The sequence below is a fragment of the Anthonomus grandis genome, chromosome 13, assembly GCF_022605725.1.
Source record: "Anthonomus grandis grandis chromosome 13, icAntGran1.3, whole genome shotgun sequence".
Lineage (NCBI taxonomy): Eukaryota > Metazoa > Arthropoda > Insecta > Coleoptera > Curculionidae > Anthonomus > Anthonomus grandis.
In genome coordinates this window covers 19899961-20143414 of record NC_065558.1, presented here as the reverse complement: position 1 = coordinate 20143414, position 243454 = coordinate 19899961, and the positions used below count along the sequence as shown (strand labels likewise).

At 33.6% G+C, this 243454-nt stretch overlaps 6 protein-coding genes and 1 pseudogene across 7 annotated transcripts; 4 read left to right on the top strand and 3 right to left on the bottom strand.

The window, feature by feature from the left end:
• Nucleotides 1–13767: 13767 nt before the first annotated feature.
• Nucleotides 13768–16792, top strand: LOC126744183 (uncharacterized; annotated as a pseudogene).
• Nucleotides 16793–23006: 6214 nt separating this feature from the next.
• Nucleotides 23007–24470, top strand: LOC126743631 (alpha-1,3/1,6-mannosyltransferase ALG2-like). The gene has a single exon (XM_050450818.1). It carries the CDS (start codon nucleotides 23153–23155, stop codon nucleotides 24413–24415), a length of 1263 nt encoding a protein of 420 aa, XP_050306775.1. The 5' UTR covers nucleotides 23007–23152; the 3' UTR covers nucleotides 24416–24470.
• LOC126743633 (protein FAM32A) lies at nucleotides 24416–32569 on the bottom strand. Its single transcript, XM_050450822.1, has 2 exons — nucleotides 32175–32569; nucleotides 24416–24631 (listed from the first exon to the last, which is right to left on the bottom strand). Exons 1-2 carry the CDS (start codon nucleotides 32406–32408, stop codon nucleotides 24509–24511), a joined length of 357 nt encoding a protein of 118 aa, XP_050306779.1. The 5' UTR covers nucleotides 32409–32569; the 3' UTR covers nucleotides 24416–24508.
• Nucleotides 32570–39257: 6688 nt separating this feature from the next.
• LOC126743636 (Golgi-associated PDZ and coiled-coil motif-containing protein-like) lies at nucleotides 39258–137354 on the top strand. The gene is made up of 8 exons (XM_050450824.1): nucleotides 39258–39467; nucleotides 39608–39735; nucleotides 109417–109648; nucleotides 109703–109927; nucleotides 109979–110217; nucleotides 115066–115313; nucleotides 135678–135783; nucleotides 136190–137354. The coding sequence occupies exons 1-8, from the start codon at nucleotides 39386–39388 to the stop codon at nucleotides 137312–137314; spliced, it is 2385 nt and encodes a 794-aa protein (XP_050306781.1). The 5' UTR covers nucleotides 39258–39385; the 3' UTR covers nucleotides 137315–137354.
• On the bottom strand, nucleotides 39759–87057 carry LOC126743628 (myosin-7-like). Its single transcript, XM_050450813.1, has 8 exons — nucleotides 86699–87057; nucleotides 66111–66434; nucleotides 65891–66061; nucleotides 65675–65833; nucleotides 57707–57872; nucleotides 57296–57467; nucleotides 51263–51497; nucleotides 39759–40979 (listed from the first exon to the last, which is right to left on the bottom strand). The coding sequence occupies exons 1-8, from the start codon at nucleotides 86819–86821 to the stop codon at nucleotides 39945–39947; spliced, it is 2385 nt and encodes a 794-aa protein (XP_050306770.1). The 5' UTR covers nucleotides 86822–87057; the 3' UTR covers nucleotides 39759–39944.
• A 32110-nt stretch (nucleotides 137355–169464) lies between the features above and the next one.
• Nucleotides 169465–240618, bottom strand: LOC126743474 (zinc finger protein 652-B-like). Its single transcript, XM_050450570.1, has 13 exons — nucleotides 240364–240618; nucleotides 224948–225384; nucleotides 224621–224892; nucleotides 224420–224565; nucleotides 224231–224369; nucleotides 223835–224176; nucleotides 216495–216629; nucleotides 216285–216424; nucleotides 207767–208030; nucleotides 187826–188040; nucleotides 187570–187746; nucleotides 187304–187506; nucleotides 169465–170675 (listed from the first exon to the last, which is right to left on the bottom strand). Exons 1-13 carry the CDS (start codon nucleotides 240517–240519, stop codon nucleotides 170365–170367), a joined length of 2937 nt encoding a protein of 978 aa, XP_050306527.1. The 5' UTR covers nucleotides 240520–240618; the 3' UTR covers nucleotides 169465–170364.
• Nucleotides 211751–214218, top strand: LOC126743475 (uncharacterized). Of its 2 annotated transcripts, XM_050450571.1 has the most exons (4): nucleotides 211751–212477; nucleotides 212534–212624; nucleotides 213135–213421; nucleotides 213480–214218. In XM_050450571.1, the coding sequence occupies exons 1-4, from the start codon at nucleotides 212168–212170 to the stop codon at nucleotides 214136–214138; spliced, it is 1347 nt and encodes a 448-aa protein (XP_050306528.1). In that variant the 5' UTR covers nucleotides 211751–212167; the 3' UTR covers nucleotides 214139–214218. The 2 variants fall into 2 exon arrangements, with proteins under 2 accessions (XP_050306528.1, XP_050306529.1); XM_050450572.1 differs by having other exon boundaries at nucleotides 211751–212624.
• Nucleotides 240619–243454: the final 2836 nt, after the last annotated feature.

Sequence of the window (243454 nt, the reverse complement as noted above, 5' to 3'; positions counted from 1 at the left end):
ACATGAAAACATAAAGCGACAACAACACGAAATAAGTAATAAAATGGGAAAAAATCGGTCAAGATCTGCGGAATTTTGTGGGTATCGATAGGTGAAGTTAAGATCTTAAATTGAACTTAATAACATGCTTTTTTTGCATGCCCAATAAGCGTGAAAGCAAGTAATAAAGACACATATTATCAATACTTCTTAATGAGAACATAAACATGGTAAGTGTTTACTGTTACGCTATAAGTTGTATAAACGTATTAATAAAATACAGACATTCTTTTACCAGTATAGTGAGTGAAAAAGGTATTATTTTACGTACATATGTACATGATTGCATAGTACAGGATTACCCTAGTTTTATTGCGAGAAGGAAACAAAGGTAGTGGGCTAAGTGGAACCTCACAAGAAAATTCCACGAAAATAACAAAAGTTCTTGATGACACCAAATATGCAATTCAAAGAATAGTTCATTACAGAATGAAACGCCTGATATAACAATGTTAATTCCATAAAACCCTTAAATAATAACCAAATCTTAGGTATTAATGATTAAGATTAAGATAAGATATAATTTATTCAAAGAATAAAGGCTATTTATATATAGTTTAGAACAAACAAAAATTAAACTAAGGACCAGTTTATTACGCTTTGTACCTGTATTTTATTATTCGACGAATTCTACCCGGAAATCTTAACATGGATTTTAAAATATTAGGAAAGTATATAATGTCTTATGAGTAATTAAGATATTTTAAAAACCTTTTTCCTTGAAAGTTTGAAGGGTTCTATATTTTAAAGTATTAATTTAATTTTCAAAGCTAGAAACCTAAAAAACCATTTTTATGCAGTAGTTTAAAAATAAACTATTTGTTTAATAAAATTCTTACATTTGTGAAAATGTATGAATCCGATAAACCGATTTTTATATTTACATATAACTTTTTCCATAAAATCTTTTTGTTTCAGTTTTAGGAATTTTATTTGTTTAAAGCCTATATTTATTGTACATAATTTTATTCTTGCAAGATTCTGATGGAATTAGGTATTATTGTAAATAATTGACAATTCGGTGCAGCGTTGACTAACTTGTTATGTCAGATGACTTTTATGAACTTATAATAATAAAGTACACTCTCTTTTACTTAATTTTCTCCCCTCCTTTACTTTAAAAAGTTCAGTCTTTCTAGAACAAGTACAGTAGGTACATTGAATATCTAGTTTGAATGCATCCTTTAAATAGTATCATACAGATCTTAAGCTTTAAAATATTAGATAGAAACAAAAAAGAGTAGGAGATATTTTAATAGATAATTAATAATAGCCTAAATGCAGTTCTCAAAAATAACAGCCATGAAAAATAATTATTCTTGTAAGATTTAAATAAGTAAGCAATCTAATTAATATATTATGAGAAATTATCCCGGACAAATAATTGCTAAAAACATAATCATAATGAGCACAAAGTATTCTGACTAGCAATGTTTCTTCTGCCTTTTTGTCTCTTGCAAATGATCTGTGAAAATAGTAAATATAATAGAATTATCACAACATCCAAATCTCCAAAGCTCTCGCAACTCGTTTAAATTTGTTGACCTACTAAGTTAGTGTTTGTAAACAGTCTTCTTAAGATAACTCCAGATATAAAAGATATTTGGGGACAGATCTGGAGATCAAGCAGACCATTTAATATCGCTTTTACCGCATTATGAGCAAGACAGAAAATAAACTGACCTAGTCTAGATCAGGGGAAGAACTTGGTTTTGCAGCACCTCAAGGTATTTTTGGGTGTTTAAAGTACCAACAATAAAAAGTGGCCGTATAATATGATTGCCTAAAATACCATCCCAAATATTCCATTTTTGAGAATACTTACTGAGCAGGGAATAAAAACTTGCTCATTTTGCTGAGACCAATATAGAACATGTAGAACACCAATATAGAACGGTGGAATATTGTTTACCATGTAATAAAAAAGAAGATTCATCTGAAAATAGAATATTTCCATTATCATAGTTACACAAAATTCCATTCGTCGTAACTGGTTTTCGGTAAATATCTCCCGAGTTTTGGATTATTAGGAACATATGTACCCCCGTTTTTCCAAGTACTGGTAACACTTTTATGGTCCATACACAATTCCTTTCCAACACTTCTACTTGATCATGCTGAATCCATTTCCAGGGCACTACAAACTATACTCGCCGGCACAAAATTCCGCCACCCTGAAATATTGCCCAAGTCTAATGTTTTATAAATTTTTTATTTTTATCAGATTCTCACGATTTTGCCATCAGTTTTTAGATATATTTGTTGTGATTTTTTAAAATCATTTTGTAAAGTAGCATTTTTCGATTAGGCTATATTATACAGGATTAAAACAAACTGTTGTTTTTTCTCGTAATTTCAAAAGACCCTGTAGGAAAATTAAGGTGGATAATTCTGTTTACATACTGTTCCTTGTACATACTGTATCTTTGATGTATTCTAAATATTTCGATTTTTGATTCATTCCATTATCCCATTTCTGCTGCGAGCTGCAAATTTTTTATTAAAACGCTGATTTGAAGCTTATGTTTAGATAATTAATGTCAAGTTTTCGGTTAAAAATTATCGACGTTGGCTAAGAACGCAATTAATGTGACATAAAGTTTGACAGTGTCACTATTATAATTTGTTGTGTGTCAATATGGTATTAACTCCAGCAGACGTGGGTAGAATTGTTGCGTTAATAGAGGATGGCCGTAGCAAAAGTTATGTCGCCCGTACTCTGAGATTTCCGCGGTCTACAGTTCGAGATGCCTGGAATAGGTATTTACAGACGGGAATTTTTACTAGACGACAAGGCTCTGGCAGAAGGAGAATGACCAGTGCAGCTGATGATCACTTTGTCACCATTAGTTCTTTAAGAGATCGAAGATCTACTGCTGTGTGTCTAAAAAATGACTTATATCTAAAAAATGGCGAATATATTTCATGGAGTAAGTATAAGTGAAAGTAACGTAAACGATACGTAGAAGATGAGCAGAAACTGGATTTTATTTACGAATGCCAGCAAGATGTCCACAATTACTTCCTCGGCATCGACAACACCGACTGAGGTTTGCAAGATCGCATTTTGAGTGGACTCTAGAACAGTGGGCAAACGTACTATTCACAGATGAATCCAGGGTTTGTTTAAGGACGCCGAATGGTCGTGAGCGAGTATACAGACGTAGAAATTACAGATATGCTGACTGCACCATTTCAGAACAAATATCATATCGTGGCGGTTCAGTCATGATTTGAACGGGTATTTCTACCGAAGCACGCACCTTATATTTATTGAAAATGGAGCTCTAACCGCCCACGGTTACATTGAGGAAATCCTTCAAGAAGTTGTTGTCTCATTTGCTTCATTCATTGGGAACCAATTTACATTAATGCATGATAATGCTAGACCTCACGTTGCACATGTAGTGAGCGAATATCTGGATCAAGTTAAACTCCCAAGATTGGAATGGCCCGCATGTAGCCCGGATCTCAACCCAATAGAACATCTTTGGGATCAACTTAAAAGGGCCGTTCGTCGTCGTCCTGTACAACCACAAACCTTGCAAGACTTACGACTAGCGCTGATCGAAGAATATGAGGCTATTCCTCAAGAAAGAATAAGGAACCTTAGTCATTCGATGCCGCGAAGACTGCAAGCTGTTATTGCTGCGAGAAGAGGAAATACACGCTATTAAAATTGTTTTTTTTAATTAACTTTATGATATACCTAGTGTTTGTTTCTCCTAATAAAAATACGCTTCAAATCAGCGTTTTAATAAAAAATTTGCAGCTCGCAGCAGAAATAAGATAATGGAATGAATCAAAAATCGAAATGTTTAGAATACATCAAAGATTACAAGGAACAGTATGTAAACAGAATTATCCACCTTAATTTTCCTACAGGGTCTTTTGAAATTACGAGAAAAAACAACAGTTTGTTTTACTCCTGTATAATATAGCCTAATCGAAAAATGCTACTTTACAAAATGATTTTAAAAAATCACAACAAATATATCTAAAAACTGATGGCAAAATCGTGAGAATCTGATAAAAAATAAAAAAATTATAAAACATCAAACTTGGCCAATATTTCAGGGTGGCGGAATTTTGTGCCGGCGAGTGTATTTCTTCCAGTCGTTCTTGCTTCTGGACTCTTTTGATTAAAGGTTCTGTCACTTTAGTGTGGCATTTTGACAATCTTAAAGACAAAACGATGTCTCAAACTTCGAAACCACATTTAAAATTCTTTTTTCGCAAGGCATCGGTCTATTTTAAAGTACACTTTAAAACTGAAAACAAATTACTACATTTTACTACCAAATGGCCTCTATAAAGCAATTTAATAATTTGAACTCTTTCGGAAGGAATATAAACAGACATAATAAGTTGAAAAAACGCTAATAGGGATATCGATATTATTATTGTTATGCTGTAAAAAACAAAAACAGTAAATACCGATGCAAACGATCGGAGGCGGTCTTTCATCGACGAGAGGAAGCGGTTTTTTCATTATTTTAGAAAATGTGTAATCTTCAATTCCCCAACCTGTATACATTTTTAACTTTAAATGCAAAATAGTAATTATCAACCTAAAGATTGATTGGGTGTAGCGGACCTTGTTGTAGGTGGTGGGAGACCAGGTAGAATGGCCCGGGTCATATATTATAAAGAATTATGTTTTTGCCTTAGGTAGTTATAACGTGATTTTTCAACAGAAGATAATTTATAATAAACATATTCTTAAACATGGATTATGAAGACCTATATGCTCAAGCAGTCCCAAGCAAGTTAAGACTTAAAAAAGATAATGGCATCGAAAAGAAAAAGAATAAGAAAAAAAAGAATAAAAAGCTTTTAGAACAGACCACAAAAACCATTGAAACCAACACTGAACCTCAACCTAAAGATGTCAGTACCAAAACCAAAGCGGAAATGACATTTTTAAAGCAACAAGAAAAAATGGTAAGATTTATTTAGTTTTTTTTTTAGTTATAATAATGCATGCAATATAGTAGGTACATTGGTAAAATTATATGTTGATAATTTTAAAAAATATACAAAGAATTAAAAGTTGGTAAAAGATTGGTGGAAGTGAGGTGGGGCTGGGTTGGATGTGGTGTTGTAAGTTCTGTCGTTGACTGGGTTTTGTCACTTTGGAGCTTATGCCTTGTACAACCCAACCTAACCTCACTTCAGTTGTCACTTGCTTGTTGACAAACCTAGTCGAAACCAGCATAATTTTAATGATTAATCATGTCGCATAGCATTAAAATTGGTGAAATTGGGCAAATGGTCGCGTAACCCACATGCCGTCGTAAGTGACTTATTGCGTGATTACACCCTCGTCGTAATAAAATTTGGCTTTCCCCCAAGTGAAAAATATATACCGTCAAATGGGGTGAATCGGGACGACTATTAGATGATTTTTGTTATATTTTTTTTATACAACTGCCGAACAAAGTTAAAATTTAGCAGAAAGTGACCGTAGTCCATACAACAGCAGAAATATGTATTCGATTATTTTTTAATTTCCATGGATTATAAAAATAATAAATAAATATAGGGTGTCCCGATTGACCCCGTTTAGGGGCGAATCGGGACGCGCCGTTTTAGGCCATGTAAAATGCATGTCGCCCCGCGTATGAGGTGAATCGGGACCAAAAATTTAAAAAAAAAATATATTTTTCATATATTTTTAAGTATAAAAACAAACAAAAAATACTACAGTAAAATACAAAAACAGTCTTTATTTTACAGTTTTCAGTTACAAACTTAAAAAAACCACATTCAAAAAAAATATTTTCAGAAATAATATAATGATATTAGATGGCATAAGATTTTAACTTCAATTGTAAAGGAAATTTGTATCCTCCTCGTCGCAATTCGATTGGTTTAGGTAGTTTTTTATTAATTTGTTCCGGCGTAATCATGCAAATATCTTCCACTGTTGGAAAAATAAAACAATTTTTTATTTTTCGGTTTGATCTGAGAAATTTAACTTTAAAACTTTTACCAAAGAGTCCCTTAATTTGCTCGATAAAATATTTTTTTCACTTTATTTGTCTTAAACTTAACCTTGACAAAATCGTCAGTGGCAATGCTATTTTCCATTGGATGCTGTACATCAAAGCACTCGTCCAGTTCCATTGCTTCAAATTCTGCTTTATCTGACTCAAGTTCGACAATGTCGTCCTCTTGAGAGTCTTGAGGCACTGTTGTCTTGCTTGTTGACGGTTGCGGTTGCGCTTTTAAAAAATCTGTGGTAGAAATGCTTTTGCCTGGCTCGACTGTAACTTTCTTTTTCCTTGCTACAGTAGGCTTGCATGCATCCTACTTTCGTTAAGCAATTCTACCACAGATTCCGTCCAGTCATTAGGATCATCTTCTTCGAGGTTTCTTTCTGGTGGCAACCTTTTCAAAACTTGATTTCTATCGATGGGAATGATTCCCGTGCCACGAAAACCGCTTTTAATATTTTGTATTAGAGTAGCTTCTAGTTTGCTTATAGCTTGCCTTAGTAGGCTTGGAAAATATTCCTTCGGCAAAGAGCCCTTGTATTGTTTTTTCCAACCTTCTAGAGTTGACCTCCAAGCCTTTTTCATCGGGCCAAAAACGGATAAGTCAAGTGGCTGTGTTAAATAGGTTGAATTTGGCGGCAAAAAAGAAAACCGAATATTATTTTCTTCTCATAATTCAATCACCCTATGCGGCAAATGACTACACAAATTATCGCCAATGAGAACCCTTGGTGCCGGACGCCTCTTTAAGAAAGGTAGAGCTATGGAAATGAACCAGTCTTCAAACAATGGCTGGTCGAACCAGCCACTTTTATTTCGTCCATACCGCGCACCTGGTGGCCAATTTGTCAACCAGGTATCGTATAGATGCTCGCTTTTATAAACAACAAATGGGGGTAAAAGATGGCCATCACCACTTACTGCAAACATCACTGATGTCGATTGTTTCTTTGAATCGATGATCCATTCTGGATGAATTGTTTTTCTTTTTACGATGACCTTTTTCCGTCCTGGATCATCCACAAAGCATGTTTCATCATAATTAATGACGGACTCAGGTTCAACGTTTTGCAAGTTGGTTTGGAGATTATCGCAGTATTTATTTACTGTTTCCCGAGTCACGGCTGCACGAGACCATTTGATATTCTCGCGCAGTCTCTCAGTCAGAAGTTCTTTATGTCGGACACAAAACAAATTCGCCCAATCAACACCGGGCATATTATTTTTAAATTTCGCCACTCTTACCCCTTTTCTATCAAGATATCCCTTTACAATGTATCGAATAGTAGTTTTCTCCATTGGGTATGCCCACTCTCCCGCCAGTACTATTAAATGGACCAGCCTGGATTCCTCAGCTCCTGTTAAAATTGTTTGACCACCTTGTTTCTTTGGCTTCTGCTTCGCATGACGCTGTAATGTCGATTTTGGGATGTTATATAACTCCTTTGCATCTCGAACAGTTATCTGGCCTCTTTTAAACTGTTTTTTTGTATTTCCGGACCAATGTCCCTCCTGATTGATTTCCATGATTCACCCCTGAAAGCGAGTTTTTATGTTTAAAAATTAATAATAAAAAAACTAGGCAAAATAATTTAACAAAAGTCCACTTAACATCTAGAAAATACCCACAGGTATACTATATTAACAACCTAATGCTCAAATCTCTCAATAAATATCTTTTCCAAACAAAGTTAGCAGCAGATTGAAAAAACGTTAAATTTCGCTCTAATATGTGGACACCTGTGTACGCAATGAAATCTTCCAAATAACTAACGGCCACACGTGAACGTCAAACAGCTGTTGGGTCTACAATAGGTTTTTCATATTACCTATCCTAAAAACATTTGCTGCATGCATGAAAATCAGGTATTTGTAAAAAAATGTCAAACTGTCCCGATTGACCCCCTGGTCCCGATTCAGCCCGTTTGACGGTATCCGCTTTTCAAAATATTACCCATTTTGCAAAAAACCCGACCATTTTTAGTGGTATTTCCAAAAGCCACTATTCTCTATAATTACCCAAAATAAGCAGGTCTTAAAAGCTTTTTAATAAAAGCTAATTGATAATTTGATACACAGCAAAAATGTTAACGGACCCATTAGCGCGAAATTTCTTATAATAAAATATTTATTATAAGAAATTTCAGAAAAATAAATTATTTTCAGAAAATAGTTGTATCCTTTTATTATTAGTCAAATATCTTTGCCTATATTTTTTAATTTCCACCTTTTAATATTTATAGTAATATACACATTTATTAATTAATATGTTTATCAATATTTCAAATAGTAGTAGAAAGAAAATATGATGATTAAAAAAAATTCTAACATTCTTATGGATATATCGGATAATATATCCATAAATAAGACTTTTGACAATACACAGTTTTAATACAACTTTATATGAAAAAAATATTTATTGTACAGGGTGTCCCAAATTCGAGGGTGACCATTGGGATCTCGGAAACCGTAAGAGTTACGGGGTCGGTTAAATGAAGGCAAAGTTACGCAATTTGGAGCTTAATAAAGTGACGTTTAAAAAATTTTAAAATTCCGGATACTTCCGGAGATATCCAAAAAAAAGCCGAAATTTGTCAAAATCGTTTTTACCTTCTACCGACTTTATTTAAAGAGATATCGGAAAACTAAAAACAGTTTTTAGTTGCCACTTTTTATGCTCTACAACATGACGCAACGTAAAAAAAAATAACGACGTTTCATTTTTTTTCACTCATCATCAACTTTATTTTTTCTTATCGGCGCCATATTGGATTTTCTCATTTTTTAAAAAGTATTTTTAATTGCCTTTAAAATGAGGTATCGCACTTGCATGTCCGATTACTCCTTTTAGTATTTCCCATAAGAACTCAAGGGGATTATATCAATGGGATTTGTTAACAAGTTTATCTGGGAAATTATCATCAACTCTGTTTTATATATGAACCAAAGTTATGAAATACTCTGTAGTCAATTGATACATTTTCATTGAATTGGTTTAAAAAAAACTATATCAAATAGAGAGTATTTTATAGCTTCAGTTTATATAAATTCAATTTATTTGGAAATCCCATTGATACATCTTTCTCTCTTGCACTCATGGAGTTCTTATGGGAAGTACTAGAAGGAGTAATCGGGCATGCAAGTGCGATACTTCATTTTAAAGGCAATTAAACATACTTTTTAAAAATGTGAAAATCTATAAGAAAAAATAGTTGATCTATGAGGAAAAAGTTGATAATGATCGAAAAAAAAAACGAAAAGTCCGATTATTTTTTTTTGCGTCATGTTGTAGGACATAAAAAGTGGTAGTGAAAAACTGTTTTTAGTTTTCCGATGTCTCTTTAAATAAAGTCGGTAGAAGATAAAAACGACTTTGACAATTTTCAATTTTTTTCGGATAACTCCGGAAGTATCCGGACTTTTAAAATTTTTTAAACGTCATTTTATTAAGCTCCAAATTGTGCAACTTTGTCTCCATTTAACCGACCCTGTAACTCTTACGGTTTCCGAGATTCCAATGGTCAGTTTAAGTAACATTTATTTTGATTCATTATTATAATACTAATTTTATTTCCAGAAAATGAAGAAAATTCTGGAAAAAGCATCATTGACTCACAAAGAAAGAGTGGAGAAGTTCAACCAGCAACTAGATAGTCTTACCGAACACTTTGATATGCCCAAGGTTTCCTGGACTAAATAATCTATTATATTGTACAACATCTATTTAATTTATATTATGAAAAATCAAATTTTTTTTTGTCGATCTTAATCATTTGTTGAATAACAAGTCTTAGTAGCCTTTGCAAAGTTCCACCGAAAAATGCTAATATTTAGAAAAAAAAATTATATAATAATTATAACTAATATATTTTAAATGTATTTTAGTTAAAACCTGTAAACTTCCAAAAGGTTTACAATACAGGTATTGATGTAATAAAATAATATCTATACCTCAATTTATTATACATGCTACCCTAGTTACTTATTATCTAATTTTATTTTAAATTTTAAGTAGCAAAAAAATGTTGACATGTGTTACATGAATGAAAAACGTAAAAACAAATGAAATGACGAAGCCGTCTATGCAACGGCCGTCATTCCCCTGCAACTCAGCGGTTTCTGGTTACGGTAGCAGCCAGACTAGATCACTAGCAGACACTGCTAAGAATCACCAGATAAGAACAGGCTATCATGGATACAGAACTTTGCATATAGCCACTTACAACATACAAACACTCGCGACACAACAAAAACTGATCGAGCTGGAGGAGAAACTTAAGTATATTGAATCAAATAATGGGATATCTTAAGTCTTAGCGCAGTTAGGAAAAAGGGAGAAAATCAGATAACGCCTTAATCAAAACTGCAATCTATTGCACTACAGGGAAGACAAGGATATAGCACTAGGAGGAGTCGGTTTTGTCGCTCACACAAGCAAAACTATTTTAAGGTTCACAGTATTTCTCTCGGAGTGATTTATCTTATACTAAGATTAAATAATAGATACAGGGTAAAGATCATACAAGCATACGCACTAACACCATATTATGAAGTAGTCGAAGGCTTTCACGAAGATATATCTGTGGCTACATAGCAGGACAAAGTGGATTACACTTTTCTCATGAGAGACTTTAATGCCAAACTCCTATTGGCCCCCATAGTTATTGTGAGAGAAATAGTAGAGGAGATAAGGATACTTTTAAATTTTATGATTTTTCACTATGAACTCGTTCTTCCAAAAAGCAATCCAGTAAAAATAGACCTAGATAAGCCCCAATTCCACAAAAAAATATTAAATTGATTTCTGACAAAAAGAATGTTGTGCAAGATGTTACCGTACTAAATAAGTTATCTGTAGGCAGTGACCATCGGTTAGTTAGAGCAAGAATAAAGGTGATTGAATTGTCGAATTGAATTGAATCGTCGAAACAGTGGGCTGCCAAGGCAGTTGTCCATATAGGTGTCCTGATGAACCCGTCATGCCCCACCGGGGCTTACCAGAGCCTTACGGCTTTAGAGAAACCGATAAGGCTCTCTGGTCTGAAGGACTTAAAGTCACTCGGTACACTGAAAGTGTTACCCAAGTATTTGAACCTGGCGCGCGTGAGTGCTAGGCACTCCCCGACTACATGGTCAACGGTTTTATCCTCCTCACAGCACCATCAGCATTCCGGATTGTACGCAATACCGATAGTATGGAGATGGCTTCTTAAGTGCCAGTGACCGGTTAAAAGACCTGTCACTAGCCGAATTTCGCGTCTTTTTAGGGGTAGTAGATTTTTGGTGAGACAGGCAGAGGGCCCACCTATGTGCGCTTTGGTCTGTCTCATACCAGGGGACTCAGTCCATCTTCGGTGGGTCCACTTGTCCAGTCCACTTCATTGACGCGACCGCAACGCATTTGGCGATACCAACTATGGGTTCCGACCCCATCGGCACATTCGCGGATCCCAATCTGGCAAGAGAGTCCGCTTCCTCATTACCTACATGGCGTGCGTGGCCAGGTATCCAGACGAGCTGAACCCTGCAGCCAACCTGTACCAGTTTTTTCAGGACAGCTCTGTTATTCATTCTGGAGCCATCTGTGTACCAGATGGTCCCCCTATTTAGCAATGCAGGTCTGTTGGAATGCTGCCACTCCTCTCTGCCTGCAATGTGCGTCACGAATCCCTCGCAGTCCACAGTCACTGGAGCCATGCAGTCACTGCCCATCAGAAGGAGAGGACATTCCTATATGGCCCGTGACAAAATTTTTGCATGACCGGTCTCGCCAGTACGTAGTTTGCCGAGAACGTATAGCCTGTACGCAGTCCTCATTGCCTGGAATTGCACAACGAGATCCAGAGGCGGAAGGCTCAGCAGAGTCTCAAGCGGTCTAGTTGGTGCCGTCCGCATGAAACCCGTTATGCTGAGACATGCAAGACGTTGCACTCTGTCCAGTTGAGCACGAATTTTCGCTTTCTCCGTACATGGCCACCAAACGATAGCCCCGTATGTGAGAAGAGGTCTCACAATGCGCGAGTAGATCCAGTGGAGGATCTTAGGAGACAGACCCCAGGTATTGCCGAAAGCCCGCCTGCAGGCCCATAGCGCGCAGGTGGCCTTCTTCATTCTGGTGTCTGCATGATCGTGCCAGGAGAGTTTGGAATCTAACTTGATTTCCAGAAATCGAACTGTCCTAGAGTACTGCAGCTGCACGCCACCTAGAGATATAACAAGGGGGGTGCCAAAGTTACGTCTCCTCGTGAATAGTAGGAGCTCTGCTATTTTGGGGTTAATCCTGAGACCCCCCGAGAGGCACCATATGTCCACCACACGCAGGGCTCTCATCATAGGGCCCCGCATTGAGACGGCGTCTCTCCCTGGGCAAAGGATTACCAGATTACCAGCGTAGGCCTGTGTGTATAGGCCAGCATTGTTTAAAAGATTTATCAGGCTGTCGACCACAAGACACCACAGGGTAGGGGACAATACTCCTCCCTGCGGGCAGCCCCTAGCCGCCAACGTTTCGACAATCTCGTTTTTGAGCTGGGCAGATACATGACGTTTCGAGAGCATGGCCTCTATCCAGCTAACCAAACAGGGTTCTGAGCCGCGGCTCTCGAGTGCTTGGCAGATTAATGCGAAAGGGGTGTTGTCGAACGCCCCTTCAATGACGCACCCAGACAGGCTTTACCACTACCCAGAGCACCCTCCACCTTCCTCACGAGGTGGTGTAGGGCCAGGTCCGTGGATTTGCCCGCCTGATAGGCGTATTAGTGCACATGCAGTGTTTTGTTGACCAGGATGCTTTCCTTAGAGAAACCAATAAGGCTCTCCATCGCCTTCAGCATAAAGCTGGTAAGGCTGATAGGTCGGTACGATTTGGGATCTGTAAAATCGCTTTTTCCGGGTTTCGGAATGAAGACGAACTTTCACTTGACGCCATAACTTTGGGAGGTAGCCCTGAGCGAGGGACGTCCTGAATAGTCTTACTATGTGTGGGGTTAGTACTTCTCACCCGTTTTGCAAAAGGCATGGATATAATCCATCCATGCCCGGAGATTTGAAGGGGGGGGGATGTCTTGATTGCCCATTTCACCCTCTCGTAGGTAATAAAGGTGATAATGTTAGGAGTAGAGAGCAAAAATGGTATCTGCCTCCCCAGGCAAAAAATGGAGAAACTGCTTTAAATGTTAAGAATTTATAGATTAGCGTAGATGACCTAAACAGACAAATAAGTAATAGTTTAAGAAAAGAAGAGAAACTTAGAAATACGAAGAATCTAATGAGGAAGAGGACAGAGTTGCGAGAAAAATACACGGCAAATTTCGCTATCCTGTAGCAAATCGACAAAGATGTCTCCAAATCAGTTAGAAAAGATATTAGAATATTTAGCAGCAAGGATATATCCCAAACTATAGAAAACATTAAAAGTTAAACAATATTACGGACAAAACTAAGCGAAGATAAAAGAAACATTTGAAAACTGCTGCATAAAAGTGGAACAACAAAAACCAATAGAGAGGTTATTCACGGGACTGCAAAAGACTTTTACAAAGAGCTTCATAGAAAAGATGAGAAACTTCTTGAACCAAGGCAAATAATCCGGCTAAAATGAAAAATAATGCTAGTGACGTCACTAGAAGCCGGGATTTATAAAAATCTCGGTTAAAATGTCAAACGTCAGCTGATGCAGGCAGTATTCAATCTACGTGACGATTTAACGAGTTATGAACTGATTCAAAGCATGCGTTGTAGTGTTAAAAAAGTAAGTTAAAAGTGTGATTTGACTGATTTGTGACTTTGCGAGTGCCCAATAGTAGAATATTTTGTGCTTGATTATGCATTTTGCAAATTTTGGAAACGCGATGCTCGACTTATAGCTTCCTCACGAATTCAAACTCCAATTAGAAAGGAACTTAATTATGTTGAAGTAAAGTATTGCTGTATTTATGGTGGGCAGAAATTTAGGCCTTCTGGTAAAGGGGAAAGAGATACAAGAACTTTTAAAAAATACCAACCATGTCCTGCTCATACATCTTTAAGAGTTACAGCAGATGGAAGAGCACTGGGAGTTAGAAGCATTTGCGAAAATCACAATCATGAAAATAGTATGGTGCAATTTGAATACCTACCATCTCAAAGAAGGCTATGTTCTCATGATAAACGAAATGCAGAAGAATTATTAGCATTAAAAGCAAATTAGTTAAACAAAAGTTGGAAAGAGAAACTGGCAAACTCATGACTTTAAAGGATTTATCAATTATTCAACAAAAAATTGGTAAAAAATCTGATAATTTGGAGGAATGTGTAAACATTTAAAAAAATAAATATAATGCTGAAGTAAGCATACTTAAAGATGATGAAAATTGTTTCAAGAGTATGTTCATTCAAACCCCTAATATGAAAAACACCTTCAAAGCATTTCCCGAATTTCTGGGTATAGATGGTACGTAGAAATTAATAAATATTGGAATACCTGTATTTTTAATTATAGTAGAGAGGAGGATGGTGAACTGTCAAACAGAGATAGCTACTTTTTGTCTATTGAAGCCAATGAAGATAACAATAGTTTTACTTGGTTTCTAGAAACTTTTAGAAATAACAAGATAGCGTCAGAATACACTCAAGAACTGTCATAAGAGATGTTTTTTCAAAAGCTAATTTGCACATTTGTATTTTCCATTCGATGCGTACATTTAGTCGTGAAATTACTTGTGAAAAAATGGGAATTTCACAATGTGATAGGGCTCTGGCTCTGAAGATTTTGCAAAAAATGGTTTATGCCAATGAAAATGAGGAATTTGAAAATGCATATAATTTGTTAAAATCATCTGTTCCACGACAAGTTTTCGAATATTTTGATAAAAATTGGTACCCTATTAAAGACGAATGGTCGGTGTCAAAAACCTTTATGAAAGGTTGTTTTCAAAATACAACAAATAATCGTATAGAGTCAATAAATGCAAAATTGAAATCCGTAATTTCAAAAATAGTACATTAGAAGAGTTTGTGCATTAATTTTTTAATATTTTACAAGCACTTGAAAGCGAAAGAGATTTTAAAGCAGTGTATCAGCTGCAAAAAAGATTGGTGACAAATTACCATGCAGAAGGCGACGAAAAGAAATTTTTGAATTTTTTAACGCACGAGTCTGCCAAAATGGTACTTAATCAAATGAAATACAGTGAAAAAGTTAAAATAATTGAAAATGCGGACACAAGTACTTTTTTCATTACTAGCAGCACAGAAGGACAATTGCAATGTGATTCAAATCAGTGTAATTGTAATTTCCATGTTGGTATGTTACTACCCTGCAGACTATATGTTTGCTGTGAGGAAATTTATGGGAATGCCTCTGTTTTCCAAAGAAAATATAAATAAACGTTGGACTTTAGACTATTATAAAAAGACCCAAAAATGTTTAGTATAATGCAGTAATGCGTCAAATGCAGATATAATTTTTGAGGGAAACCCAGAAGTATTACCAGCTGCAGTAACTGTCATTAACAAAAAAAAACCAAAAACATACGGTCAAAAACGAAGAGAGGCATTATCAACGACTGATTCACTGGCTAATTTGGTTGCTTTGTCAAGTTATGAATCATTTGACCAGAAAATGGATAGCCTGAAAACTTTAGAAACTTTAGACTTTAGAATATGATTAATGAAGAAGAGGAAGAAGTACCAACAGGTAAACATTATCATATAATAGTACTTTTAGTGTAGTAAATTAATACATTGTTTTAGATAATACAGAAGTCATTGCAGAAAATAATGACCTGGATATAACAAATATGCCAACCATTGGAAATAATAATACTGACCTGGACATAACAAATATACCAATTATTATTTTTGATGGTCTAGCACTGAAGTATCTTCAAACATGGAAATATCTTCAAGCAGTCGCCAACAACCAACAAAAGGTTTTTTAAACTATAGATACTATATATACTCATACTTTATTAACCATACTTTTATTTAGCTGATGTAGACACCATAGTAACAAAAATGGAACCTGTAGTTATTACTGTTGATACCACAGAACTAGAATCAATACAGGAACAAAGCGGTAGAGATGTTTCTGTCAATTTTGAAGGCAAAGAAAATATGGAAATATGTGTTACTAATGAACAATAGTCTCAAGAAGGTATAATGCTTTATTACAGTTCATATCTGAAATTACGTTAAGTTCCAAATTGCATTTTTAGATGTCTCGTATCACAATATTAAAATGCCACAGGTAATAAAAAAACGAGGACGTCCTAAAGGCAGCGAAATGACAGCAATTGGTTTACCTAAGAAGAAACGAGGAACCCTTGTTCCATTTTTTAAATTATCTTTTCTGGAACAACAGAAAATAGTGCTGAGGTGGTTTGTGGATGAAGAAGTCGTGGTGACGGCTTTGAGTGGAGTAATAATTGAGGAAAAATGTATTGAAAAGAGTCTGGAAAATATTCCTCATGCCGTCTTATATGAAAATGCTGATTTAAAAATTGTTCGGTAAAAATAATAATTAATAATATAGTACTTTTTTCTTCTTCTCAGATGAAGCTTGGAATGTTGTTGGAAATATAATATCCAAGAAGAAAAATGAAACGATGTTATGCTGTACATGTCATCTGAAACTAACTAAAAATGGGTTAAATGCCATAATGTGCGTTTTATGTCTTTTTTGGAGGCATGTTAAATGCACAACATTAAAGAAAAAACCGAAGTATCATGATAAATGGATATGCATGAAATGGAAATGCAAAGCAGAAACATGATTTTTTATACTTATACTTGCAATAATCTTTAAATTTTTAACGCTCAGCTGTTTTTTATTTTATTTTACAAGTTCTGCTAAACTTTCCGGGATTTTTATAAATCCCGGCTTCTAGTGACGCCACTAGCATTATTTTTCATTTTAGCCGGGATTTGTGCAAATCCCGGCTACGGTGACGTCATTATTTAATTTAGCCGGGATGGAAACGGATACCGGAACCGGGAGGCTAGCCACACCGTAAATTTAAATCTCCCGCCTTATACTAAATTCTAAAATTTCGCGTTTTGCTTCATATGGTTCAGTCGGTATTGTAACTACTTGCAATACCGATTATTCGTATTTATTTATCAAATAGTTCCAATGGTTGCCAAGGTGCGCTGTAGTCGCTTCATAAACGTGGTGCCATCTGGTAAACATGTGATTAACTCCTCTTCTTATTTTACTTTCTCTATGATACAGGATTTGTCCCATCCAGCCGGTGTTGCCAGGTCTGGTGAAATTTCACCAGATCTGGTGATTTTATGAGGAACCTGGTGATTGGTGAAAAACTTTTTGTAAAATGGCAATTGCTGATGATTTTAAAAATTTCATCAACTTTGAATATTTTCAACAATTTTTCAGTTACCAGATCTCCAATAATTACTACATTCCCGAACTAATACTACATTTTGCGGCTTCGCGTATTGTACCGTTGTCGTGTATCGTGTATATTTGACCATTACTACTGTCTGCGGAATACCAATTTTATTAAAATATTTAATATCATGAAACGGTTTTTGAAACCTGTCGAAAAGCAAATAGATTCAAACACAGAAAAGCCTGGCACTCATCAAATAATATGTCAACATGTGCGTCTCCGTCGGTTCCATCTACTTACGCTTTGGACTCATCTGATTCTTATTTATTAGAGACCAATGATGCAGAAGAGACTCCACAGAAAAAAAATGCTATGATCACAAATATAATTCAACTTGGGAGCAACATAATGATTTTAAGCATTGGATTCAGAAAAGTACTCTAGGTAACACTTATTTTAAATGTAAAGTTTGCAACAAGGATTTTATTAGCGGCATTGGGGCAGTAAAAAACACAACGCCTCAAAAAAACATGAAACAAACCTTCTTAGTTTAAAAAACCAGTTCGATTTGCATACTTGTAAACTAATGAAAAAATTGTTAAACAAAATGAAATAAGAATAGCGGGCTTTATTACAGAACACAATATTCCTATCAATGTAGTGGATCATTTGTCTGAGTTGGTCAAAAGTATATGTAATTCTGGAATGAACTTTTGCCAAGTATCAAGACTATCATGTAGCAGAACCAAGTGTACTGCAATAATTAATAATGTAATAGGTAAAGTAAGCTTTGAAACGTTACTAGACACACTGAAAAAAGAAAAATTTTCATTGCTTGTTGATGAATCTACTGATAATTCCGCGGTAAAAAATTTAGCAATGGTGGTACGCTTTAATAGTAAAGATTTGACAATTAAAGATGAATTTTTTGCGTTAATTCCCGTGACCGATGCAAGTGCCGAAGGTTTATATAATACAATTATATATTTTTTTAATAATTACGAAATACCGTACAAAACAAATATGGTTGGTTTTGCTCCAGACGGTGCTAATACCATGATGGGGCGAAAAAATTCTCTAAAAACTCAGTTATCGAAAGACATTCCCCATTTATTCATTATGAAATGTATTTGCCATTCATTAGCACTATGTGCTTCTTATGCTTGTGAGAAGTTACCCAATGAATTAGAAAAGTTTGTTAGAAATACTTATTTTCAGCATAGTTTTAAATATGCTATACGATATGCTAAACGATTCCACCACTAAATTATACTTACAGTTCTTAGAATATGTTTTGCCAATTTTTAATGATTTAAACTTAGAGTTTCAATCAGTGTTGGAAGAAGACACTTTATCGCTATTCTTTCCCATTCTTATAACCCATCCCTATTAGCGGTGTGGAACTGTCAGCGGCCGCGTCGAAAGTCATCGAGTGACAGTGTGTCATCGCGGTCGGTGCTTCCCTGATGTATTGGTTTTTTTGTTGACCGATCCGCGTTTATGTTATTGTAAAATACAGTCCATTTTTTATTGGTTATCAAAATTTATACGTAGTAAAGGATATGTTATAATTTATTGGTGGTTTAATTTGCCTTTACTAAAACTAAAAAATTACCGTCAAACGGGGTTAAGTGAATCATAGTGGGTAAAATGAATTAATCGGGTATTTCCGCAAAAAAGTCGATCCCGTCGCAGACCTGCCCCATATAGTGACATTATTGCATCGAGATGACCTCGTTAGTATGTCTTTGTATGTGGTAGGGTGTGTTTCGCTGCTCAAAAAAATACACGTGAGTACCATAACGACATGTTCCGGTTAAACGATTTTTTTGTATTTTACAAAACTTTGGAAACGATTGGTTGCGGAAGTGATCAATATTAATATTTATTTACTTGAATGTAATTAATGTGTTTATTAGACATTAATAAACAAATTTGTGCTTAATTTTTGGTAAATTTTTTTTTTGTTGAATTTTAGCATTTTTTTTTTTTCTAAGATGGTAACTTTAATGGGTAAAATGAATCATTTAAGTGTCGCTGTAAATTTATGATTAAATTTTTTAGAACTTTTTTTTTAAATAATTTTTTATATAAGAAATATTTTTTTATTAGTTTTGGTCTTTTTAGCATGCCGAGAATTTACAAAAAAAAATTGGGGCCGCAGGGAAAATGTAACTACGATCAAGAATATGTTCGGCGAGCAGTGGCAGCGGTTAGACGAGGTGATATGTCCATGAGACAAGCATCTGAAAGATTTGGTGTACCTTTCAGTACCATTCAAAGAAGATATCATGGCAAACATTCTTTAAAATATGGTCGACAGCCTGTACTAAGTGGTGAGCAAGAGCTAAGACTAAAGGAGACAATCAAAATTTGCGCCGACGTGGGGATTCCCATTAAAAAGTACAGATGTTAGAGCAATTGTGCAACAATATCTAAATAGACTAGGAGTAAGGGATTCCAGATTTAAAGAAAATATGCCAGGGATGGACTGGTTCAAAAGTTTTAAGAGCAGAAATAAAGACCTTACCGTTAAGTTGGGTGAAAATACAAAACGCGTTAGAGGTGCATTAACCCGCGAGGTTATTCAAAAATATTTTGAAAACTTGCAGGTCACGTTGAAAGACGTCCCTGCTCAAAATATTATCAATTACGACGAGACCAATTTTGTGGATGATCCCGGGTCGGCTAAAGTAATTACAAAAAGAGGTGCAAAGCATGCCCATAGGTTAATAGACTCCTCAAAGACCAGCACAACTGTGATGTTTGCAATAGCCGCTGATGGAACATTACTGCCTCCATATACGGTATGCAAGGCAAAACATTTCTATGATGGTTGGACAGAGGGAGGAATTGAAGGAGCAAGATATAACAGAAGCATGAGTGGATGGTTTGACTCTGATATATTTGAGGACTGGTTTAAGACAATTGTCATGCCTTATTTTCGAAAGCTTGCTGAGCGTAAAGTTTTAATAGGCGATAACTTAAATTGCCACATTACCACTAATGTCGTACAGCAATGTGAGAATAATGAAATTGATTTTGTCTTACTCCCTCCCAATTCAACTCATTTGCTTCAACCGCTCGATGTCGCGTATTTTAGGCCTTTAAAAGCTGCATGGAGATCCACCTTGGAACAATGGAAACTAAAACACCGTGGAGTCATTCCTAAAACGGAGTTTCCAAGGCTGCTGAGACAGAGTGTGGAAAAGGTTGGCATAAAGTCGAAAGAAAATTCCATTGCTGGTTTTAAGGCATGTGGAATTTTTCCGCTCGATCCCAACAAAGTTTTAAATAAAATTCCACGAAATTTACACATCGATGAAAATGGTGAGAATAATGATCAGGCCTGGAGTAACACAATAATCAGTCACCTAAAAAATTTAAAAACTACCCCGAATCAATCAACAAAGAGAGGAAAAAAAATTATTATCGAGGCTGGCAAAAGTGTGTCAAGTCAAAGTTTATTATCAACGATAATAGATAAAACACCCACAAAAAAATCATCTAAAAAAAACATGAAAAAAAACGAAAGAAGAGCCCTGGAAATATCGGATGATGAGTTAGATCGAGAGTGTTAGATGAGTTAGATAAAGAATTTTCCCTAAGTGATTTCGAAAATATTGTTGAAAACTTTGACGAGTTTGATCCAAATCCGTCGACATCGAATGATGATACTTACATGATCGACACAGACTTATCCATGGAGCCAAGGATTGGGGAGTTTATTATTGCAAAGTTTCCAACCGAGAAACGAGATCGATTGTTTTTTGGCAAAATCGAGAATTGTTCAAAGAAAAAAGAATTTACTATAAATGCCATGAGAAAAAAGGGAAACTCGGAAAAGGGGTATTTTGTTTATCCAGAAATACAGGACCTTTGCCTAATAAGCCAAGACCAAATTATTAGAAAACTGCGTCAAAAGTCTTTCAAGAGGGGTAAATTTGTTTTTAACTTAGACAACGACGAATTTAAAAAGTTGGAGTAATTTCTTTTTTGTTAATTTTCCTATGTTTTGTATGTAGACTTAAGTTTTTTTTACCAAGAGTGCCATTTTTGTTTAAAGAAAAGTTCCTAAGTTTGTTGTTTTTATAAAGCCTTAATATTCTGTGATAGAATGTGTTATAGAATAAGACTTTGTTACTTAATCTTACTTTTGTTACCTTTAGAATAAATAATTTGTTTTTTTTTAAGTGTTTTTTTTCGTTTAAATCTTTTTTTTTTATTTTTTGTTGATTCATTTTACCCACATTATGTTTAAAGTGAATTTTACAGCACTTCTAATACATGATTCACTTTACCCCAAACCGGAGGGTAAAGTGAATCAGACTTTATCAAAAAAAATGGAGGACTTCCCATGCTTAAATGCTTACAAGTTTTAACAAAATCTTTTAAGACGTTTACCAGAATCTACAATATTTTTTACATATTTTTTAATTTAATACTTTGGCAGAAAAACGAAAAAAAACACTTATTTTGATTCACTTAACCCCATTTGACGGTACGTAATCAGGAATCTCCTGTACAATCAGAAAATCCTAAAATTTATTATTTATACTCAAAGAACAGTGCTGCCTAAAAAATGTTACTGAACTATTATATAAGACCCGAATATTTAAAAAACACTAATATAATACAAATCCAATATCGTAATCCTGCATACTATCTCCCTCTCGAAAAAGTGTATATGGGACCCAAAATAGCAGTAGCATTTTGGGTCCCAATCTCTGATTTAAATACATTAGATCGGAAGGCTTTTAAAAATTTTGATATAGATTTTACCATGAATTCCACAGATTTCTGGAAAACAGTGTGTATAATAAAGAAAGGAGACCATTCTGAGATGTTTCCCGAATTGGTCAAGTTTGTTAAATCATTGCTTATTTTACCCCATAGCAGTGCATGTGTATAAAGAGTTTTTAGTTGTATGAACCTAAATAAAACTAAACTTAGGTATAAACTGGGTGAAACAACATTAAGTGGCTTATTGCACTCTAAAAGACTGATTAAGCCAAACAGTTGCTACAACTTTGATGTATCGAATAAAATGTTATCACTACACAAAAATGAAATGTATAAATAAAATAAATTCATTTAGTTAGTTCTGTAAACTTAAGTAGATATTTTTTTGTAATCAGAAATCATTATGTAAACTATATTTTAGTTATATTTAGCTTATTATTTCTTAGAATACTTTCCAGAAATATTCATCACATTGGAAAATAAAAATTTGTTTTGTTAAAAAATATTGGACTTTTTTTATAATTCATTGCGTAAACAAAAGTAGTTCAAAATCACACAATAACACCAGGAAAAATTTATTCAATTTGTACCTTAGGTTATGTGCTAATAAAATTAAAATTTTACTGCCTTCGCCACCTAGTATTAAAAAATTTATAGTGAATTGGGTTTTATCAAACAACTTAATTACTAAGTTGTACACAGACATTAGAGCATGCATTTTCTTTGTTTAAATCTAGTAATACAGCTTTAAAAATAAAGTTTTAAAATCTCTGGTGATTTTTTTTTAAATCTGGTGATTTTTAATTTTTTTTTCTGGTGAATTTTATTTTTTTTAAATCTGGCAACACTGCATGCAGCACAGGCAAAATATCTCTCCTTCCTCCAGTCTTCTTGGTCGGACTTTTAACCTAACCTAACCTCGAATCGTAATAGCGAAAATCTATTATTTGTTTTGCTTTTCACTATTGATTTTTATCAAAAATTATTATTTTATAAAGATCTTTCCAATGTGTTGAATATACGTGGCATTTATCCAGCCTAATGGCATCTCAAAAAAGGCTGAAAATCGCATTTATCCATCCGGACTTGGGCATAGGCGGTGCGGAAAGGTTGGTCCTAGATGTAGCAGTTGCCCTTAAAAAGCAAAATCATGATGTTTTATTCGTTACAAACCACTTCGACAAAAATCATGCATTCGAAGAACTTAAAAACGATGAATTTCCAGTCTCAGTTTATGGTGATTGGCTGCCAAGAAGCATTTTTGGTAAATGCCAAGCACTTTGTGCGTATGTCCGAATGATCTACTTGACAATTGTGTTTTTATTATTTGGCCAAGGGGACATCAAACCTGATTTATATTTTATTGATCTTATACCTATAGCCATTCCATTTTTAAAGCTGGGAGGTAAAAAAGTGGTTTACTACTGCCATCATCCTGATTTACTTGCCTCAACACCTGGAGGCACTTTAAAAAAATTATACAGAATACCTATTAACTGGATGGAGCTTAAAGCAACTGGAATGTCTGATATTATACTCGTCAACAGTGAGTATACTGCTTCAGTGTTCAGGGAAACCTTTCCAGAAATTAAAAAGCCTATTCAAATTCTTTATCCAACTATAGCTCAATCTTATCAAGAAAGTGTTAACAAATTAAAAACTGTTAAGCCCATCCGTGAAGTGGTTACTGACATTCAATACAAAAAAAATGATGTAGTTGTTTTTCTCTCAGTAAATCGGTTCCACCCAGCCAAAAGGCTTGATTTTGCCATAAATGCAATGGAAAAGCTGCGCTCGCTTACATCTGCTTCTGAATGGGAGAAAATCTTCCTAGTTGTTGCAGGAGGCTTTGATCCAATTAATCAAACTAATGCTAAAACTTTTGAAGAGCTCACAAATCTTACAAAGCAAAAAAACCTGGAAGGCAAAATAATTTTTTTAAAATCACCTTCTGATAGCACTAAAGTTGACCTGCTTGCATCTTGTACCACATTACTATATACACCATTGAAAGAACATTTTGGCATAGTGCCCCTTGAAGCTATGCTAGTGTCTAAACCTGTTATAGCAATGAATAGTGGAGGACCACGAGAGACTGTGGAACATGGTGTAACTGGATACCTTTGTGAGCCTACCTCCGATAGCATGGCCGAGTTTATGCATAAAATTATAAAAAATGGAACCAAAGACATGGGCAGCAAAGGAAAAAGGAAATTAGAGGAGAAATTTTCTTTGGACAGCTTTGCAAAGAGGCTTAGAAGTGTTATTAAAGAAGTGATTGAAGTGAGCAAAAAAACTAAGTGATTTATATAATTTCCATTGTTATATTTAGTAATTTAATATACACTATTAGAACTAAGCTAAGAATAATATCATTTTATTATACAGTTAAACAGATTATTTTGTCCAGGAAACCTTAGGTATATCGAAATGTTCTGTGAGACTGTCAAGATGCTGGTTAAACTTCTCTACTCTTTCTTTGTGGGTCAATGATGCTTTTTCCAGGATTCTCTTCATTCTCTGCAATAAAATTTACATTATATTTAAAAAATCAGAATGAAAATAATTCAAATAATATAGTGTTTACAATTAAATTATGTAAACAATCAATTTATACCTCTTTGGGCTTAATTATGAAAATATGATTATATTTGATCAGATTAATTTTGGTTTTATGTAGAAAGTAGAGCAACTTATATTTGATCTAGTCTGCAATTAGTCTAAAAATCTAATATTGAAATTTTTATGGCCAGTTTGAAAGTATACAGGGTGTCCGGAAGCTAGATGCAATCCTTTAAAGGGGTGATAGCTGACTTAATTTCAAACATTTTAAGCTAAATATGTGTAGGTCGAAATTTGTTTATAAATTTTTTATGGCAATTTTTGCAATTTTCTCAAGAAATACCAAAATTTCACACTTAAACGGTAATAGAGCGCAAGTTACAATTAGTTTATTTTGTTTTGTCTAATGTGTATTAATAAAAATACGATCAATTCCAAGCTTCTGTGTAAACTTATAGAAAAAATAGAGACATTGAAACGCCCTTTTTTATATATTTTATATAAAAAAGGGCGATATATATATGATATATTTTTAGATATCACTCATGCCGATGCCTGGCCAATTCTCAGAATTATGGCCTCTTCTGTGCGGCAAGTCATGTAAACAAAAATTATTAGACTGAGACTTCTCATAAGCCTAGTAAGCATTAGAGCCCCAATTGTGGGGTTATTTTAGGTTTTAATGTTAAATAAAACACAATTTTGTTTAAACTATTTATTGTTCATGTTCAAAATGCAATCTATTATTTCTAATACAGACACGAGCCCTTTTTGTTACTTCGGTGGTGGTTACTCTTATGGTCATATCTTCTTTCATCCTGTCAAATGCTTCATTTATTTTGCGAATCAACTCTTCTCTTGTTCTTATTTCGGTGGTGTATACAAGCTCCTTTGCCCAGCCCCATATGAAAAAATCCAACGGAGTTAGGTCAGGCGATCCAGGAGGCCAAGGAAAGGTTCCGCTTCTACCGATCCAACAGTCGTCTAAGTAATTCCTGACAGCCAAGGACCAATGCGGACAACCATCTTGCTGAAAGATTATTGGTCTTTCTCGTTCCAATAATCCAACTTCGTCTAGAAGAACGGGGGTATCATTTTGTAGAAAATCTAAATAGTTAGCACCATTTAAATTCTCTGGTAGAAAATGTGGCTCAATAATAGTCCTGCCTATTACTCCGGCCCACACATTGACCGAAAATCTGTTCTGAAATGATTTTTGTTTTTTCCAGTGCGGATTTGCATCTTTGGCAGCCCATTCGTGGAGGTTGTGGAAGTTGGTAATACCCTCCCTGGAAAAAAAGGACTCGTCTGTTCACAAGATACTTCTTAAGAATAACGAGTCCTCGATGTCCATGTTCAATAAAAAGCGGCAGAACTGAATTCGTCTTGCAGGGTCTTCTTCTTGTAAGCCCTGCACCCCTGTACCATGAAAGGGATACTGTCTTCTTGGTTCTTCATGGTCGTCCACACCTTCCATCTAGAAAGGCCAAGGTCTTCAGCTACTTTTCTGACGCTTGCAGTAAGGTCTGCGGTAAAAGCTTCCAGTATTCGCTCCTTAATCTCTACATTATTATGGCCAGGGTTGACTCCACGTGCCGGATTATTCCCAATGCCAACTTCAGTAAGACGGCGAAAGGTGTTTTTAAACACCCTGAAGTTTGGTAACCTCCTATCTGGATAACGTTCCTGGTCGTGCCAAAGCTCCATTACCGTTAGCGCGTCCATATGTGAAGACAATGTCAGCGTACTCTTGGTTGGTAAATTTCATTTTACAATACTGTTTAATAAAACGGGCAGAAACTCGATTTAAAAAACAGTGGCGTATCAGTAAAATTTCATTTTATCAATAAAATTTCATTGCACAAAACAGGGGCTAAGCATGTCGAGGTGATAAACTATAGACCTGTTGCCATTTTGAATGTTGTTGCTCAAGTATTTGAGATAATGTTATCTCCGAGATAATGTTATCCAAAATAATGTTATTTCATAGATTATATGCTGAAGTCAGTCATAATATATCCGAATACCAACATAGATGTTTGCCTAATAAATCAACATTAACTAATTTGATTACATTTTGTCAATTTGTTCACTCGATTTAATTCAGTTAATTTCTTCCTATTTAAAAAAAAGACAACAGTATATAGAGGTTAAGGGCGTCAGGTCTGATGTTTACACTAGTACCTCAGGTACTAGGTTCCAATTTGGGCCCTCTGTTATTTTTGGTTGCCATGAATAAAATTGCTTCCTTTTCTAATGATTCACAAAAACTACTTTTTGCAGATGATTTTAAGATTTACATGGAAATTACCTCTCTAGGTGATTGCATCTCTCTGCAAAATGATTTAGATAGGGTTGTTGATTGCTGTAATGCAAACTCATTTCATTTCAATAATAAAAAATAATCAGTAATGTCGCTAACACTTAACAAAAATATAATTAATTATAGCTACAATATTAGCGGTACCCAGCTTGAACATTCCAGCAATGAAAATGATTTAGGTGTAATTGTTGACTGTAATTTAGCTTTTACCAATCACATATTAACACAGTTAATAAGGCACCGAAAATAATGGGTTTCATTGTTAGAACTACCAAAAACTTTAATGTTGAGTGTTGTTTAAAACTGTTTGATATTCTGGTTTTACCTAAGTTAGAATATAGAAGCATAATTTGGTCTTCACAATATGACGTCTGGATTAAAACCATAGAGCGTGTACACCGCAAATTTTTAAAATATTTGTTTTTAAGAGATTTGGATATTATCCCGAACAGGGTTATAACCATAATTTGCTTCTGAAAATATTTAACAGACTATCCCTAGAAAATCTGAGCATTAAAACATCCCTAGTGTACATTTATGAAATTTTAACAAATTTTAATAAGATTGATGCTCCTCAAATTATGGCGATGCTGCCATTCTTCATTAATGTTGGTAATACCAGACAAAGATAAATTTTTCATCTTGATTGTCCTAGAACAAATATATAGAACAACTCACCAATATATAGAATGTGTGATTATTTTAATATTTATGCCTCTGACCTTGATATTGCTATTACAGATTTAAGACATTTTACAGGAATTATTGACATTAGACCTTTTGCTTCTCAGTCTCATGCCTGATATGTGATAATATAAATGTGGGTAGTTGTAAATACTTAATATATATTATAGATTATAAGAAATATTTTAAACTTTTTATTAGGTGCATTGTACATTTATATGCTAATATTATATTTGAATTTGTAATTGGCCTCTATGGCTGTTGATACTGTAATTTGATAAATAAATAAATAAATAAAATAAAAAATTGTGAGCAGCTTGAGGCAAATATTCGGACGAATTTATGTAAGATAAAAAGATGGTGTGATGCTAATAAGCTGTTCTTTAATATTTCTAAAACCAAATATTTTAAAATTCAAATGTGCATTTAATAATGTCTTTTTAAGTAATAATATAGAATTGTTTGCTAATGTGCTAAATGTGATAATTTCTTGGGTTGTATATTGATTCTGGGTTAAAATTTGAAAATCATGTAAGCACATATTGTAATAAAATTTCCTCTGGCTGTTATGGTCTTTGTGTCATTGTGAATAATTTCAACAGCTCAGAGTCTAGAGCATCATATTTTTCTTTAGTTGAATCCAATCTTCGTTATGGTATTTGTTTTTGGGGATCATGTTCTCAGTCTATGTCTTTAATAAGGTATTTATGTTGCAAAAGATTGAATTAGATGTTTATTTAGGGTTAGTTCGAGAGACTTGTCGTCCCTTATTTGTCAGACACAAAATTCTTACTTTGTACTGTATTTTTATTTTGGAAACAGTCTGCCTGATTTTTTAAAAATCATAATGGTGAACTCTCAGGTTAACTAAATGTGGAGAATATAGGTTATGATACCCGGCATGCCTCTTATATCAGATTGCCAATCCCCAGGTCTGAACAAGTAAAAAAATCAGTGGTGTACAATGGAAAGAAAATGTTCCATCATCTACCCTTATCCATATGCCAAAATAATAACAGCTTGGAATTTAGGCGCTCTACTAAACCTTTTTGTTAAAAAAGGGCTACTATAGCCTCAGTATTTTAATACAAATTATTAAATAGGTTTGGAATTCACATCTTTCAAATTTCATTTTATTATCTTTATTTCAATGTATTCATGTATTACTTTTTTAGTATAACACTATAATTTTATTGTTTTATGGAACTAATTTTTATTTTGCAATGTATATTTTATGACTGGCTATTTTTAGCTTGATTTGTTGTATATACTAAGTGGAACAATTTATGTAAAACCTTTATTTTATTTTATTTTATAACTGTATTTCTTAAGCGTTGTTAATAACAATGCATATTTTGTTTTGACATTTCAGCATGATAATGACCCAAAACACACCTCTAAATTAATAAAAGATTGTTTCGTTGCAAATAAAATCCACATAATTGGCCACTAGCTGGCCACACTTTGGCCAGCACAGAGTCCCGATCTTAACCTGATAAAGAACATGTGGAATATAATTGACAGGGCCAGGTCCAAAACCAGTGTAACTGTGTATCTCAATATTATATTGATAAACTTTTATGTTCTATGAAAAATCAATGTCTAGAAGTTATTAAGAATAAAGGATATATTACCAGATATTAAATAAAATTAATAAATTATGAATAATTCAGTTTTTTTTAGTTAGTTGCTCGATATTTGATCCTACAAATTTCTAACAACCAGCATAAATATTTTAGGTTTTTACTGTATAATTTAATTATATGTTCACTGTATGTATTATTACTAGATAATAAAGCCCCAAATAAAAATCTGGTCTCTGACTTTCACTGTTTTGTAAAAATTTTAAATAACAAAAGTTGCTCTATGAGCAACTGTGAGCGATAGTGTACATTCAGATCTACATTATCTTATTATTTTTATTTTCACAAATACTCTGATATTTATAATAAAAAGTATTAAATTGGCAATGTCAGTCTCCTTTAGAAATGTTCTGTTTTCCAAAATATAATTTTTACTGCTTTGTGTTTTGCATTCTTTATTTGTTATTTCATTAATTAGTTTTTTATAGCTACTTTTAGTCTCAGTATTTTTGTTTCATTAGTTTATTTAAACCATTTCTATATTTTTTCCAATTTTTTTAAGTTCAATTGAAAAGTTCTTATAGAGTTCTTTTGTTAAAGAATCTTCTTGCTTCATGGAATTAATAATAACTGAACTAAGGCAAGGTTTCCTTTTTCTGTTATTTGAAATTCATTTTTTCATAAATCTATGTTGCTTTAAATAATGATAAATTTTGTTAAAAAGGTGTTATAAAGTTATTATATACATTTTCTCATTGTACACTTCCACTCCAAGTCTATATTATCTATTACAAGTTTTAGTTAAGTAATTGTATTTCAAAATGGAAACCAAATGTATCTCTGTTTTGGGTCAATGTTAAAGAAATTTTATAGTTTTTTTTAGTATTTAATTGCATCTTTTTTGGCTAAAATTTTATAGTTTACTTCCAAACGAAACAAAACAAAAAACACCAAACGAAAATAATCTTAAAAAAATGAAATTGGCAAATAATTATGTTATAATAAAATACACACCCCATAAAAATTATGGCATCACTAGTATTTTAAGATATTTTAAAAATTTTTTGGGACAATCTGTATATGTATCAACTTAAAAGATATTTCTGGTTTCTTATATGGACAAAAAATTATCGGAATTTCACGATCGCGTAAAATTATCGCGGAAATCGCGTAGATTATTCCTGTGTTGACGAATGCATTGAGATCGAAAACGTTCTAAGCAATTAGTGTTTTTCCAAAGTGAAAATTTAAATTTATTGTTAATAATGGATGTGCCTCAATGTTTAACAAGACATGCAACTAATGAAGAAGCCACTAGAATCATTGCCCTCATAGAAGATGGCCGCAGTCAAAGATACGTCGCTCGGATAATGGGAGTTCAACAAAGCACCATATCCAGAGTTGTTAATCGCTACCAAGAAACAGGACAACTATCCAGACGACCCGGACAAGGCCGCAGAAGGGTAACTTCGGCAGTAGATGATTGTTACTTAAGGTTAGCTGCTTTAAGAATTAGGCATACCACCTCTAGAAGACTGCAAACAGATCTGTTGGCTGCTTGTAATGTCCAAATAAGCCTACAGACAGTTCAAAAGTTCGAAATAGGCTGAGAGAAGCTGGTTGACGGGCCAGAGTGCCAGCTAGAGGTCCATGTCTTACCAGAGAACATCAAGTAGCAAGATAGCAATTTGCTAGAGAACACACAAATTGGAATATTCAAGATTGGTCCAATATTCTATTCACGGATGAATCAAGATTTTGTCTATATTCATCAGATAGGCATGTACCAGTATATAGACGACGTGGTGAATGGCACAATCAGGTTAATTTTTGTCAAACTGAAAGCTTTGGTGGTGTCTCTATCATGGTTTGGGGAGGAATTTCTTTTGAGGGTCGCACAGAGCTAGTAATTAATGATGGAAGACTAAATGCTGACAGCTACATAACCGATATCCTAGAACCCCATGTAGTGCCCTATATGCCATATATCGGTGATAATTCTGTGCTAATGCATGATAATGCTCGTCCCCACACTGCTAGAGTTGTTCGGCAATACTTAGAAGAGGTTGAGATACCCACCCTAAATTGGCCTGCACGTAGCCCGGACCTTAATCCGATAGAGCATGTCTGGGACCATCTAGGATGGCAAATTCAGCAACATCCAGCACCAATAAGAACACTAGATGATCGATCTTCAAAATGATCTTTTTGATTTCTGGGCATAAGTGCTGCAAGAATACCTCCAGAACCTGTTTAGAAGCCTTCGAAGACAAATGTAAGCTGTAATTAGAACCAGGGAAGGTAACACATGCTATTAGAAATTCATTGGCTTAAATAAAGTTAATTTTTTTTGTGTACATGTTTTGTACAATTTTTTTGATTTTTGTATGTTTTGGTAAATCAAAATGTTTGTCCTCTGTAGATTAAACTGATTTAAAATAAATGTTGGAAAAGTCGTATTATTTGGTGATTTAATTATCAATATTAATCAAATTTTAAAAAACAGGCAAAAAAAGTAAAATATTTAAGAAATAATAAGTGATGTGATAATTTTTGTGGGGTGTGTATTTTTTTTTTAATTAATTACAATTTTGTTATTTTTAGGTTTGCATGTCTTTTTAAGAAAATGGAACCTGGGTATCACTGAAACACTACACAGTTGTGTTGATATGATGTATATGAGATTGGCTAGTAAGGTAATTGTACGCATAAAGTATAATCCATAGACATTAACTAGAATTTAAAATAAAAAAATTTATGTACATAATTTGGCTTATAGCTCACAGGGTAATTTCAAAAAATGTATTAATTACTCTTAATAATGTCTTTTAGATTGGCACACACTTATACTCTGTATTTAGGTGATTTTAAAAATTGTAAAGAAAAGAAGAAATACCTAATATGGTCTTACCATTTTTTCTTGCTGCTGTAAGAATGCCAATTCCGCTTTGGTTTTTGTGCTTGAACTTTTAGGTTCTGGTTCAGAAGATTCGGCATTGCTTTCAATTGTTTTGGAGACCTGCTCCAAGAGCTTTTTGTCCTTTTTTTTCTTTTTCTTTTTTTTGATCCCATCATCTTTTTTAAGTTTTAACTTGCTTGGGGCTACTTGAGCATATGGATCTTCTGAGGGATCTTCATAACCCATATTTGTAATGTTTCCAGAAAACTGTCTTAAAAATCTATTATTTTCTTTGTAGAAAGTTTAGCTTGCAACTGTAAAAATAAATATTCAAAATGGGAAGTTTTGGGGTTTGTGTTTTTTTAGTTGTGTATTTTGGTTTAATATTCAAATGACGTTTGACAGACAATTCAAATGACGGACATCAACAACTGTTAAGTGACGTAAGAATGAGTATTCTAATTGATATTAGGCTCTTTTCAGGATTCACCGGTTGAATTAACCGGTTAATCAAGATTTTTTCGGTAGGTCTCAGATTGCCGTTCGATTACTTAAATATTCGAAAACGCTTCGGTTGATTTTCTTAAAATTTGTTTGACAGTTGGCAGCTTTAATAATATCAATTTCTATTTATGTTTATATTTTTTAAACGTTCAAAGCAAACCAGGACAAACTATTGAAAATGCTAGAAAGGTTGTTTTGATGTTTAAGAGACTAAAAACCAAACCGGTTCTGTTGTAAAAGTGTCAGTTTTTGTCAGTTTATGGCTTTTATAGTCGGTACCTGAATGAACAAAAAAAAATTAAAAAAAAATTAAATACCAAATTAAAAATATATCCACAATACAAAAAATCAAAATGAAAATTGAGCAACAACAAATTTACAAAAACTAAGCCGCAAAAAATACAAAATTAAGTTAGGAATCCGAGGAAGAATCTATTTGCCCGGGCTTCCACCTTAAAATCCCGGTTAATCCGATGCCTCGCAACCAGCTGATTTCACCGGTTAATTTTGAAACGCCTCGGTTACTGCTGGTGCAACCCGGTTCATCTGTGGCGCCACCCTACCAAGTAGTCGCCAACGCAAGCAAGTGCTTGTTCCGCGACCTGAGTTCTAGCCGTCTTGCCGATGTCACGTAGACGTCAATGGTGAGGATTGTCAAAAAAGTGCAAGTCAGTCGGTCACGTTTGATTTATCTCGAGAAGTTCTCTCTGTTTTTGTTAATTTAGTTTTAGTCAAATAAGTTGTAGAGAAGTGAATAAAAACCCTAATCTCATGTTCGGGGTTGTTGTTAATTCGACCTCCACAGTGTAGCATAAAAGCGGCCACCCGCGCGAGACTCATAGTGGATCTCGGGCGGAGTGCACTTAACACGAGGCAACAAGTCGCGTGTTCCTCACGCCTTCACTCAAAACCCCTTTAAGCTCTAAAGTGGTGACCCCGTCTTTCTCAAAAGAGAGTGTTAACGTTTTTCGTGCTATAACTTAAAAGCTCAGTGCGTGTGTGAAAATCGAGATCCTAATTCCTAATTGGTGAGTGCAAAAAACCAACATTTTATTCGTTTGACCTTGCACCGCGCACCAACGACATCATGCAAGAAAACAATAGCTTCACGGTGGAGACAAGTGGAGGCTTTGACCAGCAACAGCTTGACCAATATGCCAATCTGGAAGCCCAACAAGAACAGCTGCGACAGCTACAACAACAAATTCAGCAGCTTATGCAACAACAGGCTCCAGGCCAGCAAGATTCTGAAGGAGGCAGTGTCACGGCTACATCTTATAAACTAAAAGAGTTTGAGATCCAATACCCAGAAGCTTGGTTTGCAAAAGCAGAACTAGAGTTCCAGAAGGATCGCACTACCAGTGACTCGTCAAAATTTCATGAAATTTTATGTGCTTTACCCTCTAACATAGTCGAACAACTCTCGGACATAATATACACCCCACCTGCCCAAGACAAGTATGCAACACTAAAAGCTCGCATGCTCAAGAGGTACGCCGACCCAGAAGTTAAAAAACTTGAAATTCTACTCAGTGGCGTAGAACTTGGTGACAGAAAACCATCGGAGCTGTTCAGATGTTCATGCAAAATTTAGCAAAAGGTAATGTTTCTGATTTATATTTACTAACACACTGGCTCAGCTTACTGCCAGCAAACATTCGTCCCATTCTCAAAGCTCTTAAAACCGACAACGTTGATAAGACGCTGGAAGCAGCAGACTCAATCATTGACACACCAAAAGCACCATATACATTTGCCGTCGGTACACCTACCCATGCAAGTGCCAGCTTAACCCCGCCAGTCGCCGCAGTTCAACGCACTTCAAAGTTTGGTGAACTAAAATCTTTATTAATTGACTTGCTTTCAGTATCTAAAGAAATCCTGGTGCGTGTTAGTGACAAAAATACACAGCGCCAGTCCAGGTCTCAGGACCGAGATAACAGGGGCAACAGAGACAACAGAAGGAGTGGCCGCTCCAACTCAAGAGCAAGGCCTCACACAAATGGTATGTGCTATTACTACTCTAGATTTGGAGCATCAGCAGCTCGGTGCAACATGCCATGCACATTCCACTCCAAGCAGCATCAACAGCAGCGTGGTTCGGGAAACCCATAGAGCTGCTGCCTGGCCAGTCACCAAGCAGGAGCGCACCCATTGGAGAAACATCACCATGCAAGCCGTGGAGAGAGAACCGTCTTTATATGTATGACAAATCTTCTGGTACACGTTTTTTGGTTGACAGTGGCTCTATTGTGTCCATATTGCCACACAAAACTCACGACAGCAGACACCAGCAATGTGAGCCATCTCTTGCAGCCGCAAATGGTTCACCCATTCGCACCTTTGGAAGGAAACTCATGCAGGTTGACCTTGGTCTTCGACGCTCATTTGCCTGGTCCTTCATTCTTGCCGAGGTGAAAATGGCAATTTTAGGTTCTGACTTTCTCTCTTTCTACGGCCTACTCCCTGATCTTAAACGAAAGCGACTCATTGACGAAACTACGGTTTGTTCAACTCCTGGAGACAGTCGGTTCACGTTTGCTTTATCTCAAGAAATTCTCTCTGTTTTCGTTAATTTAGTTTTAATCAGAAAAGTTGTAGAGAAGTGAATAAAAACCCTAAGCTCATGTTCGAAGTTGTTGTTAATTTGTTGTAAACCGTTGTCCCCACAGTGTAGCACAAAAGCGGCCGCCCGCGCGAGACTCATAGTGGATCTCGGGCGGAGTGCACTTAACACGAGGCAACAAGTCGCGTGTTCCTCACGCCTTCACTCAAAATCCCTCTAAGCTCTAAACATCCACACATGAGTTCTAAAAAGCGCCCATTTCGAGCGAAAACAGGTCGAAATAAATATGACGACGTTGACTTGGCGACCTTTGCGGATTTCGACTGAGCTATGGATATGACGTCATTGAATCACTAGTCGAAATTAATTTCAACTTAAAGAAAGTGATTAAAATTTTCACTTCGAGTCGAAATTATGGAATGGAATTAGTCCGATGTCTATTATTATTGTTTGTGTTTTGTCCGTGATATTTTTAAAAAAAATTTCATCCTCTAAAGTCGAAGTTTAGTATTTACTTAACTATCAAGATTATTATTTACTTAACTTAAAAGCTATTTTGTGGTGAGACATACCTATATTTCATAGACGTAACCCTAGATTTTAGTTTTCTATTCATTTCTTGTGTTTTTAACAAATAAAATATATATTAATATTTCCTATTTTACAGTGTCTTGCAGGTACTTCGTAGAATTAGTTACAAATAATAGTACTCCTTTATTTATTTGTTTTGGGGGAATTAAAAGTTGAAGAAAATAGACGTGCACAACCACTTATATTAAAAATACTGCGAGATACGCAAAACTCATTCTCATTGAGCAATACTCAATTTAGATTACTTCTTGGTTTCACAAGCTTTATCAAGAAATAAATGTAGAATAATGATGTTTATAATTTACACTGGCTAAAGTACAATCTGAAAACAGATTATTAATATGAAATAAATGCCTGTAGTAATAAAATCTTTGACAAGCTTTTGGTCTAGTGGTCTTTTTTCATTAGTGTTGCGCATAAAAAAATTAACAAAATCTCATTACTAAGTCTATATTTATAGCTTACATCTTCATTACAAAAAAATTTGATCGAGTCTCTATAGCCCCTATATGATACTAGTAAAAAAAAACAAACGACAGAATATCCCTAGATGTAACTAGAATCGAAATTGTTAAGAATCGCCAACAAACGCGTCATATATAGTCGCTTTGAAATTTTGACATCGAAATGAAATAGAATCAGCGCTCTGTTTTTGAAGTTAGCCACTGAATACTAATCACAATAAAACATATCTCCTCTATGAAAGAGGAAAGAAGGCAAATTGTTGGGCCTAAATGTTGAATTTCGTAGTTGCTAGAGGAAATTCATGCTGGTATATCAGGAGGGCATTTTGGAGTAGTAGTAATCATAGGGAGACAGTGTCCGGCGGGTAGGTCTAAAAGTCCTTTCCCGTCAACACCTAAAACCTCGTCATCACCACCGACCACCCTTTCCAGTATCCCTAAACAGGCGACTCGTCCTCCTAATAAACAAGTGCAGGCCTTCCCAGTTAAGCTCCTTTAGTTCCTCTCGTCGCAGGAACGGAGCACCCATGTTTTCTCTCCTGATCCTAGTCCATCGCATTCTCCTATAAAATGATATGCCATTTCCTCCGCCAGACCACACCTAGGCCACAGCGGGCTAGGCACTATGCCTAAGATATGCAGATGTCGGTTGAGTCTGCAGTGACCTGTTAGAACTTTGTCGGTCAGGTTTGCTATAATCCCTCTGTGCCGGGACAGCAGCCACGCTATCCTAGCTTTAGTTTTTTGGATTTGATAGCAGTTATTTCTTTGGCCTGTCGCCAACCGCTGTTCCTATTCCAATTTTTCCTGGATTTTTCCCATGCCCAGTTGTCTAAGATATAGGAAAACTGTCTTTTATTTAGTCCAAGTTAGGGTTCCGGGCGTCGCGTACTCGTTCGCCCGCTCATTCCCGTCCACTCCCCTGTGTCCGGGAACCCAACACACTAGAATCATCTTCCTTCTACCCAATGTGTCTAGTGCATCCCTGCACTTGGGCCCGTTTGGAGCTGGTCCTGGGTGCTTGGATAGCTTTTAACGCAGCCTAGCTGTCGGAGTAAATGATTATTTAGCCCAGGAAGATATTAAGCGCTGCACCTGGTGTGGTTTTTATCCCACATATGAGCATTTAAAGACCTGTTTGTTGCCGTTCACCAAACCACGCAGCCTTACACTATTCCAGGTCTGATTACAGCAGTATATAGCTAGTGCAGGATGTTGGGCTTTATATCACACTTCCTGCTAACTACCGTTTAAAGTTGCCACAAGATTGCGATTCCTTTGTGGACTACCTCGGTGACATGTTTAATCCACGTTAGCTTGCTGTCCAGGTACTACACGTCTAGGTACTTGACCTTTTGCCTCTTGTGCAAAGAGGCAAAAGGTAAGAGACCGTCACGAGACCTCTTGGCGATAGGCAACTACCTTGCGGGCACCCACCACCCACCCCGGTCACTTACAGCTGGGCTGGGCTGTCCTCTCTCGCAGCGCTGATCTGACCCCTCAACGGATCAATGAATGGTGTGCTCCTGGTCTGTAGAGCCTCGCAGATCTGGTCTTCGCCTTATCGAAGTCACCCTCAACGTCAAAGAAGGAAGCTAGTGCATCTTCCTTATTGTTGATGGCTCTCTCTGCTTTTTCATCTACGGCGTCTAGAGCAGTTTCAGTAGACCGCCCTTTTAAGTACGCATGTTGATTTTTTTGCAGTGGATTTGCCTTTAAAATCACCTCAGTTAAATGTTTGTCGATCATCCTTTCTAAGGTTTTCGTTAGAGAGGACGTTAATCCCTTGGGCCTATAAGACTTGGCTAGGCTGTAGTACTTTTTGCCCGCTTTGGGGCTAAAGACCACATTCGCTGCCCTCCATGTCTTCGGTACATATCCCATTGCTACGCTAGCCCGGAAGACATACTTCAGTTGAGGAAGAATTAAATCCAGGCCCGACTGCAGCATCAATTTATTTAACACTAATTTGCAACTCCCTTATCACAATCTAGCACTGTTAGAGAATCCTCGTTATATGGTGTGGTATAATAGTGACAATCCGGCAACACCGAGTGTACGGAGGACAGACCGGGAGAGGGAGAACGTGAATTGGCAGTTTTTGGGCAGCCTTGAGCCGGGACTCAACTGGGTGAAATAGATAGGTGTGAATTACCCCTTTAACCCGTGTCCTACCTATCATAACATATGGGTGTAAAACTGTTCAATAAATTGCCTATTCATATAAAGAAAATGAATTTTTCTATGTTTAAAAATAATACTTCAGATTTTCTAATAGCTTCGGCACCATATAACTTAGAGGAATTTTAAATAATGGATTTGGCCTGACCACTTGTCTTTAATATTTGCATTTGACGCATTTTAAATAAATATTTCTTTTCTCACTCATATTGTATTGTCTATTCTATAATGGTTATTAAATGTTTATTTTAGAAGGTGTTCTGCTTGGTTAAAATAGATTGTTCGTAGCAATTTTTTTTTTGTGCAAATTCTTTTTATATTTATGATAATCTGTTAAGAGTGGAGTACCCGTAGGTACGTTTTGAAGTATATTTAGTAGTTTTTTCAAGTTAGGCCCGTCTTAGAATTAGAATTTCCTGCGCTTAATTAAATTTAAATTTGGCGCCGGATTTAAGGACGTTTTTTTCAAATCTGATTGGTTAAACGGGTTGCCAATAGAGTTATAAGCTTACAAATGTCAAAATTAGTTCCAATTATGACTCCTTCAGTAGAGGGCCAGAGAATTTCCCATTAATAAGCCACCCGCATTTCTCTATATTATGTTTTGTGACTGTGCTTATAAACATTTAGATCTCCTAAAGGGTAGGAATTATTACATTCACCTTTTGCAAGCTAACTTCACACCAATATTTTAAGTAAAGCATTTCGATTGGTTGAACTTCTTAGTTATAACTTTTCCAATAAGAGGGCGCTGATTTTAAATTGTCGATTGACATAAGTCATGTCAACCGTTGTCAATTTTGCCACAGGGAAAATCGGAAATCCTGCAACCTGCAAAATACATAGTGCATAGGGAAGCTTTTTATTTTTAAATAATAAAGTTTTCCCACCTCAGATGAGATAATAATAATTAAAAAATGGCAAGTATCGGCTTTCGGTGGCTGGATATTCTGGAAAAGGAGTTCGACAAGGCTTTCGTTGATTTGGATTTGAGTTTAGGTGAGTCCCAAGGGTTGTAATTTAATCAAAATAATGTCTGGGCTGTGATTGATTTTCAGAGTTTTGAGTCATTTTACCTTTTTTTTTTTTGGGGAAAAAACCTATGGGGTGCTTGAACTTATATTATCTTTTTTTTGTAGGAGATATAGGAGCAGAAGAGGCAACTGCAGTGTTCAATGCTAGACAGAAGCTTTGTACATTAGGATCATGTTTTGCACAATTATCACACAAGTCCCAGACAATTTTTCAAAACAGTGCTAAATTGGAGGTAAGAAAAAATTACATTTGATAAAAAAAAATAGTTTAATATTCTCTTATTTACTGAAACGTTTTATATCAAGCTTTTAAAGAACAGCACAACTAAAGTATAATGATTAATTAACCTATGTTAGTATCATATGTTTAAAATAATATGAGAATATTTATTAGTTATTCTAAAATTACAATTTTACATAAGTTTTACAGTAATTTGATTTATTATTCTGAAGAATCACCATTTGTGTAGTCAACTTCAGTGGAAGTAAATAATATATTTTCAGTATTTATTTCTGTAGACACCACATCTTCATCATATTCATCACCTTCGGTATTTTCAACATTTTGATCATCATCTACATTGAACCTTGATGTGAAGATGGGTCTTTGGATTTGCTTCCTCCTCTTTTTCTTTGTTTTGTTCTTTTTAACTTTGCTTGTGCAATTTACTGTTTCTTGTGCATTTGGGACACCCGCTCTTATGTTTATGAAATTTGCCCATTGTGGTATGCAATCATCCTTTGTACCCATCTTCTTAGTTGTAGATGATAAATCTAAAGAATTTAAAGTTGTTGTTTTTAAATCTTGATTCTGTTTGTTTGTGGTTGTGTTTTTAGCGTTTGAAGGTGGTGGAGCTCCAAATATTTCTAGAAATACCTTGCTAAGGTCTTCATTATTTTCAACATGAGTTACTTTTTCAGTTGTAGATGATAAACCTAAAGAATTTAAAGATGTTGTTTTAAAATCTTGATTCTGTTTGTTTGTAGTTATGTTTTTAGCATTTAAAGGTGGTGGTGTTCCAAATATTTCTATAAGTACCTTGCTCAGATCTTCATTAGTTTCAACATGAGCTACTTTTTCAGTTGTGGTTGAAGATGGATTTTGCCAAATCACTTTTTCTTGATTTTGATGTGTTATAACATCATCTTCAACAGTCTCGTTACAAATAGTAAAATCACCTCTTACATCTATTAAATGCCTATAATTCTGCACACATTTCCTTTTTGGTAATTCAGTTTTCAGTGTAGAGGAATTATCACTAGATTTATTAATATGATTTTGAAGATCCATTATAGTCATTTTAATTTCCTTAAGTGTTTTGTGCATATCCTCACTTAAATTTAAGTGTTTAGTAAATGTTGGTATTATTTGTGTCAAATCCGTTGTTCCTGATGGTTGATTCTTCATTTGTTTGTTCCAGCTGTCAAACAAATTTATCATAATGGACACATTTGATGATACATCTGATAAAACATCCTGAAACAAAGTATATAGTTTATTACTTTTTAATTTAATTATGACTGACTTTTGATTAAATTTAAAGCAAGATGCATTTAAATGTAGAGATGGTTTGTTCTCTTTATATCCAAAAGAAAAAGTGACTGATTAATTTAGTTTAGTAAATGGGTTGTTACTATAAGATGACTCATATTGACTTTTAAAAATGATTTTTTCTTATTATTATATAATTTAAAATATCTTTGTTAGAGTAAATACTAGTGCTGGCAACCGAAATCGATTTTTCGGTTAACCGACTAACCGGTTTTCGGTTAACCGCGGTTTTCGCCAAAACCGAAAATCGGATATTTGATTAATCGGTTTTCGGTTAACCGATTAACCCAAAACCGGATATTCGGTTAATTGGTTTTCAAAAATAGATTAATCGGTTTTCAATTAACCACGGTTTTGGTTAATTAAAACCGAATATAAAGCAAATCGGTTTTTGAGTAAATCAAATACCGAATAATCAATTTTCGGTTTACCGCCGTTTTTGAACTTTTGACCAAAACCAAAAACCTATTAGGTGGTTAATGGATTGTTGGTTGACTATGACCGTGATTTTAAAGGTAAACCAACCAAATCAAAATGAAAAAACGGCTTTGTTAAGTTGAATTTTGGTTAGCAGTGAGCAGTTTGGGTAGCAGGATTCTAGAATATTTATTGGAAATTGACTTTGGACAACTTAAATAAAACTCCATAAATTGATTAAATTAATACATATTTTTAATTCAAAATAAAGACATAGGTATTCAAAATAAAAACATATAATATTCTTGATAATAATATGCATTTTTCAACCCTAAAAAATGCAAGTCAAGGAAAACTACTAGTTTTAAGAATTTGGAGTTTTAGATTATTGTTAAGAAAAACCAACATATTTACTGTGTTTGCTTTTAAACAGTTTCTTTTAGCTGAAACTATATTCCCTGCATCTGACGATCAAAAGACTCGCTCTGAAGGTGTAGAAGTTGCTGGTATGGCAAGATATTTACGAGCTAATTGACTCATAAAAGGAAATCTTGGCTCGTTTACTTTCCACCAATCTAATGGGGATCAGTTTTTATCTATTTGATTTTCTTTGGCATATATTTCAATTTCCCTTTTAACAGGATCTTGCGACGTGTTGATTTCGTCTTGCAACTTTGTCAGAAAGTGAAAATCTAAGGCCGTATTTTAAAGTGATACAGAAGTCTCATCTAGTGGGGGACCAGCATTAGTAGCTATCGTATTTGGTGTTTGTGACAAAAGCTGGTTGATCTTTAACTTAGTTTTTACAATGGTTCCAAAACTACTTTCGTGCATCTTGTACCGTGAGTTTTACTGCTTTGGCCTGACAGGCGCCTTCAGTGTCATTAACATCAAATATTGACCTTATCTGCTTATTCTGCTTATTATAATATTCGATACAATCTCTTTAAACTTTTTTATTTCAGGCAAGGCAAATTTATCATCAAAAGTTAAAAAATTGTCTAAAAGGGATTGAAGAATTGTCAAAACTATTGATATGGTTGGAGAGTTTTCTGAGCTCATAATTGCTGTAGTTAAGGTAAACGGCTTTAAAGTAACTACGAGTGCCTCTAACATATCCTAATCCGAATCTTTTAATTCAAAACTGATGGCTTGAGACCTGGAGGTAAAAACGCGATTTTGGAGGACGTTTATGACTGCCTGTCATTGCTCAACTAGTCGTTACTTGATTAAAATCGAGTTTTTAATCAGTATTCACCGTAGTATTAAGAATTTTTCTCTTAACTGTAGTTATTCTAGTTCACCATGTGTAAAACACATATCACAGCTCATTCATAGTAAAATCCGTTGTCAAATTGATAGCAATCAAAAACCGATTAATTATAGACTAATCTTTTCCGAATGATTAACTATACATTTTTAATTTTTAGGGTGATGAGGTTTTTTTTGGTTTTTCGGTTTTAAAAACGGTTTCGGTTTTGAAACCAGAAACGGAAAAACCGTTTCTGGTTTCAAATCACCGTTCTCGGTTTTTAAAAACCGTATTTGTTTTTTCGGTTTTAAAACAAAGTTTTCTAATAAACGGTTTTAACCGAAACTGGTTTTTAAAAAAACCGGTTTACCGGTTTCGATTTTGGCCGGTTTTTGCCAGCCCTAGTAAATACATACATTGTTAAAATCTTTTTTGCTCAATGAGTGCCAAAAGAACAAAAGTGATTAAAATTAATCAACAAATAGTGATTAAAATTACTTGAGGCATTCCTCCAATGCTATAGATACTGGATAGCCACTCAATGCCCTCTCCCTAAATAATAAAATGATTTTTGAACTTTCTGTTCATTTATAAAGAAACACACTTAATAAATGTAAATATATTCTTGGTAGATCCAAAGTCTAGTCGAAATCTAAGTCTAATGAGTATCTAGGCCACTAGAGAATTTATTCAAATGATTTTAATCATTACTGAGAGATTTATGATATTAGTCTACAGCTCAGTCTACAGTATTTGACAAAATTAGGGAGACTGAATCATTGAAATAAAATTGTATTCCACTAAGTACTTTAAAATAACACTAAAATAAATTCAAATATATTGCTTTCAAAAATTTGTTAGGAAAATAAAGTTTTAATAGGGGAACCAATGCATGAAATGGCAAGCTCAAGTCTTACAAATGTCGGAATGTATATTTTCTTTAATTGATGAATTTCTCTGAGATCATGAAGGTATATCCTTAGCACCCTGCTTGAAATACACTGATAATAAAAGTAATGGTGCAAACATAACTAAATTAAAAAAAAATTCCCTTATATTCATACATACATTTATAAAAGAAATGCTAAGCCTTAATTATATTCTTTTACAATTGATTAAAGAGCATTTTCCATTTACTACAAAAGCTGTACATACAATACACAATACAAATAAGCAAAAAATAAAGGTTCTTAAGGGAACTTAGGTCTTGTTTTGGACCAAGTTGCAGTGTTGTATATAGTAATAGTAATCTGTCATTATATAAAGTATATATATTATGGTAATTAACCAATTTACAAAATAAATATAGTATATACAATATTCAACAAAATAAGATTATTGAAGTATTAGTACTATCATTAAATATCTAGCATAAATAACAGATAACAGGTAACATCAATAAAATTAAATTAAATATAAGGACATCAATGGTTTAAAACAGAGTAACTGCAATAGAAAAGAAGACACACTTTAAGCAAAGTCAAGATATAAAATTATATTGCACTTAAGCAGATTTTAAAACTGGTTGAAGTGAACTCAGAGAACAATGAAACAAATCTATACTGACACTATTTGAGTTAATCATCATCATTCTACCTATTGCACAGTTTTCACCATACAGTGTTTGATGTTGTTAAAGGTAGAATAATCTAGTCTGTCTGAGCACTGTAGTAGGAGGAACATTTAAATTAAGCTGACACAACAACTCAGGAGACTGTATTACATTGTTAAGAATCTTGTATGTTGTGACAATATCGCAGTTTTTACGTGAAGTCTCCAATTTTTCAATGTTCAGCAATCTATACATTTCACTGTAATTAATATCAATACAAGGAATATTAAGCTTGTAAGCAATGTATCTTATGAATTTACGTTGTACTTTTTCTAGACACATTATATATTTAGCATAATAAGGTGACCATATACATGAATTCGACTCAAGTTGACTGCGAACCAATGAAACATACAGAAGTTTGATGGAATCAATACTGCTGAAATCATGAGTATGCCTCTTAATAAAACCCAACATTTTGTAAGCCTTATTACACAGGTTTTTAATATTTTTTGAAAAAGTACCCCAAGATCACATATCTCTGATACCTTTTCAATAAGTGAACTCATTAGATGGTACTGATGAAATGGTGGACTAAAACTCCTGGTAAATTGAATATATTTGCATTTATTTTCAAATATATTCAAAAAAATAAAGCTTTCCATAAAAACAACATTGACCTAAGTCAAATACTTGAATGCAATTATGCCAATCATTTTGCTGATTTGGCTTGTATATAACATGGCCACATAAAAAAACATTTTCTAGACCCACTGTATAATTCTAAGCATCTAAAACTAAATAGATCACCTAATTTTGTCGAAAGGGTGGGAACTGCGTCTGAGCGTGTGACTGGTTCTGACTCTTTTTTATAGATGAGACCGTAGAGGTTGAAGCTCCCTTTCATTCAACTGCAATATCAAAATTAAAGCATTGTAGTGCATTTTTATTAAATATTCAATCCCTTCGGAATAAGGTGGATGAGCTTCAACTTCTGCTTGTTAATTTTAATTTTCCTGACATTGTTATATTAACAGAACATTGGCTTAGACCTTATGAATGTTTTTGTATTGATGAGTATGTACCACTTTCAGTTTATTATAGAGAAAAATCTCTGCATGGAGGGACTGCTGTTCTATTTAGGAGACATTTTCAAAACTTTTTCTGTACTGTTGATAAGTTTGGTGATGCCTCAGTTGAACAGGTTTTTGAGTGTTCAGTGTGTTTTTGTAAATTGTTTAATATGTACGTTATTTGTATATACCGCCGGCCCTCTGGGGATATCAGTGTATTTCTTGACAGGTTAGATTGTCTTCTGTCCCAGCTCCCTATTCACTCACGTGTTATCTTGGCTGGAAATTTTAATATTAATTATTCAGAGGTTTCCTTACCGCAAAGAATTTCTCTTGATGGAATCTTCAAATCATTTGCACTCACCATGCATGTTAATGCACCCACTCGTATTTCGTCCTTTTCATCGACCACTATTGATTATTTCTGCAGTAATTTGGACGGTGTTACCTGTTCAGTGCACTCAGTGGGTATATCAGATCATGAGGGGGTGTATGTCCAATTCCCTGGTGACTTTAAAAACAAATCTGGCCGCCGCATTGGTTGAAGAGTGTTTAGTGGGAACAATTTGAATTTATTTTCTCAATCCATTTTGTCTGTTAACTGGAATACAATTCGGACTGCTCCACAACCATTTTCTTCCTTTTATTATACATTACATGATAAAATAAATATCTGCTTTCCCTTGGTTAGACTTAAATCCAAGAGACGAAAACCATGGATCACCGCGGGACTAAAAACATCTGCCCAAAATTTGCGATGCTTAGCAAGACGCAAATCTATTGACAAACAATTCATCAGGTCTTATTTTCAGGATCATTTTTTATCAGGAGATTTTATTATCGGAAAATTTAGAAGCGTCTGATAAAAATCAGAAAGGAACTGTATTACAATAAGCGCTTAGACTCGTCCGGTAACAGACAGAAGGAAAGTTGGTTAATCATTAACGAATGTAGGCAGTCTTCTCGTCGGCGGTTGGTTGAATCGGACTTGGGGCCCGATGATTTCAATGACTATTTTTCTAATATTGCTAAGAAGTTACTGGAAGCAGTTCCCAGTGACGGCGATCCATTGCAGTATCTTAATCGGAATGCTATCAACCAATCATTCTTTTTGTTTTCATTCATCATTTTCATTGTTTTGCAACTGTTTCCTGTTATTGGGCAAGTTGCCTGTTGGAAATAAAGGCTTATTATTATTATTATTATTATTATTATTCTTTTTCCACCCTGTAGATGCCACCGAGGTCCTTGAAACAATTCAGTGCTTGAAGAATTATAAGTCTTAGGGTTCCGATGGTATCTCTTCACGTCTGCTGTCACTTCTGCCTGCGAGCGCTTTAGGTGCTTTGGTTTGGGCAATCAATCAGTCATTTCTTCAGGGAGAAGTTTTTCCATCCTGTTTAAAGGAAGCTATGATTATCCCTCTTCATAAGGGTGGTAGCTTGGACCGACCCTTTAACTTCCGTCCCATATCAATTTTGTCTACCCTCTCCAAGGTTCTTGAGCGGCTTGCAAAAAAGAGAATTGTCTCTTTTTTGACCAAATACAATGTGCTGTCCCCTAATCAGTATGGATTTCAGTCATCTAAGGGCATGCAGGATGCCATTTTCAGATTCTTGGAGAGTGTCTATCTATCTATGAACTCCAAGGAGGCTGCAGCAGCGGTGTTCTGTGATCTGTCCAAGGCCTTCGATTGTGTGGATCATGGAATACTGCTGTCAAAGCTTGATTTTTACGGATTTAGGGGAGTGGCTTTGGGGTGGTTGAAGTCATACCTGTCTGGCCGCATCCAGAGGGTGGTTGCATCTGGATTTTCGTCAGGGATAGCACACCTTAAATGTGGTGTACCTCAGTGTTAGGTCCTATTTTATTTTTATTATATGTTAATGACTTGAGCTCTTTATCACTGCATGGACTAGTGGTTCAGTTTGCCGATGATACTAAAATTCTGTGGCATAGCAAAGATCAAAAAGTAGTCAGATCTCTCATAGTAGAGGACCTTCACAAAATTAAAGACTGGTGCATCTGCAACCAGCTTGTATTTAATGTTGATAAGACTTTTGTTCTGGGCTTTAAGTGTAATGTAGAGAGTTTTTTGTTTGATGAGCAGAGCCCACTACATGGTAGGGATTATTGTCGATTTCTCGGCCTCTTCATTGATGAAAGTTTAAGGTTTGACAACCACATTTTGGGCCTCGCGGCTAAACTTTCTTCTGGTTGTTTTGCAGTCAGGGTTTTATTTATATATTTTGGTTTTATTATATTTTTACTTATATTTTTAAGTTTAAAACATTAAAGCATAGAGAACAACAAAAATATGTGAAAATTATCACTGTTAATGGAAAATCAAAAAGGATTTGGACTAATAAAGACTATACTCAAAAAACAAAGAGAATTTTAATTCAATAACAGAAAATGATTTTAATAACTTTTTTAAGCTGTCAGAATGGCTTCACAAAAAATTTAATATTCTTCCTTCATCTTTCTTGCTCCTAGTATTAAATTTATAAAAACAATAAGAAATGGTACCTGGAGTAATCATCCTTATCAATTCTTCAAAGTTTCATCCACAGAGAAAAAATGAGACAAAAATGAAAAATGCAATTATTTTCTAATATGATTTGTTCTGGTTCTATCCAAAACAATTGAACTTGCATTTTTAGAAAGAATTAAAGTAATTATCTCCAAAAATTATTTACTTTCTGCATCTCAGTTTTAGACATAGTCTGTTTTACTTAATACAGAGGTTAATTACTTATACAGAGGTTGATATGGTGTATAGAATAAGAAGAATTTCATACCAATTTATAAAGGCCTATAGTTCTGAAAGGTACCAACTTAGGTTAAAATAGGTATACCTCAGGCTTCAATCTTGGGGCCATTATTTTTCCTGCTCTATTTGAAAGATTTGTTTCTTCAAGTAAGTACGGTAATTACAGTTCAATAAGCAGATGATACCAGATTTTATGCATGTGGACTCCCTGGGTATGCTGACAGAAAGATAACAAGTGACAAAAAAGTGGTTTAGTAAATTTGTTGTTGTTGAATATAGAAGAAACCTTCAATATTCAATTCTTCTTAATACCCAATAATAAAATTTTAAACGACACATAGAAAAACTGTCTTCAAAGCTTGGAAGGATAACTTTTTTTACCAGAAAATTATCAACATATTTGAGTCAATAAATTAGTAGAAGTATACATGGCGATGCACTTTTTATTTTTGAATGTTTGTTTTATCGGAAAACAACCTATCTAAATTTATTACTCATGAAAATTTACCTTCCCATGATACTAGGACAAAGTCTTCTATGCAGTTAAGAAAATTTAAAATAAGGATAAAGATCATATTAATTTCTTTATGTCCTTACACCTCAAAAGATTTTTCGAATGTACCACTTGGAAATAATATTTTTTGGTTTTAATTTTTGGAAAAGCCTTATCCTTAAAGTGCAGTATCTTATGCCAACGAAAAAATTAAAATTTTTCTGTGCTAGAAGTAAATCATTTAATTCCAATTTAATAATAAGAAAAATTATAAGAAATGCATTAAATTTGAGAAATGAATACTCTGGGACTTCAGAATATAAACAAATAAACCTGAACTAATAAACCCTCAGATCTCATCTTTATATAGCAATATACAAACCAATAATTATTGTATAACAAAAGAAATATATGATTAAAAAAAAACATGAATGAATTACCCTTATATTTCCCAACTGGTCTTCAGAAAGACACACCTTAGTTATTCAAGACGGAATTATCAGACCTCCAACTAACTAAAATTTGTTTTGCAGACAGGTTATTCTTAAACACTTAGTTCTCCCATTTGTTTATCCTCTAAAGTTAACAATCATTTGTTGATTCTCATTAAATAATTGCTCTTTTATTAATTTTTGGGAGGGATCTGACTTAGTTTTTTATAATTTTTCCTTATGTTAATTTTTTTCTCTTAATTATTGGTCATATACTCTTATTCCCCTTGAAATCTTATTTTTAATCTTCAATGAACAAGTCACTAGTACTAAAGTGCACATTATACAATTTAACTACTTCGTCAGTTACTCCTCTAAACCCATAATTGGTTCAGTGATTGGTGTGTAGCTCTAGTTGGGATTTTTAATGAAACTCTACTTAAAAGAAAGGAGCTGTGGATTTCACGATTCAGGAATTTAAAGAGAACTTAAATTGATGCATTGCATCTTTGTGTTTTTAATGTTTGCAGACCGATTAGCTAACATCTAATATTGTAAGTGTCTGTTTCATTTGGGAACCTATTTTTATAGAGTAAACATTTAAACTTGTCCTGAACTTTTTTGGATATGATACAATTATATTCTAAAACACTACAAACTAAGCTATTCCATGCCATATGGCCATAAATATTTTATAGCCCTAATGTCATTTATTTCATTACAACTTTTTCTAATAAAATGTAGCATTCTAAAACCTTTTATTGTAATTTTGTCCATATGGGTGTTAAAAGTAAATTGCTGGTCAAAAATTACACCTAGGTGATTCGCTGCTTCAACATATTTTAAGACACACTCATTTAATACATACATAGTTATATTTATACGAAACTTTCGTACAATTAAATGAGATAACTTCACATTTTTAAATGTTAAGGTTGTCTTAATGTCCTGTTGTACTAAGGACTAAGGAACGGTCTTTGATGTCTTGATGTTGCCCCACTCAATTTAGCTTGTTGCATATGGTTATTTAAATATGACTATCCAATTCAGGTGACTCAGGAATCAGAAAATTTTAAAAATATTTTAATTGATGTGAGTTTATTTAATATTGTACATGACACAACCAGGTCAGATAGAGATAAGGATTGAATTATTGATCTAGTGTTAACAAACCATCAGAATATGTTTCAAGTTAGAGTATTAGAAAGTCCAAGAATTACTGATCACTACATAATTGAAATTCTGCACAACAATGTATATTCAAGAGAGCCCAAAATCTTGCAAAGTCGGGGAAGATATATTGATTTTATCAGTTTAAACAATCTACAGGAACAGCGCAATTTTAATTTTGATCATGCTAATATGAATGAAAAGTATAATAAATATATTAGTATCATAATAAATGCATTAGATGTTATAGCTCTGTTAAGAACAAGTAAAATTTATCCTAGATATAAAGTTTGATGGAATGATCTTGTTGAAGCTGCTACTAGAAATAGGGATGTAAGCTATAAGTTATTTACAAAAAATAAAACTTCTGAAAACTTCAATAATTACAAAGAAAAAAGAAACTTAGCAGTAAGAATAGTAAGGGATGAAAAGAGAAAGTACTATGAAGATAAAACATATAAAAACAGGGGAAATCCAAAAGAGATGTGGAAAACTTTGCAAGAATTAGTATATAGTTTAGTTAATGACTTAAGACTGATTAATATTTTATGTGCGTTAGACAAAATACTGGAAAGAGTGGTGTATACAGAGCTTGTTATACACCATAATCAGTGATTTTAAATCTGGCTTTAGAGAAAGGTTTAACTGTGAAACTGCTTTTCAGGGTGTGTTGGCTGATTGGAAATTGTTATAGAAATTTGTTATTTAACATGTTTCGTTACATAGTCTAGACCCGGCTTAACCCAGATGCAAAAGTGATCTCAAAAAATGTGGTTCCAGATAAACTGCATGGATAACAAGTATTCTGGTGTGGCAAAAGTATATGAATAACTCGAAACATAATCGCGCGGTCTCTGCGAACTTACACGGAATAATCATAATTCTCGTACTTAACATGCGATCGCGTGCAAAAATATGGGATGTTCTAGGATCTAATAGTAGTGTGGATGCAAGGGAGAATCGAAATACATATAGTGTTGAAGCTTTCTCATTAGGGTTAAGGAAATTGTGACTAAATGGTTATTTTATACTATAATTTTATCATACCTCAATTTTTTTCCCTCTTCTCTTAGGCAAAACATCTTGAAGATATGTAAATAATGAATTTATATAGAACTTAATATCTTGCAGCTCTTTTGCAGTATTGTCATTTGCCAGGACACTCTTTTCGAATAGTGATATTATATTTGTATTTGCCTGATTTAAATTCCTGTGTGCCTTAGAATCGTGGTTTTTTACAGTTTTATCCAGGCTCTTCAAATCTTTCATTACTGTAGTCATTCTGAAATAGATAAAAAAAATTATGGAACGTGTCGCAGGTTTAGGACTTCAAATAAAACTGATTTTATTTCAGAAAAATTGCCGACGTTTCTGCCTTTATTTAGACCATCTTCAGGGCTGAAAATGACATGTTACACTTTACAATTAAATTAACAAATAAATAAATAAATAAATTAAAACATTAAATATAAAACACTGTAAAACAGGCTTATTTTCTTATGTTTGCATAAAATTTTAAAGATTATAATTTACAAAAAAAAGGGAGAGAAAGCATGTACAGTAAGAGATAGTGTTAAGATGTACATAACTATTTCTGTTTAAAAAATTTAATGTCCAGTGATGAAATAAGCAGATATAATGAAGTGTTGTACATCTACCTCATAAAATTTAATTAAAAAAAAACACAATTTAAGAAACAAAACAAAAACACTCATCGGCGACTGCTATTGAAATCCATCAAGCTATGCACCAGTGATACCAATAACTGCCAGAATGCTATTAGCAATATTCTTTAAGATAGTAGTTTTTGTTTTATTGTTTAATAAGAATTATGTTCCTTCATTGGTGGTTTAATGTTATGTTTATAGATGTACAGTAACTGATTATATCGGGCACTAAGATTTTGGGTGTCTGTTCTACAATTTACTGTGTCATTATAGACATTTCCGCTTCAAAATTTTATTTATATATTTTTATCTCTGAAATGTTATTTATTCATATTATTGTTTTTTTATCATATACAGTATTGTGCATAAATATACGAGGCATGTCCAGAAAGTAAGTGTACTGAGCCTGTCACGGCGGTAGGGAATTGTTTTTCCACATGTTGGCTGCACTGCCGCATAGCGTGATTTCTCCCCTCCACAACAAGACCGCTTCGAGGTCAGTACGTTGAGAACTATAGACGCAGCAACACGTTTAGTGAGAAATGTCAATCCAATCTCCCGCCAAGTGTGAAATACGCGGCGTTATCCGTTATCTCGTTTGGAAGGGATTAACTCCGGTTGAGGTTTGTAATGAGGTACAAACTGCATATGGTGATAAAGCTCGCTGAATCGTACAAGTGTGTTCAAGTGGTGTCGCGAGTTTAAAAATGGTCGTACATCTGTGCATGATGATCAGAGGAGCGGAAGGCCTTAAATTGTGACTGAAGAAATTTTGGAAAAAATCGAAAATGCGATCCGTGACGATCGCAGATTGACCGTGGATGAATTTTCTGCAATGTTTCTACAAATCTCGAGATCTCTGCTACACGAAATCATCACAGAAACCCTCGGATATCGGAAACTGTCGGCGAGGTGGGTCCCAAAACAGCTGACAGACCAACACAAATTGAATAGAGTTGAGGCCGGGCAAGAGTTTTTGAGACGCTACACACTGCATGGCGATGAATTTCTCCGCTCCATCGTTACTGGAGATGAAACTTGGGTTGCCCACTACACACCAGAAACCAAAAGGCAGTCTCAACAATGGCGTCACACCTCTTCACCCTCTGCCAAAAAGTTCAAAACGACAATTTCATCCAACAAAATCATGGCATCCGTGTTTTGGGACTGTCAAGGCATAATTCTTATTGAAAATTTGCCTCAAGGGGAGACCATCAACGCTGCAAGATACTGTCAGAACCTAAGAAAATTACGGAGGGCAATTCAGAACAAGAGGAGAGGCATGCTGACAAAGGGAGTCTGCCCGCTGCACGACAATGCCAGACCACACACAGCTAACGCCACGAAAAACCTGCTCGCCTCGTTTAAATGGGATGTCCTGGACCATCCTGCGCATTCCCCTGACCTAGCACCGTCAGATTACTACCTCTTTACCTCCCTGAAGCTGCACATGGGTGGAAAAAAGTTTTCAACCGACCAGGAGGTGAAGGAGGAGGTGGAGAAGTGGACGAAGGGATTGGCGAGAAACTACGTCGAGGAGGGCATCAAAAAACTGATACCCCGGTACACCACCTGCATTGAGAGGAATGGTGACTATGTCGAAAAATAGTTTAGATATGTACTAATGTAAACAGATATTTTTTTTGTTCAAATAAAAAAATTTATAACCTATAAAAATTTAGTACACTTATTTTCTGGACATGCCTCGTAGCAACAAGCTATGTTTTCAAAAATATTATTTGCTCCTTTATTAATTCCATATTATTTCTTTACTTTTAAGTACACGCCTCTGTATTATTTATAAATATACCGAGATATCATAAGAATGCCAATGCAGAGGAAGGAACTTCATGTTTGTTTATTTAGACAATGTGCACAAATATAGCAACATTCTGGTTTCGCATTTATTTTATCAGTTATATATCGATTTACCTGCTGTAAAGTTGTTATTTTTGAATCTCAGAATTAACTTAAAATGGCTCGCTCAAAAACCGTCTCTGGTGATGTAAGAAAAATTATTGTGGAGCATTACGAAAATGGTGTTAGGCAGAGTGACATTGCAAGAAGCTTACGGCTTCACAGGTCAATCGTATCCAGAGTTTGCAAAAAATTTCGCCTTACTGGAACAGCTGCACCGGCGCCCATTCCTGGTAGACCCAGAAAAACAAATTTGAGGATGGATAGGCAGCTGCTACGAATTTCCAACGAAAATCCTTTTTTGTCTTCTTCCCAAATTTTGGCAAAATTAAAAGAGGGTGGAGGAGTAAACCTCGGTTCCAGTACCGTAAGGAGAAGATTACTTGAAGCCAACTTACCTGCTCGTAGCCCCGCCAAAAAACCGTTACTCTCAAAGAAGAACGTCAAGGTTCGTTTTCACTTTGCCCAATCTCATGTCCACTGGTCTGTAGCTGATTGGAAGAAAGTCGTATTTAGTGATGAATCTTAATATAATTTATTCAGGACTGATGGAGTGATGTACGTCAGACGCCCCAGTGAACCAAGATTAAACAAAAGTACATTTGCCCCACAGTTAAACATGGAGGGGGAAATATTCTTGTATGGGGATGTTTCTCTGCTCGTGGCATGGGACCCATAGTAAGTATAGTGGGCAAAATGGATCGTTTCATGTACAGAGACATTTTGCAAACACATTTAGTGCCATATATGGATGAAGTCATGCCAGTAATAGCCATATTTCAGCATGACAACGATCCAAAACATGCTTTTCAATTTGTTAAGAGGTGGCTATCCGATGAAAAAATAAATGTAATGGTCTGGCCATCTCAATCGCCAGACCTAAACCCTATAGAGAATTTATGGCATTACATTGACACCAAAATCAGGCACCTAACATGCTCTAATACAAATATTCTCTTTGAAAGTGTAAAAGGCTTGGAAAGAAGTGAACAATGACTATATTATGAAATTAATTGAGTCCATGCCAAGATGATGTGCAGATGTTATAAAGGAGAAGGGGTACTACACGAAATATTGAATTGATTTTAATTTAGTTGGGTTATATTTTTTTTAGAATAAAAACTATTATTTGTTGCTATAATTTTGAATAATAAATTTGCATAAAACAATTTGGTGTTTTATTTATTATGATACAAAAAATATGATAATATGAAAATATAAACAGGCTTTAACTATTCTTGTAAATAATATATAGACCTTACTTATAAAATAGATACTAAAAGATACAGTGAGGGACAAAAGTATTGGCACATATTGATTTTTATTAAAATTCGTATCTGTCCTCTTAAGCTACTAGACCTATTACATTTAAATATTTTCTAATTTAAAGTGCATACCCAAGAGCATTCGTTTCTTAATATTTAATACAAATTTAATAAATAAAGGCTTTACAAAAGAACCCATATTAATATTCTATCAAAAATCCCATGGACAAAAGTATTGGCACACATGTTTACAAAGTGTTTAAAAATAGGTGCCTTGTATGTGAGAATTTTGAAGCAGTTTTTTTACATTCTGTAACAGAATATTTATATGAAGTAAAATATTTCTTTAGGTTTAGTGCTTATTTTAAGTGCATACATTGCAAATATGGGTTGCAAAGGCCAAGAAACGACTGAATCCGAGCGAAAAATAATTGTACAGCAGCGAAAAGAGGGTAAATCGTATTCAGCGATTGCCCAAATTGTGAAGAAAAGTCGATTTACTGTGCGTAGTGTCTTAAAAAGGTTTGAAACTGCAGAAAATTTCAAACATAAGCCTAGAACTGGACGTCCGCCAAAGTTAACGGAGAGGCAAGAAAGAAAAATTGTGAATAAAATTAAGCAAAAAAGAAGATAGCATCAACGTGAGCTCAAAAACAGTATGAGGAGTTCTTCATAGGGCTCGATATAGTGCCAGAGTAGCTCGGAATAAACCATTTATTAATAAGGTTAACCAAAAAAAGCGTCTTGAATTTGCGAATGCACACTTTCATCAAGATAATATATTTTGGGACAAAGTAATATTCTCTGATGAAAGTAAATTCAAAATTTTTCATTCAGATGGGAAAGTGACTGTGTGGAGGAAGCCCAATTGTGAACTAGATGCACAAAATCTGCATAAGACTGTGAAACATGGTGGTGGTAATGTACTAGTGTGGGGCTGTATGTCATCGGGAGGGGTCGGAAATCTGGTTTTTATAGATGGTATTATGGACAAAAATGTATATTTAAATATTCTAAAAAAAAACTTAAGAGCTAGTGCGGAAAAACTTAATTTGACAAATGATTATTACTTTCAACAGGACAACGATCCGAAACATACAGCCTATTTAATGCGTTTAATGTCCCTCATACTTTAAATACACCTCCTCAATCTCCAGATGTCAACCCGATCGAAAATCTTTGGAGTGAGCTAGGAAAACGAATAAGGAAACACCATATTTCCAGTAAGGAAGCGCTTAAACGTGTTTTGCTGCAAGAATGGAATAGTTTTGAGCCTTCCTATACGCAAAAGCTGGTCCATTCAATGAAAAGGAGGCTCACTCATATTATAAAAAGAAAAGGAGGTCCTACAAAATATTAGAACTGGGATTAAATTTTATTTTTATTTGGTGTGCCAATAGTTATGTCCATTTTAAATAGAATGTAATTTTTTTTTGTTATGCTCTCGTTATGCTTAAGGAAATCTGTTTTATTTTTCATTATTATTATTGTACTAAATCTTTTATATGTTTTTAGTTAGATAGTTATTATTGGGTTACATAAATATAGTAAACATTAATAAATTACTTTATAAAATTATGGTGTGCCAATACTTTTGTCCCTCACTGTATATAACAGGAAAGTTCAATGTTGCTATCTTTTTGCACAATACTGTATGTAGATGTACAGCGCAACACTTCATAATGTTTACTTCATCACTGGACTGGCTGATTTTTTTAACAGAAATAGGTATGTATGTACATCTTGACACTATCTTTTACTGTACATATTTGGGATTGAAATACATACAAATATATGCTTTCTCCTCTTTTTTTTTGTAACTTATAATCTTTAAAATTTTAGGTAAAGAAAATAAGACTGCCTGTTTTACAGTGTTTTTTATTTAATGTTTTAATTAATTTATTTGTTTATAAGTATAACGTGTCATTTCCAGCTCTAAAGATGGTCTAAATAAAGCACAAAACGTGGGCAATTCTTCTGAAATAAAGTTTTCAGTTTTGTTTGAAGTCCTAAACCTGCGACACTTTCTTCCCATTTCAGACTAAGGGCGTTAAAATTTATTAAAAAAAAATGATGTTTATTCTTATTTTTGGTTTATGCATCAAATTAGAATTGATAAATAATTCATTAAATTCAAAGAGTTTTTTAATTTACTTTTTGTGTAATTGCCCAAATAAGTTTATGGATCATTAATCTAATTATACACGATAAATTCTCATGCACAAGCTTACTTGGTTTCCAGCATATCAATTAATTTTCCCAATGTCTGACTGATCTCTGACTCAATTTGTGACTCATCCATTTGTACTCTATGGCAACTTTCCAGAAATAAATCTTGATTTAGGAGCAGTTTTTCCAAAGATATGTTTACGTATTTTCTCCACGATTCCTCCGGATTTATATCTGAAAACGGACAAAAAAGTGATCGTTTGGTAAGTTTAGTAATATTTATGAAGAATTTAATGTATATAAAAGTTCACACCATTATTTATAATTCTATTATACAATTAACATCCAATCATTAATTATTATTTTTATTTTCCGTTAGAGACAATTCAAATACATCTTTATAAAAAAAACCTTATGACCCACATTTTTGATATCTTTAAATCTGAAACACGTCGATACTCAATTTTACGAACCGTTAACAGGGATAACTTTTCCAGATGACTTGCCAATTTGCACCATCAACGCCCGCATGCCGTTTTGAACCTCGATTCTGGTGGCATTAACCGCCGTTTCCATTATTTTTAACCGTTCTTCCATTAAGTCGTTTCGTTTCCATATTTCCATGTTCATGTCTGAGACCTGACAACATAAAATACTGTTTCGGAATTTATAGAATGTTGTTGCATATTCAACAATCTTTAAAGTTTTGAAGTAGTATAAGTCAGAAAATTATATTGCAGCAATTATAGAGTGAGGACGCGCAAGTTGGAACATATTCATTTAAAATTCAGGGGTGTGTTAGAAAAAAAAACGCTCGGACACGTTAATTTTTATTTTTTGTCGATTTTTTTGATGATGAATTCATGTGTACAGGGTGGACCAAAAATGAGCTACGACTATCAACTTAATTTTTTTAAATAGAAACACCCATTTTATTTTTTATTTCTGTATAAAATTTTAAGTATATTTCATATACCATGTCCTATACCTAACCTCAATATTTATTAAGAAATTTGCGATTAATTTTTTTATAAATAACCATGAATTTTTGGAACAGTTTATAAAAAAAAGCAAAACAAAAAACTTAAAATAAATTTTGAGATTGTTGACCATTAACTTCCTTCAAATTCATTTATTGGTTCCAACATACAAAGTATTTTTACAAGTCAACAAAATGGAAAAATACATATATGATTATAAATGCTGCATTAAAAATATCAAGTAACACAATAATAATTACAAAATGTTATTCTTCATAAAATTAAAACCTTAACTACAGATACACTATATAGACCCATGTTTAAACGAAATGAAAGTTTAAAAATTCTTCTACTGAATAAAATGTAGTATATATAGTTCTATAAGTCTGCCAGGTAGCTTATTAAAAGCTTAACAGCCAAAAACCCCACACCACTCCGACGCCTAGTCAAGCGTTGATATATGGGGACTAGTCTGTTCACATTCCGGGTTGCGTATAGCCGTGGACTTCTCCATGCATTCTATATTGTGATTTATTTTTGTGTACCCACAACAGATTTTCAAATATATAAACAGATGGTAAGGTAAGTATGCCTAGATTGGTAAAAACATGTCTACAGTCATCCCTAAAACTCAGTCCACCCAGGATTCTAACAGCCTTTCTCTGTAGAGCAAATAATTTCTTTATGCAAGGAGCATGCCCCTATGCTAAAATGGCGTAAGTTGAAACAGGATGGAAGGTTCCAAAATAGGCTGTTCTTAGAGCAGTGGGTGAAGAGCAGCTAGAAAGACAGCGAAGAGCATATACAACAATTTCAAACAAGTTCAAAGTTTTCCCGAAATATTGTCAATGTGTGCATGCCATTGAAGGAGAGGGTCCAAATGGACTCCTAAAAATTTAACTGTTGAAGTGCTGGCCATCTCCGACTGTCTCATCGTGAAAATGATTATTTATTTGTCTTTGTTTACTTATTTGTCTTTTCTGCGTTTGAAGTGTAGACGGTTCCTGTTAAACCACTCCTGCACTTGACCCTGTATAGCATCAATCCACAGCTCCGCACCCTCCAGCGAGTAAGCTGCACATGCTACAGTTGTGTCATCAGCAAAAAGTGTGAACTTACCGGTCTGTTCTATTAAAGGCAAGTCATTTATATAGATTAAAAAAAGTATGGGGCTCAAAACTGAGCCTTGGGGAACCCCTATGGTAATATTACTTTGAGCTGATGACACCCCATTCACACTCACAGCCTGCCCCCTATCTGTCAAATACGAAGCCAGAAACCTAATACTATTCGGACCAAAACTATACTTAGCAAGTTTTTGTAACATAATATTATAGCGCACACAATCAAATGCCTTGCTCAAGTCACAGAACAAGACTGCTAAAATTTAAGTTGTTAAAAGAATCCATGACAAAAGCAACAAGGTCCAGGATTGCCATAACTGTGTTTCTGTTTTTTCGGAAACGAAACTGGCAGGTTGTGAATAAATCATTTTCTTCAAAAAAACTTACTAACTGCGCAGCAATGCACTTCTCAAAGATCGTTAAAAAAATTGGTAGTAATGAGATTGGCCGATAGTTTTCCGGTTTGTTTATAAAAATAGGTATTATTTTGGCTGACTTTAGTATTTCTGGAAAGGTATTACTTTGGAGACATCGGTTTATTAGTTTGGTCAGGCGACCAATTATCACATTGTTTATTGATTTTATAAGCTTAATATTTAAGCCGAAGTTATCGCGACTTGCTTTATTTTTTAAATTTGTTAATATATCCCTAACCTCTATAAAAGATACAGGTGAGAAAGAGAATGAATTTCCCGAAGCATTCAGACATGGCAAAACTTGTACCGGATCGCTCTGTGAAATAGGAATGCTTGCGACAGTGTTATGAGCAATATTTGAAAAAAAAATGTTAAATTTATCGGCAGTTATGTTACAATAACAGTTACAATAACAGTGGATATTCAAATTTCTTGTAATACTTTACTTATTGTTTGAGGCCGGATTTGTTGTATTTCGTCTCTAATTCTGTTTTTTAATTCTTCTAAACTTTCAGGTTTATCGAAATAAACTTTAGATTTTAGATAACCCCGGTCCTGTACTTTTTTGCATTTTCCTGATGGATTTAAGTCAGATAATTAAAAACAGTAGTTCTTTATGGTTTTCTGATGATGTGAAGCTTTTCAGGACTCAAGTCCCTCACTGATGCTATTGGCCTCCAGGAGGATCTTAAGGTATTTTTTGAGTGGTGTGAAGAAAATAAAATGACTTTAAATATTGGTGTGTGTCATAAAATCACATTTTCAAGACAAAGAAAGCTGATTAACTTTGTATACTCTGTGGATGATACTCCACTCAATGTTAAAATGGACATTAAGATTCTAAGATTATCTTTTCTAGTCAGATAAACCAAATTACTTTAAAGGTAATGAAGGTATTGGGATTTATCCAAAGATCTTCAACCGATTTTTAAATATTTACATATAGGAGGTTATACTGTTCTCTAGTACGTGCCAGTTTGAAATACTGTTGTGTTGTATGGTCTCCTTCATATCACTGCTATGTCCATCAAATAGAAGGAGTGCAGAATACATTTTTAAGAATTGTAGTTTTCAGGTGTGGTTATCAGAGAGAGGAATACGAATATGAGTGGGTTAGATCAAGTCTGAATTTACATTCTTTGAAAGCAAGGAGAACCCTAATTGACATGTGTCTCTTGCATCGGGTTCCCAGTGCTATCATTGACTGCCCTTAATTGTTGGCTCTGGTTAAACTAAAGATACCCTCTGGAAATAGACGAAGCGAAAGTTTTTTTGGTCCATTCCATCGGACTAGCTATGGCGCAAATGAGCGCATTTCACGTTTGGTTTCTAAGGCTAATAGTTTGGCTGAGCAGATACATTTTTTTTAACTTAATATTTGTGATATACACCTTACAGCTTGTCTAAATGATGAACTTTTACGGTTTATGTAATTTTGAATTTGTATTGATTTGAACTAGTTTGGATACTTGTTTTGAATTATGAATTTTTATTGGCTGTTTCGGAAAATTTTTTTTACCAATAAAAAGGATGCATTTATTGCTTACTGTAATTTTAAGTGATATGTAGTTTTTATATACAGGATCGGACAAAAATTAAGGGACGCTATAATATTCCTAAAAAACTTTGTGACTACCTCATATAATTAGGAACAATTTTGTAGTATCAGTACATACCTTTGTTCATCGTATTTAAACATTCTTTGCCTCTTGTGATGAATAGCAAGAGATAAGTAAATTGTATGTTTTTATGCATTTTTTCATGGACAAAAATAAAGCGACTTGATCGATATTGTTCATATCATTAGTAGATAAACATCGGTTTTGGTCGGTATCAAATCTATATTTTGTTTAAAAATACCTCGTGGTAAAAGTTTTTCTATTGATTTTAAAGAAGGAATTATTGCATCATATCAGATGGGAACACCACAATACATAATAAAACAAGAACTAAGGGTTTTAAAATCTGTTGTGTCGAGGACCATTCAGAACTATCGAATTAGAAGAAAAGTAGTTAACCGAAAACAGACGGGTAGACCGAGAAAAACTTCAAAGAAACTGGATAGAAAAATTAATAAGAAAAGTAGAAAAAGAAGAAAAATAAAAGATATATTAGAACGGTCACCCGTCAAAACACCAGCATTTTACTTCTCAAACAATGTAAATAGAAGGTGGATGACATTGTTTGGCAGGTGGAATGCTGATGTTTTGACGGGTGACCATTCTAATATATCGTTGCACTGGACTTTATAAATATATATATTCTTGAAAATGTCATGCTACCTTATGCGGAATGGAATATGCCACTACGTTTTGTTTTCCAACACGACAATGATCCAAAACATACAGCAAAATGTATAAAAGAATGGTTTAATGAAAATAAAATAGCCATTCTTAAATGGCCAGCCCAACCGCCCGATCTTAACCCGATCGAAAATCTGTGGGAAATTGTGAATAGGCAACTTAGAAGTACAGTCTAACCTCGACTATCCGAACACGCGTTTATCCGATTAGCCGAACCAACACATTTTTGTTCATTATCCGAACCCTCTTGATTAACCGAACAGTGGCGTCAATTTGCAGGTCTCGACTCGTCAGTTTGCTTTGGTCGTTTTGTTTATTAGTTGGATTAGATCAGCTGATGGGTACACGAGACGTTAAGCGACGTGTTACGTACATGTTCTAGACGGTTTTAGTACATACAGTGTTTAATAAAAAGACTATGTTCCTGAGTATAACACAATTAGGTATATGCACTGCAAATATGTCAAAGAGCAAACGCATTTGTTTAAAGTTGAGTGATAAGGTCACAATTTTAAAAAGTATTGACGCTGGTGACAATGTGTCAAATTTAGCTACTAAGTATGGTGTTGGTAAATCTACGATCTGTGATATAAAGAAGAACCGCACAAAACATTTGGCCTACTTTGCTAGCTTGGATAATGGCCCTGGGAATCGAAAGAGTCTTAAGTTAAGTGCTAATCCTGACGTAGAGAAGGCGGTTTACACCTGGTTCTTGCAGGAGAGGTCTAGAGGTAAAATATCAATCCATAAATGTTTCTCAAACTTACGATTTTTTTTAAATTAAATTACAGGCACACCAGTATCTGGGGAAATTATTTGTGAAAAGGCAAAGTATTTTTACCAGCAACTGCATGGTAATAATACGTTTAAAGCTAGCTCAGGGTGGCTCCACAATTTAAAGCAGAGATTTGGAATTCGACAGCTTTCTATTTTCGGGGAAAAACTTTCCAGTGACCTCTCTGCAGTAGATCCTTTCAAACTAAAACTTCATGATAAAATTAAGGAGTTAGGCTTAAATGCCCATCAACTTTATAATGCTGATGAAAGTGGGCTATTTTGGAAAATGTTGCCTCAAAAAACATTGGTTTTTAACCAAGAAAATTCAGCTCCAGGCAGAAAACAAAATAAAGAGCGGATAACATTTATGCCTTTTTCAAATGCTTCAGGTACCCACGAGTTAAAATTACTGGTTCTTGGTAAATCAAAGAGGCCACATTCATTTAAAAGCCATTACATTCCTGTAGTTTACATGGGTCAAAAAAAAGCATGGGTAACAAGAGAAATTTTCACAGAATGGTTTCACACGTGCTTTGTCCCCGCCGTACGTCAAAAAATGCATGACTTGGGTTTACCTGAAAAAGCACTGCTACTCCTTGATAATGCACCTGGACATCAGAAAATTTATCCAGCGAGGATAAACAAATTTGTGTAATGTTTTTACCTCCTAACTGCACTACTTTGATCCAACCAATGAATCAACACGTAATTCAAGCAGTCAAACTGTACTATCGGAAAAAGCTTTAAAAAAAATTGTTGAAACACCAGGAGATATATCGGCGGAATTGAAAAAAATTACTTTAAAGGATGTCGTAAACGAACTGGCTGAAGCTTGGCAAAATGTCAATCAAAGCTTGTTAAGAAGATCTTGGAAATCGCTCTTACCACCAAATTTGATTGCACAGGAGTGGGATGAAGAAGATCTAATATCTCTTGCTAGTTTAGCGAATCGCTTAAAAATAGGTATTTTTCATCAAGAGCTGGGTGAAGTCATAGATCTATCAAAAAAAATTGAAATAAGTTTAGCTGATGAGGAAATACAACAATGGGCTGTAGGAAAAGAAGAAACCGTCGAAAAAATGACCGAAGAAGATATTATAATAAATTTGGATGAGGAAGATCAAGATTCAGAAGAAGAACATGGGCTCATAGCTACCAAGTCTATAATGCATAATGAAGCGGTATCCTCTTTTGATAAATGTATAGAGTGGGCAAATAATAATGGAGAAGCTTAACACCAAATCCTTCTATTGGAAGAAATGAGAAATAGGGCCAACCAAATGGCAATGATAGTATTCATTCATTCAAAGCAAAAAAATTACCGATTTTTTAAATAAGTGTTTTTTTTTGTGTTAAGGTTTTTACATATTTATATGTTTATAAAAAAAATGAAAACTGACATGAAATGTTTTACTTAATGGTTGTATACATATTTTAATAAAGAAATTTGCAACAAAAACATGTTTTTATATAAAACTTAATTATCCGAATATTTTGCTTATACGAACGGGCACTTGCAATTAATGATTCGGATAATCGAGGTTATACTGTAAAACCTATAAAAACAAAGAGTACATTTTTGAGGAAATTAAGAATATATGGAAAAATATTGATAAAGATATATTTGATAATTTAATTTCTTCCACGCCTTAAAGGTAATCGCAAATAAAGGCTTGTGGACTTAATATTAAGGGCGCAATCTGATAATGTTTTCTTTTATTTTTATTGTATGCGTCGCTTAATTTTTGTCGTATAGAAATATTTAACTTTTCTTTTTCTTTTTATGATCTTGTTTATACGGAAGAATTTTGGTATGCTATGTAATAAATATATGTTTATTAATGAGTGTATTTGTTTTATTGAGTTTTAATTCTTCTTGCGTTTTTGCTTTTTTGATAAAAGAAAAAAACTGTATCGTCGCTCTATTTTTGTCCGATACTGTATGAGATATTTTTCACAAGCTTAGATGTAATTTATATATAAAACAATAAAACAATCTTACTTAAAAATTATATTATTCATCATTATTTCGCAAAACTCTATTCTGTGGATGTGAAATTTTATGGGTGCCATTTATTCCTATGCAAAAATTTTAGCACATGATTTACTAACAGACTGATCTGCAGCAACTTGTCAAGTTGATTTATGTGGATTTTCTTATAAATTGAGCAAAATATCTAATTATCTGTTTTCTGGAAGCGTGGGACGGTCCATGTTATATTTGTCTCTAACATGACCAAAATCTCTAAACTTTTTTTAAAATTTTGCTTACTACCGAACGTGTAATAGGCCCCTCCGGGTACTTATTTTTAAATAGATCGCACAGTTCGGCCTGTGTTCGAGTCTTGTCGCCATATCCTACCATCATCATAATTTCAATTCTTTGTTTTTCAGTTTAACGCGCCATACTTTTATACTTTGCAACTGCACTTGACACTTACTGACATTTACGTAAAGAAATACATACTGTTTCCATGCGATTAAATGGTGACAAGGTGTCAACAATCAAATATACCTGTTAAAAAACTATGAAAAAACATATTTGAATTTGCTCAAATGACTCAAACAGTTGCAAATTTATTAATAATGTTAGTATTAGGTATAAAACATGGTATACAAAATATACTTAAAATTCTATGCAGAATTCAAAAATGTAATAAAAAATAGGTTCCGTTTCATAAATTGAAGTTGATGGTCGTTGCTTATTTTTGATTCACCCTGTATACATGAATTCATCATCAAAAAATAAAAATCGAGGTGTCCGTGCGTTTTTTTTCTAACACACCCCTGAATTTTAAAAGAATTTGTGCAACATGCGCGTCCTCACTGTATAAACGTTACCTTATTTGCATATGAGTTAAAATCATTCTTTAATTCTTTCTTCATGTCAGTTACTAAAGGCGTATTTTCCAGAGTGTTAAATCGCCTTGTTAGGTTTAAAAACATATTGTTAACTGTGAAATTTACTTCTCTCAGCATATGTCCGCCTTGTACAGTGCTCTAAAAAATATCAATCATCAGTTTCATTTACTAATAACAATTTAATAAATTCAGTACTTCTAAAGAGTTGCTTATGTTTATTAAAATCTTATCAGTTTTTACTATTGAGCTCCTGTAATCTTCCAAAGTTGATAATGTTTCAGATAACTCAGACTCTATGTCAGAGTTTCTTTGAATCATATCCTCTTCCATCCTTTCCAACCTTTGCAGCGTTGAATCAACTTTACTCTGAAATAATATTATGCCGCATAAAATTAATTACACAATATAAGCTTACCTGAATTTTATCAAATCCAATCTCAATTTTCCTATCGACATAATTCATTCTGTGACTTAATCCTTCATAAAATGTTTCAAGTTTTTTATAAAGCTGCGTCTTAGCCAAATCATCCTTATAATTTTTATTACTAATATTTTCGGATATTTGGTTGAGGTTTAGCATGGCCATAGACTCTAATCGAATAAGTTTAGTGTCTAAAACGTCCAGCTTTCGACTGTATTGGTCTAGTTTGCTTTTTAGAGTTTCTGATAGTTGCATGGTGTAGATGTTGTCTAAGTTACGAAGACGATCTTCTATCGCTATCAGGACACTTTCAAATGTCTGAAATTAGATTATAGAGCTTAGGGTGTATTAAAATGAATCGAAATATATGCTGGGTAGTAGAAATATCATTTCAAAGTTCTAACTTTTTTGACCAACATCTATTATCTTGACCTAACATCTATATCTGACCTAACTTTATACTACGAATTCAAGTAAATGATAAATAAATAATATACTTATCTATACTTTAAAAGCTCATATTTATTTTATGTATCTAAAATTCATGCAATTATTATGAGTTTAACTATTGCGGTTATTTCCTGCATAATAATGAATTACAAAGTGGTTTAATACTCCTATGAAAAATTATGATTATGACTTCTATTCCTTAAAAACAGTAAGTAAGCTTCCACTCATAAGAAAAAAAGTTTATGATGATTTTTTTTAAAAGCAAAATTTCGTAGTTATTTTTTCAGGTCTCTTGAAAAATACATCAGTTTTTTTACGATCCAGCCATTTACAAAATAAGTCAAACTGATACAACAGTAAGAATATTACACAGGCATCTAGCTTATTAATTATCACTTCCTGTTAATAACACCAGTAATCTCAAATACGATTATTGTTATTGAGATTTTAAAAACTGTGATTACTATTCTATGAATAACTTTTTTGCCTCTCATTCTGTATTCCTTGGGAACAGGAGTTTGATACAACTAATGTTAATAAGTGTGTCAACTATTTTTACAGTGATTTCTACTATCCTTTTGTTTCTTTCAGTTAAGCATTATAAATCATCTAAATTTCCTCCCTGGTTCAGTGAAATACAATAATTAATTATAGAGAAAAAACAGTACATCGGAAACAGTTTCGTTATTTAATAGCCAGACCAAAATCGATAATGTTAAAGTTGGGAGAACTCGTTCAGATTTACTCACATTTTATAAAATATTAAATGAAATTTTTTCAAAATCCTGTTAGGTTTCGTTTGCCTGCATCATGCTAATTACGGTTTATTTCCTCCAATCACCAGAATGATGAGAGCTAATCTTGACCTCTTCATAGATAACTCTGGCTGTTCTAGTTGCTAATTCATATAGATGTTGAACCATTGTCGTAGATTGTGCATCCATGAATGTCGTCTTCTTCCCGGTCCCCTCCTCTCGTCCTTAGACTATTAACTGTAGCAAGCGCTACTTAGTATACCTCATGATATGTCCAAAGTGTTCAACCTTCTTTCCACAGCTCGAAGGATTCTTGTTTGTCTAATTTTTTTAAGGTGGCTTCCGGTGTGGTCCATGCCGCTGCTCCAAAGAAAAAAATTGGGATGACATGATAACACTTGACCAGTCTTAATTTTAGGTCTATTAAGATTTTGCTTGTGAACCACTTTTTCATATTCGCATTCGCGCTTTTTCAATTGGTATTCTTATTTTTGTACTGATCTCAATTTGTGTTGACTGTGGTTCCAAGGTATGTGTATGTCTCTACTTATTCTATGTTTTGGTTGTTTAATATTAATTGCATCGAAGACTGTTGTGTTCTGCTGACGAGCATGCATTTAGTTTTGGTTGTATTTTGTTATTCTTGACTTGTGTTTATGCTTTGCATGAGTCTTTCAAGCTTGTTGCAGTTATTTGTGATATTAACTCTATCATCAGCATATCTAATGTTATTGATTATCTCTCCGTTCAATTTGATGCCTTGTGAAACTTCGCCAAGTCAGGAGACTCATCCCTGTCGTACACCCTTTTTAATATTTCTCTTTTCACTGTGTAAGTTGCCTATCTTTATCTCAGCACTTTGGTTCCAATAGAGACAGGACATGGTTATAATGCGCAGATCCTTGCCATTAATATGTATCTCCCTGAGCATTTCCATGAGTTAGTTATGTTTGACATTATCTTCGCCTTGAAGAAGTCGAATGAAGCACAATTGGACGTCCTTGTGCATGTCTCTGCATCTTTCAATTAAAACTTGCAGATTGAAGATCGCTTCTCTTGTGCCCAATGTGCTTCGGCATCCAAATTATGACTCCGATATATTTGCTTCGCATTTGTTATATATTCTTTTGTGTATGATTTTGGTGAAAAATTAAATTTATCAGGCTTATTAATCAATCGATGTTGATCACAGTGTTTTAAGCTTGGTGTTTTAGGTATGGCTACAAATCGAAGCCATTCCTCCGGAATCTACCCTTTGTCGTAAAAAGTGTTAAAAAGACTTGTCAGAAAATCGAGGAAGTGGTGATCCTTTTGGCATAAGAGTTTTATAATTTCACCCTATATGTTGTCGGGACCGGTTGTTTTGTTGTTTTTTAGCGATGAAATGGCTTTTTCCACTTACACAGACTTTAGTATTAGGGTCCAGTGATGTCCCTATCTTAGTCGTCAGTCTGCGTTCATCGTTAGAAAGTCGTTCAATGTAATTTTAAAGTCGTCTGATATATGGTTTCCGTCTGCATCTATTATTCTCGATTGGGAATTATTATTTTTCCTTTAGGTTGTTAACTCTTTGATCCTTTTTGTACATCATGTATCTTCTGTTACATCCTTCGATTTCACCGCATTTCTCCTTTAGCCAGCGTTTCTTCGCTTCGTTTACCTTTGTTTTTATATTTCAAATTGTTTCTTGGTACTTTGATGAATTTTTGCATTTATGTGTCTTCTTTCCTCCATCATATCAATGCTTTTATCCTTCATCCATTCCTTCTTCTTTACGAGGCCCTGTAACAGAAGGCCTTGTTTGTCACTTCAACAGCTCCCTTATTTCCTCCCATTTGGTAACTGCGTCTATTGCGGGTTTACTTAAGTTTCCGATATTTCTTCTTAAGGATTCCTGTACTCGTTTGTACCAAACATTATGATTTCATAATGTTTAGTTTGGTTTTGTTAGTCTTCCCTTCTATATATTTTAGTTTGATTACCACCTTATCCACTACTAGGCACTGATCCGATTGAACGTCAGAATCTGTCGTCTGGTATCGTGATGAGGTCAATCTAATTTCTTACATTTGTTTCTTTAGAGCTGCTGGCGATTTCTAGGTGCAAATCTGCGGTGGAGGGGGAAGAGGCAGTTCGAAAAAATATTACTTATCAATAGTTTTTGTTCCTGACACAAGCGTATGAGACGCTCCCCTCTCTTATTTCTAATTCCTAATCCGTATCTGCCCCCAACGTTTATCACCTTATCTGTGCCGAGCTTTGCATTGAAGTCGCCCATTATTATGTCCCGTTTTTCTTAGTCATTCTTATCAGGGTCTCCAGTTGTTGGTAAAATTCCACAGTCTCGTTATCTTTGTTCTGTGTTGGTGTATATACTTATATGATATTTAGATCGACTGGATACGCTTTCAGCTGAAGGAGTGACATTCTGTCTGAGAAGAGAGTGTATGCTTTTACTGCACTTTTTAAGGACGGGGAAACGATTACGCCTACTTCATTTCTGTGTATCTTGTTTGCATTTTCGCAGTAGTAGCTTGTGTGGTTTTAAATTGTACATTGTCCAAAGTTAGGCCATCAAGCTTTATTGATTCCTAGTATATCAAGCAAATAGCACATGAACCTCTAGGAGTGTATTGGCTTGCAAAGAAGCACTAGATATAATAAAGGGCATTACTGCAATATCCGGCGCAAACGTACCTTTATTTATAGTGATTTTAATATAGATCTACTAGCGGATAACCTCACTTCAGCTGAGTTCACCAAACTTGTCAGCACATATGACTTTAAATTCCTGGTAAATAGCGCAACTAGAATCTCAAAAACAAATATTGTTATAATAACATAATTGTGCAATTAATTGTAAATGTACTCTATGGAACACTTATATGTCAGATCATATGGCTATTACTAATACATATGAATCAATAAATGAAAGTACCGAAAACACCCACACAACGGTTTTAGAGTTCAGACCGTATTGTGGAGACAGATTTTCTCGCTGTGTTACTTCATTACTAAACGTTGACTGATTGTTGGTACTTGATAATTGTAACGTTTACAATTCTTTTGAAATATTTCTCAATGTTCTAATGTCTATTATAGACTTTCATATTCCCAAAAAAACTAAAACAATTCTCACCACAAATAAAGAAAAAAAAATGGTTTAATAATGAACTGAAGAGATTGAGAGATAACTTAAACTTCTTTTCTACCTTAAATAAACATAACAGTACTCTAGATCTCTCAGAATGGCTAAAAATCTCTCGCTATTATAATGGCTAAACTCGTATTATACAAACAAAATAGGAAATAGTCATAACAAATCCAAAACCATCTGGAACATCATTAAAGAAACAAAAAATAATGATCTTAGTAATTCGAAATGTAATGTAACTCCAATGAGTTTAACAAATTCTTTGTGAATATAGCTGACTCAATTACAAATACACTGCAAAAATCTAATGACCCTGTACAATTTACAGCAAAATATGTACATAACAATTCAACAGTATTTCTCTCACCTGTTACCGAAATAGAGGTCATTGATAATAATAATAATAATAATAATACATCGTTTATTTGCCCAATTTACAATAAAATATTATATCTTAACTAGATACAAAGATAATAAATATCATATGCTTTAAAATTAAAAAAACATCTTAACCATAATATAGGCAAAAAGGAGGCTAAAGGCAATTTAAAAAAGATTCGTGTTTAACCTCCTTCATTATGATCCTTCATTATGATCTTTTAAAAAGTTTAAGTGATAGTTCTGCTCAAGACATCTTTGGTTTGAGCAATAAAATATTGAAACAACTTGCAAATGGTTTGGCCTTACCACTATCTCTAATAAAACAAATGTTTTTCATCTGGTACATTTCCACAAAAGCTTAAAATAAGTAAAGTTGTTCCTATATTTAAAAAGGGTAATATGGATGATCCAGGAAATCATCTACCCATATCAATAATACCGATATTATCCAAGCCCATTGAGCTCTGTCTAAACCAACGTCTCATATCTTTTTTTGATAAACATAATTTACTTTCACCAGCACAGTTTGGCTTTCGAAAAGGAAGATCCACTGCTGATGCACTCAGGGTAATGGTAGACTACCTGGTTGATGCATTTGAGGGGGGCAAGACAGTGGGTGCAATTTTCTGCGACCTCTCAAAAGCGTTGGACTGTGTCACGCATAATATTTTGTTGAGCAAGTTGGATTTTTATGGTATCCGGGGTATCTGCCTGGAACTTATCCAGTTCTACCTTTGAGAGCGTCAGCAGATGGTGACTTGAGTGGAGGAAGAACATCCTCCATACTTCCAATAACAACAGGCAGGGTGCCTCAGGGATCAATCTTGGGTCCTCTTCTGTTTTTACTTTATGTAAATGAATTACCCGCCTACTTCTCAGAGGTGATATCTGTACAATATGCGGATGACACAACTCTTCTCAGTCGGCATTCAGATCTGATTTCCCTACAGAATGGAACTAGTGCAACTCTTTACAAGTTAAAAGTATGGTTTGCTAATAATAATCTATGCTTGAATCTAAATAAAACAGAGGTGGTTAATTTCTCTTTAAGGGATAGACATCAGAGAATAGACGCGATCAAATTTCTGGGTGTTTATCTAGATAATAAATTATCATGGAAGAGCCATATAATAGATCTGGCAATAAAACTCTCGTCGGTTCTTTTTCTGTTGCGCAGAATTGTTCAATTGGCGCCTCCAGTAGTATGTAGAACGGCGTATATGGGACTCTTTCAATCAAAGTTGTCATATGGACTGTTACTTTGGGGTAACTCGGCTGACTGGCAGAGAGCATTTAAGTTGCAAAAATCGGCACTTAGAATTTTAGAAAACAAAAAACCAATAGATAGTTGTAGACCTTTATTCAAAAATTTAAAAATCATGACAATGCCTGGCCTATACATTCACCAATGTCTGATGTTTGCTAGAACACACTCTTTTAGATTTAGCACAGTAAATAGTAGGCACTTATATGACACCAGACAAGGAGGAAATCTCTTACTTCTACAACACCGGCGTAGTCTGACCCTTAAGGGCTATATGAGTAATGCCATAAAACTTTTTAATACAATACCCCAAACCACAAAACAACTACATTTAAACAGATTTAAGCAAGTAACGAAAAACCTGATTTTGGAGATCTGTCCATACTCATTGGACGAATTCTACAATAGTCTTTAACCTAGTCTATCAAAATGTATCGAATACTATACTTTTATACCTGTATAACAAATGTTTCATACATACTTGTGAGCATTTCTGATGCGAACCAAAATTGTATTTTGTTTTATATTGTGAACAAAATGTAAGTTTTTTTATTTGCTATGTTATGTAGGTAAAACTCTGATAGATTAATGTCTCCCTTTATGCACTGTATTATTGGCGTTTGACAGTTTATACTTCTTGACGATGCTAAGCTGTTGGATGTATATGAGCAAATAAAGAAGTATTATTATTATTATTATTATCCCTCAGATGTATACTAAGACATGTCGACTTCAAAAAGGCAAACAAATGGTTGTAAGTTACATATATCTGCCAATCAGTGAAATTTGCTGGGTGTCTAATTCTGGTGTAATAACAGATGTGAGCCACAATCGGCCGTTGAGTCACAGTTGTCTAATCAATCCACTTATTTTAAATCTAACCTGACGTAAGTTCTCATTGAGGTGCTGAGAGTACATTTTTTCTTGTATACGTATTTTAAAACCAATAATTCTATTAAACTGTTGCATTCCTTTAATCTGTTGACCATAGTGAGAAGACCCCACAAATCACTGCTTGTATAAATGAATAAGTGAATAAAACGTCTAGAAAAGTCACCGTCTATACTAAGAAGGGTTTAATTCTAATTGCTTTTAAATGCCTCTTAAGACTGACCAATAAAACAATAATCAGTCCTTCGGCTAGGCTAAATTATATACTTATTAATAGAAGAGAGTGCAGTCTCATATCTTGTTACAATGATGAATTCGACGGAAAAAGGTCATTTTATTTTATTCATTTTGCCGAATGTATATTTTACTCTTTTTCGGGTCCTTTAATACAAATGAAGTTTTTGCAGTTGAGTTGTTGCTGTTTTAGGGTAGGGATTAGAAAATGTACACTGGTGGCCAAAAGTAGATTGACAACTACTTATTTTTCAAATTTGTTTATATCACGGTTCAGGAGATGATAAATTAGGTGGGACAGTACCTGATTAAAAAACAACGGAGCCTATTTGTAATGTTTAATTATATTTAAACTATTTATTCGTAATACTCAATTTTATTGAAAAAAAATTAAAAAACTAAACAATTTTCAAGTGGCCAAAATTAAATTGACAAATTCAAAGCTTACTAAAATAAAAATAAGTATAGAAAATTTAAAGGGTTTTATTCAATAATGCGTTGCATAGCCTCTATTTCTTCTCACTTCCACCAACGTTTTGGGCATTGACCTAATTAAATTGTTAATATAGGACGTGTCAATAGATATCCAGCATGCCTTCAAAGCTTCAAAAAGTTCTTGTTTATTTTTGAAATTTTTACATCGGATGTGACGATCAATGTAATTCCAAATGTTCTCGATCGGATTTAGGTCTGGTGACTGTGACGGCCATTTGTAAACATTAATTTTTTCTTGGGTCAACCATTGCTTAACGACCTTGGATGCGTGTTGCGGATCGTTATCATGTTGAAAGTAGTGGTTGAGTGACATAACTTCATCAGCGTAAGGTACCTTAACGTCCTGCAGTATGTCTTTATACATGAAACGATCCATCGTGCCTTCTATCAAGTGTAGTGGACCCATCCCATATCCCGAAAAACACCCCTACACCATCACGGAACCACCTCCATGCTTGACTGTGGACACCGTATATTTGGGATCATACCTTTGGTTCACAGGACGCCTAACATATTTTTTGCCATCCGAATTAATCAAAGTGAACTTTGATTCATCACTAAAAATAACTTTTTTCCATTCGGAGACTGTCCAGTGACTATGTTCTCGAGCAAAGCTCAATACGTTTTTTAAACTTAGCAGTGATTTCTTTGCAGGGCGTCTTGTTTTTAAATCTCTATATTGAAGTCTCCTTCTAATGGTATGACAACTAACTGAACCCACACCTTCTTCCAAATGCAGCTTGATTTCTTTTGAAGTTGCGAATGGGTCAAGTTTTGCTTTTTTCAAAATTAATTTGTCAACACGACTAGTGGTCTTCTTTGGTCGGCCAATTTTTTTTAGAGGAACAACACTTCCACGGAGATTCAATTTTTTTATTATTTGACTTACTGTTGCCCCCAAAAGAGAAAATTTTCGAGTAATATCCGCCTGTTTAACCCCTTTCCGGTAATCGTCGATTATTTGCATCTTAATATCGATCGATAAAGTTATACCAGTCTCTGAGTTTTATGCGTTATAAAGTTATTAACGCATAAAACTGAATAAATATGTTGTTTGTCAATTCAATTTTGGCCACCTAGCAGTCAAACAAAATTATTGGAATTTGATAAAAAAAATATTGAGAAAAAGTGCAAGCAATAAAAAACTATGGAATTTGTTTCTTCAAACTATGTTGTTTACATTCCTGAACACTAATAAGCTCAACCGGTTTTTCCTTTGCTTCAGATAAAATATATCCATAAAAATGGAATTTGTCAATCTACTTTTGGCCACCAGTGTATATTTGAAATCTCCTTGGTAGTTGATTCAAATAGTTCTTCCTTATTTAACAGTAATGAGAGCTTAGAATAAAATGACAAGTCTTTTTAATAGCTTTTTCAATTTTGAAGAGGTCATTTTTCAGTCAATAGCCATTACAGGTGAAGCAAAGCACCTGTACTAGCTAATAGTTGATAATCTTTTATTTAATATATAATAGTTGATAATCTAATAGTTGATAATCCAAGGTGAAGCTTTGCTTCACCTTGGATTATCAACTCTTGGTTGCCCGTAAATAGCATAAATCAAAACAAATGATAAGATTAAAATATTGAAAAGTCAGAAGTGCATCCTGGGCAGTGTAATATGGCGTGAAGGTTTATTAAAAATTTAGTACATAGTATAGCCCGGGGATATTGTCATTAGTTTGAGCTTTTACGATGTAAATTAGCAAGATATTTAATGTTGAGTTGGTTAATTACAACATTCTTTTTAGCTTGAATTATCAATTTAATCGTTTGCCTATTTAAAACTTCTATAGTGTATCTTTCATAATTTTCATTGTCGACAGGTTGGTTTTGTTAAGACCATAATCATATCTGCCAATCACACAACAATTAGAGATACGAAGATGGTTAAATTATGTCAAAGTTGTGCATTTTCATTATATGACTTATACATTTCGAAAGAAAAATTGTTTTTTTTTTTAATGTTCTCGATAAAGATCGTAAATACAGAAAAAAGTGCAGGAGGCAGTAATGTTTAAAGGCAGTAGAGATTTTTTTTTTTTTTTTTTTTTTTTTAATGGTAAACACAAGCACAAGAGGAAAGTCCTATGTCACTCTTGGAGTGGTGCTTGCGCGAAGATATTTGTGGGCATTTATCTTGAATCGTTGTAGGTTGTATGCGTCGGGAAATATGTGAGGTGGAAGCCCGTTCCACAAAGAAGATGTTCTCCAGATGAATGAGTCCCGATACAGCGGCGTCCTAGCTGCTACTGCTAGACGCGTCCTTCTTGCCGGAACAGCCCTGGGTGGAATCAGGCCTGCCAGCTCAGAGGAGCACTTATCGTGATAATAACGGTAGAATAAACAGAGATCAGCCACCTTTCTCCTGTGCTCCAGACTATCCAGACTCTTTGTCAGTTCTGGTTTGTCGCTAAGACGAATAGCTCCCTTCTGTATAGAATCCAGCAGGTTTAAACTATGCTTGGGTGCAGAGCTCCAGACATGCGAGCAATACTCGAGGGAAGGGCGTATTTGAGCCTTATAAAGAGTCAGCAGCTGTTCTGGTGTATACAGTTTTTTCGTTTTGAAAAGCACTCCCGAGTTTTTTGGAAGCCGACGGCAACGGTCGCAACGTGGTCATGCCAGGACACACTGTTGGTGACCTCGACTCCTAGAAGATGTAAAGATGATTTCATTGGCAATGTTTTCCCTGCCATAACCAGCTCCGGGCCACCAAGGATAGTCTTCATCGTAAATACTGCAGCCTGCGTTTTTTTAGCATTAAAATTGACCAAATTGTTATCGCCCCACTCCAAGATTGTTCTAATATCGTTGTTGGTTGAAGCTAGAGATAACCGTGATGAACCAGGATAAAATATTTCCCTGTAACTCACAGCCATTTGGTTTACACAAAGATATTCAATAAAAAAATTGGAAAATATTTCTAAGTAATAGGTTAAAATTTCCAGACAGTAAATAGATGTTTCCCGATAAAAAATAAATACCCAGCACTAAGACAAAAACAAACTCAACGAGTTTGCGTGCTTGCATCGAATATGAGTTATTGTGTTTTACAGAGGTTTGGCTATCAAATCTTAAAAATATTGGTGAATTTGATTGAGTTAATTAAGCGTTGCAATCGAAAACTTTGGCATTGTAGAAAACCTCTAAACCCATCAATGGAAAGCACCAAAAAACTGAGAATAAGAAAGAAGAGACGATTACAATCTGAAGAACCGAAAACGGTCATCTGATTCTAAACTCGACACTAGAATGATCAATTTAAAAGCATCAAAGAATTAAATGAGAAAGAAGACACGATTAGAACCTTACAAAGCCAGAAATTTGAAACAAAATTTTTGTGTCTGGATAAACAATGTTTTTGCACCTTAGGTTACTTTATAATTTGAAGATGTATTTTTAAAGCTTTTAAAATTAGCATTGACAAAACATGATCTAAAAAATACCTGGAAGTCATATTTAGAAAAGCTTGTTGAGTATCAAAAACCGGAGATCACGTACTCACTTTCGGAAGAAGCTACAGGCCCACTTATACTAATTCACGAGGTAGAAATAGCAATAAAACAGATGAAAAACAAAAGCAGTGGGACCAGACAATATAGAGGCTGAATTTCTGAAGCTTTTGGATGATGAAGGAATATCTTGGATTACCGCCATCTTCAACAGAATCTATAACTCTGGGAATATCCCCGAAGATGGGTGCAATCAGAATTTATAGCGTTGCCCAAAAACTGAACCATCGGGTTATCACACCATCAGTCTGATGAGTCATATGCCAAAAATTGTTTCTTGAAATCATCTACCGAAGAATTTACAATAAATGCGAAGAACAGGCATCCGAAAACCAATTTGGTTTTATAAATGCAGTCGAAACCAGATAGACACTCTTTAGCTACGTTTACAACGCGTGTACCAAATATTAAATGCTTGGATCAAATGACGTCATGAGGACTATTTTTTCGGTGTAAATGGCAGCGCACTAAAATTTGATACGCGAATTTGATGCTTCCCAAACAGGGTAGATTAAATTAATTTTTTTCGGTGTTAACACCTAGGATCTATTTTGCAGTACCAAAATGACAAGTTTGACATTTTATTGGACGTTAGCTTAGGAAGTTTTTTATTTTTGTCCACAAAAATAAAGGAGAAAAGAAAGAGAAGGACAAGCTTAAGCCTTCAAAAAAATTATTAGTTTATTTTTATTATTCTAAACAATAATAACATTTTCAAACATTTAGAGGTTATTTCCTATAATTCTTCCTCTAAACTGATAAACTCCCTTCAACTGAAATTTTGATTCTAGATTTAATCCAGCACTATAATTTAACCCTCAAAATCAATCCTTGTAAACACGGATGCACTAAATAAAAATAGGCTATCATTTGATCCATGGGCCTAATAGATCTGCGCGTTGTAAACGTAGCTTTTGGAGTTCAAGTTCTAGTCCAGAGATGCAGAGACGTCAATGCTTATTAATATCTAATCGATAATGAAAAAAGCATTTGATCGCGTTCAACAGGTAATGCTAAATTAATTTCAATTGCAGAAACTTGCCACTTCAAGGGAATGTCAGGGCATTATGTTCATATGCTTCATTGTTAATAATATTAAGTACACAGACTGTGATTTAATTGAGTTCATCTACTTTGAAGTACCTAAGATTAGGTTAATGAAACCAACCGAGATTTCTTTTTTACAAATCCCTGTAGGAACATTTCACTAGTGAACAATATGTTAAGCATTTGTATGGAGTGTTTAATGGGCTGACCCATGGTGGCCCATCGAAAACAGTCCAGCAAGGTTTGGGGCCCTTTTTTAAAAAATGCTCGGACCCGTCGATTTTTGATTTTAGGGGGACAATTTTTTAAAATACTTTCAACCCCTTAACATCAACCCCTTGGCGGGGGTTGCAACCGCCAAAATCTTAAATAGGAGTGGGGGGTGATAGCTTATTTTAAAGGTCTTTTTATTCTAGTCACAACTGCCACGTTTGAAATTGCTAACTTGAGTTTTCGCAGTATGACAGCTTGGCAAAAATTTTGAAACAATACCATTGTTTAATACTTTTAGTGCTAGTTTTTAGAGGTTCTTGATTTACAAAACAAAAACGCTCGCACCCCTTTACAATAGCGCTTTGTTTTTTTAAATTTGAGCTGCGGGTTCCAGGTTCAGGAGAAATCTAATCTAATTTTATTGATTAGTACTTACGCATTATCTTATTAAATGTTAAAAAATGTCCGCCGTTTACCTCCATACAATAGTACAGTAACTGTTTAAAGTGTTCCCGGACATTGTGAAGAATATTGGGTGTTATTTGTTCGCATTCATGAATGATGCGGTTCCGTAGATCTTCTAACGATTCAGGTTGGGTGGCGTAAATTTTCAATTTCAGATGTCTCCACAAAAAGAAATCAAGAGGCGATAAATCGGGTGATCTCGCGGGCCATTCGATAGCACTCCTTCTCCCAATCCCTCTACCAGGAAACATTTCATCCAGAAACTGCTGTACTGGTAATGCATCATGGGGAGGAGCCTCGTCTTGCTGAAATATCGCATTTTCTTCACGGTAGCGTTGGTCGTTTTCCATAATTTCAATCAATGCTTGGTTAACGGCACTCTCCAAAAAGTCGAAGGACGTATCTACATTTAAATTTGCCGGTAAAAAAAATGGTCCAATTATGTGATCACCAAAAATACCAACCCAAACGTTTACGAGGGTTACGTTATTTGTGATGCTGTAGATTTCGTGTTTTTTACCTTTTATAAAAGTGTATGACCAGCATCTTTGGGATAATGGATGAATTTTTCGAGTTTACGAGGGTGTTGTGAACCTCATGGTAGATCCTTGGATTCTTGTCGGACCAGTACCGACACTTATGACAATTGACAGTGCCACTGAGAAAAAATGAACATTCATCTGAGAAGCAAACACTCAAAAGATAGATTGATTATTTCAAATTAATTCGGATATTATTTCACAAAACTGTAAACGTCGGTCGTTATCATCTTCATTTAATTCTTGAAGAAGTTGAATTTTATGTGGGTGCCATTTATTATGTTTTAGAATTCTCTTTACCGTGGTCCGCGAGACTCCCGTTACATAAGAAAGTTTTCTGGTACTGAATGTAGGGTTCATACTAACTTCGCCGAGAACACCGACTTCTACTGCCTCATTTCTCACTGGATTTTCAATATTCCGTTTTTTATTTGCCACCAAATCAGTTTCTCAAAATTTTGCCACTAACTCTAGGATGTAATCATCATGTACATGTTTATCTGCATGTCTCTCATTAAACCAAGTTGTCGTTAGTCTTGCACATTGATTGTTTATAAAGTATAATTCAATAATTTCCACTCCGCAATAGAAAATCCGATCTTTCCATCCGATAAAAATAAACCATTTTTATCGGATCGAAAAAAAGCACAGAAATAACTAATTCACATCAACTTGTTTACTGAAGATAAAGTTGGGTGGTTGACTGATTTTTGATAGTTTAAAAACAATTTTTTACTCACACACCTAAAATATCCAGTAAAATGTTTAGATTGAGATTGATTTAGATTTAGATCCCATTGTTTGGCGATGCGTATCTCAAACTTAAAAAACAAAGCGCTATTGTAAAGGTTAAAAATTAAAACGAAAAATCGTTTTTCTAAAATCAAAAACCGACGGGTGCGAGCGTTTTTGTTTTGTAAATGTTGATTCCAAAGTTTCAATCTGGCTTTAGAAAAAGTTCATGTCCTGTGTTCAGGTTCTGGTCGTTACTGGATTTTAATAAAGCGTTTGACACTTTGGAACACGACCTCCTTTTATCCACTTACACATAACTACATTATTTTGGTTTTTCTTCCAGTTTTTATCCCTTTGAAATAATTTAAAGACAGAATGTCTTTAAATTGAATTTTAAATTATATTTTTATTATAGGTATAGTTGTTAAAAATAAAAATAATAATTTAAAATTAAAATTAAGCCTATTAAAGAAAGTTCCGCCAAGCTAATCATGTCACCGCTACTTTTTTCATTGTATATTGAAGATATGAAAGAGTCCGTAAAATAGTCTCAATACTCAAATATTTATTTCCATAGATTCAAACAAATAAGTATCGGATAATGTCAAAAAATAAAACTATAAGATCTAAATATACAACTTTTAAAAGGCCTTAAGAAAAAACAATAAAAAATCTGCAATTAACTAAAAACTAAGATTATAGGAAAACTAGAGCTTTTAACAAACAAATACGAATTATGGGAGTAAAGACAAGCCGCTGCAATTTAAATATTCTATTACCGTATAAAAGGAATTTTTTTATTAAAATTCTTTTTAATGAAGCTTTGAAATTATTGAACTTCTCAATTTTTTGTTTATTTCAATGGGAAGAATATTGTATAATTTAATTGGTAAAACTACTGGACTGTGCCACTTTGGTTAATTTATGTTTGGGTAAATCCAAATTTAAGTTAATCCTGAGTTCATAGTGGGTACCTCTAGACAAAGAATAGTCAGACAGGTTACGCTTTATATGCATGTCCGAGTTGAAAATAAATAGGCAAGGAAATGGCATAATTTTCAAGTCTGGAAAGTTTTCTACAAGAAAATGTATAAGGCTAAAATAAAATAGTTCTAATTATTTTTTTCTGGGCTGTAAGAACTTCACCACTTCTAGAACAGTTACCCCAATACATTATGCCATATGCCAAACATGACTGGACATAACTATAGTAATAAAAAAGTGTCAGGCCAATATCGATTTTATTAAGCAACTGCCAGATCACATAGGCATAAATTGATAATTTCTTTAAAACCATATCTACATGATAAGACCAACTAAGATGTTCATCAATTAATATTCCCAAGTACTTGACAACCTTATTTTGTTCTATGGTTTTGTTTTGTATTTTAGTATGCAAGCTAGTTATGCTACAGTATGAATGTATAGTTATGACGACTCACAGCTATATTAATCATTAAATTTTAAATAATTTCAAGACACATAATTAAAATTTAACTTAGATTTAGAAAATATTTCTGTCTATGCTCAGGAACACAACTAATTACTAATCAAGCTCTCTAAATCATAAATAAAAATATGCCATTCAATTTCTCAGCTTAAAGACTATAAAATTCAACATTAATATTAAAATTCAAAATGAAGTAATACCAAGCACCTTGCTTTTTAAATAAAAATGTAAAAGTTTATTTAATTTTTTTTAATTTATTGTTTGTGTTTTATTGATTACTGGCTACTTGAATGGAAATTTACGTTTCGTTGTTTTTTTTTTGTTTAAGCATTTCAAAACTCGGTATTAATATTAAATATATAATATTTATTAAACAGATACCGATGCAGGCCGATATCGCTTTTTCGGCCATATCGGCGTAAACAGTTTTTGCAGATAAAACGAACCGAAATGAGATAAAATATTAACGAAAAGTTTTATTTTAAACTTCTTTATTTAAAACAAGTTTAATAATAATAATTGCACGCATCTACAGAGCGTTGGTATACCACGTGACCCATGGAATACACATCCCTGGAATTTCCTGTAAATTCTAATAGGGTTCTAAGACACTATAAATTAACTAATGCACAGAAGAAAGAATAAAAACCCAATAAAATTTGTGCATTATTTCATCAGATTAAAAATATTTTTGCATAACTTGCATTATGGAACTGAAGCAATTAGGCATATAATGTTTTCATAGTCGATCTTCGAACTGAGTAGCACATTGCTGGCTGTGCACAGTAAAGTATAAAAAAAGGCGGATAATATTTATACTGATAAGCCTGTTTCCTTTGTTATTAGTATAGTGAAATTACATCTAAAAATGACGACAAGATTTACTGCTTTGCAAGAAAAGAAAATTGAAGAAATGGTAAAAAGTGAAATTTTAAGCAGATTTGATAATGCTTGGATGGAGGAGTTAATTCAAAAAATCGTAAGCAAAGTCGACATTGAATTAAAAAAGAAATTTGAAGAACATAATAAGCAAATTCAGGTATTGAATAACCAAATGGAAGAATTGAAATCCGAAATAAATGAAATCAAAGTTAAAAAGGAAAAATCGGGTCAATTTTTGAGAAGAAAAAATTTGAGAATATTTGGTGTGGAGGAACAGCAAAATGAAAATTCTATGGATATAGAGTTGAAAGTTTGTAAAGAAAAAATGGGTTTAGATATTAAAAGTGGAGATATTCTAGAAGCCTATAGAATAGGCAAGAAAGAAAAAAGGCCTATCTTGGTCCACTTTTTAAGTGAAAAAATCAGAAATAGTTACTTACTACTACGAAAGCATTAAAAGGCTGAAAAATAACAGTTCGTGAGGATCTTACGAGACATAGATTGGAACTGATTAAAGTATGTTATGAGGAATTTCACCAAAAGAATGTTTGGACTCAAGGTGGTAACGTATATGTTTATGCAAACACCAAAAAACACTACATTCAGGACATCGAAAGTGTTTATTTAATCAGCCAACAATTTTACAAGTGCATGCCTCATTATTATGTAATTGTCTGACTCTGAATAATATCTTTTTTTTTGTGCATTTTAAAAGAATTGCCAATTTTTTTTTGTATCGTTTCTTGTGCTCTTTTTTTGTTTACGTTTGTACATTGTATTTAATTATATACTTTTGTTAGTTTTTTTTTAAGTAGTTAATTTTTAAAACATAATTTAACATGGTAAATGTTGAACAGGTTTTGGATGGGTTAAGTCAATATACTGGAAAGAAAACAGATTATATTAATGACATATAAGAAGTTGATTTTCAAATTAAAAATTGCGAGCTAGCTATTTTTAATATGAATGTACAAAGTTTTCCTAAAAACGCAGAGTAAGTATGTATTTTGAATAATATAACAAAAACTAAATTTGATATACTTATTTTGACAGAAACTTTTATATTAAAGCAAGATGATAATCAATTAGAAAACAATAGCTTTTATCACAACAAAGCCAATTATAATAGTCACGATAAGGTAGTTGTTTTTGTCTCAAATTCATTTATTATTAACAAAGTTAATTACATGAGGTTACATTTACTGAGATTTTTTGTGTAAAGGATAATATTGCATATAGAATTATTGCTACTTACAGATCCCCTGCTTCTAATTGTGAACTGTTTATCAAAGATCTTAATGAAATACTCACTGAAACTGAAGATAGTGCGCATCAGGTAGAAATTTTTGCAGGCGACATTAATATGGATTTAACAAAGAATAATAGAATAGTCGAGTCATTCCTCAATATTCTTGCAAGTAGAGGGTTTCTTCAAGCAATAAATAATATCACTAGGAAACGGAGTCAAAAATAAATCATATTTTTTATAAAATAAATTCAAATTTAAGTTATCTTAAACCGAAGCCACTGATTTTGAAATCATCTATCACGGATCGCTATTCGGCTTTTCTTTATTTGGAAATAACTAAACAAAAAATGTTAACCCCAGAACTAGAAAAATTGAGTGTTTTCAGGAAAATGAGTTTGTTAATCTGATTTAAAACGAATCCTGGACCGATGTTTATTTGGACACTAAACCCGAATCTGCGGCTTCAAACCTTTAATCAGTAAAATTAAATACTTTGCAATAAAGTCTATAAAGACTAAAACCATAAATGTTAAGTTGAAACCAAGAGAGCCATGGGTTACACAGGAAATTTTAATATGTATAAGGAAACGTGATAAATTAAAACAAAACTTAATAAACATAATACTCAATCTTAAAAAAAATAAGTATAAACTGATAAGAAATAAAGTGACATCATTGATAAAAAATACAAAAGCAAAATATTACAAACAAAAAATAGATGATTCTAAAAATTAACATCATGGAAACATGGAAATACATAAATGAAGCCACCAATACGCCTAAACAAAAAAACAATGAAATAAACAAAATTCAAAATGACAATCTGATAATTACTGACCCGAAAGACATAATCATTGCTTATGTCTTTCGGCTTATTTAATTTATTTTTTACAAATATTGGTATAAAAATAGCTGAAGCAAAATCCTGATAATCAAGATCAAAAAACACCGTGTATTATAGACAAATGTAGAGATTCGCTATTTTTATTGCCAGTAGATGAACTGGAAATAAAATATATTATAATTTCTTTAAAAAACAATAGTAGTCCAGGATATGGCAATATAACCAGCCAAACAATTAAGCTGGTAGCGAATGATATCGTAAAGCCAATGTGTCATATTATTAAAAATATGTTCTCAAGTGAAATTTTTCCTAACGTATTTAAAGAGACAACTGTTATTCCCAGTTCATAAACAAGGCAACTCACCTGATATGAATAACTATAGACTTGTAACTTTACTAAAATTGCAAAAAAAGCTATTAAAATACGGCTTCTTATACATTTTAAAAAACATAATATAATTTCTGAGTCTCAGTTTGGTTTTAAAGAAGGGCGTTCAACAATATATGCTATTTACAAATTTGCTAATTTTCTCCAAACGAGCTTTAATAGTGGTTGGAGGCCCCTAACTGTATTTCTAGATTTAGCAAAGGATTTTGACACCATAGATCATAAGATTATGCTTGAGAGTATGGATGGTTGTGGAATAAGAGGGATTTCAAAGAAGTTACTTACAAGTTATTTGGATTATAGGGTTCAGAGGGTAAGAGTGAATGGAGTACTTGGTGATGAGCGTGTCTTATCTGTAGCTGTACCCCAGGGTACAATTTTAGGAGTTGCATTTGCAGATGATGGTAGTATTGTCGTTGCTGACAGTACTTGGGAAAATACAAAACTAAGGGCAGAGGAATGAAATAAATACTGACAAAACTAAATTTATGAGTTTTTCCATTAATGTTACGCGTCAACCTGATATTGATAGCCTGCATATTCACTCTTGTGTAGATACTAAAAACTGCAATACAGCTATAGAAAGAACTTCCACTATTAAGTACCTAGGGGTACAAATAGATCAGCAATTAAAGTGGGATATTCATATCGATATATTAGTAAACAAAATTCGTAAATTGCTTGATAAATTTTATGAACTAAGAACTTTTTTTAAGTAAGAACACTTTAATACAAGTTTATCACTCTTTAATCAAGTCACTAATTCGATATAGTTTGCCTATATGGGGTTTTGCTTATGATTGTTCTACAAAAAAATTAATCACAATTCAAAAATGCACTTTAAAAATTATTTATGAAAAATCAAAAACATATCCTAGTGATCAATTGTTTGAGAAGACTCCGGTGCTTGAATTTAAGTCATTGTTCATACATTATACTTACCTCAGAATTTTATCATAAACACTCAAACCTTTACTCAACAAGATAAAACCAGGACTGCATGTAATTCGCATTACTGTATACCACAACCAAAAAATACTACCTTCTTAAAATCACTAGATTATGTTGGCTTAAAGTTGTAGAATTATTTGCCAGTTGGTATTAAAAATAAAAAAAACAAAAAAAAGTTTAAAAAATCAGTTGGCAAATTCTTCAGACAATTCAGATTCTTTTAAAGAATTGCTGGTTATAGTCGGATTAAAAAAATATATAAAACTGCAGGTACAATATATATTTCTACGCTATTATTATCTTCAACAGTATAGCTAGACAAATTTAACATTTTATAAATTCTTAATTAATTAATAAGTATTTTGTTTGTATTATCTAAGAATGTTTTTTTTTTAATGTATTTGTGATTTAGCATTATAAGATCGGCTCACTTTAACTTAAATATTAAGGTTTTTATTTAGTATTCCAAGCAACTAGCACATACAAGTTCTTCGGAGATTAAGAGCATTTTAATCATACTCTGTAATTGCATATTTTTAAATTAATAAAGAGCTTTTAAATTTGAATTTTAGGAACTTTCTTTTCGTATTTTGATCCAAGGAGCATTCCCTTACTTGTTGGTATATGCTTAATAAACATACTGTATAAGAGGCCAGATGTAAATCTTTTAAACTTACCTGTTGCTGTACAGATTCTTGGAACTTTTCCGCCGCTCTCTGGAAACTTATTACGTTTTCCGGCATCGCAGATACAACAAGAAATTTCAGGAAAACTCCGACAATAACCAATATAAACTGCATTTTCCCCTTTTAGTTCTTAAGACTCCAAAAAATACGATCTAATAAATCACAGACAGTTCCAGCCACAACCAATCCCTTTCTTTCGATGACTACTTTTCGCAAAATGACCAGTGCTGTCGGGTCGCCGGGCACATGGTTTATGTTTTCCGACGAAACGTAAACAATCCACAATAAAAACCACTCGGCCAAAAGTTGACAGAAATAATAATTGATAAGTAATGTTTCTGGATGTAGTTTCTGGGAAGTACCGCCTATTTTTTTTAATTCAGGGGATATTTTATTTAAGTCACCATTTATTTTTATCCGCTCGATATTTAAATGTTATAGTTATAGAAATTAAAACGTTTATATTAACTGGGTTTAACCCGGGATTCAAGTCATAATAGTAAAATCTTTTTAAAAAAATTAGCTACTTATTCTAGTCACTCACATAAACAAAATTATTGTTTCAAAAAGCCCCGTAATCACTCTTAAATCTAATAAGGCTCAGTATCAACTGTTGGTACCAAATATTTGTAGTAACAACCACTAACAAACTGCGGTACGTATTTGCGTACAATGCCTTTTCGGTACCCACGTTTACATCGATAAGACTTTATGACTTAATATTCTTAGTATAACGGCCGTAACTTAACATCTTTGTGTTTATGAGTATTTGCGTGTTTGAGCTTTTGAAATAAAGCAATAAATTATAAAAATATTCCATTTGGGCCGGAATCGACTTTGATTTATGGAAATAAAACGGCATTTTTGCATAATTGGGTGATTTGTATAATAAAATTTCATTATATTGGAATTATGAGGATAAGGATGTTTTCGATGTATTTTACGGTCTTACCGTCCCACCCCATCAACCTCAAAAATACTGCGTTATGATAAAATCTGAACTACTAAAACTTTAGGAATTTCAGGACGTATTTAATTTAAGCAACAAAATCTTCAACTTGGGTGATGCAGTTCTATACATCGTAAAAGTAAAGATATATTTTGAAATAAATTTAGGATAAACTAAAAAGGATCTAAGAAACATTGTGTTTCAATAATACTTAAGGGCATAAATCTTATCAACGAAGAAATGATAACACTGGGCAACAGTGATTCTGTGGCCTAAAAGGTTGAAGTCAATTTTTTATAAGACTAGTGTGCTAAATACTAAATCATTATCAGATTTGTAAAATTTGCTCTAATTTTTGAGATAGAGACTGATAACTATTTTACTGAAGAAATCTAAATAAAAATGCCAATATATTTTGAAAAAAAAAATTATTGAACTCTTTTTTTAAGAATGATATAAAAACTAAAAATATGTATTCTGTTTATTCAACATACAGGGTGTTCATTTGAAAACTGCCCACCACGGATGTATCGAAAACCACTGTTTAAAAAATAACGCCGAAATACGTCAAAAGGTTTGTCAAGGGGGACAACTTTCTAACCTAAAATTACTTCACCCCCTGCCACCCAGGGTCATCCCCTTAAAAATTTTAAATGGCAAGGGGTATCGAGTAATAGCATCCAAAAATCTCATCCATTATTCTCTAAGAGACCAACATACAAAATTGACGAAAAACAAAGAAAAACACAAAGTCACGGTCTCACAACATGTAATTAAAGGGGCTACACGTGTTTCGCTCTAGTTAGAGCATCATCAGGCCTAAAATAAAAAATATGTTGTTGCGTTTCACTTTTTAATTTTTTATTTTTTGCTTTGTACAATTATAACCTTAAAATTATTGTTTATTTATGTACTGTGAAGTGTGTGGATGGCTTCTAAAGGTTTTTTATTGTTTTATGTAAGTTTTTAGTTTTATTTAAGTAGTATTTTTATTTTAGGCCTGATGATGCTCTAACTAGAGCGAAACACGTATACCCCGTCATGTTGTGAGACCGTGACTTTGTGTTTTTTTCTTTGTTTTTCGTCAATTGAGTAATAGCATGTTTCGAAGTCTTTTATTTTGACGTTTGATTTTTTAAATCGTTTTCGAGAAAATTAGAAAAATCTTTGTTCAAAATGTTGGCGATGTTCAAATTCCTCACGGCCATTTTCAAAAACATGTGGGATATCTTGGCAGCTGTCGATGATGCGTTGACGAAGTTCATCCAAACTTTCAGGTTGGGGAGTAACCATCGAGAGCGTCCAGGTTATTGGGAAATATGTCTAAATGACTGTATAAAAAATGCAATTTAATGCCTTTTTTACGTGCTACTAATCTCTTAAAATTTTGTAGCATTTTGGCAACTATAATTCTGGATATTCTGGTGCTTTGTCATTTCCCAAAAAATATTTGACTATACTAAAACAAAGCTTAGCTATGTTTCAGATTCAATTTCTGTCATATGGTTTGTGGATTCAGTGTTTATTATAAAAGTACGGATTTGCGGTCCATCGAAAATACCTGCTTTCAATTTTTTCATACTGAGAGCTGTACATTTTTGACACACATATTTAAAACAGTCGCCAGTCTTATCAAGAGCTTTGATGAATTGTTTCATTAAGCAAAGCTTAATGAAGAAGGATATTGTCTCGGCTTACCGGTGGTTCATGAACCACATTTTTTTCCTACCTCCTAGCTTCTCTCAAAGGCCAGACTATCCCATTGACAAATGAAACGGGTATTTAGTATATCCACCTTGCTGGCCTAATAAGATATTCACCATTTTTAAATCGACGCAAACTGATCACTGATGTTGTGCATATAAAAGCTCTTCTAAAACAATTTTTATTTTTTTTTTGTATTCTTCTTTTAGTTTGGTAGTATGACAGATTGGAATCGAAGCAAATATATTTCCATTATGCAGCAACTCACATTTTAGACTTCTTTTTGAGCTATCTGTAAAAAGCCTCCAATATTCAGGCTTATATTCGGGAAGGTCCATATTAATTAACGGAAACATTGTTACAAAATACAAGACTGTCTTCTTTCGTAAAGTAACAAAGAAGGTCTTGCTCCCTGCTCCTAAAGGAGGTAATAGTAACACCAGGTTGAAGAAAAACAAAAACACTGTGTTTTTGTTTTAGTCTGGAAGCAAGAATTTCGGCCGATTTTTTTGATAAATACAAATCACGACCGAGTCGTTGAGTACCATCGTTGATCTCCTCTTGAGAAAATCCTTGTTTTGTAGAACTACTTTCTTCAAACTCACTTTCACTGTCGCTTGTTTGATTGTCTGACATCTCTAACATTTCAACGTCATCACAGTTTGTAGTAGATGAGCCACAAAACAGTGGAATCGGCAAGTCATCTCTGTGCAATACTGGGAGTTTAGCCAATTGCACATTAGGATAAACCCAAGTACATTTTTTATACAGGTTAATACCTTTCACATACACTGCACAAAAATAACAACCATTAAAATGATTAGTTGGCTCAGTCCATATCATCGGCACTCCAAATTCAAACCCTTTACGTTATCCTTGACTCCAGCATCGCAAAGATTCTACACAAGACTTACACACGATATTGGGCACCCAATATTTATTTGTTTTTGAAAGTGGTAGACAATGGTAATGTAGAAACAGGTAGTCGGACTGACATTGTCTTTGTTTTTGGTACAACACGACGTTTCGGTCGGTAAGTATCTCCGACCGTTATCAAGTGTAAACACTGTAAACTAAAGCAATTTCCTATTCTGCAGGCTTATATATGATTAATGGCATCAATGAGGCATGAATTCTGACGATGCGTGAAGAGAGCGTCTGCTAGAAGAGGTCTCCATATGTTGGGAACATCCACACTGGGTTGGCTGAAAACGCCCTGGTTTTGCGTTATGTAGGCAGCTTCCAGAAATTTCCTTTTTCGCCAGTGTGATTCCTTCCTTAGGATTTTTGTTTCAGACCAGTGAATGTTATGGCCGTTTGTCCAAGCATGTTCAGCTATGCCTGATCTGGATACTTCTCCAGTGGTCGTCCATTTGCGATTTTCCTTGGTCCTAACTGCCAAAGGTCTTTTGGTTTCGCCAACATATGAGTCGCCACACTCACAAGGGATCTGGTAGATGCAGTTTTTGGTGTCTGCTGTAGATTCTGGCTTTGTTTTGGAAACAGAACTTCTTATTGTATTGCCAGATCTAAAGGCGCTTTTTAGATTAAACTTCTTAGCAATTCGTCGGATTTTCTCGGATGTACCTTTTATATAGGGGATTGCGAGAAGCCCAGTTGATTCATCCTCTTGCTTGGTTCTGGTTTCGTTCGCCATCGACCTCTGGATAGTTTTCTGGATAAGTTTTTTGGGATAACCATTCTGCTGCAGATCTTTAGTAAGAAGTGCTACTTCCGCCTTGAAAGTCTGCGTCGTTATTGCAGATGGTTAAAGCGCGGTTGTAGAAAAAAACGTCGTGTTGTACCAAAAACAAAGACAATGTCAGTCCGACTACCTGTTTCCCTAATATTTATTCTTCTGTGTAAGGTTTATCCCAAAGTATGCTTGGTAGGTCTTTTCAACAAACTCTGTGATATTTTTTCTTTTGCCTCTGAAAACAATATTTGCAACATTCAACAAAAATATGTGAACTGATAACAAAATTTATTTGTGAAAATGTAAATGCATACTGTGCATGACTAATCTTTGTGTGTGTATAAAAATAGTGAAAAGTGTTTATAAAAATAATTAACAAAATTAATGCCGCAGATTTAAAAAAAAATATTTTTGTTCCGCAGTGAAATAGATCCAGAAACTTTAATTATATTGAGAAATAATTTATAACTTAAACACCAATGAAGTCTAATACGCTTCAATAATTATCTACTAACCTAAATTATCGCGACAGACATAAATTGATATTGTAGTTGGTTCTCTGAAATGGAACCTTAAATAAACCAGTACGACAAAGTGTATTATTAATTGTAGAGCCTCTTCTCTATCTAAATCCTCTTCTAAACCGAATTTGTTTAAATAAAGCAAGATTTAAGATTCATTTTATACCATTAATTAAATTTTAATTTGCCCCTTTTATAATTTATGCTTTCTGGTATGTGGTATTTTAATCTTATAACTAATATACAGGGTGTGCTGAAACTATACTGACAAACTTTAAAGGATAATACAGGACATCAAAAAAATATTGATGAATGAGCCTTTTGGGCTATAGAGCAAAAAATACTATTTGATATGTCATTTCGATATTTTTTGCACACATTGTTTTTTAAATATATCTTAAACTTTTTTAACATCTTAGCAGGGTGGCCTACCGAAGAGTTTACACCCCTATTTATAACTTCATAGATTATATGCTGAAGTCAGTCATAATATATCCGAATACCAACATGCATTTTTGCCTAATAAATCAACATTAACTAATTTGATTACATTTTGTCAATTTGTTCACAATGCTTTGAATAATAAAAAACAGGTTGATGTCATATATACCGACATGGAGAAAGCATTTGATAAGATTCGACATTTCATAATAATAACATCTCTTTACGAAAATAATGCAACTACAGATTCAACTTAGTTAATTTCTTCCTATTTAGAAAATAGACAACAGTATGTAGAGGTTAAGGGCGCCAGGTCTGATGTTTACACTAGTACCTCAGGAGTTCCCCAAGGTTCCAATTTGGGACCTCTGTTATTTTTGGTTGCCATAAATAAAATTGCTTCTGTTTCTAATAATTCACAAAAACTACTTTTTGCAGATGATTTTAAGATTTCCATGAAAATTACCTCTCTAGGTGATTGCATCTCTCTGCAGAATAATTTAGATAAGGTTGTTGATTGGTGTAATGCAAACTCATTTCATTTCAATAATAAAAAATGTTCAGCAACGTCGCTGACACTTAACAAAAATATAATTAATTATAGGTACAATATTAGCGCTACCCAGCTTGAACATTCCAGCAATGAAAATGATTAGGTGTAATTGTTGACTGTAATTTAGATTTTACCGATCACATGATTAACACAGTTAATGAGGCACACAAAATAATGGTTTTGTTATTAGAACTACTAAAAACTTTAATGTTGAGTGTTTAAAACTGTTTGATAGTCTGGTTTTACCGAAGTTGGTCCCCACAATATGACGTCTGGATTAAAACCATAGAGCGTGTTCACCACAAATTTTTAAAATATATGTTTTTTAAGAGATTTGAATATTATCCCGAACAAGGTTATAACCATAATTTGCTTCTGAAAATATTTAACAGATTATCCCTAGAAAATCGGCGCATTAAAACATCCTTAGTGTAGATTTATAAAATTTTAACAAATAAGATTGATGCACCTCAAATTATGGCAATGCTGCCATTCTTCATTAATGTCGGTAATACCAGACAAAGAAACATTTTTCATCTTGATTGTCCTAGAACAGATATATACAAGAACTCACCAATATATAGAATGTCTGATTATTTTAATATTTATGCCTCTGACCTTGATATTGCTATTATAGATAGACATTTTACAGAAATTATTGACATTAGACTTTTTGCTTCTCAGTCTCAGGCCTGATATGTGATAACATAAATATGTATACATTTTTTTTCTAAATATGGGTAGTTGTAAATACTTAAATATATTATAGATTATAAGAAATATTTTAAACTTTTTAGGTGCTTTGTACATTTATATACTAATTATATTTGGATTTTATTTTAGAGTAATAATTTTATATTATAGGTGGTGTCTGTAATTGGCCTCTACGGCTGTTGATACTGTAATTCAATAAATAAATAACTGGTATGTTTTCAGAAAACCGCTCGTATAAAATCATCGTTCTACACGTCAATTTTGATTTATAGGAGGGCGTCTTTTCATCTGGAGTCATATAATACAGGGTAATCCAAAAATAAGATATTGCGTTACACTTTAGATTTTTTAAATAAAACTGCAAATTTTAGATTCTGCATAAAACTTTTAATAACCCTTGTATAATAATGTTTATACCTATCTTCAATCGCTGTATAATTAATTTCTAGAAATGTGATAAGAGATTATATCCTAAAAATAATAATCAATATAACAGATCAGCCAGTGTATTTAAAGGATTTATTTAATATTTTATCATAATTATAATACACGATACGTTGACAATTTTAAAGTACCACGCCATAGGTCAGCTAATTATCAAAAATCATTTGAGTATATTGCAACCAACTTTTGGAATAACCTGCCAAGAGAGGTCAATACTTTTAAGCAGCAAAAGTTCTTGTTGTATATTAAAACCATGTTGCTTAATGAGCAATTAGTTGTGGGTATGAATTGAGCCTGTGAAATATGTCTAAATAGTGTTGTCTTTTTCTTGCCATTTCTCATTGAAGATCTTGCTGGTTCTGAGCTTCCCTTTTGTACTGGTGGTTACAATCATTAATTTCATTAAATTTAAAACACTTAACTTTAAGTATTTGCACCTTCCTCTGAATTTTTTTCCCTTGTTCTGGGCTTCGACACATATGATACGCGAGCACTTTTTTTTAATTAAATCTACTCGTTAAACATATATTATGTGTTAATTAAATTATGTGTTTATAAAAGAAGACTTCTTTTATATTTCTTAAAATTATTTTTGGTATATTTCTGTGATATACGCGCCCATGCAACATATCCATTAAGGTGCTTATTTTATCGGTATATGTGTTCATTAATGTTAAAAGTAAAAACAAATTCAAATATCGCTTTATGGTTCTACAACAGATAAAATGTTTTCATAAAAGATAAATAAAGTACTACACCGAACAACAATAGATTGAAAATCATTTAAAACAGACAAAATCTAAAAAAATATATATTGTCAAAAATAAGTTGAATTTAATTAACAATAACAATAAATAATAACAGACAATTAAACCAATACAAAAAAATGATTATACAATGCATTCACAAGTACCACTGAAAACATGAAAAGTACCAACCCTCAGGAGAGAATAAAAAAAAATTATTTGAAAGAAATTCATTCAGCATTCGTTTCATTGTAGCTTTTCGTTTTGATTGTAAAACGAAAAGCTACAATGAAACTATATAAAACTTATCCAGACTATAGTAAGGTTTGTTACTCAGCAGTCTTTTTAAGTAAGTCCTAAATATGCCCAGTGATGGTAATTCTTTTATGACATGGGGGAGCTGGTTATAGAACTTAAGCACTTTAAAGATTATTGACTTTTTAATTAGACTAGATCTAAGAATAGATACAAATGCAAATTGGTCAGTGTCTCGCAAATGTTTTTAAGATATATATGCAAGAGAATCTTTTGTTGTTTAAATAAAGGCCTACAAGAATCACGCGGTTTAGTTTTACACATATATCTTAAGGCGCGTTTCTGAAACACAAAAAGTAAATTTAGTAAGTAACCACTTGCATTACTCCAAAAAGGGATGGCATAACGAAGCCGGGATTCTATGAGAGCGTAGTACACTGATCTGTCCGCCTCACGTTCAGGTTATCCACATATAGTCTATCTTCATAACATCTATATGAGAGCCTCCCTGCGAGCTTCATAATTTGAGTATCCAACTTTATGTTGCTGTCTTGATGATCCCAAGAAATCTTCCTGCAGTATGTTGTGCAAACCAGGATTAGGTAGTAAATACTAGGAACTACTTGAACCACATCATCAAAGATCCCCAGATATTTTGTCTGTTAAATTGTTAATAAAGTAAATAAGTTATAGATTGTGTAGAAAGTGTAGTGAGAAGTCATAAATCATCCAACACTTATTCCAGCAGCACTCAGCCTACTTTAAAAAGAGACTTTTAGTACACAGACTTTTATTACTTGTACCTACACCGCCACAATCAGGGAGCTGCTGTAATACATCAAGCACTGTGCTTCAGGCTAAAACCCCCTACTATAAGTACGATCCACGAGCTGTTACTGAAAAGCCGCAGTACACCATCTACTATGACTGATCAACTAGAATCGATCGGAATATTCCCTACAACAAACCGGACGTTATAGTTTGAGAAAAAAGTAAGAAGGGTGCGGTCATTATAGACGTGGCAATACCAAACACCACACGAATAATCAGAAGAGTCTTGAGTCAAGAATAGGCGAAAGTGCTTGGTATTGCAGCCGTACATCGCTCTAAACACCAGGAAAACCTGAGAATAACTGGAAATAATAATAATAATAATAATAATAAAAATATAAAGAACGACATGATCTAGTTGCAAAGATACTGCATCAAGAGCTCACAGAAAAACTAAACCTCATATCGGCAGCCAAGGTACTATATTATAACTATAAGCTGGAACCAGTTCTTGAAAATGAGCAACACAAATTGTATTGTATCACACTGTACTTACAGACCAACGAGTAAGTAACAATAGGCCTGACCTAATCCTAATCGATAAAATTTCTAGGAAGACAATGGGAAATGAGACAGTTCCAATTATTGTGTCAACAACAGGAATAATACCCAAAAGCCTGATCGAAAACATGAAACTGCTCAACCTTAAAAAAAGCATCTATAAGCTGATGCAGAAGTCGACGCTATTATCCACATCTGGAATCGTCAGAAAGTTCATTGGAAACGCAGATAACATCAACTAGCTTAAAAAACATATCATGTACTTTTAATCTAAGTTCATTATTTGTAAATAAAGTTAAAAAACGGAGTCCGACAACATGGAAAGGACTCCACCAGAGCTTCATCCTTCATCCCCATGGGATAAGTGAGCGATTCCCCCTTCGGGCAAACGATTGTCAAACGGCAATCGTCGCCGTTTGACATGAAATCTGATAATAATAATGATAAATGTCTTTATTGTTACAAAAAAAATAAAGGAAACAATATTAAGAAATAGTTGGCGTCGTTCGATTTAATCGCTCTTCCACGTAACCTCCCCATCTATACCAGAATACATGAATAAGTCACAAATAAATTAGCAAACAAAATATTTTAAGAAAAATCAAGACTCAATTATTAGCAAAAAGTATATATAAAAAAAGAAAAACTAACTTTTTGCATGATTTATAAACATTGAACATCCAGCATTGAATTCGTTCTCTGAAGGATGCAGCATTAATGCAGGGACTGCGAAATGATAGACGAAAGTCAATAAAAAGTTGTATCAAATTAAAGCAAAACGATCTTTAAAATTGATTGGTTCTGTGTTTAGATATTCGATGAATCTAGAACGAGTTTGGCAGATATGAACATCTGATGCGTTAACCGGCTCCTGTTCGGTGACGATTGTAAAAGTTAGTTGCCTTGCTTAATTAAAATCTTTCTGCTAACCTCAACCACCCACGCTCAGCATACCCCTAATTGACATGCTCAAACTTTCTAAGCCTGAAAGCAAAATGAACACATGCATTCTGTATTTTTATAAGGTTTCTTTATCTTTATTTAGAATTGACTAATACACAATTTCACAATATGAAATAGTGGAGAGAATATCACACAATCTTAATTTTATGTTAGAAGAGCTTTGCTTAAATATAAATGTTTCAGTTTGCAGTATGAATTTTGGACCAACTTATTTACATGGAAAGCAAATCTTAGGTCAGAGTCAATTATGAGACACAGGTTTTTAGCAAATTCACTAAATGTGAGCTTTACATTATTTTAGGAAAATTGGAATTAGGCGCATTGTAAGATATAATTCCTTGCTGGGCCAAATATCAACATTTTAGTTTTTTCCTCATTTATAGCTAAAATGTGTGCAGTAGAAATAAGAGCATTTTCATTAAGGTCTCTATTCATTTTCACTCAGCAGCACTTAATCAATTGATGTATTGAACAATGGTTTATAAAAAAACGAAAATCAAAGTATATAAAGAGAAGAGCAAAGGATATAATGTGTGCTATTTGAGAAATTTCTGTTGGAAGCTCTTCCAGACCCAGAGCAGCTGTAGCGGCTGGAGAACGATAAATACATAATACATATGTAAAAGTTTCTGGGATTAGAACAAATAATGCAGATTTTTTTTTCTTTAATAAGATCATTCGTTGAAATGATTTCTGCTCTAAAAATAGTTTATTAACCATGATCCTAAATCAACCATCAGAGGAAGTTTTTTCTGTTAAATTTTGCTATTATAACATTGTTTAGGCTCTTTCTCTATATTGGCTACTAACGTAGACTGATCTGGTGTTGAAACTTATATCACTTTTGTGGAGATTGCAAAAGTCAATTCACTAACTTGAAATACAGAGTTTATTAATATAATAGATAGTTAAGATTGGGTATATAATATTACCGATTATAATATTACCGACTTCCCTGATAAACACTGCAAGTCCCGGTACTGCGCGTCAGTAAATTGGTTAAGTATTGGTTAATTTTTAAATAATGGCTAATCTGGGATATAAATGGATAAGCTTCTTTATATAGACGTTTTCCAGCAAGAGAGTTCTTCTTTGGTAAATTCTCCTAGTAATAAGAGACATCTATCTAGAATGTGCTCTATCAGCAAATTTGACAATTCTTGACTGTTAATAGGTTGGCGATTTGGGTTATTTCTGCTTGTTGCTATTAAGTCGGATTGCTTTTCATTATGTATGAAGAGGACATTTATGATTTTGGTATTCCTAAACTTGCGAAATTGAATTTGAAAGACTCTATTTCAACAGCTTGCATCGCATTATGTAGCTCATGAGACTGAATAGTTGAAACCATGTTCTTGGTAGATTGTACTAGGTCATAAATACGTTGTACCTGTTTGGTTTCTAATTCATTAGATTTGCGTATAGTTTCTTTCCATTGGTCTTCTTGGTCTTTTAGTGTTTCTGCTTTATTCATTATAGCTACAATCATCCTATTTTGTTTTACCAAATATGAGGAAAATTTAATTTCAGCTTCCTGTACCAAGTTGTCGAAATTTGTGCTCTTGCGTTAAAGTTATTTAATTAATCTATCCTTTTGGCAAAGATCTTTGTTAGGTTCGTTTATTTTTTGGTGAAGCACATTTTTTTTCTTTTGCCCTTCGTACTGTCGTAGTTGGCATTCAATTGAACAATATATCGCACGGCCCTCGATCTTTACAATTTTTCAATATCGCTCCATGCAGCTGGGGTTATAGACTGCCAGACAGACAGTGCACCAATAATTACTGAAATCTTGTTTGCAGCATTTAAATGACCGTTGCATTTTGTTGATATTAATCCTAGTGATATTAATTGTCTGACCCCACAAAACTAGAAATTTATAAGAGGCATATGCTCAATAACAAGTGCTGAAACTGGTGTTCATTTACATGCAATAATGAACATTTTGTTCGAACTTATTCTTCACATTTTCAAGCAAAAATATAATCAGTCAGACGGACATGAACAGGTAAACTCTATCTATACTGATTTTTCCAAGGCATTCGATCAGGTTAACCTTCGGGTCCTATTAGGGAAGTTAGTGGAACTGGGGTTTCATTGGCAGCTAGTGTTATGGTTTTCCAGTTTATTGTTTGGTGGTATGTAGCATGTTAAAATTAGTGATTTCTTGTCTCATATCATATACGTCAATTCGGGTGTTCCTCATTGCGGACACTGTTCGCCTCTACTCTATATTTTATTTGTATATGATATTACTTGTTTGTTTTGGAAACAGTAAATGTCTAAAATTTGCTGATAAATCGTGTGTTTGTTGTACGAGAAATCAGCTAAATCTTAACATAAAGAAGTGCGTATTTATTAGTTTTACGCGTAAAGTAAATAGGTTCCTATTCTATTAATGGCCACTCAGTGAATCACTACTATTAAGAACCGCCGTAAGAGTGTCGTTTTAGATAGCAGGTGAAGCCCAAAGGCGTTAATTTCTTAATAAATAAACAAATAAACTTTGGTTGCACCTTGTTTATTTGAAGCATATACCAATTGAAATTGGCATATACCAATTAACAATTAGAAAAATTATCAGCTGAACCGCGGTTCAAAAAATATTTGTATCGGAAACAAAAGTTGGATCTATTAATTTGAAATATTTAGAAATTCTGCACACTTTTTCATTTAATTCATAAATATGTAAAAGTAATTTTAAAAACATTTTCATAGGTACACCTTCTTATATTCTGTTGTTGATGTTGTATGTAATATACGTGCCCAGAAAGCCGTAATATGCTTACATTGTTCATAACTTACAATGGAAAAATTTAAAAAAAAAAATTTATCAGCCCCTGAAAGATTTCATATTTTTCCAGGAGGTAATTGCGATTCTGTCAAAATAAAAATTAGCCAATTTAAATTTCAAACAAGTTAAAAAAGAAAACAGATCCCTCGGTTTAAGTGGTTTTTTTTAATCGCGGCGAGATATCTGCGGAATATCAAAATTTTATTTCAATTAACGACGCAGATATTTTTTTTCGCGTCGGCAATTTTAGAAGTGTAGCGACCAGACGTGGCTAATTTTCTTTAATTAAATTGATGTTAATTTAATTCGGGTTGCTTTTATGACAATTATGTAGATAAAATAATTTATTTTCCCATGATTATATAAATACACAGCTTATCTGGTAATAAATTTAATATGTTCCCAAGTTTATTTGTTTTCTGCACTGAAAAATACATATAATATTAAATATAACTTTAAAGCACGTGAGAGATGAATAGAGGGTCAGGCAATAGTTTTATCTTAAAGTAAATAGCCAAATGTAGCTCTTCGTTTAAAAGTTGAGCCTACGATATTATTTAGGATCAAAAAAGATACTTTATAATCATGTGAATCTAATCTAAGACTCAAGTTAAAAAATAACAGACAATATTATATTATTGACAACAGAAAACGTTTACTTATTAAAAGAACTAAACTTGGCGTGACCCGTCACCAAACTATATTTTTAATACCAATTCTGGCCTTACATCCTCTCTTCAGTCGCCAGTTAACATAAACTTAAACAAATCCCGATTATTATCGTTATTTAATATTTTCTTTTGTTCTAGCTGACAAAGCACTGACAAACCAGAACGTATTTCTTAATTTAGAATTAGCCCCAGCACAACGTCTGCAAAAAATCCTTTCAAAAAATCATTCGAACGGAATTGGTCTACTAAAAAAGCCAAGCGGTGAATACTGTAACGATCAAAAAGAAAGCCTAGAGGTACTTCTTCAGACTCACTTCCCGGGATCGCAGATTATTGAAGATAACCAGAACCAGTCAAACCTCCAAAACGAAGGGCTCCAAAACCCAAACGGGAGAAGTAAAAGGCTGGCAAGCAAAATCCTCACAACTAACAGAATCAAATGGGCAATCGAAAGCTTTAAGCCCTACAAATCTCCAGGCAAAGATGGAATTTTCCCAGCTCTGCTACAAAGAGGCTATGAGATACTAAAAGTACACCTACAAAAAATCTTTAAAGCCAGCCTCATTTTAGGACACGTACCACTAGCTTGAAGAGAGGCTAATGTAATATTCATACCAAAAACGGGGCGTCGTCCTGAAAACGAAGCAAAATCATATCGCCCGATTAGTCTAACCTCCTTTCTTCTAAAAACAATGGAGAAAGCAATCGACCAATACATAAGAAGCGTAACTCTTTCTAGAACACCGCTCCACCCTAGACAATTTGCCTACCAAGCAGGCAAATCTACAATAAGTGCACTGCACTGCCTCGTAAGAGACATAGAAAAGTCAAACGACTGCAAAGAAATTGCTCTTACTGCATTCATTGACATAGAGGGAGCATTCGACAATACCTCACACCTGTTCATAACAAAAGCCTTGCAAGACTGGGGGGTGGAGGCCCCCATCGTAAAGTGGACAGGATCAATGCTCAAGCACCGCTCCATCACAGCAGAAATAAATGGAGCGACAGCAACAGTAACCACAGTAAAAGGATGTCCCCAAGGAGGGGTTCTGTCACCTCTACTGTGGACATTAGTAGTAAACAAAATTCTTAACATATTAAGTAGATCCGGATTCACAGTTCTAGGCTACGCAGATGACCTGGTAGTAATAGTTAGGGGCAAGCACGAGGGCGTAATATCGAATCGAATGCAAAGTGCCCTAAATACTATACAAAACTGGGGCGAAACTGAAGGATTATCTTTAAATCCTAGAAAAACAATTTTAGTGCCGTTTACCAGAAAAAGGAAGCTAGAACTCAGAGCACCTATATTAAACGGAACTCAGCTAACATTTTCTATCGAGGTGAAATACCTGGGGGTTACCTTGGACCACAAACTAACTTGGAACAATCATCTAGACAAGACCATTTCCAAAGCCATAGTGGCAATCTGGACATGCCGCAAACTCGTTGGCAAGACATGGGGGCTAAAACCGAAAATGGTATACTGGATCTACCAAACAGTCATTAAGCCCATCATCACATACGCTTCGCTGGTATGGTGGCCGAAGACCAAACAAATAACCGCACAGACCAAATTAAACAAAGTCCAAAGGCTGATATGTCTAGGAATAACCGGGGCAATGTCTACTTGTCCTACCACAGCCTTAGAGACACTGCTAAACATGCCTCCACTTCACATAAGCGTGAAAAAAGAGGCAATTAACAGTGCTTACAGGCTTTTCCAAACCGGCAAATTCAAGCCTGGGGATTTAAGTGGTCACCTGCGCATCCTCGAAGAAATAATCTGGAAAATGCCAGCAAACCACGTGACCACATAACGGCCATGCAGGGTCTAGAAATTCCATTCGAAGTGATCATAGATGATCGCCAATCATGGGAGAAAAAAGAAGTACCAAAAGCCGACAATGCATCGCTATGGTACACAGACGGTTTCAAACTAACAGAAGGAGCAGGACTGGGCGTGTCAGGCCCTAATATTAAGATCTTAAAGTCACTGGGCAAATACCCTAACATCTTTCAAGCTGAAGTGCTTGCCATAGACATATGCGCAGAAGAGTGCATCAACCAAGGCCTCCAAAGAAAACACATATTTATACTATCAGACAGCCAAGCTGCTCTAAAGGCCCTGAAAGCTTTTAAATGTGATTCAAAGCTAGTCTGGAAGTGCAAACAAACCCTAAAGCGCCTTACAACAAAGAATCAAGTAACACTAATGTGGCTACCTGGCCACCGGGGTATAGAGGGGAACGAAGAAGCCGATCGCCTTGCAAAAAAAGGGGCTCAAACACCATATTATGGTCCAGAGCCATACTGTGGTTTAATGAAGACCCACATCACCGAAGACCTAAACAGGTGGGAAAAAGAACAATTGCTGTCGCACTGGAGAAGAGCACCAGGACTAAGACAGGCAAAAAAGTTTATAACCACTTCTAGAAAAAGAGCTGAACAGCTCCTAGACATGAACAGATCAGACATCAGAACAGCAGTCGGACTCCTAACTGGTCATTGCCCAGTGAAATATCACCTAAAGGCAATAGGTATAACAGAGGACGACCAATGTAGATTCTGCAGCAATGCCACAGAAACAGCAGAACACCTGCTCTGTGAATGCCCGACCCAACTCTGCAAGAGGCTCAAGTACCTGGAAGGGGTACAACTAACACCTCAAGAAGTGGGACAACTACCTCCCAAAAATATAGCTTTGTACGGCAGAAGTCTAAGACTTTTTGAGACAAACTAAGACAAGTAGAGTTATGCACAAAATATCTCACAGGTAGCAGTGCTGAGCGGCGGATCAGCCGAAACGACTCCCTTCTCAATCTACAATCTGTCTTAATTTAGAATAAATGGTATATTTATAAAAAAATAAAAATTAGGAAACCTTACAGCAGCTTCTTATTTTCTTCTTCTTCAGGTACCTATCCGTTTCGGATATTGGCAATTATTACTTTTTTTGTAGCAGCTAGAAACAGTTCTACTGATGTTTTCCCAAACCAACTTGATTTCGCAACCATGATGTTTTTCTTCTTCCAGGTCTTCTTTTATCCAATACCTTTCCTTGTATTATGGTTTGCAGTAGAGATTATCCATCTTTATTTCTCATAACATGCCCCAGATATTCTAGTTTTTTTAATGGTTTATATGATTTCTAGCTCTTTTTTCATTCTTCTTAGCACTTCTATGTTTGTAATGTGAGCTACCCATAGTATTCGGCGCATTCTCCTGTACAGTCTGAGTGTCCAGAATTCTTCCCCATATAATAAAACAGAGAAGATAAGCATCTTAAGTGCCTTACTTTCGTTTCAAGACATATTATGTTGTGACAGTTGAAGATTGCTTAACTCATTTTGTGAAATATCATCCTTGCTTTTCTTATACGACATTTTATTTCTTGTGCACTGTTGCATTGTTCATTTATGATGGTTCCAATGTAGCAATATTGTTAAACATATTCAATTTGAGTTGCTTCGACATACAGGGTGTCCCAATTAAGATGGATACAAGCCAATATCTTGGTTGTTTGTTGAGCGATTTTTTTCATTTTTGTTAGGAGGCTGTATGACTATAAGGCGCACATTTTGTCCGGGGTAAGATATGCGATACCTCATGGACGTACGTTTTAATGAGGTTTAATATTTTTCGATTCAAGAGTAACACTATTATTTTCTAGCTACACTATTTATTTCAAATCTGCTAAATTATATTGAATCCTCCTTACCCAAAATAGTTAAGTTTTAACTTTGATAAATATTAATAAGTACATACTTTCAACACCACTGGATAAAAAAAATAAGTCAACATCTTCGATTAAACCACTATAATTTTTAATGCATGTTTCATAAATTTTCCTATTTCTTAATAAATCTTTTCGTCATTCTTATCTAGAAATTTGTTCACATGCTTGTCTATTCACTTCTTCTAATGTTCTTGGATGGGTTTTATAAACTTTATTTTGATAACACCCCACAGAAAAAAATCTAGAGGTGTGAGGTCTGGAGACCTAGGAGGCCATGCTACTAGGACCAAACAAGGACTATTGCGCCTACTCCATTTGCGCTCTCATTGAGCCATATTCTTACAGATGCACCATTATGGATCGGAGCGCCATCTAGCCAAATATACAAATTGTTTCTATAAGTTAACGGCAAATCATGAGCAGCATTCCAAGAATCATTTTGCAAGAAAACCAAAAATCTCGCATCGTTTAAAGTCGTTTTGAAAAAGAAGGGTTCAATAATACGGTCTTTTAAAATACCACACCACAGATTTACTTTTTCAGAATATTGATTTTTTAAATTAATTACCCAGTGAGGATTCTCATTACTCCAATATCTAATATTCTGAGATGATACTATTCCGTTGGTAGAAAATATCGCTTTATCGGTAAATAATATTTTGCCAAAAAAACTGTGGTATTCCTAAAATTTAGGCTGCATGGTTAAACAATACTCCATTATTCTCTGATCATCATCTGGAGGTAACATGTGCAAAAATCTTGATTTAAACAGTTTAATTCCATTTCTTTTCAAACATCTTAAGAACTCTAACTTGCATCAAAGCTTTTTAAACTCGATGTTGGATTCGGCTGGAAATGACTAAAAATCCTTGCATTCTGTTGATGAGTTCTTTACCGTCTTACTTTCTCCAGTACCAGCTGAATCCCATCGATTAAACAATCGATTTACTTAACACACTGTGGTGTACGATATTAAGTAATCAGGGTGCCCTCCGATTAGGGTTGCCAACTCCCGATTTAGGCGGGAGGCTCCCGCTTTTTTACTTAACCTTAAACAAACCTTCCGCTTTTTGGCAAGTAAAAAAATACGTACGGGATTTTATCCACATTTTGTCTATTAGCTTATAACTATTTGTTTTCTTGAGGTTAATAATATGGATCTTTCCAACAACAGTGATTTAAGTAATTATGTTAATTGGGTTGGGCAAATAATTCAAATCAAGAGGAGGAACACAACCTTCTGTTAAAAAAACTAAATGGAATATAAAGTTTAATAATGAATGGAGCCAAACTCATTCTTGGATTGTTAGGATTTTTTTTTCAAAAATTTGTGAAGATTTCCATATCGAAGTTAACGAAGATTACCTTCTTAAAGAATATATTCTCTTATTAAATTTTATATAAATCTTTTCGGAAAATGTTAATGAGCTAACTGTACATCAGCAATGGGTAGCTTATTTCAAAAGAAATAATCCCTCCAATTTTTTTTTAAATTTGCTCGTTATTTTTCTCCTTTCCGCATTCAAATACTATTAGCGAAAGAATTTTTAATTTAATGAGTGGTTAAATTAAAAATTCTTTCGCTATTAAATCTTAATTAATTTATTGGCATGGAGAAAAAAGAGAATCAGACTGGACATAAAAATATTAGACAAGGATGGTGCAAATATTTTTAAAAAGGTTAAATCTAGACAAAAATATTGATAACATTTAGTGATATTTTATTTTTGCAATTAAATTACATACATAAATGTATTTAGTTTTGATTTGCCCCACTTTTTAGGAAGAAGGTGTTATTTAATTTGTTTGTTTTGTATGTAATATATTTTTTGTTTAGTTTAAGGTTCTAAAAATATTCTTTTACGTTTTGATTTGTTTCTACTTTTTTCTACTTTAAAATTAGTCAAGATTTGTTAAATAGTTTTAAAATAAATTAACTTTATTCCAAGATTTATAAAGTTGTGTTTTATTATCATATTTTCATGCTTTTTATGTTAGAATGTGGCATAATTAAGGCGTGGCACCTCAAAAAAAATTCCTGTGCCTCTATTTATTATTCCCTCAAAGCCACTATCCACCTCCCGCTTTTCAATTTTTTAAATCTGGCAACCCTACCTCCGATTGAATTTTTGTGCGGCCTCTCGACAGTTTTGGGTACCATCTTCTGCTAATCTCACTATTTCTACTCATTCTGCCAAACTTAAACGCATATTAATAAATTATAAATATGACTGTGACATTATGACCACTTTTTATAAAAATTCACTGATGTTGAAAGTATTTAATAGAGTGGCACATATGCTAACGGCGGCTTATCAGTCTGGAGAGCACTAATTGGCGGTGGGTTGGGATGAATTATTCTAGAGATGGATGTAACATGAAATAAGCGTCAAACAACTCTATATTATAAAAAATATGCGAATACTAGAACATCTGAAATCAAAACATTATGCACCAAAGTTATAAAACTTGAAAAAAAAACAACCCACTAGTATGTGACTACCCTTTGGCCAAAATCAGTAACCTACCGCATAGGACACCGTACAACATGTACTAAATCAGATATCAAATCAAATCAAAATATGCTTTATTGTCATAAGAGATAAACTTGTCGACAAAGCTGTATGGGAAGAATACCAAACTCTACTTCTCTTGTTATGATTTTAAGGGCATAACAATTAGACGCCAACTTGTTGCACAATAATCTGATATGACTTTCAAACTTCAATTTGCTGTCAAGACTTATTCCCAAGAACTTATTCTCATTTAAATTATTTAAATCAATGTTTCCAAGGCAAACTCTGCTCAAACTGCATTTAAAGTTTGACATCATGCCAAAGTACCGTTGCATCATCTGCAAATTGAATAAATATACCTTGTATATCAGATAAAAATAAATATAAGTTTCAGTGCGATTCTGAATGAAATTCAGGATAAAGAAATGAAAAGATCTTAAATAATTTATTATTTAAGTAGATATACAAATTACATTACTTTGCAAATTGCCAAGAAAGAACTTTAGACCCTAGACAATTAAGGAACTTTTAAATAATTTATATTAGAAAATGTGAATAATCAATATCAAAATCCAAATAACAATACCAATTGGGAAATCCTAACATTGCTTACATATTCCTCTTATCTGGTTTGACCTGGTAACCCATTGGGCAGATTTAAGGGCAGCAGCTGGCTAAGGTCCAATCAATAACGCCATGACTGGGACGCTGGCTGAAAGGATTGCAAACCAATCTCAATCTTAGTATGTCATGATGAAGAGACAATAAATCGTGATAAAGCTCTGAATTATGATGGAAATGGGAACAGCATCTGAGATGGCCTGGGATAGTCCTTAAGACTTAATACTGCGCTTAAGATTCGGCTTAAGACCCTAAAATGAAGTCGCGAAACTTCAAAAAATGGCGGCCTTAAAAACTATAAGAAAACATTTTACAAAGAATAGGAATCAAGCTTACCTCAAGATGTTGGAGGGTCTGTTATAAAGTGAATTAAACTTATTTTCACATTGTATGGCTAGTGTTGCCATGAGGTCATTAAAATTCATGTTAAATTTTAACCTCTAGAAATTTAACTTGTTTACCTGAAGACCACATCATTTGAAAATAAAGTCAAAAGGCAATTTCTGGGTATGTCTTCGATGGATAATCTCACCCAGTTTTACAGGAATTAAGAATACAACATTGCCCCTTTCAGATTTAAGTTTCAGCGGCAACAACACCCCAGTATCGCAAATGCCAATACCAAATAATTGATCCTTGAGCATGGCGTACGTGACCAATGACAAAGGACGGACGGATATAAAAAATCACTTAAGTCAGAGAGAGAGAGAAAAAACAACCTGATTCCAATAAATTGCCTAAAAATTCAAAACGAAGAACAACTAACGCCATCTAAATATGTTTTTTATAAGTAGGCCGAACTTAGGCTGAACCTTCTAGGAGTTCTTATTTTTACAATGCCATTAACCCACTTTACACTAGATATCGCGATCAGTATTATTTTCATACAATATTAAATTATTACATTATAAAAACAACAAAAAAAAATAAAAACGCTACAACATATTATCAATTTTTGACGCGTGACGTAAAAATAAATTTATTTTGTTTCTATGGCTATTTAGCTTTTAAATATTTATACTCTTTGCGGCTAATGTATACCGAGAATTTGTTTATTCAGCTAGATGACGCTCCAATCCATAATGCGGCACCTGTGAAAAGATGGCTCAATGAAAATTTTCAAGATAAATGGATTGGTCGCAATAGTCCTTTTGTAGCATGGCTTCTTAGCTCTGGATTTTTATCTGTGGGGTTCTATCAAAAATAACGTTTAACCCGTCCACGAATATTAGAAGAATTGAATACTAGGAAAGCTAGCTGAAAAGTTAAATCGATTATTATGTTAATAAAAATCAGTTGTTTATCCAAGGGAGTCGTAAGTGTGTACTTAAAAAAATAGTAAGAATAAAAATGTCTTATTTTAATGGAATACCCTATATCAATATTTATCAAAATTCAAACTTAAGTATCTTGGGTAAGGAGGATTCAATTTAATTTAACAGATTTGAAAGAAATAGTGTCCTAAAAGTAGTTTACTCTTGAATCGAATAATATCAAACCTCATTAAAACGTATGTCTATGAGGTATCGCATTTCTTTACCCTCGGCAAAATGTGTAATAGCCATACAACCTCCTACTAGAAATGGAAAAGATCGCTCAACAAACAACCAAGATATTGGCTTAGGTGTCCATTTATATATCTTTTGCTGATCATTTGTTTCGTTTTCTTTATGTTGATGTTAAGGCCATATTGTTGACTGTACTGCGTAATATGATCCATTAAGATTTTCAGTACTTCCAAGCATATACCGACGATATGCTTGTAAGTACTATAAGTATCGAATATTATTCAATCTGACTCCATTCAAAAAGATACCTTTTTCTACTCCGTTAAGGGGTTCGTTGAAATTTTTTTCGGAATTTAAGTTAAATATCAAAGGCGCGAGGACACAACTCTGTCTGACCCCAATTTGTATTTTCAGCTGTTCCATTTTACGCCCATCAAGTCTTAAGCATGCTGTCTGAGTTCAGTAGAGTTTTGAAATTAATCTGAAATACAATATCTTGATCGTCTAAGCCAGGATACTGATCATTTTTCTTATTTTAGGCCGAACTAATTCACCTCAGAGCAGAACTCATAGACTCAAAGTCAAAAAAGGAACTGCTAGAAAATGAATTGCACAACTTGCTACTTCAGCTACACTCCAATCAACTTTCCCAGCTACCTGACAGTTTAGGAAGCAAAAAAGCTGATCAACACTTTAAACCTGACGTAAACGCCATTAAGAGAAGGCTGGAGGCGGAAATTCGACAGAGCCCCTTTAGATTAAGGAGAACAAGTAAGTTTCTTTTAATTTTTAATTTATTCGGCCTAATTAAGACCGGCATTTTAGTGAGCGATAGCAAGGAGACTAGTCCCAAAGAGACAGAAGTGAAATTTAGCCAAACAGTTTTGGAGCCTATCAAAATGAAAGTGGAAAACTCGCAACTACTAACAGAGAATACCGCTTTGAGAAATGATATTTTAGCATTAACCGCTGAAGTTTATGGTGCTAAATTAGCTGCCAAATATTTGGATAAGGAGCTTGCAGGCAGAATACAACAGCTACAACTCTTAGGTACTTTTGACAAATTGTTACCTTACCAACCTTATAAAAATTTGGTTATAGGGAAAGAAATGCGTGGCGAGATTCGAGACAAATTATGGAGCCAGCTAGAATCAGAAATTTTGCTACAAAGGCACAAAACCGTAGTTAGAGCTTGCAGAAGAAATAGCGCACTAAATTACACGCAAGATAACACCCTTAAGACTCTTCCAGAGCCCAATAGTGTCACGGACCATTTTGGGGATATTAGAGTAGTCGTTGTAAAAAGAAAACCTGAACAAGGCCTAGGAATAAGCATAACAGTAAGTTTTATATCTGGTACAAGATTATTGAATAGTTTGTGTCTATTTGTGACGCAGATATGTCACAATTAAACTCATACCTCTGGCATTTTTTGATTGGATAGATTTAAGATGCAGTTGAATAAGTTAAAGCAACAGGCTCTGTAAATGACATCTGAAAACTTCTGGCTTTTATTTGTTATTTAAATTACACGGCTATAAGTTACAACAATGTTTCCTATAATTTAAAGTTATTATGGAAACCTCAAGACGAAAATACAGTCACGACGATTTCTGTAATGATAGTAATAATAATTCTGGTGAAGAATATAAGTCTTTGAAAGTATATACGAAGTGCGTCAACAAGGTGTACGGCAAAAAAAGCGCCTAAAATGTACGAGGTAGAGCAAAAAGTTCTATAGCAAAGTTATAGGACTGCCAAAAATCTACAAACTAAAAATATTTTTACATATTTAGGTTGGGTCACAAAAAAGTTATCATTAAATATGAATTTTTTTAACGGAACTACCTGTATAATATTTTATTTTTATGGCATGAAGAGAGCTTTACTTTGATATAACATTTTTTAAAAGTTGCATGGGGCGTTGAGAAGTAATTTTTTTTTTGTAGTTTAGAGGGTTCGTTTAAAAAAATATACCGGGTTGTGCGTCGCCGAGCGGAACATAGGAAATCCTATGTAAATTTTAAGGGGGTTAATTATTGGCTTCCCTGTACATTTTACAGAAAAAATTTAACATAACTTTTTGAAGAGGCCAATCTGGCAAACCCTCGTGCAAAGTTTCAAAAAATTTTAATAAGCGAATCTTGAATTATTCAATTAAAAGTAATTGCAAAATTACCAAATTTTCGGTTCAGGTAAAACCAGACACCAGCCACCAGCAAACAATTTGTTATAAGGCTTTGTCAAATCTGACGTACAGCCGAATACAAGAAATGTTTTTTTTTTTAGTTTTGTCAATCTCACAACCATACATTCAAAGTAAGACACGTTAACATTACTTTTGTTACAAACTGTTTCCCGCATTTACTTTTGTTACAAACTGTTGCCACTTAATTATGGCTATTTTTTCGTCGATTGAATAATTCATACTTGTTTTCAAATATCGACTATCACTGATTTATTGACACTTTTCCTCACATCAGTGACAATATTCATTTTACTGGTGCCCGTTTGGTTTTACCTGAACCGAAAATTTGCTAATTTTGCAATTACATTTAATTGAATAATTCAAGATTCGCTTATTAAAATTTTTTGAAACTTTGCACAAGGGTTTGCCAGATTGGTCTCTACAAAAAGTTATCTTTCATTTTTTCTATAAAATGTACAGGGAAGCGAATAATTGACCCCCTTAAAATTTACATGGGTTTTCCTATGTTCCGCTCGGCGACGCACCACCCGGTATAGTAATTAAAATTCAAATTCAAAAAACATTTATTTGCCAAAGAAAAAAAAAACAAAATGTCAACTACTAAATTTAGAATGTTAATTTCCTGGCAAATAGGTATGCATCTTGATTTTAAAAGAACCGATACATAAACCCTCTTTAAATAAAAAAGGACTTATGCGATGCACCCTTAGAAAATATATTTTAATTTAAACACAAATATTTACTTTTTCCAATTTAAAAAAAAATGCAATGTGTATGCTAAAGGCAAGGGCAGGCGACGGAGAGAAGAAGAAGGCGCAGGAAGAAGCGAAAAAACTAATATATATAATACTATTTCAGGATATATAATTCAAGGTAAATTAAATTACTTATAACCATCGACAAAACAAAGATATCAACAACGCACACAATGCAAATTGTACTTCTTTTATTATTCATTTGAAAAAAAAATCTAACACTAATACAGGGTGTTTCAGAACTATGGGATCAAACTTTTAGGGGTTGTTCAGTGCAACAGTGGAATCCATTTGAGGATAGGAACCCATGTCCGGAAATGTGTCCCTACGCCACTACGGCCCTAAGACGCGTTTAAATTTAGAAAAAATATTAAAATAGGATCTGATGCATTTATTTTTACCTTTAGTATATGATACCATCACAACAATTGTTCAAAATGTCTTCCTCCAACCTCAATACACCGATTTAAACGCCGCACATTCGGCGATGATTCGATTTCGGCGGACTACACTAAAAATTTGATCCTCGTTTTGAATGATTTCAAATGCTGTTGTTATTCGTCCAATTAAGTCTAGCTCTGATTCTACTGGAGACTAAACAAGAGAAAATCGAGCGACGTTAAATCGGGTGACCTAGGAGGCCAAGAAACTGCTCCACCTCTGGCAATCCAACGGTGCCCAAACCGCTGAGCCAAATACTCGCGTACTTGTACAGCAAAGTGAGCCGGCGCTCCATCATGCTGAAACCACATTTGCTGTCTAACGTTTAGTGGAACATTTTCAAGGAGTTTCAAGGGAGAACTTCCTCCAAGAAACGCAGATAAATAGTTTCTATATATATCCTGTTAACCGTTCCGGTAGAAGGTATGGCCCAATTAAATAATCATCAACAATGCCTGCCCATACGTTGACAGACCAACGATTCTGATGTTTTCTTGGAAAAATTGCATAAGGATTTTCTTCGTCCCAAACATGGCTATTCTTACTATTAAAAATACCGTCTCTTGTGAAAGAGGCTTCATCGGTCCACAAAATATATCGTAAAAAATTTGGTTGTGCAATGATGTGATCCAGAAGCCATCGACAAAATTGAACTCTAGGATGATAATCGGCTGCAGTCATACCTTGAACTTTCTGGAAGTGGTAAGGATGGAGTTGTTAGTACCCGCTCGTGTAGTACCCGCTCGTGTAGTACCCGCCAGACAGAAGCGTCACTCGTATTCATATTCTTAGCGACGTCACGTGTGCTATTTAATGGTTCATCAGCAACTCGCTAAAGCACCTCTTCTTCAAATTCGACCGTTCTTACGGTTCGAGCAACAGCAGTATCATGCATCTTAGTCTTAAACATGCCTGTCTCAGCGAGCCGCCGATGCACCGCAATAAACTTTTTGTATCCAAGATGCTGTCGTTCGGGATAACGTTCATGATACAACCGCGAAGCTGCTCGTGCATTGCAGTTTGTTGCTCCGTAGGCCAAATGGATATTCGCCAATTCTTGATTGGTAAAGTTTTCCATTAGCAATAAATGTTTAAAAATTGTAAGCTATAAAATTTTTAAACATGACATTGAGAATTGACATTGATAAGCGTTGATTTTAAACAATTGTTGATATGGTATCATGTACAAAAGGTAAAAATAAATGCAGCAGATCCTATTTAGGTAATTAATATTTTTTCTAAATTTAAACGCGTCTTAGGGCCGTAGTGGCGTAGTGACACATTTCCGGACAAGGGTTTCTATACTCAAATGGATTCTTCTGTTGTACTAAACAACCCCAAGAAGTTTGATCCCATAGTTCTGAAACACCCTGTATACTTATATTAAGGAACTATGAATGCATATCATGTATTATGTATTAATTTGAAATCCTAAAAGAAACCTTTTTATATATTTTTTGAATCTATAAAAAGAGTAATTTTTTGCATAAGCAGGTAAATGATTCCACATTTGAATAGCAACAAAGCTGAAAGATCGCTGATAAGCCGCTGTACGATGTTGGTCTACTCTATACCGATTAAAATATCTAGTATTGTAGGAGTGATCACAAATATTAAATAGTTTTTTTAGGCCCAGTTTTGATTATGCGATAAATGAAACAGTATAAATGATATTTTCGCCTATTTTCCATATTTAGATAAAAGTAAAAATTAAGAAAAGGAGTTATGCGACTTCTATATAAGATTCCATAAGAAAACCTTATACAGGATTTTTGCAGTTTTTGGATAGCATTAGAAATTGCACTAGAAATTGCATTATTATAAACTACATCGCAATAGTCAAACAAAGAAAGTATTAATGTATTACATAAGAAGTATTTAGTTTTGGCTGGAATGTGACGCTTTAGATTATGCAGACTCCTTAGACGGATATAAGCAATGCTCAATTTTTTATTTATATGGGCTAAGAAGCTGCTGTCAACAATTAATCCGAAATTTTTGTCTCATCCACTACTGGTATATTTGTATTTTGGTTTTTTAGAGGATAGTTATTCCTTGCTACTTCGAGTTGAATTTTATTGGATCCTATAAAAAGAGCACATGATTTATTAGCATTCGGTTTTAGATTGCGGTTTTCAATTTTAGATTATCATATTTAGAAATGTTCTCCAGATCATTATTAAATTGTGTTCGGGAAATAGGTAAGGAATTGATGGAAAATGCCGTATACATCGGTGAATCATCAACGGGTCTTTTACTAATCGGTCTTTTTACGTGCTATTTAATGATGTATAAATCCAGTATAGCGTCCATAAGAAACAACTAAGTTGACTATGGTTGCAAAAAATTCAAAATGTCTGAAAAAAATATCGTTAACGTTAATCTATTGGTCATAGTAGATAACCCAAAACTATCAAATTTTATTAAAATCGGATTGAAGATGGCGACGATATTGCAGATTTTCTAAAAACGTAATTTTAAATTTAGCCCGATATTTTGAAAACCCCTGTAGATATCGCGGATCTTAATATCGCATCTGATTGGGCTTGGAACAGCACAACTTTTTCTCCATTTAATCGAAATTATATCTCTTACCGTTTGCGAAATCCCCATGTATATTATTTTATCTGGGACACCCTGTGTAGTACACCCTATACATAAAAAATAAATACCATTCAATAAATACCTTTCATTGCAACAACTACTTGTTAAAAATAACTGAATCACTACAATAAATTTTATAAACAAAGTGTTATACTGTGAATAAAAAAATTATAATTTAGGGTGGACGAGAACACGGTGTTCCAATATTAATATCGGAATTAGAGCCTAACGGACCAGCAGCCATGTGCGAACAGCTTTACATCGGTGATGCAATATTGTTTGTGAACGACATCGACCTGAGAAATGCTTGTCATAAAGAAGCTGTATCAATATTGCAGCAGCAAAACGGAGACTGTGTACTGCAGGTGCAGTATATTGCCGCCGATGATAGTGATAACAGTTTGGAAGAGGATGGACTAAATTTTAGGTAAGTTAGAAAGGCCAGAAAGAATATTGAGCCAACTTTTATTAACTCGCTGTTTGTTTTTAACAATTCTTACTTTAACTTGGATCGCCTGCCACTTGGGGGTTTTCAATTAGACTTGATTCTCAATATCGTTTTATATAAGAATCAATGCGTTTTAAATTGCAACAAGTTGCGTTTTTGTTACATTGCGATAATTATGAAAAATATCGTACCTTTTTTACCCACCATTGTCATGGTCATTTTAGAAATTATGGCGAACCTTTTTTGTTCAATTCATTCATTTTTTGTTACGGGTCGCACACGTCCCGTTGGACGTTTACGATATCGATTCAAACTCAATTAATTCTTTCATGAAATCGAATCCCGTAAGAAATCTCCGGTAGCAAACCTTTCTAGTTATATAGAATTGATTAAGACACCGTGAACCCGCATGTGGGAGCTTGACCAAATTACAAACTTAGCAATCTTATCTTATTTTTGAAGACGAAATTTGCTTTAATGTGTAAATTAGTATATCTAGGGGGAAAAGAAGATATAAAAAAACATCTACTATGGCTCACATGTACAGGGTGTCCGGATTTGGTTAAATTTACGAATTATTTAGCGGTATGTGATTTTCGCAAATCGTTGTTCCTTTATGAAGCAAAAAATACTATTATCAGAATTTTCCTAGCCTCATTTTTTTTTGATATACAAAACAGCTTTTTATAGATATTTCGACTTAGATTTGACATGCTTAGTGTTCAGTAATGGCATTAGCATTACTTGCATTAATTGTTTAAATACTTATATTAATCTCACTTCTCTAAGTAAATTTTAAATGACCCCTATATCTAAAAATATGTCTGCTCGCTAACACCAAAATTCCTCATTCCCCTCCTAAAAATGAACGAGGAACCAGACGTGAGAGGAGTGGACAAGCACTTGGTGGACAAGCACAAAGGGAACCATTTTCGTGTATTTAACACATTTTGTGTATACTTCATTAGTACTCAAACTCAATAACTAATCCCGTTAAACCTTGCCAAAGTTATCGAAAATACCGGCCGGTAACGGGCAGCTCAGGTATATATAAAAGAAAGGAATCAACAGCCTATGGTATGTTCAGTTTTTATCCTTTTCTATCATAAATTTATTGCTCTCACCCCCACACTTAGTTATTTTCCAAAATCAGTAATAGTCTTCGAATTATACATATAACTTATGTTGTTTGAAATAGCCTACACTGTGTATCATTACTTACTTTTATTTCTTTATAAGTTTACAAGGATTAATAATGCATTGTAGTTATTTTTTATAAGATAACTATTACAATTTCAAGTTTGGGATACCAGTGTGTCTTAAATTCGATGCTCACACAGTTTTTTATATTTGGAAAGTTTCATACATTTAAGTGACAAAATGCTGTTCACATCTTGTCGAACTTGCATTGTCTTATTTATTTAATGTAACACGACGTTTCGGTTGGTAAGTATCTCCAACCGTTATCAAGTGTAAACTGACAGCAAACTACTATTCTATAGGCTTATATACTAGATGTGTGCAGCAATGTGGAAGGGAAAGTCATCCGTGAAAAGAGTTGGGTGGGGAGGACACGCCTCTCTCTAGATCCTACACTGTCCTGTGAGTAGAGGCTTCCAGATGTTGGGTATATCGACGCTTGGCTGGCTGAAGATCCTCTAATTCTGTGAAATGAAAGCTGCCTCTACGAACTTCCTCTTCCGCCAGTGCTCTTCCTTGTGCAGAATCTTGGCTTCTGACCAATGGATATTGTGTCCATTATGCCACGCGTGCTCTGCTATTCCGGATTTGGAAACCTCTCCTCTTTGGGTCCAGCTGCGATGTTCCTTCACTCTGATTTCTAAGGGGCGCTTCGTTTCACCTATATATGAGTCACCGCACTCACATGGGATCCGGTAGACGCAATTTTTGGTATCCAACATGCCATCTGGTTTGGTCTTTGATACCACGCTTCTGATAGTGGTGCTAGATCTAAAGGCAGTTCTAATATTGTACTTGTTGGCAATGCGTCGGATTTGTTCCGATGTACCCCTAATGTAAGGTATGGGTAGAAGTCTGGTTGTCGTGGTGGCCTCGTCTCTGATTTGATTTGGGCGCGTCCTTTGGATGGTCCTACTTATTAGCTTCTTTGGATATCCATTCTGTTGTAGGTCTTTGTAGATGGTATCCACTTCAGTCTTGAGATCCTCGTCGTTTCTACAGATGGTTCGAGCTCTATTGTAGAGGGATCTTATGATGCCTACTTTGGTGGTTGCAGGATGGTTGGACTCATAGTGCAGATACTGGCCCGTGTGTGTTGGTTTTCTATAGACTGAAGTTCGTAGATTTCCGCCGACCTTTTTAACGAGGACATCTAGGAAAGGTAGAGCTGAGTCCTTCTCTGTCTCCATCGTGAACTTGATTGTTGGTCTGAAGCTGTTGAGGTGAAGCAGAAACTCCTGAAGTGCTTTTTCCTCTTTGTCCCAGATGATGAAGGTGTCGTCCACATATCGAAGCCAGAGCTTGGGTTTGCAATAGGAGGCATCTATTGCATGTTCCTCGAACCATTCCATGAAGATGTTTGCTATTACTGGGGAAAGAGATGAACCCATCGGAAGTCCTTCGTCTTGGGCGTAGAATCTATCCTTGACCTGAAAGTAAGAATTACGAAGACAGATCTCCAAAAGTTCCATCACCCCGTCCAGAGGCAGTGTGGTCCGAGTTGAGAAAGCTGCATCCTTGCTTAGTTTGTCTCAGATGATGTTAAGAGACTCTCCTATGGGTACATTGGTGTAGAGACTTTCGACATCAAAACTCACCAATCTGTCATTGGTCTCGACTTCGATCCCTCCAAGAAGGTCTACAAAGTGGGCAGAGTTTCGCACGAAAGACGCTGCATTTCCCTGGATCGGTCTAATGATCTCCAAAAGGAATTTCGAGAGTTCTGATGTCGGCGAATTTCTAGAGCTCGTGATGGGCCGCAGAGGCATTTGCTCCTTATGAATCTTGGGAAGTCCGTATAGGTGTGGAGGTTTGCTATAATGTGGTGTCAGCCTGAAGCGTACCGCATCCGACAATGTTGAGGAGTACTTTTTAAGTGCTCGACCTTCTATGGTTGTCGTCGGATCCTTAGATAGTAGCCTATATTCGCCTTTGTTCAAAACTTCCTCAACCTTGTTTTCGCAGGTTTCCAGGTCCATAATCACAGTTGCATTGCCCTTATCTGCAGGAAGGATTTTGATGTTCCTTTCATTTCTGAGATTCCTGAGAGCTGTTTCCTCTTCTTTGCTGATGTTCTGCGAAGGTTTCTGTTTTTTAAGTGAGTCTAGAGCAACCCTTACCTCGTGTCGAAATTCATCGGCCTCAGGACGTGGTAGTTTGATTCTACTGAATTGATTCTACTGAAGACACTATGTAAACCAACACACACGGGCCAGTATCTGCACTATGAGTCCAACCATCCTGCAACGACCAAAGTAGGCATCATAAGATCCCTCTACAATAGAGCTCGAACCATCTGTAGAAACGACGAGGATCTCAAGACTGAAGTGGATACCATCTACAAAGACCTACAACAGAATGGATATCCAAAGAAGCTAATAAGTACACATCGGCACAAATCCGACGCCATTGCCAACAAGTACAATATTAGAACTGCCTTTAGATCTAGCACCACTATCAGAAGCGTGGTATCAAAGACCAAACCAGATGGCATGTTGGATACCAAAAATTGCGTCTACCGGATCCCATGTGAGTGCGGTGACTCATATATAGGTGAAACGAAGCGCCCCCTAGAAATCAGAGTGAAGGAACACCGCAGCTGGACCCAAAGAGAGACGCGTGGCATAATGGACACAATATCCATTGGTCAGAAGCCAAGATTCTGAAGGAACAGCACTGGCGGAAGAGGAAGTTCGTAGAGGCAGCTTTCATTTCACAGAATCAGAGGATCTTCAGCCAGCCAAGCGTCGATATACCCAACATCTGGAAGCCTCTACTCACAGGACAGTGTAGGATCTGAAGAGAGGCGTGTCCTTCCCCCCCAACTCTTTTTACGGATGACTTTCCCTTCCACATCGCTGCACACATCTAGTATATAAGCCTATAGAATAGTAGTTTGCTGTCAGTTTACACTTGATAACGGTTGGAGATACTTACCAACCGAAACGTCGTGTTACATTAAATAAATAAGACAATGCAAGTTCGACAAGATGTTTTCACTGTACCATTGTCTACCACCTTCAAAAACAAAATGCTGTTTGTCGCACATAAAGTCAAATATTAAAAAAAAAACTATTTTTTTTTAATAGTCCTGATTTGTCAAACTGATGTAACGGCATTAATTTTAAACTAATAATGTACATTACAAATATTTCATTAATTGCTTTATTAAGTATGTTTTAATATCTTTTAGCCATATTATATACTAACCGGTGCTCATAACAAATATTGATTATTAAAAATCATTCGTTCATAATAATAAGTGCTTATTGACTATAGGATAATCGATAGAATGGTACTGTAGAATCAAATCTTCTATAGGCATACTTTAAATTTAACTTTATTTACATTCTACAGCATATCGATTTAGGTCAGGTTACATAATATATCTTAATGCTATCAAGTCAAGACAAAATACTATACTAAAAACATTATGTATTTCAGTATTTTTTTTTGTGGTATATTTGCAGAATACCTGGCTGAAAAGACCGGCCACGGCATCACATCATATATTATATATTTATTTTAAATAATTATCCAACAACTATTTAAAAAGTACTAGTGTACAAAAAGTTTTTGATTACTATTGTGATTATAAGTGTTATGTCATTATCAAAAGCGTTCATACATTTGAGCTCTCAGAAAAACTTTCTGCGAAACAAATGTTCAAAATGAGACGCAGCTTGCCGATGTTTCGTTAAATATATCAGGTGAAGAAATTTGAACCAAACCTATTGCACGTAATGTTCTCAAAAGTTATTTTTATTTTTTAGATAAATCTACAAATTATCCTAAATGCTTAAAACAACCTCAGGGAAGATTCACTAATATTAGTTTTTGTCTTCTAAACAATGCATAAAACATTGGCACCGGAAACAATATATTTTAAACACATTGCAATAACAGGTTTTTAAACATCAAGAATATGTGAGCTATTGAAAATGGAAAAAGCCTCAGATTATGTAGAGCAGTATTTGTTCTAACATGGTTCAGATAAATATTATTACATTATCGAGTCTTAAAAATATGAATTTTATTAGCAAAAGCAAATGGTGTGTTATATTTCTGTAATTTATTAATGATTTTTACTTTGTTTAATTTGTAATTTTACATTGTATGTATCACTCAGTATTATTTCCTATAAAGTAAATTATATAAGGTTTTTAAAACACGTATAGAAAAGCTATGTCATACAAATAATTCGACTCTCCGATTGGGCCCCGGATTGAGCCGATTAAGCGTGCGGCGTTGTTACTGAGGCAACTGCGACATGCGAGATTGATACAGTCGTTGATTACCTTAAGTTGGTTAGTTATTATTGTTTTTGTCTTTGCTGTCTAATATTCTTATTTTCTTCCTGTATTTTCCGTATTCTATGTCTGAAATTGAAAAGTGTGATAAAATAATAGCATCATTGATTTTTCTTTGTTATTTACAGTATTATGACATATATGTGTACCTTTTGACAAAAATAATAAAAATGTAAATATGATCTTATTATATTACTAGACACTTTTTTTAAATTTTTTGTCAACAATGGATAGTTAATGCAGGTCCATTCCAAAATATAGTTTTAAAATGTTGAAAATACATTACTTTCAGGGTTGAAGAAGTAGTCCATTCTTGCAGTGGAGTTAATAGGTCAATGGGTAACTAAAGATACTTCTGTTATCCTCCACTAAATTTATTTCAAAAATATTAATCCGACATGTTTCGGACATAATATGTCCATCATCAGGGATAACAAATTAAGGGGTTCCGTCAATACATCTTAGAGATCTAGTGCCTCAGACAAGGTTAAAATGACTAAAAATGGTATATTAAGATACATGAGGGATGGGACCAAACATGGATTTACAAAAACTTTAAAATTACATCTTTACGACAATAATATAATTGTTTTGTAAACGGGTTTAAAAATTGTTTTAACCTTGTCTGAGGCAAGAGATCTATAAGATGGATTGACGGAACCCCTTAATTTGTTATCCCTGATGATGGACATATTATGTCCGAAACATTTCGAGTTAATATTTTTGAAATAATACTGCTGGACATTCTGGGACGGCATGGCATCAGGGGTGCAGCATCTAAATTATTCAGTTTATACCTAGATCATAGAGAACAAATAGTTTGTGTGACAGGTTCTGGCTCACTAACGTTTTCCCGCCCCAAAATTATAGAAGAGGTGTGCCTTAGGGCTCAATCTTGGAACCTGTGCTCTTCCTGATTTTAAAAAATAAGTAAAGTTTTTGGTGAATAATTGACTAATAAATGAGATAAAACTGTGGACTGTATAAAAAGAGAAATTTTGCTATTATTCACCATTGAGCGTCGAAACAAAGGGGCCTTAACGACTTACCCGTGAGAATCTAGTTGCTGGATCTTCGTACACTTTATAGTTCTCATGAATTTGAGGCGCCTCTGTTTACACTAATTTTAAGTTTGTAGAATTAAGGTTTTTGCGGTACCCGAAAAGATGGTGGTACTTTCAACGAACAAAACGAGAGAGATACTGCCGCTTATTGCAATCCAAAATTCTTCGCGCATAGCGCATGTCGCATAGGCCATTTTTTTTTTTACTAACGCGCAAAGATACCGGGTGCAATGATATATTAAAGTTACTTTACTCATTCCTTGCAATAATCAATTATAGATTAATTTGACTGATATCAATCCCAACAAAAAATAATTCTCCATACTATAAAGTATTGACCAGTTTGCTTAACCGTTTTTTTGAAGAACTCGTTAGCAGAACAGACAGGGTCCGAGTTCTTTAATACATAATTTAAAAAAAATATAAAAAAGTACAATAAAATGATCAGGAAAAATAGTCGGCAGGAGAATTAGGGGATAGATGATTTTAAAATTTTTACTTTTTGAGGTATTTGTAATTATAGGTTTTAGTTCTTACTCAACAGGGGCTATTTGTAATTTAAATGCCCTTATCAAGGTAGAAAAACATCATTTTTCATTAAAAAAAATCTCGACCACCGTGTTTTAATTGCATAATTCAGACCATAAATTCTATATTTGCTTGATTTGAGAAAGAAAAAAAAATAACACATTTATCTTGAGAAAGCGCCCCAATCAGGATTATTAGACAACGTTTGTTCAGTTATAAGAGGTCATGGTTGCAATTTAAATCCATCTGCCAAGGCTTTTCGGTTAGCGTTTTGAGTTCAACCAATAACTGGACTTTTAAAACCACCAACATACAGATAATACCATACTATTCTCAAATGTCGCTTCCAGAGATAAAGATATGCCTGACATGGATAGTATAGATTTAGATTCCAATTTAAATAATGAGTTGCAAAATATTGATATTAAATAATCGCAACCTTCTAGACCCAACGCAATTGTTTTTATTGTATACAAATTATGGAGATAATAGAATGTCATTAATTATACCATCTTAAGAATTTGCAAATTTGGTAGAAACATTTTTTAAATACTTTTAAAAAATTATTTTAAATATTAAAAAATTATTTGAAATTTATAAATATCGAGAATTTAATGGATTAAAACTAAAAAATAAGCTAAAGATCAAAAAATTAATATGGTTGGGTAATAACGAAAATCGTGTTATGTGCACATGAGTTTTTTTTGATAGAATATTCAGTGTCCACAAATATATTTAAACTTTGCAATTGGTATCGCTGTTCGAAGAAAGAGCTTAAGCAAAAAATAAAAAATCTAATTAATTAATAATTTGAACTATTATTTTTACCTTTTAACGGGTGCTGCAACACCTGGCAACATATACCAATTTTTATCCTTTTATTGCCCTGTATTTATGAGTATTTTCTATGTTTTGTTGTTTTTGATGTTGCTTGTTTAGTCAATATATGCATATATCTACATATATTCCACTTTACGTTAAATTAATGCCTAAACTCACACATACGCTGTTATATTGTACTGAAGCTTTTTCTCACTTCTGTGTTTTCGATTAAATTTTGAATATCAATTGTAGCATATTTCAAAACTTACTGGTAAAAATCAGTTTATAGGCTCATAGTTTAGACTCAAGGTATAAAAAAACTTTTGTCTTAAAAAAGTCTTTTTGGAATTGAAATCAGAATCAATAAACTTGGTGAACCAAATGGTGAGCGTCGAATTTGAGACACACTGAATGTTTGAAGTACAGTTAGGTTATTGATTAATGTTCAGTAATGGCATTAGCATTACTTGCAGTAATTATTTAAATACTTATATTAATCTCACTTCACTCTCAAGTAAATTTTAAATGACCTCTATATCTAAAAATATGTCTGCTCGCTAACACCAAAATTCCTCATTCCCCTCCTAAAAATGAACGAGGAACCAGACGTGAGAGGAGTGGACAAGCACTTGGGGAAAGCACTTGGTGGACAAGCACAAAGGGAACCATTTTCATGTATTCAAAGCAGTTGAATATATGCTTCACTAGTACTCAAATTAAGTAACTAATCCCGTAAAACCTTGCCGATTATCGAAAATACCGGCCGGTAGCGGGAGTGACGGGCAGCTCAAGTATATAGACGAAAGGAATCAACCAGCCAATGGTATGTTCATTTTTATTATCCTTTTTCTCTCATAAATTTATTGCTCTCACCCCCAACATGTTGGTCCTTCGAGCCGGATATCCTTTCTAAAAAAACTGAGCTACCCACATACCAATATTCTCATATTTTCAAAATTAGATAAAAAATAATTTTTAAAATCTCTCACTCATACATTTAGACACTCTTATAAAAACCGCCATATCAGTTCCCTTATAGTTTCACCTGCTCATTATCGATAATATTAGTTTATTTATATGCAATATTAACTAGACTCCTATTTGACCAAAAACAGGTTTTACGCTGTATCCAAATTTATTTTGTTTATTTATATTTTTTTACCGAGCATAGTTATATTGTTCACTGCAGAAATAAATTCTCGGCGCATTCTTGCGTAATTTTTTCTGGAATTCTTTAATATTTTGCGCTTAAGAGTCCGAATCTTGTATGTAAATGGTTATTTAAATATTAAAATTATCATTATTATACACAAGAAAGCTTATTTACATTCATTCTTATACGCGTACACATACACATTTTCTAACTTTTTAAAAAAATGGCTGATCAAAAGAAGTTAAAACAACACATTGCTCAGCGCGATATTGAAATAACAAAAATGACAGAATTACTTAAAGTAGCGCAAGCAGCGCTAAGAGATCCTTCTCAGCACTCCATTTTTAAGTGTAGGTACAAGTTGATTGATGTTATATATGATAATTTTATGAAAATTCACAACAACATAATTGTATTAATTTCTGGACGGGAAAATTCCGAATTGGATAATCAAAAAGAAATTTTAATGAATTTGTATAAAACTAATTTTGAAATTCAAGCTATATTTTCTACACATTTTGAAGAAAATAATGGTATTCAAACTCAATCAAAATATAATAACGCCAAACTTCCTAAAATTTCTGTGCCTGTATCTGATCGAGATTTGAAAACATGGCAGACCTTTATCGATATCTACGACTCTTTGATTCACAATAATGACTCTATCACTAATATCGAAAAGTTTAATTATTTGGTTAGTTATTTAAAAGACGCTCCTCTCTCTCGTTAAATGTACACCATTGACAAGCCAAAATTATATAGTTGCCTATAATGCATTAAAAGCTAGGTATGATAATAAGCGTTTGATTGCTCATACTCACTGGTTCTCTATTCAATCAACTGTTCGAATTCCTCAGCTAGATACCTTTGCTCCTTTACGATTATTAGTGGATACTTTTTTGGAAAATATCTCAGTTTTGGAAAATTTAGGTTACCCTGTCAACTTCTGGGATTTTATTTTATTTAATATGTTAATGGATCGATTGGATCAAGCGACTGCTACTCGTTTTGAATTAGAATGTGGTTCAGAATTAGTCAAAGATGAAAACTTACATAACAACTTTCAAATACTTGTCAGTTTTTTAAATAAACAATGTTCAGCATTAGACACTGTTTTTTACTCTAATAGCTCTGTTAAAAGGTCGGAGTATGAGAAATCAAAGTCGCATTTTAAACTCAATGATAAAAAACCAAATAATCACTCTCAGTATAAAGCAAAACCTACTTCTAGTTTTGTCGTTAACTCACAGCAAAATCAGAGGAACAGTGTAATAAATAAGAAAATGTCCTGTCAGTTATGTCTTGAGGATCATCTCATATATAATTGCCCAATTTTTAGTGCAAAAAATCCAGGTGAGAGATTTTCTCTTGTAAAAGAAAAGAGATGGTGCACTAATTGTTTGGGTGAGAAACACACGTCCTGGCACTGCAGTTCTCGTGCAGTGTGTCAAATTTGCTCTAAAAAACATCACACACTCTTACATATGGACACTCCTCCAGTCATTAATAGTAACTCTGGATCTGAAACCAATGTTCCTCTCTCCTCAAGTAATACGTCAAATGTTGATTGTAACTTAGCCACTACAGCCTCACTAGTCTCAAATAATTCTAGCACAGTATTATTAGCCACTGCTATTATAGTCCGCGATGCAATGGGTATATATAAACCGGTTGGAGCTTTTCTAGATAGTGCCTCTCGAAGTAATTTTATAACCTCGAAATGTTTTTAAAAATTAGGTCTATTAAGCTATTCTCTTTCTCTAGATATAAACGGTATCGGTCACACTCACTCACGGGCTACAGGTGGCGTCTCATGTACTTTTAAGCCAGTAGGAAAACTCAACCCCTCTTATACACTCGATTTTGTTATTTTGCCCAAAATATGTAATAATCACCCTAGTGTCTCTCTCCCTCAAGATTATTATAAGAATTTTTCTCATTTATCTCTCGCTGATTTAAAATTTTATGAATCTCGACCCATAGACATGCTCTTAGGTGCTGATATTTTTGGATATTTATTAAGCGGAAATTCTCTCTCTATGTCACTCGATAAACCTGTAGCACTAGATACCTCTTTTGGATGGATTGTTATGGGTAAAGTTTCTACCTCCCCCTCTCAAAATATCTCTTCCTCTAGTAATACTTATTTAACCTCTGTCAATAATCTCGAAGACACTATAAAACAATTTTGGGAAATTGAAGAGATTCCTCCAAGCTCTCAGTTATCTTCAAATGATGTTTTGGTTGAGGAGCATTATGAAAAGACCACTTTTAGAAATAATGATGGCAGATATGTTGTTGAACTACCGTTCAAGGTGGCGGCACCCTCCTTTGATGGATCCCGAGATATAGCTCTGCGAAGGTTTTTATATCTTGAAAGAAAGCTCTTAAAAAATAACTCTCTTTACAATAAATATAATGAATGTTTAAAAGAATATCTTGATTTGGGACATATGTATCCCATTGATATTTCGAAAAATATTGGATGCTTACGGTCTTACTATATACCTCATCATTGTGTTCTCAAACCAGATAGCTCTACTAGCAAATTAAGAGTTGTTTTTGATGCTAGCGCACCTGATTTAAAGGGGCAAAATTTAAATAAATGTCTTTATGCAGGCCCCAAACTTCAACAAAATATTGTTACTATTCTCTTAAATTTTAGATTCCCCTCTATTGTCTTTACTGCGGATATAAAGCAGATGTATAGACAAATTTTAGTAAACCCTAAGCACACTCCCTATCAACGAATATTGCATCGATTCTCCCCCAATGATCCAATCCAGGACTTTGAATTAAAAACTGTTACTTTTGGCGTTAGTTGTAGTCCCTATTTAGCCATAAAAACCATTTTGGAGGTAGGAAAAGAACGTTGTAAAGACTATCCGAAAGCTTCAGAAGTATTGAAAAATGATATTTTTGTTGACGACATTCTCTCAGGAGAAAACTCTTTGCAAGATGCATTAAAGTTGCAAAACGATCTCATATTAATTCTTAGGTCTTCTGGTTTTGAATTACGAAAATGGGCCAGTAACCATCCCGATCTTCTCTCGCACTTACCTTCCTGTTCCAGGCTATTCGATCCTCTTTCATTTAACTCAAGTGATGACTCTACTTTAAAAATTTTGGGACTTTCATGGAATTTCAATTTTGATTGTTTTACATTCAAAATTGCTCAAAGAGATATAGCTTGCACTAAGAGACCCTTACTATCAGAACTTGCTAGAATATTTGATCCTCTGGGTTTTTTGTCTCCAGTGACAATCTCTCTAAAGATTTTAATTCAAAGGCTTTGGAGTAGCGGGTGTGGTTGGGATTCCCAGCCTCCAAAAAATATTATTGATACCTGGACTAAAATAAGAATGCAACTTAATAATTTATCTCAATTAAAAATTCCTCGGCGAATCATTGAAAATGATTTAGTCTCATCTCAATTGCATGGATTTTGCGATTCTAGTCAGGACGCATATTGTGCAGTTGTCTACTTACGAAATTTGTATAAAGATGGCTCAATAAAAACCAATTTTATGCAAACAAAGGCATGCCCTTTAAGAAGGATTTCTATTCTCCACTTAGAGTTATGCGCGGCCGTCTTACTCTCAAATCTGGTAAATTATGTTTTGGGAATTTTCTCTAATAAAATTAAAATTAATGAGATTTTTGCTTGGACAGATTCAACAATTGTTTTGTGTTGGATCAAAAATGAGCCACGAAAATGGACAACCTTTGTCGCAAATAGAGTTGCTCATATCCAAGAATTAATTTTTCCTTCTAAATGGCATCATGTTATTTCAGAGGATAACCCGGCTGACCCAGGTTCCAGAGGTCTTTTTCCCTTGGATTTACTTACTTACTATTTACAACAAGCCATCGCGATGTCGAACCGTGCACACGTATGTGTACGGTGCGACGACAATTTTGTGGTAAATTCCAAGTCAGTTAAATGCAAGTGGTGTAAAGAACATTTTCATAGTCAGTGTGTGCAGATAAAGGAACCCTTATTTAAAGCATTGGGTGAGAATAAGAATGTGTTTTGGTGCTGTAACGAGTGCGTTAATTTGGTTAACGAGAATTTAAACATTGCCAAAAAAATCGGAGCACTTGAACAACGTGTAGTTGAAAATAATATTAACATATCTCAGATAGTACAAACTATGGAAAACAATAAGACAGTACCTTCCGAAGTCCAAGCAGATCAGTGGTCAACCGTTGTAAAAAAAAATCTATTTCCTCCGTTAATAATCAAACCTAAGCAGGCAAACCAAGATAGTAGTACGACCAAAAATGTAGTACGAGAAAAAATTAATCCAGCGGATCTCTCAATTGAAGTAAAAAAATGTAAAACAGCAAGTCAAGGCAGCGTGGTTATCGAGTGTAATGATCGTGAATCCCTACATAAACTGCAAACCAAGGCCGTCGCCGAACTATCGGAGAACTATGACATCGAAATTCCTAAGATTGCAAATCCGAAAATTATTGTTGTTGGGATACACGAGAAATATGTAAACAAGGACGTTGACCTCGGTCAAATAATAAGAAAACAAAATTGTCTCTCTGCACTAAAAGTACCGGATTGTGATATTGAAATAATAAAGCAGTATTCCCCAAAACAAAAAACATCGTACAATATTATTTTGGAAGTTTCTCCATGTGTGTTTAGATGCCTCATAAATAATAAGAAAATCTTTTTAGGATGGGATACCTTTCCAGTATACGAATATTTGGGTGTTTTACGCTGTTATAAGTGCTGGCGGTACGGCCATAAAGCTGTAAATTGCAGGCAGCAATCAATTATATGTCCACTTTGTAACAATAATCATAAAAGTGAGGAGTGTACTTCCAATATTTTAGAATGTACAAATTGTAAATATGCCCATGATGTCTTAAAGATTACAGATATTGACTATAAACATAGTGTTTTTGATAAAAAATGTGTTTGCTACCAAAGAGCACAGGAAAAACTAAAATCAAGAACCCAATATATATAGCCATTAAAAAATATGCATAAGCGAGTATCTGTTATGGATGGTAGGGTGATCCATGTTAATATACAGGGGGTCACGTCACGCATAAGTGAAATTAGACAACTTGTTGTTGATAGTTCTCCGTTAGTGTTGTGCATTAGTGAAACACATATGACTTCTGAAATAAATGAACATGAGGTACATTTATCAGGATATGATACCGTAATATGTTATTCAAACAGCAGACATACAGGTGGTACTATAATGTACATAAAAAATGGTTTAAAATTTATAGTATGGAAAAATGATTCGGTTGATTATAATTTTTGGGCATTATGGACATCAATAACTGTGAATAAAGAAGTCGCTGTTGTGGGAAGTATTTATAGATCTCCGAATTCGGATTGTAAGCTTTTCTTGGAGTATTTGGGCAATACCTTGAATGAGGACTCATGTCAACAGAAAAAAGTTGTGTTGTTAGGTGATTTAAATATTGACCTACAAAAAAATGACAATAGAGCAAAAAACTTAAAAACAGTTATAGATGCAGCAGGTTTTCGTCAGATTGTGAAGAAGGAAACAAGAATCACCAATACTTCTGCGACATTAATCGACCACATTATTACAAACGACTATAATATCTCCGAATTACCTAGGAATTTTCCCGCCATAAGCGACCATGAGATTATAGGGGTAAATATGCCATTTGAAGAAGTTAGTAACAATCCTAGAGATATATGTTATAGAAATCTTAATGATGAAATAATGTCGAAAATTAGGACGGAACTAGTGGGTGCTGACTGGAACTACTCCTCCACTGATGTAAATATGATATATTCTGATTTAATAGAGATCGTAAGAGCTGCAGTGGATAGAGTAAGTCCCAAACAAAAACGGACACTAAAAAAATATCCATGGGTGAATGATACTGTAAAACGAGCACAAACAGAACGAAACAACGCATACAAACGATTTTGTCTTACCAAAAATGAAATTGATTGGTACACTTACCAAAGGTTACGCAATAATGTGACTTCACTGATACGACAGGAGAAGAAAACATTTTATGAACAAAACATAGATATGTGTAGGGGTGATAGTAAAAAAATGTGGCGTACTCTAAAAAGTTTGATAGGAAGCAAAAATCAGCCGACAGATTTTGGAGATATTGATTTTGGTCCATATAATACCAGCGTAGAAGAAAATTTTAACCAATATTATGCAGATAGTGTCGAGGAAATTTCAGAAAATATAGAGAAACGGCAATGGGACTGTAAAGTTAGTGAACAGAAGGACTCAGAAATAGCAAACTTTAAAAACCTCACTCTCCAGAAACTAAGATCTATTATATTTAAACTTAAGAACAAAAGTACCAGTGATGAGTTTTTCAGTGTTAAGTTGATTAAAGACTTGTTTTGTGTGTTGGGATATCCTTTACTCTATCTAATAAATACCTCTTTAGAAACTGGTAGAGTCCCAGATGATCTGAAGACAAGTGTTATGATTCCCATCCCTAAAGTGTCAAAACCAACCATCCCAGAAGAATTTCGACCCATTAATTTACTCCCTGTTTTAGATAAGATCATCGAAACAATTGTGTGTCAGCAACTTAGGTACTACTTTGAGGAAAACAACTTACTCTATGTTGGACAATCCGGATTTAGAAATAACCATTCATGCGAGTCGGCCCTACAGTATATTTGTGCGAAGTGGAGAAAAGAAATAAACGATGAAAATGTTGTGCTTAGTGTTTTTATTGACTTAAAAAGGGCATTTGAGACTATAGATCGGGATATCCTCTTTAAGAAATTAAAGTTATATGGAGTTAAGAGTATTGTTTTAAAATGGATTAAGGATTTTCTAAGTAACAGGTGTATGAGAACTAAAGTAGGTGATAGATTTTCAAATAAGGTTCCAAGTAAACTGGGTGTGCCACAGGGCAGTGTTCTTGGGCCCTTATTATTTATAATTTACGTAAATGATATAAACACAGTTCTGCGAAATTCATTTATTAACTTGTTTGCGGATGATACTGTAGTATGCGTGGTAGGTAGGAACTTCAAAAATATTACCAGAATAATGAACTCTGAGATGCATATTTTGTATGATTGGTTGTGCAAAAATAAATTAAAATTAAATATAAGGAAAACAAAGTGTATTGTGTTGGGGTCAAAGACAAATTGTAATAAATTTTATGAATCAGGCTGTACAGTAAATATAAACGGAGATCAAGTAGATTTTGTTTCGGAAATTAAATACTTAGGAATAATTATTGATCCACAGTTGAATTTTTCATTGCACATAGATTATGTTTGTAGAAAATTAGGTAAAAAAATTTCATTCTTATCTCGTATTTCAAGTTCTCTGTCATTATGGTCTAAAAAGTTAATATTTAACACTATTATATTGCCTCATTTTAATTATTGTTCTGCTTTACTCATATCCTGTACACAAGAAAACATAAATAGGCTTCAATTACAACTAAATAAAGCTATGAGGGTTATTTTGAACTGTAGTAAATATACACCAATTGAATATATGCTTTCTACATTAAATTGGTTATCGGTAGAAAAAAATATTAAAAAGGCAAATTTAACATTAATTTTTAAAATCGAACATGGTCTTTTACCAAACTATTTATCAACGTTTTTGGAAAAAAGAGAAAATTTCTATCAATACAACATTCGGTCAAAGCAGAACTATAATATTCAACATGTTAAAACCACTGCTTTACAAAAATCACTGTTTTTTGAGGGAATTCGAATGTTTAATAACCTACCAGTAGAGATTAAAGAAGCAACATCACTGAAAATGTTTAATAGAAAGGTGTTTAATTTCTTAAAGAATCAATTATAATTTAATTTTAAGGAATTTATTATATTACACACATGTATATTAAATGTTTGTTATAGTATTATGTACTAGCCAGGTGCTAAATAAAGGATTATTATTATTATTATTATTATTACTTACTAATAACTTATGGCGGGCGGGGCCCCCTTGGCTTACTCAACCTCATTCTAATTGGCCAACAAGCAATTTTCAACTTTTCGAACCCTCCGAAGAATGCCGCATTCAATGCTTATCGGCATTTGAGACTTCTTCTTTCTTTGCACTAATAATTAATCGATTTTCTTCTCTGACAAAGATTCAAAACACTGTTTGTTACTTAAAGAGATTTATTGATAATTGTAAAACTCAACCCTCAAATCGCAAATATGGAATGTTTTCAATTTTTGAATTGGAAGAATCCTTGCTCCTCCTCATAAAGTTTGTTCAACATGAATGTTTTTCAGTTGAAATACACGCTCTTAAATCTAATAAAATTTTAACAAAAGTATTTCGCAAACTCACACCATTTCTCGATAAAAGAGATATTTTACGCGTTGGCGGCCGTATTAAATATAGCCAAATTGATTTTGATAAAAAACATCCAATTCTGTTACCTTCTAATAATCGTTTAACGGATTTAATTATAGAATATACTCATAAAATTATGTTACACCCTGGCTTGCAAACTCTTCAATATATTCTCTCCCAAAAATATTGGATTATGGCTCCAAAACGTACCATTCGTCGAATAATTTCTAAATGTCATAATTGTTTTCGCTCTAACCCTACGCTAGTTCAACCTCTCATGGGTGACTTACCCCCTAGTCGTCTAACAGCAGTAAAGGCCTTTGCTCATGTTGGTGTTGATTACGCTGGACCCTTCTCTATAACCTCAAGCCGTGTTAGAGGTACTAAGGTTTTAAAGGCATATGTTTGTCTTTTTATATGTATGGCAACTAAGGCTCTGCATATAGAGCTTGCTTCAGACATGTCAAGTGCTGCATTTTTGGCGGCCTTGCGTCGTTTTATTGTTCGGAGAGGTAGGGTGAACCACATTTATAGCGATCAGGGAAGAAACTTTACCAGTGCATGGAAAGAAATTAGTTCTTTTATGCATCTCGCCTCACAAAAAGAAAAAATTGAATGGCATTTTAATCCACCCTATGCTCCAAATTTCGGAGGTTTGTAGGAAGCAGGTGTCAAATCAGTAAAAACACACCTTGTTCGTGTAATTGGTTTGCAAACACTCACATTTGAAGAACTTAATACCGTACTCATTCAAATAGGTGTTCTTAACTCTCGCCCCTTATGCCCTCAAAGCTTGGATCCAAATGATTTTAAGGTTTTAACTCCAGGACATTTCCTAACACTCGCCCCTTTGAATTCTTTTCCTGAACCTGATTTGGGTGCTATCAATATTGGTCGTCTTTCACGCTGGCAATTATTGCAACAACTTCATCAAAGTTTTTGGGCCAGATGGCACGCAGAATACTTACATACTCTAATGCAACGCAGTAAATGGGCAAAAAATACAGTACATGTAATACCAAACACTTTAGTCTTAATTAAAGAAGATGATTTACCTCCCTATAAATGGTCTTTGGGTCGAGTTACTCACGCATATCCCGGTCGCGATGGCATCACAAGAGTTGTCACATTAAAAACTAGTAAGGGAACTTTTATTCGCCCAGTGAATAAACTATGTCCTCTACCAGTCAATTAATTTTTCTTATTACACTCTTATTAAATTTTTATTATTATTTTTTATTATATTTTAATTAATGTTCTTATTTCGAAATAAGTGATAAATTTAAATTTTTTTGTTTTGGGGTTTGTATGTTAATTGTAAAATTCACATTTTAAGCGGGCGGTATGTTCAGTAATGGCATTAGCATTACTTGCAGTAATTATTTAAATACTTATATTAATCTCACTTCACTCTCAAGTAAATTTTAAATGACCCCATATATCTAAAAATATGTCTGCTCGCTAACACCAAAATTCCTCATTCCCCTCCTAAAAATGAACGAGGAACCAGACGTGAGAGGAGTGGACAAGCACTTAAAAGGGAACCATTTTCATGTATTCAAAGCAGTTGAATATATGCTTCACTAGTACTCAAATTAAGTAACTAATCCCGTAAAACCTTGCCGATTATCGAAAATACCGGCCGGTAGCGGGAGTGACGGGCAGCTCAAGTATATAGACGAAAGGAATCAACCAGCTAATGGTATGTTCATTTTTATTATCCTTATTCTCTCATAAATTTATTGCTCTCACCCCAACAATTAATATTCCTTGATAAATACAAAATTTTGATATTGGTTCCGCGGATAAAATAGGATATGTTGATACAAAATCTTCATTGTCGCTCAGAAGGAAATATAATCTGATCATCACCAGTCGAGATTTTTGATTGAGTATCCCACTACTGCTAAAAAACGATTCATAAACAAAATAACTTGAAGATAAAAAAAAAATTATATTATTATGTTGTGTTTTTTGCACATCAATATCTTGTTCAATGCTTCTGCATGACATCATATGATTTGCGTTCTACCCAGAACATAAATCTCGTTAATTTCAAAATTATTATTAGTAGAAAGAATTAAAATAACTATTGTTACGGCATTTAATTAAATAATAGTCCTTTTCCGAGTTTTATTTTATTCTACACAATAACGATCACAATTCGAATGATCAATAAAACAAAAAATAATCTCTTTTTCTTATAAACACGTCAGCGCTTCGTCTCCCGATATTCTATCTGTCTTAAATAGTTTTGGTTGTTTCTATATAGTACGTTCCACTTTAACATATCTTAATATTAATTTATAAAAATATGAATTTATCCATTTAATATAATAAAATATTTACCACTCAATTAATGACTATATGTTCAGGTGTGAATTAATAATATAATTAGAAAATATAATTTAAGAGCAATAATTAGTAACCCTATCCCAACTTAATTATAACATTATTTAAACATATTTCCGAGTTTTCATTGATATCCTCTTTACACTGGAACAAAGCGGATTTATGCGGTATATTTCCAAGTTACAAAAAATTTCATTTATACAAACTTAATTAGTGCCGAACAATAATAATAAACGAATTTAACACAGAACTACTAAAACCTCCCTTGTATATTAAAAAGCAAAGGTCGCTACAAAAATCTGTTAACGGTGTCTAAGGTTAAAACTAAGTGACGCAATTACCAATTTTGACACTCTGTGCATAAAACGATTTTTTTTTAGATATTGGGTCACTTCACTCAAACGTTTAACTTAATTTCATTTTTTTAGAACCTGAATTTTTTAAACCACTAACTACCCATAATGCTAGGACATCAAGTTAAAAATGACTTCTGGTTACTTGTGATCTGAATGAACTCTTTGTCTCCCTTTTAAGTTTGATATTGAATTAAATTAATAAATCATATTTCATGAAAAAAAATATTTGTCTAGGTTTTTCCATGAGGAAGTCTGTGGATCAAGCACTTCAAGTCAGTTAAAAGATTCCCAAGAAATCGTCAACACCCCAACGGCTCCCAGAACCCCCGAATCCAATTCCGTCAGTAGGTGAGCTAAACCAACCATTATACTTGCCCAGTATTATTATTTTTTTATTAGTTTGAATGAATTTTGCCATATTGCATGGTTCTTTTACCACTACGTTTGTGATATCACTTATTTACGTTATATTAGTTAAGTGCAATATTATTTTTATTATTTGTTGACATTTAGTTGTATATATTTTATTATTATTTTGTATATTAGAACCTTATTGTTTTATGCGTAAATACATTCCTTGCTTTGTATTGCATTTGCAGTTTTTTTAAGCAAAATTTTTTTCAGTTCTCTTATCAGCACCTGGAATTATTTTCAGTTTAGTAGTTCAAGCAATAAAACATGTGTATTGTTGTAAAAATGATTGATGTTACAGGTTATCTCGTTCAAGCAGGAGAAACAGTAGTGAGAATTTAGGCCCGACAAGTGTTCTAGATAATACCAATAATGGAAACTCAACTACTAACTTAAAACTAACCCAAGAATTAGAGGAATCTGTTACTTCTAGTCAAAATAATAATATCAGTTTACCTGACAATATCACCAAATTTTCTGATAATTTGTCTAATGTAGACACGACTGATTTGGTGCTGCTCGATAATGCAACTAACAACATTATTAAGCTAGAACACTTTAAGAAAGTGGACGTTTTTGCAACTATGGAGAGTAACTTCAACTGCTCAGCAAACTCGTTGATATCCGATAATCTCAGCTCGCCCATGCAAACCAGCACCGATGTATATCTGGATTCCGAAATTTTGTCTACTGACGTCGCTTCAAATGATTCTCATTCCCCCAAGAACCTACAAGTAGAAACTGCCGCCAAAAACTTCAAATATGAAAATAACATAATCGAAATTGAGAAAATTAACGAGTTTCCTGATAAGCAGCAGAGATATGAAAGTAGCGAGTCGTTGTCTCGGGTGAAAAGTGACCAGAGCTTGTTGAATTCAGACGAATCGGAAGGCAGCTCGCCTGTACATAAACACAACAAAAGCTACAAGAAACAGAAGAAGGTTAGAAAAAAATATTTCGGTGTAAAAACTTTACAAAGCATTTTTAACAAACACGATGGCTACTCGGACATTTCTACCACGGCAAGTGAGCTGGGTGAGGAAGCGAGTGCCTCTCCGATCAAACAAACTAGCGTCAGCGTAAAACTGTTACAGTCACCATCGGCTTTGGCTACTTTAGACAAACCTAAACCTACAAAACCGCTTCAATCCGATACTGCCCAACACTTTGATGAACACGTGCACTCGATTATTCAAGATATATTCGCTAAAAGCCAGATCGACCCCACTCCGATCTTAAAGCCCAACAAGCCGAACCTGGCGGCCCCAAAAAAATATTTCTCGTTGCACGGGCAGAACTTGCGGGTCGGTAAAGCTCTGAGGCTTTGCCCGAATGAGGAATCAACGGAAACGGCTGAGCAGGATCAAAGAAAGGAAAAGCTGTTAGCTAGGTACGTTTATAACGCGAACTGTTTGAATGTCGACGGAGTGGGCGATCCCGATTTTGGCACTCCGGTTTAAAGAGGGGGAGTTTTTGAGTCTGACGTTTCTTGCACTGAAGTTCGCCAGCGCACGGAGCCGGTTGCTTTAACTGTAGTATACAGGATGTTACTTACAGTCAGATTTGCTTGTTAAATAGGCATATTGAAAATAATGAAGCAAAGAGCGCAAACATTTAGTTTTACTGTTGGGTACACTCAGTTTGGCATCTAAAAGGATCTGTAAGTTTAAAAAATTCATGCAGTCATGGTTTTTGTCAGTCGTTAATGGTCTTACTTTTTAAAACCCGAATATGGCGCCCATAATAAAAAATAAAGTTGATGATGATCGAAAAAAAAACGAAACGTCGGATTATATTTTTTTTTGCGTCACGTTGAAAAGCATAAAAAGTGGCAATGAAAAACTGTTTTTAGTTTTCCGATATCTCTTTAAATAAAGTCGGTAGAAGGTAAAAACGATTTTGACAAATTTCGTTTTTTTTTCGATATCTCCGGAAGTATCCGGAATTTTAAAATTTTTCAAACGTCATTTTATTAAGCTCCAAATTGCGCAACTTGTCCAATGGTCACCCTCGAATTTGGGACACCCTGTACAACCAACGAGACAAAATTAGAGGGCGCCAAGATCATCAAAATACTTTATTTTGAATTATTTCTCGTGGCGTCAGTTTGTCAACTTGCTTAATCTTTTTTGTTGAATATGAGTCAAAAAACTACACTGGCCCGCAAAATTAACCGGACAACGAAAATTTGGTTCAAATTCAATTCTTAACAACTTCTTCAGTATTGCATCATTTTTTGCCTAGTTTTAGGCCGTTTTATTGTCATCATGTTTTCATATCGAAGCTACAAAAATTTCCAACTGATTTGTACTTTATACAGGGGTTAATAAAAAGTTGAATTTTACTTCAAACTTTTAAAAACCCTGCGAAAAAATTCACAGTCGAATAATGATTCTTTTTGCTGCATTTTCAAGCCCCATCTTTTCTTATCAAATTGTTTTATGATTTATTCTGATCACTATTCGCGCTAGCTTAAAGGAAACAATGAAATAATGCTTTATTAGCAAGAATTTGTTTTTAAAAATATTGTAAAGTTGGCTGTTATGACAAGAAAAATTTATGGCGCCCACAGTGGAACGGCTTTGTTTTCAAATCAGAGACATACAGAATAAAATTATGTTAATTTTTTTACCATTTAACTTGCATTAAAATTCTTAGCAATTTCATCATCATTATTATCGTATTGAAACTTTGAGGTATTGGTATCGTCATACAGCAAGTTTTTGCTTTAAGTGGAAGCTACTACAAATTTCGATATTTGTGCTCTCAATAAATAATAAAATATTTAAAAAAAAATTAAAATTAAATTTTATATTCAGTCAATATTTTTGTCACATAAGTATCAAATCTTGCTGATTGATTACTAAGCTTTTAACATTTACAAACCGTTATGTTTATCAGAAATTTAATTTTTTAATTAATTTTTAAAAATTAAAAATTAAAAAAAAAAATTAACTGGCAAAATATATTTAACTTTACTGATATTGATGAAATGGTAACTTTTTTCCAAAAAAACGTAATTGATGTATTTGATATTCATGCGCCCTTTAAAACCTCCAAGTTCACTAAAAGTAAAGCTCCATGGATTACTGACACTATACGATTTATGATGAAACTTAGAGAAAAAGCCCTCACGAAGTATAAAAAACTAAAAACTGATGCTGCGCTTAATGAATACAAACAAATTAGGAATTTTGTAACGGGTGCAGTACGTAGCGAAAAGAAAGCCTACTTGAATGAACAATTTAAAATAAACCCTACTTGTTTTTGGAAAACATTGAATTCCCTTAACATAACATCTACAGTTTCTCTTTCCACAATTATTAGCGATTCTCGAAACGCACCTGATGGACTTAATTCTTTTTTTATTAATAGCATTCCCAAGGTAAATACGGTATGCACTAATAATGGCCTTAAAACTAAGTATACCAATAAAGTACACCCTAATGTTAAGAAACTATTTCAATTTAAAGAAATTTCTGAAAAGCAAGTTGAAAAAATAATTTGTAGTATAAAATCTACTGCAACTGGTTCTGATGGCATGGGCATTAAAATGCTTTCACTTTTAATTCCTTATTTAACACCCTATATAACTTTTATAATTAATAAAGGACTTGTATTATCAAAATTTCCATCTGAATGGAAGAATGCTGATTTACTGCCCATCCCAAAAAATAATACCCCTACGGAATTTTCTCATTATCGACCTATAAGTATATTGCCAACCTTTTTTAAAATATCGGAAAAGGCCATGTATATGCAATTAAATGATTTTTTTAGACTTAATTCCATAATTCCCATTACTCAGTCAGGGTTTCGATCGCAGCATGGTACCACGACAGCACTATTGCATGTATGTGATGATATTTTTAGTGCTTTGGATAATAGAGAGGTTACTGCATTAGTGCTGCTGGACTATAGCAAAGCGTTTGATACTCTGGATCACTCTCTTCTTCTTACCAAACTGAAATATTTTGGATTACACGAGTCGGCGCTGAGTCTACTTTGTGATTACTTAAGTAATAGAAAGCAAAGAGTGCGCTTAAATTCCACCTTTTCAGAATAAATATTAATCAGGGAGTTCCTCAAGGCAGCATTTTGGGGCCACTACTATTTTCGGTTTATACTTGTGATTTTTCTGAATTCCTGCATAACTGCAAGTCTCATCAATATGCAGATGACAGATCCAACTATACTCAGCTTTTCCGATAAATGAACTGAATACTGGCTTAGCACGCATTAATACCGATTTAAATCAAATTGTACAGGTGTCTAATTTTCATGGGCTGGCTCTAAACGGTACTAAATCTAAACTATTACTCTTCGGAATGCCTAAATCTTATCATTTGAATTTAAATGTTATTATCGATGAAAATATTATACATGCGAAAGAAACCTAGGCATTCTTCTTGATAATCAGCTTAATTTTGTAAAACATATTTCCAGTATTTTACAAAAAGCCTATTATAAATTGAAAATTCTATACATGCATAAAGATATTTTATCTTCTGATATTAAATTCAAATTAAGTGATTCGTTGGTTCTCTCTTTAATTAGCTATGGTAGTGTACTCTTCTGGCCAGCTCTTGCTCAAAAGGACAAAGCCTACAAAAGCTACAAAATGCTTGCCTAAAGTTTTGCTACGATAGAAGAAAATTTGATCACTTCACCCCGTTATTTCTTGCCTCTGGCTGGTTGAATTTGGATGAACGTTATAAAATCAATATGGCTGTTCTTGTTTATAAGGTACTCCATAATAAACTTTTCCAATATCTATATGACAAATTATCCAGTCATAACAGCATAGCCGTGAAATGCGCCACTCTGCAAACCTTTTGATACCAAATCATAGAACTTCCAAATTCCAAGGGCTTTCAGTTATAGTGCGGTTAAGGTATATAATTCATTGCCAAATAACCTTAAAGCTAAAACCTCGGCTGTCTTATTTCGAAAAGCTGTCAAATCTTACTTTTCTAACACTGCGAACTAATAACTAAAATATAAAAAATATATTTCATTTAATTTTAAGTTATATCACCAATTACTGACTTATTACTTTTTTCTTTCTTTTATAAACTAGATATAATTATAATTATTTTAATAATTAATTACGTCATGTGATGTAAGCAAAATTCTATTTTAGGCTTCTTATAATTTTAGGCTTTTCTTCTTATTATTTTTTTTTACTGTATGTTCTTCATAATGTTTAAAATTTATTCAATTTATTTATTATTTACATTGTTATGCTTTCGTATGTTAAGTTAGCAGTGCGGTTAGATAGAGTAGCCCCAGGCTAGATCTCGCCGCATTTTTGGTTAATAACTTTTGTAACTATTTTCGTAATATCAAGGCATTTATTATTATTATTATAATTATTATTATTATTATTATTATTATTAAATATAATATTAACCACAATAAATTAAGTAAAAGTTTTAAAAAAATACACAGGTCCAAGTCTGGGAAGCTAGAAAATTTAAGATTCTCCAGGATTCGCTCTACCATTAATTTCAATATAATTGCTGTAGTGTAGTAATTATAAAAATGTTACATTTATCTACTACAAACCGCTATCAAAGGTGTTGGTATTCGCGTTGTTCACTAAAGTTTTAATGCTTTCAAAATTTAAGGTTATTTATATTATTACTATGCAGAGTAAGATTAAGTGTTTTTCGTTGGTAAACCATTGTTAATAATTATTTTTATATTATACTGAGTGCTATTTTTATTTAGGATACTTAATATGGATAATAAGGTATTCTCGACCAAACTCGTACGCAAGAAAGAGAAGTTTTTAATTTTATTTTAATCCGTTTATTCGTTTTTTTTTTCAGTTGAGATGATCAACAAAGAAAATTGTGAAAAATTCTTTTAATAAGATCCAAACGAAAAATATTGAGCCTATTGCCAATAAAAATTTACAATTACAATGTTTTTCTAAACAATAAAATCGTTATTTTTTTGGCAGATCCATATTGTATAAAATATTTAATTGGGTTTTTCGCCATAAGACAATCTATTTAGGACTCTAACAAAGTAATCAATTTCTTTACCTTATACCAATCCTACCAATCAGGATCAGCAGGATCCTACCAATCCTGCAAAGAAGAAAAACGTGTGGTGTGTAAATACTTATTTTTTCTTGTTTACCCTAGATTGTGTCTAAACGATAGAAATTAATGACTTATCTAGAGTGCTATATTTTCTTCTTTGGCAATATACCCAATCAAATATTTTATACAATAATATATTACTCTTATTGCTTTAGAGAAAACCATTAACAAACGTTAGTTGACACCCAGTGTAGGTTGATGGAAAACTCTTACTATTTTTATATATATGTAGGTAACTTATTTTTGTTTTTCATGGTTAATTAGTTCTTTGGAAAGTTTTATTTAAACACATTAGTTTAAGTTTTGAGTTATATAACAAGTTGGTAAATTATTAATGTTTTTTTTAGTTAGCCAAATTACTTTACCTTGTATTTTAACTTTGCCAATTTTCTATTATTTACGCAGTAATTGAAGTAAGAAAACGAAACCAAATTAGTAAACTTTCTGCAAGTTGCTAAAAAAAGTAAAATTAATTATAAAACACGCGAAATAACTTAACAGTTACTATATATGATAGTTTCCTATCCTTATTTTTCCTTTATTTATTTATGATTAAAATAATAATAATTAAAATATTCACATCAAACGAATACATTTGATGAATACAAAAACACCCTGTATATACAGGTCACTGCAATGTATTTACTGTAAACTCTAATGCTAACTTTAAACTTTTTAAAAAAATTGTCTATTTTTCATCAGATCAGACTTATGTTTAGTTAAGTTATTTTTAGCAGGCCTTTTTAAAAATGAATATAAAAATTGGGAATTACATTTGTATATTATTAACGATTGATTGAAGACTTTCTAGAAAACTTTTTTTTTAGTGAAATCATCACAGTAAGTACAAATATTATATAAAATATAACAATGTCCCGATATCTCCATATAGGCATTCCACTGTGCGCCGTGGCATGTCCAAAAAAGATTGTTGTCAACGAATTAAAGATTTAATTTTGCTGTACATTTTCAAAATTTTTTGAAAGTGGGTTTCAGAGTTGTTGCCTAAGCGGTACATTTAAAAACGATGAGCCCAGAAGAAGTGGCAAAAGCCGTTGCTCTACGAGACGATGGTCGTTCGAGTATATTACAAAGAGGCTTGGCCATCCACGCAGTACGATGCAATACAAAGGTTCAGACAAACTGGTTCCTATTCAGGTAGACCTGAATAGGGAAGGGAATAGGGAACAAACGCAGTTGAGGATCGATTTCTTTGTCTTCAAGTTCTTCGAGAGCGAACAGCCTCTGCTCCAGGTTTGGTAAGAAGACTGGCAGATGTTCACGGTATCTTGGTTTCACCTGATACCGTACGAAGAAGTTTAGCGGATCAGAATTTCATATCTCGTGTATCTGCTACGGGTCCTCTATTAGATGCGGGTCTTCGAAGGCTGCGCCTGAAGTTTGCTCGAGCTCATGCAGGTTGGGACATGATTCGTCCATGGCAAAATGTTCTTTTTACAGGCGAGTCTCGTTTTACGAGATATTTACATGACGGACGTCAAAGAACATGGAGAACGCTCGGAGAAAGATAATCTCAATCTTTTATCTTTCCTAGAGTGCAATTTGGTTGCGGAGGGAAGATGGTGTGGGGTGGTATTTCATTAGAACCCCGTACAGACCTTATTACACTTCAAGGGGGTATTAACGCCGATAGATATATTCGGGTGGGCTTAGGAGCACATGTGGTGCCTTATAAGCCATTTATAGGACAGCATTACCTTGATGCACTACAATGCTCGACCGCACATAGCACAAATAACAAGACAATATTTAATGGATGTTGATGTTTATGTATTGATCTGGCACCCCACCTCAACCGTATTGAGGAATATACTGGGAAGAAGAGTTAGGCAGAACTACGGCGAGTTTCAAAGTTTGCCTGCGTTAGAAGCTCTGAGAAACGAGTGGCAACAAATACCCCAAGATGCGATTGCTTCTTTAATTGAATCTATGCTCGAAAGAATGAGCGTTGTTATTCAAGCTTCTGGGAAAAATACCCGATTTCAGAAAAAAATGTAAATCTTAATACCGCCGTTATCCATACTTAAAAAAAAAATGTTGCTAATAAAGCATTATTTAATTGTTGCCTTTAAGCCAGTGCTTTTTCTTTAAGAATACAGATATCGGAATAAATAAACAAACAAGTTGTTAAGAAAAGATGCGACTTGACAATGCAGCAGTGTTCGGTTGTAAATTTTTTCCACAGGGTGTTTAAAAGTTTAAGAGTTAAATTCGACTTTTTACTAAACCCTGGATAATAACAAATCCGTTGGAAATTTTTGTAGCTTCGATATGAAAAAATGAATACAATAAAACGGTCTAAAATTCAGCAAAATCGATGCAATACTGTCAAAGTTATAAAGGATTTGAACTAAATTTTCGTTGTCTGGTTAATTTTGCGGACTATTGTACTTCAGACGATCGATTTATATAGGTTTGTCGACGTCTCAATCTCTATGCCAGCCATGCCAAATAGATAAATCTATATCCAACAATAAAAATTATTTAATTTGTTTTTTTAGGTGCTCTCAAACTTTGTTTTCTCTTTTTTGTTTTGCATTACTCCCCGAAGATAAATTGTAGAGAATTTAGTTATCTTTATACAGTAGAACCTCTATTATTTGGACCAGCTGGCCTGAGTGTTCGGCGGATAATTGAAAACACGGATCATCCAAAGACCTCATTTTTATTTTTTTAATAATTTATTTAGACAAATACATCACAAGTCAAACGAAGAGAAGAAAGGTGTAACAAAAAAATTAAAGTTTTATTATTTCTAATAATATACAGGGTATCTGTGGTATTTGCTATGTGTGACTATTAGTCTTTCCAAAACTATAGGAGATATGAAGGCGGTTAAATTAGAAAAAAGTTACCAATTTTGATGCTTATTCTAAATCCTTTTACAGCGTTGCAAAATGTTTATTAGTTCGTGAAGTACAGGGTGTTTTTTAAAAAAGGCCAAAATTTATTTCAATTAATATTTCCAAAACTATTGATTTTAGAAACTTACTTTCAATTACAAAGTTTTATGATTTTTTGTGTTCTACAAAACTTCACTTGTAATTTTTTTTTATGACGATTGATATCTTGACAACGGCTTTCAATTCATTTTAAATACGGACCTGCATTTTTTAAAACTTATTTTAAAAGTATTTTTTATTCCCTTTAAAATAACGTGTCTCATTCATACGTTTTCCAATGTTTCGACGTATTAATGAGCATCATCAGGCATTTTTCTTTAGTGCGGATCTGTCTTTTTTAATTGCTAAAAACTGAAATACTTTTAAATGCTTATTCTTTTCTTTATAATTTAAAATTTAATTAATTACAAGGTTAAGCTTATTAAACTAGTGATTATTTGTGTTAAACCCGATGTATAAATCTGTTAAAAAATTTAGTTTTAAATTATGATACCTGTTAATATTATCCGTTGAATTTAGTTGGCTGTGACAGTAGTTAAAGTCGTCATCAAGCTTTCGCGTCTTTGAATATTTTCAACATGACGGTGCACCTACACATCGAGGTTGGCGTTGTACAACGTTCCTGAACAATTTTAAACCACATCGTCGGATTGGTAATAACAATCATATAAATTGGCCCGCAAGATTGCCTGATATAAAACCTATGGATTTTTCTATTTGGGGTTTTATTAAGGACCAGATTTATAAAACTACGCCTTAAAATTTAGAGGACCTAAGTTTTAAAATAAGAGAAGTGTGCAATAAAATTTCAAACAAAAATTGTACCCAATGCGCGAAAATGCTTACAAAATAATGGTGGTCTACTACTGTCACAGCCAACTAAATTCAACGGATAGTTTCAATAAGTATCATAATTTAAAACTAAATTTTTTAACAGATTTATACATCGGGTTTAACACAAATAACCATTAGTTTAATAAGCTTAAGCTTGTAATTAATTAAATTTTAAAGTATGAAAAAGTAAGCATTTAAAAGTGTTTAAGGTTTTAGCAATTAAAAAAGTCAGATCTGCACTAAGAAAAAATTCCTGATGATGGTCATTAATACGTCGAAACATTGGGAAACGTATGAATGAGATACATCATTTTAAAGGGAATAAAAAATGCTTTTAAAATAAGTTTTAAAAAATGCAGGTCCGTTTTTAAAAAAAAGAAGTTGATACCTGTGCCAAGACACCAAACCTCATAAAAAAAATTAAAGGTGAAGTTTTATAGAGCACAAAAAATTATAAAACTTTGTAATTAAAAGTAAATTTCTAAAACCAATAGTTTTGGAAATAATAATTTAAATAAAATTTGGAACTTTTTATAAATTACCCTGTAATTCACGAACGAATAAATATTTTGCAACGCTATAAAAGAATTTCAAATAAGCATTAAAATTGGCAACTTTTTTCTAATTTAACCGCCCTCATATCTCCTATAGTTTCGGAAATAGCAATAGTCACACATGGCAAATAGCACCCTGTATATGCTATGTATGTAGGGTAGTTGGGGAGAACTTACCAAAACTTTAACTTTAAAATAAATTTATGCGTTTTAATAAAGTACTAACCTTTTGTTATAAACGTTCAGAATATAGACAGACAAAAAACTCCAGTACGTTTTAAAAAAAAAAATACAAAAAAAAACATCTCACCTGAAATAGGCGGGTGAGATGTTTTTTCTCTACATCGCAAACACTTATTTGCTTACACTCTTCATACAACCACCTCAAACAAACGATGCACGCGATCCAATCTTCTCTACTAGAAGTTGTTCGATACTTGTCACTGCATTCATTTTTGTAGTCATCATAATCAGATTCACCGTCGCCTTTAGATTCCAGTAATACTTCTTTATGTTACTGGTTTTCTCTCGATACATTTAATGTGTTCTGTTATACATTTCTTTCCTTTGTTTAATTTTTAAGTTCGTTCCTTTGTCGCTTTCTTCTCAGCCAACTCTTTTTTGCTTTTTATATTGTCTTCTTCAGTTAAAACTATAACCAACTGTCAACTTCGAACGGTATTAACCTTTGAAGTTGACTGAAGTTTCCGATTCCTCTTTAAAATAAGTGTTTGGTAAGGCACAGGTACCATTATTGTCACGGAAAGCCGTATTTTCTGGCACAGCATGAATAATGTCAGGCAATGGATCTGATGAATGTTCAGGATAAATTTGATTATCGGCTTCTTCAGAGCTGTAATCATAGTCTGGTATTGTATCAGGTTTTAATAAAGCCTGCTAATACCGCTACATTACAAAAAAAACTAAAAGTTTAAGGTAAGGTAAAAATTCTCGAACTTATATGTACCCGTAATCTCTCCGTAGTGTGCACGTCTTAAAGTGATGCTTTTTAGAAATGTAATTTTTAGAAGCTGTTGATCAGGTCTGATGATGCCTTTAGAGGAAAACACGTGGAACCTATTCTTAATCTTTATATAAGTTACCTATACATTGCTGGGCAATCCGATATTTTAAATCATTAACATTTTGAGGTGAAGTTTTATAAACATTTCTTTTTAAATACCACCAAAGGAAAATCGTTGAATGGAGTTAAGTCTGAAGACTGTGCGGGCCATTTAATTGCAACATGTCTGCCAGTACACGTCCCTTAAAAGCGTTTACTAAGTCACTCTTGAACTATCAAAGCTTAGGGCGGAAGAGCGCCATCCTGCGGGCATTATTTTCATTTAGTGTTATCACACTAAATGAAAATCTATCCACTTGATTTTCCAAAGATTGGGAAATTCTTTATCAAACAAATTTATCAAGGTTGGTCGTTTTGAAATGGAAGCACTGTATATTGAAAACTGTATCCAATAATCTGCTTAAAACAAATGCAGTAAATATAAGATAAATTTCTACTACTCATATGAACCAAGAATCCTGAAATAAACAAGGAAATTCAAATTAAATTTGTAAAAACGTATATTTTTTATAAAAATCTTATACGCATATCAGACTATTATTTATAAAATACCTGTGAACAGCCACTTTTTTAAGCTCTTTTCTTTATGCGTTAAAATACATCCTGTATATTACACCTTTAAAATTACTAATAAAAACATGCGCTTGAGCTTTAGTGCCTCATATTGTAAAAGTATGTAGCTAAAATTGATATAGCTTAGTATTTATTAGCTAGGTCAGAATAAACTAATTTAAAAGAATCTTAGAGTTTATAAGGTTTTTTCTAGAGCCTCACTTTTGTATATTGGTGAGGGAGTAATTTTCATAAGATAGTCTTAAAGTTAGTGTGATTGTCAAAAGGTTTAAAGTATAGGGGTAGATAAGGTAAAAATGACCACTTACGTAGATATAAAGGGTATAATAGCTTCTATTTCTTGTTGAAATATTCCAATACGCTTAACCTTAGTTACTATAAATTAATATTAACGAGGGCTTTTTGTTTAATACTGAACTCAATTTAACTCAGGTTGTAATACTTTTGTCTCAATTTTTTTTCGATAGCACAAAGAATCCTAACATTTAGTAGATCAGATGAAACACATAGTTCAGAATAGTCCAACTTGGTAAATGTTTAGATTATATTTTTAAACAATTTATTTTTTTAAGGTCGCTCAAATTATTATAGATAGTATTAACTGAGAACCCCTTAAAATGTTTAGTCCTAGTTAGGTTTAATTTATTTGTTAAGATTATTTAACAGCATAATTTTGGCTGTTGGTTATTTTAGTCAATATTTGTTAAAATAACCAACAAACTCCCCAATATGGTGTGATCGAAAAGTTCGAATGCTAACAATTACTTTTTTAAGTACAAAAGAATTGGGACCTTTCAAAACTTTTAGTCCCGCCAACTTAACAACTAACTTAATATATTTAACAGTTTTTTTTTTAAATAATTGATCGTATCCAAACTTTTTGTCATCCTGTATGATTTATATAACTAGCTTATAAAAAAAGGACATAATATGTTAAGTTCTAAAAATATAAGCTTTTCCCACCCTGTATCTCTTTCTATGCGTCGATTGTATTTCTACAATAGCAAGTATATGGCCTTATTTTTTTTCTCTTATCCGCGTCGTTTTACCGTTTACCACATATCTATTAAAAAATGCATGAAAATCCATGTCTTTTATTTATCCTTTTTAGTTCAGAAATTTCAGTTGTTAAACTAGGGTTGTGCCTTAAATCTTTTGAGTAGGTACAATTTAGCGAATATTAAATAATACTCGGGTGTACCAGGCCCTAAGAAACGGAGTAAACCGTTTAAAACAAATATGGTACTGTCCATATTTGTCTGAGTGAAATGGAATGTGAAAGAGAGAGTGTTTGCGAAGATTACGGCGGGGTACATTAAAACCAATCTTGAATAAGCGTCTAGGCCAATTTATCAAACTATAGAAAGAAAGAAAATGTGCTATATTACGTAAGAATAATCTTGTGTACAAGCATCCTACAAGCTAAAAAAAAACAAAACAAAAATACAATTTCAAAAATTGACAAAACAATGAACAAAATTAAACACAAGAGACAAAACTTTTTGAACATACTTGAATTAAAGATAACTAAATAAAACAATCAATTGCTAAATAAAGGTAAACTTGTTGACAAAACTAGAGAAGAAAAAAGGAAGAAAAAAAACTTTCCAACATGTCCAAGGTTAAAACCTATCATTAAAAAAGTCATCCAGGTTATAATATGCCTTAGCCAATAAAAGCGTCTTTAATTCTCTTTTAAATTTCTTAACATCCGATATATGTCTAACACATAGAGGAACATGATTGTAAATTTTTTTACTTATGTAAATTAATGAGTTTTTGGTAACGGAAGACGTAGGAATAGGTAGGGGAACATCATTTACACGACGAGTCAAATGGCCAGTGTCAGAGGGTAGTTTAAGAATTTTGTGAATAAGAGCAGCTGTTTCTAAGATAAAGAGTGAAAAAAGAGTTAGGATTTTTTCAGAAATGAAGAGGGGTTTGCAAGAATCTCTTAACTTAGCAGAACACAGGTATCTAACTGCTTTTTTTGAATATCACAGACAATGTTAAGTAGCCCCTTATTGGTTAAACCCCAAAAAGGCAAGCCATACCGAATATGAGATTCAATAAGTGAAAAGTACACTGAACGTGCAACCACCCCTTCCAGCTCTTGTTTTACCATTTTTACTGCAAAACATCCAGAAGATAATTTCCCAGCTAAATGTAAAATATGATCTTCAAACCGAAGGCGACCATCAATGGTAATTCCTAAGAACTTGCGCACTCTTTATTCTGCAAAAAGGAATTTTCGTCAAACATCAGACCCTGAACATCGCACTTAAACCCCATAATAGACGTCTTTCTCACATTAAACACGAGCCTGTTGGAAGCACACCACCCTGATAAAATCTGAAGGTCTTCAAGGATACAAGTCTTAATATAATCAGAATTTTTATGGCTCCATAGTATGGTGGTATCATCAGCAAACTGAACCACCTTGCCCTGCAGTTTCAATGAACTCAAGTCATCCACATACAGTAAAAATAACAGTGGTCCCAACAATGAACCCTGGGAAACGCCGCATTTTAGGGATCTAGAAGCAGACAAACGCCCAGACACTGTAACCTTCTGAGTACGATTTGATAGATAGGACTCAAGCCATCGCAACGCTACGCCCCTAAAACCATATTTATCGAGCTTAGATAACAATATTCCATGATCCACACAGTCAAATGCTTTGGATAGATCACAAAACACTGCCGCCGATGACGCTCCAGAATTCAAGGACACATAGACGCTCTCCAAAAAGCTAAAAACAGCATCATGAGTCCCTTTACCGGCTTGAAATCCAAACTGATTTGCAGACAAAATGCCATTATGATCTAAAAGGGACAAAATTCTGCTTTTTGCAAGTTTTTTAACTATCTTAGAGAGGGTAGACAAAATAGAAATGGGACGGAAATTACAAGGCTGATCCAAATCTCTACCCTTATGAAGAGGGATAACCACTGCCTCTTTTAAACATGAAGGAAAAATGCCAATATGTAAAGAATTGTTTATGGCAGAAACTAAAGCATTTAAGGCTGAATCAGGCAAAAAGAGTAACAACCTCGAAGATATCCCATCAGCTCCAGATGATTTATGTTTTTTTAGGCGTTTGATTTCATTTTTTACTTCGGTAAGATCGACAGGATGAAAGAAAAATGAATGCTCATCCGACACTTGTTGAAGATAGTGTAAGGGATCAATGTTACTACGAATGCCCTTGAGCAAGATATTAGGTACATCACAATAATAGTCGTTTAAAATGTCAGGTCTTAACTCCGGTTCAGATACTTTTCTATGGCAATGTCTAAAATCATTAATAATCGACCAACACTCTCTTTGCCTATTTTATGACATATTTAAGCGATCCCTATAATAATTAGATTTTGCTGCTTTAATTGTCTTGACAAGGATATTTTCATTTGTGGTATATTTGCACCATTTAGTCAAAAAACGGAGGTTTTTAGCTGAAATTTTAAGGCCTCTTGTAACCCATGGTTTTCGTTTCTTAGTTTTAAGCCTCATTTTAGGAAAGCACTGATTGATCTTATCACACAGAACTTGAAAAAATAAAGTAAGTGGGTCAGAAGCCGTTTCAAGTGCATTCCAATTTACGGAAGCTGTAGCAGCAGAAAAAGCATTGAAATTTCTCCAGCTGAAAATTATTCCCATATAATGAGATGAAGATAATACAGTATTATATGGCATTTTAGCAAGAATAGCTTCATGGTCGGAAATACTAGATGGGAGTACTGTGCATAAAACGTCATCAAAATTTGTACAAAAATAGTCAATTGTAGTTGCAGATGAAGAAGTTATAATACTTAAAAGAGAAGTACGTGGCAAGGTTTCATCAGTGTAGTTGATATTAAAGTCACCAGCCAATATAACCTTAGAGTGTAGGGACAACTGGGATAAAAGAGAATCAAGTTTGTCCAAAAACATAGCAATATCTCCTGTAGATGGCCTATAAACACAAAGAATATATAAATTAAAACGCTTACAAAAAGAAAGAGAGAATTCAAAAACATTCTTTAACAGAAGATTACCATACTTATCAATATTACAAAAAATCGTTTCAATTGTTTGCCTAGCCAAGATCATGGTTCCTCCATGTATTGATTGTTGACGACAAAAATTTGATATAGGAACATAATCAGATATTAAAAAACATTCACTAGGCCTCAACCAGTGCTCAGTCAGAAGTACAATATCAGGAAAATCACATGTGTCCAGCAAAAGATGAAGCTCATCAATCTTGTTTCTTAGGGATTGTATATTAAGAATAAAGATACTTAAGCTTTTCGAAGAGCTAATTTCAATCTTAATAGTAGAATATGAACATGAATGAGATTCAACCTTCATGGACATGTCTATAAAAAAGGAGAATTCAATTCACGATCAGTAATCAGTTCAAAAATTATAAGCAATTTAAAAACAAAACTTCGGAGTCGGGTCTCTAGGGTATTCAGTTTTAATATATCAAGCATATCAGATCTATGGTAGTTTTCAAAATTAATATTTAGTTTATAGCCCATGAAACGAAGAAACTTATTTTGAATGCGTTCCAGATAATCAATGTGAATCCGATACTGTGTTGACTAAATGATAGTGGCAAATTCCAGATTAGTTCTCACTAGTGAAGTGTTGAAGTTACTGTAAACTTAATAGCCTCCATCTGAATTACGGATAATAAATCGTTTTATACTCTTTAAACTAATATTTGAGATGTGCTAACTATGTGTCGTTATTGATTTTATATCTATTATGATATTTTTTTGCACCGTTGAAGAAACTTATACAAAAACATTTTTTCACATTTAGCGAAAGATTATTAAATACTGACCACTTCTATATAGCATCCAAATGACTTTGAAGATTCAACGAGTCATCCCACCTCTTAATATTCCTGTAAAGTTTTATATTGTACCTTCAAACATACCTACTGCAAGTAGAATATTTAATAACACTCATTAATAAATAAATTAAACAGAAGGGAAGCACAATGTGATCCCTGCGGAACCTTAAACTGAGATGAGATGAATCTATTAATTTTAACTCTTTGTATTCTTCCTGTAAGAAAACTCTCAAGCCAAGCAAGAAGTCAGCGCTGAAATCCTATGAGCCCCAATTTCGGAAGTAGTAACTTGGTATTTACTCTACAGGGTGTCACCTTTCAAATAGTCAAAATGCTAGAGTATATACAGGAGCCAAAAATAAGTAGTTTGAGACAGAACACCGATAGTCGGAAGTGCCTCAGTTCCAAAATATAGGGTGTTGAAATTTTTTTTAAAAATCGATTTTTTTCTCTGTATTAAAAATGCTTATAGCAATTTGAATGAAACTTTTAGGTTTTAAATAATAGGTGGTGAGGCAACTTTGTGAGCAATTGCAGGTAATTTGACCTGCCCAGGGACGGAGCTGCAGCACATGTATGTTAATTTTTTTATTAAATAAAAGATACACCACTGTTTTTCGATATATTTTGTTTATTTTTAATAAAACAAATCCCTTGCATTTTTGCGCTCCGACGCACCGTTTTCGTGCAAAAAAATAAAATCCATACAAGGATCCTTTAAAAAAAATTTGTCACAACGAAAATTGAAACCAAATGCTTAAAGGATCCTCCATGCATTTCCACGCATTTTCTGCACCTGTTGACGTAAGATGTACGCGAGCAAATACCTACCCCTGGATCGTTTCTTAGACAGTCCGCAGCCACCACAACTCTAGCAACTAGGCCGTATCTGTTTCTTACAGGTGTTGCGTAGATTAACTGTTACATGGCGCTTCAAACAAAAAATGTCTAGAGGTGTCAGATCAGGTGACCTTGCTGGCCACGGGAATGGACCACCTCTACCAATCCTCCTGTTGTTGTAGTTCTGATCTAGGAAAGCCCTTACAGTACGAGCGAAATGCGCTGGACAACCATCGTGCTGTAACCAGAGTTCTGTCTGATCTCTAATATTCTCTCTCATAACATTATTTGCAATTAGGTATGGTAATCTCGATCTTCTGCAACAATTGATTTCCGATCCGATCTCCTAAAAAAAGTGACTCCCATACCGTAAAAATACGATAGTAGGTATGCACCGAAACTAAACATAACAAAAACATGTACACACTTGTTATTATTTATTTTATGGAGATTACCATGAAAAACTGCCTAAAATTTTCGGGAATTAAAAAAAGACTAATAAAATAAAGAACCCTGGTTATACCCTTTTATTATTAAAAGGTGTTAAAACTGAAGCCCGTAAATTAAGTGAGTAAAGTGAGATTTCCAGACATTAGTGATTTCTTTGACCTACGAACTCCCGGGACTAAAAATCCCATTACAATAGATGGAACAGTTGACAGCCTGGTGTATTGCCTAGATCATTTTTCTTAATAGATAACCCTGTAGCCGAAGGTACAGGTTATCCATAAGACCATAAACAATCGTCTAACTTTACTCTTTTTACAAACGCTACATTCCCAATTATGCAAACCATGTTTCTTCCATTGGATCACAATTCTGCTTTTATCGAAAATAGGCATACATTTTCGGGCATGATTATATCGTTTGAAAAATTCTGACCCAGTATCGACTTACACGTACATATATCAAAATAAAAAATTAAAATCTTTGTTAAATATGCGTGTGCAGAAGGTTTGAAACTAGACAGATTTAAATAAAAAGTAATTTATTTACTACAAAAAATATATACAATCGTAATAAAATACATTATATGAATACATATACCATATGACGTTCAATAAAGAAACATACTCAGCAAGTTCCTACATATAGAGAATGATTTTTAACTTGGCAAATTAGTTGGTTTAGTATTATATTCATAGAAATCACTCCACTTAATGATTAACTTGGTGTTTAGCAAAGAAAAATCTCTTGGATATTGCCAAATGAAAAATCGTCATTCCAGCTCTTAATCTAAATCACTAAAAGCCGACAATAAACGCCTTCAATCAATATTTTAAAATAAAATGTGCATTCTGTATGTTTTCTACAATGCAAACTTTTAGTCATGTAGTCCTAAAAATTATTACTTATTTACAAAATAAAATGAAAGACCAATGTGAGATTTTTTTTATTTTGATAAAATAAATGGATGTGTTTATAAAATATTATTAAATCTAATATAAACATTTACAACTACTTTTTTTTTAAACTAATATTTACACTATAATAGGAATATAATACCTACACTGGCTATTATGTCGACTAAAAATAAAATAAAAGTCAGTCCCATTTTTAGTTCTGCTGCACCAAGTGTCTCAGCTGAAATAGACTATGTAATAATTTTTTTAATGTTTCTTAGTTAATCGTGGTTGTTAACCGGAAATATATAATGTTTTACTTAAAAGAAACGCGATTTTTATTTATTTGAAAAAAAAAACACTCAACAAAGATAGGATAGGGTAAATCAACAGGGACAATCAGTCAACGAGGGGTAAGTGAGAACAGCGTAAACTCTCTATTCAAACATCCCGCTTCTTAATTTGTAGTAGGTATGTCGGTTGGTAGAAGTGGCAACACGGTTTCTACCGGTTCATAGCAGTAAACGTTTAACGTAAAAGTGGGTTAATTTATTTATTACAATATCATTGTACACGCATTTTTATCAAAACGAACAATTTTTTTTCGTTAAAAGTCATTCTGACATTGTTAGTTGAGGATGATCATGGTAAGCTAAGGCCCTATAGAGGAGAGTATATGAGTACCTACAAATGGCTCGTATATGCGAAAAGGGATATAAGTTGAAAACTAGCTGAAACGAGTTGTCCTTTTTGGTGATTGAAAAAAAGGTAATAAGTGAACTTACGTCGTCACAACTTACCTACGACTTAAATAGATTTTATGTGAATAATGGAATAAGTCTATTTGTATCCGAGAACAATACTAAATATGTTTGGATATACTTATGTCAGATAATATTTTATATTACTTATGTATAAAAAGAAACTGTTTATGCCGATATTGGATTAATTATTAATATTTCTCGCTTTCGCGCTCTGTGTAAACGCGCTACGAAGGTGGTCCCAGAAGTACCCGGCCTGACCTAGAGATGTCGGCAGTAGTTTGAAAAATATCAGTGTATTAGAAAGTATACAATCTATAAAGCATATGTTTCAAGTTTGAAGACGCCACGTTGTTTAGTATTTGTTTGGCAGCCATCAACAGTGAACGTTTTCAGTGAATTTGTGAAAATGGAGAAAATTGGTCATCGTTATGTGATACAATACTTTTATTTGAAAGGCCTTAGCCCAACCAATATAAAACTAGGTTCTACTCTTCTACTGGATTCTACTCTATGTGAGTCTGCTCCTTCGTTAACAGTAAAATATTGGGTAGCAGAGTTTAAACGAGGCCGTACGAGCTGCCAAGACGAGCATCGCAGTGGTCGACCAAATGAGCTGACGACTCCAGAAATTTTAAAGAAACTTCACAAAGTCGTACTGGATGATCGTCGACTGAAAGAGCGCGAGCTAGCGCATATAGTAGGCATTTCAAAAAGTGCGGTACATCGCATATTAACTGAAAATTTTGACATGAGAACGCTGTGTGCAAGATGGGTGCCGCGTTTGCTCACACTCGAGTTTTGAGTGTTTAGCGAAATTTAATAGCAACAAAGCAGAATTTTTGCGTGGTTTCATAACCATGGATGAAACATGGGTCCATCACTTTACACCGGAGACAAAAGAACAATCAAAACAGAGGACTCAAAAGGGAGAACCGGCTCCAAAGAAGGCGGAAACCGTTTCATCTGCAGGCAAGGTCATGGCGTCGGTTTTTTGGGATGCGCGAGGGATAATTTTCATTCACTATCTTGAAAAAGGTAAAACTATCAACGGCGAGTATTATGCGAACTTATTGCAAAAAAACTGGCTCAGTGGTTAAAGATTTTCCAACGATGAAGAAGTGATGTCTGCAGTTAATGGCTATTTCGACTATTGGTTGACCTGATGCTATTAAAATAAATTATTTTTCTTTAAGTAGCTTTAAATAGTTTCTGTTTATCTCAGCAGTGATTTTCCAAAATCTATAGGGACGTAATCTGTAAAAAAAATTATTTTCGTGATACAAAATGGTATTGGCTTTCGAATGATTAGATATTTAACTCAGCAGTGATTTTTATAAAGCGAATAAGTAAAGAATAAAATTCTCATAAAATGGGCTTCAATTAACTATGAAATGATAAATTATTTATCAAAGCAAAGTCAGTTCTTATTATAAAAAGGGTATCGAACTTATAAAACATTGCTGGGAAAAGTGTATAGAGCTGAAAGGAGATTATGTTGAAAAATAAATAATTTTTTTTCAAAATTTTCGTGTTTTCTTTCTTGGGTCGGGTACTTCTGGGACCACCCTCGTATACTGAGCGACGTGAAGGTAATTTTCTGTCACGTAGTCACGAAAAAAAAAATATTTCAGTTCGCCTTTCGTCTCGTCGTTTCATTTTGACGCTACACAATAGTGTTGTCGAATATTTAGATTTATTTGTATTAAAGGCGTATCAAAAGGCAAGTTGGCTTTTATTAATGTGCCCAAACCTACATATGAGAAAACACCCTACAGAAACAAATAGACTAGATAGAGATACCTTTTTTCATCAAATTAACTCTACAAATAAGGTAGTAGAGGCAAATATGGCCCAGCGTCTAAACTATAAAATTGGAAATATTTTTGAACAATCTGGCAACTTTAAATAGTTGTCCATATATCAGCTATACCGGCGATATTTTCCCCACCACCATTTATTTAAATTAAAGGACTATTTAAAGAATAATAATTTGATTCCTGAATATCAATCTGGCTTCCGTAAAGGGTATAGCTGTGCCACCGCGTTGGCTCAAGTGTCTGATGATATATTTAGAGCCCTTGATAATAGTCAAGCAACCGTATTAATTTTACTAGATTTTACTAAAGCTTTCGATATGGTTAATCATCAGATACTTTTATCAATTTTGCATTATGTGGGATTTTGTGAGTCGGCTGTAACTTTAATATCTTCTTTTTTGTCAGATCGTAAACAGCGGATGATTTTGAATGATAATGAATCGGGGTTTCTAGACGTAGTCAGCGGTGTTCCGCAGGGTAGCATTTTGGGCCCATTACTCTACACACTTTACACATCTCAGATAACAAAGAAGATAACATATTGTAAACATCATAACTACGCGGACGACACCCAGATCTATTTCTCTTTTAAAGATACTGATGTTTGGCAGGCTAATATAAAAATTAATGAAGACCTTAACAATTTATTTATAGAAACGCAAAAGTTACTTTTAAAAGTTAATCCCAATAAGTCCACAGCCATTCTTTTTTGTAGTGATAATAAACGAACAAATATTTTAAATAACTTGCTTAACTTTACATTAATAATGATAACATAACTTTTAAAAATTCTGCTAAGAATCTTGGACTTTTAATGGATTACAAACTAAGATTTAAGGATCATGTTACTCTTAAAATGAAAAGTGGGTACTCCGCACTGAAAATGATTTATTCGCAAAGGGATTACCTGAATTTGCCTATAAGAAAAATGCTTTGTGAAACATTGGTACTATCCCAATTAAATTTTTGTGACACCATCTATGGCCCTTGCCTTGATTCTTCTGACTCATATAGAATACAAAAACTTCAGAATTCCTGTCTTAGGTTTGTATATGGCATAAGAAGGAGAGAACATATTTCACATAAGCTAAAGGTTGCGGGGTGGTTAAATATGTACAATCGTAGAGTGTTGCATCTTATTTGCTTCTTTTTCAAAATTCTTAAGTCAAGAATTCCTTCATATTTACATCGAAAAGTTAGATATCGGACTGACGTGCACAACTTGAATATTAGAAGAAAACAATTATTAACTATTCCTTCACACAATAAAGAATTTTTTAAGAGATCGTTTTCTTACTTAATAGCACACTATACTAACAAATATTGTATAAATGATTTTACCATGTCAGAAAAAACTTTTAAGATGAAAACTAAACTAATTCTAATATGCTTGCTTAATATGCTTTTGTTTATTATTTATAAGTGTCATTTATAATTTATAATTATTAAATATATATAAGGCCTCAACAGAATTCAGGGAATCTCGCAGGTGTTGTTCCCTGGAAGTCTGAAAACATGGCCTATTAGTCACCTTCTGGAATTTTATTTGTATTTGTATAAAATTTAAGTTCTATAGATATTTTTTAATTGTTTCAATACACATTAAATGTGCTCTTTGTAAAGAACGAACTATTCAAGATGTGATATGCATTTGGTTTATAACAGAATTGTAATTTTTTATTTTTCTGGTGATTAATAAAAGTCTTATTATTATTATTATTATTATTATTTCCTACGCGCGTGCGAAGAATTAGCAGTTTCTCATTAAAAGCGTGTTGTAGTGCGTTGCTGTAATTATTTGACGAAATTTAAGCTTGTCTATCTTTATTTTGTTGTTTACCCGAAAAACAAAATATATCCCCAGGTAAGTGCAGGTTTATTAGTTATTTAACCTTAAAATGTTTTTTTCAGTTTCGTGTTTGTGACCCAATATCTTCAATATTGCGGAGGGTTGTTGGGTGGGGTCAGAAATAAAACAGAAACCTATTTACTTAAACGTCGACGTTTCGACTTATATTAAGTCATCCTCAGGACACTAAGTCTAGGTTTCTTTAGTTATAATTAAAACACATTTGAGTAAACAGGTTTCTGTTTTACTTCTGACCCCACCCAACAACCCTCCGCAATATTAAAATGTCTTGTTGTTATAAGAATGCCCTTTTGTTTTAATTGCACAAACTTTGGTTTGTGATACTTTTGGGTAATATGGCCCAACCCAGGAAAAGGTTATATGGCCCGCGGGCCAGATAACCCTATTTTTGGGTCATATTACACCGCCATACTTTACGCAGATATTTGGACCATGGGTTACCAGTGAAGCGATTAGGGCGCCCAAGTATTTTAAGTGAAGAGCAGGAGAGAGACTTTGTTCAGAGGATTAAACGCTTTTCATAAATTGGATTGCCACTTACTCCCAAATTAGTTCGTCATCAAATGTATCGATTTTGTGAGAGAAATAATATCCGTTACAACTTTGATAAGCAAAAACAGGTTGCGAGGAAATACTGGCTACCTTTATTTCTTGAAAGAAATCCAGATTTATCAGTGCGAAAGTCACAGCTAATGAATCCTGCTCGTGCTCAGAAATTAAACAAAAAAATTGTATCTGACTATTTTACAAAACTTGATAAACTTATGACTAGATTCGACATAAAAGATAAGTCTCAGAACGTATACAATATGGATGAAAAGGGTTATCGACTAACTAACTATTCATCACCAGTAACGTGTCTTGTCTGCAAAGGGTACAAAACGTGTTCATATGATTGCTCTTGAGCACGTAGAGAATGTTACTGTTGTTGCCTGCTGTAATGCCACAGCATAAAGAAACCAGCAGTCGCACTCCGCTCGAAAATGTAAGCGAACTAATAGCATCCTTAGCCATGCCGCAGCCATGTTCTCCGGATGCCGAGCTCACTGTTTATCGAACTGTGTTCATAGGTGTATCGCCTAGTTCAGCGCCGTACTTGTAGAAATGCGATGTTTATTTTTGTTTAAATATTTTGTTAATGTATGAACTTTATTAATATTAAAAAATAAATATTTGTACTGTGTAGGTATTTTTATTTTACAAAATAATAATATATAAAAAAATGTTTAAGTCCGGCTCTAGCCAAGGCAAAAGCCGCGTGGACCGTAGCGAGTGTCAGCGGCATCCCTACTATAAGCAAATATGACGTGCCTGCGTTAGTACACATGCACCGAACTCGCTTATTCAAGCCAATGTATTTTTATTGAAGTGCGACTGCTGGTTTCTTTATGCTGTGGTAATGCTATGGGGAACTCTATTCCACCGATGATTTTGTTTGAAGGGAAACGTTTAAAACCTGAATTTACAGACAATTTACCATTAGGATTTGTGGTAAAAATGGCATCCAAGGGGAGTATAATTGAGCTTTTCAATGATTTCTTGAGACATTTTGCCAAGTAAATCAATCACCTTCAAAGAACATTAAACAAAGCAAGGTTTAATATAATTTTTTCACATACTTGGCCTAAATGTATGACGCCAGAAAATATTATGAATAGATTTCGGGCTACAGGTATGTTTCCCCTAAACCCAGAAGCAATACCTGATTCAGCTTTTGCTCCATCTTTACTAACAGAACGAGAAATGCCACTGGTACAAAATCAACTCCGACAAGAAGAGACAGGAGAAATTAATCCATCTTCACCGTTAGACTCTTCGGAGTCATCTGATGATGAAAATATACTATTGGCTACCCGTAGATCTAGAATCAAAGCAACTGCCTTAGAATCTTCACCCGTGGACCTAAATCAGTCTTTTAAAGAGCTTTTACTCACGCCTGTCGACGAAAGAAGGTCAAAACAGTTCGACGTAAAGCGATTAATTATAAATCCCAACATATCACAAAAGACCTCTTTTGCAAAGATGATAAACATAGTGAGGCTTCTACTTCAAACTTGGTGGCCGTTCCTTCAACGTCTTGACAGCCGCCAAGACTTATTCCAGTAAGGCTCCGGATTCATGATTTTGTGTAGCTTGTAAGACAAATGAGCAATTGGATGTGAGAATGTGTGTAAGATGTCAGACTTGGTATCACGAGGAGTGTGTTGGTCTTGAACCTTGAAGTGTTGTTGAATTTCGTCTCTCAATATAGAAGATATTATAAGTCACATTTTTGTAACACTAATCTAACTCTCTAAATACACCAATTTTTGTTTTTGTGTGTAAAAATTGATGTTTTAATGTAGTTTTTGATATAATCCGATCATTCGGATTATATGGCTCATTCGCAAGAATATCTAGTATTGCTTTTATCTATAGGAAGAAATATTTTATTACTTTGTGAGGCTATCTACTCAAAATAAGTTACATACGACATAAAATATTTATGGGAAAATAGTTAACCTAAATGTCAAATTCAATTTTTTAATGATATTTTAACTTTAGCTGTCTACGAAAAAAATTATTCTTTTAGCGTGCGTAAAGTACTCACTTTACACATTTCCCAGGGTTTATAAAGTTTCACTTTTTACGCACTAGTGCGTACAGTAATTTGGTATTTTTTATTTTTTGGTGTTTTGATGATTGATTGATTTGATGTTTTCTTCTGTAGTAGAAAACATGTTGTATGTTACACGTGTGTAAAATCCCCATAAAAATTACATACTTGTTACATAAATAAGTATTATAAAATGTCAATATTTTTGGTAACCATATCTTGTAAACACCTCATAGTTATTAAAGTTATGTTTTTTATTTTAGAATTCTCTTAAAAATGCATTCTTGCACAATGAAAATTATGGAATTAAGTCAAAGAGAAAATCAAAAAGAGGATTTAACATTCATTGATCGTCAAGAAAATAAATCAGATATAGTCAAAATCGCTCTTATCGTGCGGGTGTATCGGATTATCAACGACAAACTTTTGTAGTTACGTTTCATTTCAATTTGCGCAACAACTTTTTTTAACTACAACGCGTCAGATAAACGAAACAGATATATGCAGCATTAATGTATCAAAAGAAGATAAAAAGATAAATGTCAGTGGTTCTAAAACAATTACTTTCATAACAAACATGCCTGTCTCGTTTCGATTGACGGATGACATTATTTGTCACAAGATAATTTAAATTTCAAATTATGGAAAAGAAAAAGCCTTTTTGTGGATTTCTAAATCCTCAAGCCAAAAAAATGGTACTTAATGTTATTAATTACTTCGAGAACGAAAAAGAAAATAAAGGGTTGCCTAAGAATGTACAAGAAGAAGTAGCCAAAGCGCTTGGAATTAGTTTAAGAATGGTGCAAAAGGTTGTATATGAAAACAAGAACAATCTTATTCCCAAGAAGGAAAAAAAGTGTAAAAGGAAGAAGCCGAAGACTGAAGATTTAAGTGAATGTGTAAAAATGGAAGTAAGGTATAGGATTTATGAACTATATAGGCTAAAAACAAATATAACGCTGCCATTTCTGAGGGATGTTTTAAAGCAACGCGGCACTTTGGAAATTGGACTTTCTGCTTTATCAAAATTAATTAAAAGCATAGGTTTTCGCTATAAAAAAGACTGCAATAGAAGATATCTGTGTGAACTACCAAATATTATGAGCCAACGAATAGGATTTTTAAGACAATATACACAAGATGAAAAATCAAAGTTCAGGAAAGTAGTATTCTTAGATGAAACTTGGATATTTTCAAACGGGAGTGGAATAAAATCTTGGCAAGATGAATCAGTGAAAAGCGTGAAAAGAAAAAAAGGATGTGGTCAGGGAAAATGATTTATTATTACATATTATACATGCCGGGTCTTTAACGGGATTCGTTCCAGGTGCAAGTTTAATTTTTTCTTCTAAGTCTAAAAGTATGGATTATCATGACAATATGAATTGCGAAATGTTTGAAAAATGGTTAAAGGAACAGATAATACCGAACTTGCAAAAACCTTCCTTAATAGTATTAGACAATGCGTCGTATCATTCAAGAATTTTGAATAAACAACCAAATGGAAGTTGGAGAAAAAGCGAAATTTATGAATGGTTAGTAAAAGAAAATCAGAATCCCTTGCCATATATGCTAAAATCCGAACTTCTTTCAATTGCAAAATCGCTGAAAAGACCAAAAATATATGCTGTTGACGAAATAGTACGTGAATATGGCTATGAAGTTTTAAGATTGCCACCATACCATTGTCAGTTTAATGCCATTGAGCTTATATAGGCAGGGTCAAAATCTTATTATAAGAAGCATGTGGGTGCTGGGCTTAGATCTGACCAGGTTGAAGCTGTTTGGAATGAGGCATTGAATCACATCACAAAGGAGTATTGGCGGAAATCAGTGGATCACACAGAAAACATTATTAGAACCTGGGGGAAGAGAGAAAAAGTACTCGATATCCAAGTTGAACCATTGATCATTGCTCCATTTGAAGAAGATTCGGAAAATGACGAAGAGTTTTCCGACTCTGTTAGTGATAATGATAGTTATAATTAGTTTCTTTTTTTAGTCAAATTTGTTACTTCATTTTTACACATTCACTTAAATCTTCAGTCTTCGGCTTCTTCCTTTTACACTTTGTTTCCTGCTTGGAAATAAGAATGTTCTTGTTTTCATAGGTATACAACCTTTTGCACCATTCTTAAACTAATTCCAAGCGCTTTAGCTACTTCTTCTTGTACATTCTAAGCAATCCCTTATTTTCTTTTTCGTTATTAAAATAATTAGTTTTCTTTTTGCATTTCGTTTATTATTTAGGTATGATTAAAAAGTACAAACATTTTTTTTTAAACAAAGCTAAGTAAATAAATTGATGAATGCGCTGGGAGATAGATATGCCCGGCGCATTCTCCATTTTTTTAATAGTTAGTTTCAATCTTTTTTTGCCTTGTAATGTGTAAATAAATAAATATTCATACGAAAACGACATTTTAAAGAACTGTCGTAGCTCCCCTCGTATTTATCTTTTAAAAAAAATCTAAGTAAATAAATTGGTAAATGCCCTGGGAGATTTTAACTGATATAAAAGAAAAGATAACACAACTTTTTTAATTTTCTGTGCATCAACGTATAGATTGGGTCGAACGACAAATAATAAATCATAAAATTAAAATGTCATTTTAAAAGTGAGATTGTAACATGAACTTGCCTTTAAACAAAGAAAGTAGTTTTCTGGTCTCTGACTGCACTGCATCACATACAATACAAATTAATTGTTTGTCATTATACCAAAATGTATAGTTTCCCAATAATTATTAGATTGTAAAAAAACACAATCACACATAAACAAAGACAAGATCAAATAATCGTTAAAAATTAGACGCTGTGCCCTGAAATCGACAAATTAGTATGTTATGCACATACATAGGGTCATGCTAAATCGTATATTAATTTCTCAAAAATTTAGGTAACAACCATTTTTAAATAAAATATGTACAATTTTAATGAAAGGCTAGGGAAGCATTTTTGTTCTCATAAAAAAATATAAAATGCTTAGATTTAGATATTAGGGTAAGGGCGCCCATATTGAACCGCCTCCCAAATTGAACCTCCTTAAAATTTCCCACTACGAGAGAACCTAGCGCCGTCTATAATTTTTTTTCCAAATCAAGATTCCCAGACCACTTTATTTCGCGGCACGTGGTTTCTTTCCACAACAACAGTGTTCGTGCATTTGTTGATGTGTTAAGAAGCCATATTTTATGTAAATTTTTCGGTGTGTACCTAAGCAGATTAAGACTTCATAAAAAAGGTAAGAGCAAATGTATTAATAACAATAAACACTACATATTTTAAGCATATTTAAATGCATTGAAAATCTATTCGTTTTGAAGTATCAGGTTACGTTTAAAATTTTGTCCGGTTGCTCATGTTGAACCCCAAACGGTATCCTAAGTTGAACCGGGGTTCAATTTAAGCAACTGTTTTTTTTTTTATAAAATATTTATCTAAATGTAATAAATACAGGGTATAATACTAAAGTGATGGTCAATATTGATACCACGTACTCTTGAGCCAAAAAAAAAAAGGTTTATGTAATATTTTTTCTTACGGCACTCCGTATCCGAGATACAGGGTGCTTTGGCTTTTTTTACTTTAGTAAAAAATGCCACATTTTTATTCAACTAAAAAAAAAAAAACGGTACGCTCTTGCTTTTTTTTAAATAAAAATTATTTTTGTAATCTTCCATTAGTTTTTAACAAAAATGTCTTTTTAACTTTTTTCTGTGCAGTGAACAATTTCCGAGTAAAAAAATAAAATGTATTTACCTGCATTTGCTTCATCCTTAAAAATGCACAGGTCATGCAAATAAATGAATTTTATTTTTTTACTTAAAAACCGTTCACCGCACAGAAAAAAGTTGAAAGGACATTTTTGTTAGAAACTAATGGAAGATTACAAAAATAGTTTTTATTTTAAAAAAAGCAGTAGCGTACCGTTTTTTAGTTCAATAAAAATATGGCATTGTTTAATTTTAGCACCTTGTATCTCGGCAACGGAGTGCCGCAGGAAAAATTGTTACATGAACTCTTGTCCTTTTTTTGGCTCAAGAACACGTGGTATCAATATTGATCATCAATTTAGTTACACTCTACTCTGTATGTATTTTTTTGCAGATGGCGAAAAGAGGAAATTATGGAAAGTGGTCGGCGGCCGATTTGGAGAAGGCATTAGCTGCCTATAACTCTGGTGAAAAGGGCTTGAATAAATGTTATCGGGAATATAACATTCCCAAAGCCACACTACTTCGGCATGTACGAGAAACAAATAAAATAGCCAAGGGTACAAAGAAATCGTTTGGAAGAAGTACTACATTTGACAGTGAACTTGAAGAACTACTTTGTGAGCGTATCGTTCAATTTGCAAACTGCCTTTTTGGATTGACTATACGTGATATTCGAAAGATTGCTTTTGATTTGGCTGAAAAACATAAAATCCCTCATCAGTTCAACAAAAAAGAATTGCGGGTAAGAAATGGTACTACAAATTTATGAAGAGACACCCCAATTTATCACTGCGTCAACCTTAATCCACTTCACTCAATAGGATTAAAGGATTTAACAAGGAAAACGTTCTGGAATTCTACGACTTACTGGAAAAATTGTGTGATGAGCACAAAATCGAGGCAACAACCATCTTTAACATGGATGAATCTGGTTTTTCCACCGTAGCCAAAAAATGTCAAAAGGTTGTCACGGCCAAAGGATCTAAGATCGTCGGTTCTGTGGCTAGCGGAGAACGTGGTGTTAATACAACAATAGTTTGTTGTGTGAGTGCATCAGGCTTTTACGTGCCACCTATGATAATTTTTAAGCGCAAGAGGCTTACCCCAGAACTAGGTAATAGAGCTCCACCTGGAAGTAAAATCATGATATCGGATTCCGGATACATCACCAGCGAGATATTCGTGAAATGGTTGCAGCATTTCATAAATACGGTTCGTCCTACAAAGGACAATAAGGTGCTACTTCTGCTAGATGGGCACACAACACATTTTAAAAATCTTGAAGCTCTTCTTCTAGCAAGAGAAAATGGTGTGATAATGGTTCAACTACCGGGTCATACCACTCATCGCTTACAGCCACTAGATAGATCCTTTTTCAAACCATTAGAGGTATATTACACTCAGGCTTCAGAAAAATGGTTAAGGAGCAATATTGGACGAATGGTTTCCCAATTTCAAGTAGCAGAGCTCATAAATGAAGCATATGGAAGAGCGGCAACCATTGAAACGGCAGTGAATGGTTTCAGGGTATCAGGTGTTTGGCCTATTGATAGGCATGTCTTTAAAGAATCTGATTTCATTGCTGCTGATGCTTTAATGCCAAATGTTACTCAGACAAACGACCAACATGATGCTTCGGAAATTGAAGGAACTAATCGGACACTAAGGAAGACAGTACAACGGGACTGCTCCACGTCTGTGTCCGAACCACCAGTCCTCGATTTGAACCAATCTTCAACATCCACGGCATCACTATTAGATGAAGTCGCCCCTATACCCAAAACAGTTGTAAATGAGAATGTAACAAAAAGACGTAGAGGCATTCAAAAGTCAGTGGAAATAACTAGTAGTGCTTATAGGGACGATCTTGAGGCCAGTGTGGGAAAAAATAAAAATAAAAAAATAAAAGAACCTGTAAAGGAAAACAGGCTAATAAACAAAGGCCCAAAAACAAAAGACTTAATGAAACAGGAATCGGGAAAATGGTTCTGTGGGGAGTGTGAATTGGACGAATGCAGGGACATGATTCAATGCCTAAAATGCAAAACATGGTTCCACTGCAGCTGCGTAGGGGTAGGTCCCAAAAAAAAAGTATTTTTTTGTAATTCGTGCGTTTGTTAACGGTTCTTTTTATTAGTTTATAAGTTTCCTTCTATAAAACTGAAAGTTCTGTTCTGATTCTTTGTATTTACCTAACTTTAGTTAATAAGCCTTTATTTTCTTACATTAGTCTAAGCCAGAAAGTGTTATCTTTTTTTCTAAATTGGTCGACGTAATCTTTCTCGTCGAGTTTTCTTTTTTGAGAATAAAAATTTTGTTTTTGCAGGTACTGATTCTCTTTGGCAATATTGCAAGCCAGTGTTAATTTGTATAAATGGTTTGTTTTATAGAAATAAAGATTTTTATTTATTTTTTGGATGGCATTATTTCTTCAATTTATTATGCGTTTCTTGATTCCATATTGTGTGTAGGTTCAATTTGGGACACCGAGGGTTCAACTTGTGCAACCCGTTTCCCAAAATGAACCACTTGCAAATATTTTTTTAATATCAATTTAAAAATGTGTTGACATTCCAAAAATGTCATTTATGGTCACCAAATTTTAATAAAATAGCCGGTTCATCTTTCAGACCCTTTAAATTAATTATATAAGTAACAGCCAGTTTTGTCAAAAGTAGTTCAATATGGGCGACCTTACCCTACATAGGGTCATGCTAAATCTTATATTAATTTCTCAAAAATTTAGGTAACAACCATTTTTAAATAAAATATGTACAATTTTAATGAAAGGCGTCCCTAACGCATTTTTGTTCTCATAAAAAAATATAAAATGCTTAGATTTAGATATTATTGCGTAAAGAAAAATTGTTATTGAGAATTCCGTCTATCTGGGACAATTTTTCAAAAAAGAAAAGTTAATATTATGTCTTGCAAGTAGAATATCGGGGATTCTAGGCATATACCGATGAGGCGTATACCCAACGGGATTTATACTTATGGGCTTTTTCACGTCATCAAAGGAAATAACCAACGTATGTTTTACATGTCGAATCTCGGATACGTAGTATTCCGCAGACATTTTTACGGCGTTAAAAGCATCACGTCAGTTAATAATTATGATCTAAGGTGTATACGCGGCTTTAATATGTCACATGACGGCGTTCAATGTATTGTCAAACTCTCAAGGAAATAACATTTTGGGAGCCACTGATTTTTCAATTTGATTCATATTACGTGGTGACCTTTGAACTCGCACGATAAGAGCGAAGGCGACTATATTATAAATTCGGTACCAATTGAATTAATAGATGACCAAAATATATTTTAATTTCTCCTGAACTAGAGTCAATGGATATCAGTAGTTCCATTAGAAAACAACAGTGAGTTAAATGGTATAATACAGGGAATCAAATAGCTTAGCTTCAGCAGATTTCACAGCTATTAGTGAAGAAAGTATAGCCCCGCGTTTAGTACAATATTTTGACACCTTTGATGCTGCTTAATCTGAAATGAGATGATGATGAATTGGAAGAAAGCAGCACAACAACACTTGGGATAGATCCAACACCTCCTAGGATTCTAAAGGAAAAATGTAAGTGTAAAACAAAAATAGGAAAAATAAATAGTAAGTAACAAAGGGTCTAAAGTTAGAAGCTACAAATGCCCATTTTGTGAAGATGAAGATTAACAAAGATTTTATATTTAATTTTTTTTCCTGTAAGTCTTAAATCTGTTTTTGTTTTTTAACTCACAAATAAAGAGGATTTTGTTTAAAGTTTCTTAAAATAAATATATTTATGTTTGAAAACATATATAATTCGTTTTTTTAACCCTAAAAATTTTCAAATTACAAAAAAATTCATACTGCGATGTCAAAGTAACCCCGCGCGGAGACGACTACTTTCATTTAAAACGAAAACATATCAAAGAAGCCCCCCATGCGGGGTTACTTTGACACCATTTTAAAATTTTTTTTTTGGTAAATTTTAAATATTTAATATTTGGAAAATTTGTAGTCAAAGGATCAATTGTTCCTATCAGATAAAACAAATGCCTGATTATTAAATATTTTAAAAATTACACCAAAAAATTCCCTAAAACCCTGTCAAAGTTTTACGATAGTAATTACTCCAAAAATGTCAAAACATTAAATAATTAAAATAACAAACATTTCAAACATAGTTTTTCCTATCGACTGCTGTAAAGTATCTTTTTTTGCGGCAAAAAGGATGAAAAACTATTTTTTTTTAATTAAAAGCAACCGTTGTAAGAGTTATTTTGGTATACAATATAGGCAGATTTCTTTAGTCTGAAAACGTGTCTGTTATTAATTCGCAATGAAAAAATCAAGGCTTATAGATGTCTAAAAAAACCGACTTGTTAATTTCAGCTAAGACACACGGGCATGAATATTGAAACAAACAGTGATGCTTTATTAACATAAAAATAATTGTTCCTTCTTTCTGAGTTGAAGGTATTTTAAATTCTTAAGTTATACTTAAAAAGTAATGACAATGCTAATCCTGCCAGCATAATCACATAAGAAATAAAGTCGTTTTGAGGCCATACTATCTTAACATACCTGTATAATATTATCGACATCTTTAGCTAATATAGCTTATTCTATGGCAATTTACATGGTCGGCCTCTGTGCACTAAAATGCATTTGCGAAAGCGACAGTTGCGCCTGTAAATGGTTAAAAACCAAATTTTCAGGCATGATCGGCTTCGCGAGCATCGGCGGAGGTGGAGGGTGAGTTTGAGGCTCCTCAACTTTTTCCTCTTTGGGGAAACCGGGCACGTGCGGGTGCAAGAGGTGGGTGAACATCAGATTTTCTGGAATCGTCGGTTTTGGTAGCGGTATCGTTATCGGGGGTGGTTCGTCGGGGTTTTCGGTTTTGTGTACTGGTTGCAGGCGACGAATGTTGCTTACTACGTTGAGACCTAAGAATAATTTAGTTTATATACAGGGTGTCCCGTAAATAATGGTAAAAAAGTTAACAGCATATTCCTTTCAAAAATTACGTTAAATTACATTTTTCTAGACCAAAAATCGAAAGACAACCAAGATACAGGGTGATAAACTTAATGCCTTTTTTTGAATTTTGGCAATAAATTTAGCATTTATTCTTAGTTTCTAAGAATGATTTTTTTTTCATATGGCAAATCTTCAAAATTACCTTTTTTACAATTGTCATAGAGGGCGTCACCAGAAACATTTTAATTTAGTTTAAATTCCGTAATTTTTTTAGGCTTGGCATAATTTTTATTTAAAATATGCATTGTGCAAACGGTTTTGCTTAAAAAAAGTATACTTCGCATTGATTAACCCTTTTCGAGATTTACATTTAAAATTTTTCATTGCACTAAAAAAATTACAATCATAAACTATTTAAATTGCTTTTTTACACTTCGAATGAATAATACAATATAAAAGATAAACTAAAAATAAAAATTATAAATATTTATCAGTAAAAGATCGACACGACTCATTTTAAAATTCATTAACTGAAAGATCGCCGAATCTTAAAAAATAGTTGCTCATTTTGAAATGATTCAGCAGCTGTAAATATTTTTGGTCTCTTGTGTTTATTGTATTTTCGTACATGTGAGCTTTTTATTAAATTATCAGGTCCGGACCGCCAGAGCATAGTGAGTCAGATAAAATATTTCATTTAATCCTTTTGGAATTGTAAGCAAAAACGCTCGAAATAGCGATATTATTAATAATAGGTATCGGGTGATGTTTTTAGCGATAGGCAGTCTTGTATGAAACACGATGAAGAATAAACGTATTATAAGTTATTGAGTGTTTGATTTCTTCAAAAAGGCAGTAATTTCTTACATCAGAAGTGGGATTCACTCACTAAAAGAACCACAGAAGAAATATAGTGCAACCTGACCTATTTCGGGTGTGCGCGTGTAAGCCATTTATTGCTTTGATCATATATAGTGTGCGTTTTAATTTCGCAGTGATACTTTAGAGCTAAATTGTATCAAAATGGAGGAATTAACCAGTGTTTTAACTGCGGTTCTTCGTGGAATTCAGCAACAACCTCAACAAGCTGCGCCGGTGGTGCCAGCACCATCAGCGCCAATTAATATTCCAGCTTTTGACCCGTCAAAAAGTGATGCGGGAGCGATTAGTTGGTGCGATGATATAGACACTTTGGCGGCCACGTTTAAGTGGAGGGATTTTGAACAGCTTTGCAGAGCCGCGGGAGCCCTTGAAAGTGACGCAAAGGATTGGTATGACAACTGGCATCCACCAAATAAAATTTGGGCTAGTTTCCGAGCCGAGGTTTGTCAGCTCTATCCTGTGAAGAGGAATCTCAGCGAGCGGTTACGTAAGGCTAGTATGTACAGAAGCGACCGAGCAACAGGATATTGTGAGTACGCTAGAAAAAATATCTTTGTTAAATTCTTTAAATTTTAATTTAAGTGATAGTCAAATAGTTGAAATAGTTATTGGTGATATAACAGACACACATATCAAAACAGCTGCTTTTAATAGCAGAATTGATTCTATTTCCACCTTACTTAACTTACTTAGTAATTATCAAATTTGTAAACCAAGCACTCAGTTTCAAGCAGGGGCGCTAAAACGCCCGAATCCGTTTAAAAATAATAATGAGGAAAAAATATGCTATTCCTGCAAAAAACCTGGTCATATCAGTCGAAATTGTTTTAAATCGCGTAAGCTATCTAACTATGATAATGCTAATAAGGCGAGTGGCTCAAATAATCTGCCTGGTATTGTAAAACCTTGTGAGATATGTAAGACATTTGGGCATAGTTCTGGAAAATGTTTCTTTAAAAATCAAAATAAGGCGGGGACTTCGTCTAAATTCTCCAAAATAAACTACTTCTGTGTAGACTTAGATAATGATTTTTGCATAAAGTTTAAAATACAAAATTTGACCGTAAATTGTTTAATGGATACAGGTGCAGAATGTAGTTTGCTTTCGGATAAAATTGCTCATAAATTGCACTGTCATTTGGAACCAACTTTTATGATGTTAACAGGTATAGGAGGCAATTCAATTCCAAGTTGTCAAAGGTGTAGTTTACTAGTTGAAAGGATTTATTTAATCACAAGTCGTCAATATTATTGACGACCTCTTGCAAAACAACATCATACGCGAAATTACATCACCTTTTGCCAGCCCAGTTATTTTGGTGCACAAAAAAGATGGCAGCAGACGTTTATGCGTAGACTATCGCGCTCTGTATGAAATTACCATTAAAGATCTGTTTCCATTTCCGCGTATAGACGAATTGATCAGCTGGGTGGAAGCAAGTATTTTACGACTTTGGACATGGCAGCAGGATTTTACCAAATCCCTATAGCTGAAAACTCTATTTATAAAACAGCTTTTGTCACGCCTGATGGGCATTTTGAATACTTGCGTTCACCCTTTGGTCTTTCGAACTCCCCTGCAGTGTTTCAACGAGCGATTTGTAAAGCTCTGGGTAAGCTTAAAGATACCGATGCCTTGGTATATATGGATGAAGTCATTATACCATCAAAAACCATTCAGGCAGGTTTGGAAAAACTCGATCGGGTCCTAGCCTCCCTCACTTCGGCAGGGTTTAGCTTAAATATTGTTAAATGTAAATTTTTCGAAAAACAAATTCTCTATCTTGGTCATGAAATTTCCGAAGATGGTGTAAGGCCTGACGAAGGAAAATTAAAAGCATTATTTAATGCGCCCAACCCAAAAAATTTAAAACAGGTTCGCCAATTTATGGGTCTTTTCTGTCTCATCGACCTCTTTTAGCGATTTTTGACCCGACTTTAGACACGGAACTTCATACAGACGCGAGTTCTCTGGGATTTGGGGCAATACTCTTTCAAAAAATAGATAATAAACTAAAAGTAATATCTTATTTTTCAAAACGAGCTACAAAAGAAGAAAGTAACTACTACAGTAATTTCTTACATACACAATTAATTTTAAGTATCGCCATATGTAAAAATCTAATAGCTTAGAGTTTGGACTTCCACGTCACACGCAATAAAGAACAATAACTAACAGAACTACCAATAATAGATAACGTTACTAAATGTGCAAGTTTGAATTTTTATATCCATTCATCAAGATGAGATTCATAAAAATTTATCTTGTCAGGGACAATCTAATTAACAAATATTTTAACCTGAAGTGGGAAAATAAAATTTTATGTTGAGCGTATTGAAAACTTTAAATGTAAATATCTCGAAAAGGGTTAATTGTAGCGATTTTGTTTAACAAACCCTTTTTAAGTAAAACTGTTTGCACAATGCATATTTAAAAAATCAAATGATGCTATAAAGGTTACGGAATTAATGTTGCTGGTGGCGTCCTATATAACTTAATTTAAAAAAAACAGGTTAATTTTAAGATTTGCCATATAAAAGAAAACATGTTCCAAATTATGTTAAGAACGAAGAATAAATGCAAAATTTATGGCCAAAATTCAAAAAAATCACATTAAGTTTATCAGTCTGTATCTTGGTTGTATTGTATTTGAGACTAGGAAAATTCAACTTAACCTAATTTTTTTTAAAGGAATCTGCTGTTAAATTATTTACTATTATTTATGGGACACCCTGCATTATAACAATATACTAAAATAATTAAAACCTAATCAAAACAGCTCTTTGAGCAAAATTGTTTGAATTTTTAGAAGAAAACTTAACATTCCTGGAATTTTTTTGAAATATGTTAGCCCTAACGTTGCCTTTTTATGATAAAGGTATTTATACCGGTGATTTTAATGATGACTTTATTACATCCTCAAAAAAATTATCTGTGCTAACGTGTCTTATAAATACACTTGATTTAAATCATTTAAATTATTTTAATCAAATTATAGAACCTACACTATTTTACTCGCGAAATAATTCTTGTAGCCTATTGGGCGTTATAATAACCAGTAGAGCGTTCTCCGTTAAAAGTTGCAACTATCAGCGATACCAATATCAACTGTGATATTTTTCATAATTTTCAGCATTTATATACCTTTATTAGAACTCTATAAAGTTAAGGGCAAACTTTTACTTTGTTTTACTAGTGTCCAAGATGAGATCCTTGAGGTACTCCAAATGTTATTGAAAATGTATTAGAAATACTTACATTTATGTACACACAAGTTTAATACTTGCGATTATTAAATATGAGGAAATCGAGAAAAACGGTTGCTCTGCTTGGGGGTTGGAAAAGGCAATGAACTTAAATTAGTATCAATATAATAATATTAAATTATTATTAATATTATTAATTATTAAGATCGACACGTCTCAATACATTTTAAAATTCATTAACTAAAAGATCGCCGAATCTTAAAAAATAGTTGCTCATTTTGAGATTATTCAGCAGCGGTAAATAGGTTTACCATTAATCGAATCGGTTATTGCTTAAACAACTTAAGTCATTTTTTGGCCAAAATGGGTTAGTCACGAAAATCGACTAAATATCATATTTTCCATCAATTGGCACTAAAACACCCCAACTCCGCAAACCCAATCTTAGCCGATGTATTCCTTAAACAACCTAAGTTGCTGACTTAAGGTGTTTATGCTTTAAATAAAGCAAAATCCATGGCCATTGCCAATCTTCTCTTTATTTTCCCTGAACAGCCTCCATCTTTGGTTATCAACGATCTCAAGTATACAAACTTGCTCACCACATCATATCTAGCTACGTTTTTTTTTATATTGAATGTATCGTGGGAGGATCGATGATCATTACTTTGGTTTTTGTTTGTTAAACCATACTGTCAACTATAATTCTCTAATTTGTTCAGTATATTTTTCAGTTGTTCTTCGTCTGCTGCAATAATCAAGTCGTCCGCATACCTTCCCAGTCGTCAAGGACTTACCTTTTCTCATAATATAAAGAAAGGGCAAGAGTATGCATCCCTGTCTGACACCGGCCTCTATCTTCAAGGCTCTGGACGCTGTATCCAGTTCTGACTTTGATGGCATTATTGTGTTGGTAGGGTCTCTTAATTCAAAATATCAGATGATTGGGACCACACATTTCACCCATCACAAAAATGACCAGTTAACAGAGTCAAACGCTTTTGTATCGTTCACGAAGCACAAATATAATTTTAAATTGTGTTCTCTTATTTTATTACAAATTACAAGTCTAATAAAACTCTTATGTTCTAAATAAGGGTTATTTTATCTCAAATCTACGCCTTTTTTTGTAAATTTATTATATTGAATGTAATTTCCGGTTTTGCCTAAGCAGCCTGTAGCTGAACCCCGCCTTAAAAAGCACTTTATATTTTTTTAAATGTATCATTGCTGCTATAATGCTGTGTAAGCTAATAATAATTTATTAAAAAAACCCGCTTCTTGATTTTTTTTTAATTAAATCAATGAATCGGCTGATTTTGTTCGTTTTTTTTTTTGGTATTTAAGACTGCATTGTTCTCGAAAATACAGCCGGTGTAAATAGAATGTATGAAAAAGATCGTGGGAGAAGTCTACAACTTTCGAAAATCTCCCCTCAGCTTTTCAAAGTAATTTAGTCATGCCATAAAACACCAACTTTTTTAAGTAACAAAGTGGTATGGTATACATGACAGTAAAAATGTCTTACACATTTACAGAAAGTTAATTTTACTATTACTGAATTTCAAAGACTTATGGATTGCAAAGGCAAAAAGTGGTTTATAAAATGACATTTAAAAAGTGTTTACTTTATTTTGCATGTGGTAAAAAAACTAGAAAGTAAAAAAACCAATATTAGATTTGTGATTATGATATGGCAGGTAATGCCATAACATATTTTGACATAATTTTCCTATAAAAAAAGACGGTGTGATATTTGTACTGCAACCTTGATTTTATCGTCTAAAGAAATTATGTAAATTTATATATAAGTTGATTAGTTAAAAAGTAAAATTTTTGAATTTTGGGGATGCAGTAATAAGAAAATAAATAGCCTAGATCGTGTGGAACCCTTTATTGTATTGTCTAGCTTTCAAGTATTATTTCATCAGGACTTACTGCCATTTGATATGAGAAAAACAACGATGTGAGAAACCACCAATTGGTTGTTCCTTCACGAACTTTAATTTGAATTAATGTAAGATAAATGTGTTAGTCCCTTTAAGGAAACCACTCCAATGTGTTTTAATCTATAAACCCACATTGGTGAGTTACTTCTTCATTGATTTAAGACCTAAAGCCTCAAATCGTTTTCTTTTCTCATGCAGATTGCAGTGAGTCCTGATAAAGAGTGCAATGATACTTGAAAGCTAGACAATGCAATAAAGGGTTCCACATCTTTAAATCTTAATCACTTAATCTTTTCCACAACCTAGGCCTATACATTTTCTTATTTTGACTGCATCCCCAAAATTCGAAATTCTACTTTTTAATTATATATATTATACAAAGATATATTTATATACAGGGTGATTTTTAAGTTAATACTTTTTTTTTAATTGTGTATAGAACTCACGTAACCACTGTTCCGTAACGGCACGCAATAGAGAAATCGGTTTTTGTCTAACTGTTGCCGCAGCCTGCTCAATACGTGCTATTAGTTCTTCTTGTGTGTCGATAGGCGTCTTGAAAACTAAACTTTTCATATACCCCCCACAAAAAAAAGTCACATGGATTTAGGTCTGGCGACCTTGGTGGCCATGCAACTGGTCCATTTCGGCCAACCCAACGATTTGGGTAACTTATATCCAAAAATTCGCTCACTTCTCGTCTAAAATGGTAGTGCTCCATCCTGCAGGAGCCACATAGCTTGCCTGATATTCAGTGGCACGTCTTCTAACAGAACAGGCAGATTATTTTGCAAAAAGTCCAAATAAACATCGCCCGTTAAACGGTCTGGTAAGATAAATGGTCCAACAAGTATCCCATTCACAATTCCTGCCCACACATTAGCAGAAAAGCGGTGTTGAAAATTGGTTCTGCGAATTGCATGGGGATTATCAACAGACCAAACATGCGTATTTCGAAAATTGTTAATTCCGTTTTGGGTGAATGATGCCTCGTCCATGGCTAAAATTTTGTTCGAAAAATGTTGATCATTTTCATGTTGTTGTAGGAACCATTCACAAAACTGAACTCTGCGGGGGAAGTCTTCAGGCAGTAGCGCTTGGACACGTTGAACGTGAAAGGGATTAAATTGATTCTCGCGCAATGTTGTCCATACTTTTGTTTGACTTAATCCGACCTGCCCTGCAACAACTCGAGTATTTGTTGGATCTTCTTCGATGAGATTTAAAATTTGTTCTTCCCTATGAACATTTTCAGGTCTCCTTCCTCTTCCTGCATGCCCTCCACGATGTTCCCGTAAATCGGCAGTATCCCTAGCCCGTTGAATAAGATTTATGAAACTTCTGGATGTAGGATGATTCCGCAAAGGAAAGCGGTCTGCGTATAATACCGAAGCAGCAGCAGCACTTTGAAGACTTCATAAATAAGCAACATATCCACAAGTTCATTGTTTTCATAACGATGTGCCATTTTTAGGATTTGGAAATTTAAAATTAACAACAATAAACCGAAAGTGTCTAAGACTAACTAATCGGTACAATGCATGATCGATAATACAAAAATTCGAGCAAAAACTAAATATGAGCAATATGACCTAAAGAAGTGATTGTAAATCCTCCTAAGTTACAGAATTTGGTTACTTAGGGCTTTAAATTTAAATGAATAGCATATATAATGGTCAACGTGATGGCTAGTCGCAAATAGAGTATAGTTAAGCCGGATGTAATTGTGAATTATACGTAAGTAGAAAATCCTTAATTTTTAAAATTTTGCATTTTTTAACTTCATCCTCACTTTTTTATCAATAAAATGTTCAAACTCAACATTCTATGTAAAAATTTAAAAAAAAATCGCTTTTTAGACGTCCCTTTAACTTTAACGGACCCATTATTTTTATCTATAGTGTCTAATTTTTATAATTATAAGTATGTAGTTCATCTTGTTTGAGGGCCCCATTTTGGCCCAAATTTAGGTTATATTATTGTAAATCCCTGTAGTTTTAATTTTCTAGAACTTGTATACTTGCCTTGCTTTGACTGTCAGGGTTCTCCTAAAATTATTGGTCTCTTTCGGGAAAAACAATGAGGATAATTCTAAATATTTCGAAACTATTTCATCGGGCTTTAAAAAGAACGCGCTTCGTGACATTTCATTCAGTTTTAATTGTTTAGTCAGTTTTTACCATAGAAACAATTAAACGACAGTCAAGGCGAGTTAAGGCACCCATTCACTAACAGGCCGCCCGCAGGCCTATGCCTGAAGGCATCTAGCCCTGAGGCGTGTTCTCTCCACATACACGCAAGTCGAGACCTGCCGTTGTTGAAAACCCTACTGTGAATGGTGATTCCTTGTCAGTTTATGTCCGAAGGCCAGAACTTTCATCAATTTTAAAAATTGGACTGAAGGTCAGCAATTTTTTTCGAAATTTTGTCGTTTTAAACAGGATAAATATGAGCGACAGGTGCAACCAACCTGAATTTATAACTGGATTGATAGATATTTATAGAAATCACCCGTGTTTATGGGAAATAAAATCAAAACATTATTCCAACTGACAAATGCGGGAACAAACATATTCTGCATTGTTGCAGTATTATAAAACTGTCGATGAAAAAGCTACAGTGGATACAGTAAAAAATAAAATAAATAATCTAAGAAGTTCATTTAGAAAAGAACTGAAAAAAGTAAATAAAAGTAAAAAATCAGGTAGCGGTTCAGAACAAGTATATGTACCCAAACTTTGGTATTTCAAGTTACTTATGTTTACATCTGATCGGGAAACTCCGCTGCAACCAATTTCAAACGACAGTGATTACAAACATGACACAGAAGAAGAGATTTCTGATAACGAAGTAACCGAACGTAAGTGAAAAAACATTTTTTTTCTTAGTTGATGTTGCAATCTTTGGCGTGTAGTGCATAACACTGTGTTGTGTGTTTTTTTGCACAAAAGGTTTTGTCGTTTCATAGATAATAATATATGTTATGGCTAATATACGAGCCCTGTCTCAGTGAAGTTGGCCTAACGCCCCAAAACATGATTTTTTAGAATTTATTTAAGGGATAACTAAAATTTTATTTCAAATATAATATTTTTGGTTTCTTGAAATGTTTATGGAAAGATAACAAAACCGACGCAGCTATTTTTAAAGCGTTTTAATTTCGATATTTTTTTCTTTGCAAAATGATTTTTCTATCGCAAAATACGTGATGGAAATAACTTAGTTGAATGGTCTGTTTATGCGCTTCGATAAAATAAAAGTAGGCTGTATAAAACAAATTGCGTTGCTAAGAACAATATTTTGCGTTGCTAAGAAGCCGATTTTGACGTTTAAATCAACTTTCAATGCATTAGTGTTGTTGTTAACAATTAAAAATGGCTCGTGGTAAGGCTGTCTCTGACGAAATAAGAAAAGTGATCATTCACTTGCATTTAAAAGGTCAAAATGCTTCCCAAATCGCTGACAGTATTAACAAATCGAGGTATACAATTCGAAATATTATTAAATTGTACAAAACAACGGGATCTGTTGCTAAAAAACCCAGAATTGGAAGTCGACCGCGTTATTCCAACACCAACTTAAGAGCCTTAAAACGGATTATCAAGAGAAATCGGCGTGCTAATTACAACGAATTGAAATTATTGTGGAATCAGGCAATAACAAAAAAGTTTTCAAGAGCAACCTGTCACAGAGCCGCCCAAAAACTGGCATTTAAAACTTACAAGGTAGGCTTAAATTAGAAGAAGAAGAAAGAAAATGTGCTATATTACGTAAGAATAATCTTGTGTACAAGCATCCTACAAGCTAAAAAAACAAAACACAAATACAATTTCAAAAATTGACAAAACAATGAACAAAATTAAACACAAAAAGACAAAACTTTTTGAACATACTTAAATTAAAGATAACTAAATAAAACAATCAATTACTAAATAAAGGTAAACTTGTTGACAAAACTAGAGAAGAAAAAAGGAAAAAAAGAAAACTTTCCAACATGTCCAAGGTTAAAACCTATCATTAAAAAAGTCATCCAGGTTATAATATGCCTTAGACAATAAAAGCGACTTTAATTCTCTTTTAAATTTCTTAATATCCGATATATGTCTAACACACAGAGGAACATGATTGTAAATTTTTTTACTTATGTAAATTTATGAGTTTTTGGTAAGGGAAGATGTAGAAATAGGTAGGGGAACATCATTTACACGACGAGTCAAATGGCCAGTGTCAGAGGGTAGTTTGGGAATTTTGTGAATAAGAGCAGCTGTTTCTAAGATAAAGAGTGAAAAAAGAGTTAGGATTTTTTCAGAAATGAAGAGGGGTTTGCAAGAATCTCTTAACTTAGCAGAACACAGGTATCTAACTGCTTTTTTTTGAATAACAAAGATAATGCTAAGTAGCCCCTTATTGGTTAAACCCCAAAAAGGCAAGCCATACCGAATATGAGATTCAATAAGTGAAAAGTACACTGAACGTGCAACCACCCCACCCAGCTCTTGTTTTGCCATTCGTACTGCGAAACATCCAGAAGATAATTTCCCAGCTAAATGTAAAATATGATCTTCAAACCGAAGGCGACCATCAATGGTAATTCCTAAGAACTTGCAGCACTCTTTATTCTGCAAGAGGGAATTTTCGTCAAACATCAGACCCTGAACATCGCACTTAAACCCCATAATAGACGTCTTTCTTACATTAAACACGAGCCTGTTGGAAGCACACCATCCTGATAAAATCTGAAGGTCTTCAAGGATACAAGTCTTAATATAGTCAGAATTTTTATGGCTCCATAGTATGGTGGTATCATCAGCAAACTGAACCACCTTGCCCTGCAGTTTCAATAAACTCAAGTCATCCACATACAGTAAAAATAACAGTGGTCCCAACACTGTTATGATTATTTTTTTTTATTATTTGTTTTCAAGTTTCAGTATTTTTAGGCAAAAGAGAAACCCCTACTGACAAAAATTCAGAAGAAAAACAGGCTAGCGTGGGCTAAAGAACACAAATTATGGTCTTCGAATCAATGGAACTCGATTATTTGGAGTGATGAAGCCAGATTTGAAGTATCCGTTGGTGATAGTAGAAGTCGTGTCATAAGAACTAAAGAAGAAGTGTTTCAGAATGACTGTCTTAAAAAAAAAGTTAAGTTTCCGGCTTCTGTTATGATCTGGGGATCGATGTCAGCAAGTGGAGTGGGAAACTTACACTTTGTGGAAGGTATTATGAATGCTGATAAGTACATTAATGTGCTTGAAAATAACCTAATACCCCAAATTGAACAAATGCGTTTAAACAATATCGAATGTATCTTCCAACAAGATGGTGCCGCTTGCCATACGGATAAAAAAGTAAAAGATTGGATGTTAGAAAACATAATTCCAGTTTTAAAGTGGACGTCGAGTAGTCCAGATCTATCGCCGATTGAAACGTTGTGTCATATCATGAAGAAGAAGCTCAGATCGAATCCCGCAAGAACCGTTCCAGAATTGCGAACCCGTCTCCAAGAAATTTGGAACAGTTTTACACCAGATGACTATCAAACTTTAGTTGACACTATGTTAAGACGTATCAAAGCAGTAATCAGTCGAAAAGGCGATGTAACGCAGTGGTAATTTGCTGCTATTTGGTTTTGTTGATTTTTATTAATCGACAGATTTTTTGAATTTTTGTAAGATATTTTTCCTCAGTTATAAAACATGTAGTATTTTAAGCTAATATTAAATAAAAAGATCATATGTTATCAGAAATACCTTTTAGTTTTTAATACGTTTTCGCTAATATGTCAAATTTCATAAAAAATCCTAGTTTTGATAGTTGGGCCAACTTCACTGAGACATGGCTCGTAGATACTTGGGTAGTTTGCAATCTAGCCAGCTATTTTGCAAACTAGCCAGATGCGCTGTTATTTTGGAGTAATCTGCATATTCTTGCAAAATAGCGGATAACGAGTTGCTAGTTTACAAACAAGCTGGCTAGTATGCACACTATCTGAAAAATCTGTTTTAAATGGGTATTTTATGTGAGTTAATTTAGTAAAATAGCTGCTAGTTTGTAGACTAGCAACTCATTACCTGCTATTTCGCAAGAATATGCAGATTCCTGCAAAATAACAGCGCATCTGGCTAGTTTGTAAAGTAGCTGGCTAGATTGCAAACTACCCAAGTATCCATATTAGCCGTAACATTAATAATATAAAAACAAAATACTGTGTGGTATTTTATAAATATCTACAAATATATTTTATTGAACCTATAGGAAAAAAATTAAAAAATAGTTACATTACAAAAAATTATCTTGCCAGGACACTTTTCCTCTCTGCATAAAATACTGTTTGTAAGCATCACGATTTTCTTTTGCCATGTGTGATGGATTCCTACCATAACCTAGTTGTAAGTTATTTAAGGTGTTTTCGCTTCTCCAATCTCCCGGTATTATGTCCCCAGTATCAACGATGTTTTTAGATAAGTAGGCGTTTGTTGCATGGCGCCGTAAAAAGTTATGTAGGACACAAGATGCGAGGACAATGTAATTTATTTTTTCAGGCTTCATATTAATTGCAGTATGAAAAACGCGAAATCTGTTAACTAAAATGCCAAACGCGTTTTCTACAGTACGCCTGGCTTGAGTACATCTCTAGTTAAAGATTCGTTCATCCGCTGTTAATGTTTCGTGAGAAAAAGGTTTAAGCATGTGTTCGTGTAATGGAAAGGCATCATCCGCCACAAAAACAAAATCCATATTTTCTTTGGTAGTTTCATTGCTTGGTATGTTTAGTTTTCCATTTATTAATCTATCGTGAAATGTTGTGGTCTCAAAAACGCCTCCGTCGGATACTCGTCCATTACATCCAACACTGACGTAAGTAAATTCGTAATCGGCGTTAACCATTGCCATTAAAACGACACTGTCATAACCTTTAAGTTAGTTATAAAAGTATGATCCACTATTACATGGCTTGACAATTCTAATATGCTTCCCATCAATGGCACCTCCACAGTTGGGAAAATTCCATCTACTCTCAAAGTTTCTTGCTATGTCTTGCCATTCCTCACGGGTTTTGGGAAACTAAAAAAAATCTGCCATGAAAATACCTAAATTTCGCCTGTTTTTATTTTAGAAGTTTAACATTATTCTAGATAAAAATATACTCGTATTTTACAAATCTTGCTTTATTTTTTTAGGCTGAACATATTAACGAAGAAATTTCGAGTTCCAGAAGTACTGGTATTGACGAATCTGAAGATAGGAATATAGTACCAACGCCACTAACGTTCCCTCAACCGGCTGTTTTGGCAAGTAATAGCAGATGTTCTTCAAGAACCTCTACAAGTTCAGCTAAACGTTCTGCACCAAAGAGAAAGTTAACAGAGCAACACGACATGATTGAAAAGGTTTGTTGCAGGATTAATTACGCTTTAGACGGGATCTGGAGAATCCTAACTTTTATTCATTTGGTTAAAATATTTAAAAATGACTTTATTCTAAATTTTTCTTTCAAAACTGAGACACCCACCATAATTACAATTGCCTTCGACTCTTAATGGAATTCGCCAATATTTTTCATTAAACCACTATCAATATTATCACCATTTTAATTCTTTGTTATTGTTTACAATATGCTGTGCATGGAGAAGATTTCACGGCAATTGAATTGGTCAACCGGTTTACTAAAGCGGACGCCAGTGGCGCCGCGTGTCGAATTATTACGATTTGGCCCGTAATTGTACTTTTCACTAGGCACTCTGTGGTTTGCTTGTTAGTGACCTATGTATGGGTTTTGGTTGGGCCCATAGCGGCTAAACCCATAAAGTAACGAGTGAAGTTCCTCAATCTCCGGTCTTACGCCCAGACGTCTTTTAGACTACTACTTAAGCAGTTCCGCGACGCATCTGGGGGTCTTTCCAGCTCCTGCGTCCGTCAAGAGTGAACCGTGCTGCCCGCTGTGACGGAGAGAGGTTTGAAATAAATCTATTATCATCTCTCTCCGCCAGCACCTTTTTTGTTAAAATAACATCTAAAACTAAAATGCATTATTGTTTCTTCAGTTTCAACGAAATATTTTTGAAGCAGGATGGGTTTTAGTAGTTTGATGCCTCTCGAAACTTCGTAAGTAGTTTTCACCGTTGGTGACATTTTATTTGGTGTTCCGTGTTTCCATTGAGAAATCTCTCTTAGGGCTCCTTAAATATGACAGTGTAAACCGCCAGCCGTGACCCAGCAGTGATGAGGATTTCGCCCTGAAGCCTGAAAAATAATTTCGCCGCCCTTAGCCCCGTCAACACACATCATGCCGTAAGCCCTATGTGGTGAAAAATTGCCCATCGCGGGCTCTCGCCCCCGAAAGAAGAACACCATGGAACTTGACCCGTAAGCACATTCTTTTAATCTGAACCATATTCTTCTTTTGATTTTTTTTGTATGATTTAACATGAATTTATTATCACTTTCTCATTTTAATATTTAAAACTTAAGTAACTATATTTATGGTATAATTATCTAAATTAAAACAATTCAATGTTACGCCTTATTATGTAATGCTTCCGAAGTGATCACTGACGAATTCAGGTATCTACCTTTGGGTTATAAACTTGTATATATATATATATATATCTTTTATTTATTTTTGTTTACCTTTTTAAGACCATCTTGTATATTTACTTATATTTACTTACCATGTAGATTTAACTCCTTGTTTCTGATAAATTAAGCTATTGAGTATGAAGACTTTAATAAACACCCTATTTAAATTAAATTAAGGTGTTTTACTACTGAGTGAGTGAGTGTGACTGAGGCAACTGACCATACAGAGAACCCACGAAGCCGGCCTGATAGGTTCTTTTTTTTTGTTCCATCTTTTAAATTTAACAGGGTTTCTGGAACCTATCAGATCTAGGGAGTTGTTCTTGTTGTTTAGAACTCTTAAACCAAGACCGTCGAACAAACTCAACTCCCTAGAATTAGCCCCTGTAAACCGGATAGTCTTGCCGGGATAATATTTTTAACATAACAAGATGGCGCCCAACGAGGGGTTTGCAGCACAATTTTAAGAAATAACATAGCAGATGAGTTTCATGTAATAGGAGAAAATGTAGCTTACAAACTGCGAAGAATTAATGAAGAACAAAAATTTTATGCCGAACAAATAATAAACAAAGTTCTGTTTTATGTAATCCAGAATAAATTGACTCCCGAGTCAGACGTTGTAGTGAACAAACCTGTTTTCAGCTATCAAACAATCCAGATGCCAGTCCCAAATGAGTCTCATTATCAGCAGAATTCAAATGTTATTCAACACCAACAGTCATATCAATTTTCAAAGCCACTCCACACAGTCACAAATAACACACCTTTTTCGCACTCAAATGTTGCTTTTTCTGACCAACAACTTACAGTTTTGTCATCTGCTGGCCAAATTGAAGAAGAGTTTTAAAATAATAAAAATGTTTTTATTAAATAAATAAATTTTAATAATACATTTAATCACTTTGTAGTCGTAAATTAGTTTCATAAGTTTCAATTATGAATAAATATATGTTTATTTTCTTACCTTTAAATACTCTTTCTTTAAAACTTTGTAGATGCACTTGCACGTTTCAGGGATGATGACTCCTAGTGCCTGAGGGGAAATAAGTGTTGAAAATTTCAAATCCTCAAAGCTTCTTCCTGTTGCTAGGAACCGTAATGTTGCAATTAACCTTTCTTCTGCACTAATCGCTCTCCTCATTTTGGTATTTTTCTTTGTAATGTCAGATTTAACGACTCTTAATAGGGTTTTAAAAGTCTTATCATCCATACGGAGATAATTTTTTAAATCGTCTGAACTAGATTTTCGAAGTTTTTTAATAAGACTTATATGAGACAATTTTTCTCTCTAGAAGCCAATTTTTAACCCAGAATCGTTTTCGTTATCTAGCTGGCTTTTGGCTTGGCTAATTTCTTCAGTTTTTTTGAATTAGCCATTTTGTTAAACGCAACGCTCATTCAAGAAACTACGATCGACTGAGAGTGTGTGGACATGTTTGGGGTCGCCTGCAGGCAACGATCTGAAGGACCAATTCTTTGGGTTTTGACCCTAAAGGCCCACTGAATAGTGTGTGGCCTCCCTCGGCCATTGCCTGCCGTTATGGCCGTCAGTCCATGGCCTGCAGGCGATCTGTTAGTGAATGGGTGCCTTTAGGTTAGTGTTTTTGACGTTGACAATCAAAGTGTGTTCCCGAATTTCGTTACAATACGTTAATAAGTCTATTTTCTTATTCTTTTCAATAATTCAGCGTACCAGATAGTATTTTTTTAAATTGTTTTTTACTATATACAGTGACGTAATACCCAACAAAATAAGTGACCCATTAGAGCGACGTTGGCTGCCAGGGCGCACAGGGACACGAACGCCACTATTTTTTAAATAAAATAAAAATAAACTTTATTATATTACTATGTTATACTAACAAACTCCCCTCGTAACCTACATATTTTTTCTTTTTTTAAGCGGGGGTATTAAAAATACCCCCATTAAAATGAGAGTAACATAAAGAAACGCAAGAATTTGCACTTACCGTGAACAGCTCTCTTATGCTGCGTCAACAAATAACCCATTAAGAAACTCTCAGTACACAAATCGCACTGGAACCTCTCTCCCGTATGCCTCCTTATGTGAGCTTTTAAATCGTTGCCTTGCGCGAACGCCGCATCGCAATACGTACATCTGTATGGCTTCTCCCCCGTATGCGTTCGCATATGCACTGTTAAATTATATGCCCTACAATCCAAATAAATTATTTTAAATTCATAACACGATTAATTTATTCAAAAATAAGTTCACCTTCCGAATCCTCTGCCGCATACAGTACATAAATGAGTTTTTTCCCCAGTATGGTAACGTTCGTGTACCGTCAAATCCGTTGTTCTAGGGAATCCTTTGCCGCAGAATTTACATTTAAATGGTTTTTCACCTCTGTGTCTTCTCATATGTATAACTAAATAGTCGTTTCGGATAAACCTGTAATATATTGATATTAGATATTGCTTACCTAACTCACTGTATAAATTCTGTCATTCAAATAATGATTGAAACTCACCTTTGTCCACATTCAGAACAAAGGAATTTCTTGGAGTGCTCGTTGTGGAACTTCATGTGTTCGGTGAGGTGGGATTTTGAAAGGAACGATTTTTCGCACACCCTACAGCTGTACTGTTTGTCGCCTTTGTGGGCTTTCATGTGAACGTCGCGGTACTTCTCGGTGGTAAATCCTTTCATGCAGATTTCACAGTTATACTTTTTCTCGCCCATGACCTATTTTAACATAAACAAATACCCAGTCAAATATTTATTTTACTTAATAAAATTTGATAAAAATCATTATTAAAGCTAAAAAAATAACAGTTTCAGATCAATTAATAAGGAAATTATGTAGGCTTACAGTATCGGACAAAATTAGAAAGACTGAGACCTCATTGAGCTAAAAGATTTATGTCAATAAATAGTTTATAATGCCACTAAAATAAATTCAAAAACATTGTTTCCCAAGATTTATTAGAAAAAATAAAATAAATTATTTGCGACAAATTATAAAGATTTATTCTTAAAGTATATTTATTATTATTATTATTATTATTTTATTAGATAAAAGCCAAGAATTTACATTCTGTATAGCTCTATGAACTAAGTAGGTATTACAATATATTTGAATAAATCATCAAATGTCAGCTTCCAAATTTAAACACTAAACATGTCCAATCTATCCAGACGAGTCTTGAAACAGTTTACAGAAGAAGCAGTTATGACATCTACCGATAACGAATTCCAAACATCAAACACTCTATTAGGCAAAAACATTTGACGTGTTTTTGTTTTATACATCTGTTTTTTTAATTTTAAAGTGTGACCGCGAAGTCTAATATAGTCGCCTTCGTTCTTATCGTGCGGGTTCAAAGGTCACGTAATATGAATCAAATTGAAAAATCAGTGGCTGCCAAAATGTTATTTCCTTGAGAGTTTGACAATACATTGAACGCCGTCATGTAACATATTAAAGCCGCGTATACACCTTAGATCATAATTATTAACTGACGTGATGCCTTTAACGCCGTAAAAATGTCTGCGGAATACTACGTATCCGAGATTCGACATGTAAAACTCCTTTGTAAAACATCTAAATTTCCTTTCATGACGTGAAAAAGCCCATAAGTATAAAGCCCGTTGGGTATACGCCTCATCGGTATATACCTAGAATCCCCGATATTCTGCTAAGTTGCCAGACATAATATTTACTTTTCTTTTTTGAAAAATTGTCCGAAATAGACGGAATTCTCAATAACAATTTTTCTTTACGCAATAATATCTAAATCTAAGCAATTTATATTTTTTTATGAGAGCAAAAATGCCTCACTAGCCTTTCATTAAAATTGTACATATTTCATTTAAAAATGGTTGTTACCTAAATTTTTGAGAAATTAGTATACGATTTAGCATGATCCTATGTATGTGCATAACATACTAATTTGTCGATTTCAGGACACAGCGTCTAATTTTTGACGATTATTTGATCTTGTCTTCTTCTTTGTTTATGTGTGATTGTGTTTTTTTGTAATAATTATTGGGAAACTATACATTTTGGTATAATGACAAACAATTAATTTGTATTGTGTGTGATGCAGTGCAGTCAGAGACCAGAAAACTACTGTCTTTGTTTAAAGGCAAGTTCATATTACAATCTGACTTTTAAAATGACATTTTAATTTTATGATTTATTATTTGTCGTTCGACCCAATCTATACGTTGATGCACAGAAAATTAAAAAAGTTGTGTTCTCTTCTTCTTTTATATCAGTTAAAAGTCAAAAAAAAGTTAAAAAATAACTAAAAAAAAACTGGTGAATGCGGCGGGCATTTCTATCTCCCAGTGCATTCACCAATTTATTTACTTAGCTATGTTTAAAAAAAAAATTTTGTACTTTTTAATCATACCTAAAGAATAAACGAAATGCAAAAAGACAACTAATTATTTTAATAACGAAAAATTTAGCTACAAGAAGAAGTAGCTAAAACGCTTGGAATTAGTTTAAGAATGGTGCAAAAGGTTGTATATGAAAACAAGAACAATCTTATTTCCAAGCAGGAAACAAAGTGTAAAAGGAAGAAGCCGAAGACTGAAGATTTAAGTGAATGTGTAAAAATGAAGTAACAAATTTGACTAAAAAAAGAAAGTAATTATAACTATCATTATCACTAACAGAGTCGGAAAACTCTTCGTCATTTTCCGAATCTTCTTCAAATGGAGCAATGATCAATGGTTCAACTTGGATATCGAGTACTTTTTCTCTCTTCCACCAGGTTCTAATAATGTTTTCTGTGTGATCCACTGATTTCCGCCAATACTCCTTTGTGATGTGCTTCAATGCCTCATTCCAAACAGCTTCAACCTGGTCAGATCTAAGCCCAGCACCCACATGCTTCTCATAATAAGATTTTGACCCTGCCCATATAAGCTCAATGGCATTAAACTGACAATGGTAGGGTGACAATCTTAAAACTTCATGGCCATATTCACGTACTATTTCGTCAACAGCATATATTTTTGTTTTTTTTCAGCGATTTTGCAATTGAAAGAAGTTCGGATTTTAGCATATATGGCAAGGGATTCTGATTTTCTTTTACTAACCATTCATAAATTGCTTTTTCTCCAACTTCCATTTGGTTGTTTATTCAAAATTCTTGAATGATACGACGCATTGTCTAATACAGTTAAGGAAGGTTCTTGCAAGTTCGGTATTAACTGTTCCTTTAACCATTTTTCAAACATTTCGCAATTCATATTGTCATGATAATCCATACTTTTAGACTTAGAAGAAAAAATTAAACTTGCACCTGGAACGAATCACATCCTTTTTTTCTTTTCACGCTTTTCACTGATTCATCTTGCCAAGATTTTATTCCACTCCCGTTTGAAAATATCCAAGTTTCATCTAAGAATACCACTTTCCTTAACTTTGATTTTTCATTTTGTGTATATTGTCTTAAAAATCCTATTCGTTGGCTCACAATATTTGGTAGTTCATACAAATATCTTCTATTGCAGTCTTTTTTATAGCGAAAACCTATGCTTTTAATTAATTTTGATAAAGCAGAAAGTCCAATTTCCAAAGTGCCGCGTTGCTTTAAAACATCCCTCTGAAATGGCAGCGTGATATTTGTTTTTAGCCTATATATTTCATAAATCCTATCCCTTGCTTCCATTTTTACACATTCACTTAAATCTTCAGTCTTCGGCTTCTTCCTTTTACACTTTTTTTCCTTCTTGGGAATAAGATTGTTCTTGTTTTCATATACAACCTTTTTTACATCTGTTTTTTTAATTTTAAAGTGTGACCGCGAAGTCTAATATAGTCGCCTTCGCTCTTATCGTGCGGGTTCAAAAGTCACGTAATATGAATCAAATTGAAAAATCAGTGGCTGCCAAAATGTTATTTCCTTGAGAGTTTGACAATACATTGAACGCCGTCATGTAACATATTAAAGCCGCGTATACACCTTAGATCATAATTATTAACTGACGTGATGCCTTTAACGCCGTAAAAATATCTGCGGAATACTACGTATCCAAGATTCGACATGTAAAACTCCTTTGTAAAACATGTAAATTTCCTTTCATGACGTGAAAAAGCCCATAAGTATAAAGCCCGTTGGGTATACGCCTCATCGGTATATACCTAGAATCCCCGATATTCTGCTAAGTTGCCAGACATAATATTTACTTTTCTTTTTTGAAAAATTGTCCGAAATAGACGGAATTCTCAATAACAATTTTGCACCATTCTTAAACTAATTCCAAGCGCTTTAGCTACTTCTTCTTGTACATTCTTAGGCAACCCTTTATTTTCTTTTTCGTTCTCGAAGTAATTATTAACATTAAGTACCATTTTTTTGGCTTGAGGATTTAGAAATCCACAAAAAGGCTTTTTCTTTTCCATAATTTGAAATTTAAATTATCTTGTGACAAATAATGTCATCCGTCAATCGAAACGAGACAGGCATGTTTGTTATGAAAGTAATTGTTTTAGAACCACTGACATTTATCATTTTATCTTCTTTTGATACATTAACGCTGCATATATCTGTTTCGTTTACCTGACGCGTTGTAGTTAAAAAACGTTCTTGCGCAAATTGAAATGAAACGTAACTACAAAAGTTTGTCGTTGATAATCCGATACACCCGCACGATAAGAGCGATTTTGACTATATCCCGATTTTTTTGCAAATAGTTCGTTTAGATCACATCCCAAATAATTATACAGGATTCTGAATGTAAAAATTAAATCACCACGAAGCTTTCGTTTATCAAAAGTTAGCAAGTTTGCATTTGAAAGTCTCTCGCTGTAGGTAGGTCTTGGCATACGCAAACCATACGTAGATCGTGTAGCGCGTCGCTACAACAATTCAAGTAAATTTTTGTCGCGCACCAAGTCCGCGCTCCAGACGGGACCTGCATATTCAATAATAGGTCGTACAAACGTGGTATACAACTTCATAAAATTGTGAAATGGAATTTTAACAAAAGCTTTTTGTAGCAGATAAAACATAGAATTTGCACGTTTCACAATTGAGGCAATATGCTGGGACCAAGAGAGATCCTTAGTTCCTATTATTCCGAGATCACAATAAGATTCGACTTTTTTAAGTTCAATGTTATTTATTTGGTAGGGTAGCCGGGGAATATTTTTTCCCAAATGTAATACCACACACTTGTCCGCGTTAAGAGGAAGGAACCATTCACTGCACCACTTCCAAATGGTGTCCAGATCGGTTTGCAATTGTTGATGAGAAGTTAGGGAAACTACATATATATTTTTGTGTCGGCAGCACACATTGATACGCAACATTTTAGGCATTGAAGCAGGTTAGTAATCGTAGAGCGACCCCTTTCCGTGTTGGATATAGCAATATCCAACACAACAAATCGTGTTGGATATTGGGTATTACATAATTTTCAGTAAAGAATGTTTGCACTTCATCTCGAACGATGGACTCCATAATTTTGCAAACAATCGATACTAGGCTTATCGGCCTAAGTTGCCTGCTGATAACTTAACGCCTTTTTTAAAAATTGGCGTGACCGATGCGACTTTCCACTGTTCGGGTACAGAGTTTTTAATCATTGAGTATTTCATTACTTTTGCAAGATGCGCAGCAATCACTTCACTGCATTTTTTTAGAATAGTTGCCGTTAATTTGTCCAAACCTGCAGACGAATCGTTTTTTAATTTTTGAATCTTTTGTTTAATTTTTTCCTCATTTATATTTATTGTTGTTAATGAGTTTAAGATACGAGGGCAGTGTGGGGTAGGTAATACATCTTGTTCAAGCTCTTTAGTGAATGCCTCTTTGAAAGTTCTCACCCGCTCTTCCGCGACTTGCATTTCATTTTCACACATGTTGTTGTTGCCCTTTTTTAGTAACGGTATTGAAACCCTTGATTTAATTGAGGAGCGAATGTATTTAAATAGTTTTTTGGGGTTTTTGTCGTTTGCTAAATTAATTAAAAAATTTTGGCTGGAATTTTTGATTAGTTTGTAAGCATTTTCGAAAAACTACGATGATTCGTCAGGTCAATGTGATTTCTTGAACGCTTATATTTTGTCCAGATATGTTTCTTCCGTTTAACCATGTTACAAAGATTTTTATTTATCCAAGGTTTCTTTGCTTTCTGTCGCATTGGTTTTTCTTGAGAATTCAAAGTAATAGAGTCGCAAAGAATATTACAAAACAACTGACCACATTTCAGATGAGGATTCACAGGATATAAACATTTGATCCCAGTCCAACTTTCCTAGATCATTACAGACATGTTCGAAATTTGTCACCAAGTATTTATTTTGACTAATGCTCTGTTTTCCATTATGGGATTTTGTAGAAAATTTAAGTTCTGCATTGATTATATTATGATCTGATTTTCCAATAGGATTTTAATATTGCAAACAAGAGATTCTTCGTTTGTTAGTAATAAGTCGAGGGTCGATGGTTCCTGGTTTTGTCTGTATCTGGTTGGTTCAGTGATACGTTGGGACAGATTACTATTTAATATTAAGTCACTAAAATAGGTTTCAGAATTGTATGGTTCAGGAAATAACGTAAGCGGCCATTTTAAACTAGGAAAATTGAAGTCACCGACTATTACTAAATTTTCACATGTCCTTGACAAGTCTTGCATCTTTTCAAAAAGCCTTTTGTTGTTTTCCAAACTGGTATTATTTGCGGGGGGCGATAGATACACAGAAAAGTAAAAGAAATATCTTTGCTTGCTATTTTTAATATTAGGGTGTCTATGTTCTCAGAAGAAAATGGTAACTTTTGTGAAGAACAATCAATTAAAATTTGATTGCTTACATAGGCGCAAACTCCGCCACCAGGTTTATTTGTTCTACCTGTTCTGAATAAAGTATACCCGGGTAAGTCAACCAAGGAGTCAGGTATTTTATTTGAAAGCCATGTTTCGGTTATAAAAATAAGATTTGGGTTTGTTAGTTGAATTTTGTAGACAAACTCGTTGTATTTAGCCAATAAACTGCCTAGGTTTGTATATAAGATTTTCCATTGGAGAAAAGATGGATCTAATCGTTTTTTGTGTCAACAGACATAATTTCTGGTACCCCTTTTATGTACTTGATGGTAAGGTTATCTTCACCATTAGAATTTTTACATTCAAGTTCTTCTCGTGATTGGGTTAAATAGTTAAGTTGATTTTTGGTTTTGTCATCTGATATTTTGATAGAGCGGGTAAGGTCATTATCCAGGAGTTTATTTTTGTGACGTAACAGTTTCTTTACCGGGCTAGCATCAGTAAAGGTAACTTTAATGTAGCGAGGGCGTCCTCCGGGTTTTGGTACTTGGCCCAATCTCAAAACGGAAATTGGAGCTGTTACGTGCTCATCTATGACAGTTAATGTTTTCATGACCTCCGTAGTATCCTTTTGTTTACGAGTTGTGACGTCACCAAGAGATTCTGGAATCCCTTTAATCAAGGCGTTTTTAGATCTATTTATTCTTTCAACCGCTTCGGCGGTAACTTCTTCCAACGTTTTTGGCTCCAAAACAGCACTTGGAGTCCTCGTTTGAGTCTCAAGATGGCTGATTTTAGTGTTCAGTTTATCGATTTTGTCTAAAAGCTCCACTTTTAATGCTACGATAGACTCCCTCATAGCGGTCAGTTGATCAAAGTTTTCATTACAGCCGTTGCAAAGGATTTTTAGTGTTTTGATTTTGATGCGCGTAAGGCGCGAGTGGTCATCCGCAGAAAGACCTGTACACGCGACATGCTGGTCCGCCTTGCAGCTATCACACTGAATGCGTGCCGTGGATCGAGCGCTGGCTGTAGATAGTTTGCACATATCCCCGCCATCGAAAAACTATGGCTGCTTGTTTACGATGATAATGAAAACAATAATTACTTACAGATGTTGTCTTTCTTTTTATAGTAATATGTTATAGAAGCACCAACATTTCTTTGCACATTTCGCACTATCGAATGGTGCAAAAAAATTAATATTTTTCCAACGTTTAACTTGAAAACTGAGCAGATTTTTAGTAAGAGCAAAATATACGGGCTGTACTTGTAAGCCGCGATGTCGAATGAATCCGAATAATAATAAAACTAAACTAATACTTCGTCCAGTACCTTTTGTTCTCAATAACTTTTTGACATATATTTGGCATCGATCCAATGAGATTGGAAATTACAGCCGGATCTATTGATTTCCAGGCATTTTCGAGCTCGTCAAATGATTGAGTAGTGTTGCTCATATTTCAGGTGCGTATTTGTTTCGCAATTAACTCCCAAAGATTCTAAATTGGGTTTAGGTCCGGAGATTGTGGTGGCCATTTTAAAACTCGAATTTCAACTCAAACCAAACCATTCCTTCACCAGTTTGGCAGTATGTTTGGGGTCGTTATCGTGTTGAAACGTATACCTTAGCGGCATTCGGCGTTAGGCAACATTACATCTTCCAATATAGTACGATACTTAAGTCGATCCATAGTGTCGTCAACTTTGTAGATTGGATCCGTTCTATAACCCGAAAAACAACCCCAAACCATTAGATTGCCGCCTCCGTGCTTAATGGTACCAGAAACATATTTTGGATCAAGTCTTTTATTTACTGGATGCACGAACTTTGCTCCCTCGCTTCCAAAAATATCAAACTTAGACTCGTCATTAAACAAAACTTTGTTTCGGTCCTTAGCACTCCATTGAGGGTGACGCGTTGCAAACATCGTTCTAGCGATCACATCTTCTTTTCATAGATGGCGTTTTCTTTTAAATTTACTGAATGGTGTCTTTTTCGAGACATTTACTAAATTTACACGTGACGTTAATGCGAATTAGAGCAAAAACTCTTTGGCATGTGTTTACACAACGGTTTTAAAAAGTGGTTTTAACACTGACAGTAACCAGCTATTGTTTTTTGCCAACCTAATTAATTTATTGATAAATTAGTTAGGTTAAGGAGATTGAGTATATTTTTACTTTTTTAATCCAATGAAAGAATATAACTCTTTAAATTTTCCGAAAACACGATAAGGCACATCACAATAAAATCAGAGTAAAATATTTTTCTCCCTGTCTCGGTTTTCAAATTTTTGTTAGTTGGTAGCCCTGAAAAAAAATAATGCGAATTTGTATCTTCTCGCGTATACACGGAAGTTTTAAAATAATGTGAATTAGGAACGCTAAAACGCTTTACGGGTGTCTACACATGTATTTTATCTTGATTCGCATGTCGTTAATACGCATTAACCGTCGTGTGTAAACATGGTAATTGCTAATTATCTACACTGGTATTTGTTATATGAAATATGAGTAATTGTACCTCAGTGAATACAATAAATTGTTAAATCGAAATTACCTTAGCTACAAAAAAAAACTGTTGATAAAAAAATTCTTTTGGTCGCCGGTGATACACTGCTTAAGAAATATTAATATTATTTTAAAGTACGAGGTTGGTATTGACAAATAGCACAGTCTCTGTAATTCTGTCCGATACTGTATATATAGTGCATCCGTAAAGTAGCGGATAAATTGAATAAAAATTAAATGGATTGTTTCTGAAAAAAATTCCCGAACCCATCGATCAAAATCGATTTTAATATTTGGTTTAGGGTTTTTCTACGTGGAAATTAAATATACAGATGTCATCAATATGTTTTTTTAAATGAAAACCACGATTTTTTAATGCAGAATCAGAAAGAATTTTTTTACAAAGGATATGGCACAAATGAGTAGTGGTTACATAAGCAATTTTGAACGAAACATGATGATAAAAAAATTAAAGAAATACCTATCTAAATTGAATGTTCGAAATGAGCACCGTTAACAACCTGGCAAAAACAAAGGCGATTTAAAAAATTTTTTTGAACGTTGTCAATGACATCTGGAGTAATATTTCTAATTTCCTGGCATATTTGCTTTTTTAAATCTTCTAAACTCGCTGGTTTAGTGACATACACTTTACTTTTTAAGTATCCCCATAAAAAGTAATCGAGGGAAGTTAAATCTGGCGATCTGGGTGGCCATTCAATGAACCCTCGTCTACCTATCAAACGATTTGGAAAAAATTCATCTAGATAATTGCGAACGGGTAAAGTATAGTGTGCCGGGGCTCCACCTTGCTGAAAAAAAAGATCACGTTGGTGCATGTCGGGTTCTTCCAAATCCGAATACAAAGTTATCATAGCGGGGATAAGATCATTTTGAAGAAAGTCCAAGTCCAAATACCTCTCACCAGTGAGAGTGTCTTGTGTGATTTTGTCAGTGAGAGTGTGTGTTATTTCTATTGGATCCTAGAAATAAGAGACACGATTTTGAAGGGTTAAAGATTAAGCTAGTTACAACAACTACATAGCACATTTGCAGATGATATAGACTCAGCCGTCTCAACACGCAGTCCGTTCACAGAGTTCCTCCATACCGCATGTGGCAGATTAAAATCACCACACAATAGAATATCACAACTGGTATGAACACTCACAAGAACCATGGATGTAGAGGCAAATTCCTCATAAATTGATAAAGGAGAAGCAGGAGGGATGTAGACATCAGCAAAAATGTGTTCTTGTCATTGCATGATACAAGCACAAAGATGTGTTCAAGGGTTGAATCACTGGTCTGTAATAACCTGGCTTTAAAACCTTTACGAACAGCAATCAAAATGCCACCACCCCTTTGCCTCCCCGTATTTGTGTAACTTCGACTTTAACGAAAAATATTGAAGTCAGTGAACTTTAACTTTGAGTCCTGAAAATCTTCATTAAGCCAAAACTCCACAAGAATTACATCATATATGCAACTGTTGACAGCATTTCGCAGATCAGCTATTTTAGTTCGCAAACCACCCGCATTATGAATGTATATATTTAGTTTTTTGGAGTTTGCTTAATAACATTATTCCTCTTTTGTTGGACACATTAGAATGCCATTAAAATAATGTATGTATAGGTTCTGTTTTGTACGTGAGGGAAAAGTAAGTTTTTCATAAGCATTTTTTATTTGCTTACTTTGAATAGGTGTTAGGTCAGCTTTTATTTTAATTTGACAATTATCAAGTGATTTACGATTTTTTTAAAACAGAGGATGCCAGCTCACTATTAAGGAAAACCACTCTTAAAGGTCTCAATTTGTTTTTGTTCAATTTGCCAAGACGATATTCTTGAAAACTTGGACAGGTAATATTTAGCCTTAGAAAGCATTCAATTTCATACTTTTTGTCGTGATCTAAAGGAACTTTGGATTCTTTGGCATTACTCATAGGGACATCATAAAAAATAACATTCCTGGATATGGAAGCTTTATCGTGCATTTCCTCGTAAATCTCTGCAGGGGTCTGCTCAGCAGTCATGTTAGCCTTACTTGACCTCTGAGATTTTAATTGATCCAACTCATACTTGAGGTCTTGGACCTCAGATCTAAGTTCAGATACCACTGAGCCAAGCTCGTCTGTCTGAATAGCCTTAATTTCATCCAACAGACAAGTCAAAATAGTGTTCTGATCATTAATAGCATTAAAAATATTTAATATGATCAAAACGACGATCTTCAATTTTCTCTCCTAACCTCGAAAAGTCGTCAGCTGTTTCACCGAATTGATCCTGAGCACTGTTCGAAGCATACGGTTGCGAAACACGTTTACGGGCTGTAACGAAATCGCTGTTGGCGATCGCAGGCGACGGCAACAAGTCGGACTGATGACCAGACATTACTCGACCCGACAAAGATGCCTGCTGATCTTGAACCTGATTCGGGTCACTCAACAGATCGGATGGCGGCAACGATGTACTATCGTGCCGATAAAAAACTGGGACAGCAAAATCTCGTAAATCTCTTGGTCTATTAGAATAATATATTTTGATGTTGTCAAAGTTAATGTAATTTTTGTGACAGTCGTGTCAACAAAATCGTTTTTCCAAATGCCTGCATTATCTCCTCAAGAAAAAGCAAATATACACTCGTCTTATGGATGGAGTTCCTATAAGAAGAGTCGCAAAAAAATGGGCATTAGTAAAAATACCGTTTCCTTAGCTAAGGCAAAAATTGCAGAACATGGAGCTATTGTAAGATATCCAGGTTCTGGTCGACCAACAATTTCAAACCAGATTCAAGATAGAGTTAGTTGGCTTTCTAAGAAACAGTCCGTTTGAAACAGCAATAAAGGCGAAAGAAGACACACATTTTCCTGGTTCTGCTAATACAGCTCGTAGTAGTAGGATAAGAAATTCAGCAAACAATTCAACAAATAATGTATTTAACATATGGAAAACGGAATATTTTCGGATGAAAAAAACTTTCAATCGTGCAATAATGGCAAAATCCGCGTTTACAGGCCTTCTAATACCAGATATGATGAAATATATACACATAAGACTAATCAAAGTGGACATTTTAGTATAAACGTTTGGGCCTGGATTAGTTTTAGAGGACCACGCGTTTGTCAAATAGTGCAAGAAAGGCTTAATGCCTTAGGATATTGCAATATCCTGAACAATGTTATGATCCCATCGGTTGATGTAGTCTATGTTCTTAATTTTAAGTATGCCACGAGGTTTGCAAGCTGTTTTTGATATACGACGGTGCGCTTACAAAGTATTAATAATTTTTTATTCCATATTATCAATAAAGAAATATTAGTTAGTTTTGGTTTATTTATAAAATGTGTTCCAAATAAAAATAAATATCGAAAAATAAAAAAGTTTTGTATCAATATTATTATTTAAATATGTAATTATTTAGAGTCCAAAAATTCATAATGCGTAAATGTGTACCATACCCAAGTAATGCGATTTACTATAATAGACTTATATAGATAATAGAAAACTCTAAGCGGAAAGGCCGGTACAGCCCCTATGGAACCAAGAATTACCCAAACTACACTCAACTGAACTCGAGTTTGATGAAAACCCACGATGACATTTACAACAACTACTCACGTCGAGCATCTTTTGATTATACGATATCTATGACAATTTAAATATTGTCTTGTCAGTTTATTACAGCCTACTGTGGCAAATTTAGTTTTTACCAAAAATTCGAGTTTTTAAATAAATAAATATAACGCGAGGTATATCGTTGAAAAGGTAATTTTGTAAAGATTTCAAAAATGCAAAAATCCAATATGGCGACCATAAGAAAAAACAAAGTTGATGATGGTTGGCAAAAGACGAAACGTCGCATTAAAAATATGAAAACACCATCGTGTGGCACAAAAAAGTCTCAATGAAAAAATACAAATTATTTTAAATTATTATAAATTATTCTCTTATAGGTTCCGAGAGCCCCATGTTGAGGGTCGAATTTGAAACACCCTGGGTATATTTTTATGTACAATTAAATAAACATCTTTTCTTATACACCTATTGATCAATAGGCACTTCATGGATCTCTTACACAGTATATTGAAATATTACCTATATTTAAATAAAGTAACTGTGACAACCGAAATTATTTTATATTTTATAAAAAACTTAATTAATATAGTTCATCGTGTTGAGGTTTTAAATCATTTAATTATTTAAAGGCGTTTGAGTGTTAAATGATTACAACAAAATTATCAATGTATGAAGAAGATCGCGGGAAAAAACTACACTCCCGGTAATTTCCCCTCAGCTTCTCAGTTTTATTTAGTCATTCAGCAAAGTACCATTCCTACTAAATTTAGACATGATATATAAATGCATGTATGACATTTAAATCAAATAGTTATAACCAAACCAGAAGTTATACATAATTTATAGGCCCATGTTTGTAATAAATTTCCATTCCACATTAGATCTTTGCCATTTAAATATGTTTTTACAATATACATGAATAATGTTACCTATAATGTTGGGGACTAATTTTTGGTGTAAAACTGTTAAATAATATGAATAAACATTTTGTATTTGTACGGATCTATGCCCCTTTTCAACCGAAAATACGGAGTGGAAATGCTTCTTTTTTTTACATTAGAGGTACTTACTTATGGTGGCCTACGTGGAACCTAGGACTAGCAAAATTAAAAAATCCTGGCTAGGCTTTGATATAATTTTCAGTGTAAAATAATCTGAAAACTTGCCCTCTATATTTGAAATATAAACATTTTCTTTTATTAACGAATTAATTAAATATAATTTTTTTTTACTAAATTTTCTCAAATTGACAATGTAATATTTACTCTTGAACATAACATTTTAATGAAGAAATTTTAGGTTTCAGTTACTATCAATATTTCTGGAAGACATCTTGATGCTATTCCTTACTAGTTTCGTTTAAAAATCAGACTTCGAAATGTAGCATTTTTAATTGTCTTTTGTTTTAGTTTGCACAATTATTTATTAAATAAATAAACATGAAACTTTCGACATTTTCCAGAAAGTTTATTAGTCAATTAATTTCAAATTGTACCATTTTGAATCAAATAAAAATTCCACAGCAACAATCCAATTAAAAGTATGCCAACAAAAGTTTTGTGTAGGAGTTTTGTAATGATAGTTTTCGTATTGTAAAAATTGAATATAAAAGCAGATTTCCTAGAAGAACAGAAGATTCCCCAACTTAAAACATTTTCAAATGTTTTTAGATACGTTAAATTAATAGCAATCCAGAAATCAGCATTAGAAGAGTGAGTAACCGCTTAGATGTGGCCCATTTTAGCTTTTGGCGATGTTTAAGAAATATAGCTGTTAGCCAGCCATATCACATCCAGCAAGTTCAGAGAAGCCGGTGACAAAATTCGACGAATGAATATCATTCCAAATTAAAGAATCGTCGAACTATTCGAAAGAAACGTCGCTGTTTTGCTGGATGAAGCTCAGTTTGCAAGAGACTGAGTGTTCCATTTTCAGAAACATGTATTTTTGGGCATCCGAAAATCCAATATCTCATTCCCAGCATAATTTTTTCGTTAACGTATAGTGACAGTATAGTCTATGACAATAAGCTTGTTGGACCTGACATGTTTTCAAACAGACCAACTGACAAAATTTATTTAAATTTTATTTCACATGTTTCACCAATTTTGCTATTTAGGTAGGAATAAACATTGTAGGAATTCATACAGGACAACATTTCAACATGTGCTCTTTCACATTTCAGATAAACTGTAACTTCTCGAACGATAATTTTCCAAATATGTGGAAAGAAAGAAATATGTGGCAGAGACAGTCTTAACCAATGGCCTTCGCGATTGTTTGATTTTAATCCTCTCGACTATTATCTTTGGAGACATCTAAAATTCAAAGTTTATAGCGTATATACATATTATGAGTCAGGTGGAGCAGCTTTTTCGATAAATAGACAATGCTTGTAATGAATTGCGAAATAATTCGATAATGTATAGGTTTTTCGAAATGGTAAACCAAATTGTTTCAAGAGATTTTTTGAGACATCTTGAGTAGTTGTGATTGTTTGGTCAGTATTTCATTAAATACAGTCTCAATAGTTAATACGTTTTTGAACTTAATTCTCAGTTTTTTGTAATTTTTTTGCCAAATAGACATACCGGGTGACCAAATAAGACTGTTCCTCGGCCATATCTCGGAAACCGTTCTTCATATGAATGAGATGTAAAAAAAATTATTGGGTAAATCAGTCATGAAGAATCGATGGAAAATATTATCAAGCTCTAAAAATGATCACCAGAATAATTATTGGTTTATTTATCATAACTTTTAAACTACCAATTGAGACAAGAAGAACCAAGTTCCTCCGTATGTTACGCCACTGGCAATTTTTAAAAAAATTGGCTTTATCAGTAGTTGACAATCTACTACAATAACCTGCATGAAATTTAATTACAATTGAGCTGGTAGTTTAAAAGTTATGATAAATAAACAAATAATTATACTTAACTTTAACACACTGTATCTTTGTTATTAAACATTTCTGAGGAAAAACGTTTTTTTAAACACCCTGTATACAGGTAGCCGTAGTAAGAAAAATTTATTTGAAGCTATGTTTTGGTCAAAAAATTAAGAAAATAATTAGTTTTTTGAAAACTAAAAATAGGTATAGGAACAACTTATACAAAGACAATAATAGTGACAATAACAATAATAAAGTGATAGCGGATCGGAAATTAAAATAATATACAGCGTATTCCATTTAAAATAATAAAGTTGCTACTATTTTTTGGCATAAGCAGAAACGCTGTATCGCTAAAAGTATTTTTAATCGTTAGATCATTAGCTAAAACCCATGATGCCACATTTTCAAAAAAAAAACTATTTTCCGTTCTCCGTAAACGTCTAAGGTACCATCAATCGCCCTGTATATAAATTCCTTTGGAGCAACCTGAATGTTCTGAGTATATACATTTTTTAAATTCGTCCCCTTAATACTACAACTAGGTAACTCAAAAATGGTAATTTTTCAGGGGAGCAGTTTAAAGTTTTTAAAAATTAAAAATGTTGTATAATAGCGAATTGAATTTCTTTTTAATTATACCGCATGGACATTGAATAAATATATATACTTAATATTTTTAGAGATTGTCAGCTTTTTTTTTCAGTTCTTTTGGTATTAAAAAATGAGATATCTAGTTTTAACAATAAAAAATCAAAAAGAAGAAAGCAAATATCTAGTTGTTGACTGAGCAGTAAGAACAAGTTTTAATATCAAAAATACTTTTATTAATACTTACATTTCTGTCAAATGTAAAAAAAAACCAAATACATAACTCATGATTACTTAAATACTATACTTCGTCACTGACTGTCACTTAAATCTGATTCAGGTACAACTTCTACTGTTTGCTTAAATGGAAGGTTTTCAAAAAAAGGTTTATTTTCAATGGGAATTGCGGGAGGTTTAGTGTTAAATAATGACAAAAGATCAATGTATTTTTCCTTAGTTATAGGTATTCTGCTTTTATACAAAGATAGATGGTTTTGTTTTCCTTTTGCAGTTTAAACTCCTAAATTCATCATCGAATTTTTCTTTAAATTTTAATATAAAAGGTTCTGATTTAGAAAAGCGCATACAACACATTTTCTGTCAGACAACTTGCTTTCCACTTTCGTCCTTGGTTCTGAAAATTAAAACTTTATCTGCATGATTTTTCCAATCAAATATTTGTTCGTGTGTAACATCATGAACGATGTAAGGTTTATCACCCTTTCTTCGGGAACAAGTAGCTATTGTTTTCCAGTCTTGTGGTAAATAAGTTTTGCCTACTCTTTTAAATTCTGTTGAAATGGCAGAGTGCATGGAATCGCATTCCATTTCCCGACACTAAGAAGTTGAGTTCAATCGTTTCTAAATGTGCAATATTTTAAACGGCTGTTAAGCACATGCCAGATACAAATTTGTTAAAATTTTATCCACCACATCTGTCACTAAAACACTGAACCTGATTTGTAGTTTCTGGCAAAGATTCAAAATATTTATATAAACAGGTCGCAATCTCACAGCTACCTCGTTTGCCTTCAACTTCTGTCCACATAAAGCAATCACCTTGTTTGGAGACAGTATTATAAATGGTAAAGTTAAATACTTTAAACCTTTGCTTATAAAATAAAGCATTATTAGTTGGATCATTTGGCACCAGAAGCACTTGTTGCAAATCAAAATTGAAACTTATGAGTTTTCCGTTTTAATTTTCCGCCAACTGCTTGATCGCTTTTCATCGCGCGCTCTATCCTTAGCTGCTATATGAGCCTAATACTCAATTTGCATAGATGGTTTATCACTTTAAGGAGAATTGTAGGCCATACAGATCCGACACTGATCTTTTGGAGGTCGATAAAAACCAAGGTTATACTCCTCTGAGAACACCTTTCTATAAATGGCAGAGCTAGCTGGTGTTTGTTTTTTTTCATTGCATTCTTTTTTTTAAAGAGAGTACATAATTGTTATGGTTAAGTCAGAGGCCAAATATTTACGTTGCGTTTTTGAACGACAATAGTGTGAGCCGACTACTGGAAACTTCTCAATATGACTTTTAACACTATTCATTATTTCAGGAGTCGTAACCTTTTTTTTTTAATTTTCCGCGCTTGTCTTCCAAACTTGTGTTTTGTTCAGTTCTCGCTTTCATCGCAACATCCACAAGTCCCTTTCTAATTCCTAGGGTATTGATAAACATCGTTTTGCAAACCTGAATCCGGTTAGAATTTTTTGGCAAAAAGAAAAAAATGGTGTTTTGTCGTCTGGACTGTTCTTTCGTATGCCATTTTTTTCTGTATGACCGTGAATAAAGTCCCGCTTTCTTTCGTATGATTCTAAGTGATAATATCTCCGAAAAAACGACAATCGTTCACCATAAGAAAAAACTTCACTGCATTGTCTTTTGAAGGTAGCTAAACACCGATCTTTCATTGCTACCCCCGGAACGTGTTTGCCTCTTGATGATATGTATGCCTCGCCCTTTTCCAATTTTGTTCATTTCTTTTCCTTTTTCTCGACTTATCTGTCCTAACCGACAACTCCTCCATATCGTGTAATTCAATATTGTTTCTTTGTAATGTGCCAACTTGGGAATCCAAATCACTGCTAGAAGAATTTTCAGACTCTGGATTATATTCCGAGTGTTCAGGAGAATATGGCTCAAAGTCTCAATTTAAGTCATATAAATGCTGTTTTGAAGTGCCCGGAACCGGCTCAATATTTTCAACTGTAAACATTAGAAATGAATAACACTAGAAAAAATAGATTTTAAAAACTTTTCTCATCGTTTAAACTTTCATTTCCAACAGTAAATTCTTGAAATGCCACAGTAGTATCATCACATGAAGTAAAAAAGGAACTTTTAAAAAAATAAAAGGTATTTATCAGTCTACGTATTTACAAGGCTCTTGCCCAATAATAATACAAAAATATTTTATAAAATAAACTTAAATAACAATTACTTGTAGGTTGTTCCGCTTTATTCTTTCCTTCCGTCGTATATTTTATGCGAGTATTTATCTCATTATCAGGTCATGTCATCATCATCATTGACTGTCTCTATATCTGACACTAAAAATTATTTTAAAAATACTCCTATAACAATTATTAAAGATTAGGATAGATTTCGCAATAATACCAGCGGACATTATTTTTAATTTAAATTTGAGAAAATTATTAATTGATAAATACCTAACCTATAAATAAGCAGTCTTATTGTTTCCACAATATTTTCTTTATTAATTGCATTTAAATTCACTCACCTTTATTTTCAGTCAACTGGCTACGTGCTAAAGTTAATATGTATTTGGCTCTTGTAGACATTTTTGCTTTTTTTCGCCTTTCTTTCACAAAAAATAATACAAAAACTGGAGGAACATACTTAATAATGTCACACTCGACATTTACTGCAAACATAGGTATCTCGAAACATAGGTATCTGTAAGGGGTAGCGAATAAGTCAAGTTAGCCGGGCGCACAACTAGGTAACTTAAATTAAACACTTGTTGCCTTACAAATTTTTGTAATCGCAGGTGCACAATTAGATAATTCAAGGTAGCTACTTTAAGCAGCAGTTATTTTTTTTAACTGTGAACATAACTAGTTTTTGTCACTGGATTCCCGTAAATTGGATTGGGGTTGAACTTACCTAGTTGTAGCATTAAAAAAGGGGTAAAAGGTTATAAAGGAAAAAGTAGATAACTCAAAATCGTGAAATTTCGAGTTACCTAGTTGTTTTAAGGGGACTTAATGATTTACCACCACCATCTTTATTTTTGAAATAACTGAATTTTTTTTACGAAAATGATAGATAAACTGGCTCTGTTTAAAAATGTGAAAAAACGAAATTTTTTTTAGTTATGCGAAAATTAAAGGAAATGCAATTTTAATATTTAAGATGGCAGTTACGCACTCTGGTGGTCATTTTTAGAACAGTATTTTCCAGCGATTTTTTATGACCGATTTACCTCATAATTTTTTTTACTTAAAGTAAAAGTAAAGTCATACGACAAACGGTTCCCGAGATAATATGACCTAGGAGCAGTCTTATTGGGTCACCCGGTACCTCAACTTGAAGTAGTAAATGCGCAATTCTTCTTGTTGTATTTTACGCTTTTAAGAATTTCAAACCCATTATTTCAACCCAAAACTTTCATATGAAATCATACATTTTTAACTAGAATATTTCTTCCAAATTCAAAAAAAAAAACAGTTTCAAATATACAGGGTATTATTTCATCCTAAAAATTAGCTTGGATTTTTTATTTTAGTAGTCGTAACTTAGGCCACCATAACTATTACACCAAATGGGGAAAAATACCGGAGTTCCAGAGGTTATAGGTGAATTAAAAAATTGTACTTCTGCTAAAACATCTTATATTTCGGTTATAAAGAGTTATATGCCGATAATTCAAAGGGTTTTTTGGAACATTTGCTTTCATCCTAGATGACTTTTATTTGCGTTTAAAATATATCCCTTTTCTAATCAAACATCGTTATAGTGACGGTTTGTTTTTTATCGATGCAACAAATCAATTTTGTCGAATAACAGCTAGGCAAGTAGAAATTCGGAATCATTTAAAACGTAACAGAAATTTAAAAAAAAAAACCTTACCGTAACTTTATCTCCAATACCATGTCTAGAGGCCTTATGTTTTGCAAGATGGTCCGCCCTATTAAAACACTTGCCGCACACGTCACATGGTATATCCTCTTGCTGCTCGTGTAACTTCTGATGCTGCAAAAGGTGATCTTTCCGTACAAAACTCTTTGTACAAATCTCACAGCAAAAAGGTTTCTCTTCAGAATGCGACGTCAGATGTCGTTTGAGGTGATTCGGTCGTGAAAACTGTTTGTCACATACATGGCATGTGTGGATCTTAAGAAAGAAATATTTTTGATTATAAATTATAAGCTATAAAGAGGCTTAATTACCGGAAAAAATACACATAGTCGATTGCGGCATGACATGTATATTCAGTTTTATTTATTTATAAGTTTGTTGATTAGCGGTAAATCCCAATTACAAAGTAGGAAATATAAATACTAAAATGGCTCTAATTCTATATATAGATGAAGGCAATTATATACAGATGCTTAAATTTATTCTTAATCTTAGAACTCATATGAATGTCACAATTAACAGGAAGGTTATAAAACAGTACTAAAGTTGTCAAAAACTAACATAAAAATAATAAATGCATATAATGCATATAATATAAGTAAGTTATTAGATGGGCAACTGCCTATGTACGGGCTTGGCTGTTGTACTCGTGGCGCCATCCAACGTCCTGAGAATCCACATATTAATAGAGAATATAAATCGCAATACCAATTTAAAATCAATTTGTAGACAGGGATTATTAATGGTGAAATTATAGGACCGTTTGAGTTGCCGCAAAATCTCAATGCTGAATATTATCTCCATTTTTTGCAAAATATTCTCCCCATCCTTTTGGAAAATGTTCCTTTAGACATTCGCAGAAATATGTGGCTGCAACACGACGGATGTCCTGCGCACTACGGTGTGCAAGTTAGAAATTTTTTAAATTAATCCTACCCTAACCGATGGATCGGACGTCTAGGACCTATACTGTGGCCCCCACGGTCACCTGACCTAAATCCTCTTGATTTTTTTACCTGGGGATGCCTCAAAGAAATTGTATCCAGGAGACCCATACAAAACATTGAAAATCTGCGCGAGCGCATCCAAACTGCTGCTCAAGAGATAAATAGAGCTGGCCACGCTCAACGGATTAAGCGATCCTACATAAGAAGGTGTAGGGCGTTGATAGCTACTAGGTGGTGGCCATTTTGAACACCTTTTTTGTAAAATTGCAAAACACAAATAAACCGAATTAATTTGCATCGAAAAAAAAACGATTTTTTTTCACAAAATAGTTCTTTCGGCATTAAAACAACCATGTTTTTTTTTTAGGTTAACAGAAAATTGAAAAAGTTTTTGTCTTTAATACGGCATGGAATAAATAAGTTTTTACGCTAATGGGCACCAAGATTCTATTATTATTTTATTGCGTCATAGGACTTCAAACTTTTTGAAAAGAAAAAAAAATCCGATATTGCAATTTCAAAAATTTTTCCTGTGAAAAATATTTGCATAACTGAAAAATTTTAATACGCATCATAAAGCGCATCTATCGGCAAATAATATCCGACCGAAGAAATTGTGATTTTTTTTTCATTTAGTGACACACCATAAAAAAACTGATTACAGGTAGGTATTTCTTAAAATTTCGCAAAAATCAAAATATCTCGAAAACCGTAACACTTTCGTTAGAGCTATGTTGGATTATTCTGATTGAAAAGAATCCAATCTATTAGGAGTTTTCATTTGGACCACTATTTACGGGACACCCTGTATACGTTTTCGACCATCGAAAATATCCAGCAAGGTTTGGGGCCTCTTTTTAAAGAATTTTAAAAAACATTGCGGAGGGTTGTTGGGTGGGGTCAGAAATAAAACAGAAACCTGTTTACCTAAATGTCGACGTTTCGACTTATATTAAGTCATCCTCAGGACACTGAAATGGATTCAAGTAATCACAGAAATTATAAAAAAAGAATTTTACTAGAAATGGTTAATATAAAAAAGTACAAAGAAAGTATTAACAAAAAACAAGACACCGATGATCTGAGTGCAAGTTACTATAATTTAATTAATTTATTACCAAAAAGATAAAACTAAAACACAAAATTTTATTTTTGTCAAAGAGTGTATGTCCCAAATTTAGATCTCACAGTGTATGAAAAAATTAAGTTTCTGGTTTTGAACGTATAGGTACATACATCTTCCTTATCTACTAATCCTTAACTTATCAACATAACATTGAATCATAAAAATTTAATAAGTAAACGCTCGGAAGAATAAAAACATTTGTTTCTTGGCTTATTGTTAATTCTAGTTTGCCCACAATAACACCTACAATTTAACCCATATTAAAAATAATTCTACGCTCCTATTATAAATGTGTTTTAATTATAACTAAAGAAACCTAGACTTAGGTAAGAGGTGTAATGTATAAAAAATTAATTTTATATTTTTTTTTATAAACATTTTTTTAACGGTACCTGAATGTAATTTTAACTGTGTCGTGGTTTTTGTTTTTTGTTGTTTTAATTTTTGTACACGTAAAGAACATTTATTTTAATAGTTTTTTTTTGTACTTGAAATTACTTTGTTTTATCTCTGTGATTACTTGAATCCATTTCAGTGTCCTGAGGATGACTTAATATGAGTCGAAACGTCGACATTTAGGTAAACAGGTTTCTGTTTTATTTCTGACCCCACCCAACAACCCTCTGCAATATTGAAGATATTGGGTCACAAACACGAAACTGAAAATTTTAAAAAACGCTCGCACCCGTCAATTTTTGATTTTAGGAAAACGATGTTTTGTTTAAATTTTTAACCCCACAACTTCAACCCCTTAGCGGGAGCGACATTCGCCCTTATTTTTTAAATGGGAAGGAGTGTGTTGTAATACATATTTTGAAAGGCCGTTTAATTTTCTTTACAATAGCGCTTTGTTTTTTAAGTTTGAGCTGCGGGTTCCAGAAAAATCTAATTTAATTTTATTGATTAGTACTTACGCAATATCTTATTAAATGTGAAAAATGTCCGCCGTTTACCTCCATACAATAGTACAGTAACTGTTCCCGGACATTGTAAAGAATATCGGGTGTTATTTGTTGACATTCATGAATTCAGGTTAGGTAACATAAATTGTCGATTTCAGATGTTCCCACAAAAAGAGGATCTAAAATCAAGAGGAGATAAATCATGTGATTTCGCGGGCCATTCGATAGTACCTACTTCTCCCAATCCATGTACCAGAAAACTGCCGTACTAGTTAGTAATGCATGACTTGCTTACTAACTAGTACGGCAAGATGTGGGGAGGACTTCTGAAATTCAGAGAGTCTTGCTAAAATATCGCATTTTCTTCACGGTAGTGTTGGTCGTTTTCCATATTCTCAATCAATGCTGGGTTAACGGCATTCTCCAAAAGGTCTAAGTAGAGTCCATAAAATGAGAGAATATGCCGGTGACGTAAAATGCGCACAAACCCACTTTAAACCAAAAAATCAATAAAGGGGAGGCCCCATATTTCCCTGATTAGGTTTACTTGACCGTGAATACATGCATCTCTCTCTTTCACAAGGAAAAAGATAAAGTCGTTATAATAGTTATACCTCTCCGCTTTATTCATCACAGTACCCTTGGAAGTTCGATGGTGTTTCGCAATAAGTCAGTGTCGTCGCACTTGGGAACGCGTTGAGAGTGTAGAGTGTGCGTGTAAATTCAGTTTAATTTGTGTTTACCTACTTTTTTCTTCCAATTTTGGTGTGTTTTAATTTAAAGACTATTATTTTGTGTGTGTTTGTTACTACTAACGTATTAAAGGTAAGAAAATGTAGTAGTTTTTTTAAAAGGTATCTTACAGTGCAAATTAATAAACCAAAAGTGCAACTCCAAAGAAACAAAGAATTTACATTAACTTTATTTTTGAAGTTTTTTGATTTTATTCATATTGTCTTATCATGGCGCTTATGTGTTATTTTGACATTTAGAACTGTCGTTTTTATGTCAAAATAAAATAGTGACGCATTTATTTTCGTACACTGATTTTTACCTATTCAAAAATCATAAAAATGTAAAACGTTAAAATAAAAAAAAATACTTTTTTATTAGGCCGCCATTTTGAAACGGGTTAAGATATGGGTCTAATATTTCAGGGTTATAAAGTACTCATTGAGACCTTTAAAATGAGGTACCACACGACCCCCCTTTCTATTTAAATTTTTTTCTCAAGATGTCGCCCAGCCGCCATCTTGGAATTTATAACTACCTAGTTTACAGTGAAAAATAGTATCTATAGACCAATTTACTTATGCCAAGTTTCAAAAATTTTTTTTGACCTGTTCAAAAAATAAATGGGGGGGGGGGACTTCAAAGAAAAGCACTGTATACATACATATGTATATAAATAAATTTTATGTTACGTCTTAGAGATTTTCCGATTACGTTTAAAAATCACAATATTAATATTCATATAATTTATACATCCTATATTATTTCCAGAGAACGTACGTTGGCTGCTACAAAAATGTCGAAAGTTACCTACCAAAAAATATTGAAGGAGTCGGCCAATATAAAAAATAACCCCTCTTGTTCATTCAGCAGTCCAAGAAAAAAGAGGCCCAGGAAATCACGTATACTTGACATTACTTCGACGCAACTTAAAGAAATTAGGAGCATAGTTAATGATTTTTATATAGTGGAAAAAAGAAGGCCTACTCTCAAGTGTACGTATTTACCTTTATTGTGCTTTTTTAATTTTAATCCTATTTTTTATTAGCAGTAATCCTACAAAAGATCATTGACCGATCTGTTATTCATGAGCCTATGAGTATACCATCCTTAGCAAAACTACTAAAGAGCATTGGATTTAGGTATGTATGGTTCAACCATATTTATATTTTGCATTCGTTTGTAATATTACAATTTTTATCTAGTCTTAGCGTAGAAAAAATACTAAAAAGAACACTGAAAAGATATGCATATGATATTTTCATTCATATAAACTTAAAACATAGAAAATTAAAAAAATATTTAAATTAAGTTCAAATTCTAAATTGCGCTACCCATAATATAGCTATTACAATTTCCTGACTACCTGTTACAAACCCTTTTTTAATTTTATTTATTTATAAATACACACCTGTAGGATGCATAAGCATGTTACCTGTAAGATAAAAAAAGGTATGACCCTGGTTAATCCACTCTTTCCTCTTAATTGGACATATTATTATATTCTTCTCCTTAATGTTTATTTATCTTGAATTGAATCTCCTTATTTATCTTGAATTTTATTTTTAGGGTTATGAGTTTTTTAAAATTATATGTACCTGTTAGATGTTAATATGTATATAAATTTCTAACTTCTAAACATTGTTTTTTAGATGGAAGAAGACAGATGATAATAGAAAGGCCTTGATGGAATCATATGACATACGTTTGAAGAGAATAAAATACTTAAAACAAATTACCGAATTTAAAAATCAAGGTAGAAATATAGTGTATACTGACGAAACCTATATACACAGTAGTCATACTTCTGACAAAGGTTGGTTTGACGAAAGCCTAAGCGGTATACGAAAACCCATTTCAAAAGGACAGCGATTAATCATCGTTCATGCTGGAGGAAAAAATGGTTTTGTTAAAGACGGTCTACTTATATTCCGCTCAGGTAAGATATAAAAAATATATATTCTGTGCTTATTAATTTCTTACTTATAACATTTCAGGTTCTAAAAGTGGCGATTACCATGACGACATGAATCATGAAAATTTCATGAAATGGGTGGAAACCCAATTACTTCCGAATTTGCCACCAAATTCGGTCTTAGTTTTGGACAATGCATCATACCATAATGTACAAGTAAAAAAGAATGTTACCTCAGGAAGTAAGAAACAACTCATAATTGATTGGCTTAAGGAGCATAATTTAGAACATGACGAGAAAATGACAAAAACGGAACTTTATGAAATAGTTCTTCAAAATAAAAGATTTTATCCGATAAAGTGCAAACTTGACGAACTAATGGAAAGTCACGGACACTCAACTTTGCGTTTGCCTCCATACCACCCAGAATTGAACCCCATTGAAAAAATCTGGGCCACTGTTAAAAACTGGGTAGCAAGCAGGAACACAACTTTTAAGTTAGCAGATGTAGAAGCTTTGACGAGGCAAAAATTTGCAGAAGTATCTGTCGATGATTGGAGAAGCATTTGTGACCGTGTCGACAAAATTGAAGACAAATATATAAAAGATCATAATCTTTTTGATGAAACTTTAGATTCCCTAAAATTTACGGTAAACACTGGCTCATCAGATGAAGATTTGGAAACGAGTTCCGACGAATCAATTATCAGCAATGTGGACATTTTGTCAGATAGTGACTAATTTAATAATATGAATATGTATTATATACCGTAATAATATTATGTAGTGTTTTTATGAGCAGTAAAATTTATATACCCTTATGTGGAGTTTTATTTTTAATATCTTTAATAGCTGAAGAAAGAAAAGAAATAGATGTTTTAAAACATATTTTAAAAATTAATTTTTGTTTTAAATTTTTTTTTTATATTTTAAGATTTCAACTGATTTTTAAACAAAAGTATTTCAAAGGACATAATCTTAAATGATGATTACATTAATGAATATCAAATAATGTTCGTATCATCATGAGTATAAAAAAAAACATATGTATTTCTTTAACACGTATCGTAAACGTTATTTTGAGTATCTAAAGTAATATATGTATGTAAAGCTAACACTTATATCCACATACGCATAAATAAAGCAAAGAAAAGTTTAAATTTATTTAACAGTATTTTAAACCCCATTTATTTAATAATATTTTAACACAATACACCCCCGGCACTGATTGTTTAGTCATAAACTATCTGCTAGAATTCTACGCTTTTACGCTTAACGATAGCCAGCTTAGATGCGCGAAGTCTGACGTCACCGGCATATTCTCTCATTTTATGGACTCTACGTATCTCCATTTAAATTTCCCGGTAAGAAAAATAGTCCAATTGTGTGATATGTTTAATTTTTGAGGGTGTTGAGTATGAACCTCATGGTAGATCCTTGGATTCGTGTCGGACCAGTACCAACAATTATGACGATTGATAGTGCCATTGAAAAAAAATGAACATTCATCTGAGAAACAAACATTTAAAAGATTGGGATTATTTGAAAGTAGTTCGAACATTATTTCACAAAACTGTAAACGGCGGTCGTTATCATCTTCATTTAATTCTTGAAGATGTTGAATCTTATATGAGTGCCATTTATTATGTTTTAGAATTCTCTGTACAGTGGTCCGCGAGACTCCCGTTACATGAGAAAATTTTTTTGGTACTTAATGTACAGTTCATACTAACTTCACCGAGAACACCGACTTCATTTTTCACTGGATTTTCAATATTCCGTTTTTTATTTGCCACCCAGTTTTCCGAAATTTTGCCACTAACCATGATGTACGTGTTTATCTTGCCGTTAAAAAAAGTGCCGTTGCCTTGCACATTGATTGTTTATAAAGTATAATTCAATAATTTCCACTCTCTCCGCAATAGAATAAACCATTTTTATCGAATCGAAAGAAAAGCACATAAATAACTAATTCACATCAACTTGTTTACTGAAGATAAAGTCGGATTGTTGTTGACTGATTTTTGATAGTTATTAACAAAAATATAATTTTTCTAAAATCAGAAATCAACGGGTGCAAGCGTTTTTGTTTTGTAAATCAAGAACCTTTAAAAATTAGCGCTAAAAGTATTAAACAATCGTATTGTTTCAAAATCTTTGACAAGCTGTCAAAGATTCTGTACTGCGAAAACTCAAGTTAGCAATTTCAAACTTGGCAGTTGTAACTAGAATAAAAAGACCTTTAAAAAAAGATTATCACTTGACTCACTCCTGTTGTTAAATGTTTTATCAATACCAAAAATGAAGCGATGATTTTTTTGTTATGACTTGTGTCTCTTTTCTCTTAAAATATGGGTATGTAACTCTGATGTTAACGGTACAACCAATACAACAAATTGAAGTTTTCTGTATTTTATACATACGTCAAAAATATTGACCTAGTTATCACAAAGCCCTGAGGATGGTGGAAACCACAACACCGAAATGTCGGCAAAAATTTAAACTTATTGGTAATAAACTATCGTGTAAAAAGGCTTGTGAAGTTTTATTTATTTTTTCTACTACCGTGCATAAAGTATTTACTTCCCAGGGTTTATAAAGGTTCACTTTCTACGCATTCATGCGTAATCTTCAGAATTTCAACTAGCTATATTTGTGACTTGTAACAAGAGATAAATCTTAGGAAATCAATATATTAATGAAGTTTTAAATCATACATCTTGATTATCACAACATAATCCTTAAAATATTTTATAATAGTAGTAAGGCAAACATGTATACTCGTAATATTAAAGAACTATCAATTTCTTTTTAAAGATTTTATGTGAAGGCTTCTTAACCAAATAAACAAAACAAAATTAGACTTAATGAACCCATAATGTCTTACCTTAAGACCAGGATGCACTTCTTTCGCGTGCTTATCCAACTGACTGATTCTATCGAAGAATTCCAAGCACAAAGGACAAGGAAATTCTCCGATCTCTTCTTCTTCAACGACTTTTGGTTTCTTTTTAATACCTTTACTTCCTAATAAATAAAACAAGTAGGAATAACGTTATTATATTGGACTAATTAAGGAATCTGCATTAACACATACCCACTGGTCTGCCTCTTTTTCCAGTCCCTTTAGGTTTAGGAGGGTGAATTCTAGGCCTACCTCGCCTCTTACCATTCGGAGACGTTTGAACTGGAGGTTTATATTCTTCGTCTGAACTTTCTTGAGAACTGTCAGCTGAAAAAAAGGCGATTAAAATCTTATATTATTCAATGTTTAATGTATAGACGTACTAGTTCTTCACTGCTTTAAGTCTGATTTATGTAATAGAGTGCAACGTGTTGTGTATAAGAGTTGTGTTTCGGTTTGTGTTGTGTTTTTGGGTCCCTTGCTATTTTTATTATACAGAGTGGCCTATCGAAAACGTACCGCAAGGCATTACAGGATGGGAAAAAACTTTTCGGCAAAATCGAAAAATACGTCAAGCATGTTTGTCAGGGGGACAACTTTTGACATAAAAGCCATTTTAAAAAACTCAACCCCTCAGGCGGGGGAACATCCCCTAATTTTTTTTAAATGGAACGGGAGGTCAAGTGATACCTCCTTAAAAAGGTCATGCCGTTCCCTATACAACGCTACTTAGTTTTTAAAAATCGAGTCACTCATTCAAGAGATATGCGCCCTTGAACAATAATGTGTGACGAAAAATGCTCAAAGTGCTGTCCACCAACGTTCATACAGTGATACAAATTATCTTCAAACCGTTGCCGAAAGTTTAGAAGCATTTGCGGTGTCACTTCGCGACATTCGATAATAATTATTCTTCGCAACTCTTTTAATCAAGCAGGTGGAGTTTTGTAAACTACGGATTTTATGTGTCCCCACAAGAAAAAATCTAAAGGACTCAAGTCGGGTGACCGAGGTGGTCACTCAATTCCGCTCCTTCGTCCTATCCAGCGTCCTGGACATCTGTCATTTAAATAGTTGCGTACATTTAGTGAGAAATGTGGAGGTCTTGTTGGAAAATCAATTCCTGTTCGTTGTATGCGCGGTCCTCTTCTATGATATTTGTTAAAGCTGGGTCGATAGCATTTTGTAACAAATCTAAATACATATCGCCTGTTAAATTTCCAGGGAGGAAAAAAGGGCCCCACAATAGAATTTCCAAAAATACCAGCCCATACATTTCACTTCTGGGGGCGTGGGTGTTTCGTGGAAAATCCTTGGATTGCTGTTAGCCCAATAACGGCAATTGTGGCGATTCACTAAACCATTTAGGAAGAAAGAACACTCGTCCGAAAAACACACACTAAATATGAAATTATCATTGTTTAACGCTCGCTCACTCATGACTTCACAAAACTGCAAGCGACGATCAAAGTTGTCTTCATTCAATTCTTGCACTAAGCGAATTTTAGCTAATAGGGATGGAACTTGTATTTCTTCAATACCCTTTGGACACTTATTCGAGATACACCCGTTGCAATGGCCAATTGTCTTGGACTTAACGTACTATCCATTGCAACTTCCCCCAATACTGCAATCTCCATAGCTTCATGAAACCCTGCATTTTCAATATTCCTCTTTTTGTTATGAACTGAACCTGTTTCGCGAAACTTTGCAACCAATTCCCGAACAATTTTCCCAGAGAGATCTTTCTCAGGAAGCCGTTTAAAATTATTTTCATTGTTTTTAAAAATACTCGTATAATTATCGTTTGTTTACTTGAAATGATTAAATTAGCGTTTTGACTTAAAGATGTGTTCTATGTTCACTCTGGGTTCAGTCTCACTCTCTCAATAAATTTTAATGATATCACACATTATTGTTCAACTTTCAAGGGCGCATATCTCTTGAATTAGTGACTCGATGTTTAAAAACTAAGTAGCATTGTATAGGGAACGGCATGACCTTTTTAAGGAGGTATCACTTGACCTCCCGTCCCATTTGAAAAAAATTAGGGGATGTAAACCCCGCTTGAGGGATTGAGTTTTTTAAAATGGTTTTTATGTCAAAAGTTGTCCCCCTGACAAACATACTTGACGTATTTTTGGATTTTGCCGAAAAGTTTTTTCCCATCCTGTAATGCCTTGCGGTACGTTTTCGGTGGGTCACCCTGTATATTAATGATGGTATGGTAGGGGTAACCCGGAAATCTAGTGTCGTCTTGTTTGCGGATGACACTATGCTTTATATGGTAAGCAGGGACATACAAAAAATGCAAATAGACTTAAACAATGAGCTAAGCAACATATTTAACTGGCTCTGTGAGAACAAAATAAGCTTAAATACGAGTAAGTCAAAATTTTGTATATTTGGAAAAAAATTTCGACTAAGTTCTATAGACATCAATGGCATAAGGATTGCTGTAAATGGGGAGAGGATTGCTTATGCAGCTGAAATAAAATACTTGGGCACAATTTTAGATGCGAATTTAAATTTTCTAAGAAAGTTGGTTTTTTGAGCAAGAGTGGGAAAAACACTATCAGTGTGTACTAATTTAATGCTGTACAATGTGATTGCTCTTCCTCATTTGCAGTATTGTTCCACTTTACTGTTTAACCTGCTGCAATATAGGATTGATCGACTGAAGAGACTTTAAAATAAAGCAATGAGGCAGATTCTTAAATGTAATCATTATACTCCAGTTATGTCGATGTTAAGTGTTTTAGATATGTTTTCTATCTCCCAACAGATTAAGTTCAATGTCTATTTGTTTATTTTTAAACTAAAACATCAAATGTTGCCTGAGGGTTTTTGGAGATGTACATACGTATAACACCCGTGTAATAACCGTGATGATTTTATCTTAACAAAAAGGTATAAAAGGTCCCAATTGCTCAATTCGATCCTACATAGAGGCTTATTGGAGTTTAAGTTTTAACAATATTCCTTTAAGGTTTATTTTAAGTAAAGAATAGTGTGTTTGTCTTTTACATTTTAGTATTGTTGTCATTTTACAATTTTAACCTAGCATAAGTTTTAATTTTAAACTTTATTTATTTACTTTTTTAAGCTTAAGTTAACATTAACATGTTAACAAGTTAATATTTTATTTATATATCATTTTTATGTTTTAATCTTAGTTTTTAATTTTTATCTTTACTAACAAATCTGTTATTTTAACCTTAACTTTAGTCGTACTTTATTTTATTTTTACTGTAATAACATCATTTTATTATATTTAAGTATTATTTATTTTTTAATTTTAGATCTACTGTAGATTTGTAGATTTTAGATTAAATGTTTTTTATGTTCATGACTGTTGCGTATTGCACTTGACGCACACCTCACAAAAAAAGAACCATTTTTCACCAGCGTTCAAAACTTATTCTTCATTTTCTTGAATTATCATTTTTTTTCTCTCTTTGTAAGTAATATAATATTAAATTAAATTAGATTTAACTAAAAATGTAATACCTTTGTAGCACTTATATGCTAAATAAACACATTATTATTACATAAGTGTAATACTACTTTAGACTGTTAACATAAAACTTGTCTAATATACAAAGAATACTGGTATTAAATCTCTTACATAAAAAAACAACGAAAATGGCTGGCTATACTCCGCAGAACAACAATTCACGGAAAACCATGATTTATTTGCGAAAAATAAAAAGGAACTCAATGTAATTAAACGAGAACTAAAAGAGCGCAACCTAAAAAATGGTAAGCTCAATACATGGCATTTCTCCCCATATTAAAAATACCAGATTTGTAACTATTTCAGAAGGATTCAAGATAAACAACCAACCACAATCCTTAAGCGGATTCTTCTAAATGATTTCTCAGACTTTTCCAGACAGTAAGTGTTTAAAGAGTAAAATGAGAGAACCAACAAAAAAAAGTTAACGACAAATTCAACTCCGAAAACAAGCTCTAAGCACTGAGGAAAACAAAGTAAAATAATGTAGCTTTTATACTCCATAATCCGTCCATAAATGGTTATCTCATAGCGTCACACATTATTTTAAATGACAAACAATTTTCCATCTTACTTTTAAGTCCAAAAAATGTATGGTAATAAACAGTTCATTGAGTCCAAAAAATCCTCCTCGAAAATACTAAAAAATAATATATCCTTCAATCGTCCAATCTTTAGAAAACCAAGTGGATGAAAATAGTGTTAGGATACTAAACGAAAATAATTTGTATTTCCAACAAGATGAAGCTTTCCTGCACTACGCTTTGACAATTCAAGAAAGGCTTAATGAACAGTTTCCAGGAATGTGAATTGGCAGGCGTTACTTAAAATCACTACATTTTTTCCTTTGGGAGTATATAAAAAGCAAAGTTTATAAAACCCTATCTGAAAATATTAATGATTTAAAGGATTGAATTACTCGCGAATATAGAGATATTAGCAGACAAATACTTGCCAATGTTCGTGAGGAATTTCAAAACAGACTTCATTATTGTTTCAAGAATAACGAAGCACATTTTGAGCACTTAATAAAATAAATTCACACTTACTGTTTATAAACTTATATTTTTTAGTTATTTTTATTATTTATAAGTTTATAAACTTATATTTTTTCGCAAAAAAAAAATTGCAGTTAAACTGCGCATGACAAAGTAGCCATATTTAGCGCATATACTAAGTAGCCTAAAGCAGTCCCAAAAATTAAATAAAAAGAATGGAACTTCATTTTTTAAAAATGCCGCTTATATCGCCATACTTTTCTGAAGGACCCAGTACATTTCAAAATATTTTCCAAAAATGCGCTATCACGTCCCAAAAAAAAATTTTAAAAATGAGGTGAAAAAGAGGTTAGAAAATGTTAACATTTTTTTTTAGGCTTTATGAAAGACCGACGCACTGCTGCAGGACCCTGTATATTGTATAGAAAATTGAAAAATCGATTTGACATCATTGTCTGAGAGATGTTGAACTCAAACACCTCGCCTATCGTTTATAGCTAGGCTTATTCTAGGCATTCAATGTTCTAAGGATAAAGGCAACCGTGTTGGTACTACAAATTCCAGTTTTCGAGATCGGGATCCCGTTTTGAAATCCCGGGATCCCGGGACCGATGCTAATTATATTTTGAATAAAATATTTAACAGTAATAACAGTATCTCGAGCAAATAAAAATGCAGTTAACTGAAAACAAATTATTGAAAAATTCAGAACTAAAAACATTTTCAGTACATTTGTACATTACGTATTACATATTACATACCTAGGTACCTAACAACCTAACTAAAAAGTCTAAAAACAAACTTGAGACAGAAACACATCCTTCAAAAAAAAAAATACAAAATAACTTTTAAGTTAAACAGTTAGTTTTGTTTATAAAAAATAAAATATGCTCTTAAAAACACTAAGGTATCTAAAGATAAATCACTTAAACGAGATCTAAGTTTAGTCGCAAATGTGACCGCCGAAGAAAAGGCTCTTTCAGCTTCGACACTTGTTGGCGGTACTGTCAATAAATATTCATAACACTGTTGCAAATATAAACCTCTTAATCCTGCATTCTCGTAAAGTGACATTTCTTTTTTAATTACGTTAATAGTGTTTAGGCGTACTTTGGAATTTTCCAGTCTTTGAAAATTAGGTTTTGTAGTTACAGATACAGAACCTATTGCCTCTTGAAGTTTTGTTTTAGGGTTAACATTTCAATAGGTTTTTTTCTTATTTTAGACAGAGGCACGTCTTCGTCATCATCAGATTGTGAATCAGGAATCATATTTTTTTTTAAATTCTCATTTATACATTTGATAAATTGAGCTATTGTTTCAGAATTTGGATCTTCAAATAAATGGCTTTCAAAATATGTGCTAGGATTCTGAAGATATGAGATGACGCCAGACATTGTAGTTCGTCGTTCACTTATGCGATGCTTAAGCGTTTTATGAAATTCTCCGTTAAGTGAAGTATTTAGTTTTTTAAGTTCATCAAACAAAAATCTAAAACTTACATCGGCCGTACATAGGTTAGCATCTTTTCTACAAATGCCTTCCACCGTTAATTTAACAGGCTCAAGACATTGTACTATATCTCTCATTATTTGAAATTCTCTGTCGTTTATACTAATCGAGATGGCAAGATCAATTAAACTCTTTTGAACACAGTCTTTTAACAAAACAAAACGTTCCAACATGTCAACAAGGCTACTCCATCTTGTTTTACAGTCTAATATAAGGGAAAGTCCTTTTCCATGCTTTTCCTTCACATAAGTTTGGATTTTTGGTAGAGGAACGGCGAAACATCTTAACTACTTTATGGACTTTTTTGACAATAAAATAGATATCGTGCTTTGTGGTCAAATGAAGCTGCTTATTTGGTGGTAACACCAACTAATTTACATGTTAATAAATCTTATTCGTTAGCTTAGCACCTTTGTAAACGTCCACAAAACGTATTTATCGTCTTAAATACAATAATTGAATATCAGCGCTATATCTCCACACATAACCACACTGTCCGACGCACATTTAAGTATTAAATGAAACAAAAACGACAAAGTAAACAACGATTGACGCTGACCGGCAAATAGGGGATTCCCCGTTCGGAGATAGGTTAATCCCCGTTTGTGCCATAAAAGAAACGTAAATAACCTCTGAAATTAAATAAAACGTCGATGGAGGGAATAAAAAATACGTTTTTCAACATAACAGTTTAAAATTTTATGTTACAAAAAATCGGGATTTTCGAGACATACAGCAATCCTGGGATTTTCGGGATTAAAAATGTCCCGGGATTTCGGGACCCCGGTCTGGAAACCCTAGTTGGTACCAAAATGAAGATAAAAGGATGCTCTATCAAAACGCGTTACCATATACAGAGTGTTCCATTTAAAAAAAAAATAGCGCAATATTGAATTGAAAATATCATCATTTCAGTAACGATTTTCCTTGCTCAGTATAAAAAATAATAAATTTTGAAATTTCGAAAGATAAAATGAACTTAGCCAAGGACTCTACATATGTAGATTTTTCAAAAGGATAAAAAACGTCGGTGGTAAATATTAAAATTTTAGTGATACATGGATTTTCGTGAAAATTTCTTTAAATTGTTAATAACTAGGCAACATCCCATTTTAGGGCAAAACAGTTTTAGGGTTAAAGACTCAAATGAGACTCCCATTTTCGAAAAAAAAATAGCTGGTTCAATTAAAAAAAAAAAAAACAAATTATGTACCACACTTTTGTGAGACACCCTGTATTAACCAACCTAATTTAAAAAAAGTAGCCCCTCTAACTCAATGAACGTTCCCCCGTACTACAAGTTTTTCCCGTTTCAATATTTAGCAATGAACACCATGTATATTAAATGAAACATACTAAACAAGCCAGACCATAACACTACAAAATCCATTTAAAGCCCAAAGTTAGAATATCCTTAAAAAAAAGCCAATGTCAAATATAAATTTCACCATTTCTTTTTTCCTGTAATATACTACCAAGATCTACTGAAAACTTTTTACACTTACCATTTTCCTGGTCATAGCTTTCAAAGTTGTCAAACTCCCCACTATCAATGGCAGCCTCAACAGGTATTCCATCTCCACCTAAATCCTCATTTTCTACTTCAGTCTCCCTCGCAACATCCATAATGGTGGTATCATTATAATCGCCGCGTTCATTTTCTTCTACCAGCAACAAAATTTTGTTGTCATTACTTTCGGCTTTCACTATTCCAGCTAACGTCGCTAAGGGTTTTTCATCATCTTCTTCCTCATCGTCTTCATCCATTTCTTGCCGAATTTCTATGCACTCTTCTTCGACGTCTTCTGCTTGGGAGTCAGAAAAACCAGTGTCCTGAAGTTTTTCCTCTAAAATTAATCATTAATTAAGTTTGCTCTTGCAATGTATTTTTTTTTAATTACCATTGATTTCTACTACTCCTACGTCTTTCGCTTCTTCTAGTTTTGCATCTCCAGCACTTTCGGTGACTTCTACTTGCGGCTCAAAACAATCCTCGAGGTCCGAATTGTCTGAGAAGTTCACGCTGGCATCATAATCAACCTAAAATTTACCTTTACAATTTCCAGTAACTTGTTTGAATCAGACCTTACCTCAAAGTAATGTTGTTCAATATTATCCAAATTGTCTATAGTAGGTAAAGACAATAACGCTTTATCATGCTGTTGCTTGTGAACTTCCAGACTGTCTTCCCTGGTAAAAGCTTTATTACAAACTGGACAAACATGAACTACTTCACCTAAAATAGAAATCATGTAAAGCTTTTCTTAAATGTTTATAAATTTTATTCTTACCTTTACACCTAGGGCTGTGATTATGCAAATGCTCAATCCTATTGAATCCTCTATTGCAAGTTTTACACTGAAAAGGTTTTTCTCTTAAGTGGGTTACAAGATGCCGCTTTAAGTGCTCCATTCGGGTTAACGTTTTGCTGCAAATTTTGCACACATGAACTTTCTTCTTGCCATGAGAGGCCTCATGACGTTCCAAATGGTTCTTCCTCGTATATTCTTTATCACATTGTTTACATTTGAAAGTATTACCTGCGTGCGCACGTTTATGCGATCTAAAACAGAATTTTGTTAACATTAACAAATCAATATGCCTTAAAACAAGACTACCTTAGCCCCTCTAAAGTAGTAAACATTTTTGTACATTCCCTACATGTAAGAAGCATCTGATTGTTGTCCAAAAACTGAATGTAGTCAGTCTCTGGATGAATGTTAGGCTTGCCTTCATTTTCTGCAGATGCAGTAGATGTAGTATCAGTTTGAGTCTCAGTTACAGTTTTTGTTGCCTCTTTGGTTTGGGGTTGGGTTGGATTATTAGGAGCATTCGAAGTAGTATCATCAACTAACAAATTGCTTAAGGTGTTGAGGGATTCCATGAAATCTGTATTTTGTAGCTCTTGTTTTATAGCATTAACTTTCATATTTTTGCAGTATTCCCTTAGACTATGGTCAACTGCTTCACATTGTCTTTTAAAGTCATAAGCGTTTTTCAAGCTTTGGCAGCACATCTCACACATAAGATTAGGTAAACCGTCACCAAGTTCAATCTAAAAAAATGGTGAAAGATGACAAATTAACCCAAAAATAAAATAAAATAAACTTTATTGTATGACATAAAATAAGAATACCATACAAAGGTGGAAAGTACCGCTACGCGTATTTTAATAACCACCGTGCTTAAATATCTAAACCTAAAACTAAGACTGCTAATATTCCTACCTATTTATTCATACATATGTATATATTCAGTAAAATAATTATGTGTTACAATAAATTATTCGATATATTGCTCTCCCTTATATAGTCTCTCCCTTATATAGTCCTTAACTTTATGCTTAAAAGTAGTGTGACTTACTTCCTTAAAACTCACAGGCAAGATATTATAAGTATAGATCCCTGTGTAGGCAAAACAAGATTTAAAAAATTCAGTGCGATGCTGAGGAATAGAAAAAATATGTTTATGGCAAATATCTACTGAATGGGCATCTCCACGGCCCATCAAAAACTCCGACAAATAAGCAGGCTCTTTGAGATTTTTTACTTTATATACTAGACTGCTAATATTTGCAAATCTTCTCTCTGCCATATTTAAAGTATAAATTTCTGAAATATGCTGACTAACATGATCCCTGCGTGAAAGATCTTTAGTAAACCGCACACATGAATTTTGTATTTTTTGAATTTTATATTTGTTAATTTCAGTTAGGAATGGACCGTATACAATATCAAGGTAGGCAGGTATACTAAGTACTAGGCTTTCAGTAAGAATTTTTTTACTAATTAGGGATAAGACATTTTTGAATTCATACAGAATTTTGAGTTTGTGATATGATTTTTGCCAAACATGAGTTACATGAGCATCAAATTGCAACTTGCAATCCATGTGCAGACCAAGGTTTTTTACTTGATTAGTCCAATTAATTTCAGAATCGTTAATTTTAAGTTTTACAGCTGTCGCAGTTTCTAAGTTTATCTCATTTTAAGAAAACAATATAGCCTATGTTTTTTTTTGGAATTAATAAATAAGGAGTTTTGACTAGCCCAAAGAGAGAGACGCTCCAAGTCATCATTAATGAAGGTTAAAGCAGTGGACAACTCATTAGCCGGGGTTGAACTATAGATTTGTAAATCGTCTGCATACATATGGTATTTACAGTGTTTTATGTGTTGAATCAAATCTGATGTAAAAAAGTGTAAATAAAAGTGGCCCCAGGATAGAGCCCTGAGGCACACCCCTGCCCACAACCCTCCAGCTTGAAATGCTGACTGCTCCCTCAGCATCTGTAATTCTTACTGCCTGTTCCCTATTTCCCAGATAGCTGCCAAACCATCCATTAGCCTTATCAGTGTTTAACGTATCAAAAGCTTTGGTCATGTCAATGAGCACTGTTGGGCAACAGTGACCATTATCAAAGGACCTTGCGATATCAATAGTTATTTTCAACAAGGCCGTGGCACAACTGTGGTTAGCCCTAAATCCCGACTGATATTTAGGTATTATACATTTAGGAAGAAGATAATCTAGTATTTGGGTTTTTACAATTTTTTCCATTATTTTGGATGGAGTTGGCAGAATACTAATTGGCCGTAATTCACCCACAGAAGTTGGGCTGGATACTTTAGGAACAGGCATTATGAGAGCCCTTTTCCAGATATCAGGAACAACGCCAGCCATAAAAGACGAGTTTATAATATTAACAAGAGGACCTAGACACGTCGAAATACAAGATTTTAACATGCGTATAGAAACTCCGTCTATCCCAACCGCACCGCTCCCAACACTGTTCAAGGCCCCAAGCACCTCAAGTTCTGTTACAAGTCTAAATGTAAATGGATCAGAATTTATAGATGAGCTGAGAAAATCATTTAAAAGAACAGGATCAACCTGTGCAGCAGGTGTACTATCTATAAAATAATTATTTATTATATTTGGTTCTTTAATGCTACCTGGAATGAGAGTAAATTCATTATTAATAATTCTCCAATTAGCAACTTTTTTCCAAAAATTTGTACTAGAACCTTTACATTTATTTATTTCATTGGAAAAATATGCCTTCTTTTCAAATTTTATAGCCTTATTGACATAATTTTTTAGATCAATATAATAAGTTCTACTAGAAGCAGTTTTTACTGAGATATATTTTTTAAAGGCTTTATGTTTCATTTCAATCATTTTTTTTAGATTATGGGTTAGCCATGATGGACTGGTACTTCCAGATTTTCTCAACTTTAATGGACAAAACATATCAAACAAATCTAACAGTTTAGAATTAAGTATTTCTACTTTAGTATTAACATCATCAGCCTTCTCACGCCAATCTAGATGCTCTAAATAATATTTAAATTCTTCAGAGTTAGTCAGTGTAAAATCTCTTTTATATATCATAGTCTTAATCGGCTTCAGTTTATCACATTTTATAGTACAGAATACAACCTCATGATCTGTCTGTATTGGATCACAGGGTATCACATCATGATCCTTGACTAGGCTAATATTATTTACAAAGATGAGGTCGATTAGAGATTCACTATTTAGTGTTATTCTAGTAGGCTTATCAATAATTTGAGTCAAATTAAAAGTCGTAAAAATATTATATAAAAATGTACATTCTACAGTGGTGCTATTTAAAATATTAATATTAAAATCTCCTGTACATATAAAGACGTCACAGGTACAAATCACTTGTGGAATTAAGTCATGCAAGTATTTTAATTTAGAGTATGCCACTGCTGGTGGCCTATAAACTACTTCCACAGTTATGTTTTGCCCCTCATGCTTAAAACTTATCCAAAGATGGTCAATGCCATATCATGAATAAGGCAGATCAATAAGAGTTGTTTTTAATTTATTAGTTACATAAATTGAGCAATTGTGGAAACAAGAGCGAATAAATTATAGTAATATCATGTATATTGGATAAAAAAAATAATGAAAGTAATGTATAATTAACAAATATTTATTGTTATTTTGCAGGTTTCACTATTTATACTAAATAACGAACAGTGGTATTACAGTTATCTGGGAAGGTCCTGTGAACTCAGCAAGCCATTATGAGAATATTGATTTTTAGGAACTAATTGTTATCACAGCTAATTAATGTTATCATCTTGGTGCACAACATTAGTTTAATATTATAAATTTGTACTTTGAGTAGAATATATTTTAGTATCAGATTTTCAATATCATATTAATTTCTTCAGTGGGATAAATAATAACGATAATGGCTATTAATTTAAATATTATTATAAGATAAGAAGGTGCTTATGTGGTTTCTAAACAAAATCAATATTTTTTAATGATATGGATTTTTAAAAGAATGGTGTTAAATAAGGCTATAAAATTGTAAGATTTCTGTTTTATTAATGGCCACCTTAAGAGCCCAACTCAAAAAAAAATATTCTTGAAAAATCCATCTTATTTTGTTTTTTAAATGTAATAAATTTGTAGACTTAATTTACGTTAAATTTGCATAACAATGTGATACTTTATGACATGTAATATATTCATCTTCCTACATTCATTTTTTAATGTAATTTAAGGTGATAACGGTCAATTAAGGTGTTAACCAGGATCATTCACTTGCAATTAAGTCTCAACTTTAATAGGTAAATCTGGCTAAACCTCTCAAAGCAGTAAAAGGGCGCCTTAACAGACTGATAGATAAGTTTAACCGTTTAATGCCGGAATTAGAAAACAAAACATATTTATCACTCGGCTTTGAGGTTTCTAAATCTGAAATCTATGTTTTTTCGTAAACATCAACTTTTTAGGGATGATGTAGAAAGTTTTCAAAAACAAAAAGAACATATAAGCAGATACACAGAAACATTTTCTCATTAGTCTTTCATAAAGTCAAGGAAAACCAAATATACCTTCCCTATATACAAGGAAGCACTAAGTTTCATAGACCAAAGGCTTATTAGTGATGAGCCATACATTAAAATTGTTCTTTAAGATAATATGCCAAAGAATACAGTGCATTCACAATAAATGGTACAAATTCATTTAAAATTCAGTTTTTTTCTTATTTTATTTTTCGGACATGTCAATTAGCATTATCACTTGCGCGTTTTTTGCAATAAAAATTTTCTATACAGGATACCTCAAGTGGAAAAATATTTTAAAGATTATAAGGATTATATAAAATATAATCATAACATTTTACAATTCTACGATATATTCTGAATACTTTTTATTATATCATACCATATGCGTCAGTCAGCGGTTTGTCAAATTTGCCGTAATAGATACGCATACGACATTAAAAAATAAAAATGTACATCTACAGTATTTATTGCAACTGATGTTCGATTTGTTATCTATTTACTTCAAAGCATTTTTGAAGTTCGAATTGTACATTTTCAATTACATGCAGATCAGTTAATCTAATTTCTTGTCGAATTATTTGCTTTAAGTCATCAACATTACTTGGTCTATTCACATAAACTTTGGATTTCAAATAGCCCCATAAGAAAAAATCTATATATAATGGGGTTATATTTGGTGACCTTGGGGGCCACTCAATTGGTCCTTTTTGTCCAATCCGTCAGTTAAGAAAAGTTGCATCAAGAAATTGTCGATTGAGAAGACGGCGATGGCAAAGTGAGATGATTTTTTTTTGCTTCTTTTTTTTCATTTTCAGATAAATACATTTTATTTTAAAAAACGATGTGTGAAATGAAAACTAATATGAGAATAATAGTCACAAACACATGACAAACCATTATAAAGTACTTTCTAAAATTGGAAACTACTCGAAAATAATAAGGTCTACTTAGTTTCTAGAAATCACATAAAAAATTAATGTTGGCATCATAGTTTCTACTTGAGACACCCTGTAACCAAAACACCCTAACACACGTTTTAACACCCTAAACCATTTTCATTGCAAAGGATGCCTTGAATTAAATGGGCAACAAATTACACATTAATTGCAATAAATCTAGAATAAATTTTTGTTTTAAATTCATGTGTTTCATTAGTCTGTTACATCCATTGACATGACAAACCATTGACTTTGGGCATCTGGTTTGTATCCAAAAAATAAAAGAAGAAAGTAATACCTGAATGTTAAATGAATTTGTTCCTTTCATCGTGAATGCCACTGTATACAAAAAGTGTAAAAGAGATATGAGCAACACAATTTGGGTTTAAGCAGCAATAGTTGTAACCCAAGAACTTGCCCAGAATTGCTATGATAAGAGAAACGATGTGTTATTCTGGTTCACAGAATACAAGAAAGCAGTCGATCCCGTGAAACAGCACAAATTAATGCAGCTCCTCAAAAAAATTTGATCTAGATCTGAAAGACATCCGATGTTTTTATTAAAAACTTATATTGGAACCAAAACACACAAATAAAATTATATAGACATATCCAACACCATATAAATTAAGAGAGGGTTTGGCAGAGATGTGTGCTAGAGATCTCCGCTCCTATTTAATTTATATTCAGAAGCAATTTTTCAAGAAGCTTTACAAAAAATGGTCTTGATTGCCGACAACATATGACCTACAACAACTGGTCAATGTGGTAGGAGAACAGATTAAATTAATGGACCTAATTATCACCAAAAAGGCAAAATTTGCGATAATCTCCATCTGAATGCATTTGAAAACTCCAAATAAGTTTATATTTAAATCGGCTATAAGACTCCAAATAAGTCATAAGTTTTAATGCAATGCCTGTAGAAAGAGTGCATGCATAGAGAAATAATGGTAGGGAACAATCAATCACCTCTGCACTAAATTTTTCAAAGACTGGACATATGCCTGCTTCCAATTTTACCTTGATTCAGGGCTAAGATTCGTATGTGTTATGTTTAGTTGGTCCTTCTCTATGGTATGGAAGGTTGGACATTGAACATGAGCACGATTAAGAAACTGGAGGCTTTTGAGATGTGAGTCTACTGCAGAATCCTTAAGAAATCCTGGACAAATGAGGAAGTTCTTAGACGCCTCAACAGGGAACGCGAACTCTTTGAAATCATTAAAGAGAAAAACAAGAGAAAAGACAAAAGAAAAGGCAAATCTGGGGCACATCGTGCAAGTGAAAGATACTGATTCGTGGAGTAAATCATGGAGGGCAGAAGAGGAATCAGATAGTGGATAGTCTCATGCATAACAACAGACAGTGGACAGGGATACCTACATAATGTTCATTCGGTGATACATACCACAAGAAACATTCAAGTTTTGATACACTATAAAGATTTGTATGAGAATTGCATTTTTTCATTATTCTCGACATTTATTCACTGAATAAATCAAACGATTCCTCTCATTTTTAGAATAGGTTCTTAACGATATTAAAAGAAAAGCCATAATCTTTGAGTTTGAGTCATATGATTTTTTCTGAGTCAAATTTTTAAATAAAAAAAATTTCTCGTATTTTCGTTATGTTATGTAAAATGACACTTTAATGCAAATATTAAAAAAAACTAAGATAGCCATAGAAATAACTTAAAATTACTGCATACCCTCTCTGATCACTGAAAAACGTTCCTTCATAACTGATAAATAAAAAATGGCAAATTGGAGAGGTGTTGGCATTTCAAAGTGTGTGTTTTAAACTGGAAATACAAAAAGGATGATTCTTTGATTTCAACCATTAATGAATGCTTGATTTGAAATAGAAAAACCAAGAGAAACTATTGTAAAACACCAAGTTATTATTAATTACTTGCTAACTGTATCATGAATGAAGTTGATCAAGAAGACACTTGGAATTAGAATATATGCTTTGTCTTCCCAACTAGAAGTCCACAGAAGAAATCTTGGTGTATGCCTTTTGTCTAAGATATTACGTGGTTCAATTAATTGTTCTCATTTGTTAGATAGGCTGACCTTTTTCATGTTTCATATCGTAGAACAAATTATGGATTTTTTAGTTCTTGATCTAGAATATGGAGGGATGCCAATCAATTGCCAATAGAACTAGATTTTTCAAATCATCTTTGGTGGGATTTAAAAATAAATCGCAACAGGTTAGGTATTTATAAATATCTATTATTATGCTTATGAGTTATTTAATTTATAAAGTTTATGATTTATTTTCTTTTGTAGTAGTAGGTACTGAATGGTCAGTTAATAAACAATTAGAATTTAAATTTAGATTGGACATAATCATGGAGCATGGAGCATATAACTGCTTAAAAATGTTGTATTGTGCCCTTGTGCATCCACACCTAGAGTATGGATCTGGTTCCATACTATGGAATTCATATGGACTGCCTCACAGACAAATTGGTTCTTAAAACTTGTAGCATATAAGCTTAATATTTCAAATAATTATGAAGATTCGCAAATCCTTAAATAAAGCATGAAATAGGGTTCCTTTATGGGAGAGACCCCTTTATAAAATTCTCCATAGTATAAGATGTCAGCTCCTTAATTACTTAAAAAAATACTAGAAGAAGCAGCAATAATAATTTTTCAAATCAGATCAAAACAAAAAAGCTTTATTGTATATACAGCTAAAAGCTCCTATTTATAAAGCTTAAAAAATTATAAAAAGTATATATAGAAATATACAGAAAAGAAAATAAATACATTGTTACAAACTTCTAAAATGTAAATAATTTTCAATAACTTGCAACGTTGTGGACATTAAAAATGCTCATCATAGATATGTTACACAACACTAAAAGTGCTCACGGATTAAATAAAGCCGGATAAAAAGACGATAACTCTAAACTTAACAGAAATAATAGGTACATTAGTGCGAGTCTTTAACTATAAAACATTATTATTGGTATAAAATTCATCTAAACAGTAGTATGCTTTGTTCAATACAAATTTTTTAATACTACATGTTAATTGCCTATTGTTCTCTATACTTTTGCATTCAAGAGCCAAGAAATTATATATTTTTTACTCTTATATATTATAGAGTATTTTGTAAGAGATTATTTTGAAATGCACAGACCCAAATTCCACTATTGAACCTGGTCTTACAAGGTCCGCTGTATTTCTTGTGGACTAACTCAGCTGTCATCAAAATAAATAAACAAGTCAAAGTGAGAATTCTCCGCCCAACAAACAGAGGGCGACAATGATCCCTAAAACCTGCGCCACACAGACATCTCACCTCTTGCTTCTGCAATACAAAAAGGTTTGTAAAGGATTGTAAGAGCTGAAGGCTTGCATAACCCCAAAATTGAATTCCATAGCATAGTTGAGACTCCTCGCCACTCCTACCAGGGCAAAATAAACATTATTTGCTGTCCTTTTGTTAAGTTCACTAATCAGGAAGAGGCTAATCTCATTCTCAACATGCAAATATGTGCTTCACATTTCAGTTTTGAATCAATAAAAATGCCCAAAAACTTAGAGCAGTCTGTTTTACTCATGGATTCTCCACTTGTGACAGGTTTGGAGTATCTCCCTTGAATGTTATGAGATTGGTTTTGCTTATATTAAAAGTAAGCTTGTTGGCATCACACCATTTTTTTACTTTACACCATTTATTTAGTTTAAATATCTGAAGTTATTGTCTGTTCCAGATCTGGGTTGCCTGTTCCCGGCCAAAGTATTGCGGTGTCATCAGCAAATATTGTGAAAGATCCGTTAATGTCGATGGAAGCAAGATCATTAATGTACATAAGAAAGAGTAGTGGGCCAAGCGCCCAAGGATCGGAACTCCACACTGTATGGTTTGAGCTGATGCGATACGGTACCATCGATACCTGCCTCCTATTGGCAAGGTAAGATTCAACCCAAGTCAAAGCACAACCTCTGAACCTTAGAACATTGAAAGGCTAGAATTAGCATTGCCGTGAAACTAAGGGCAGTTTGCTTGCTTGCAAGCAACATCTCTGATGCCATGATGTCAAATGCTTATGTAGAAATGGCAAAAAAACACACTCTATAGTATCATAAAAATTTGTCACTTAATAAAATTTGTCTCTTTAATAAAATTTCAAGCATTTTTTTTTTATAAAATATGATAAGATACTCTATAAAGAAGTCAATATTCAAAGTTTAATGAACGTAGATAACCGATATTAGAGAAAAAGGCAACAACACCGCAACGCCGCTCGATCGCATTATTGATTCCACCTACACAACTAATTTTTACCAGTGACGTCAAAAGATATTTATATGATAAATATTTATTATAGATTATGCTTTAAATTATAAACAATATTGCCGTTTATAAAATCGGATATGAAAAAGTTTTTATTATTCTACGTTTATGACGACGGTTGGCCCTTGATATGATGTTATGACAATATTGGTATTTACTTGTGAATAGATCAGCTTAAATTGCCTTTTTCTCATGATGCGGCACAAACAGCACAAGTTTTTATTATCATAACAGTTTACAAAAACACTCATATGAGACCTTTTTCAACCAAAAATTAAAGAAAAAACACAGAACTTCACAAATGCCTTTCGAGACTGATGACAACATTTCGCAAATGACATCAGCTTTTGCACATGTATAATAGTGTTAATTTAACATCAATAAGTTGAATTAACACTTATCATGTTGATATATAGCTAAAAATGTATTCTTTTTGAAAAATGCATGAAACCTTGACAACAGAGACTCGATGAATATGTTTGTAAACAAAACACCCTCCTTGCCCCTGTGCAACTCAAACGAAGTTGTTGTTTACCAATTATAGCCTTTCAATGTTCTAAGCTCTGAACCCATAGCTTAGAACATTGCTTTTGCAGCAGTATTCTGAGGTCAACACAATCAAATGCCTTGGAAAAGTCACAGAACACTGCTACAGCCATCTCACCTCTAGACCCAAATAAAGCTCTTCTAGTAAAGTGAACACAGCTTCCGTAGTATTTTTCTGACGCTGAAAACCCGTCCAATTCACTGTACTAATTATGGCTTGAATAAATTTATCTCTAGAACTACCAGATTAGGTAATCAACATTCTGAAATTGACTTCTTTGCTTCTTTACATACATTCCTGAGGCAGGTACATGGCATTTATGTCTCCAAATGCATAAAATAAAACCAGACAAAATTGGATCATTATTAATGAACTGAGAGGCAATAGATCAAACAAAAATATAATAGTATTGATTTTAATCAGAACAAACTATGTATATTAGTAGTTATTTATATTGTTAATTTTTTTTGGGAAATAAATTTCTTTTTTCTTTTATGGCTAACAAAATAACAAGTTCCCTTAAACCCCTAATTAACCCTTTATTTATTTTTTTTATTGATTTATTTGGAAAATGTACAGTACAAACATTTGTATAATCTTATCTCTAGATCTGAGTTTCACAAATTTGTTTCATGCACCTAGGTGTTCACCTGTATGTGCAGAAGTTTATTATACATCATTCCTAATATACCTATTTGATCTTATACTTATAATACCCATTTGATCTTAAACAATCTGACAACACATCACAATAAATTACAGACATTTTAACAGATTATTCATGATTTTTGAAATAAATATTTTGACCTGTTTAATATATTGATAATAATTTTTAGTTCTCTTATACTATTAGGTAGCAAATTATATATTTTTGGTACAACTACAGATGCAAATCTCTGGTTACCATCAAACCTTCTAAAAGGGACAATCAACATATAATTATTCATGCTAGGATAAGCAAATCCTAAAACAATAAATAGGTATAGACTTCTAACATTTAAAATGCTTTCATTGTATAGCTGATTTGTTGGATATAGATAATCTTCTCTGTAAATAATCTTTATTAGGTAATTCTGAATTACATTTAACTGACTGAGAGCATTATTGTAAAGTCCTCCCCAGGCTATGATACCGTATCTTAATATTGATTCCACTAATGATTTGTATCATAGTTATAATTTTATAAGGTAATATGTTTCTTATCTGGTAAAATTAGACCTCTTAATTTGTTTGTTACATCATGAATATGTTCTAACCATTTAAGATGTTGATCTATAGTTATGCCCAAGTATTTAGTATGTGACACCTCATATATTGTTGTATTGGTTCTTGTTGAAAAGTAATTGAGTTGTATAAAGGTCTATTTGATTTAGTAAGAGAAAGAGTAACATAAATTGTTTTAGCAAGATTCAGTGATAATTTATGAGAATTTAGCCATGTGTTTGCTTTACTTAGACCAATAACAATTTTAATGAATCCCATGATGAACCAGTAAAAGACAGTACTGCAAAGGAAATTGACATGCAATTTATGGCATAGAAAATTAAAAGTATCTCATATGTTTTTTTTTTACTTGTTTTTGGATTACCACTGATATACTGATTAAAGTAATTAATTAATTTGTTTTTTTAACAATTTTTTTTTCTTTCAAATCTTCTCATCTATTAAAGAAGGAACTAATGAACTGAACTAGCTGTTCTAAATTTTTTATTAGTAAGTTTATATACAGTGGTGGGCAAAAAAATAAAGTGCCTAGTTTTATTTAAATTTTCCTAATAATATATTGTGCTACATAGAGAAAAAAACAATAACGATTTCATATTTGTACAACATCTGCCATCAGTAATAAAAAAATAAATACAAGTTATTCTTTGCCAGTTTAATTTGCAATTATAAATAAATAATTTATTTCTTACACATTTTATGGTGGACAAAAAAAAAGAGTATGTTTCAAAAATGGCCATAAAAAATTATAATTAAAATGTACCGTAAAACAAACGACAGCATTAGATATGCAACTCAGTACTCGGTAGAATAACCTTTATTCTTGAGATTGGCTGCACGTCTTCGTGGCATCGAATCAATCAACTTTTGGCATGATTCAACTGGGATGGAATACCAAGCTTCCTGAACTTCCTTCCATAAATCTTGCTTATTTATTGTTTTCCTACAAGCTACTCGGTTTTTCAGCTCCTTCCAAAGGTTTTTAATAGGGTTAAGGTCAGGCGATTGTGATGGCCATTCCAGAACCGAAACCTTATTTTATGTAATCCATTGTTTAACAATCCGTGTCATATGTTTAGGGTCGTTATCTTGTTGACACACCCACCTTATAGGCATGGTTTCTTTGGTATATGGTAGCATGACTCTATCCAAGATATCCAAATAATTTTTTTTTGTCATGGTCTCTTTAATGCAAAATATAGGACCTACCCCATTGTAGGAAAAACAGCCCCACAGTTTGATATTTTCACTTCTATGTTTAACTGTGCCTATTGTGTTCCTAGGATTATATTCTTCCTTCTTCCTCCTTCTAACAAATAATCTTCAATCTGATCCAAATAAGTTGATGTTCATCTCATCACTAAAAAGAATGTTGCACCAATTTCTTTGAAAATTTTTATTAAAATTATTAAATTAATAAATGCCAGTCTTTGTTTCATATTCTTTTTGCTAAGAAATGGGACTTTTCTGGCCACTCGACCATATAATTGTTGGTCTTGCAAATGTCTTCTTATCTTATATCTAGTGCTAATACTTAGGCTTAAGCTTTGTTTTATAAAGGTAGGTATGGAAAAAGCTTGTTTACTGACTTCACATACAATAAGCTTAAAAGGCCTCAATTTTCAGGAACATTTTCCATTTTATTTTGTGTTTTTAAAACTCTGGATATTACAGAAGATGATCTTTTAAGCACATTTGCAATAAATGCATAGGATATATTTTGACTCCTCAATCTCAATTGCAAAATTAGACGCTTTTCTACAATGCTTTGTGCGACCCATATTTACCAATGCTATGCAAAGATCTTATTGAAACTGACTTGTATTTATGGAAAATATCACAACCAAATCTTTCATTCGTTCCACACTTCAACAACATAGTCAAGTCAGCCCTGAGAAGGTTTGGGTTCATAATTAGAAATTCTCTTTTCGAGTTTTACTTTGCAATCTACATTAAGGCTCCTTTTCTGTTGCTTTGTGAGATCAAAACTGGAGTTTGGCAGTTTGGCTGCATTATATGGAACCCGCTCTATCAGAATCATGTTGGTCTCCTTAAATCTGTTCAGTGTAGATTTGCTAAGTTTTTGGCCTTCAGGCAGGATGGCATATATCCAGTTAGAACGTTTGATCATCGGCAACTATTGAAACCCTTCAATCTACATCCATTACATCTCAGAAGAATGATCTTCTCTGTAAAATTTCTGCATGGGTCACTAAATGGATTCGTTGATAGTCCTGTACTTCTTTCTGGTGTACGTTTCATGGTGCCTAGGCTTAACTAGCTAGACATCCCCTAACATTCTTTCTGCCAAGGCCTCATACTAACATTCTGTTGAAATCGCCACTATATACAATATGCTATATTTAATTGGATCTGTCACATGTGTGATATAAATTTCTCTCCGGTTCATGTGATTGTCGATATCTTGGTGGATTGGGATTAAGACCCATGTGTTTAAGTTATAGTTAGTATGTATATGGCAGTTAATTTAGTTTAATTTTGTTAAATATGTGATTATCTTGTTATACTTTTATAATTGGGTTTATATTATATTAATAGTTATTTGTTTTAATAATATTTTGGATGACTTTTGAGATTGTGACTTTACTTTTTTTTCTTTTCATTCATTCTTTTAGGTTTGTTTTGTGTTTTTTTTTTTAAACTATATTTTTCATTTTTTTGCAACTGTTTCTTGTGATTGGGCAAGTTGCTTGTTGGAAATAAAGGCTTATTATTATTATTATTATTTTATCTGAGTAAACAGAGACCAAATAGCTAAATAAAGAAATACTCTTATTTTTAGGTCCACAAGATTTTTAAACAATAATGAAAAAACTTACTTTTAAAAGATAAGGCATTCTTGGTTTATTTATAAATTTTATCAAGTAAACAGATTAAATGCCCGAAGAAAAAGCCTAGTATTTTATTTGCAAATTCCAACATATAGCCAAGCTAGCTCAGTTTAATTTGTAATTTGATATGCACTCTTATTTTTTTGGCCACAACTTATGTTTTTTATTATGGTAAATTTTCTCCAATTAATCCACTCCACATGGGAAATAGATTTAATCAGGTTTTTGACTTAGTGGATTTAAAACCTTCAAAATTTAAAGGGTGTCTGAGTGAGTTTACTTGTTGAGTACTATGCGCTAAGTATCAAATGAATTTGATTGTTTTTATTTTTGTTTATTTTGATTATTTTTCTTAAGGGTATGTTTTTAGTTGTTTTATATTTTTTTACTCAATTGGGAAAACTATACATTGTTGTATTCATTTCTTTTTAGTCAAGGTTAGTTTATGTTTAAATTTTTCTGGAAGTTTAATCTTATTTGTATATCTTGGGCTGTTACATATTAATATACATTTAGATAGGTATATTGTTCATGTATAGATAATTTGGATATTTAATATTCAAATTAAGTTCATTATATATCTTATTAATATATTTGTTGATGGCAGAATAATTATATACATTTAGGGTTAGGATATAGTTTATATTGTAATTTTGTTAAAATGGGGACATCCCGTAAATAAATAAATAAAAATAAAAGTTTCTAATTCTTTTAACTGTATTGCCTTTTTAAGGAAAGGGATTTCTCCCTATTTTGTTGTATAAATCCATGTCTTTATTTCAGTGCCTGAGGAAGCTGGAATTAAACCAGTGCAACATCGCACTAAACTAATAGTGTTTTATTTCTACTCCTGTTCCAACAAATCCTGCCATTTGTAAATAAGTTAATTTAGACGAAACTTTCAATAATTATTATTATTATTATTAATATTGCTATCTTTTTTTTCTGATGAATTATTGAAATGTATAATATGAAGATTAACAAAGAATAAAGAAACAAATCTTCAAACCTCATTAATTATCCAGATCTATTAATCAAAATTTTATTAAAATGATTTTCAATATTAATTTTTTTTTTTTTAATGTTTCCAATTTAAATAGAGCACTAGTTGGTGTCTTTAGATATAAAGGAAAACAAAAGCAAAGGCCATCTTGGAATTGCCTGGTTGAGGGCAATAAAAATAAGGGCATATCAAGGGTCTCCCTAAACTTTAATTCATGATATCAATGTTTAGAACATGAAAAAGCCAAACAAAAACGCAAAATAAAGAAAAAACCAAAAATTTCCACTGCACTGGCGAGTAACTTTATTTACCTGGACAGCGGCACAGGCCATTAGCATTTCGTCGATACGGGGATTGTGAATTGAAATATTTGCACTCTCGAAACCCGAGAAAACCGACTTCATCGTCGGCGAGACGCACTTGCAAGTCCTGCAAATCAGGGACAGGTCAACCCTTTCCATTTCCATGGTTTCCCAAGCTTTTTCACACGAATTTACGCCGGAACTTATGAATTACTTCATGATATTTTTACCGAAACCGAAGCTAGAACAAACGACAGCACTGGCGTTTAGTGAATCGGATTTTTGATTTTTGACATTTCATTTGTCAGATTTACCCTCCCTGATGCTACGTTCCATTGATTTGATTTTTTTTATAAATTTAAATATTGCAAAAATAAGCAAGAGACTTTAAATTTAAAACAAAATTAAATGTTTTTTTAATTTTCCTTATCATTATAAAAGACTATATTTTATACGAGAAAAAAGAATAAAAATTGAATATATGGCACGCATAGGCAACCCGCATAACATTAACCGCTTTATTTGAGTCAACACGTATAGGCACAGCATAAAGAAACCAGCAGTCGCACTTCAATAAAAATACATTGGCTTGAATAAGCGAATTCGGTGCATGTGTACTAACGCAGGCGAGGCATTTTTGCTTATAGTAGGGATGCCGCTGACACTCGCTACGGTCCACGCGGCTTTTGCCTTGGCTAGAGCCGGACTTAAACATTTTTTTAGATGTTATTATCTTGTAAAATAAAAATACCTACATAGTACAAATATTGATTTTTTAATATAAATAAAGTTCATACATTAACAAAATATTTAAACAAAAATAAACATCGCATTTCTACATCTAACAACGACGATATAGAAGAATACGTGCAGGAAGTTAATTAGGTATGTACCATAAATTTAAGAGACCATTCTTTGAGTAATTTTAAAACAAAAAGTTCATATAAACATATTTCCAGAAATTCTTCGTTCTCAATATACAGGGTGTTAAAATTTAACAACAACTAAAATATATGCCACTGACTTTTGTGCAATTTTTATTATGTTCTGTGGATTATACAAATAAAACTTTTCAGCCTCTTGAATTTTTTTCATATCTTGCTTAGTTAATAATAAATTCCAAATGAAACTTTTCCCCAAATTCCTTGAGTGATCCAGGGATATGCAATTAAGTGGACTTTTTTTTTCTCGAAAAATAAGCGAGATACGAAAAAGTTGTATCTGTATTTGAGTAAATCAAATAACATATTAAAAATGGCATAAAATTGAGGTGCCCCAATTTTTTTGCCACAAATATTTCTTCAGGTCCCGTTCGAGATTACACTGGACCTAATAAATTTAATCATGTTAGGGGTAAATTAGCTCCTTAATGTTATAAATAACACCGCCAGAGAACTTGCGGACCTATGTTCATATGAACTTTTTGTCTTAAAATTACTCAAACAATCGCCTGTTAAATAATTTATGGTACATACTTAATTAACACCCTGTATAGTAACGCTTTTAGATTAACATCTGACTACATAGTAGTTTAAGGATAACTAATTATACAAATAAAGTAATATTTCAAAACAAATAGAAACTCTTAGGCCAATAAATAAAGACAAATAGTTGGCAACAATTCAAAACAATTCTAACATCTGCGAATTTTTGTTATATTATTAAGTACCAACTAAAGTAAAAGTATACAATTTTGCAACTCTTTTAAATATGGCAACACTGTTAAATTGGCAGAAATATAAATAATGTCCTTAAAAATCAAAAAAAATAAATATTACATTGCTGCAATTTTAATTGATGCTTAATTATGTTATTTAAGCCATACAGCCAAATTTGCAGCTATTAAAAACTTTGGCAAAGTCAATTATTTTGGTTCATTAATAATTTTTGACATACCCGTCTTTTAATACAAAAGTTTTTATAAAAAACGCTACGCTTTGTAAAAATGCTATTAAAATAGTCACTAAGTACGGCGCTGAACTAGGCGATACACCTATGAACACAGTTCGATAAACAGTGAGCTCGGCATCCGGAGAACATGGCTGCGGCATGGCTAAGGATGCTATTAGTTCGCTTACATTTTCGAGCGGAGTGAGACTGCTGGTTTCTTTATGCTGTGGTATAGGGGAGAGCGGGGTATTTTTCAGCCAAAATGAGTTTTAAAAAAATTTATTTTGCTAATTAAGGAAATGGATCTATCAATAAATTGGCACACTATTAGGGTTCAAATATAAGCATACATGAAATTAATTAATTAATTCGATGGTGTGTTTCCATATGTAGCTATCTACAAAATGCTTTATATTTAGGAAACACAAAATAAAGTTTAATGTAAAATGCCTGTATCAAATCAAATCTATAAAAAAACACATTTTAATAAAACTAATCTTTTTATTTATATATTTTTCATTTGAATAAAATTTAAAAAAATTCTTATAATGACCCAGATTTTCAAAAAACATAAATAATAACTAATTTAAACAGGAAAGATGCAGATAGCCATATTTGGCACATAATACTTTCTCAAAGTTGTAGTGATGCGAAAAGCTATAAACTTATAGAACTAATTCTAAACATAATAATGAAAGATAAAAATAATTGAGGAGCAATCAGGCAAAAACCGATAAATCCATTTTTTGGCTAAAACGAGTTTACCATTGAATCTTATTACATTCGGTCCGATACATCGACTGGCCATATCAGATTCAACGAAAACCCGATATATCATATTTAAAATCGGCACCAAAGGCAACCAAATCAAGCAAAACACGTTAAATCCATGAAAAAAGATATTTTTACCCTGTTTCATGCAAAATACGATAAATCCATGTGCAGCATATTTTTATTTTTAAAAGGTAGTTTTCTATTCTTGGCTCGAATAATAAATATTATTCACGGGTTACATTAGGTTTCTTGTCAAGACTAGTTTAGCGGGGAGAACTTTTTTTTACCTAAGATCGGTTTGTTCGTCACATCGTCAGATACTTTGTCGTCAGTATTTCAAAGAATGTTGTGGTAGCAACACTACTGATTTTGGTATCTTCGTTGCTTGTTTAATAGGGCGGGCGTTTAATAAAGTATTTACTTGGGTAGTTGTTAG

Coding starts and splice junctions, on each gene's coding strand:
- LOC126743631 (XM_050450818.1), top strand. CDS start 23,153: ATGGCATCTCAAAAAAGGCTGAAAATCGCATTTATCCATCCGGACTTG.
- LOC126743633 (XM_050450822.1), bottom strand. CDS start 32,408: ATGGGTTATGAAGATCCCTCAGAAGATCCATATGCTCAAGTAGCCCCA. Junction 24,632..32,174: donor TACAGCAGCAAGAAAAAATG/GTAAGACCATAT, acceptor ATTTTATTGCAG/AGAATGAAGAGAATCCTGGA.
- LOC126743636 (XM_050450824.1), top strand. CDS start 39,386: ATGGCAAGTATCGGCTTTCGGTGGCTGGATATTCTGGAAAAGGAGTTC. Junction 109,649..109,702: donor CTTTAGATTAAGGAGAACAA/GTAAGTTTCTTT, acceptor CCGGCATTTTAG/TGAGCGATAGCAAGGAGACT. Junction 135,784..136,189: donor GAACCCCCGAATCCAATTCC/GTCAGTAGGTGA, acceptor AACAGTAGTGAG/AATTTAGGCCCGACAAGTGT.
- LOC126743628 (XM_050450813.1), bottom strand. CDS start 86,821: ATGCAGTTTATATTGGTTATTGTCGGAGTTTTCCTGAAATTTCTTGTT. Junction 65,834..65,890: donor ACATAAGCAACTCTTTAGAA/GTACTGAATTTA, acceptor GATATTTTTTAG/AGCACTGTACAAGGCGGACA. Junction 57,873..65,674: donor TTAACTCATATGCAAATAAG/GTAACGTTTATA, acceptor TTATGTTGTCAG/GTCTCAGACATGAACATGGA.
- LOC126743475 (XM_050450571.1), top strand. CDS start 212,168: ATGTTACGTCTTAGAGATTTTCCGATTACGTTTAAAAATCACAATATT. Junction 212,478..212,533: donor AAGAAGGCCTACTCTCAAGT/GTACGTATTTAC, acceptor TTTTATTAGCAG/TAATCCTACAAAAGATCATT. Junction 212,625..213,134: donor CTAAAGAGCATTGGATTTAG/GTATGTATGGTT, acceptor ATTGTTTTTTAG/ATGGAAGAAGACAGATGATA.
- LOC126743474 (XM_050450570.1), bottom strand. CDS start 240,519: ATGGAAATGGAAAGGGTTGACCTGTCCCTGATTTGCAGGACTTGCAAG. Junction 224,370..224,419: donor TTGAACAACATTACTTTGAG/GTAAGGTCTGAT, acceptor GGTAAATTTTAG/GTTGATTATGATGCCAGCGT. Junction 224,177..224,230: donor AGGAGTAGTAGAAATCAATG/GTAATTAAAAAA, acceptor GATTAATTTTAG/AGGAAAAACTTCAGGACACT.